General features: G+C 36.3%; 6 protein-coding genes and 1 long non-coding RNA gene across 14 annotated transcripts; 5 read left to right on the plus strand and 2 right to left on the minus strand.

The window, feature by feature from the left end:
* The first annotated feature begins 3,662 nt into the window (after positions 1-3,662).
* Positions 3,663-40,831, plus strand: LOC106057672 (phosphatase and actin regulator 1-like). 6 transcript variants are annotated; one of them, XM_013214988.2, is made up of 15 exons: positions 3,663-3,820; positions 7,198-7,272; positions 24,805-24,969; positions 25,510-25,611; positions 26,384-26,641; positions 28,013-28,222; positions 29,217-29,417; positions 30,660-30,861; positions 31,402-31,541; positions 31,692-31,848; positions 32,584-32,639; positions 32,879-32,940; positions 33,827-33,964; positions 34,530-34,606; positions 35,303-40,831. In XM_013214988.2, the coding sequence occupies exons 1-15, from the start codon at positions 3,712-3,714 to the stop codon at positions 35,316-35,318; spliced, it is 1,968 nt and encodes a 655-aa protein (XP_013070442.1). In that variant the 5' UTR covers positions 3,663-3,711; the 3' UTR covers positions 35,319-40,831. The 6 variants fall into 6 exon arrangements, with proteins under 6 accessions (XP_013070442.1, XP_013070443.1, XP_055886567.1 ...); XM_013214989.2 differs by having other exon boundaries at positions 3,689-3,775; XM_056030592.1 differs by lacking the exons at positions 3,663-3,820; positions 7,198-7,272 and adding exons at positions 13,611-14,023; positions 18,016-18,669.
* A 6,755-nt stretch (positions 40,832-47,586) lies between these two features.
* LOC106057675 (tyrosine-protein kinase SYK-like) lies at positions 47,587-64,088 on the minus strand. 2 transcript variants are annotated; one of them, XM_013214991.2, is made up of 16 exons: positions 63,950-64,088; positions 61,805-62,069; positions 59,952-60,183; positions 58,904-59,064; positions 58,149-58,287; positions 57,430-57,523; positions 56,838-56,869; positions 56,306-56,477; positions 55,403-55,528; positions 54,910-55,019; positions 53,959-54,025; positions 52,157-52,238; positions 51,328-51,517; positions 50,394-50,534; positions 49,366-49,478; positions 47,587-48,472 (listed from the first exon to the last, which is right to left on the minus strand). In XM_013214991.2, exons 2-16 carry the CDS (start codon positions 62,017-62,019, stop codon positions 48,391-48,393), a joined length of 1,956 nt encoding a protein of 651 aa, XP_013070445.1. In that variant the 5' UTR covers positions 62,020-62,069; positions 63,950-64,088; the 3' UTR covers positions 47,587-48,390. The 2 variants fall into 2 exon arrangements, with proteins under 2 accessions (XP_013070445.1, XP_013070444.1); XM_013214990.2 differs by having other exon boundaries at positions 61,805-62,072.
* An 8,456-nt stretch (positions 64,089-72,544) lies between these two features.
* Positions 72,545-119,667, plus strand: LOC106057676 (uncharacterized). 2 transcript variants are annotated; one of them, XM_056030792.1, is made up of 11 exons: positions 72,545-72,697; positions 74,463-74,600; positions 79,008-79,181; positions 82,789-82,974; positions 85,862-86,059; positions 86,686-86,919; positions 88,130-88,177; positions 114,423-114,650; positions 116,349-116,453; positions 118,822-118,922; positions 119,268-119,667. In XM_056030792.1, exons 1-11 carry the CDS (start codon positions 72,625-72,627, stop codon positions 119,346-119,348), a joined length of 1,566 nt encoding a protein of 521 aa, XP_055886767.1. In that variant the 5' UTR covers positions 72,545-72,624; the 3' UTR covers positions 119,349-119,667. The 2 variants fall into 2 exon arrangements, with proteins under 2 accessions (XP_055886767.1, XP_055886768.1); XM_056030793.1 differs by lacking the exons at positions 72,545-72,697; positions 74,463-74,600; positions 79,008-79,181; ... (2 more) ...; positions 86,686-86,919; positions 88,130-88,177 and adding exons at positions 93,447-93,577; positions 98,365-98,502; positions 103,464-103,640; positions 103,903-104,085; positions 111,027-111,224.
* Positions 119,668-123,835: 4,168 nt separating this feature from the next.
* LOC106074306 (piggyBac transposable element-derived protein 4-like) lies at positions 123,836-124,534 on the plus strand. Its single transcript, XM_013235053.2, has one exon. The coding sequence runs from the start codon at positions 123,836-123,838 to the stop codon at positions 124,532-124,534; it is 699 nt and encodes a 232-aa protein (XP_013090507.2).
* An 11,678-nt stretch (positions 124,535-136,212) lies between these two features.
* LOC106057648 (uncharacterized) lies at positions 136,213-151,286 on the plus strand. Its single transcript, XM_056028701.1, has 6 exons — positions 136,213-136,976; positions 139,201-139,338; positions 148,147-148,323; positions 149,305-149,487; positions 150,431-150,634; positions 151,261-151,286. Exons 1-6 carry the CDS (start codon positions 136,898-136,900, stop codon positions 151,284-151,286), a joined length of 807 nt encoding a protein of 268 aa, XP_055884676.1. The 5' UTR covers positions 136,213-136,897.
* A 10,285-nt stretch (positions 151,287-161,571) lies between these two features.
* Positions 161,572-175,119, minus strand: LOC106057690 (uncharacterized). The gene is made up of 4 exons (XR_008778203.1): positions 175,085-175,119; positions 172,731-172,894; positions 165,849-165,950; positions 161,572-163,625 (listed from the first exon to the last, which is right to left on the minus strand). It is a non-coding gene; the product is annotated as an uncharacterized LOC106057690 (long non-coding RNA).
* A 17,898-nt stretch (positions 175,120-193,017) lies between these two features.
* Positions 193,018-221,605, plus strand: LOC106061179 (allene oxide synthase-lipoxygenase protein-like). The gene is made up of 15 exons (XM_056030206.1): positions 193,018-193,595; positions 196,542-196,589; positions 199,127-199,255; positions 202,264-202,361; positions 202,527-202,659; positions 204,496-204,591; positions 205,407-205,503; positions 208,159-208,276; positions 209,140-209,232; positions 211,263-211,323; positions 214,574-214,679; positions 217,188-217,285; positions 218,468-218,641; positions 219,791-219,957; positions 220,834-221,605. The coding sequence occupies exons 1-15, from the start codon at positions 193,101-193,103 to the stop codon at positions 220,946-220,948; spliced, it is 2,028 nt and encodes a 675-aa protein (XP_055886181.1). The 5' UTR covers positions 193,018-193,100; the 3' UTR covers positions 220,949-221,605.
* The last annotated feature ends 58,436 nt before the right edge of the window (positions 221,606-280,041 follow it).

The raw sequence follows: 280,041 nt of genomic DNA on the forward strand, positions 1-280,041 counted from the left end.
TAATAAGTGAAAATTAAGATTTTGTATGAGAAAATAAATTCGTCTTTGCATTTTATTCATTCTTTACTAAGTACAAAATTGCGATCAAATTAACTTTACTTTACGAACCTTGCAACATATGGCATATTTATATGCCAGTGTCTATAAAAGTAAATAAGGTATTGGAACTTCCGGCTAAGGGGAAAATTCGTCTGATTATGACATTTTATTACGTGAAAGCTGACAATGCCTTTTTTTTTTAATCGCGCTTAGGACTGGTATTTTTCCGTTTGCACAAATGACAATTTTGTATATTTTCAAAAGATTTTAATAAGTGCAGGACATTTCTAGGAATTGTTCGTATATATTTTGCAATTAATCATTACACATAGAAGAATTAGCGCAAGGCCTATGAAAGCGCGGGGCCCACTGCGACTGCATAGGTTGCAGTGGCCTAAGACCGGCACTGCATATATATATATATATATATATATATATATATATATATATATATATATATATATATATATATATATATATATATATATATATATATATATATATATATATACATAGGAGATTACTTGTTCTCTTTCCATTACTTCTTGGTCATAATGGTTAAGTCCGGCGCTGCTATTTAGTGTTTGTAAAATGTTTGTTTGTAAAATGTTTTACATGTTTCGGATGTTCCTTCAGAGTTGAAGATAGTTTACTTCCTAGTCCAAACCTTCTGCAGGACAAAAGCGGGCAGGGTTTGATAAATTTAAACGACAGTCCAGCGCGCAGCCAGTCATCCGTAGTGTGAATACTACTCTTGTTTTCTCTTGGAATATTCGCAGAAATAAGAGAGTGATCTTTCCTTTACTTCTTCTCGTCCAAACTGTTGAGGGACGAAGAGAGTTATATATATATATATATATATATATATATATATATATATATATATATATATATATATACTAGTCGACCGGCGGCATAGCATACGCCGCTATTTTGCAGGGCCGGTCTTAGGCCACTGCAACCTATGTGACCGAAGGATCCGCAATTTCATGGAACCCGCGCTAATTCAAGGTGTATAAATTATTAAATTAAACCATTTTATAACTTAAAACAGATTTCCCGCGCATTCCTGTCGATTTACCAGGAGCTCCTGGAAATCTCCCGAAATCGCAAAATATACGAAAAAGTCCTTAAAATATACGGAAATACATAGAAAAAAAAAGTCATTTTGGGGTGTCATTCAATATGGAAAACGTCAATCCTACGCGCTATTAATAAAAACAGCATTATGCATTAGCCGTAAGTGTGTAATCAGGTGAAAGAAGCTTTTCGCGCCTCAAACTAATGAAGAATTACTTGTTGTCAACAATTCTCAAAGATAGATAGAAACATTTGGTAATTCTTGCTATTGAGCGGGATCTATGTGGGAAACAGAATTATTATGATATACTGTATGACTTTGCTACACGCAAGGCTCGTAAAGTAATTCTGTACGTTGTAAAGAATGAATAAAATGCATAGACGAATTTATTTTCTAATACAAACTCTTAAATTTGACTTATTGTCCGCTTCCCTACCCAAACTTGGCCCCGCGAAATCCGTTTCGAATAGGGCCCCACAATGCTTAAGTCCGGCCCTGCTATTTAGTGTTTGTAAAATGTTTTACATGTTTCGGATGTTCCTTCAGAGTTGACGATAGTTTATTTCCTAGTCCAAACCTCCCGAATGGGATGGGAGCGAGCAAGGTTTGATAGTCCAGCGCGCAGCCATCCGTAGCGAGCTGTGAAAACGTGTTCTCCTCCCCCCCTCTAGTTTTTTTTTCGTGGGGTGACTATCCGCAGAAATAAGAGAGTGATCTTCCCTTTACTTCTTGTCTGACCTGATTAGGGAAGAAGAGAATTATATATATAGATATGGATACATAGGATCAAACATAACAAGAGATGGAAGATAAAACCCAATTTAAGCTTGGTTGGCATTCGCTACCATGAACAAACTGTGGAAAATCTGGAAGAGTAACATCCGCTTCGCTTTCCAGTAAAATTAAAGCTGTATTCTTCGTTAGTGGTCTTCTAGATGGTTGTGAAAGGACACTGAATGCTAGTGTTGAAAGAATACAAGCTTTTGATGGTAAATCTACAGAAAAATGCTGTTTATGAGTTTGTATTTGTACAAGTCTGTCAAAAAGGAGGAATCCCTCAATTCTGTGAAGAGATGAAATCTGAGCTGGTTTGTAAGACATGACTCACTATCAAAAGTTACCACTCAGGTTACAGTGTCTGTCTGTGGGGTGGGGGGGAGGGGAGCATGAAGAAAGATTCGTCTATAAAAAAACTGGCTGGACAACGCAAAAGAATGGACCGGCGTCTCTCTTGATATCGTGCTAAGAACAGCTGCCATGCTGACCGAGAAAAGTGGAGGGATTTTGTTACGCAAGCTGTCACAGCGCCCCAACGACGAAAGTTAAAGGACATGATGAGAATGATACACTAGATCTAGGGACACAATGTCTCAGTTTCTTACTGAAGCTTTTCGCAATAGTGTGACCTCGGTGACTCGAGTCCGTGTTGGCGTCACGGAGGTCACGGCGGAAGCCACTCCGAGAATGTGTCCTCACGTGCACTAGCCTGCCCCGTGTCCTCATTTTGTTATAGGTCACGAGGTCACCGTGCTGAGAGAGAGAGAGAGAGAGAGAGGCTTCCAATTTCAAATTTGAAGATGCATGAAGTTACCAACTTTCGCTTAGTATTGACACTTTTAAAAACAGCTCTTATACTTTAAATGCATTACATTTTAGAAAATCAAAAGGTTTTGATTATACATACAATTATAAATTTAATACAGAGCTTATTTAGCTATTAATAACTAATGAATGTTAGATTTTTTACCCCGTTCCAATCCCCCACCCCCCCCGAGAAAAAAATCCTGGTTAAACAAATTAATAAATCTACTAGACTTTATAATATTCCAATGATCGACCCACAGGAATTAGCCTTAGATTTAGACTAAAATGGGGTTGCGCAAAATGTTCATGAACATTAATTTATTAAGCTCTTGAATGAATAGGGCCTACATGCAAAAATTCCCGAACACGCATAGGCCTAGATCTATATAGTCTGTTCAAGATAAAGATTTTCTACATCTCTAGTCAAATTTAAATTACTTTATTTTTACACTTTGAAAAATGAAAACGGTCATACTAGAGTTTTCCCAGTGTGGCAAACGAGCTATTAATTATTTTCCCAACGATATACATCAACTGTCAAATTTCGAAGAAAATAGTTAGAGCCGTTTTCGAGAATCGCATTCACTTTCTCTTTGCTCACCAGGAAGATTCCACTCCGAAAGTAGATGTATTGTAAAAATTCAATAGACAAGTCCATTCATATATTTAGAGACTATCAAATAGTATCATGGATTTTTAAACAGCCTTAAAAAATTCTAGTATTTTAATTATTGTAACTTTAAAAATATATTTAAAAAATCACAATTTATCTAATTATTTTGCGGACGTTTTCATATCACTGTTGTATAAACTATACATGTTTGCATCTAAAACTGACCCACATATATGTTATAATCTAAATCTAACAAGACGATTCTTACAGTCTACATTATTTATTTCAGCAAACGGAATATTAGAATATGGAACTGATCTGGACCTGTTTGCAAAAATAAAATTGTGGAATTAAATTTTTGTGATCTCAAACCGGAAGTCAACATTGAGAAAAGATGGCTGAAATGGGCAACAAAACAGATACAGAATGTGATATACCTCCGTTTGAAAGACACAGGAGTAGTAGTGACCCTAAACCTTCTATAGATTCTTTATCACTTACAGGTGGTACACATTTAAACAATGATATTATCAAAATCAACTTAAAAATTAGGTCTAGAAATCTTGAGTAATTTTCTTTACGCCTACACACAAGTGAAGTTTTAGATTGATAATTTAAAATTGATTCATGAAGAAGGGACAGGGGTAGAACTTACTTACTTAGGCTAAAATAAAAATTAAAATCATATGATTTTATGATAATCATATAATTTTATAATAAATAATGATTGATATAGATCTAGATCTAATCATAACACTAACCAGTAAATTTAAACACTAAAACAGTAGTCAGTACACTACCCAGCAGGGGCCAGCAATAAATAATAATACCATCATTCACACTTTAACTTAAAAAAAACATGATTGATAAGAATGATTCACTCGAAGTTTCCCTCAGCTCAGCCAATTATATTTTTACCAACTAATTTATATATTCTTATTTTAAATGAAGCTTGCCTTATCAATATCTTTAGGCATCATTAGGCTAATTCTTAGATCTAGAATGATTAGCCTAAATTAGGTCTATTTTAATCTATTTATAGAATTTCTATAACATTTTATAATGATTATATAATCTTATTTTAGGCTTGGTTATAAATTAGCCCTTTGTAACGTTTGTTGTTTTACAATACTGACATGGCCACGCCTAAGCCTAAAGTGAAAGACTGTGACTATATATATAGATACATCTTGAATGCTAGATCTAAGTATATCTATGGCTATGCTAATCTAGAGACTATTGAGTAGCATTATGATTAAACCATGTAAAATCTCTTATAAACTGTTGTAATCTAATTAGCCCTTTGTAACATTTGTTGTTTTCCCATGTTACAATATTGACATGGCCACGCCTAAGCCTAAAGTTAAAGACTGTGAATATATATAGATATATCTTGAATGCTAGATCTAAGTATATCTATGCTAATCTAGAGACTATTGAGTAGCATTATGATTAAACCATGTAAAATCTCTTATAAACTGTTGTAATCTAATTCTAAATAGACTTAATTTTAATCTTGTGTAGACATCGTTACTAATTAAGAGTTGTCTACTCAGTTACCTTAGAATTAGAAGCTCTCAGATCAAAGTAGTTTTTAAGCTTACAAATCTAAGTATTACATGTCATAAACCAATTTGTGCTGGTGTTAAGTAGTAGCACTCAGCTACTGTTAATTTAAAGGGGATTTTAAAAACATTTAGCTTTGATACAGATTTAAATTACTTTATTGCTTTGTATCACAGTCAATGAATCTTTAATACTTGAGTAAAAGGTGCCTTTCTATCACGATCATTGAAGATCTTTGATGATGATATATATGTCACAATGAAAAAGCTCTTGAAATATTAATGATCTTGAATGATCTTTTGCCTCTTAGATAAAGATCCTGTAACCGTGATGCCGAGGATTAGAAGATGTCTGCTGTCTAGAAGAATCACTGTGACTTGCTAAGGACTATGTTATATCTAGATCTAAATGTAATCTAGAAAATGAATAGGCGAAAATCCTTCTCAATTCAAATACAGAAACTTTTAATTTAAAACTTGAAACAGCAATATACAAAAATTATATGAATAAACTGTGACTTACATAAAAATATTCAAATGATTTCTACTGGATTTTAAACGATCTACACAGTATTAGAATCGGCTCGAGACTTAATAACAATGAACGTCTTGCTTGGATGAATATCTACCTACAACTGAAGAATTCTAGCTCCCGCGCGTCTCTCTGTTCACGTGACTGTACTTGACCTTTAAATTAACATAAATAGATTAACCAATCAAGTTATTTCTACAACCAATCAGATAATTTGTTATCAAACATTACATCCATATCACAGCGTCATTGGGAAAACCAGACTTGACATATAACCTTGAACTGAGTTAATTATTTAAATAATTATTAAATAAAATAATATGTTGACAAATGATACATGACACCTTGCATTATTTCTTCACAAACATTAGACAATGTCTAAACATACCTGTAACTTCACTGCTTTTTTCAATAGGAGATATTTAGAACTAAATGTATATTATAATATATAGTTTAGGTTAAAGCTGCTTTCTTCAATACATCATTAGTGCAGATGAAATTTAGTCATGCTTACATTTCTGCATCATGTAATGTTTTATTCATATGTTGCCAGATATTGATAGACTGTTTTTGCTCTTATTTATATGTCTATAAAGTTCTTTAGTTTTTTTTTTATATTTAAAATAAAAATACATTTTTGCAATAATTAATATATATTTAAAAATATGTGTCAAACTGTTATAAAATAGAGTGATTATTGTGTAAACAGAAAGGAAAGATGGAAAAGCATTAATAGTGCATATTTATTTAAAAAAAACAACAAAGAACATGTTTACAAATTTTACAAGCTAGATACTATTTAAGTTAAAATAAAAATTCTTATCAGCATACGTTAAAAACCCCCCATAAAGAACAGTACAGTGAATGGTATAAGGTAAAGATTTAAAAAAAATAAAAATATTTCTTAAAGTAAATAATACTTCAACTTCATAATCCTAATTTGACAATTTTGACAATTAATTTAATAAAAAAAATATTGTGCATTTATTAAAAAGTAAGAAAATATTTATAATAAAAAAAAACAAGGAAAAAAAAATTAAAGAACTAAACCGCAAAGTAACGTACAAAAGAATCTGATGTTTTTATCAGAGCTGCAATTCTTGAAGTGGCCTGTCTTTCATGTTAGAAACAGCACCTCTAATAGCAATTATTAACTAATTATTTACACCTTTGCAACTTGATTCTAAAAACACTTCTATTAGACAAACAATAATTATAATGTTATATATATATATATATATATATATATATATATATATATATATATATATATATATATATATATATATATATATATATATATATATGATATATTGATAATGTAATCAAGTTAAAAAATATTTCTTTCTTCTAAAGAGGAAATTAAATTTATTAATCAACTCTTACTGCATAGTGATAGAGCAGTGTCTAACTAGTGGTAACAATTGCTGTTCTTGTAAACAATACAGTACACAACTTATGTGTTAGAATTTATACTTCATTTTTTAAAATTACATTAAGTTTTTTCTTTTTTACGATGTAATTTTTTTTTTTAAAGACTCCATCCATTTGGGAAATTGAATAGAAAACAACAACTGGAAATAGCTAAGGGGTTAAGAATATTACTGTACATTTAGTGCCAATCTCTTTCACTTGTAAGCTAACAACTTGTACGCATGAATATGTACCACCTGACTTGTGATAAATCATACTATTTAACCAATATAATTTAGAATAGATGCACTTGATGCTAGTAGCCTACTGGATAGCATCTTTTGATGTAGTTCTTCTTCTGTCTCTGTAGATGGACCAGGGGGAGATAATTCATATCTGACTTCAGGATCTGCAACCACACCAAGATCTGTCAAATTCAAAGATGGTGAGTGAAATGTAGACTTCATGTACACCCCAAAAATCTTCATTTGTATATGTGTGTTTTAATTTTTAAATGTTGGAGATTTTGTATTGTTGGCCATTCCAGAAATAGCATGCTTTTTGTTGTTGTAGCTGCTGTACTGAATAGGAATATGGAAGTAGTGATAAACTATACACTTTAAAACCTCATAAAAAATTTTCTTTTGCACTTTAAAAAAAAATCAAATTCGTAAACAAAGATCAGATTAGTGTGAAATAACATTGAGATTGAAAATCTCTAATTCATTTTAGAAGTGCCATAATTAACTCTTTCTCTCTACAATTATTTCCATGTTCTGACAGAATTATCCATTTTGCTCATTTGTATTTCACTACCCTGTTAGCATTAAACTTTACTTTTTTGTTTGTTATCAGAAAATGTTATATTTGTTAAAGAATTAAAGGGGAATGTACACCCTTTTTAGTCTTCTTTCTTCTTCTTCTTTCTCTTAGATGAAACAAATAAATATTATTTTATTTTGAATGATAACGTGTAATACGAAAAACGTACAAGTCTCTTTAGAACTAGTCTATTTTTTATGATCGTTATCCATATTTTACAAAACTTAATGTATAACATGTATAAACATTGAAGTAATTGTCTTGAGCTCTCCCATGTCCCAACTATGCAGAAAATCATTATAAAAAAAGAGCTGTTTTTTAGCCAGCATTCTTCAAAAACATTTTTTTTGGTTAAAAACTTATTGAAATTGGAAAAAAATTCCATGGTTTTCAAAGGGAAACTATTCAAGATTAAATTATAAGCAATTAAAACATTTGAGAGGAAAGAAAACTAAGCAATTGACTTTGGAAAGAAAGAGAAAAATTCTTATTAGATAAAGACAAATTATAATTCAGAGGTACGTGCTGACCAACTTCAATTCTGCTTGAGTACCATCGACTCATTAAATATATCTAATAGTTCTTTTTCAAAAGCTTTATATTTGTCTAGTAAAATGTTCATAATTATGTTTTTTTCTTGCCACCAAAAAAACCTCCTAATTATGAATGTATTGCTTTGTTTCTAAGTGGGACATTGGGAATGTAAACTACAATTCATAGTGATGTAATCCTGTTTTTATTGTTCTTTCAATTTCACTCTCTAACTTAACTGTCATTCCTATTCTTAAGAAGTAGAAACATATATTTAGGGCCAGGCGATATTTTCTTTTAATTGTTTATCAATGATCTCTTTATCTTAATCTCTCTAATGGGCAAGAGCGTAATGCGCCAAGCTTTAGGAAGCTATTAGATCTTATTTAAATTTGGGAATATCCTGTCGAATAAAATTAAAATGGTTTTTATAGCTCTGAAAGTCAAAATTTACATGTTTCTTTTCATTTTAATTTAAAGAAATGGCTGAAAATGATAGTAGGCTTCATTTCAAAGAAAGAGCAGATAATCTAGGTTTTAAGTTTCCTCTCTACCTAGATTTGACTGTTTGCTAGTGAAACTTAAGAATTTAAAAGGGAATAAATGCCTAGAAAAAAAAGTGCAGTAAACTGATTGGATTTAAATAAAAACAAACAAGAAAAAGGAAAAAAAAAACAACTACAAACAGAGAATTAGGTATGGTAATCATTGCAGATGGGGATGTTTGTGTGTTGGTTTTTTTTTTGTCAAGTTGACATACTGAGTAAGTGAACTTAAGCCTAATTTGTGTTCATTGTTTGTCATTTTTTTGTTTGGTTTGTAGCTGATGAAGGCCCAAACGTCCTTTGTTTTACTTGGTCTGGCAGGGTTACATATATTTGCATATTTATCATATTTTCTGACATACTGAGTAGTAGCATTCTCACCATCTCTCTTGTTCTTGCCATCTATCTCTTTGTATGTAACTAATAGACTTTTCACTGATGTCTAAATAAGGTTTGATATGGAATGTATTCAGTGCATAGGAATCACTCAATGTGAAGATGTATGACACAGTATCTAGTTTTGAAATATTTGATCTTTGAGGTTAAACTACATGAAGTTGATTATTATTATTATTATTCAAGTTAATAGAAAAAGAATGCAGTGAGTTTCTTTATAATGTAGTCAATCTATTGTAAACACTTTAATATTTAATGTTTTAAACTTTAAAAACTAAAAAGCATTTTACAATTATTTTTTTTTTTACAAAGCACCACACATTGTCTACAAACCATTATAACTTCTACCAAGTTTCCTCCCTTTGCTTATACTTTTTCCTTTTTTTTCTATTTATATAATATACATATATTCTTTTATATTATATTATATACTTTCCTAGAATAAACAGTTGGTATCAGTCTAGCCCCTGCACCAATCTGTCATTGTCTTCTTATGTCCTTTGTACCACAACAGACACATCCCTTTCTTTGATGTCCTTCACCCTGTTTTCTGTTCGTTTGCTTCTTTTCCTTCAAATCTTAATGCATATTCATGTACTTTTATACCTTTTTTCTCCCTCTCTTTCTTTGGATTTCGGTGAAAAAGTTACCTCCCTTTTCTTTTAAATTTGTCATTGTTACATTTGTGGTTTGCTCCTTCATTTAATCAAAGTTTGAAATATTTAACAAACATTAGCCAAAATGAACTTTGGGTTAAGAGTTTAATATGTCACACGTGATTATGTCTCGTCCACCGATTGTAAAAGGTTCTAATCTTTGTGTGTGTGTGTGTGAGTGTGTCTACTATTGAAATGCTACCGTGCTACACAATTTTGTTTTATTGCTTCCTCCTCCAAGTGAGGCGTTGTTACTAGAAAGAGAGAGAGACTTGTTTTATCATAGTGAGACATGGTGTACAGAACATTGGTAGTCTAATTGTAACCAGAGAGAGAGACTTGTTTTATCATAGTGAGACATGGTGTACAGAACATTAGTAGTCTAATTGTAACCAGAGAGAGAGAGACTTGTTTTATCATAGTGAGACATGGTGTACAGAACATTGGTAGTCTAATTGAAACCAGAGAGAGAGAGACTTGTTTTATCAAAGTGAGACATGGTGTACAGAACATTGGTAGTCTAATTGTAACCAGAGAGAGAGAGACTTGTTTTATCATAGTGAGACATGGTGTACAGAACATTGGTAGTCTAATTGTAACCAGAGAGAGAGAGACTTGTTTTATCATAGTGAGACATGGTGTACAGAACATTGGTAGTCTAATTGTAACCAGAGAGAGAGAGACTTGTTTTATCATAGTGAGACATGGTGTACAGAAAATTGGTAGTCTAATTGTAACCAGAGAGAGAGAGACTTGTTTTATCATAGTGAGACATGGTGAACAGAGCAATGGTAGTCTAATTGTAACCAGAGAGAGAGAGACTTGTTTTATCATAGTGAGACATTGTGAACAGAACAATGGTAGTCTAATTGTAACCAGAGTGAGAGAGACTTGTTTTTTCGTAATGAAACATAACTAACATTGGTAGTGTATCAAATTGTCGAAACTACAGAATAGCAGAGCCTACGTATTTTAATGGTGATATTCAGTGAATGTTTTCGCGCACAATAAATGCCTCACTGCGAGCCTCGAGTTTGACACCTCCAGTCTGTAGAATGCAATTGGTATCTAAAAGATAAGGTATATCCACTAGTTCGTTCTCAGTTCATAATCATATGCACATGTGAGAAGCAACTAAAATGTAACCACACGTCAGACTTAAGTATACACTTTGAATCCCACCAGATCATTGTAGACACACGACAACACTTATCTTATTTAGGCTCGTTTGGAACCGAAGATTGTTGAGACTTACCTCCGCGTACCATTCAGAGAGCTGATTCCATAGCCCACTGCTTACCATGATCACAAAGGAGTTCCTGTTAACGATACGTGTGCATGGATAGAGGAGAATAAAAAAGGCAACCATCTTTTACTTTAAAAAAAAAAGATCAATCAGTTGACCACCTGATTGCGACTGATTTCCTAAGACTTTGAATTTCTAACTTTCCGTAATGGTTCTAATTGTGTTTCTTTAAAAACCAATGATCAAAGAAACTGTTATCACTGACGGGAGAAGAGGCAAAGGTGTCTACACCAGAAAGCTTCTGTCAAGAGGAAGTTAGTTGCCCTTCGCTGGCTGCCCACCTAGGAGAAGAAAAACTCTGAATCCAAAACTGCTACTGTCCCAAACACGGGAAAGGCTTCGGGAATCAACATTGAGGAAAAGTTAGGAGCCGGGATTCTTATCCAGCTTGCAGCGCACAGTTCTCCACTCTGATCCCAAACCCTGTTTTTCTTTTGGACACAGCTGCGTTGAGAGAGGGACTGCTGTGTGGGAGACATCATTCCGACCCTAACTAGGGCTCTCAGTCTTTCCTTTTATTACTCTCGTTGGTTAGTTGAACCATAGTCGTTCTACAACTGAAGGAGGTGAACAACTAAGCAATTCTACATCTGTTTGGGGCGAATACATGCAGGTCTATTTGTGTTAGTTAGCGTTTACTCATTGGTAACCCACCAAAATGTTTGATCCAGATATATCATATTTATGTAGCGTAAATTCAGCTTCATTATGTCATGACAGCTATGTCATGTTTGTTCTTCTCGATTTTTTCACAGCAGAACTGAACACATTTTTGGGGTTTTGTGTCTTAGGTTTCTGATTGATAGTCTTGAGACTACAACTGTGTACTAATCCTGTTGTTGCGATGGCATGGCTTGAAATATTTTTTTGAAATGTTGCCATTTTGTATTTGGGTTAGAAGTGAAGATATAGATGATGCCTGTAGTGAACCATATTTAGGATCTGTCGATGTTTCTAATTTCCCACTCTGTCTCTAATACGTGGATTTTACTCCACTAAAACTGTTGTTATAATGACCAGAGTCCCACCTTCATATTGATCTTGTTCCAGATTCCAAGTTTGTTTGCGTGTGCATTGTGCCGTGCATGAAGTAAGTGAGCACTGGGAAACTATCCATCTAGCAAACGAAATAGGAAGCTCGTATTGCCTTACACACGGTGGGCCACTTAAGTCATTCTTTCTAGTGGGATCGACCAAGTGACGTACAGTGAGTCACAGACCCATTGTGTAAGTGGGGTATCTCTGCTCTGAGAGGAAGACAATGCACTGAAGAGGTATGCTTAGAACTTCAGGGATACATACGACCTTGTACATTACCTGAATGGAGTTACAAGCTTTAGTTCCTGAATTGTATGGTCAAGGCAGATGTTAGCCTGGTAACTAGTCGCTGCAAGGCGGTGGTTCGTGTCGTCGTCAGAGCTTATGTTTCAGCATATTTTCTTCACCTTCTTATCACAATAACTATTGTATTCTAGTTCTGATAGCTTATATATTGTTTGGAACTTCTTCACCATGTTCTGTAGGGTTTGAAACCTCTTCTCTGTGTTTTGTAGGGTTTGAAACCTCTTTGCTGTGTTCTGTAGGGTTTGAAACCTCTTCTCTGTGTTTTGAAGGGTTTGAAACCTCTTTGCTGTGTTCTGTAGGGTTTGGAACCTCTTTGCTTTGTTCTGTAGGGTTTGAAATCTCTTTGCTGTCTTCCATAGGGTTTGGAACCTCTTTGCTGTGTTCTGTAGGGTTTGGAACCTCTTTGCTGTGTTCTGTAGGGTTTGAAACCTCTTTGCTGTGTTCTGTAGGGTTTGAAACATCTTCTCTGTGTTTTGAAGGGCTTGAAACCTCTTTGCTGTGTTCTGTAGGGTTTGGAACCTCTTTGCTGTGTTCTGTAGGGTTTGAAACCTCTTTGCTGTTTTCTGTAGGGTTTGAAACCTCTTTGCTGTCTTCTGTAGGGTGTTGACAATGTTAAGTGAAATGTTTGTTGAGAATAACAGTAGCAGATTTAATAAGCTTTATAGACAAAGAACAAAATAATGTTTTGTAATTCTTAGTCTTAATTATCATTATATTTAAACTGTGTTTTTGATTCATCTCCTGTATAGATGTATACATAACAAAACTTAGCACAGACAAAAACAGATTTTAGCTTGTGTCTAACCCTCTTGTATACTAAGGGACTCGTGTGCTTTATAAAAGGGTATTTAAAACTTTGTATCTACTAAGCTAGATGATAGTGCATGAGATAGAAGGCAGGACTGTTGTGGGGAAGTGTTAGACTGTACATTGTGTAACCAGACAGCTATTCAACGTTGGGGCCTGCACACGTCAAAAGAGTTTTGTAAAAACTGATTCGACTATTATCAAACAGCTTGTCTGCCCTCTGTATTGAGGTCACGGGGTGAGGCTGCCCTACTTCGATGTTGTGCATGTACCTTTACGACTTGTGGTAGGGACGTGGGGTGGGGGGATGAGAGTCGCGCAAACGCAAAAAAAAAAAAAGGGGGGGTGTTGGGATCGGTGAGTCCTGACCCCTTGCCGAGAGGTCAAGGCCAGACCAACTGTTAATCCTCAAGGTATGCGCACCTAACAGTCTCAATGTATGTAGTAGTGGGGCCAGGCCCACAGTAGCCTGGCAGGAATGTGTGTATGTGTGCTGCAGTCGAAGTAGTAGACACACACACACACACAACACTCGACATCACACATTATTATTAGTTCCTCCACGTCTTGAGGATGTAGGAACACGGCGGTGTGTTATTTATCGTGTGAGTGTGTTTCGGATCGCTAGTTTTTTATCAGGCATATGGAGCTAGAGATGACTGACTTTATTTTGGATGTAGGCCACGATAGGCCAAATGTTGTTTATCTTCTTGGATCTAATTCCTGAGACATGCGGATATTACATACACTGTTTCTGTAATCACTGTGCCGCTATAAAAGTTATTAAAAGTGTGTAAATAGAACTACAGCTACTTCTGACTTTACTAAGAATGTGATATAGATTTAAATTTAGATCTATCATATAGATTAAGATATCTATCTATATTCTAGATCTTGTCTATAGTTAGTATAGACTGTTTATAGCCTCAAGCCTGTATAGTGAGAGGAGCATGCCTTTAAATGTTTGATTGGCTATACTAAATTGTCTTCAGATGTCTAAGATAGAAAACGTCTTTCTAAAAGGTTGCCTGTTATTCTAGAGAATGCAGAGTACTTTAGCCTATTAGATCTACCCAAAGGTTGAATGGGCTGGGTTGTTTATCAAGTAGATACTTACCATTGACTATCTTCGATGTTTAGTTATTGTGTGAAACCGATTTCATTTGGGATAACAGAGCTTTAAACTAGATCTAGTAATGTTTTCAATCATTTGAATTTAGATTTGAGTTGTGTTACTTCAGCAATATTTGGTCTTAGTACAATTTTAAATATTATATTTTCTTTTCAAAGTAGAGACTTTTAGTTACTATCGTTTAAAATTTAATAATAAATTTTAAATGAACAAAAGAAATAAATGTATATATAATGAGAAATTTGAATATAAATTATTGAGTGGTAGTCTGAGACACTGATACAGAGAATGATTGAATGATTAGATCTATGTACTTTATAGACAGTTAACTCTACACTAGTTTTCATTATCTATATATATGCTTACATAGATGGATAAGTATTGTGTTCTATGAGTTGAAGTGAACAAGTCATGAGATCATAGAGTGATAAATATTTGTTGTCTTATGAAGTGAACAAGTCTTGATATCATAGAGTGATAAATATTTGTTGTCTTATGAAGTGAACAAGTCTTGACATCATAGAGTGCTAAATATTTGTTGTCTTAGAGTTTGAAGTGAACAAGTCTTGACATCATAGAGTGCTAAATATTTGTTGTCTTAGAGTTTGAAGTGAACAAGTCTTGACATCATAGAGTGATAAATATTTGTTGTCTTAGTGTTTGAAGTGAACAAGTCTTGACATCATAGAGTGATAAATATTTGTTGTCTTAGAGTTTGAAGTGAACAAGTCTTGACATCATAGAGTGCTAAATATTTGCTTTTAGAGTTTGAAGTGAACAAGACTTGACATCATAGAGTGATAAATATTTGTTGTCTTAGAGTTTGAAGTGAACAAGTCTTGACATAGAGTTCATAGAGTGCTAAATATTTGTTGTCTTAGAGTTTGAAGTGAACAAGTCTTGATATCATAGAGTGATAAATATTTGTTGTCTTAGTGTTTGAAGTGAACAAGACTTGACATCATAGAGTGATAAATATTTGTTGTCTTAGAGTTTGAAGTGAACAAGTCTTGATATAATAGAGTGATAAACATTTGTTGTCTTAGAGTTTGAAGTGAACAAGTCTTGATATAATAGATTGATAAATATTTGTTGTGATAGAGTTTGAAGTGAACAAGTCTTGATATAATAGATTGATAAATATTTGTTGTGATAGAGTTTGAAGTGAACAAGTCTTGATATAATAGATTGATAAATATTTGTTGTCTTAGAGTTTAAAGTGAACAAGTCTTGAGTCTTGACTCTATAGATTGATAAATATTTGATGTCTTAGACTTTGAAGTGAACAAGTCTTGACTCTATAGATTGATAAATATTTGTTGTCTTTGAGATTGAAAAGAATAATTCTTATATTTTTTTATTCTCTTCAATTATCAGTTTGGACAACACAAAGTTCTTTCTCTGTTTAATTTGATATAATAGTTCAATTGAATATTGAGAACTTTCTTGTGGCTGTTCTTCATATGCCTTAACTTTGATCATGACTTTCATAAAGATTGATTTGCTTTGAAGTTGTTCTACTATTTTGGTACCATATATTTATATATGTGTTTATATATCTGTTTTATTCTTACCTGGACTTACTGCACTTTTTTCCCATGATGCTTGTGATAATTTGTTCTTAACTACCCACAACATTTCTCAAACATATCGCACAAAATACTGATAACTATTTGACTCAGTGAATCTTATGATCTATTTAAAAAGATAATGATAGGGCTATGATAGAGGCATGATAAACCAATTATTATAATCAGTGACAGTGTAAGGATACTCCCCATTATATACATCTTTGTCCTTCACAGATAAATGTGTGTAGTCAAAGCTGTGTTGTAGTCTGGTTCAGTTCTTTAGACATTTGCTTGTCAAATTGTACTGGAAAGTGAATTACACAGATTCACATATTACTTGTTCATTCCTGTTTTTGGATTGCATCTGATTCTAATAAATTTTTTTTTGATGAGATTGAATGTGATTAAATTTTAATAAGTGGTGTGTGTTTCTCACAGGAGAGTTTGTAATATTATATATATATACACTTGTTTTAACACTATATGATTTTATTTAAATGAATGATGCTATTAGTATATAAAATATATATAGATTTTGAATAGTTCGCATTTTGTTATTCAGGAAGAGAGAACAAAAGTATAGTTAGAAAAACTATTCCTCACAATGCTTGTATTCTTAAATCCTTCCCATTGTTCTGTATTTGCATTATTTGAAATACTGACTACTGCATCTCCTTCACAACAACCCTCATATAAGTTCTCCCTTACCTTCACCACTGATTCTATACATGCTGTATTAGAAACATTAACTTAACCACTGGTTCTATACATGCTGTACTAGAAACATTAACTTAACCACTGGCTCTATACATGCAGTATTAGAAACACTAGCTTCACCACTGATTCTAAACATGCAGTACTAGAAACATTAACTTAACCACTGGTTCTATACATGCTGTACTAGAAACATTAACTTAACCACTGATTCTATACATGCTGTACTAGAAACATTAACTTAACCACTGGTTCTATACATGCTGTACTAGAAACACCTACAACTGATTCTATATTTGCAGTATTAGTAACACCAACTTTACAACTGATTCTATATTTGTGGTATTAGTAACACCAACTTTACAACTGATTCTATATTTGTGGTATTAGTAACACCAACTTTACAACTGATTCTATATTTGTGGTATTAGTAACACCAACTTTACAACTGATTCTATATTTGTGGTATTAGTAACACCAACTTTACAACTGATTCTATACATGCAGTACTAGTAACACCAACTTTACAACTGATTCTATACATGAAGTACTAAAAACACCAACTTTACAACTGATTCTATACATGAAGTATTAGAAACACCAACTTTACAACTGATTCTATATATGAAGTACTAGTAACACCAACTTTACAACTGATTCTATACATGAAGTACTAGTAACACCAACTTTACAACTGATTCTATACATGAAGTACTAGTAACACCAACTTTACAACTGATTCTATACATGAAGTACTAGTAACACCAACTTTACAACTGATTCTATACATGAAGTACTAGTAACACCAACTTTACAACTGATTCTATACATGAAGTACTAAAAACACCAACTTTACAACTGATTCTATACATGCAGTAATAGTACTAGTAACACTTGCTTCACCAATGATCCATTGCAAGCAAGTCATTCTACTCAGTATTTTTCACACCCCACACAGTGTGCATGACAGGCAGTCCTTCCAGAGCTCTATAGATAATTAATCACTGAATTGTATGACAGGTCAGATGACAGTTGACCTAGCAATGCTAATGACTGTGCTAATGTCCAGGAATAGAGAGTGCCTGTCAGCTTTCCATAATGACACATACTTTTTTACAAACCATTTTATGATTACCCTGTGTCTGTGTTGGGGCTTGTGTTCTAATTCTTTTTCTTTGTGTTCTAGAAGTTGATCATTGGGATTATCTTCTTTCTTAGTTTTAAGGATTTTTGGTCTGTCAGTATTTTATTTACTTTTAGGATATCTAAAAACCTTGACTAATACTTTGACCTCTGGCCTTTCTCCCCCCCCCCCCCTTTTCCCTTTGAAATGTAATCAAACATATTTCCAACTGTTTCTCTAGAGTAACTAGAATATTGTAGAGTTGTCAAAAAGACTTGCATTAAGTAGCTCATGGAGACATTTCGTGATTATAAACATAAGTGGAAATATTTACAAGTTTAACTGTTTAATCAGCTTGCTGAAACTACTCTATAGTATGTGAATATGTAAATCTTACAATCAAGACTTTTGTTGCTGATGGTTGTGAATGTATGCTTGAAGTTTCTGCAGGATGGAAATAAATATTATGTTTTGATGTGACTTTCCACACTCTGTGATTCTGGTAGTGGATTAAATATCATGGATATGGCAGCGGAAGTACGGGTACCAAGCCATTCTCTGGATGGCAATCAGATCACTGTGGACATACACAGCGTACCTGAGATGAATGGCATTGCAGCTCATGGGCCGAGCCCTAGCATTGAGACTATGGCAGCATCAGGTGGTGTTCACTTGCTGACAAACAGCAATGGTGTGGAGTTCACATCTTGTAGTGCGGTTGACAGGCTAGGTTCGAACGGAGATGGTGAAATGAAATTGGCAGCTAACAGTTCACCAGTTTTCAGTGGGGATAATAATCCAAAGTTGACAAACTCGTTTTCTGAAACTGGCATTAAGTCACCGACAAGTAGCAGATGGCACTGGACTAGGTTCCTGTGGAAACATAAGGAGACTGGTAAGTGATGGCTAACTCTATGAAACCTCTGACCATATAAGCTTTATATTTATCATATTTCTGAAATCTAGACTCTTAAATATTTGGTTACAAGAAGTATTTTAAGTGCATGCCAGGGTATAATAGTAAGACTGTGTTTGATATTTTATTGCCAATCTCTTTTGTGGTCATTTTCACTGCACCATTTGGTAGAAAGTTATTATGCTACCTTTAGGCACTTAGCAAGGACAACTCAGCTTGAATTATATCTCATTCTTAGTGTACTTTGATTCCGAGCCCCCTCATGTCAAATTGCTTAGACACACATTTGACATATTATATATATAGATCTATCTCTTTAAGTCACAACTTTGATAGGCTGTAAAAAGAAAAGCTTCTGAATTGTCCAGGTGCTGCCAAACTGGGATGGTCTAACTTTAGAGAGGGGGAGAAAAGGAAGGCATATTTAAGATTAATGTTGTCCACATATTGACCTGAACTTGAGTGTGGGTGTAGTGAAGCCTCACTGTGTCACAGCTGTAATGGAACAAAAGGGAATCATTTATTTTTAGTGTTGGTGATTTTACATGCAATATACGTCCATTGTCTTATCTTATCGACACAGTGATTTGTCCTACAGTAGACTTTTTCAAAAACAAAAACAAAAAAAAAAAAACAATTAGAGAAAAACTATACCTAACAATCTCATCCTTTTCTTGGAGCTGAAAATATCGTTTTTTTTTAAAGAAATGAAGCATGTTTGGGTTGGAGATAATATGTACTGTTTTTGTAAAGAGAATCTGGCTACAACTGAAAAATGGTTTTAGAAAAATTCTGTTAAGAGTCAAAGATAATTTATCTTGAGCACCAGCCTGTTGTCTTTTTTCCAATCTGTTGTTCTGTCGGACATTGACTAATAGTTTCACACCCATCTCTTTAGATACATGCATGTACATAGTCAGGAATGAAATCCTTTGGGAATCTATCATTGATTTTTACATGGGACATGTATTTGTCTGTATCAAAAAGGGTTGTTTTTTTTATGGTTGGAAAAGTTTAATTAAAATACTGTTCTTTGTTTGAGTGGGATTGGTGTGTGTTATTAAAATGTGACAATGCACTAATTAGTGATACAGAGGAGCAGTACTGTGTGGGATAGACATTCTATTTACTAACAATGAGTGAGTGTTTTCTATGAAATAATCTTATATTTCCTATGCAGTTTCAGTTATTATTTTTTTTAACATCTTGTCTTTTAAGTATTTTAAGGCAAAGTATATTGTGAGATTTTCCACTGTAGATTTACCGGACGCACATGGTTAAGCGCTCAACTTCCAAACCTGGGGTCCTGGGTTCGAATCTCAGTGAAGACTGGGATTTTGTATTTCAGGATTTTTAGGGTGCCCCTGAGTCCACCCAACTCTAATGGGTACCTGACTTTAATTGGGGAAAGTAAAGGCGGTTGGTTGTTGTACTGGCCACATGACACCCTGCTCGTTAACCGTTGGCTATAGAAACAGATGACCTTAACATCATCTGCCCTTTTGATCGCAAAGTCTGAAAGGGAAACTTAAAAAATAAAATAGAACATGTTCAATTCATTTTGTCTTTCACTTTTTTTCTCAGATGTATGTAAGGTCTCCTTTTGCTGACTGCATTTGTCTTTGGTTGTCACAAAGAATTTGTTCATCATTTGTCATAATATATTTTTACAAAGCTTATATCAACTCATTCTGTCTGGTAAAAAGTCTACATTATTTCTCCCACATTGTTATGGAGTGTGTGTGTATATAGTGATAGCAGAGAGGAGGTTGGCAATTGGTTGTTGGCTATGTAGGGTGAATGATGCAGCATTGTCATCAGCAGTCATATGTAGGAGAGACAACTCCAGAATGGCAAAGTGAAAAGACCTGTTTTTTTTTTTTAGAAGTTATTAAGTTATTTCAAGTTTTACAAGTTAAAATATAATAGCCTACACTGGTTTAGTTGTCTACCAGCAGTTTGGTGTTACAAGCAATGACCTTTCCACAACACACATCCATTCTCAGATCAAGTTGAAACTTTGCACAATTATTTATTCATTGGCATAGACAATACATGAATTAATAAAACAAATTTACCAATTAGTCAATTAATTACTGGTAATTAATTATTTTGTTGGATACAAACAAGGGAAATTAATCCTTCAATATTTACAGATATTGTTAAATATGTAGGGTTTTGTCCTCATAAATAATTTGAACATGTTATTTCTCTCACACCCATTCTCAGTTCAAGTTGAGACTTTAAACAGTTATTTATTGTACAATTAAAACATGAATCAGTTAATAACTGAACCATTTAGTCAATTAATTATTGGTAATTAATACATTTTGTTTGATACAGAGTAAGGGAGTAAGGGTAATAACTTCTACATTATACAGAGATTCTCTTTTGTTTTTTAAAATAGGATTTTTTATATTCTGTTTGTTTCTATTGCTCTCCCCTTCTCTCTCACTCAGGACATGATTTTGAGTTGTGTGTGTGTGTATAGCGATGGCTAAGTAGTAAAATGCTGGCTTCCAAACTGGGGGTCCCTGGTTCAAATCCTGGTGAGACTGGGATTTTTTATTTCGGAATCTTTGGGCACCTTAGAGTCCACCCAGCTCTAATGGGTACCTGACATTTATTTTTAGTTGGGGAAAAGTAAAGCTAGTTGATCAATATGCTGGCCACATGACACCCTCGTAAACCATAGGCCACAGAAACAGATGACCTTTACATCATCTGTACTATATATATATATAGTAAAAGTAATATATATATATATATATATCTTGGTTGGGAGGGGGGGAAGTTTACAGACTGCTTCATTGTTATCTTACTGTTTTGTTTGATTGTTGAGTTATTGGAAATGGTGTGTTTGTAGTTTCAAGATCTATTGGTATTAATTGGTAACATCAATTTTTTCAACTCTATAAACCTTTGGATTTCATTTTATAATATTTTAATGTGTTTTGAGTTAATAAGGTTAGTTGATGTCTGTCATTGATTGTGAACAAAATGTGTGGGATTTATAATTTATTTTGTTAATTGACACTAATCTAAGTTTGTAAACTTTGTTGTTTTTTTTTGCTTAAAAATATATGAAATTCCTATCATTTTGAATTGCTTTTATCTTGAGCATTGAAATTTCTTGCTATTAAATGGTATAACGTGCTTAGTGCGCTATGATCCAATCTCTGTTGTTGACAAGTGGGTGGATGGGGTATCTGGGAGAAGTTTTTAGTGCTAAAGGCACTCATTATGTGCCTTTTCTTCTATTTTCTTGAAGTAATTTCTAGATCTAGTTCTTTTGTTTTAAATATAAATTGCTATCATGAGAATTTTTTTGATCAGACTGTGAAGTCAAAAGAGACTTTTAAAGTGATTTGGTTTCTCTAACATTTGTAATGTTCAATTTTTAACTCAGTTTCTGTTTTTAGCATAATTTAAAAATTTCTATATTTCCAAGTAAAACTCTTTATTTGTTTTGTTTTCATTAGCTTTTTGTGCACTTCACATTTAACTTATGAAACTATTTTTTTTTAATGTTCACTTTCTTTTTCAAAGTACACATTTTCATTGAATTAGTTGAAGTTACAATCAGAAAAGTTTCTTTTTTTTTATATTCTAAATATACTTTGACTGACTGAGAAAAAAACTCTCCAAAAAAACTGGACTCTAGGTTATTAGCAGGTTTTATCTATGTCTTTATTTCTTAGTTGTTTTGTATTTCATTGTTTATAATCTAGTAATTTTGAAACTCTTTTTCTATTGTTTCTTTCTTTGTAATTGAAAAAAAAGGTTGTTTGGGTCTATTTCTTTTTCTTTTCTTTTTTATTATGAGTAACTAGTTATTGATAGTCATCACTTCTTTGCTTCTGTCACATTATTTTTCTAATTATTTTTTTCAAGATTTTATTGATATTTTCCATGTTCATATTGTTTTAGAGGCTAATAATGTAAAAGAAAAAAAAAGTAAAGCTCCCTCTTTCAGACTACATGGTCTATAGGTTGCGTGGTGTACAATTTTGTTTTTACTTATTTTGTAATTTGTGCAGGGTATACTATACATGTGTGCGTATAGATGCAAATACAAAGTACATAAAAAAATCAAAACACACACACAAAAAAAAAACAACTTTTGATGAATTTTACTTCTTGGGGAAGAAAAATAATTTTGAAACACCCTGACTGAAAGGAGCTTCAAAATCTCTCTGTTCTAGCCTTAACTCAGCGAGTAACTTTGCTAGCGCTTGTCAGTGCGGTGTTAGTGTCAGCGAGTAATTTGGTTTATAATATTTATTTCACTATCTTTTTTATGTTAAACTTTTAATTTCTCTCTTTTTTTTAATTTACCAGATGTCGGACTGATTGTTCTTTGTTTTGATAGTAAATTCGATGCAGTATCAACATGTTTAAAAAAAAAAAGACAACATTATGTTAATGGTTCCTCTTTTTTAGTTTAATTCCTGGGACCCGAAAAATGTAAATAATAAAATTTCTTAGTGCATCTGTTTATCTTTTATGAAATTTGAAGTGATTAAATGTGTTGTGTATTGTGATTTTTTAATATTAATGGATTAAATGTTTAATTAAAAGGTTAAATCTTTCAGTATATCAATTTTTTAATGAATTTTAAAAATATTTTCTTTTTCCATACTCAGTTTAAAATAAATAAAAGAAGTTTTTGTTTGAATAATATATTTAATTTAATATTTTTTTGTAGCCCATTCATTTCCCTTTAAAATCAAATATGTTAGATTATTTAATAAAATAAAAAAGTTATAGTTGTTTTAGTAACTCTACCCCCCTTGAAAATTTGTGTTCATTCTGGAAAACTCCATTTTTCCTATCAAACTAATTTGCACTGAAAGAGTTAATGAAGTGGAGCTGGCCACTTCTTCCAGATCTGATGTAACTGTGGTTTGATGGGTGCACATTGACTTAAAGGATTTCGTATGTTTAGGAAAGGCATCTTCCATTATAGACTTCTTCAAGTGATGGTAGCTGTCTTTGAATGATTTATAAATAAAAAAGTTCCCAATTACAGACCATCTGTTTCTGTGGGTCACAGTTAATGAGGGTGTCATGTGGCCAGCACAACGACCAACCACTTTTACTTTTCCCCAACAAATGTCAGTTACCAATTAGAGCTTGGTGGACTCAGAGGCTCCGAAAGATCCTGAAATTAAAAATCCCTGTCTTCACCAGGTTTTGATTCTGGCACCCCACGAAGCCAAGAACTTTACCACTCATCTACCGCCCCTTCCCAATAATGTACAGGCTTTCATTTTATAATTACCTCTTTATATTCAGTCACTAAATTTCTTTCTTTCCTGTATCAACTAGGCAGTTCTGTATGAAATGTATAATCAGAGGCTTGAATACCTAACACTTACTTATTTTGTACTTTCTTGTATACTGCATTTTGTTTCTGTGAGTTGAATGTAGACCTTATTTATTTAATCATTTCAGAACCATGGACATTTATATAATTAAAAATGTGAACACTCTGTAGATGGTTCTTTGAGAAAAACTACTACAATACACAATAACTTTGATCTAGTTGTATTATTTTCAATATGTACATATTATCAATGTATGCTGTAACATTTTAGTTGTATTTTTTAAAGAATACCTCTTGTCACATGTTAATACTTACTGGTTGTTCTGCATGTATGATACAGATTTAAAATATTTTTTTATTAACTTCATTTTTAATGTTGATTGTATGAATAAATTGTTTGTATAAAGCAGTTAATATTCTTGCTGTTCTTATTTTAGAATGGTTTGTTAGTTCCAGGCAATGTTGAACCATATTAAAAAGCCTTCTTGTCTGGCTGGTGACTTAGTACTTGTATGTCAATGAAATGAGAACCTTTGTACATATTTTGGTGTGCTAATATTTCTGTGAGCAAACACCTCTAAGAAACTAGTCTTTCTGGTTAAAGGCAATACGTTTCACAATTTTATAAAATAGGGATGTGTCACAATAACTTTCAATAATCTTGCATGTCTTGTTTTTATTTTAAACTTATAACTTCAATGCTTAAGTAAATGTTAAATATTGTAAATATTTTGTGAATTTTTCTCCTTTTTTAAATTTGACATTTAAAAATTATTTTTTTTCAGAACACAAAAAGAATGGCGACAGTAAGTCACTCACAGTTTCGGCATCCCATGCTACCCCAGCTGTTGTTGAAAGAAAAAGCAAGCTTTCAGCTCTCGGCAAAATCTTTCGTCCATGGAAATGGAAGCGGAAGAAGAAAAGCGAGAAAATTGAAAAAGCTGCAGTGGGTAAGCTAAAAATAAACATCCCCACGCTTAATGAAACAATCACAGGGCTGGTTAAAGAATAAAAATTCAACTGCGAAACAAAAGATCTCCTATTAAGACCGTCTTAGCTGAGTTAACCAATAATAAAGTCCATTTTTTAGTCCTCTCAAAATCATTTCACCTTTGAACGTAATTGTGCTAGAAAGATTTTGCTTTGGAACATAGGCATCTTTCTAAATTTTTTTAAAAAGTGATTTCTTCAAACTTACAAAAATTTCTCTTCTATCGCTTGAATGAAATAAATGGCGATAGTTTAAATACTTAACATAGATGTACACATTTTTAGTTTTGAAAAGTTCTACAAATATTTTAATTTAAAAAGGTTTCTTGTATTATTTATTTTAATGTCTGTTGGGCCTTACTGTATTTAACTAATGTTGAAATCATTTTACTGAAATATAAATATTCTATTTTTTTAAATAAATATAAATATTCTATTTTTTTAAATTTATTTAAAGGACTTAAGAATAGTAAAAAAGAATTTTTCCCCTTCTCTTTTAGAAATTGAGAGGAAAATCTCTATGCGAGTTTCTCGTGAAGAGCTGATTAGGAAAGGTGTATTACAAGAAGTTGATACAAGTCAGGTGCCAACACCTAGGCTGGGTATGTAGTACATAAGACTTATTATTGTTTTTGTTTTTTATAATTGTAATGCAGTTGATACTTTCGTTTAACAAGTTTATAACAAATGGATCAACAAAATGCATATACCAAGCAATCATTTGTTTTTATTTAAATCCAGAGAAAACTAGTGAAAACAATTTTTTTACTTTAAAGTTTATTCCTTTCCTCAAGTAATGCACATTTTATATTAGGACTGTTAGTTACATTTCCTAACCTAATACAAGCTGTATGGTAGCTCTGTCAGTTACATTCCCCAACTAATGCAATCTGTATGTTAGGGCTATCATTTATATTTCCCAACTTATTCCAGCTCTGTATGTTACTGTCAGTTACATTCCCCAACAAATGAAAGTTGTAGGTAGCTCTGTTAGTTATGCATCATAATGCAAGCTTTCTGTTAGTTGATTATGAACAAATAACTTTAACTCTTTCTCTCCGTAATTATGTTCCATGCAATTATTCATTTTGTTCATTTGTGTTTCACTACTCTGTTATGGTTTAACTTCAGTAATTTTTTTTTTATGTAATCAAGAAATGTTATCTTAGGTATATAATTATAGAAGAACTCATGCTCTTTTTATATAGCACAAATTAAGGTTTATAAAACCAAAAATTAATTTAATTTAATTGGGTCAAATCAGTGTTGGTATTGTCAGGAGAGAAAGAGTTCAACCTATGTTTGATTTGTTGTTGACTAAATGTGTTCTTGTCTCCTGAGTACAAATGTTAATGAGATCCTACATCTCTGCAGAACCTGTCAAAGAGGTTGAAGATAAACCTAAAGTCCAGCAAGTTCCTGATGACCCCATGACCCAACGGCCAGAAACTCCTGTCCCTGTCATTGTTGCTAGTTCTGCTCCCACAATATCTGTTGTTACCAACTCCAGTGTTTCCTCTGCCAACTCCTCTCAATGGTCAGTAGTAGCTTCAGCTCCAACAAGCCCAGTGATTGTTGTCCCTTCAAGTAACACATCAGCTGAAGTAAACACAGCAACACTTAACACAACAGGTAAACATAGGCTTAACACATCATCTTGCAATGTAGTTGTGTAATCATTGAGCCTTCTGATATTTGCCACAGCATCGTTTTCCTCTGTTAGTGGCTAATTAGTTGTATTCTCTATTTAACCTTTTGGGAATTCTTATTTTAGGTTTTAATTTCTGCCCTAAAAGTCAAAGAGATGAACTACATTTCATTTGCTGTAGAACCAAAGATCTTAGTTTTTTTACAGTTAAGGGAGTTGGGCCAGATTTAACAATCTTTGTGCTGGCTTTGAGTCTTGCTGCCTGACTTTAAACCTTTAGCAGGTTTAGATTTCTATTGAAGACTTAACTTAGGTGGTAGCATGATTATCTCTTTTAGTTTAAGTCTTGAGCTTAAATAGTGGATTTGGCACACACATTTTTGCTTGGCTATTAATGGTTTTATGGATCTAACTTTAAGTTGTTTAACAAACAGAACCTGTAATGAACAGGAGAGTTGTTCAACAATTTACACAGAAACTTGTGAAATTCAATATGTCTTGACAAAAATTAACCATTTTTCATCTCTTTCTACAAAGATTATATCACTTCACTTTGTATGTCCTTCTGTCTGTCTGACACAAATTTTGAACATGTTTTTCTCCCATTTCCACTTCTCAGATCAAGTTGAAACATTGTACAATTATTATCTGTACCTGACAAGATATGAATCAATAAAAAATAACCAATTAGTTAATTAATTATTGGGGATTAATTATTTTGTTATCAATATAAGGGGAATAAATGCTACTTGATGAGAGATATGAATGTGTATATGGATTTAATCCCCTTATTACATTTAACATGTTTTTTTCTCCCACTTCCTATTCTCTGATCAAATTGAAATTCTGCTTATTTATTCATATTCGATGACAATTAACCAATTAAATTAGTATTAATTAATACTAATTAATAAATTTTGTTTAATATAGCAGAAAGGGAGCCAAACCCTGCCATTTTCAGATAAATTGCAGTCATTAGGGGTTCTTTCCCTTAATTTTTTTTCTATTTCTTGTTAATGATCATTTGAGCTGAAGGCATTATCAAGTGAGTGCCATTTCATTCTTATTGCCCCAGTTTCCTTTAACACTTTCTACATTGATCCTTTCCTTGTTTCCATCTAGCCTTTTCAGAGTCAATGCCTCCACCCTCATTTTGAGTACATCTCCGTCTTCTGTGCTGATACTGGAAGAAACTATTTTTATTACCAACATTAGTTTTGGAAATATTTATGCCTATTGTATTGCTAGATTTCCAACATTCTGAACCACGAAGCAGGGCACTAGACCTTAGAATTGAAATGTTAATTAGTGATTTTTAAAAGGCTAGAATGACAAACACATTTGTGTATTCTCAGGAGTAGTGTCATCATCTGCATTCACCAGGCCCATCATTGTGGGTCCCAGATGTCCCAGCCCTTCAGTTCAGATTCCTCAGGAGCCAATGATCCACCCCCCACCGCCCAAGTACACAGAGGCCCTGGCTCACATGGCACCAGAGCTTGTGGCAGGAGGCAGAATCCCCATGCTTCCAATGGGAGATGGCTACAAGCAGGTGGCTATAGTGGGTGAGTCAGAATGACTTACTGAACAGTTTGAGAACTGCTGACATAAATGACACCCCAAATACAGGACATGACTGTGAACTAAACAAATCTACTGAGCTAGTTTTCAGTAGGTTGTTATAATGAGAGGAAATACAAGGTCTATATTTACAACAAATCATTATTCTCATGGCAATGTTAGCAATCACAAAGAAGATTGACTCAACCTATAGGCTTCATGTAGCACAGATAGTGCTATGTACATAGAAATGATTACGCCAAACAAACTGGACAGTATCAATTTCCTCTCCTGCAAATAATGATCTAATATCTTCCAACTAAGAATGAACATACGCTTTTAAAATACCACCTTAACAGAACACATCCCACGCACCAACATCTCTTAAGACACTGGACCCACCCTTATGAAACTGTGAACTATACCCTCTTTGAATGCATCATTCTAATTCACCATAGTCAGACCCTATAACTATAACCCAACATAATCAACACTTTGGCAGTTCTTCACAGCTGAGGAAAACATTGTGCAGTATTTCATTGTCACATACTGCAAAAGAGCTTACTGCTCAGCTGCACAAAGCTGTCGAGAAGAAGAAGAAAAAATATATTAAATACCTTACAAACATGAATTTCATATATGACATGTGCATCACATTCATTTGATTCTATGACATTATGTTGCATAAGCTGGAGAACAATTAGAAAGACTCCCTACATATAAACAGTTGATACCCTTAGAAAAGCTACCATTGAAGACAGGCTTATATGACAAATAGAGAACTTGAAAATGACATACAAAATTCCAGATGTGACAAAATAAATCTGTGTAGCCATGTAAACTACTGCTTCCTTCATTAATCTTCAGATGAAAACAAATTTCTTATTATTATTGTGATGCATGTATTATTGAAATATTTTAGCTACTTCTCTAGTGCTTTGATTGGTATTTTTTCCCCATTTGGTTTAGTTATTAAAACTTGTCCCTCTTTGTCTTAAGCTCCACAAGAGAATCCATCAGATCAAGAAGATGATGTGAGTGATGACCCAGACGATGTTGACCCCAATGAGCTCAATAAATATTTAACAGACCCAGATTTGATTAGTGCCCAGTCACCATACGAGGCAGTCTTGGCCAGTGAACCTGACCTTTCCAAGAAGCCGCAGAAGTCTGCCCTGAAGAGACCCAATGTACCAACAGGTATCAGTAGAAACACGAATAGCCTATTAACATTATGGTACTGTGTTAACACATTAAAGTAATGGCATATATTAAAACAATGTACTGAGGATAGCTTTTGTCAGTGAGTAGCAGTATTTGGTTATGCACAATGCTGCTGTGAATCAAAGGACTAGTAATTGACTAGCATAAACAAATTATCAGTCAAGCAGTGTAATAAGTGTTTTTATTATTGAATTTAACCTTTTGAACCCGCAAGCCAGATTTATCTGTCTGCGCATAAAAAATCCACTCCCTGCCAGCCCGACATATGTCTCGCGCACCTTACCTTAAACCTTATGTCTGTAAATAAGAATGCAAAGAAATAACACGGCTCGTAAGACTATTCGACTTATGGTTAATGACAATAATCTTGCACCCGTGAGTTTTGTATTTTTAAATGGTAAATTGATTTACAAAATCAAAAAACACTTTATTGATTCAGGTACTCGTAGTCTAATCCAAATAAAAAAACTTTGCATGAAGCAGGGAACTAGATCCTCAATGATTCTAAGAAATGAACTAGATCTAGAAAATGATTACAATGATACTAATGATAGTGAAATGGAGATTGACTTGACATCATCTAGATCTAGACGAAATCGGTACAGTTGCAGTAAATGAAGACACTAGATCTACATCTATACCAGCACCGGGTTCATCAAAGAAATGAGGGGTCTACATGCTGAGAAGACTGGCATACCAAGAAAGAATATCGGAGATAAAGATACTACTAAATTTCTCTCGAAATAAAATAGTTCAATTAAAAGTTTTAATACCATTAGTTTGTTTCTGAGCATGCTTGTGTAAAGCGTAATTTTTCCCCAGGAGCCTAGGGGAATAGGAAACTAAGGGCAGGGAACTTTCAGGGTCCAAAGGGTTAAGTACCCATACATAATGCAAAAACAGTTAGAAGTTGACAAAAGAAAAAATGATTTAATATTACAATATAACTTCACTCTGTGAGATTATTTTATCTGTAATTAAGTTTTCATTTCAAGACCATGTGATACTGAGGTCATCTGTTTCTATGACCATTATTTATTAAACGCTTGGAGTTTGGTTCGATCCAGTCTTTCAATCTTGAATTAAAATCCTTACATCTCCACCAGATCTTAACTTCTGCCTAACTCTAAACTGACACAATTCATCATTCAATACTACTGTTATAAAATGATTCTCCAAATTTAGATTTTAACAGTAATTTCATATTATTTTTATCAGGGGCTACTGCAGCAAGCTGGACTACAAGACCCCTAGATACCAGCAGAGCTGTTTTAGTGCCTAGCCCTGGACTTAATACATCTAATCAGCAACAAGATCTACCTAGACACCCTGAGGGCCCACAGGTTCGTTTCACTGGCCAGCCGACTCCAGTGGGCACTGTCAGACCCATACCAAGGCCCAGAGTAACAATACAGGCCGTGTAAGTTCTCCTGTTTGAATAAATAACTTTGTGCCACTTCCAGAATGCAGTCTAATGATAGTTTTGTTTTGTTTGATCAGCTACTGGCAAACATATTAAGTTTAAAAACGTGACAATCTTTGGGAGAAATTAAAACTAGTATTCAAAACTCGAGTTTAAGTTGGAATAAAATTCTGTGTGGAATAGGTTTATGTCTCTACTGGTTTTGAAAAACCTAAATTATAAAGACTTTTGAAAGATGCTTGGACTTAGACTAACAAGATGCTTGATTTAGACTAACATTTATTTTAAATGTTATTATTTTTTGACAAGATCATTTTAAATTTCATTTGGTAAATTTCTAAAAATCTGTCATAAAAATGTTCCATATGGTTTATGAAATATCTTCACATTATAGATATTGTATTTGAATGAAAGATGTTTCTTTAACCCCCGTTAAATATTTTTCAGATACTTTTCCAAAGCTTGAGAAGTAATTTTCCTTCTCCAAAGGGAATAGCACATTCTGGTGTAATGATATGCTTTTTTTCCCCCTTATAGGGCAGACAATGAAAGTGATAAAGACAAGGGCACTATACCAAGTGTTGAAATTTCTGACCCCCCAGAGTATAACAACCATATCCCAGGAGATTCAGATTCAGATGATGAGGAGATACAGTTTAAAGATGACTATGACCCTAGTAAGTAACACTTGGGGCTGCCACATCATGGTATTTACACTGTTTACCTGTGTGTTAAGTAATTAACATTCCCTAATGTACAAGTCTTAAGGAAATTAAAATTTTTTAGAGTGCATATTTAATAACAGATTTTTTTTTTGCTTCTAAAAGATTCATTAGCAGCTAAAGTTGCCAGAAATGACAGTTTGGCAAGATTCTTAGAAAGTCGACCATCCAAAAATGAATTGGAAGCTAAAAATATCATTCCTACCCAGTCCGAGCTAGAGAAGAAAGAGTTGAGAGAAGCTATAGGATCCAAACTTACCAGGTGCTCCATAGTCTGGACAGAAATATAATAATACATTATTGGGATAGTTCCAAATATCTTTACATCTTTTCTTTCCTTGATAAAAATAACATTCCTTCAAATTCTTAGGGGTGCGGCAGCTGAGTGGGTAAGCGCTTGGCTTCTGAAACTGGTCATGGGTTCGAATCTCGGTGAGAAACTGTGATTTTGAATTACAGGATTTTTAGGTCTCCTGAATCCACCCAGTTTTATTGGGTACCTGATTAAGTTGGGGAAAGTAAAGGCAGTTGGTCGTTGTGCTTGCCACATGATACCCTGCTCTTTAATTGTTGATCAAAGAAACAGATGACCTAGACCATAACATCATCTGCCCTATAGATTGCAAGGTCTGAAATGGGAACTTTACTTTTTTCTTTACATAGAGTGAAAAGGTTTTCATACATTTATTTTTATTCATAGAGCCTATTGCTTCTGTCTGGTTAGGTCAAACAGAATTCTTGTAACTTCTTCTATATCTTTTAAATCATTGAAGAATTCAGTGATGAATAACTTTAGATTATCAAGACACAACAATGGTATAAATTATTATGTAATAGTTTTAATTATTGTTTGTATTAGCATGCAATAAAACACTGTGACCTTTACATTATGATGAAATAATTGAGTGATCACTAACCATAAGAAATAAAAACAAATAATTTTTAGTTTTTAAAACTAAATGTGTATGTTAATAATTAAAAAAACTCTTTTTCTTAGGCGATTGAGTCTACGTCCAACTCAAGAAGAACTAGAGAATAGAAACATTCTTCACCGTAAGTTGATGTTTTGTCGGAATGTTTTTGTTTCTGGAAAATCAACTTAAAAATATTGGTTCCTCCAAGCCAATAGACAGTTTAAACTCACTAGCTACAAAATGTTAATCTATTATAAATGTTATTTTTAAAAATAATTATGTTTACCACTTTGCTGTGTCTTCATGTAGCAAACACCCAGAGCCTAATTATACCTTTTTAATAAGATTTAGTGTCAGTGTCTTTTATTTCTTTTATAGAACAAAGCCTCGATGAAGCTAGAGAAGAAAAGGAAAGGAAAAAACGCTATTTAATTCGGAAGGTAATACTAAATAACTTTGCTCACCTAGTATCATATTACTTTTCCACAAATTAAAATAATCACATTTTAAAATTTCCGTGACAGTCTGCATGATTTCAACTGGTTATTGGTTAAAAAGCTGCCCGCAAGATAAGACTAAGACTGCTTAATTGATCCATATGGAAATTTGTTGTCATTACAAGGACTCTTTTTCTCATATAAAGACAGAAACATACACATAAATAGAAAGTAAATAGTTCATTCAGTGATTACACACAGGCATCTTGGTCCTTTTCATGTTTCCTGATCAACTGCTGGAGTTGATATAGTCTGGCTGAGTAAGGTACGAACAAGTTTTTGTACCGCTCTGTTCTAGTCTTGATTGACAGTAGTCGCCCATTTTGCGATGACTTGACGTAGTTATGATGGAGCGGGTGGCTGTTGCCTTCCAAGATTTTTCTGATTTTTCTCAGACATTTCTGTTCATAAAGTTCATTAAAATATGGTAATATGTGTGAGATTTTTGATGCCCTCTTTATAATGCTTTCTCGGCGGCGCAACAGTTTAAATGAAGCGTTGCCTTGCCAACAAGTTATTCTGTATGTTAGCAGATTTTGCATAGTTGTGCTGTAAAAATGATCTAAGATCTTATTGTTTAGTTTAAAGCTATTGAGTTTGTGTAGGAAGAATAGTTGCTGGGCTATTTTCTTTGCTGGGACTGCATCGTCACATGAAATACTGCACTCCTCATTAATATTCTGATTCTAAGAAGACTTATTAATATTATGTTATTGTGTTAACAAGTGTGAAACACTTGGATTTAATGTTTTTTTTATTTTTTATTGTTTGCTCATTTAGAATTTTATCTTGAATACTAAAGATCTTCAAACTTTTATTTCCCTTACAGCTCAGTTTCCGACCCAGTATAGAAGAGCTTAGAGAGAGAAAAATTATTGACTTCAGTGATTATGTGGAGGTAACTGAAGCCCATGAGTATGACAGACGAGCGGAGAAACCTTGGACTAAACTGACACCAAGGGACAAGGTAGACCTTTAGCAAGATATAATGTTGACAGGATCAGATAAGCTAGAAAGTTATGAGCAGTTTTTTTTTTACCATCAGAAGGAAAAAGTTACTGATGTTTTTTTTATATTTTATTTTTAGTGAAAAGCAGATGTAGTTAACTTTTTTTTTTCTTCTAAAGATTGTTACAAATCAAATGCCAGTTTAAGGGTGTATAAGAACAGCTATGGACATTGAGTTTTTTTTTTTTTTTTTTTTTGATTGTTATAAAGATATTAAAATATAAATTTTTAGAATATAAAATCAAGAATCTTGCTGTATTTTTTTTTCTACTTCTGGTAACTTTAGTAGGCTAGTGGTTATTGAACTATGCCATTAGTGTCTTAAAAAAGCATAATTTTAGTACTTTTTTTTCTTTTTTAAATGTAATGACTAATATTTTTTTATTTTCTTTATTGGTGTGAGATGCTGTATTCTAAACAATGCTATTAAAATTAAAAAACTAGCTAAACTAAACAAAAGTTATTTGCTAGTTGTACATAAAGTACATTCTATTTCATTTCTTCCCTTGATTTCCCTTGCCCAGGCTGCTATCCGTAAAGAGTTAAATGAATACAAGAGTAAGGAAATGGATGTCCATGAAGAAAGTCGACATTTTACAAGGTAAATAAATAAAATGTAAATCTAACATTCATAGGTTCTTACATTTCATTCATTCTAAATTTGTTTTTTTATGTGACAGTAAATTAAAAAAAAATTATTGAATCATAAGCTTATTTCATTCAAGAGTTCTTTATGACATAAAAGAAGATTTGTTCAAATATAAAAATTAAAAAATGCTATTTTAAAAAAGTTTTTTTTTTCTTCATTTCTCTTTTTAATAATTATAAGGTATTATTGGGGGTAGGGGGAGGTGTTGAGTGGTAGTGTACTTGGCTTCTGAACCTAAGTGGTTTTTGTTTTGAATCTTGGTGAAAATTGTGATTTTGAATTTTCAAGATTTTTAGGATACCTCTTGAGTCCACCCAACCTGACAATTAGTTTGGGAAAGTTAAGGCTTTTGTGCTGTCTATATTACACCCTTGTTAATCACCGTTCATTGAAACATGACTCTTATGTCAACTGCCTTATAGATCGCAAGGTCTGTTAAAGGAAATTTACTTTTTACTATGATGATTAAGGATGAGTGCATTAATTTATTTTGTGACTACATAGACCCAGATTTGCATATTTTGCCATATCTGATGCAGACAAAGTCGTCTGCCAAGGGTTTATTTAAATTGGCTCTGTTTAAGATATGTTAACCAATGTATCAAGGTTTATTCAAAGTGTGTTCTAAATAATTTCATTGTATTTCAGATTTCACAAGCCTTGACCCCAGCATCAACCTTAAGTCTTCACTGTACAGTTCACTATGGCCTCACCTTCTTCACAGAAAACATGTTCTCAATTCCCCTTTTTTGTTTGTATATAGATAACTATCGACCTAGCTTAAACCATTGTTTTGAAGTCATCGCTGCTCACCCAGTGTGCTCACACCCAGTAGTGCTGCCCCCACCCCCATGGATGGACCAATTTACACACAGGCAGCTCAGTCTGGGGTAGGGAAAAATGTCTGGACCCTGACGTCAGTATACTTTAAAATAATAAGCTAACTGAACATGACTTTATAATAATAATAAATAATTTTTTGTGTGTAAAGTTGATGAACAAAAAAGTTGTAAAAATTTCTCATCTGTTCGCTGAAGTCAATGGATTTTTTGTCTCTAAAAGGCTTTTTGTTGGAGCTGTTATCTTGATGTCATTCTACAGCTGATTTGGTTATTGACTTGATATTTGTTTATATTAAATTTAGGCAAGGAAACATTGTAGACTTTGTTTTTATAGCATTCATTGTACATTAAACCTCTGACTATGTAAGCACATTAAAATCACAGTTTAGCAATGTAAATGAAAATGTTTGGTAGAGAAACAGTATAAAAAATCTGGAATTTTTAAGTTTTATTTGGGGGTAAATTCTTTTGACATTTGAATAAATTATAAATACTACTTTAGCCCATCATTAGGATGGTTGTTTAGCTTTGTTGAACAAAGGTTAAATTAAGAATTTTATCTTAAGTTAATATTGATCTTTGTACAAATCTAAAAAAAAAACAATTTCCATGGTGTTTCCATGGATTTCTCTAATTTAATAGAAAACATCTTGAAGTTAATAATTATGAATCATAACTCTCTATCAGGCATTTTACATCTGGAGAGACTTTTTTTTCCCTTTGTAAGTTTCATAGTACAAAATAGCTTTGAAAAATTTAGGTATTAATGTATGCCGTGTTATAAATTATTTAGATTTGACCAATGAATTGCTTGCTTAATAAGAAAATAATTTGGAATTGTTAATTTTTTCTTAGCTAGATTTTTATTATAAAGGTGCTTTCTACTATTTGTACTTTGAATAAAACTGTATAATACTTGCATTACATGCTAATCTTGTGATGTAGTTGCTTCGAATAAGACCAGATGAGAGACAACCTAGCCGACCTTTGTTGACATAATAATAAATAATCCATCAGCCTTTTGACCTTTTGTTCTTTGTATGTTCATTTTCTTTTGATGCCATCTTCTTTTCATGTGGGGCAAAATGTGGGTTTCAATAATTTAGCCTGGATGTTTGGATCTTAGGTATCTATAGGAGCCACTCTTTGTATCTTAAAATTTCCAATTACCTGCAGGATTTGGTGAGAGGACTCTTGAGCTGACCTTCCCCTGTAGTTATTGGCTTAAGACACCAATAATTTCAACATTAACGAATATTGTTAAACTGTGTTTATCCACCACATTTGTCTGGCATTGTTATGGACAATAAAGGATTAGGTTTGAATTTCGAGTGGTTGGAAATTCTTATGTCAGAATTCTAAGGATTCCCACATGAACAGAAGACAGCATGAGTATTCCTTGCTTTCACTTTGTATTTATTAGAAATGCATGTTGCTGTGGGACTTGAGGTTTTGTGTTCACTTCTGTTTTCACTTCACTCATCATAGTTTGCTGCTTCTATTGACATTTAGTCCAACTGGTTTCATTTTTTTTTTTTTTTACATTTGGTTTTATGCTGAACTTTATATTTAGCTTCATCTATCTCTTTTTCTCTAGTCATTAAACTCTGGGGATTTTTTTTTTTTCTGTACTTTTTTTTGTTCAGTTAAAAAAAAAACCTGCAATTATATTAATACAGTTTTTTTTTTTGAAAAGCGTTTAGTTGGAAAACAAAAAAGTATATTAAGTTTTCTTATAACTTTATTCACTACATTATGATGCATTCTTTTTTTTTTTTTTGAGAGGGTGGGGGCACTCCCACTTTCCAGTTCACCATCACCTAATGAGAATCACACTAAAAAGTGTGGCTTAATTATTTTTTTTTGTAACTCTAAGAATAATTTCCAGCCATCTTGGATCATTAGGTCACAAGTGACTGAAAAGTGTTACTTTCTTAAATGGAATGTACTTTACAGTTTTGATCATTGAATGAAAACTAATTTCTAAGCTTGACCTGCTTGAGATATTCAGTAATTTGTTAATATAATTTATTCAAAGATTTAAGGAGAGAAGACAGCCTTTAGGTAGGCAAGAGAGTTACACTAAGAAACTTATAGGCCAACAGTTATTATGAAATTATTATTCAGACTTCTTAACATATGCAGATGTGATGGATTTACTAATAATTTTGTATATCTTGTTTTATAAATTGTATAAAACTTAGGTTTATTTTCTGTAAGCAATAGTTTCATGACAGTAAAGGAAATATATACTGAATCTATTTAGAGCAGTTCTGAAATAGATGTTAACTAATAAAAAAGAGTTAATGTCTTAATACTTTGTAATTAATTTTTGATGAAATATCGCCAGCAGTTCTGTTCTTTGTACCTATATCACCTTGTTTTTCTCATTGGTCTGATCCAGTCATGTTATAGAATATTACATACATTCAAGTCATCTGATTCCATGGCTTATGTTCTATCAAGATGATTATCATTTTTGTGTGTGTGCTTAGCTTTTATAGGTCAGCTTACTTCAGCTGGGCTTTTGAACCAGCTTAACGGACCTCGTTCACCAATCGTGAACAAACAACATTCAGCCACATGGTTCTCTATCTCTTCTATACAAATTACATAATACACACAGGCTGTCACGTGACAGTTTTTCTCATTGTTTTATCAATATTATCATGTGGCTAAATGTTGTTTGTTAACAATTGGTGAATGACGTCCATTAAGTAAAAACTTGCCAATCGCTGATGCTTTCTGGGATACCTGGGGAAAAATGTTGCTATTGCAGAAATGATTTTTGTTCCTCTTTTTCGCCTTACAGAACACACATTTTGTTAACATGAACAAAGATATATATATATATATATATATTGTTTAAAACATTGTTTAGATTTTAGCTTTAGATGGATCTATTCATCCAAATCTTTAAATAGTTCATTCCATTTTTAAGACAGGATACAACTTCACTTTATGGATAATAGTGCTGAGCAATGTAGGATGTGATCTAGAATAATTTATATATATATATATCTGGACTTAATAATTGTAGATAGCCCAAGTTGACATGTGTTGACTGATCATGTTATTGACTGATGATCTTAGTGTTAGAATGAACAAAACCTCTTCAGTGTTGAGCCTGCTCTTTGTGTCCAGTACATCTATAGGAGCATTCTCTAACGTTGCTTTCTTTTGTGTTACCAAATAATCTTCAAAGTGAGTTTCTGTCTACTGTGTATGTGTATGTATGCAATGACTATTGGTCTACCTTTTGTCCAAATAGCTGTAAGATGTGTCACTATTTCTAAACACCTACACACAGAACCTCAAAACATAGATCAGTGTACAACTTTTCCATGTTTGGAAGCCAATTATCTTTTTTAAAAAGCCTAATACTTTTTGTAAAGGGGTTATTTAAACATTTATTTTTTACAAAGCTTATATCAACTCTCTCTGTCTGTTCGGTAAAAAATTAGTACATGTTATTTATTTGACACCCAATCTTGGATAAAGCTGAAAATTTGCACAATTATTTCTCTTACCTGACAACACAAGAATCAATTTAAAGAAAAATGAACCAATTAGTTAATTAACTATTGGTAATAAAATATTTTGTTTTGTATTTCGAACAAGGGAAGGAAACTGTACTTGATTGAAGTGGTGGTATAAGCTGAATTAGTCCCCTTTTATAGGTCACCACTTTAAAGTAAGTTTGAAACAAATAATAGATAACTATACAATCTTCTATTTTCATACACACTTTTCTAGCAGAGTGGTTAGAATGTTGGCTTGAACATAAATTCCAATTTAGGTCATGTCCCTTTTTTTTTAAATGCTTTAAAGAACGAATTCAGTAAAATGCACCCAGATATCTCTCTCCCCCCCTCCCCCATTTTCCCAACTGCTCCAGACTAGTGATAGGATCAGAGTGTAGCGAGAAAGCTAAAAGCATGAAATAGTGCTAAACAAAAACAATTGGTAAAAATATTTTTAATTGCACAGATTTATTTTTGTTGGTCTAGATCTATTAGAGTTAATGACATGACTGGTCCAAACTAATTGATACAACTACACTTCATATAAGCTTCTTTTTTAATTTTTAATGTTCTCCTTGTTTACTACTGAACTTCAGAAACAAATGGAATAAAACTCAGTTTGAGTGGGAACTATATTTTAAGTCTACGTATTACACTGCCCAGTATTGAAGAGCTGCTAGTTAAGCACTTGGAATATTTCTGCTCCTTAACAAGGAGCCCACTTGTAGAATGTATTGCCAAGGCTTGAGGACCACTGATCTTTGTCTCTAGAAACAAAATAGATTTGTATATTTAACAATTTTTTTTTTCTTCTTGGTTTTTGTGTAAACACAATCGTTTGGCTCTAGAGATTGACAATATTTTCTTTTTTTTTTGAAGGCATTTTTTTCCCGCAATCTGTAAACTATACTTGGCATTTATCTCAAGATATATCACTGCGTTGCATCAGTGTATGTGTCACTGCATCCATCTGTTTGTGTGTCAGTGTGTGTATATCTAAAGGAACTTCTCTCTTTCTCTTGTAATGATATGGATATTAACTGTACAGATATGTCATTGAACTTTTTTTTTTTTTTTTTACACTATAAACTTACAGCCAATCAGAGACCTATACAACAAGTCATTGGTACTGATAGCATACATTCATTGCAGAGATAATGAACTTTTGACTAAATGGAAATTAAAGAATAAAACATGATTTTTTTAATATATTCTAGATATATTTTAAATGCAGTATTTTATAAAATTTTCTGTAGTAACAAACTGATCTTAGTAAATGGTTGTAAACCAGCTTTATTTCACAGGATATATAATCCCTGATCATTGAGGTAATATATTGCTCAGGCCTGAAGATATTGTTTACTATAATGCTTTAGTCACTAGAAAAACTAGAAAGATTGATACTTGAAAGATAGATTCCAAGGAAAATTTCAAGGGAAGTTAATACACTATTGTTGCCAGAGTTCTAAAACATATTGAATAGATCCTATCAGCTTTGATTGGCTTGTACTGTTCTGATGCAATCGTCACTAATTGTTACATGTAAAATCTGTTTATATATATGTGGAAATATTTTATCAGCTCATGTGTCCATATAGTGTGGTGTGACAATCTTGTGTCACAGTATTGTGATGTGACAGTCACTGTACTGTGTGGTGTGACAAACATTGGTCAGAAGTATTGAAGCATTATGGTTGCCATATTGTGTGGTGTGACAATCTTGTATCACAGTACTGTGATGTGACAGTCATATCCCAGGACTGTGTGAATATTGTTTTGTTCAAGCCAATAATAAACATTTTAAACAATCATTTTTTTTAAATTTCTACTTTATTCATTCATGGCCTGAGTAAGCAGAGGTGTCAGATAATCATTATGTTTTGCAGAAAATGTATATTGGTTATCATGCTAAGTTCTAGATTTAAACATAGATTTATAAAAACACAAGATTCTCAAATTCTTATAAAAAAAAAATTAATGTTAATCGCTATTATGTATTCCCTAAATGACTTACCAGGGTACTGGACTTAATTGGGAACAACATGGCTTAAATTGTCTCGATGTGCCGAAAACCCATAATACCAAATACTTTCTACCAGTGGAGCATAAAGCTGTAACAGTGCTTCACCAGCAGATTCCGTTCTGGGCATTTCCTCTCATTAGGGTCCATCCAGTCATCTTTGTTTCTTGGTCTGCTGAGCTCCTCCATGCTTGCTTTGGTCTCCCTGTTTTTCTCTAAATAGTGCCCAATGGATGGCAAAGCCAAGATACTTTAAGTAACTAAGAACTATATGCATTTGAGCGGAAAATTAAAGGCAACATTGTATTGGTAGTGACTAATATTAATACATTAAAATATTTGACTGTGCTATAAATTAAGGACAAGTAGAATCACTGAAGCAGAAAATTTGGGACTAGTGAAATTTTCCATTGTGGAGTGTCACCAGAGAATGCTGACCATGTCCTTCAAAGCCGATTCAAGAGGCCAGAACAAGACACTGGCCACAACACAACTATTTGGAGAGTTGCCTGAACGAAACCTTCAAACATAAAAATGAGAATTCATAAAGAAAAAAAATTTTTTGATGTCTAGTTCTTAATTTATGAGGCCGGTGGCTAATTGGATAGGAAAGACAAGTAAGACAGAACTGCTGTTGCTTTTCCTCCACTAATTTGTAGGCATATAATAATAATAATAATAATAATGGCAATATCTTTGATTCCTAAGATTGCTACATGACTACACAAACCCAGTTGCCACCTGTATATTTTTGCATGACGCGTAAGGATGTAATCATCTTCTTTTTTGAAGTAACATCTGTATTATATAAGATAAGATATTTTCCTGCATCTCGTGCAGACAAAGCCATTGTCTGCTTGCAATCTTCTTTATGTTTTCTTTTTGTCTAGTGCACCCGTCTTCAACAAAGGCTTTTCTTTAAGTCTCAAATGTGTGTCCCACGGCTTTTCTGAGAGCATATAAAGACTTGTAAAAAATAAGAGCATTAATTGCAATTTTAATCTGACACTTCATTGCCATTAGCTTTATAAGTAAAGAAACACGCACACACACACAAAATCTTTGCATTTGGAGATGAGCCAATCATTAACCAGTATCTATTTATTTATTATAACAATAAATAAATTAATTAAATTAAGTATGTTACTTACAGTACAATTAACCACAAAAACATAAAAAATAAACAAACATGTGGGTTTCTTTTTGTGTGTGTGTTTTTTTTAATACTTTTAACATACAAATCATAAAATAAATTATAAAAAATTTGCTGCATTCATTAAAAAAATACTGTTAATATTAGTTGTGCTCAAAAATAAATGTGAAAAATCAGTTGGAAAATAAATATTAAAACTTAGTTGTTGTTGAATCATGTGGTCTACAGTACTTCATTATTTCTTAAAAAAAAAAAAGATATAGTTTAAAAGAGCATGAATATGATCCCAAAATGTAGTTAAAGAATGAATTTGACCTAAAGGTGTAGTTTGAAAGATAATGAATTTGGCCCCAGAATGTAGTTAAAGAAAAAGAATGAATTTGACCCCAAGATGTAGTTAAAGAGAATGCAATGAAAAAGTGACAAAGAGATTTTGTTTTAAATTTTTGGTAACTAAATTAATTCTCTATCAAGTTGACTGAATGACTTGTGTCCAATCAACTCCTATCAAGCTGACTGAATGACTTGAGTCCAATCAACTCCTATCAAGTTGACTGAATGACTTGAGTCCAATCAACTCCTATCAAGTTGACTGAATGACTTGAGTCCAATCAACTCCTATCAAGTTGACTGAATGACTTGAGTCCAATCAACTCCTATGAAGTTGACTGAATGACTTGAGTCCAATCAACTCCTATCCTTTAGTTGTTCTTTTCCTTCTCAAAATGGCACCAGAGACCATTATAAAAATGGCCACTGATCTATATATTCATTAAAAAAATTAATATGTTGCTTTTTTTTAAAACATTTCAAAGTTCTTTTTACCCATCTGAACAATGCACTAATATCTTTAGCAAACATTTACTGCATTAGGTCAGAAATCTAACAACACTAAACATTGAAGTTTTTACCTGGTAAAACAGATGAAAATAAAAGAACAACTAGGTATACATCAGGAATACTAAACCCAAAGGTTATTCCATGAGTGCACTTGAAATACTGTATTGCTTCAATATTCAAGTCCTTAACATTGAATCTAAAATTTTAGGGAAAAATTTCTTTTCTAAAAACTATGCCAGGGGAAAATGAAGGGCACAAAAAATTATTTAAAAATTGGGACACTTTCAAAACTGTAGTTTTAACAAGCTTAAACTCCAGAGAGCCATTTATTCATTTTGTAAGGAAAACACTTTAATTAAAATGTATGAATTTATTATTACCCTCTTGTAGCCTATGTTAAGTCATTAATTAAAACTGTACTAAAATAGAACATTGAAACATACAACAAAGATAGGCTTTGTTTGCAATAAAGTAAAAAAACAAACAACAAATTTATGTGAAAGCAAATATTTGTAAAGAAAATGAAACAAAACAATGATAAAATGTCAGTGCTTGTTTAGTTTGAACCCTGCTCGCCTCCATCTCCCACTGTCTTGCAGGAGGTTTGGGCTTTTGATAAAATAATCTACAATTCTGAAGGAACATCTAAAACACAGAAAACATTTTTAACATTTCTCAACGCATATCTATCTATTTCTCTCTCTCTCTCTTTATATATATATATATATTATATTTAAATAGCTTAAATGTTACATAATCACAATAATATAATAACAAATGTATAATGATTACATAAAAAATGTGAATTATCTTGAAATTACAGTGTTACAACTGGACAATTACAGATATGGATGGCTGGGTGACCTGGGAGTTTGACACTGAATTCAACATTACAATACAAAGTGGCCCAACTTGTTTACTTTGGGAAAAGAGGTGCAGGGGTTGATGGGATATGAAAATAGTTTTACTAAGAGAAGAGTTCTTTTCCAAACCAGCTACATCCCTTGACACAATGCACAGCTGCAGCAGAAAGAACTGTGTACACCAGCTACATTATTAAAATATGATAAGATATATTCTTGTTACATATGCTGGATGTGCCTAAAGCCTTTATTTAAATGTGTGTAACTAGGCATTCTTTCAAAGTGGAATAATAAAACAAAGTAAGCAAAGATGGCCTAAATAGTGTCATCAAAATATTGGGAGTGCTTGCATGTGAAGCTCATTTAAAAAAAATGAAATAAATAAATAAAAAAAAAAAACAGTTCTAGATTCTAGGCTTGGTTTTTCATCATTCATTATCTAACATTTAACTGGAAGACAAGCCTTATTATTATTATTATTATCTAACCTTTAATCCCCTCATTCATTAACCAACATTTAATAACAACTGAACTCTAGGATCTTAGAATCCTGCACATTTCAGACTAAAAAATGTTTGAAAGTCATGCTTAAACTATGGCATTGGTGTGAGAGTGGTATGTGGCATTGATGTGAGGGTGGTATGTGACATTGATGTGAGGGTGGTATGTGACATTGGTGTGAGGGTGGTATGTGGCATTAGAGTGAGGGTGGTATGTGGCATTGGTGTGAGGATGGTATGTGGCATTAGAGTGAGGGTGATGTGACATTGGTGTGAAAGTTGTATGTGGCATTGGTATGTGACATCAGAGGGAGGGTGGTATGTGGCATTGGTGTGAGGGTGGTATGTGGCATTGGTGTGAGGGTGGTATGTGGCATTGGTGTGAGGGTGGTATGTGGCATTGGTGTGTGACATCAGAGGGAGGGTGGTATGTGGCATTGGTATGTGACATCAGAGGGAGGGTGGTATGTGGCATTGGTGTGTGACATCAGAGGGAGGGTGGTATGTGACATTGGTGTGAGGATTGTTTGACAGTAGATTGGAATGTTAAAACATATATAATAAATATGAATGATAATCAAATCAAAATTTTAAAAAATATTTTTACGATTAAAAGAAAACAAAACTTTAATAAAAAAAAAGATTAAGAAGCTAAATCTAGATATTAAAATATGTATTTGCCAACTACTAGTGGAAGACTTCACATTAAAACTTACTATTAAAAAAAACGTTATTGCCCTTAGATGCTCTAGTATTCTCTTACTTTCTGAAAGTAACAAATGTAACAAATCTTTACAATACACAAGTTAAAAAATTCCTGACAATATACAAGTTTAACAAGTTTACAAAAATAAAAAAAAGTGATCACATAAATGAAAATACAACAAATAGTTCACTGGAATACCATTAAGTATCAAATACAAAATAAAAGTTTTCTTTAACATAGAAAATGTGACAACAGTGTATATTTTTCCTAGCAGTTTTAAAAACAAACAAACAAACAAACTCAGATGTCCTACTAACACACGCTCAGATTTTGACATTTTTCCTTCAGACATAAAAAAAATGTGATGTACATAGGTTTTGAATATCATTCAGTGCCAACAGTAACAGAGACCTTGGCAACAACAACTATGATACTGTCATTGAGAGCATGGATGACATTTGTGAAGTCAGTGTAGTCGTTGCAAACAAACAAAAAAAAAAAACATTTTTAAAAATTCATGTAATGTCTTGAGTATGTTTGTGTTCATTTATCATGTTTATAATATAACCAACATTTTGTGATCACAGAAAAAAAAACATAGAAAAATAGTGGAATCTTATTTACAGTAAGCTAAGAAGATACACAACATACAAAGAGACAACGGGGAAGACTTTGATTTGCATGATTTGAGAGAAAATAAAAGATCACAGAATGGAAATATAAATACATCTGTTTTGACTCTGTTCAATAATTATTTTTGTTTTGCAAAGATAATAAATTGAAATCAACATTGAGAATGTTTTCTTTCAATCATTTCATCCTCATTTCTTTCAGGATACAGCACCCCCGTGGCTTTGTGTTAGGTGAGATAATATAGAGAATAGTTGAGATAAATACTGACAATAAATAAACTGTATAAGGAAACATTGATATAAGGATTTATGACAAGGAAAAGTCACAATTGATCTAAAGCAAGCTGGAAGTATATTTGGGTAAAGTTTTACAACTGACACAGTTATTGCTCTTTGATATCTCTTCAACAAGTAATTAAAAAAAGGAATGTTGTGAAATAAAAAACTATGGAACTGTTTGCCACTAGAGAAAGAGAAGAAGAAACAGGAAATAAATAGATAGCTGGTGGTGTGGGTTGTACAATAGATTGCTAAACAAAAAATGTTTAAGAAGTAACAAAAATACTTGCTAGCATTGTTCTCTGTCACCCAAAATAAACAATAGAAATGTATATAATATTTCATACATTATTTCTGTTACCAAAGGATCAGAGAGAACCTTTTTTTGTTGTTCTTATTATGTGGTCATGTGAGATTTAAAAAAAAACATTGTTTCTCAGTCATTACAATTCCATTACTGGTACACATCACTCTAATAGCACTAGTATACAGCTAACAAGACTATTCAACTTCTGATTCATTAAGACTAATGAATTGAATAATGACTAATCATTCAGTTTTCATCCAAACTTCTCACACAGAATCATTATGTGGCCATAACTAAAATGGTAACCAAATAACCAACAATTATTTAGTACAAAATAGTCAAATAGGAAGTGCAGTGGTTGAGTGGTAATGCGCTTGGTTTCTGAACCGGAGGTGACGATTTCAAATACTGGTGAAGACTTAGATTTTTAATTTTGGACTCTTTAGGTCACCCTGAGTCCACTCAGCTCTAATTGGTACCTGAAATTAATTAGGGAAAAGTAAAGGGGGTCAGTCGTTATGTTGGCCACATGACAAAATTGTTAACCGAGAGCCATAGAAAAAGATGTCTTTACTTCCGTAATGTAAGTCAGGTAACAGTTTGTGTTGGGTGGACTCATGGGCCGCCTAAAAGTTCAAAATTTGTCTTCGCAAGGATTCAAACTTAAGATCCTTTGGGTTGAAAGCCAAGTGCTTTACCACTCAGACACCTGGCCCTGATAATTCAACACTGTACAAGATGCTATTCAACTTCTACATTTCCAATTCAATTGCTGGATTTTCAGAACTGGGTTTACTTATTCTGTTTCAAAGCTGATTAAGTATTACAGATAATTTCTTCAACAAGATAAAACAATCTCACTAAAAGTTTTAACAATTCACTCAAAGAAAGAACATTTCTTGTTATCCCCCCTCAAACTGTGTAGATAGTATAACCTAGCTACAAGTTGTCTAAAACAGTGATCCAATAACTGAAATCCTAATGCAACGTTTTCTGCAAATAGATTAATGAAAGGAGCATCTTACATCATTCAAACACAGCTACCATCTCTTGAAGAAGCCTTTAAATCTTGAAATCCTTTAAGACAATTTGCACTCATCAAACCACAGGAAGTAAAATTCATGTCTGTGTGTTTTGATTTTTTTAAAATGTAGTTATATTTTGTATTTGCATGTATACTACCCACAGCTGCGATTCATTTGTAAAAGCTTGTATAACCCGCGGGTTATGTATGTGAAAATATGGTAGTTATGTTACAGTAGGTGGACAAACTGAATATCCATTTGTTGGGACCAAATACACAGGTCTATGATGTCAAACAAGAAACTTTTTCATTTGCAGTCTAACAATATCCACTTAACTCTCAAACATGCAGAAAAAATCAATACATTAATCCATTCCCTTTTACACTTTAAATAACTAAAAAATAATTTTTGCAGAAAGTAACATTTTATCAAATCTTTTTTTACAAATTCTATATACATTATAAACAACTTTTGGGGAGAAGTTCTATATGTTAGTATATCTTGATGTAAGCATATACCTAGTATATGAGAAAATTTAAATGGAAATAAAAACATTCCTAACGATAATTGCAGTTTTCATGTGATAGAACTCTACAAATGTGATTGTAAGTTAAAAATATAAAACAACAAAAAATATAACACAAAACAAAAAAAAAAAAAAACTTAAACACTAATAAATAATTGTTTCTCTCATAAATTTCACTCTTTCCAAACCAAATATGGAAGTGCATGAAAAATAGTTGAAAATGTGTAGGTTGAAACATAATAAAATAAATAAAAACGAAATGTATACAAATCAAAAAAGTTTTTTTTTAAAAAGTTAATAAACTTTCTATAAATAATGGCTGATAATAAATATGATAAAATAAAATATGCTATAAAACAAAATCTATCATACCAATACTTTTCAACTTTGTTATTAGATTTAAACAAAGACTATTCCAGTTGAGCACAATTTCATCATCAGTGATTGAGGGGCAGAATTCTAGGTATCAACACAAAGAAATGGACATTCCTGTGAGATGATCTGAGAAATGTCATGTCCTTAGATTTGGAGCCTGAGAAATTCCCGATACAGTTCTTCCAATGATATCTTCAATAATTGAAAATGGGGGCGATCTTCTTTACTGCAAAGAAAAAAAAAGAAAGCTTTTTCATCAAAAAATGATACAGTATTTTTTAAAATATGGTCAAATACCTGTTTTTGTGCTTATTCTTAGAATGCTTAATTACACAGGAGTGTGACAAATTATTATGCTTAACAAAATAGCTTTGAGGTTTATTACAAAACTTTGTTGCATATTGAACCATTTCTATAGTGTCAAACATTTATTTTATGAAAAAAAGAACAGACTCAATAAACTACAGTAAAACCTTTTGACTATCTTCATAGAATATTAACTTCTTTTATTTCCTAATAATAAAAAATGATATTTTCTCCAGTTATCTTTGCTTAAAAAGATTGCTTGAAAAGCAGTATACTTCTAGTAAATTCATTAGAACAATATATAAGCTGGAGATGATGTTTGCACTGCCCAGACAATTAAATCAAGGCACTTTAAACATTCAAGTCAAATGATCTTAATGCTAATGAGTATAAACAGCCCTGTCTAGCTAAATGATTTAAAATGTGTTACTGATTGTCAAAATATGATTAAGGGGAAAAAATAAGTTATAATTCCCTTTTTTTTTTTGGCATTCAACATTTTTCTTCAATGAAAATAATTATTAGTCTAATGATCTTTAAAAATTAAATTATGTTGCCAACGGTGTGGTACCAACGCGCCACTTATAGCTCTCTCATTCTCTTCACCATGAAATGACTCTTAGCGTTTTTTTTCACCTTTAGCAACGCCACATTGTTCATTCCAAAAAACAAATGGCACAGAAATGCATAACACTGAGGATCTAATTTGTATTTACGTACTGGTGGTCTATTCAATTTCACATAATGATTGGCAGGTCTGGCTTTACTTGAATATGACCTGTACTTCCAGAAAAGAAATGAGCATCAACTAACCTGAACTCCCAACATTGCAACATAATTTCATAGATTCTGTCATCACAGTTTCTTGGTTTGTTCAATCTGTTACCAGACTCAATAAAATGTAGAATTTGTTGTGGCTTCTTCCTCTGCAAGGCATAAACAAAAAATCAAAACTGAGTTCAACTTTGGAAAATGCCAGTGTCACCTCATATTTATGACTTATTTAGAAAACTGTAGAGCAACTGTCATCATTTGTTAATTGGGCAAACATCAGTCAAGAGTTGAAGGTCAAGATTGAGTAAGTCAGTAACTGTCACACTTGAGAACTGGTTAGTTCTGTTATGTACCTAGTCTAAGATAGTCAGAGACCAAAGTTTGATAAATTATCTTCATGCCTGTACTATTTATAGCAAGCTAAGTGTACGTGGAGATTTCATCTATTGTGTATATTATTTTCACATTGGATTTATTATAAGTGTGTTGTGTCAGTGGATTAATTATCTTAATAAATTATATTCTATAAATAAATTATGTCATCCTGACACAAGTGTAAAAAGCATGGCTTCCAAACTGAGGGGTCCTGGGTTCAAATCCTGTCGAAGACTTGTTTTTTTTTTATTTCAGGATCTTAAGGGCACATCAGAGGCCACCCAGTTCTAATGGGTAGCTGACATTAGTAGAAGAAAAAGAAAGGTAAAGGCGGTTGGTCATTGTACTGGCCACACGACATCCTCATTAACCCTGGGTCACAGAAACAGATGACCTTGACATCATCTGCCCCATAGATCGCAAGGTCTGAAAGGAGAACTTTTCTTTTTTTTACAGTAGGCCAATAAAATAAACACAATTATTTCTTTCTTTGACAAACCTAAACAATGCTAATGAAACATTCCCTAATCAAAACTAAGGAAAAGTTTAAAAATAATTCCTAACTAAATAAATAACAGTGAATTTATTTCCAATGTTACATATCTCTGTACTCAATCTAACATAGTCTGCAAGCTAACATCTTTAACACGTGGCTATGTTTGGTTTAACATGTTGCTATGTTTGTTACTCACATCATATGGTCTTGATCCATTGGACATGATTTCCCACATGGTCACCCCAAAGCTCCAAACATCAGACTTAGAATCAAACTTGTGAAAGTAGAGGCACTCTGGTGCATACCACATCAGTGGCCATCTGCCAGGACCATGGGCCTGTGAACAAACAATTTAGAGCATGCATATCATAAACAAACAATAGTCACTATATGGTTGAGCTGAAATATAAAATATAACAAGCATTGTCTCATTCTATAAAGAAAAAAAAAAGTTGAACCAGTTGTCTAATGCAACAGTTACTAAGATTACTGTCACAGGTTGAAATCCTGTTGAGACTTAAGATTTTTTTTACCTACTATTTGATAAAGCCACCTTGAAATGTTAGTAAATAAGTGTAAGAAAGTGAGATTAAATGACCAATTGCTATGGAGCCATTGGACCCTGTTTAAATGGTGGGTTTAATAACACCAGAAAGGGTTCAGTGTAATTTGTAAGTAGGATAATAAGTGCATGAAATAGAAAAATTGAGACTTCTCTGCATGTTCCAATATTTTCTAGGCAGAAAGGAGAAATAAAATGAAAAAAAAAAAGACCTTGCAATGTGTGTGAGTAATGAGTTAGCTTTCCTATTGTTCTAATCGCTGTATGCAATGGGCCCTTTTAGCTGGTCCTTTGACTACAGCCAGATCTACTTCATCTGTGGTGTGTTGGGATGCCTTTGGAACATACTGAGACGGTATTAGTGCATGATCAATATTATATTAAATTTTTTTTTTTACATCCCCTAATAAAAGTTCTTGCTTAACAAAATTTCATTCATCAAACAATATTTTGCCATTTCAACTCCACAGTATATACTTAAATATGTCTCAAAAGAAAATTGTACATATATACTAAACATTGAATTAAAGCAGTGTCATTTGGAGGTATATAAAAAAAAAGTACTCACAAGATAGTAAGCTGAGCTGTTGTCCACCATTCTCGACATGCCAAAGTCGCTGATTTTAGCAAAGTGGTCAGTGACAAGAAGGACATTTCTAGCTGCTAGATCTCTGTGGACTACATCCTTGGACTCTAAATACCTCATACCATCACAGATCTGGACCATGAGCTCCAACTGGTGCCAGACACGTATATCCCTATATCACACAATTTTATTGATTATAGGGCAATAGATGATTAAACTAAAGTACTTTCAATACATTTATTAGTGAGTTGCATACACATAAATAAATCCTATGAACAAGGGAACAAACCCCCTTACCCCAGATACAAACAAGATAACTGTCAACACAACAAGAGAAGTGTTTTTATAGTCCAGAGATCCTGGGTTTAAATCTCGGCGAAGACTGGGATTCTGAACTTCAGGACGGCTCTGAGTCCACACAGCTCTAATGGGTACCTGACATTAGTTGGGGAAAATTTAAGGCGGTTGATCATTGTGCTGGCCACATGATACCTTCATTAACCCTGTGCCATAGAAACAGATGACCTTTACATCATCTGCCCTATACATCCCGAGATCTGAAAGGTAAACCAAAAAAGAGGCAGAGAGACTAAAAAAGAGGCTAAGAAAGTAAAAGAGTATCCTAGAAGGGTGATAAAGAGAATTAGAAGTTAGTAGCCAAATAATTATAGAGTTTGTGTTTTAAAAAATTGAGGAAATAATGTTGTCTAACATTTCCCTCCCCTCTATAACTGTGGTTTCTAGTTTCATCTGATTTGATGTGTACATCAGTTGTCATATCAGCATAGCATTAGCTGGAGAGGACACTTACAAGTTTTTCTCTAAATATTTCTTCAATGGCCCCAGTTCAGCCAACTCCATGACAAGCATCAGACTTTCCCCTTTGCACACACCTGAAAAAGAGTAACATCATAACGCCATTGAATTTATGACAGTCCAAAAACATGCCAACCACAGCTAATAATGAGCTAAGACTAAGACTAAGACTGCTTTATTGATTCTTATGGAAATTTGTTGTGATTACAAGGACTCTTTTCTCATATACAGACAACACAACAGAAACATTCACATAAATAGAACAGACACAACATAAAGAGTTCATTAGCGACTACACACAGACATCTTGGTCCTTTTCAAGTTTCCTGATCAATGGCTAGGGTTAGGGTTAGGGCTGATTAAGTCTGACCGAGTAAGGTACGAATGAGTTTTTGTACCGATCTGTTCTTGTCTTGATTGACAGTAGTCACCCACTTTGCGACGACTTGACGTATTATGATGAAGCAGGTGGCTGTTGATTTCAAAGATTTTTCCGATTTTTCTTAGACATTTCAGTTCAAAAAGTTCCTTTAAATATGGTAATGTTGTTTGTGTGAGTTTTGATGCAGCGCAACAGTTTAGATGAAGTGTTGCCTTGCCATGAAGTTATTCATTCCATATGTTAGTACATAGCTGGGTAGCCACCAGAAATACTGCTCTCTATCTTTAATCTTAAGACTTATGTTAACAATATAATGAATCTGTAATGCAATGTAGAAAGCTGCCAACAGTTTCTAAAGATTTCTGAAGCAATCTTGTACGCATCACATCACATCAACCAATGCCAGTTACAAATATCTCTGGCACATTTCCCAATTAATGGGTAGTCCCAAGATTTTTTTTTTTTTTTTTGTTTTATGGTTGGCAGCTAGACTGGGATGTCAGTGATGTCTCTTGATATTTTGGGGTTTTGGCACACCAGCACAATTAAGGCCATGTCAGTGATCATTTTATTTGAAAGAGATAGATTGTCCTTATTTCAGTTTTATTAGACCAAAAGACGCCTTGGCTGGCTTGGCCACGTTCATAGAATGCCAGTAGGTCGACTTCCACAGGACATCCTGTATGGCGATCTGGGAAGAGGTGGCACTGGATAGATCCACATGGAGAGAGAGCATAAAGAAAGGGTCACGGATTGCAGATGTCATACACAACAGAAGCAGAAAGAAGGGTGAAAATGCAACGGCGCCTGGTGATTATATATGCCCAACTTGCGATCGCAGCTGTTTATCAAGGATTGGCCTCAATTAGTCACACAAGAAGTTGCAAAGGGGAAAAAATCGTCTCTCGAGACGTAAAATGCCACAGAGAGACCAAAAGATCACATTTTTCTAGTAAAACTTCCCTGATGCATTAGATGTAGATTCTATTCTTCAGATTTAAATATTACTTTTAATTTAAGATGGACAGAGTCCATCAAAATAAAAACATGAAATTCTTCTGTGGCTGCTGGTATATTGTTTAGTCTTCAATGGATTACAGATTCATTTTTATTATTCATTAAAGATAAGTACTAAATAAGGCTTGTTTACGAGTTTGAAGATTAAATAAATAAATTATGGCTTTTATATAGCGCTACTTTCATGCTTATAGCATGATTAATGGGGAAGGAATGCAGTATTTCCCGTGGCTATGCAGCTCCAGCTGTGACCTACATATTTTGCCACAACCAGGGCAAGCATAACCATTGTGCACTGGTGGTTGATAAAGATTTTCTTTTTGCCATCTGCAGATTTTCCTTTGGTCAAATGTGTAAAAAAACAACTTAACAAAACATTATCAAATAATTGACGTTACCTATCATCCTAACAATGTGTTGGTGGTTCAATTGCTTCATCAGACTTGCTTCACTCAGTATTTCTTTCTGCAAATATAAATGCATCTTAAAATAATATGAACATAAAATTGCACAGAATGGAAACAACAGGAGTAACCCATTGAAATGAAAAAAAAAAAAACACTCCAAAGGAGGGTGAAGCTAAAGCATGTATATTAAATTCACCCAATAACACCAATAACTTTATACTACTCAAAGGGTTTGACAAGCATCCAAAATTGATAGAAATAACTGACTTAACTGCATTAGCTTTGAAACAAATGAAAGACTATTGCAAATGACTGAATGTTATATAGAAAAAGAAAATACAACTTTAAGATTATTTAAAATTTGCCCAGAGAAATGAAATGGAGAAATGGAAGTCTAACCTTATTAACAACAACAACAAAACTGCTTTAACCTTCAACCAATACTACAATATACTATTGATGTCAGGGATCACTCAGCTAAAAAAAGGTTAAAGAGACTAAAAGAGACTCCTTTAAAAAAGAGCAGTGAGACTTATCAAACCAATGCTAAATAAATAAATTTAGAAACACCCCAGGACAGTAGCAGTAATTAGAAATGTAAAGTAGTATCAAGACATAAAACAATAAACCCTAAATACAGATATAAAACCTGTTACCCCCACCTCCCCTTTCCTATAAAACAAGAACTCAAATGTGCCATACAGGTTGCCTGAATCAGTATGGAACCAATGGCAGTCCAGTATAAATCTGGAACATAAATAACATCTATAATTTATAAGATAAAAAGATTTATATATAAGGACTGATCATTTCAAAGATATTAATTATTACATCTTGAAGCCGGGCCGGAGGGGGAGGGAAGATAATGAATAACTAGACTAGCGTATAAATGTAGACTAAGAAAATATGAATAGACTACAAGCTATAAAAGCTATGACTAACCTCCCCTGCTGGGTCATTGTTTTTTAAAGTTTTCACGGCCACTGGAACTGGGTTTGATCTACTGGTAAGATAACACATTCCTCTTCTGACCTCACCAAACTGACCAGAGCCTACAGAAATGTGCAAATATTTAAACCAATTAAGAGTTGAGATCTTCAGAGTGTTATAAACATTAATAATTTAGTAACCTTTCTGCATTGCCTAGAGGTCTAGTGGGTTTATTTATAAATCAATGCTTTAAACTTTATTGGATGTATACAAGTCTATAATAGGTAAATATTAATTGCTAAATAGATGTATAATATACATTCAAATATTTTTTTTTTTTTTTTTTTAAATGATCAAATACGTAAAAAATAAGTAAATCTGTATTGTATAAAAATAAGTAATAACCAAAAAAGCTAAATTATGAATCTTAATTTAAATAATTTTATACATCATTTTGTTTTTTTAAGGATTATGAAATTCTAAAAGGAATAAAAAAATAATTGACCTAATTTTCCTTCTAAACGCACTTGGTCCGGCCGAAGGTCATTAGAAAGAACATCATCTCTAATGTCAATGTAAACACTCTCCAAGTGTTCAGCTTGCTCCTGAGAAATGACAGGAGCTGGTAAATCTGTTGATAATCACATTAGAAAACTAGAAATATACATGACTGTATTAAAAAAAAAAAAACAGGTTAAAAGAATCAAACTCAGATTCACACATTTTATATATAGACTTATATTAGATAGATTGAGCCTTTGATATACATATATAAGATTTTTAAAAAACTGTAAGTTATACTTGAAGTTTTAAGGTTAATTATACCAGTCCTGAGGCACAGTGGGTTCAAAACCTGGTGAACACTGGGATTTTTATTTTGGGATGTTTGGGGTACCTCTGAGTCCAGCCAACACTAATGTGGAAAAGTAAAGGGGGTTGCAAATCTATAGGGCAGATGATGTAAAGGTCATCTGTTTCTGTGGCCCATGGTTAATGAGGGTGCCATGGGGCAGCACAATGATCAACCGCCATTACTATTTTTAGATTCTACACGATTATTCTTCATAGGGTAAAAAATCTCGCTTATTTGAATCATGGCTATAGACATTTTAAGCTGGCTCATGGCCTGGTGGAGTTAGACCAACATCAACATATTTAATCAATCTTGTTTGAAACACTTTAGATCAATTTCTAGAAACTTTTCACTAAACCCACATTGAAATTAACTAATTCCAATAAACTTGGTTAATTTTAGAGCTATCAAGTAACAACTAGGTCTCTATCTACACCTTTATATACCTTTTATATTTACAAGCCTACAGTCCATCAAACATAGTTCTAGTATCAGAAATACTATCAGCGTGAAGCCATCATGCAAAACTTGGCTGAAATGATTAAAAAGTATTACCTGGTAAGGCATCAAGCTCATCTTCTTCCTCATCATGATGATTGTTTAACCATCCGAGAGCATTTGGTGGAATTGGAGGTGCTGGCCTTGGTCTTGGAGGCAGCGGAAGTCTACTTGAAGATGTTTCTCTGGAAGTACTACTTCCTCTGCGCACAGGATTGGCAGGATTTGCCTAAAATAAATTAACAAAAGCTTAATTACAAGTATGCACAAAAATGTCACAGTCTGTAATAATTTTTTCAAAAACTCTGTTCCATGTTTTTAAGAGAAACAAAACAAAATTACTAACAAGCATATACAATCTAAAATATAATGAAGTTCATGTATAAAAAAAATGATTGTCAAATAAAAGTAACTCCCAAAAAATCGAAATAAACAAAAGTGAAAAATATTATTAGGGATTAGTAATAAACCTTTTAAGGCATTAATTAGCTCCAAGAAATTTATACATCATGTCTAAAATGAAACAACATAAACAGAATAAAAGTCCCTAACCCTAACAACTCTATAATTTTACAATCAGCACACTCACCTTACATAAATTTTTGCTTAAATTTATATATCCTGTGAAGGAAAAAAAAAAGAGATAAGAATTGAATTACTTAGTGATATGTATGTACATTTAATGGAAAAACTATACGCTCAGTTTAACAAAATCATATAACTATCATCAATCTATTACAAATTAAAAAAAACATCAACATAAAAGCATATAATTTGCCTTGATTTGTTATTTTAGGGTTAAGTGGTATTTGAGTTTGTCTTTCAAAGAAACTATAACATCAGCAAGTTTGGAGGTGCTAAGGAATAAAACATGACCTATGACCCCAACATCTTGCCTTACTGTCCCTTTATAGTCTCTTAAAGACTTTTTTTTGATGATTACACTATTCTGGACCCTTATTGTCAATTCTGAAATATTTTTGTTCATTCTGACCTGTGCATTTGTTTGCATAATGTCTTCAAAGACTTCACGACCTTTCAAAGAACAGCATCTACCCTTAAGTTGACCTGGCTAAAATTGTTTACTTAGCCACAATGTGCTGTCTAGTGCGACATGACAGATTTCCTGTACAACAAATGATGGAGAGTAGGTTGAAATAGGAGGAAAATTGTTCACTTACTTTCCCAGGTTTGATGTTTGGTTTCTGGTGCAGGGCAGGGTACAGTCAATTTACAAGGAAGGCCATCTCTTTTGTTATGGTAATGATCTACTAACTAAAGGTAAAAGGATATGAAAAAAAAAAATGATATGCAATATATGGACCCAAACTTCATTTTATAATAATAACCAAAGAGATTAGATGAAAGGTAAATAAAAACAAGTAAAATATAAAAAAATACTTTTTTAACAAGAAAGATATAAAACTGTGAGTAGGTTTCCTTACTGGCCTTTCAAAAGCAATTTTTAAAAAAGTAGTTCGGTTCAAGCCAACATGCTAGCCACTGAGATAAGCAATAGAAGGCTTTATAATTATCTCTACTATCAGTTTCAAATGTTTAGGGGATGACCTAACTAGTTAATTAATTAGGAATTATTTAGAAAATAATTGGTCATTTTTTAAATTAACTCAGGGGTTGTTAGGGACAATGGAATAATTGTGCAAAGTTTCAACTTCATTCAAGAATGGGAAGTAGGAGAAATTCTAAAAACAATGAACGACAAAATAGTGCCAATCAAAACCTACAAATGTGTACAAAAGTTAGATTAAAATTATGATTATAATATATCAAAATATATTTTCACAATACATTTTGGTTTCATTAACATAATGCTTACAAACTAAGCGACTTATATCTATTATGTATAGCAATATAGCCATCAGTCTAGCCACAGACTTACAATTATAAGAGCTTTAAATCTCTGACCATTTTCTATAGAGTATGTTTCTCCGTCATGGACTAGTATGAAGTAATGTCTCATTGCATTATCAGAGCTCATTGTCAAAGCAAATGTCTGACCATCAGCTCGAGAACGAATTCTGTGGAGCAAAAGAAAAGAAAGAAAATATTTATTGCTAAAGGTGTAGAAAACTGTACAGAGAGCTACCTTTTAGAAAAGAATAGCAGGATCAAGCTAAATGAATATCAGAGCTTGTAAGATACCTTACTAAAGTAACAATAAACTACACCGTCCCTTTAGATATGTAAATTTTAATTTAATTTGCAATTTGGATTGATTGTTTTACAAGTGTTTTCTAAATTTATAATGTAAATATTATGTAAGCACTGTGATTTGATTAGATTATTGCAGATTCCAGATTGTGCATTGAATCCAATGAAAATGGACTTAAAAAAAAAATATTATCTATGACATAATCTTTTCCTTTTTTGCTTTCAGTAAAAGAAGGGAGTAAGTTTCATTGCCAAAGTAGTAATCTCCTTGAAAGATTTGATATGTGATCTATGTGGAGACTATGAATTCAGTAAAAGACCTAGTATTGTGGCCTTAATAGAACACTAGGTTATTAAGCCAACCATCCTCATGGAGAATAGGATTATAGCTACAGCCCAAAGATACTCAATACTTATGAGTTGGTGGTTGTTTATTGTTCAATGATTTAAAATGTCGATGAAGAGGATATTTCAACAACTTACATAAACTTTCCATCCTGATGACCATCTGTTTCAAGTCTTCTGATGCATTCTTCCCTGCTTATCTCCCCATGGAACCAGGGCATCTTTTCATGCATGTTCTTGACCACATGCATTAGCATTGCTTCTCTCTTGGCCCCGAGAGCTTGCGATAAGCTGGCATTCTGTTGGAGGAAACAACATTTATACTATTTAATTTTCTCAATATGCCATTCTCAGCAGAAAGAGAATCCTATCTTAGACTAGATGAGTTCCAGGCTAGAGAAGCTACTAACTCTTCACCAAGGTTATTATGCAAAGGATTTTTAATTAATATTGTCTCAAAATGGAGTTTAATGAAAGTGATGCTCCCAAAACTAATGAAACAATTATATCTCAAAACAAATGCATCTAAGCAAACTTAAACCCCACATGGCTAATTTCGGAGCTATAAATTTTAAACCATTTATCAAAGCAAGCATGAGTAAACCAAAAATAAAAAAAATAAAAATTCAGCATAGAAAAAGAGAAGTCCAGTATGACTTAGGGATACCTTGCAAATGTCTCTTAGTTGATTCTTAACAAAGAGTTTAGATGGTTTCATCCAGTTTGTTTTAACATCAGGTGCAGTCTTCCAAAAAGAGAAAAAGCCAAGACTATGGCCACTTATCTTACAAGGTTTAACATTTGATTTCAAGCATTATCTGATTGGAGGCGCAGTGGCTGAGCAGTAAAGTACTTGGCTTCCTAACTGGGGTCCAGGGTTAAAATCTGGGTGATGACTGGGATTTTTAATTTCAGGATCTTCGGGCGACTCTGAGTCCACCCAGCTCTAATTGGTACCCGACATTAGATGGGGAAAAGTAAAGGTGGTTGGTCATTGTGCTGGCCACATAACACCCTTGTTAACTGTAGGCCACAGAAACAGATGACCTTTACATTATCTGCCCTATAGACCACAAGGTCTGAAAGGGGAACTTTACTTTTTTTTAATATTCTGATTATTAACAGTATAAACCTATATGATGGTAAAATTGTTGAAATCCAAGTAATACAATAGCAGAGTACCCACCAGATTTTTGGCAGTAGCTTTCATGTGGTTGTGGAGGTCTTGGTAACTGACACCTCGGAAGGCAATAGCATCTTGATCAGGTGATCTCTGGCAGGGAATTTTAGGGACAGTGACAAAGCCAGTTTTGTGAGTCTGGTAATGTTCTATAAGCTCTATAGGGTCTCTAAAAGTTAGACCTTCAGCTATCATAAACTGGCCATCAATTTTCTTTTCAATGGCATAGTGAACTGCTCTGAATGAAATAAAAAAAAAAGTTTTTTTTAAATAGTAATATGAAGAGCTTTTTAATAACATATAGTAAATATCAACAATTGAAGGAATATTATAAATAAATGTCATAAATACATTTTTATAAACAACTTCATAAATACATTTGATTCCTTTAATAAAATAAGAGAATCATCATGATTATAGAAGTAAGTTAATTTGATCTCAATAACATATTTGTTACTAGCTTTTCTAACCAACACTTTTTACAACACCTTTTTACCGCTAAAAATTAACCATGATTGGTATAGTCTACAATATTGAAACTGACCCTTTTTGCACCCCTAACCACTTATCCTATAAAGAGACACATTTTTAAAGGAAAGATTTCTCACTGATATTTTTGCTTTTTATCTATCTGATGCAATTATGCAGATAAATTTTGTCACAAAAAACTTATATATAACCTGTAGTTTGCTCCGAGAACTAGTAGCCTAACTAACTCAGTATAAATAATATAGTGAATCAATATAGAAATAACATCAACCTAGATTTTCTGAAGTAGAAGTAAAAGTAGTTCCCCTTTTAGACCTTGGGATCTATGGGGCAGATGATGTCAATGTCATCTGTTTCTGTGGCCCAGTGTTAACAAGGGTGTTGTGGCCAGCACAATGACAAACCGCATTTACTTTTTCCTGACTAATGTCAGGTACCCAATAGAGCTGGGTGGACACCTTAAAGATCCCGAAAAAAACAACCCAGTCTTCACTAGGATTTGAGCCCAGAACCCCTTGACTCATGCCAAGCATGTTACCACTCAGCCACTGTACCTCCAGCCTAATAGATAAGAGATTAATTTCACAAGGTTAATAAGGTTGTCATGTAGCCAGCACACTAATTTAGTCACATGTTACTTTATAAATTAACGAATGTGTCTTACAACTAATATAATGTTTCACCACATTCATTCTTCTCTATTAAATGCCTGGTGCCCCTAGCGACTGAGTGGACTCAGGGAAAATTTCAAATAATTGCATCAAATCAAGATTTAAACACGAGGCTCCCATTAAAGAGTCTCAAAAAAATAAATATGCATAGCAACTTCTGTATTATTAATGACAGCGAGGTGTTATATTTATCAAACTAAGATATAGAAGCAAGTCAGAGAGCTGGCTGGATTATAGTTATGACCATCACAAGCTACAAAGAAGCTATACCCAAAATACACCAGCTCCATGGAACTATTAAGTCTTTAAGCGAAACTTTACTTAGTTTCTACGAAATATAATCATTAGTATGGTTTAATTATTTTTATTCACCCAATGTGAAGAACATGGGAAAATATTGCAAAGCAAGTTTTGGACTGGAACCCACTGGGGAAGGGAAAAGCTGGGAGGAAACCAAAGCAAACAGGGAGGAGATCAGTGGAGTAAGAAGCAAAGATCTGGCAAATTGAATATATGGATTCAATTGAGGGGTATTGCCCATACCAGAGTCTGATGGCAAAGTACTATTTGCAGACATATGTTCAACTAAGAGTCAAAAAGATTAAGTCAAGCAAGTCATTCTGTAAATTACAGTAAATTTAATTAAAACACTATGGATGTAACATTTCAAATGCTAGATCGTAAAAAAATACTGCTTACTTTTTATCAAAAGCCATTGTCAGGGAGAAGTTGCCCATGGGGGTAATACTTTCTCGAAGTAAAAACAAGCCATCCTTCATGCCATTGACTTCCAAGATGGCCTCAGCTTCCTGACGTGTTATCCTTCCATAAAAGTATGGCTCGTTGTAGACCCTTGGAATAACTGGCTCTTCTTGTTCATTGGTTTTTGAAGATCTAAAAATTTTTTTCAGCATTTTTTGCTGTTTCAGCTTATTTGGCCATTTACAAAAAAATTAGTCCAAAGCTGCTAAAAATTAATTAAAAAAAAAAATTGTTATAAAATACAGTAAGGCTATTTTATTTTTATATATGTTTATGGATTATAAAAAATATTCATAATATATATTTTAAACCATCTTAAGTTGTTACTATGTATCATTAATTAATTAACTAGAATATATAATTTTAGTAATGTGCTACTGCCTTTAGTTTTTTCTGGCCTTAGAATGTCTCAATAAATTTTGATATATATCTATCTTTAAAAGAAGAAAAAAAATCATTTATTATATTAGATATTTTCTCAAAGGTACATGCCATTGTATTGTATGGCTGGTATGTGCTCTGGACTGCCGTTCGGTGGTCTAGAAAGTCCTGTGTTTGAACACTGCCGTGCTACCATGCTCCATCATTCTGCAGGAGGTTTGGGTTAGAATCGAGACAGTTCAAAGTGCTTACTAAACCATAAAACCAGGTAGATATTCTAACTAGATGAGATATATGTACCATAAGGCAAGGTAGATATTCTAACGAGATGAGATGTATGTACTAACTTATCTAACAGATTAAGAAATTGTCTATTGGTACAACTTAGGTTTTAAGGTGACAAAGTTTAAGAGGTATCTGTAGAATAGTTGGTTTGAAATTCATGGATCAATGTATAAAAAAAACTAAATATAGTACATAATATAGGCTATATTCTTCTATTTGAATCTGGTATAGAATGACTAGACTCTTCATTATCTGCTCCAAATTCTAGATAGAAATCAATTATCAAGATCTAGTGTCAAATATTTTATATTATAATGATAAATCATGTTATTTATAGAGAGTAATTTTTGTCTATAGATCAAACAAGTTAAAGCCCTGCCACCGCAATTTTTACATTTAAATTTTCATAGCTTCTTAACTTAATTGCTAGACCTAGGAGAAAACTAAAAATCTATAAACTCGTCATCCATTTGTCAATGAAAATAGATATGTTGTAATGGTTTACTATGCATAGTTACAATAAAATTTGATGACTGAGAGGGTTAGGTACATGTGTACTGTGTTGATGACTTTTAATGTGGCTTTGTGTTGCACTATTCTTTGATTGCTTGTTTGTTAGTTTTTACAAAGTTTATATCAACTCACTCTGTCTGTCTGGTAAAACATTTTTAAACATTATTTCTCCCACACCCAATTGTGGATGAAGCTGAAAGTTTGCATAATTATTTCTTTTACCTGACAACACAAGAATCAATAAAAAATGATTAACTAATCAGTAATTAATTATTTTGTTTGGTATCCTAAACAAGGGAAAGAAATTGTACTTGACTGAAATGGAGGAATAAGCTGAATCAGTCCCCTTTATATGTCGTTGCATGAGGCATAGTGAACCAAAACATCATACATAAAATATGATAAAATAGAAATATTAGAAACAATAGATAACTATATATACAACAATCAACAATGATACAATCTTCCAAGTTCCATGTCTAGAGTCTAGCAGAGTGGTTACGGTATTGGCTTGATCTTGATAGTTAGACCTACTAGTACTACTAGTCTAGATCTAGAGTCTGTAGGTCATATGGATTGTAGTATTTAAGACAATTTAAGTATAGTCTGTATAGGCCTAGGTCTAGACTGACTCTAGTAGAGTCTAGAGTAACTGAAGTTATATATTTTTACAAGAGTTTAAGACTACTATAGACAGAGTCTAAGTCTAGTCTAGAAGAATAGTCTTATAGTTATAGAATATTCAATATATACTCTTATAAATATAATAAATTATATATTAATATAATATAGTATTAATAATTAATTATTAATACTAGTCTCCTCTCGACCTCTGACTGAGATCTAAATATAATTATAATATAATATTAATAATAATATAAATAAATTAAAATATAGATCTACCTAGCCTAGTCTTTCAGTCTCAATTAAAATGAATCTTAGTCTTAACTTAGATCTAGATCTAAAAGAAGAAGAAACTTGCTTCTAGTTATTAAAATTAACCCCGAAACTAGATTACATTTACTTCTAGACCTAGTAGGAAGTAAATTTATTAGTAATGTTTATTTTCGTCATATATTATCGACATCCGAGTTTTGTAATTTTTATGGCATATAAAAAACCACTGAAAAAAAATTAGACAACAAAACAAATATAAAGGGAAAAAAAAGCCTATTTCTAGTTATTATATTACGACTCCGAGATACGTAAAAACATATGCTAAATGCAGATTACATATGATATAAGGAATAGTACCTAAGTAGTACTTTTCCAACATTAGGGTGTGGAGGAGCGCTTAAATTGTAGCTCCCCAAGCGGGGTCGGGACTCAGCCCCGTCACCAAGAATATTTTCTTGCCTTCTGAGCTTCTGAAATGCATAGGCTATATATCTTCTGAAATGCAATATCTTGCTAAACTTGAAAAAAAAAAAGTTGCTGGTCAAATATCAAATCTGCTATTCACTGCACTCTTTTAATGGAACCCATCGCATGGTGGGGAAAATGATCAATTTGTGATAAGTTTAATTTAGGTAGGGTTGAACCCCACACATCTCCCCCGGCTACGCCAATGGAATTTGATGTCTTGAATTTTCGTAGTTACTTTTTTAATGGATTCCAGTGAAAGCAAATAAACGTGTGTTTTTTTTGTTCGGAGAGGGGGGAATGTTGAACCTTAGAACTCCCTCCATTAAAAAACTAAAGCAAAGTACAGTCACTAAATTCAATGAGCGTAGCCAAGGGAAGGGTTTTAGGGTACCCTCCCGAATTCCTCCCTCCCTTTAGGCAGGAGCGGGGCGTTGAGCCCCTCACGGGCTCCATGTTACAAATAGGTAATTTGCTTTTCCAATGGCTCTAACTTTACTGGAGGATATAATGTTAGGGGAGAGGATTGATCATCCCTTGACCATCTAAATTCTAAACCTATCCCATTTTTCTGGAGTGTGTGTGTGTGTGTGTCTCGATCTATGATGACGAGGGACGAGGTTATATCTATAGCTATGCAATGTGAATGATAATTGGCATTGCCGTCAGCGGTCTTAGGTAGGAGAGACGACTCCATATTGCCAGAGTAAAAAGACGTGTTTTTGTAGTGGGTTAGATTTGGTACAAAATACCATTTTACATTATTACTAAAGTCTTCTAGGGCCTACATTAATTTAATCTGATCTCAAGTTCTATTTGTTTATATTGCAATACACGTTCTATTTAGTTTTGCTCACCAAAGAAGTTATTCAAGTTTTTGTTTTCAAGTTTTATAAGTTAATAATGTGCCTGCAGGGGTTTAGTTGTCTACCAGCAGTTTGGCAGGGCCGGTCTTAGGCCACTGCAACCTATGCGGCCGCAGTGGGACCCGCACTTTCATAGGCCCCGCGCGAATTCTAGGTGTAAATTATAAAATTAAACTATTTTAACATTTCTGAAAAATAATTCAAATCTCCTTAAAAACAGACTAAATTATTTCGGGGTGTCATTCAATATGAATAACGCCAATATTACTCGCGATTTAAAAAAAAAAAAGGCATTGCCAGCTTTCGTTTAATAAAAATGTAATAATAAGGCTAATTTTAACCAAAACAAGAAGTTCAAATTCTTAATTTTCTTTAATAGTGGCATACAAATATAGATCTAAATCTATCTCGACCTCTTAAAACAAACATAAACGATATTTTGTTAGTCGATAGTAAATCAGAAAGACAGATCTGAATGTTTATCTGCTTTTTGTTGGAAAACTACTATCTACTGTAGATGGCTCATAAAGTTTATTTGACAGTGATTTTGTACTTAGTAAAGTATGAATAAAATGCAAAGTTGAATTTATTTTCTAATACAAAATCTTAATTTTCACTTATTGTTCTTCTCACAACCCAGAATGGGCGCCGCGCAATGCGTTTCGCATAGGGTCTCGCAACCGGCAGTTTTGTGTTACAAGTCAACGACTGTTCACAATACCCTTTAACTAGACTCCCCGCTCCGAAGATGCAGCGAAAGGGACGTGTTTTTTTCTATGGAGCAACTACACGGATGGATGCATGTAAGTTCCCCTTTCAGACCCTGCGATCTATAGGGCAGATGATGTTAAAGTCATCTGTTTTGTGGCCAGCGGTTAACGAGCAGGGTGTCATATGGCAAGCACAAAGACAATTCGTGTTTACTTTCCCCAACTTAGGGGCGTCCTAAAAATCCTGAAATTCAAAATCCTCTTCTTCAAGATTCGATCCCGAGACCTCATATTTAAACTCAGAATCGCGACATTCCCTGCCACCCTTCACTTATAATCATCTTCCTTTCTTATAAAAGTTGGAGAAATTCTAGTCATTTGTGTAAATGATTTAGTTGAAATGACTGCTCTTAATAATAGGGTCTTTGAGCTACTCGTTGTTTCCTTAAACATATCCCTGTTCAGCGTGTTGATAGGATTGAAAGGTTAAGCAGGTCTAGATCTACATCAAACAAAGATTTTTAGGAGTCATTAGTTAGTATATACCCCCGATCAGGGCCTGCCTTAGGTAGTAGGATGCCCTATGCGAAGTGAATTTGAGGTCCCAAATGAAATAGAAAAATGAACGTCATAAAAATAAAATTACACAATTTCCATTGTTTGGTTGAAAAAATTAATTCACAGTGCCAGGTATGCTTAAATTTTGACGTTCTGAGTATCAAAAGTTGATGCTATTGAATGTGACATCGGCTGACCAGTAACAACATTTAATAAAACACTTCTTTACACCCTCTGCTTTACGTTTTCTTTTTGACGCATCAGACTCGAAATAACGTTTTTACATTTTCACCAATAGGAACGAAACAAGGTTCTTCAAACATAGCTAACAAGAAGATCTAAACATTCGCATATAAACCTTGAGTCACAGTAGAATACAGTAGACATAAAGCCATTCATTTAAAATTTATTCCGTTTCAAATTTCTTTCTCGAATCCTGGTGAAGACTGGGATTTTTAATTTCGGGATCTTCGGGCGTCTCTGAGTCCACCCAGCTCTTATGGAAATCTGACATTAGTTGAGGAAAAGTAAAGGCGGTTGGTCGTTGTGCTGGCCACATGACACCTTGATTAACCGTGTGCCATAGAAACAGATGACCTTTACATCATCTGCCCTATAGACCACAAGGTCTGAAAAGGGAATTTTACTTTACTATGGTTTGTGTGTAAAGGGAAGCAATATCCTATTTGACGACTATGGTGAATTTTTCAATTATAATTTTATTCATAAATTTCAATCATATTTAACAAACGATCTCACAATAATTTTTTTAAATTACTTGCATTTGTTCATACAGTGAATGGGCTGGATGATTAGGTTATGGGATTAGGTAAGTTGCAAGGTTATGGGATTAGGTAAGTTGCAAGGTTATGGGATTAGGTAAGTTGCAAGGTTATGGGATTAGGTAAGTTGCAAGGTTATGGGATTAGGTAAGTTGCAAGGTTATGGGATTAGGTAAGTTGCAAGGTTATGGGATTAGGTAAGTTGCAAGGTTATGGGATTAGGTAAGTTGCAAGGTTATAGGATTAGGTAAGTTGCAAGGTTATGGAATTAGGTAAGTTGCATGGTTTGGTCAGGTAGTGCAAAGGGATTACGAATAGAACAGGTGCCACGTTTATCACCATATTTCTTATTAAACTGCACAATTTGCAATGTTTACAACGGACTCATCGATAGCTTCCAGGTGGACTGGTATTTCTGTTATCTTATGCCTGCTTTTTTAGCCTTCTGGTATTAGTTTGACTGGTTCTAGGTATATAAAAGTTGAACCTGTTTTGTAATAAATCAAAAATAATTTAATTCACTTTTGAAATTACTTCCTGATTCCGAGATTTTTTCTATCGTTGCCTGAGCAACAGAAAAATGCCGTTTAAGTTCTTAATCTTATTTTAATAATCTTAGTATGAAATATTCGGTGTGTTACAGTGAGGCCTGAGTGATTCCTCCAAGGTACCTATAGTAAAAATTTATCATTAGAATGGATATACTGCATAATATTTTTATTATTCTAGAGCTAACTCAAGCAAGGATCCTATTTTGTCATCGTTAATACTTTCTATGGATCTCTATATATTTCTCTTCATAAAAAAAATATAATAAAAATAATATCTTCAAAGTTTTTTGAAGTTATAGGGGCACCACCGGCAAAAGTTTGAGAAACACTGTAATAGCAATTAATTGTTATTTATGGGGCACTTCATTACTTTATTTTGGAATATGTTTTTTTTTATCTTTAGGGCCTTCTTGTTATGACAGAGACATTTAACATACACTACGGTCTCAACTGTAATATTAGAAACATTTATGCCAAATTTGATCAAGATTGGTCAAAAGGTTTTGATTTACACACGGGACATACATAGTCTACATATTCCTTACATTGTGCTTTATAAATTAGATTATGCAGGAAAAAAAACAACGTGAAATCCATTTAAGGTCACTTCTATCCGATTGAAACAATCGTCCAATGCATCGAGTGTGTAGATTGATTTTAAACACTTCGTTACATTGTTATTGTTGTTATTCAAACGAATAGTTTTACAACTAGAGCGAGCTGTAGGCAAATGTAGGGTTATATTTGAGTCTGGGCATGGAATTTTCGGACGCCATCTTGACATTTTCTGACCATTATTAGACCATCTCGCAGAATCCCGTAGTTCTTTTCAAATTTACTGATAATATTTAATTCAGTTTTTCAATTTCCATAGAAATATCAAATACGAATATCTCGGATTATATAACACGTTAATTTGCCTTAAATAAATGTGAAAGCTTCTAACCCAAACTTGTCGTAGTCAGTCAAGTTGGTTGCAATTCTATGTCTTCATAGGTTGTTTTTTTTCTGTGAATTCTCACATGGTTGTGTGGCTTGGTGATTACATCATGTATCTCTCAATCCATTCTCTGTCAAGGGTCTCGGATACGAATCCCATGCGAGCAGGATAGTCTATCATGAATATTTAAGATAAGATAATTTTTATTGATCAAATCTAATGGAAATTCAGTTTGACTACAATTGACAAGCTCAGCAAAACTACTGTACAAAAACAATGTTGATTAAAAATTCACAATAAAAAAAAAAGTAAGTTTAGATTAGGTAATCAAAAAAGTTGCTTTAGTGGTATCTCTTAGATCTAGGTGGTGTATTTAATGGTGTCGAATTGGGTGAACTAAAATACAATAAAACATACAGTTAATAAAGATAAAGTCCCACTCCACCAGTGAAGTTAAAATTACAGAGAGTAAGTATAAGATAGATAAAAATTGGAAAATGCACATACACATAGCAATAATATATTGTTGAGAATGGGCTACATCAGGGGTGGGCAACCTTTTTCCATCGAGGGCCGCATTAAAAAAATTTACTTACTTTACGTATTTGTCCTATTTCCATTTGAGAAATAACAAGAGTTGGCAATTTCTTAAACTAATTTAAATTAAAGAATAATTTTTACAATTTTATCATTGTCCTTTTGTATCACATTTCACTACAAATGTAAAATTTTACTTTATGTGAAATATTTAACTGTTTACACTCGTTCATAGTGTTCAGAAACTGTGGAACTAGCTTAATAGTTGTTATCCTGGTGACTGCTGTCACATTACAGTTAGTCAGCATCGATCTGTTCTTACACACTTTCATTTTCAAGAACAAAACAATTGTTCTCAGATGTATGTGGACCCAAGTAATGTAAAGATTTAGAAGCAAAGTTGTCAAAGTGTGGAAATGCAACTTCTGGTACCCAAGAAACTCCCACGGAAAAAATGTGACTGTCCTCTGGAGCTGAATCCGCTTCTTCGTTAAATAGTGAACTGAGAGATTGAAAACTGGTTCCAAGTTCTTGATGCCTTTCAACTTCCTCAATGAAAAAATCAAAACAAGTTTTCTACTTTTCCAACCATTTCACTAGAAATGGTTTCACATTTCAGCAAAGCAAAATGATAAAAACTGTCTTCCCTTACTTGCCTGGAGAAATGAAAAGATTTAACATGCACATATATATGATGTGCAAACACCCATTTGCACTATTTGTAATGAAAAACATGATCTGTCTTTTACTCTTCTTTAGAAGTATTATTATAATAACATTGTCAAAGAAATGTTCTTCATGGAGCATAACACTGTCTTCCATGAGCTTCCATATCCTCTCAATACCTTGCACATGCCGAGGCAGTGGATACTGCTGTGGTACTGAACATCGGAATGTTTTGTTACCAAATTTCTAATTACTTCTCGGAACTGCCTATGGTTAAGACCTCTAGCTATGTTAAGTTTGATCACTGAAGTTAGTAAGCCAATAATGTGAATCATATTCAATGCAGCTTTGTGAAAAATTTCCCGTTTATAGTTAATGGTTGGGCTATTGTTCAATAATGTATATTAAAAAAAATCCTCTGTTTTTTAAATTTAAAAGCACGGGCCCCATTAGTTGTTACGCTCGCCCTCTTGTTCCAAGCCAACTCAACACTTTCAACACAGTTCTTCAAAGCATTGAATAAATACTGGTTTGAGTTTGTGTCTTGAACTGAATGTTTCAAAATATTGCCAATAAGAGTAATCTTCGTTTATTTAAAGCCTTTTAGAATGACATATAGAGACAATCCTTCTTTAGCCTTTCATCATAAGTGATAAGAATCAGAAGTTTCAGTTATTTCTGTAGATATTTACAATTACTTATTTTAATTTTTTTGTATTATTTATATATATAAACCGTGGGAACACCTGATTTCTGTAGGTGTCCGCGGGCCGCATAAAACATCTCGGCGGGCCGCATGTGGCCCGCGGGTCGTAATTTGCGCACCCCTGGGCTACATGAATAGATATGTTAGGTGCAAGTGCATATAAGGATTAGGTTAATCGGGGATTATGTATGGATAGGAATTAGATTAGGTACACATGCATATTGGTTATCTTGTAATCACAACAAATTTCCGTAAGGATCAATAAAGCAGTCTTAGTCTTAGTTTTAGTTACGCATAGGTTAATTATGTACTAATAGGTTAGTGTTAGCGGACATTTTTTTGTGGCATTTTACGTCTCGAGAGACGATCTTTTCCCTTTGCAACTTCTTGTGTGACTAAAGAGGCCAATCCTTCATACACACCTGCGATCTCAGGTTGGGCATATGCGATCACCAGGCGCCGTCACCCTTCTTTCTGCTTCTGTAGTGTATGGCATGTGCAATCCGATGACCCTTCCTTTATGCTCTTTCCATGTAGATCTATCCAGGGCTACTTTTTTTCCCAGCTGCTAGTGTCCATTTTGAAGAACTTCATGTCGTGTTTGCATACATCCGTGTAACGTAAAAGTGGGCGACCAGAGGCTCTCATGCCTTCTATTAGATTGCCATACAGAATGTCTTGTGGAAGTTGACCTACTGGCATTCTACGAATGTGGCCAAGCCAGCCAAGGCGTCTGCTGCTGATAACAGAGCGGATGTCCTGGCACCCTGCTCTTCGTAGCACTTCCTCATTGGTTATCCTATCTTGCCACCTTATTTTAAAGATCCGCCTTAGGCATCGGAGGTGGACGACATTCAGTTTTTTTTCCTGCCATGAGTAAGTTGACCAATTTTCACTTCCATATAGCAAGGTAGATGTGGTGCAGGTGTGTGTGTGTGTGTGTGTGGGGGGGTTTAGATGTGGTGCAGGTGTGTGTGGTAGATGTGGTGCAGGTGTGTGTGTGAGGCAGATTTGGTGCAGGTGTGTATGTATGGGGTAGATGTGGTGCAGGTGTGTGTGGGTAGATGTGGTACAGGTGTTTGTGTGTGTGTTGTAGATGTGTTGCAGGTGTGTATTTGGGGAGTAGGTGTGTTGCTGGTGTGTGTGTGGTAGATGTGGTGCAGGTGTGTGTCTGTGTGGGTAGATGTGGTGCAGGTGTTTGGGGGTAGATGTGGTGCAGGTGTGTATGGTGGTAGATGTGGTGCAGGTGTGTGTCTGTGTGGGTAGATGTGGTGCAGGTGTGTTTGGATAGGTTAGTCCTACATGAGGATTATTTAGGTGCACAGGGTGGATTTTGCATGGTTAGGTACCGATAGGTATGGTGTATAAGGGATATCTTATTGTATAATAATACTAGGTGCCTATCATGGGAAATTAGATTATTCTAACTCTTGCATCTCTTTAACTTTAACATTAATTCTTCCTCCATTCGAAACTTAAATAGTTATTTTATCTGGTGAAATAAAATAATAATTATTTTTCTTTCTTTTAATGCCTTTCAATTAAAATTGACCTGCGTATGAATTCTATATCCAGCTTCAAACTAGTACTAATATTATTGATAGTCGTTAGAAAGACTATAAGTAGGGGCAAAGTCTTGCTAGCAAGAGAGCTCCGCATAAAAAGTAAAAGGAAGGTTATTCTGTTTTTACATTTACTTAGTCAAGTCAGATTTAGTCACATATCCATGACCCATTTAGTTTCTCGATGCGATCAATATCAAATGTAATGTACACTAAATTCAACCTATAATCTCAGAAGCTTAAATTTAAACCGATCAGCGCATTAAATAGTATTCTTATCGTTCGAAGGCACAGGTGAAGAAATATATATAAAAGAAATATATAGATCTAGGCTTACTATGTTTGGAAATACGTTACTTTCATTCACTAAATCTACATCGTGGATACTAATTCTGCTCCCTATAACATCGGGTAAGATTCTTTCGAGTCTCTTCAATTTTAGGCTTTCGCTTGTGTATAGGATTTATTATTTGTAATACAAAAAATGATTACACTTGTCCAGACTTTATTCTCCTCTCTCTCTGTCTACCCACTTACATACGTGCATACCAATCTACTAACTAGGAGCGGACCTGGCTTTGTGAGCATTCGGGCAAATGCCGGTGGGCGGTACTCACCGAAAGGGCCGCATGAATACCAGTAATTTTTAAAGATTTTTTTTTAAAGATTTAAAAAAAATCTCTTTAAAAGTAAAGCAGCACTCTGTGCGTCGTAATAAAAAAAAAACACCTTTTACATTTTATAAAGTCTAATACTAATCTAAAGCATTGTCCTTAATACAGTATATTCGAATATAGTGGTTATAGTAGACGCCAATTCCTTATACAAACGATAAACAAGAAACTTAAGGCCTTTATTTCTTATAGAGATACAGACTTCACATTAGTGTGAATATATTCAGATGAACTTATAAAGGAACGAAGGAAAACGTTCCTAGTGCTATAGATGACATGTCCAGTAACATACGAATTCTTATTGGTTCGTAGCCTTATCGCATGATCTCGAGTTATCCCCGTTACGAAGTATTTCATAAATCAATATTATTATCTTGAACAGTGTAGAAATGTGTTGATTGGAATTAAAAGAAATCGAAAAAGAATGAGTAGAGAATAAGTAAGATAAAAATCATATATTGCTGGGATTTGATGCAAAAAAAATGTAGTAAAATTATTCATGTTTTCTCACAACCACTAGAAATTAACCAACTTTATGATGATAGCATTTATGAATGAACAGGCTCAACGCCATATAAGAACACTTATGCCAAGACGACAAAGATATTTTCAAAATACAAAGAGGCTTTGCTAAAAAATGAAACAATATTGACACCTTTTTTTTTAAAAATTATTGTAAGGATATTAAAATACATTCAAACAAGTGGACTTAATCTTCTGTTGTGTGAGTAGCCAGCTCCAAGATTCAGAAAGCCAAACTATTTTTCAATGTATATACCTTGTGACTTGTGAGTAAAGTGAGGTTCTTTTTTCAGACCTTGCGAGCTAAAGGGCAGATAATGTTAAGGTCATGTTTCTTTGGCCAACGGTTAATGAGCAGATCTTCATGTGGCCAGCACAACGATCAGCCGCCTTAGAGTGGGGTGGACTCAGGAGAGCCCTAAAAATCAAAAAATATTTTTTTTTTCACCGACATTTTAACCAAGGACCACAGGTTCGGAAGCCAAGCGGTTAGGCTTAACTCAGCCACCGCGCCCCATAACCTTGTGAGATGGCAGTTTAAATAATGGAGGATGCAGAATTGTATTTGTAAATTGAAGTCCATACGTCTGGGAAATAAGCGAGGAGTGAAACTGAATTATAAACATATAGGTCGTTGATAGAAGATCTTCAGATGCCTTGAATATAAATATCAAGTACATATATATGTTAATGTATATAAAAAAAGTTCCCATTTCAGACCATGCGGTCTATAGGGCAAATGATGTAAAGGTCACCTGTTTCTGTGGCCCAGGTTTAACGAAGGTGTTATGGGCCCAGCACAACGGCCTATATTATCTATCTATCTATCTATCTATCTATCTATCTATCTATCTATCTATCTATCTATCTATCTATCTATCTATCTATCTATCTTGTCTGTCTGTCTGCCTGTCTTCCTGCCAGCGATCTCTCTCAACACCTCCACTCTACAATACTAGTTTCTTACTCTCATTGAACAGATGCCTGTGACAAAGGTTGGTTTGGAGAAAGATGTCAATATAAATGCCACTGCCAGTCAGACTGTGACAAGGAAGGACAGTGTGTAGGAAATGACACAAGATGTGATTCCTCGTGGTTTGGAACTAAATGCCAGCATTGTAAATGTTATTTTCTTATGATAGTTATTCAACCCTTGACGTTAGTTTTTGAATTTAATAGCTGTATTTTTTAAAATTTGATGTGATTTATGCATGCGGTCATTTATACTTTATAGAATTTCATAGTTATCGAAATAGAAATAAGAAAAACATTAAGATTACATTTAAATAAAATATAATAACCTCCATTATACAACTTAAAATGAAATGAAATAAAAAAAAAATACGTCACCGAACCGGGTTTCAAACTCGTGATTTTGACACCGCCAGCGTCTTAAACGAACAATCCTATCAATTAGGCCAGCGTAAAAGTACCTTCATTATACATATCTGATTTAGAACACTTTTTAACATCATCTTTTAGGTATAGAATCAAGACAAACTCTATATTAGATTTACGTAAAAATATAACAAAGACTTAGATAATGCATCGATTAATTTAAAGCAACTTTAACTTTAATAAACAACTCAGTTATAGGTACACTACGGCTGACTACGCCATATTTTATTTACTCCAATTTATAGCCCATTTTTTTAAAACTTGAAAAATGACAACAGTCAAACTAGAGTTTTCCCCGCGTGGCCAACGCGCTAGTAATTCTTTTTTTTTAGCGATAAACATCAACTGTTAAATTTCTAGAAAAATCGTTAGTTCCGTTTTTCTAGATCAGCGCCCAGGTTCGGCCCTCCATGAAGTTGTGACTTAAATAGAGGTATTGTAAAGAATTAAAAATTTATTAGCGTGATCCCCTCAAGCGTTGTAAGCTCTCCAAAATTTTCTTGCATTATGCGCAAATCAAAGTCAAATTAAGCCGAAACAAAAGTGTGACGAATAATCGAAGCCTAAATAAGCCTACTTATGTATTTGGAGAGATCGTTGTAAATAGGCCTACTTCAGTATTCGGATTGATCGTTGTAAATAGGTCTATTTCTGTATTTAGAGAGATCGTTGTAAATAAGCCTACTTAGGTATTCGTAGAGATCATTGTAAATAGGCCTTCTTTTGTATTTGTAGAGACCGTTGTAAATAGGCATACATCTGTATACGGATTTATCGTTGTAAACAGGCCTACTTCTGTATTTAGAGAGATAGTTGTAAATAGGCCTACTTGTGTATTTGGAGAGATCGATGTAAATAGGCCTACTTCTGTATTTAGAGAGATCGTTGTAAATAAGCCTACTTCTGTATTTAGAGAGATCGATGTAAATAGGCCTACTTCTGTATTTGGAGAGATCGATGTAAATAGGCCTACTTCTGTATTTAGAGAGATAGTTGTAAATAGGCCTACTTCTGTATTTGGAGAGATCGTTGTAAATAGGCCTACTTCTGTATTTAGAGAGATCGTTGTAAATAAGCCTACTTGTGTATTCGGAGAGATCATTGTAAATAGGCCTGCTTTTGTATTTGTAGAGACCGTTGTAAATAGGCATACATCTGTATACGGATTGATCGTTGTAAATAGACCTACTTCTGTATTTAGAGAGATAGTTGTAAATAGGCCTACTTGTGTATTTGGAGAGCGATGTAAATAGGCCTACTTCTGTATTTGGAGAGATCGTTGTTAATAGGCCTCCTTCTGTATTTGGAGAGATCGTTGTAAATAGGCCTACTTCTGTATTTGGAGAGATCGTTGTAAATAGGCCTACTTCTGTATTTGGAGAGATAGTTGTAAATAGGCCTACTTCTGTATTTGGAGAGATCGTTGTTAATAGGCCTACTTCTGTATTTGGAGAGATAGTTGTAAATAGGCCTACTTCTGTATTTGGAGAGATAGTTGTAAATAGGCCTACTTCTGTATTTGGAGAGATCGTTGTTAATAGGCCTACTTCTGTATTTGAGGAGATCGTTGTAAATAGGCCTACTTCTGTATTTGGAGAGATCGTTGTTAATAGGCCTACTTGTGTATTTGGAGAGATGGTTGTTAATAGGCCTACTTCTGTATTTGAAGAGATCGTTGTTAACAGGCCTACTTCTGTATTTGGAAAGATAGTTGTAAATAGGCCTACTTCTGTATTTGGAGAGATCGTTGTAAATAGGCCTACTTCTGTATTTGGAGAGATCGTTGTTAATAGGCCTACTTCTGTATTTGAGGAGATCGTTGTAAATAGGCCTACTTCTGTATTTGGAGAGATCGTTGTTAATAGGCCTACTTGTGTATTTGGAGAGATGGTTGTTAAAAGGCCTACTTCTGTATTTGAAGAGATCGTTGTTAACAGGCCTACTTCTGTATTTGGAAAGATAGTTGTAAATAGGCCTACTTCTGTATTTGGAGAGATCGTTGTAAATAGGCCTTCTTCTGTATTTGGAGAGATCGTTGTAAATAGGCCTACTTGTGTATTTGGAGAGATCGTTGTTAATAGGCCTACTTCTGTATGCGGAGAGATCGATCTAAATAGGCCTACTTCTGTATTTGGAAAGATCGTTGTAAATAGGCCTACTTGTGTATTTGGAGAGATCGTTGTAAATAGGCCTACTTGTGTATTTGGAGAGATCGTTGTAAATAAGCTTCTTCTGTATTTGGAGAGATCGTTGTAAATAGGCATACTTCTGTATTTGGAGAGATCGTTGTAAATAGGCTTCTTCTGTATTTGGAGAGATCGTTGTAAATAGGCCTACTTCTGTATTTGGAGAGATCGTTGTTAATAGGCCTACTTCTGTATTTGGAGAGATCGTTGTAAATAGGCCTACTTCTGTATTTGGAGAGATAGTTGTAAATAGGCCTACTTCTGTATTTGGAGAGATCGTTGTAAATAGGCCTACTTGTGTATTTGGAGAGATCGTTGTTAATAGGCCTACTTCTGTATTTGGAAAGATAGTTGTAAATAGGCCTACTTCTGTATTTGGAGAGATCGTTGTAAATAGGCCTACTTCTGTATTTGGAGAGATCGTTGTAAATAGGCCTACTTCTGTATTTGGAGAGATCGTTGTAAATAGGCCTACTTCTGTATTTGGAGAGATCGTTGTTAATAGGCCTACTCTGTCTTAATAAGCAAGACGTTTTGTAGCCGGCCTGTTTTTGTCACACAGAAGACGACAACGCAGTCATATGACGATATAGAAAAAAAATGGGCTTTTTTAACGTGAGTTAGACGTTTAAATCGCGTCTGTGTTGATATATTGCAATGTCTTATCCAAGTGAGCTTTTGAATAAATCTTAAAGTTAATGCAGAACTTATATCCTATATCTCTTGCAAGAAATAGATCACCATTGAGCTCCTCTTGTCAGCATGTTATGCCCTGATTTGAGATAAAGCCCAGTAGGATTAGGCTAGGTGCATGGCTAAGTTGGGCATGTGCATTGTCGATAATATTTATTTTTTTATTGTTTTAAATGATAAAATAAATAAACGCCCAGCGAACAAAGTCTTCTCATTGTAACAAACAATTTTTACATTAAGTATTCTTAGGCTAAAATCGGCAATTACTCTGTAAGTCTTTCAGCCGTAAAGTAGTTTTGGCTGCCTGGTTGTGCGGCCTGCGCGGTGGACTTTTGTTCGATAGTCTCGGTGGTCCCGGGTTTACACCCTGCCCGCTGCCCCCCCCCCCGTCTTTCTGTCGGAGGTTTGGGCTAGGAATTAAATTATCTTCAGCTTTGAAGGAACCTCCGAAACGTAAACGATTTTGATTATTTTTACAATTGTTCAAAGTTCTAAAAAAAAAGTATGGAATAGTAAAAAAAAACAAGTTATGACAAATTGAAATCAAAGCAAAAAATTTTACAACCTGCAAAATTTAGCATTTTTGCCCTATTTGATTATCCAGTTTTAAAAGCTGGATTTACTACTGAGACTCATTCTGTCTTAAATTCTCATAGATTTCCATTAGATCCGCACAGATAGGAAAATAGATCAAAGTGTGAAATATTTTATTGGGGAGGGGGCGGATTGAATCTCAATATTTTTCATTGCTACTCTGGTAACCTATAGTTTGCTTTAGTTTCTTATTGCATGAGGAGGATTTCAACCACGAAATGTAAACATGTTGTTTATATAATTAAAATAACCTCAACAACATTTTATGCGTGACACCTATTAAATGAATTTCTCACTTCTTTTGTGCAATATATTGGGTATGGTCACTTTCAGCTAATTTAGTTAGCCTCGGAGGTAACAACAGTAGTACACTGAATAATTTTTTAAAGTGAGCAATAATAGTTTCATCTCTCCCTTTAGTTTAGAATTAAAATGGTAGCACACTGTTCAGGCCCTGCGACGCTGCTGACCTATTACAGATTCGAATACTTCCAGTCCTTTGCTTTGGGGGGGGGGATAACTTTCCGATCATAGTCAATGCCCAGGCTCAACATCCCTCTTAAAATTAAGAGGCCAGCAATAAAAGTAGTTAATTAATAAGGTATTGATACATTTCTTAACAATACAAAAAAACTTTTTTTTTTAAAAAAAAAGATGACCTGTCCACTACTAGAGGAGCTACAATAACTGCTTCTCCAAAGCAGACTACCCAATGGTTGACCGACAGAGATAGCAAAACCTGCAACAATGACCCCAAATTACAATCTCTTACAATAGTCTGGGACAAGGACTATATCTTCACGTGGATGAGAATGGTGTATAAAATAGGTAGATATGAGAGTGATGTCATTTTGATTTGCTGATAAGGACAGTCTAAAACGTATGGACCTTGTTGGACAGTAACGGACAGGCTATATACTGGAGTACCTAAGACAATCGTGAAACTCTGCAGCGTACAAAAAAAAAGGGGGAAGGGGATGAAAGCGTTGAATGTTTTGTCGGTTGGTAGAGAGGCCAGCTTCATCAGATAGTCTAGTGGCATGATGCATAAAAGACTGCATCTGGATACGTCTTCTGCATTTCCAACCATCCACTAGTTTTCTAGCTGGGAGGTATTCATCCAGCCTTTTATACCGCTCATAGCAGGTCAGTACTGACCTTTCCCTCCTAAGGGTTAGTGGAGCTATATTAGCCATTATTTCAGCCGCATTCACTGGACTTGTCCTAAAGGTTCCACAGACAAATCTTAGTGCCAAAGTTTCCCTGAGGCCTTTCTTACAACATCCTGGATGTGCTCACACATTTTTAGTTTGCGATCTAAAGTTACACCAAGGTACTTGGGTAGCTTTTCCATGCTGAGAGCCACTCCGTTGAGGGAGAGCTGGAAAGGTTGCCCGAGAATGCCAGTCCCGAGCGTGAACAGAGAATAGACCGTCTTGGAGGTGTTTATTTCTAGCCTCCATTTTTGTGTGTATGAGCAGAGCGTATGGAGGTCCTAACAGTAACGGACAGGCTATATACTGGAGTACCTAAGACAATCGTGAAACTCTGCAGCGTTCTAAAAAAAAAATACCCAGTTGGTTGTTTGTTCATTTATAAGTAACAATTGTAACCAGTTATTAGTGACTGACATTCTGTCCGTGTGGTTGACGAAAGACTTCAAACAATAAAATGAAAGGGAATCTCAGTTGGGACATTTCATGAAATATATAAGATCATCAAGATCTCCTTCAGGAAAAGCGGTTTCAACATATAATCTACTTCTAAATGAAAGATCTGATTGCACAGCGATGTTTTTGTTTGAAGGAAAATAGTTTTTTTTTTTTATTTTTGACTAATTTAATACAAAAACATTTTTAATTTGAAAGAAATTATATATTTTTTTCTTCTGACTGAGATGATAGAAAAACATAAAAAAATACTTTAAAAAAAAACCCCAAAGCTTATATAAAATTTAGTTGTATCAATAGACCTCATTCGCCTAATTAAAACGAAATGTTACTTGATAATCTCTATATATAATTCTCTTCTTCCCTCAACAGTTTAAACGAGAAAAAGAAGTAAAGGAAAGATCACTCTCTTATTTCTGCAGATAGTCCACGAGAAAACAAGAGGGGGGGGGGGGGAGAACACGTAGTCACAAAATAGCAGGGCAGGGCCGGTGTAACCAAGAAATAGCACTCTTTTTTTATTTCTACCTCACGTTAAAAAAAGGGGCGGGGGAAGTAATCTACTCTGTAGTAACTATCCAGGCGACAGAGCACGCTCAAGAGTTTGGATCACTCTTTTATTTATGAAACTCGGACGGAGGGAGTTATCCTAGGTAATTTAATTTAAATAGCAGGGTCGGACTCGGCACCTTCTACATAGAGGTCACGGAGGTCACGCCTGACTTAACCATTATAGAGACCTATGCGAAACGGATTTGGCGTAGCCAAGTTTGGGAAGGGATACGGATAATAAAGAAAATTGAGAGTTTTTATTAGAAAATAAATTCGTCGTTGCATTTTATTCATTCTTTACTACCTACAGAATTACTTCACGAGCCTTGCGTGTAGCGAAGTCATAAAGTACTTAAAAAAAAAATATATTTCCTACATTGATCACGCTCAATAGCAAGAATTAACAAACCTTTCAATCTATCTACGAGAATTGTTGATCTCAAATAATTCTTCATTAGTTTAAGGCGCGATAAAGCTTCTTTCACTTGATTCCACAATTGCGGGTATTGCATAATGCCGTTTTATTTATCGCGCTTAGGATTGGCGTTTTCCATATTGAATGACACCCCATAATGACAATTTTCGTCTAATATTTCAGGAGATTTGTATGAGTTTTCAAAAGATTTTAATAATTTTCGGATATTTCCAGGGCCTTGTCGTTTATTTTGCAATTTCAGGAGATTTCTATGACCGCCTGTTAAATTGACAGGGGGCCGCGGAAATCTGTTATAAGTTATCAAATGGTTTAATTTAATAATTTATACACCTAAAATTAGCGCGGGTCCTATAAAAGTGCGGGGCCCACTGCGTTCGCATAGTTTGCAGTGGCCATAAGGTCGGCCCTGCAAAATAGCGGCGTATGCTACGCCGCCGGTCGACTAGTATTGATAAAACAACGAAAAAAAAAAACTGTCACGTGATATCCATTGTTGATCGTAATTTGTATAGAAGAGATAGAGAAGCACGTGGTTCAATTTTTTTTTTTTTACGATTGGTGAATGAGGTCCATTCGTTTGTATCAGTCATGTCATTTAATTTGTAATACATCCAGGCAAACAATAATACATCTGAGTAATTAGAAATACTTTTAGTATTTGTTATGTTTAGTGCAGTTTTCATGCTTTTTAGTTTACTCAATGCGCTATGATAATATCATTTGTCTGCTGGACCAGTTGGAAAAAAATGTTGAAGGGGATTGGGGAGAGACGTTTTTGTGTGAATGCTACCATGATCGCTTTTTAAAGCATTAAAAATTCTACGACTTGAATTAGAACGCAGGGCTCAAGCTTTCTCAAGGGGACTAATTCAACATATACTACCACATCTGTAGAGTACAAATTCTTTTCCTTGTTTCATACCTCACAGAATAATTAACTACCAATAGTTAATTAACTAATTGGTAATTTTTTTTTTTTAGATTGGTTCTTGATTTGTCTTGTTAAAGAAATAATTGTGCGAAATTTATACTTGTTCAACAAGATTGTGTGTGGGAGAAATAACGTGTACAATCCTTTTACCTAACAGACAGAGAGACAGAGTTGATCTAAACTTTGTAACAATGTTTGAACTCGAAATAGTTTTTTTTTTCCACATTCCATTTTCAAAATCTAAGGGACTGGTCTCAAAGGCTTTCTACATAATAATATATTATTATAGCTATCAAGATAATCTCTTCTAGGGGCGGCACTAGTAGGGTGCTCACATGACGTGAGAGACATTTCTGTCGTTGGTTGTTCTACGCTAAGTAATATAAACTACACTACCATGAAAAACATGATTTTAGACGACTGTTATGACTCGCTCCCCATAAATGTCGGCCATGCTATCTGGTTCAACCTTTGAAAGTAATGTCGATACCAATTTGGTAAATTGAAACGCCTACACAAATAAACGCCCATAAGCGTATTAAAAATTTTGCAGGGGAGTGCCACGTTAAGGGGTGCATAAAATAGAGGGGGTACATTGAACCAGCTTATTGACCTACTACTGTCGACAGTACCATTGCAGTATACTGAAAAGAACTTTTTAATTGTAATTTTGAGGATTCGGTCGGGGATGCAGTCTGCTAGTTATATCATATACCACTAAACACTGTATACTTTTATGAAACATGTTTGGTTACTTATTTCTGGGAAGAGAGTTATATACGTCGGTGACCATGGATATGGTTACAAATAATATTTTCCTTAAGATATGCATTGTTTTTGTTACAGTATTATCCAAGTCGGTAGAGATTCTATTCAACCAACTGAACCCAATCAAGGTATTGAACTGCAGCACTGTTATTCTGCAAGATAAAGAGCCTACCCTGGAGATACACTGTAACTTAAACTTCCTAGTCAGGCAGATAACAATTACGTCACTGTTAGTCGATCTGTGTGACGTTTACATTAGCGGGGGTAAGTTGCAATACTGATTAATTGGTTGGCCCCGGGGGAAAAGGGATCTATTATTCTTAAAGGATCCATTCATCAAAAAACATTATTACATACAACTTTATGTCTCATTCTTAGGTAATCCTTAAGATTATCTTTAACTAAAATCATGCCATAGTTGTATAAAAAGAAAATGAGTAAATGTGAAGATAATTTTTTTCTTCTTTTTATATTTAATATGCTGCCTAGGGCCCTGGGTAGCCGCACTGTCTGCACAATCTTCTATACAACCTTCTTGCATAAGAATAGTCACTCATATCGTTTAGCTGGCTTTCATTTGGTGACTTCTAGGTTATTAAACAATGAATCTCTCTTCTTGCCTTTGATATCCAATAGTTCGTAAAATATAAGCAGGAATGTTAAATTTAACACACAATCATGTGATCGAAGTTGTTAAGCAAGGCCGGACTTAGCCCACTGCAGCCTATGCGGTTGCAGTAGGCCCCGCACTTTCATAGGCCCGCGCTAATTCTAAGTTTAAATTATTTAAAATGAAATCTTCTTCTTATCTTATATAATACAGACGTTACTTCAAAAAAGAAGATGATTACGTCCTACGCGTCATGCATTTAGTCATGCATATTAACCAATGACTTAAATTCTGCCAAGTCACTGGTTTTCCTGGCTAGCTCAGGCAACCCATTCCATGCTCTAATAGCACTAGGGAAGAAGGAGTATTTGTACAAATTTGTCCTAGCATATTGAACGAGGAATGTGCCTTTATCTTTGTGTCTTTCAAAGTATTTTATTAAATTTTGTTTTTGTATTTGAAGATTATGGTTCAGTGTTTTATGTACGATTGCTACTTTACTTTTGAGCCTTCTGTCCTGAAGGCTTTCTAAATTTAGTGATTTTACTAAAGGTGTTACTCTAGTCAAATGTGAATATTCGTTTGTTATGAATCTCACTGCTCTATTTTGTGTCTGTTCCAGTTTCTTAATGTTTTCTTGAGTTGAGGGGTCCCAAACGGAGGATGCATATTCTATTATTGGCCTAACCAAGGTTAATCATTATAACTTATATATAACAACAGGGTTTCCACGGCTTCCTGATTTTCCAGGGCCTTCTGTAAATCTCCTGCAAATGCAAAATATACGAATAAGGCCTGGAAATCTCCTGAAATTATTAAAATCTTCTGAAAACTCAAAATAAAAATCTCCTGAAAATTAGACAAAATTGTCATTTTGGGGTACCAATCTTACGTGTGATTAAAAAAAAACGGCATTGTCAGCTTTTATTTAATAAAAATCTATTACAAAGACTAATGTATTTTATAATACAAAATCTTAATTTTGGCATTATGCTTATCCCTACCTAGACTGGGCGTCGCGCAATCCTTTTCGCATAAGGCTCCGCAATTGTTAGGACCGGCCATGTTGCTAAGGTAAACTAACAAGAATTCCAAGGCTGGTCATCAAACATGTCTCTGACACTTGCAATTTCAACAGTAAAATGATACTTATATGAAATATTTATAATATATATTTCTTTTTGAAAGTCCCGATTTACACCTGACATCTCACAAATTTATCTCCCTTTTGAATTACATTTTCTTTTAGACATAAATAATCTATTAATAATTTCGACAGTCACAGTCATGTAAAGGAAGCTGTTGAGCATGACGCATATGGCGCACTCCAATCCACCAAAGTGACATACGAGAGACTGTAAAAATTCTAGAGGGGAAAAAAAGCTATTTAAGGCTTCGCGAGGCGTAGTGAAAGTGTGGCGAAAGTTGGCTTACAAAATTAGGGATTTGAATCCCTCTGAAGTCTAAAACTTTTAGGACCACCCAGCTCTAGTGTGTACATGACATTAGTTTGGGATAGTAAAATTGGTTTGGTTGTTATACTGGCTACACGACAGCCTCGTTAACTCTAATCACTAGCCATAATAAAAGATAAGCTTTTGCCCTGGCTTGGACTGTGTGTGTTGTCTGATACTACTCCACTTATTTTAATGGGGAGTCCGTACACATCAAGGGACACAACAATTAACTATGAAATATTTAATAAAACTCATGAAAAGTTAAGCTGATGTTAATTTACAAATGGGGATGATCGTCTTGTCTATCCTTTACTTTACACATCCTTTACTTATCAGTCTCTATCTATATCTTTCGTCAAGCCCTAGCCATATTCTTCTCCTATTATGTACCCCCCGTATTCTGCAACGCAGGGGCGGACTGGCTATATGGGATTTCGGACAAATGCCCGGTGGGCCGGTACCCAAATGGGCCGGTAGTGCAACCGAAAGGACCGCATGGGTTAAATTGTTAAAGGTTTTATAATATTTTATATTATATTTATAATAGTCTCTTATAAAAGTGACCCCCTGTTTAAAGAAGTCTTTTATAGACTCTACAATGTAATACTACTTTAACATACTTTCCGAAATAATGTAATAGCCTACAATAGTAGACAGTGCTACTAGTAGGCTTTATCCTTTTATGGCCTACACACTTAGCGATTAAAAAAGCAACATAATGCCTATATTTCGTTGTAGGATATGGTGTTCAATGTATGCAGGTGTATAGTTATTGATACATTATCTAACTTAACCTAATGATTTTGAGGACAGGTAGACCTAGAAGTGGATGTCCCAATCATATGAAATACAATGTATGGGCCGGAATGTGTAGAATTGCCCATGACGATTTGTCCTTGTTGCAACATCATTCGTCTGACTACGTCACTACTTTTACCGTCGCTAAAACAACGCTAAAAACAATGCACAATATATTTATTTACAAAACTAACATAATCTTTAAACTAGACTAGGTCACTACACTTAACACCACCTATCTCAAAAATCGTCTGAATGGAAAAGTTTACTTTATTTACTGTTTTAGGTGTCAACTTTGCATTGAAGCAAAGAGTTATGCAATCAAGCAACTATTCAGACTTGTATTATGCAGACAAGGCGGTGGATGGTGACTTGACTACATTTTCTCATACAAAACATGAAGAAAGACCATTTTGGTCAGTGACATTGTCCACTCCACGCCTAGTTCATCGCATTGTTCTACAAAACCGTATGATGGATATGCGTAAGTAGTTTTTCATCATTCATTTTGTCATTAATTTGTTCATTTTTTAAGGGATAAGGAAATCTAGAAACAGCCTAGAGATGGCCTATGCCTTTCTACAAATCAGTTTTACTGGTGTATCTAAAATATTTTGGTTATCATTTGACTTTTTAGACACCGCTGAAATAGTTAATTGTTTGGTAATTTTTGTTCAAGAAGATATTTTAAAGTCAAGAGTTACCATTGTGATGTCGATAGTACTGTACTCAAGGGTGCATATATTAATTCACTATGACTGTTTGTCTGCGCTAAATTTTGAAGCCATTTTTTCTCGGATCAAGTTGAAACTTTACACTTTTATTTACCTAACACAACGTGAATCAATAACAAAAAATTACACAATATGTCAATTAATTAATGGTAATTATTTTTTAATTTAGATCTATATTGATTAAGGGAAATAATCTTATTGTATAATAAAACAATTTGGCTATAAATGTACAGCTGTTTCCTTTATATAAGCTTTGTTTTTGTTTACGTATTATTTTAAAAATGTATTTGTTTTTGTTTTATTTTTTAAAGCATTTGAAAATATTTGTTTCTAATATAGTCACAAGTTACATTTTTTTTTTGGAAACCCTTAACAGATGGTGTCAGTGTTGGGGAACGCCTTCAAAATTTTGAATTGCAGGCTCTAGACGAGAACAGATATATTCGGTTCTATCATAAAGATAACAGCACAGCACCTATGAGCAATTATACTGTTGTTATGGCTATGAAATCTATTCTTGAAATCAAAGTGTACGCTACATTTAGATACGCATACGGTGATCGTTATATGGTACCAGTCCTAACTTTATCTGAAGTGGAAGTATACGGAGGTAATTCAGAACAGTAGATTATATCCATGTGCTATGTTATTTGCATCTAAGCCATCGCTAACTCCGTACCTTCATGATGCATGATGCATGCTCTAATGGGACTAGGGAAGAAAGGATCATTGTATTAATTTGTCCTAGCATTATGGTATATGAAATAGTACAATAAATCTTAGAGTATTTAAATGTATTTTATTATGTGCTCTTTTTTGTATTAGTAAGTTATGGTTTAATGCTTAATTTATTATTGCTACTTTGGCTCCTCTTCCTCCATCCTGGATACGACGATTCCGCCAGCTTGCTTGTATCTTGTAATAAGCGATTATCTACCCCTAACTCATAGTAGTAAAATAAACATGAATTTAAATTAAGGCGCAGGCTACATAACTCAACAAAAGTAAAATAGCATTTGTAAAAAAATAAAATGATTACGTCCCTTTCTTCGGTTAAAACAACAACAACAAAAAAAAACACAAAACATTCAGTTATAAGATAACACTTATCTAGACTCTATTTACTAAATACATCAATTATACAATAACATTGATCTATATGCTAAATATCTTAACAGTTGCTAATGTTTAGGTAAATATATAGATTTGTACAAACATTGTATATTTTCAAGAAATGAAAATGCTAATACAATGTGCTTCTTTTTTCGCGATTGCAGAATTAATGGCTTTCTTTAAAATGTTCACTGAAACTGTAGATATCTATAGCTTGAAAAAAATAATGTTTCTAGCCAGTCTAAGTTCATCTTTAGCCAAAGAATGAATTAATTTAAAACCATAAGGAGCTATTGGGTACCCATCTCAGACTTTGCGATGAATAGAGACAAAAAATGTAGAGCTTATCTGTTCCTGTGGCCTTCGGTTAACAAGGGTGTCATGTGGCCAGCACAACGACCAATCGCTTTTACTTCCCCTACGTACGTCAAGCACCAATTAGAGTTTGGTGGACTCTGGCCGCCACTCTAGCGGCAAAAAAAGAAGCTCTAATCAAATCATACTCTTTACTGGGGTTCGAATTAGAGACCACACGGCAAAGAATCCAAGCACTTTATCACTCAACCACCAAGCCTTAAATGAGCTATTAGGAACATATACATTTCCTTTTGTCGAAATGAGATTCTTATAAGCAGTCACGTTTAGAATTAGTAAAGATTTTAACCATGCGCTTTTTAAAAAAATATCTTGTAATATTTATTCCCCAGAATGTTGGCCTGGTTCCTTGGAATTCTACTGTAACTTAGTTCACAAAGGTGAGGTATACAGTTTTATGCTGTCATACAAGTAAAGTGGCATTAATTATAACTACCGAAACGCTGCAAATGACAAATCACAAAATTGTTTAATTTTGAGACAGAGCTCTTTTATAATGATACTATCAGGGGTGTCAAAAATAACTAGCCTATCAAGACTTCTTGGTTTGATAGTTTACATTAAAAGTATTGAAGCAACTCTTGGATATTCTGGAATAGTTCATAATTATTATATCATATTTATGATAATTTGTATAGGGAATTATCCATGTATCATTTTACTTCTTGTGAGAATCTTTTTCCTTTGCAACTTCTTGTGTGACTTGATACACAGCTGCGATCACAACTTTGGCATCTGTAATCACCAGGGGCCGTTGCACTTTCACCCTTCTTTCTACTTCTGTTGTGTATGGCGTCTGCCATCTGCCAATTTAAATAGAGAATATTAAAAGATAACTATTAACTATGTATTATAAAATATTATCTCATTAACTATGATACTATTACTGTGGTACAAACCCTACTTTCTGTTTAAAACATTAAGTAAATAAAAATGTAGTTTATTACTATTTTCAGAGCCTAATTGCTAGGTACTCACCGAAGCTTCTATGTATATTGTATTTATGTTGTCCAATTATTGTGTTATGAGATGTACAGTAAAGTCTTTGTTTGTCTAATATACACCTAACGGTACTTGTTGTGCCAGCTCCATTTAATAAGTTTAGACTTGGTGGAAGCGCGTCTAGATCACCGTTGACCTTTGGGTGGCAAATGGTGGGATTACAAAACACTACTGATCAGAAAGATTATATCGTCTTTCCGTCTGTATTATGCCTAATTAGTTTGTTAACAAGGATTAAAGCTGACCATACAAAAACCTTCTCTTCCGCGTTCACTTTTGAGACCGACTCTTTTACCATTCTAGTCGACGTCAATAATAGTAACATTCCCCAAAGGTCAAACTTAACGTTTATCGCCGATGGTAGGAAAATTTGTCAAGTCTAATCTTTGACCTTTCTGAGACTTGAACCCTAACCCTTACCTTAAACCACCTGAAAGCTTTGCATGTTCTTATAACTATTATATGTGTCCGTTCTCATTTTAAAACTATTACTACTTCTCAAATTCATTCATTTTTTTAAGTCTCAAGAAATGTTTTCTGATGATCGCACTTTGGGAGGAAAGGGAATGGTTTTTGTCACTTCATGAATGCCGGCTGTCGATGCTAGGGCTATGTTTTGTTACCTAGTAGACATTTCGTTTATTTCTGAAGTGAGGATCGGCCACAGTTTTTAGTTTGCCCCCCCCCCTCTTTTTTCTGTAATGTTTGGTGAGCTGATTTTCCAATATACCTCCTTCTTCGTATCTAAAAATAGAAATGTTTCCTCAAAGCCGTTGTGTCATTGCTCAACACCTGTCTCATAGTATCCGGTTATGGTAAATACAATTTTTTTTTATTGGAAGTATAATAATGATTAGTTCGGATAGTCATTTTGAGATGTACATGGTCTTTACACTTCGGTAACGACGTAATCCGTAATGGGTTGACAAAAGTTACATATTTGGGTTTTGTGGATTAAAAGGAACGTTGCTTTATTGAAAATAGTGTTGATATGAATTGATTCCTTCTATTTTCTTCAATTTTCTGTATGTTAAAGTCCTTGAATAGTTTTTAGTAAGCTTATGCTTATTCTGTTTATGTTTGTTTATTTTTTTCTCTTTACTATTTTATTTTATTGTATATGTATTTTCGTATCTGTTAGATTTAAAAAAGAAACGCTACATTATTTTTCGTTTCGTGTCGTGATATACGTTTTCATAAAATCGAACAAGCGACTGATAAGAAATCATTTGAAAATTTAAAATTTGTAACATTCTTGGTAAGTATTGCAAGTATACATTTTAAACGTATTTTCTTCGATTTTAATTAATTTAACACATTATTAACAAATTTTAAAATAAAGAGACTAGCTTACCCTTAAACACAAATCTCTTAGTGTAAATAGACAGTTATTCTCAAGGCCCTACATCTACCCCCACAAAATCAAATCTTTGTTACAATCAGTCTCTTTAAAAAATTCCACAGTTAAAACAAATCAACTCGAATGTTCTACCCACACAGATGAGCTAAGGTAAGCTTCCTCTGTAAACGTTTAGAGATTCGTCGCAAAAGGGTGTGTGTGTGGGGGGGGGGTAGTGTGAAAACGATTAAATGAGGAACTAAGGCATGATGTGTACACAGAATGATTAGTAACTAACATTTCATTGTGGGTTAGTGAGCGTCCTTGTCTACCCTATGACCAACTTGAGTAGAATGCAATAGAGGCGCATGCCAGTAGAGATATAGAAAAATATAAAGAGGTTTGGGAGAGTTTTGGAAAAAATGTAAATAGACGAAATTATTCAAATGTTAAGGACGATATATTCAAACATTATTGTTGTCAACTGAATAGTCAAAATTACCTTGTGCTTAGTGGGAAGAAATTCGATATTAAATTGCCAAAACATACACAAAAAACCTAAGCATTATTCGGTTTCTAAAATACTTCACTTATATTACACACACACACACACACACACAAACAAACCTTGCTGTTTATGGCTTTGTCTCCGTACGTGAAAATAAACTAATAGACTAATTAAACATTTCCATCAGATTACATAAAAAAAAAATGTTCCCCTTTCAGACCTTGTGGTTTATAGGGCAGATGATGTAAAGGTCATCTGTTTCTGTGGCCTACGGTTAACGAGGGTCTCATGTGGCCAGCGCAACGACCGACCGCCTTTACTTTTCCCCATTACTCATTAGAGCTGGCCCAAAGATCGCAAAATTAAAAATCCCAGTCTTCATCAAGATTCGATCCTATCCCCAACACTTTTCCTAATATTCATAAACGATCTAAATCAAAACCTACCAAGAAAAGTTAAAAGCAGCATGTATGAAGATGACCTTGCCTTAATTAGAATATGTAGGAACATCGAAATTTCGATTACAAGATGCTCTCGATAAACTCAATAATTGGTCCAAAGACAGGGGCATGTCCATCAACACAAAAAAGACAACATATACCATATTCTCACTGTCAACAAAACAACAAACAATAAAATTAACATTAGATAAGCAAGCTTTAGAAAAAAATGACAGCCCTACATATCTTGGAGACACATATGACCCGAGACTAACCTGAAAAAAACAAATAGATAAAACACAGACTAAAGGCATCCAGAGACTATCCCTCTTGAAAAAATTAGCTGGCACAGATTGGGGACATCCTGAAAAAGACCTATACCAGTTACGTAAGACCTGTACTAGAATATGGTGCCACAGCATGGGGCTCAGCAGCCCAAACCAACCTAAGAAAAATAGACAAGGTTCAAAATATTGGTCTAAGGATAATGACAGGAGCAATCAAAACAACACCCATAAGAGCTATGGAAAAAAACGCTGCTTTGATCTCTCTGGATGAAAGAAGAGAAATAAAAATCCTTTCCCAATTCACTAAATTGGAAACCTTCGAGAGGCACCCACTCAGAACAAAAATCTACAAAACTGGCAGCAAAAACCGTCTCAAAAGGACCAATTTCATACAGGAATCTCCAAACCTAAAAAAGAAACGCCAACTTGAAAAAATTACTCTGGAATCTTCGATACACTATAATGAATCTCCACCCTGGGACGAAAGCCCTCTAAGGGACCATATTGAAAACAGAAAAAGAAAATCTGACTTCAGTCCAACAGAGCTCAAGGGAATAGTGAACTGTTTTCTACAAACCAATTATCCTAGCAATCAGAGGATCAGAGTTTACACGGATGGCTCATCCCATAAAGTCACCACAAATGGAGAAGCTGGAATACTCATCGAACGGCAAGAAGGAGGAAAACTAGAAAAATCCATTGCAACTGGAGATCTATCTGACAGTCACAGAGCAGAAAGGGAAGCACTAGCACTAGTTGCTACCATGCTAGCAAATCATCCAAGTTCCCCATACAGTCAGATTGTCTTTCCAACCGATGCGAAAACTACCCTCCAAAGCTTGCAAAACTCTGATTCCTCTTATATTAAAAACATCAGAACAGCACTTAAAAAGCTCAACAACAACAGCAAAAAAAAAATGTTATTCAATAGATACCAGCTCATATACAACTAGAAGGAAATGAGAAGGCTGACACACTCGCCAACAGTGGGAGAACTAACTCACGAATAAACTCTGCACTCTATCCAGAAGAATTGAAGAAATTAATTGTAAATAAAATAAATGAGAAATGGACGAGCTCTCATCCAAATCACAAGAAAGATGAAGCTTACTATAAGCTATCCCGACAAGACCAACGTCTAATCTTTCGACTCAGGACCGGACACAACAGAATGCATGTACCGGAAGCTCAAAATTGGAACCAGTGAAATCTACCCATGTGGAGTATCACCAGAAAATGCCGACCACGTCCTCCAAAGCTGCTCTCTTTACCAAGAGGCCCGTATAAGACATTGGCCCCAAAACACCCCAATAGAAAGAAAACTATATGGAGAGCTCCCTGATTTAGAAACCACTGCGCAGTTCATCTCATGTATTGGTCTAGTCATCTGAACGCTCCAACATAACAATGAGAACGAAGAAGAAGAAAAATCAAGATTCGAACCAGAGACCCCCGATACGGAATCAAAGCGCTTTACCGTTCAGCCACCGCGCCTCAGGTTACTTTGTTTTTAAACTTCATTTACTTAGATTGAATATCTTATGCTAAAGAGTTCCGCCATAAGTAAGTCCAATTTTATCTATAAAATGCAATAGCTTTTAGCTAAAAATAATGTGCAGCATAGAAGACAGGCTTTCAAACAAAACCAATTCTTTTTTCCTGTTTAACATCGCATAAAGAGTTGCCATTGCGATATTACATTAGATAGTGTAACGTTGTAGAGTCAGCAAGGAAACGTTCTATATTTTAACCCTTTAAGCGCTGAGCTGTTTTACAATGAAATAGAATTACAATTCTGTTGTTTAGAGGCTAAACTGCCTCACGCGTTTTAAGGGTTCATCCATGAGAAACAGACTTGGAAAAGTAGATGTTAAGGAAATATCTTATGAACTAAAATTGATGTTATCGAAATATATAGCTATTTCAAATTTGACGAAAGACATTTTAATGTTAAAATTTGGTGGCTCATGAAATGAAAAGGTTGGGAACCACTGGTTTCACTGAGCTTGCCATATATCTGTGAGATCTGTCTTTTTAAGTTTTGTCTTCCTCTTATCAACTATAAGCTATGTCAGTGCGCAGTGTGTAAAGTAGGCTCTTGAACTTTCAGTTGGATAAGCATTGGAACAAAATAATTATTGAGATGTCCTGCATCAAAGTTTTTATATTTGCTGTATTTTGGGAACTTTTCCTGCATTCATTGGGTAAGATTTAGTCACGTGTTTAATAAAAAACAATATAGCTTTTATATAACGCTACTTTCATGCTTTTAGCATGCTCAGAGCGCTAAGGTCCAATCTCATTTGTGGACCAGTGGGGAGGGGAGAGTGTATCTGGGAGAAGGCTTTTTCGTGCTGCCTTAAGGCGCTCAGTATACACAACTCAGCTTGAGTCGGGTGTCGAACCTCAAGCACCCTTCAAGTCAAGCCAAGTTCATGCGTACTTAACCTCTCGACCACGCATCATATACTGTATAAGAGAAATTGTCTTCGATCCCGAAGACTAATGAGTGCAGTATTTCACATGATTACGAAAGCACTGTTTCGAAGATTTGTTTTTTGCCAAATGTAGTGCATACAAAACCGTCTCATTGAGTTTAATTAAGTTTTCTTTTCAGCGTCTGCGCCTGTCTTTGAGATTATTGATATGTGTAATTAAAAAATATATAGCTTTTATAAAGCGCTACTTTCAGGCTTATATCATGCTCAGAGCGCTATGGTCCAATCTCATATGTGAACCAGTGGGGGGAGAGGGTATCTAGAAGGCTTTTCGTGCTGCCATTGGGTAAGATTTAGTTACGTGTTTAATAAAAAACAATATAGCTTTTAAATAGCGTTACTTTCATGCTTATTGCATGCTCAGAGCGCTATGGCCCACTCTCATTTGTGGACCAGTGGGGGGGGGCAGAGAAGGTATCTGGGAGACAAGTAAAAATTTAAGAAAATCTAAAAAAAAAAACAATGCATATAATAAGTGTAATTGTATCAATTATTTTCATTCCATCATGTAATTAATATAATAAATTAATAAATGTAGATTCCTTGGCCCACCAGGGAGGACAAATTCCACCCACCGAACAGGTTGTAAGTTTTCATCATAATTCAAAAAACAGAAATGGAAAAGTGGTTTGAGTGCTGGGACAAGTCCCAAAAAGCCAGAGGAGTCTGGAAGCGCATGAGGCGCCCTGACCGCACTTCCCCGTGGTGGAGGCTGTCCAGGCCTGAGCAAGCTATTTTAGCACAGTGCAGGACAGGCCACTGTCCTGTTGGCTCATATTTTTCATGGCTATGGCCAAATTTCGATTCACGGTGCCCCCGATGCGGGGAAGAAGAGGATACCGTGCCTCATATTCTGTTTGACTGCCCCAGACTTGCTGATCTCCGTCTCGACAGGTCTGGGAAACCAAAACTTCTCAACCTGTATGGCGACATTTATGCACTACGCAAGACAGCAGGGTTTCTGTCCAGGGCTTTTGCAAGAGAGGATTTGAGCCTCTCAAACCCTCTCTCAAATGGAGTTAGATGATGATGTTGATGAATAAATGTATTTAATTTTTTTGTTTAGCGGATTTTTCATGCTTTTATCATGATCCAGTCACGTGTATACCAGTTAGGAGAGAAGGGAGGGAGGGAGGAATTATCTGGGAAAAGGTTTTCGTGCTTGCTTTTCATGAACAATTTTTAAAAATTCCAGAGTCTACATTGGAAGTCAAGAGCTCAAGCCTACATAATGGAAAGCTGAAGCGCTTGTCACTGAACTAGACATCCTTAAGAATGGTTATAAAGCTATCAATTGTTAGATTTAAATTTCTAGCCGACTACCCGATTCTCTATAGGCCATAAAAGGATTATCTATTTTATGTTTTTATCGAAAATAATTAATTGTGCAAAGCTGAAACTTGATTGGAGAATTGGAAGTGGAAGAAATGACGTGGACAAAGTCCAGCCAGAGTGAGATGATATACAAGTTTCCCTTCCAGACCTTGTGGTCAGTTGGGCAGACGATGTAAAGGTCATCTATTTCTGTGGCTTACGATCAATGAGCGTGTCCTGTGGCCAGCACAACGACCAACCGCATTTACCTTTCCCCAAATAATGTCAGATGATATAAGCTTTGCAAAAATAAATATGAACATATATATATATATATATATATATATATATATATATATATATATATATATATATATATATATATATATATATATATATAAACAAAAAAAACAACGATTATATCCCGAGAAAAATATGCTAGGACGGATAAGTGAAGCGAAAGGTTCTGTGTGCATTTTCAATCAAATTAGCCTTTTTTTTGTTTTTACAATACCTCTATTCAAGTCAGAAATTCATGGAACCAGGAGCCAGGAAACTGGGTGGAGAGCTGGTCTTAAAAATGGCTCTAACGATTTTCCAAGAAATTTAACATTTGATGTAAATCGCTGAGAAATGAATAATTAGCAGGTTGGCCACACGGGGAAAACTCTAGTTCGACCGTTATAATTTTTCTAGGAATAATTTTTAATAAATTTAAATTTGGCTAGAGATTTACGTCTAGGTCCAACATCGGTTTTGAAAGACCTCTCCCGTTATTGAAAGGACTATCGCTTTCGGGAATTTCCGAATGTAAGGCTTTATCGATTCAATAACTTAATACAGTGATGCCCAAAATACGGCCCGCGGGCCACATCCGGTCCGCGACATGGTTCCATCCGGCAAAACGTCGGCAAAAAGTGTAGAAAAAACATTGTCCAAATAATAAATTTAAAAAATATATTTCCCTACGTAGAGTAAATCGATTGGTATCGATAGTAAGCCAACATATTTGATTTATAAAGAAAGAGTCGCTCTGTTTAAAGAACATAACATTAAAGAGTTTTAGGAAATCAAACAAATAACGCAACATTCTTGGTTTGAGACGCGATAGTTAGATTACACCTAGAGTGGAGGATCCTTGCTAGATAAAGTTCAAGTGATGCAGACTATTGATTTCTACTCCATGTTTCTTGCATAAACTTTTCGAAATCTCCGAAAACAAGTGTTATGGATGATCACAATAATTGACTTACTGACTTAATCCTGTGCACTCCCAGGGGAGCATAGGTCCGCAACCACAACACTCTCCACCGAATTCGGTTCTGCTCCCAATAATTACAAGGACGTATTAGTGAGACAAACGTTTTCAGTGATGAATCGTGCGAAACCGTCTCTTAGACAAACATCTAGAATTCTATGATTTAGGATAAACTTCTCATGAATGTAAATACTAGATTCACGGGTTTCTAATAAAAATTGGTTTATTGTATAATTCCCTTTTTTTCTTTTTCACTTTTTCTTCATATGGCCCGCGACTCGAGTGTCGGATATTAAAATGGCACGCCGTCCGAGTAAGGTTGAGCATCACTGACTTAATAAGTTAATGTTCTGGAAATGTTTTCTAAGTCTAGATCTAAATGCTTATCATTGGAATATTTGAAAGTGTACTAGAGCTATATTTTCGCTGGACTAGGATTCTTTCTCGTGGGAGGGGAGGGGGTAGTGGGGTAAAAGAATGTTCTAATGTTTTTTAATCTAACTATCTAACAATCAGTCTATAAGTTGCATTAAGGAGGTATTATCTTTAAAAAAATATTTTTTAATGTCTTTTCTTATTCTATTTAGTGATCAGTTTGAAAATGTATTAATTTTGTTCACTATATTATCTGTTCTAATTTGGTTGACATGCTTCGAATGTACATTCAGTATTGAAGATTATTACATTTAAGTCCAAACCTTCCAATGCCTGGCAGGGGATGGCGACGGGCAAACTCCAAACCCGGGACCATCCTAACCGATGGAGTAGGCAGATAGTAATACTAGAATACTTCAAACCTGGGGCCATCCTAACCAAGGGAGTAGGGAAATAGTAATACTAGAATACTTCAAACCCGGGACCTTCCTAACCGAGGGAGTAGGGAAATATTAATACTACAATACTTCAAACCCGGGACCATCCTAACAAAGGGAGTAGGGAAATATTAATACTAGAATACTTCAAACCCGGGACCATCCTAACCGAGGGAGTAGGGAAATATTAATACTAGAATACTTCAAACCCGGGACCATCCTAACAAAGGGAGTAGGGAAATATTAATACTAGAATACTTCAAACCCGGGACCATCCTTACCGAGGGAGTAGGGAAATAGTAATACTAGAATACTTCAAACGCGGGACCATCCTAACAAAGGGAGTAGGGAAATATTATTACTAGAATACTTCAAACCCGGGACCATCCTAACAAAGGGAGTAGGGAAATAGTAATACTAGAATACTTCAAACCCGGGACCATCCTAACCGAGGGAGTAGGGAAATAGTAATACTAGAATACTTCAAACCCGGGACCATCCTAACAAAGGGAGTAGGGAAATATTAATACTAGAATACTTCAAACCCGGGACCATCCTAACAGATGGAGTAGGCAGATAGTAATACTAGAATACTTCAAACCCGGGACCATCCTAACAAAGGGAGTAGGGAAATAGTAATACTAGAATACATGGGCCAAAATAAGTGTGTGTGTGTGAGAGAGAGAGAGAGGTGTTAGAAAGCGGGCTATTCCAATTCAACTTAACAGACACTAAAAGTCACGGGCTAAATGTATGTTAGAGAAGCGTCGAAATGCCGGCCGTTGCATTGAACTCAAGAAAAAGAAAGGGTTTATGGCCAGACTAGTATGTGGGATAGCGTTACGACGCGCATGATACAATTAATAAGGGATCCTGACAGTTTCTTATGAAATAAAAAAAAATGATTGGAAAGGGGGGGGTGGTTACCTGCAAATAAAAAACAACAATACATTGGGAGCAAAGCAAAGTGTGTCGCCGATGTATAATGCTACTAAAATTTATAAATTTTGAAAGAACATGCAATACAAACAAAAGAGTCCATGTCCGTTTGACAATCCACGGCTGTTCTGAACGCAGGATCTTGATTCATAGTCTTTTTTCATTCACAGATGCATGTGACAAAGGCTGGTTTGGAGAAAGATGTCAATTTAAATGCCACTGTCAGTCTGACTGTGACATGGAAGGACAGTGTGTAGGAGATAAGCCAAGATGTGATTACCGGTGGTTTGGAACGACTTGTCAATATCGTAGGTCATTTTGTTTTGGTGTTTTATCACTGTTTTATTCTTTTAAATCGTATTTTCAATTCGTATATTTTGACCTTCATATATATGAAAAGTTCTGTAGCTCTCATGAACTGTGTGTAACAAATACATTCTTCTCTGGCAAGGAACGCCATAAAGTCTCTTGGCAGCACCCACGCTCAAAAAGATGGCACCAGCTTGACCTCTGCATCACCCGAAGGATGGATCTGAAAAGTGTCATCCACACCCGTTCATACCATAGTGCGGACTGCAACTCAGACCATTCACTAGTGCTAAGCAAAATCAAACTACTTCTTAAGAAGGCTTACACTTCCACTCAACCCAGAACTAGGCGAATTGACGTCAACCATGTAGGTGACCCAGAGAAGTGTGCACTCTTTGGCGAGCTCCTGAACAGTTCAATCCCCTCGTTAAGTGATGAAGAAGACATCTCGATCAGATGGGAGAAATTAAGAGACGTAATCTACAGTTCGGCAATCACCGCCTTTGGGCCTCAAAAACACAAAAATGTAGACTGGTTTGAGGCGAATCTAGCACATATGGAACCTTGCATCGAGAAAAAACGATCTGCACACCTCGCTCACAAGACAAAGCCTAATCCAAAATCTCTGGAGGCCTTCAAAAGTGCTAATAAAGAGGCAAAACAAATGGCTAGAAAATGTGCTAACAACTTCTGGAGGGATACCTGCAACAGAATCCAAGACAGTCTCCACTCAGGAAATAGCAAAGCTCTATTTGATGTCATTAAAGCGGCCCTGGGTCCAGCAGTGTCTCAGCCTGCCCCCCTTCTATCCAAATCAGGAGAAAAAATTACAGATCAAACCAAGCAGCTAGAACGATGGACAGAACACTACCTCGAAGTCTATGCCACACAGAATACAGTAGACGATGTCGCCCTGGCTTCTCTACCAGATCTTCCAGTACTGGAATGCCTAGATGAGCTTCCGAGCCTTAGTGACCTCAAAAAAGCAATTAACTGCTTAAAAAATAGAAAATCTCCTGGGAGTGATGGTATCCCAGTGGAAGTAGTGAAAGTCAACGAATCACTCCTGCTCCCTGAACTCTATATTCTCCTCTGCCGCTGTTGGGAAACAGGTCATGTCCCACAGGACATGCGTGACGCAACTATAGTCACAATATACAAGAACAAAGGGGATCGGAGTGATTGCAACAACTATAGGGGTATCTCTCTCCTCAGTATAGTGGGCAAGATCTTTGCTAGAGTGGCACTATCCAGGCTGCAAGTGATAGCTTCTAGAGTCTACCCAGAGTCTCAGTGTGGATTCAGGAGTGGTAGGTCCACTATAGACATGATATCTTCTCTACGACTACTGCAGGAGAAATTTAGAGAGAGAGACAGACCCCTTTACATTGTTTTTGTCGATCTGACTAAAGCTTTTGACATGGTCAGCAGAAGTGGCCTTTTCAAACTCCTGAGGAAAATAGGTTGCCCTCCCAAACTACTGAAGTTAATTGAATGTTTTCACGAGGAAACTAAATGTACTGTCAAATTCAATGGAGCCCAATCAGCACCTTTTGAGGTTTGCAGTGGTGTCAAGCAGGGATGTGTGCTCGCACCTACTCTGTTTGGCATATTCTTCTCCTGTCTACTGCATTATGCGTACAGCGACATAAACGAAGGTGTGTTTCTCCATACAAGATCCTCTGGAAAACTATTTAATGTATCAAGGCTGCGGGCAAAAACCAAGGTTAGGAAGCTACTCGTCAGGGAACTCCTGTATGCTGATGATGCAGCTATTGTGGCTGATTCTGATATTCAGCTACAGTCCATGGTTGACAAACTATCTGCTGCTTGCCAGAAGTTCGGCTTAAACATCAGTCAAAGCAAGACTAAGATACTTGTCCAAAACACAAACACTGCACCTCAAGTAAGCATTAATGGCCAACCACTAGAAATTGTTGATCACTTTTGTTACCTTGGCTCCATCATATCCAACAACACTCTACTGGATAAAGACATAAACAACAGGATAGCCAAGGCAATGGCCACCATGTCACGGTTGCAGAAAAGAGTCTGGGACAACATATTGCTGACTAGCAGTACTAAAGCCCTAGTCTACCGGACCTGTGTGTTGAGCACCTTGCTGTACGGAAGTGAAACATGGTCAACCTACTCATGGCAGGAAAAAAAGCTGAATGTCTTCCACCTCCGATGCCTAAGGCGGATCTTTAAAATAAGGTGGCAAGATAAGATAACAAATGAGGAAGTGCTACATAGAGCAGGATGCCAGGACATCCGCTCTGTTATCAGCAGCAGACGCCTTGGCTGGCTTGGCCACGTTCGTAGAATGCCAGTAGGTCGACTTCCACAGGACATCCTGTATGGCGATCTAATTGAAGGCAGGAGAGCCGCTGGTCGCCCACTTTTACGTTATACGGATGTATGCAAACGCGACATGAAGCTCTTCAAAATCGACACTGGCAACTGGGAAGAGGTGGCACTGGACAGATCCACATGGAGAGAGAGCATAAAGGAAGGGTCACAGATTGCAGATGTCATACACAACAGAAGCAGAAAGAAGGGTGAAAATGCAATGGCGCCTGGTGATTTTATATGCCCAACCTGTGATCGCAGCTGTGTATCAAGGATTGGCCTCTTTAGTCACACAAGAAGTTGCAAAGGGAAAAGATCGTCTCACGAGACGTAAAATGCCACAGATATATGAAAAGTAATGTCTATTTTTAAAGTATATATATATATATATATATATTGTTATAAACCTGGTGGTGGCACAGATGGGGGTAGTGGTGTGTGTGTAGTCAGCCGACGCAAATCGCCCCAGGCCAGCGCTAGACGAGCGGTCAACCGTGACGAGCTACGACGGTCGGCCGAGTCGAGTCTCAACAGGACGGTTCGGGAAGGATCGCCGTCGTGAACAGAGCTCAGGAGCGTCACGAGAGTTGTAGTCATCTGACAAACTAGAAACGTCGAGCGGCGTTCTGTCCGGTTCGAGAAGGCCAGTAGGGACCCTATATAAGAGCGGAGGTGTCGCAGTCAAGACGGTTCACGAGAGAAGGTCCACGACAGAAGGTTCACGACAGGGGCTCAGAACACGGTCGACTATAGCACAGTTCAACGGTGTGGTTCTGTAGCATTACGACGGTTCGGTGCGGAGTACTGTCAAGTACAGTTGAGACGACTGGCGTCTTGATCTTGGTCTGTGATCGAGTCCGACACAACGAACTCAGTGTGTGAAGTCAGTCCTTATCTGTTGAACCCAGTGCAAGCCCGGAACGAGACGGAGAGGCCAGTGCAAGAGTTGATACGGCGGAACGGTGTTATCGAAGAGATATTTGTACAGTCTTGTGTTACGTGCTGCCAATTGTACAGTATTGGCTGTTATTTATTCAACCATTAAAGTCTTACGTTACTTTGGAGCCCTGAGTTGTCAAGTTCTTTAAGTTGGTGGTGTATGGTGCAGTTTGCAGAGAGCCTGGATAGTGAGATTCGTAACAATATATATATATATATATATATATATATATATAGTTTTTTCTCATCTATATACATATACATTGAAATGTTCAATCAAATCGTGTAATGAAGTCAAGCAATGATTTCGCTTCGTGAATTGGCGAGGAGGTGACAGATGGGGATTTCACTTAGAGGTGTAGTTCTAAATAAACATTTATTCAGTCACGACGCTTATAATGGGTTCCTTAAGATGCAGTGGCGTCACTAAGTATGTGTGGAGGTGCGGTCCACATCGGGCCCACAAGGGGTGACACCCAAGTGGAAAAAAATCCCTTTTTGCAAAAGCGGACAACTTATTAAACGTTAAATGACAGCAGCTAGATGCCAGAAATGCGTATGCACGTTTAACTCTTTATCTCCGTAATTATTTTCCACGTTCTGACAGAATTGTTCATTTTTTTCACATTTGTTCATTCTACCTTGTTATGATTGAACTTCATTAACATTTTCGTTAATCAGAAAACGTTAGTTTTGATATTGATTTATAGGAGAATGTATGCTTTTTTTTTCTTTTCTTTTTTATATTACACAAATTAAAGTTTATAAAACCAAATACTTATTTACTAATTTACTTTAATGGAGTCAAATGATACTATCGCTAATTAAAAGAGAAAGAGTTAATATATTTTATCTTTTTTTTTTCGCGAGAGACGCTAAAAACAAGATAAATAAAAAAATTTGAAGAAGACATTTCGATGTGCTATCGCCAACGTGATTCTAAAATCTACTACCCTCTTACGATAAAACGGACACATTTATCTCGAGCAAAATACCATTGATCTGTTGACATGTTTTGCCACATCTAGCGTAGATTACATTGTGTGGAAATCGTTACTGTTATTTGTTTAGTGTTTTTGAATATTGTGTACGCTTACAGTTAAGATTATTAATAATAATTTTATTTATAAAGCGCTGTAGGCTCTATGCGCTGTGATAAACATTACAAACATAAACAAGAGATAAAATGACGAACTAATCTTTCAAAAAAAAAAATTAAACAAGTAGGTCTTTATGTTCTTCTTGAAATTAGCGTAGCATGTTGTCTGTCTGAGATCAATGGGAAGTGTGTTTCAAGCCTTTGGTCCGTGAACTGAAAAAGCCCGCATACCGTAGCTTTTAAGGAAGAAACGTAGCACTAGTAGAAGAGTTCATTGAGCGCAGGGCTCTCTGAGGATCATAGGGAATGATCATTTCGCCAAGGTACAAGGGCATTTCTTTATTATAGATACACTGATCACAAATTGATGACACTGATGACAGATTATTAAAGAACTTTTCAATTAATTATTGCCTAACAACTTCCCATCTTTACATTGCGTCGATCCCATAGGCAACAAGTACGTACGTTGGATCTAAATAAAAATTTAATATTAAAATGATTGCACTCCTGATGAAGCACATAGATAATTAATGAAGTAGAACATAAAATGTCTTTTTTTTCATAAAGAGGACCTGGCGACTGTAAATGGAACTACAATCACTTCCAATGCAAGAGAAAACACTCACTGGCTGACTGACAGAGATGCCCAAACCTGCAACAATGATCCAGGCTTAGAATCTGTTCTCATTGTTTGGAATACGGAGTATTGGTTCACATGGATGAGAATTGTAATGAAATCGTTAGGTAAGAGCTAGACCCTTGTTGATAAATGTTTTTTCAATATCTGTAAAGAGTACTCTAATCATTACTTGAAATATTTTCTTTTACAAAGCTTATATCAACTCTGTCTTTCTTTCTCCCACACCCATTCTCGAATAAAGCTGAAACTAGTTTATAGTGAACACTTGTCACTAATAAGTTAACAAATTAGTCAATTAATTTTTATATTTTGCTTGTTTTATATCTTTATTCTTAAGATAGATATAATGTATTTCTTTCTTTGCAGCACAATTCAAGTCAGTAGACGTTCAATTTAACCAGAACACTTCAAGTCAGATGTTAAACTGTACCAAGTTTACTTTGAACACGTCAAGTCCAACATTAGAGATTCACTGCAGCTTAGACTTTCTTGTACGGCAGATAACAATAAAGTCAGCGGCAGATTTGTGCGACATTTACATTAGTGGAGGTGGGTGCTAATAGAGGCCTAGTTTTCTAACAAGAAATGCTCGATTCGACATAAAAACAATGACCTCATCATTTGACCGCGTTTCATCAACATACCTTCGTTCGTGCAAATTAGTGTAAATTTATATTTAGAGTGCTAATTTCTTATGGTACTATAGTTACGCTGGGCTGTGCACGTATCAGTATGGGAGACGAACGTATGCCAAAGGCTGTCTTTTCTTAGTGAGCTATTAGGTGGTCGACGTAACAGAGGCGCCCCACGGAAACGCTTCAAAGACCAGCTTAGGCGCCTACTTGCCTTAGCTGACATTGAAGAGAACACCTGGTTGCTTGCGGCCTTAGAACGAGACAGCTGGAGGTCATTCACAAAGGCCGCAGGATACACATTTGAGACCAAAAGAAAATCCGCTGACGAGGACAGATGCGGACGGCGAAAAGAAAATCTAAATCGACCACCGGCGAACAACTGTTATGCTTGCCCTAGATGTGGCAAAATATTAGGTCGTAGCTGGGGCTGCATAGCCACGGGAAAAACTGCATTCCGCTATAATCTTCGGACTCGAAGACAAGCCTTATTATTAGAATTATATTTAAAGAAATTATTAACAAATTGTAAAATATAAATTATATATATAAATAAATATATATATATATATATATATATATATATATATATTGTTACGTATTTCTGATTTTCTGGCTAAATGTACTAGGCACACAAATAAAAGAAACACTGCAAAGAACTTGACGACTCAACTTTCAGCTTTATATAACTTTATTGAATTATAACTATAACAATTCGTCACTGTAACATGGGGCTCAAGTCCACTCTCTTCTACTGTCTCGCACAGTAGAGAACAGTATCGACGACTGTACTGACTCTTTTCACATGAACATCTCTGGTTTATAAAGAGTCCCTAATCGCTTGTCTATTGTTGCAAAAACACTGCTAGTACCCTCTGGAACAACATGGGAGGAAACATCACATCCTGTTGTTGTTTATACATGTCGATCCCAGAGGATGCCTGCTGCAGTGTCATCTCGCCGAGGTCACACGTAGTGACCTCTAACTGTCACTGTTCATTTGTCACAATGCCCCCCCCCCCCTTTCGTAAATCTGTTCGTCCTCTGGAACAACACGTGAGGCACGTCCCATCCTGACTTTGTTTACATGCATAGATTCCAGATAACACTCGGTGCTGTGTCATCTCGCCGGGGTCAAACATAGTGACCTCTACCTGTCACTGTTCATTCGTAACACTGCCCCCTTCTTAGATCTGTTCGTCCCGAACAGATTCTATTTCACCACGGTACTGATGGAGTCGGTCAACGTGGACAACCTTCAGCTTGGACCGTGGACTTTTCTGTATCCGGTAGACCACGTCGTTTATTCTTTTTACGACACGGTATGGACCTTCCCAGTCTCTTTGGAGTTTCGGGGATCTGCCTTTTCGTCTCTGTGGGTTATAGAGCCACACTAGATCATTCTCATGGAACCCCGACGTATTGGCCCGTTTGTCATACCTCGTTTTCATCAGGTCACTGTTGGTCTTGATGTTTCTGCGGGCCAATACATGAGCATTCTCCAATCGTCTTCGGAGATTGGTGACATATTCAGTTGAAGACACTGGCGTATCTCTCGGAATCCCAAATAACAGGTCACATGGTAGACGAAGCTCACGACCAAATAACATCTTCGCTGGGGTATATCCTGTGGTGCTATGAACGGATCCTCTGTATGACATGAGGAACATGGGGATATGGGTGTCCCAGTCGTCTTGTCGGTCATCAGTAACCTTAGACAGATGTTGTTCTAGGGTTCTGTTGAATCGCTCCACCATTCCATCAGATTGCGGGTGGAGAGCTGTCGTGTGAGTCTTTTCGATGCCAAGTGTCTTGCACATCTCCTGGAAAACTTTGGACTCGAAGTTCCTGCCCTGGTCAGAGTGCAACTCATTAGGTACACCAAAGCGACTGATCCAGTTATCCACGAGTGTTTCGGCCACTGTGATAGCTTCTTGATTTGGTATGGCATAAGCTTCTGGCCATTTGCTGAAATAGTCCATGACTACCAAGATGTATTTGTTTCCTTTCTTGGTTTCAGGAAATGGGCCTGCTACATCTATTGCGATCCTCTCGAATGGAACACCAACATTATACTGTTGCAAAAGACCCCTAGTTTTGCGTCGAGGGCCTTTTGCTGCCGCACATATGTCGCACCTTCGACACCATTCCTCTACATCCTCTCTATATCTGAACCAGTAGAACCGCTGACGAACCTTTTCCAGAGTCTTATTGACACCAAGATGAGATCCGCTAGCGCCATTATGCATCTCTTTCAGTACTTCAGCAACTCTCACCTTCGGTAACATCAGCTGAAGGCGATTGGATGTTCCATCAGCAGATTCCCAAACTCTTTTGATGACACCATTGACCAACGTCAGCGAGTCCCACTGAGCCCAGTACGCCTTGGTGGCTACCCCTTTCTCAGAGATGTCTTTCCAATCTGGCCGTTGTCCATCTTCTTTCCATAGAAGAATGGGAGCCAGATCTTCATCTTGCATTTGGTCCTCTCGAATCCTTTTATCACACCAGGGTCCGGAAACATCTACTCCGAGCCGAAGACAATTGACAGCTACCTCCTTTTCTTCAGCCTTCTTGCAGTGCTTACATTCTGCTTTGCAGGGTCGTCGAGACAGTGCATCAGCATTCTGGTGAATTTGCCCTTTTCGGTGCTTAGTTTCAAATTCATAGGTTTGAAGACGTTCGATCCACCTTGCCACCTGACCTTCAGGGCTCTTAAACGAAAGCAACCATTGCAGAGCTGCGTGATCTGACCTTAAGATAAATTTCTGCCCGTATAGGTACTTGTGGAAATGTTTTATTGCATCCACAGCAGCCAGCAATTCACGTCTCGTCACACAGTAGTTCCTTTCAGCTCTCGATAGGCTTCGACTGAAGTATGCGATGACTCGTTCAGTTTCATCCACCTTTTGGGACAAGACTGCGCCTATTCCAGTGTTGCTTGCATCTGTGTCGAGTATGAATGTCTTCCCTGGAATGGGGTAGGCCAATACTGGTGATGAGGATAGTGTGTTTTTCAGCCTCTCGAAAGCTTCTTGACATTCAGATGTCCAAATAAATGGCCTCTTTTGCTCTGTCAGTTGATGAAGGATCTTACAGATGTTTGAGAAATTTGGCACGAAACGTCGGTAGTATGTACAGAGTCCCAAGAAACTTCTAAGCTCATGGATATTACTTGGCGTAGGCCATCGTTTCACTGCCTCAACTTTGTCAGGGTCAGTGCTGACTCCGTCATTTGACACAATGTGACCAAGGTACTTAACGTTTTTCCTGAATAAGGAACACTTCTTTGGGCTGAGTCTCATTCCCGCACTTCTTATCCGTTGAAATACTTCCTTCAGATTTGCAAGGTGCTCTTCAAACGTTTTGCCAATGACAATAATGTCATCAAGGTAAACAAGGCATGTAGTCCAATGAAGTCCTCGTAAAACCCTCTCCATCAATCGTTCAAAGGTGGCTGGTGCGTTGCAGAGACCGAATGGCATCACAGTAAATTGCCAGAGGCCATTGCCAGCAGAGAAGGCGGTTTTCTCTCTATCATTGGGATGCATTTCAACTTGCCAATACCCACTCTTTAGGTCGAGAGTAGAAAATACCTGGGACCCTGCAAGCGTGTCCAAAGTATCGTCGATTCTAGGAAGTGGATAACTATCTTTATGTGTGACTTCATTCAGAGCTCTGTAATCTACACAAAATCGCATAGATCCATCCTTCTTCTTTACTAAGACAATAAGCGAACACCAAGGACTATTTGAGGGCTCAATGATTCCTTGCTGCGTCATGCCCTCTATCATGTCCATAGCTTCTTGTTGCTTTGCTAGCGGCAAGCGACGTGGTGGCTGTCGAATCGGTCTGGTGTTTCCAGTGTCTATTCGATGTTGTACCATGTTTGTCCGTCCGCAGTCTGTTTCATCAGATGGCAGAATATCTTCAAACTCAATGATCAACTGTTCCGCTTTGCTGTACTGCTCATCTGATAAATTCACTTTCATTTCTGTCAGGAGCTTGGTAATTTGTGGATTGAAAGGTTTGGTGGAATTAACGATCGTGATATCATTATTACAGTTTCTGATCAGGTCAAGAATATTACATATTGCGATGGGGCTGTCTTGTTCTTGATCGCCGATTTTTGCCCCATAAAACCGGCGAAAGTTAGTTTCCCTGGTAGACATGAGCACCTGACCTTGCATCTGTCTCCGGTCTGTATTGATACTCTGTTTGTCGGGGAAATCTTCTCGTGCAGTTCCTTTGTAGATGGCCAGGTTCTCCACAATTCCAACAACGTACACTGGTTCTATTCTGTCCTTCTTGCTTCTTATTTGGTCTGCGTTCTTCTAGCACTTCAGTTACCCTTCTGAGAAGTTGTGTAAGATCTTCTTCTTGGACTTCCAGCATACGCCCATGATGGATATTCTTAGAGGCGTCTTTGGCGGCTTCATAGGAGAGGGCGTAGACCAGAGCTTCGCTGGATTTGCGCTTACCGCTGATTCTTATTGCCTTCTTCAGTTCTGGATCTCGAATAGCATCAATGAATGCATCAGTGACAATGACGTCCAGAAAGTCTTGTGCTGCTGTTGGATATGCCAAATGAGCAAGACGTTCTATGTCCGCCTCTAGCTCTTGCAAGGTTTCACCGGAGCGTTGTTGTCGGGTTTTCAACTGAACTCTATAAACTTCTTGTAAATGTTCGTCTCCGTAACGGAGCTCCATAGCCTTAACAATGGCAGCGTAATCTTGTTGATTTGTTATTGACTGAAGCAGTTCTGCTGCCTTCCCTCTTAAAGCTAACACCAGAGCAGTCGCTTTCTCTTCTTCAGTGTTCCAGTTATTAACCTTGGCCGCTGCCTCAAACTGTCTTTTGTAAACAGTCCATGAGATGGATCCATCAAACACAGGCGGCTTTATCTTCCCAGAGATTTCGGGCACTAATGTTTTTGTTCTAGTACCCCGTTCCTTACTCAGTTGTTCTTGGACATGAGTCCTTATCTCTTCCATTTCTTTTTCCACAGTGTTGACTCTCTGGTCAATCTTCTCGTTCATAGAGCTCATCTGTTCATTTACTTTTTCATTCATGGCGTTTATTTTCTTGAAGCTCTCCTTCATTAAGTCCATCTGGCCCTGCATGTTACACAGGATCTCTGTCATATCTGGGTTTAATTCAAATATGTATTCATCTGGATCTTGATCTTCCTCAATAAGGGCCTGTCTTAGGCGTTCTGTTAGTGTTTCTTTGTTACCATTGAGCTGCAGACCTCTCTCACGAAGTTCTTGCCTTAATTCTTTGACCAACAGCTGGTTAAGTAGTTTCCTCGAAGACATTTCAGCCAGAAAAGATCCCACTTCTGACACCAATTGTTACGTATTTCTGATTTTCTGGCTAAATGTACTAGGCACACAAATAAAAGAAACACTGCAAAGAACTTGACGACTCAACTTTCAGCTTTATATAACTTTATTGAATTATAACTATAACAATTCGTCACTGTAACATGGGGCTCAAGTCCACTCTCTTCTACTGTCTCGCACAGTAGAGAACAGTATCGACGACTGTACTGACTCTTTTCACATGAACATCTCTGGTTTATAAAGAGTCCCTAATCGCTTGTCTATTGTTGCAAAAACACTGCTAGTACCCTCTGGAACAACATGGGAGGAAACATCACATCCTGTTGTTGTTTATACATGTCGATCCCAGAGGATGCCTGCTGCAGTGTCATCTCGCCGAGGTCACACGTAGTGACCTCTAACTGTCACTGTTCATTTGTCACAATGCCCCCCCCCCCTTCGTAAATCTGTTCGTCCTCTGGAACAACACGTGAGGCACGTCCCATCCTGACTTTGTTTACATGCATAGATTCCAGATAACACTCGGTGCTGTGTCATCTCGCCGGGGTCAAACATAGTGACCTCTACCTGTCACTGTTCATTCGTAACAATATATATATATATATATATATATATATATATATATATATATGTTTATGTTCAAATGTTCGTATGTCATAGGTTTGGTTCATCAAGTGTTATTATTAACCTTTTATTGTGACATTGATCTGATGAGAATAGCAACTCTGTTGTTCCTAATTCTGCTTTAATGCAGCAGCTAGATTGGGTGTATAGGTGTCGTAGGATTTTGATTAGTTTTTTCTGGGATGCCATATTCTCTGACAATGTTCTATAGTGAATCTCGATGGATACTATCAGAAAGCCCTTATTGAAGTCTACGAAACTGATTATTAGTCGCTGTTGATATTCGAGGCTTTGTTCTGTGAGATTTTCAGATCTTCTCAGCACATGATCTGCCTCTTAGGAAGGCTGCTTATTCTTCTCTGAGTCTCTAGTCCACAGCCTCGTGAAGTTGTCTCAACAGAACAATGCTGAAAATTTTGCCTGAAACCCAGAGGAAGGTAACGCCTCTTTAGTTGTTGCAATCTGATAGTTTTTTTAGGAAGCTTTACAATCACTCTTTTTTGCAAGTCCTCAAGGACTTAAGGAGTTGTCACAAGATTCAGAAGAACTGTCGTTCTGTCAATAAGGCACTGTCCCCATGTTTTAGCATTACAGCTGATACCATGACGAGACGTAGTGCTTTAGTGTTCTTTAGGACTACAATAGCCATGGTAACTGCCGCAGGGAAAATAGTTAACACATGGTAACTTATTGTACTTTGGTGAATTTGTGAAAATGAATAGCGATCATGAGTTAGGTATGACAGTTCGAGTAATTGTGATAGCATTTGTTTAGATTTAACTGTAAATCAAGATTTTCAGTGTGTAGATAACTGTGTACATCTTAAGCGAGATTTAAGCATGAAAGATGCTCTATATGAATACTATTAAATAGTCCTTGTATCTTCAGGTGTTGACTTTGCACTGAAACAAATGGCTAACCAATCGTCTAACTATGAAGGCACGGAGATTGCATCCTTAGCAGTTGATGGTAACTTTAATACATGGTCACACACAGAAAACGAAGATAAACCTTCTTTGAACGTGACATTGCCCAACCCACGCTTAGTCACTCGCATTGTTCTCTATAACCGAATGTACGATGGCAGTAAGTTTTTTTTTCTAAAATTCTTTAAAAAAATCATATCTCCCTCTCATCTATCTATCTATCTATCTATCTATCTATCTATCTATCTATCTATCTATCTATCTATCTATCTATCTATCTATCTATCTGTCTATCTATCTATCTATCTATCTATCTATCTATCTATCTATCTATCTATCTATCCATCTATCTATCTATCTAACTATCTATCTATCTATCTATCTATCTATCTATCTATCTATCTTTTCTATCGATCGATCGATTCATAAAGCGCTAGTTGTGTGTGTTTCGTGTGTAAATGTTGTTCCTATTTTCAACTATAGTGTTATTGTGACAGTCGTTACGCTAAGGTGGTCATTTGTAGTCAAACGGAATTTTCATTTGATTGGACTAATAAAAAGTATCTTATCTTATCTTATCTCACTTATCTTAGTCGAGTGAGTCACAACTTCCACATCTACGGTTCAGTACGACGGCTCAGTACAAGTCGGAGACGAGACGGAGAGACCAGTGCAAGAGTTGATACGGCGGTACGGCTATTAACGGAGACATATTAACGGAGAAATATTTGTACAGTCTTGTGTTACGAGTTGCCAATTGTACAGTATTGGCTGTCATTTATTGACATTAAACTATTACATTTATTTGGAATCTTGAGTTGTCAAGTTATTTAAAGTTGGTGGTGTCGTGTGGTGCAGTTTGCAGAGAGCCTAGCTAGTGAGATTCGCTACAATATATATATTATTGTTACGCGATTCTCTTCTTCTTGCTAAAAGTACTTGCAGACACGCTAATAAAATCAGTGCAAAGAACTTGACAACTTCAATTTCCACTTCCGATAATTTCATTTACTAATAAATGTCTAGTGATTCGTCACTGTAACTGTGCACACATAGTGTAGAAGAATGTCCTAAGTTCCGCACTTCACGGTTATTTCTCTGCACTTCAATGTATCAACTGAATACCGCTCTCCTCTACTATACTGACTCTTATATTAACTCTACCTACTCTAGTCCACTCCAGTAAGCTTTACTCTAGTTAACTTGCATCGAGCCGTACACATCTTTTTTCTACTGTCTCGCACTGAAGCGACTGGAGTGACATCTTCCTTTCACATGCCTTCTCTAGTTTATATAACGTCCTAACAAGCTTTTTAATTGAAAAATACTAAAGATAAACTCAAACCCTTCTTTAGTTGTAATTTAGTGACTAGCTTTGTGTTGTTTTTTTGCTATTGGAATGGGGTTTAAACTCAAACCTCTTGGACACATTATGGAATTTATAGACTGTAGTTTTATTTTAGGTTTTATTAACCCCCCACCCCCCCCCATCCCCACCCCTACAATCAGAGCTACGATCATACAATTTGGTGACTAGTTTGATTTAGATTTTCGTCAAAGGAGAAATTAATTTCAAAACCATTAGGAGGTGGATTTTTTTTAGTTCAAAACACATTTGGCTACTCAAATGGAATTTGATGAGTTTAATCTGCTTAAGTTTTTTTTTGTTTTTTTTTTATTGATTATGGGGTTCGCTTTCCTTTATTTATTGAAGAGGTTTTTTAACCTCAAAACCTACTGGAAACTTAAAATCCTATTATTATAGTTCAGAGTATAGCGGATTTGATTATTTGAACTGCGAATTTTTAAAAGAATAATAGCAGAATATTACATTTAGACACCTCAGACAGTACATATTAGTATGTGTTGAGGGTTTTTTGTTAAATTTTTATTATTTCTTTAGTTTAACATTGTTTTTGTATAGCGTATATTTTATGCTATAGCAACCATCTTATACCACACAGCGACACACACAGTGACACACACAAAATAATAACATGATATAATAGCGTGAAGCTGATGAATCTAAAGTAGAGAAGATAGGGAAAAAAGGACACTAAATTCACTGCTATCAGAAGTGCTACCCTTGTCATGTTTACTAAATGCTTAAAGTGTTATTGTTGTTAACTCGTTCTTACAGATCACACTTGAGACCTGTCCTATTAAGTACCACACATAACCAAATGTTGCTAAGCAAGAGAGCTTTGAGAACTCTCATTATCATGCAAGGCAACTAGGACACCGAATGGAAAATATTACTACCTAGTCGACCGGCGGCTTAGCATACGCCGCTATTTTGCAGGGCCGGCCTGAAATCTATGCGACCGCAAGGGGCCCCACACTTTCATAGGACCCGCACTTTTCATAGGGCCCGTTCTAATTCAAGGTGTAGAAATTACTAAATTTAACCATTTTATAACTTAAAAGAGATTTTCATAGGACTCGTACTTTCATAGGACCCGCACTTTCATAGGGACCCGCGCTTTCATTGGACCCGCGCTTTCATAAGACCCGCACTTTCATAGGACCCGCGCTAATTCAAGGTGCATAAATTATTTAATTAAACCATTTTATAACTTAAAACAGATTTCCCGCGCCCTCCTGGCGATTTACCAGGAACTCCTGGAAAATTCCCGAATCGCAAAATATACGAAAAAGTTCTTAAAATATACGGAAATATATTGTCATTTTGGGTGTCATTCAATATGGAAAACGCCAATCTTAGCCTACTCGAGACATTATGCATCAGCTGTAAATGTGTAATCTGGTGAAAGAAGCTTCTCGCGCCTCAAACTAATGAAGAATTACTTGGGGTCAACAATTCTCAAAGATAGATTGAAACATTTCGTAATTTTTGCTATTGAGCGTGATCTATGTAGGAAACAGAATTTTTATGATAGACTGTATGACTTTGCTACACGCAAGGCTCGTAAAGTATTTCTGTGTAGTAAAGAATGAGTAAAATGCATAGACGAATTTATTTTCTAATACAAACTTCATAGCAGACACAGATATTGTTTATCAATATTTTCTATTGACTACATTACTAGGCACGATGAATACAACTCACATGCATTACGATAGACAATAATATATAGATATAGCTTATTTTATCTTAAAATAAATAAGTTTCTAAAAAAGTAATTCTTATGTCTTGTACCTTTTGTTTGGCTCGCTTTTCTTCAAAGGCTGAAGCTAATGCTTTTTTTTTTTTTTACTGTATGTAGCTTTCTTTCGGTAGACTAATTATTTAGAAATATTGCTATGATGTCAGTCTAGGCTTAAACAATGTTATTAATTTGGATAAACGTCTTCCTAACAATCGATGCTAATCTAATAGCATTTTTTTTCTTTTCAGATAACTACCCGATAGGTCACCGCCTTCAAAACTTTGAATTGAAGGCACTAGACGAGAACGGTGATCCCCAATTCCGTTATAAAGATAATAACAGTGAACCTTTGCACAACTATACTGTTGTTATTGCTGGAAGGACAGTCATTAAAATCATCGTGTACGCTACATATAAAAAACCTGTAATTACAGAGAGACCAATCTTAACGTTAGTTGAGCTGCAAATATTTGGTGGTAAGTAGCCTCTAGACAATTAGAGACAATTACGAGCAAATTTTGTTTAAGAAAACAAGGTTGCAAAAAGAGTGTGTGTTTTAACACAAACTCAGAGGCGGTTTCCTGAAAGAGATCCACCCTGTTTGTTAAAGCATTAAAAGTAAAGAGGCAGGTTTCAAAATTTTCTGCACAAATATCAGAAGCTATGAAATACAAACAATCTACAACTATTCAAAATAGATGAATAATAATTAAACTGGTGGTTGACATGTGGGTTGTTTAATAGTCGATTCCTCATTCCTGACATTTGAAAGATGTTATGTCAACCGTCTAAAAGGTTCATGGTCTCTGTAATACAAGAAACACTAGTAATAAATAACTAGAAACACTGCTTAGTAAATCTTGTTTAATTTTAAGATGTGTACATTATTAGTAGTTAGTACAACGGAAAACACACAATTTACTCATATATATATATATATATATATATATATATATATATATATATATATATATATATATATATATATGCAAGAAGGCTAGTTGGCGTGTGTTCCAGAGTGTGTCGGATACAATTAGCGTGTGTTCCAGAATGTGTATCGGATACAATTAGCGTGTAATTCAGTGTGTATCGGATACAATTAGGGTGCAGTCCAGTGTGTATCGGTTACACTCTTGGGAGAAATTGATATAAACTTTGAGTACATCAATCGTACATGTAGCCTCATTGAGAAAGCTATCTTGACGGCCTCTTAAAAAGCCATTCCGCGGACCAAAGGCGAACGCAGGTAAGGTTAATTCCGGTGGACTACCATAGCATGGAGCCATAGTGCAACGAAGCTTACGAATGGTTTTAATTTTTTTTTCTTTAGTTATAATGTTTTCTTGGGTGTAATGCATAAATTATAAGAAAAATTTCCTTATGGATAATAAATTATTATTATTATTATTTTATTAGGCAAACACGGTGTGAACAGCTATGCCTTATAGTTCGACAGTTATCTTATCTCATATAGTACTTTACAAAAAGAAGATAATTACGTCCTACGCGTTTCATGTGTCAATCTAGTCATGCATTTTAATCAATGACTTAAACTCTACTAAGTCGTTGGTTTTCCTGGCTGATTCAGGCAACCCATTTCATTCTCTAATGGCACATGGGAAGAAGGAGCACTTGTTCGAATTTGTTCTAGCATATGGGATAAGAAATGTGCCTCTATCTTTGTGTCTTTTCTTTAGTATTTCATTAGGTTTTGTTTTTCTATTTGTAAATTATGATTTAGTGTTTTCTGTTTTATAGGTCCCTAGTCACTAAACTTGTTATTCTTCTGTCCTGAAGTGTCTCTTAGTTTAGTAATTTTACTAATGGTGTTACTCTAATCAAATTTGAATATTTGTATGTTATAAATGTCACTGCTGTATTTTGTATTTGTTCTAGTTTCTTTATGTTTTCTTGAGTTGAGGGATACCTAACAGAGGATGCATATTCTAATATTGACCTAACTAAAGTTGAATAGCATTTTAATTTTATATTTTCGTTTGATTTGTAAAAAATTATTTTGAATAAACCAGGCTGGATTTTTCATTAATTTCATCAATATCAAGATTCCATGATAACTTTTCATTTATAATTACACCTAGATGTTTTGAATTTTTGACTGATTTACCATGAATTAAGTAAGTAGTTTTTATTTGCTTTTCATAACTTTATGACAGAATGTCTACCTGGTACCTGGGGACTCTACTGCAACCAGTCGTGTCCTTCCTATTGTCCAGTCACTTGTACACAAGAAGAGGGCTCTTGTCACCTAATCCATGAAGGTGAGATATATAGACTGGTTAGAACAGTATAAAAGAAATGAATAAAAAAATATTGACGGGAAGTCGCTTGCATACAAAATTCCATCCGTCTAAATTGTGTACGATTTTCCCATTTTGATTTCCCTATCCTTACAAAGTTACAAAGCCTCAGATATCAAAATTGACTCTTCCTTCCAAGTTTGCGAGTTGCTAACAGGCAGAAGCAATGTCATTTTATTTTAAGAAATTATTTTGGTATTAGTGAAATTTAGTTTGAACTGTAAAACCTAATTCTACCAAGATCAAACATTCACTTTAATTGCTTAGAGTTTAGAGTGGTAGCGAGAGGGGGAGGTAAGTCACACGTATAATGAAAGAGAAGATGAAAACAAAGGGAAGCTATGAATTGGTGACGTGAACATTGGGTGATTCAGTGACGTTTTCCTCAATACACCTTAGTGTCTTGGTGGAAGAGAGTCAGATCGAGCCAACATCCACATGAGACTTCATGACAGCATCATGCTACCCTTCGCTTTTTTGTGTCTGTTTAAGCCATATAGATATCCTCTAAGCCATATAGATGTCCTCTAAGCCATATAGATGTCCTCTAAGCCATATAGATGTCCTTTAAGCCATATAGATGTCCTCTAAGCCACACATATGTCCTCTAAGCCCTATAGATGTCCTCTAAGCCCTATAGATGTCCTCTAAGCCCTATAGATGTCCTCTAAGTCATATAGATGTCCTCTAAACCATATAGATGTCCTCTAAGCCATATAGATGTCCTCCCTCTCATTTTCTAGATTATCTCAGGTGTTCTAGGAAGCATAGCTAATAATAGATTGCTTAATGTATGAAAGGCAAGAACCCATTTCTTTTTCACCTCAGCTCTTAAAATGATCACAACATGACCACCACTACCACAATCAACATCACAAACAGCACAGTCACAACAACCAACACCACATCATATTCACAAGCACCACAATTATCTCCATAGAACCACATTCACAAGTTAAAATCAAAACAAAATCACTAACAATAACTACAATTACCACTACCATCACTATAACCGAATTTACCACTACCGAATTTCTCACCACCACAATAATAACCATGCCCACAATCATTACCACCATCAACAAAATAAATAAAAAAAATCATCACCTACATGACACATTCACCACCGTCAACACAATCGAAACCACTTCCACCACTACAACCAGCTATACCACTATCAACAACAAGACTAGCATCACCACAATCGTCACCACCACCACCAACAACAAAGAGAAAAACAACGCGTAACCTTTGCCACTGACTCGAACTTTGCCCTTCCTCACGTTTTTGCTCCTTCGCCACTTGATCACAATTTAGCAAAAGCGAGGACAGAATTTTAATAAACCAACGGAAAAATTTCTTTGAATGTTGTTTCTTCCAAGTGTTGCATGAATAGAACATACGTTCTTCATGCTAAGGACTTAGGGTATGTACCTTTTTCAAACTGATTTTAGCTCTTTGTATATATATATATATATATATATATATATATATATATATATATATATATATATATATATGTATGTATGATGAATGGGATATAAAGTACGTTAGGACGTCTAAATTCGCAGATATGAACTAATATATGTAAAAATGCTTTTGAATGACAAATTTAAAGCTTAATTTGTTTTATTAAATAATGAAATAAATGGACTGTATTTTGTATTTTCATGTGTCAATTAAAAAATTATCTTTGCAATGTATAGTTCTTAAAATTAGATCTAGATCCTTTCAATATTGTCTCATGTAAACATGGCTATATGACCTAGATCCATGAAATAGTAATACTTTCATAGAGTTGGGCAAATTGTTTTTTTTTAAGGCTATTATATATACGTTACGGTTCCAGTTAGTACCCAAGAATCATTTATGCCAAGTTTTATCAAGATTGGTCAAACGGGTTTGATTTCTATTAGGGACATACACTCATACATACATACATACTTACATACGTATTACTTTATGCTTTATATATATATATATATAATGTAGATGATTAGTTCGAATCCCCTAAAGAAGTCTATACTTTTTCCTTCATTATTTCTATCAATACAAAGAAAAAAAAAGAAATTTGGGAAAATAATAATTAATGAATTTATTGTAATATTCAAAGTTGTTACAAAGGATAAAAAAGTTTATTTTTGGCGTTAGGTAACATCCGAACGTTCCCTTTAGTAAGTTAGTGGCTCCGAGTTTTCTGCAAGGTAAATACACTGCATCAGCCGACATTACTATAACTTAGTTTAAAGAATTAATATTCATTCTCTGGTACTGCCAACTTCAAGATTCGTTAATGGCAAAAAAAAATATTGTCGTTTCCCCTTAACAGAAGAATGCTGTGATGATGTTGCTAGTCTGGAGCAGTATCTCTCTCTCACAGGAAGCAAGAATCTTCTTAGGATTGTTCAGGGTCACAAAGATGTCTGTCAGGTCAGTTGTCTACCAGACGTTAGGCTCATACCACTATATAGTGTAGTGTATCTTTTGATTTTGTAGACCACTATAAACAATCGATAACAAGGGAGTTGAAAATAGGGTTCAGGTTCTTGTGCATTAAATAATGAAAGGGAGTTAATACAAATTAAACCTTTTTAGAATATATTCTGTTTGTGAAGTTTCTACTTAAAATCCCATAAAAACCTATAAAAACCCATAAAAACCTATAAGATATATAGGGTTCATTTCATGACTCTCGAGCAATATGTTAAGTCTACTTTTGTGAGTCTTCTATTGAAAGTAAGTATATTGTGAGTTATCTTAACTTATATTTTACAGACGTTACTTCAAAAGAAATTTCGGATCAAGTTAAAACTTTGCACAATTATTCATTGGCAAAAACAATACATGAATCAATAAAAGAAAATAACCAATTTGTCAATTAATTACAGGTTAGTTAATATTTTTAGATATGGCTAAATATTTCGCATTTTCGCCACTAATTGAACACGTTATTTCTTCCACATGTGCTTTGATCAGCGGATGTGTACTTCGAACGTAAGCATTATGTCCGACATTGTTGCCTATGAAAAACAAGATTCTATAACATGTTTGAATATATTAGCATATGTTATTGAAGCCAAAGCAGGACGTTAAGGCAACGTGGTCGACTTAGCACTGAATGTTTTAGCTCCATTATGATTATTTAAGTTTTTGTTTATTCTGCCTTTAAAAATATGATACATATCAATTTTTTTTGCGTATGTGTTTGTGTTAAAACATAATTTTAGACGGGATGATAAGAGTTTTGGAATTTAATTTCTGTTATCTTTGAAATAGCTAAATAGTCTTTAAGTTGTAACAGTTTCCAATATTCCATGTGGCTATACATTTATGCAAGTATATGTGATAATATTTGTCGCAACTTTTTTTCATTAGTAAAAAAAATTTTGCTTGTGTATGAGTGTATTTTAAAATTATTTTTAGCTTAATTATTAGCTTAAAAGTCAGAAATGATTATTTCTATTTTAATATTGCAGCCCTTGCCAGGTTGCACCCCCGCCCCCAGTCCTCTGTGTTTTATCCATATTTCTACATTCCTGAAGTCTCCTTACGAAAATAAGAGGATGAATGATAAGTCAGGTCAATCAGACTGCTTCGGTAATGCAGTTACTTTTTTCTTTTCTGAAAGCAAAAAAATTTTTATATTTTTTTTAAATTAACCACTGGAGCAGTTTTTTATTTTCTCTTAAAAATACACCATTTTTTACAATTATTCACTATAAATAGTAAAACAAATACCGGGAAATATTTAGTAAGGGAGATGACTTTTCAGCATATGTTGAACACATTTATGCAAACGGTTTCGTTCGTTGTTTTTTTAAAATATGTGTTTAAATAATTTGTATTACTAAATACTGTCTTCCCTGGGCCTTGAATGAGAGATTGGGACTTTTCAAAACAATAAAATAAAATAGATAATCATTCAATAACATCAGTTAGGCCAGGCTCACATGGAACTATATTTTTATAACTATCAGTTCATTTAATAGATATGGATGTTTACACTTCACAAATACGGCACCTATAAATATTCCTATCTTGTGGATCTTACTTCAAGTGGCCAGCGCAATGATAAATCGCCATTATTTTTTCCAATAATATGTCAGGTATCCATAGTTGAGTAAGGTGCATCCTAAAAATCCCGAAATTAAAAAAAATGTTTACCTAGATTTGCACCCGAGACCCCTAGGTTGAGAAGGCAAGTGCCTACCTACTAAGCCACCACAAGCTGCTAGATCAAATATAATAATGGCAATGTCTTCGATTACGAAGATTAAGGATGAGTGCAGTCTTTCACATGACTACGCGAACCCAATTACGACCTACATATTTTCCCGCATCTCATGCAGACAAAGCTATTGTCCGCTGGCGGTCTATTGAATTAGGTCCTATTGTGGTAACAAGTAGTGACAGATGTTAATCATTTTCTATAATAAACTAATTCGTCTGTTTTGTGGTAATTCAAATATAATATGATTATCAAAATACAAATTACAAATAAAAATTCTGCTTATGAACTTTAAATGCCGACTTTGGCCGCTCGCTACTCGCCATTTCGTAAACCTGCAGGCTAATACTGATTTGTCGCCCTTTTCGCCTATTGGCAGGTCAATGTGAAGTGATTATGTACATTTTCCTGTCTCAATCAATACATATATTTATAAACTGTGTGTAAAATTGTTTTAGAAATATGCAGAATTATTTCTTGTTGAAAAAAAGCGTCTCCTGTTAGTATGTATTTACTTGAATAACATACATTGTATTGAAAGACAACGGCTTTCTTTTAGAGGAGAAAAAGTAATTGCTGCACCAAGACTTGGCAAGTTGTTTCGGTATTTACAGTAATATAGACATTGAAGTGGTCAGGAAAGAGAAAGAAACACAGAGAAAGAAACAGAGGACAAAGAGAGTTAAAGAAAGAGACATAGAAAAAGGGAGGAGAGAAAGAGAAATAATGAAAGAGAAAGACAGAAAAAGACAGCAAAAGAGAGAAAAATAGTGAAATAAATAGGGCGAACAAGAGAGGCAGAGAGAGAGAGAGATATATAAATTGAGATAGTAAGAGAGAAAAGAGAGATAGAGAGAGAAGAGAAGAGACAAAGAGAGAAAAATTTAAATAGTAAGAGAGAGATAGAGAAGAGAGAAATGAGAGACAGAAACAGAGAGAAAAATTGAAATAGTAAGAGCGAGATAAGAGAGACAGAGACAGAAAAATTGAAATAGTAAAAGAGAGGAAAGAGAAGAGAGAGAAATAGAAAAGCGAGAGAAGAGAGACAAAGAGAGAGAAAATTGATATAGGAAGAAAGAGAGAGAGAGAGAAAAGCGAGAGAGAAGAGACAAAATGAGAAAAAATGAAAAAATTGAGATAGGAAGTGAGAAAGAGAATGAGAAGAGAGAAAGAGAAAAGCGAGAGAAGAGAGAGACAAAGAGAGACAAAATTGAGCTTGTAAGAGAAGAGAGAGGTCACTAAAGGTTGTTTTCGTTGACTCTGAATGCAGAGCGTGCTCTTTGATACGCATGATTACGTCTCAGATATTTTTGTATCTATTATACATAATAAACAACTGTAAGCTTATTTGTCTCCATCAAAAGCTTTCAACAAAAAGATTTTAATTGTTTAGGTTTATTTACATTCATTTTACAAATAGTAGTTACTTGCTTAGTATATTCTAATTGTATTATATATATTTATATTTTTAAACTTAAGAATTGTTGCCAACTCGAAGCTACAAACTTCCATCCAAAGTGCACTAGGTGTATTCCATTCACAAGAGAGCGGAATCGCAGTACCATTGACATATATATTATATCTAGACTGGACATGGAGATCTTGTAACACAACAAAAAATGTGACAGTTTTTTTAAAAGTTGAAACAAGGCGTTGTTTTGTAAAGTAGTTAGAAAAATTATAGTTTTTTTCCAACCCTAACCTATGTAATATATAATTTAATTTTTAGATCTAGATCTAGAACATCAAAAGTAAGAGAACTCTCGACTCATAGTTATTATTTTGCAATTTTTAGATACATAATCTAGAAAGATCTCGGTAATCAATCTATTTAAATGTACATCCGATGATTAAAATCAACAGACATGAATTATTTCGATCTAGGAAACTAACAGGAAATGGCCTTATTTCATATATTTGCATTAATATTTAGTTCTGTGATTAATAGCTCATTCTAAAGAAAATCCGAGAAAGGATTTTGCATTATTTTTAAACTTTGAAAAATAAAGATCATTACTTTTCTAAGACTTCTGACCATGTGATGAGAAGCCTTTGTGGACCAGAGACAGTGTGTGTAAGGCAGTCAAGTACAGGACAGGACAGCGATGACACCGGGACTGTTAACTCTTTCAGCCTGTTTTGCCAGTATACTGGCTTTTGCGGGGGGGGGGGGGCTAAAATTAGTCCGTTTCTTGTAGTTAGAGTTTTTAAAGTTATTTCTAAAAACAAAAATAGTAAAAAGAAACGAAACCTTCCTTTTTTAAGCATCTTTATGCAATAACCTGGATTGTTTTGTTTTTTGTTTTAATAATATTTTAATTAGTTTGTTGCTTAGCAAACATAAACAAACATGGATGCTATGCCTGGATGCAGTGGTGTTAGTGGTAGGCCTAAAAGATTAACGGTAGCACAAGCTACTCAATTGTTTTTAGCTTTAGAAAGTTCTAGTGATAGTGATAGTGAAGATGATTCAACATATTTGCCAGAAAATCATGGTGTATATGATAACATTTTGAAGAAGAAAAGAGCTAGATATGATGATACTGTGGTTGACTCAGATTCTGACAGTGATAGTGGCAGTGAAACTAACAATTATGGGACTGGTATTATTGCTACAATTGCAGAACCAGATGATTTTAGACCTAGAGCTAGTGGTAATAATGATGTGTGGTAATGGGAGAGGGTTGCTGACAATTGTCCTGTCAGTACTGCCAATACATTTAGAATGTCCCAGCCTTCTAAAAGTGGAGTCAATTCTGAGTTAGATTTGACAAGAGATTCTACACCATTTGATGTTTTTACCAGGCTAGTAGATGGTTGTATCATGACATTTTTAGTTGATAGCATAAATGATTATGCTAAAATTGTGATTCAAAAACACAATCAATTGGACAGACACAAATGTTGCAGAAATGTACAAGTTTCTCGCAGTTTTTATTTCGATAGGTCTACAAAACAAAAAGTCTGTCAGGGACTTTTGGTCTAATATATATATTATCAGCCATGGTTTAATACCATGTTTACAAGAGCTAGATTTGAGTTCTTGTTCTTTAGCATGATGCATGTAGGTGAAGCGGTCTCGGTCGTTAAGGATAAAGTTGAACCCTTCGTAAAGATGATGTGTTCAAATTTTCAAAAGGCATTTTATCCTTTTGAGGAGGTTGCTATTGATGAGATGGTGATAGGATTTAAAGGCAGGTTTGGACCATTACAGTACAACCCTAGTAAGCCTGAAAAGCACCACATACAAAATTATGGCCTGTGTGATAGCAATACAGGTTATGTAATAAATTTTATCACTTATTATGGAAGTGACCCTTCTTACTCAGACTCATCAAACAGTATTACCAGCCATGCAGTCAAAATATTTGATACTCTTCTACAACCACTTCAAAGTGGGCATCATATTTGTGCTGATAGATATTATACATCAACAGATCTCTTGGAATATCTAACTCAGAAAAGATTTTATTATACTGGGACAGTCAACTTGGCTAGGAAAAATTTCCCTACCGAGCTCAAGAAGCAAAAGCTGCGTCACAGAGAAACTCAATTTTACAAGTCTGTGGGCAATATAGGTGCTCTTTGTGTGGCATGGCAGGATAAGAAAGCTAAGAAGCCTTGCATTATGGTGTCCACAAAATCAACCAATCGCATCATTAATGTGCAACAGAAGCGCAGTGTTGTCGAGAAGCCAGAAATGGTTCACGACTACAATATGATGATGAATGGTTGCGACAGGGCAGACCAAATGCTCTCTTATTATTCTGTGCATTCTAGAAAAAGCATGAATATTAGAAATTGCACAGATTAATGCCCTCATCATTTATAATGCCACACAAGGTTACATGTGACCAGCCTTCAAAAAAGCTTTCTTTAACAAAATTTAAAGAAACTGTAATTCATGGTTTAGTTGATGCTGCCACTGCACTGGGTGATGTTCCCAGACAGGTGAAAGTGAAGACTGTTAAAGCTGATAGCAAAATAGCACCTGGGCCTCATCTTGTTCATTATGAAGAGAATGATCGCCCTTTGTGTCTATTGCAAGAGTCAATCACAACGGAAGCGCACTAGATTCTTTTGCTCGGGTTGCCCGTCGCAACCTCGGCTCTGTGTGAAACATTGTTTTCGTCTATACCATGAGGATCTGGCAAAACAATAGCATTCGAGTAGTGGCAGTAGCATCAATGTAATGTAAATAAATGTATATGTGTGTGTGTGTGTGTGTGTGTGTGTGTGTGTGTGTAAAATGTAAATATTATTCCTATTTCACTGGATATTGTTTTTTTGCCAAAAATAATTTCCAATTGGATTTACACCTCTACGCGTCTATCTGTTTTATAATCTTCACTGCATGTTGAAGTGTTGTATATCTAATTATTCAGAAATGAATCTTCTTTCTAATTAATAAAACGTATTTAGTCAAAATGGTCAATACAAAAAAAAAATAAAGTGTATATATTTATGTTATTGCAAAGAAAAAAAATCTGCGAAAAAAAATTGACTATGATATAAGACATGAAATTACAAATTATTTACATGTAAGAGAATAACGAAAGGGTAAAAAGGAATTCTTATGCATATCTATGTAGTTTGATATATAATTTATGGTGACTGTAATAATAAAGAAATAAAAAAAAGTTATTTTATAATAGATATGGAAAAAAAGTAGTTTAATTAAAATTTATGCGATTTAGAAAAAAAAAAATTAATTAAAATAAATAAGCAAGAAATTAGGAAAAAAAACTTAATTTATGTTTATCAAAATGAATTTACTTTACAATGAGTACAAAATATACTCTTTTCAAGCAATATTATACATATATTATGTATAACAAACCTAGACAAAAAATATTTTTTTACTCTTTTATTTTTTTCCATCCTATTCAACCTGTAAAATCATCCATACAAATTAAATAAACTACAAAAAGATTAAAAGAGTTGTGTTGGTGAAGATCTTTGCTTTAATTTGATATATAACTTTATTTATCTGTAATGTACCGTTTATGAGATAAAAAATATTTCCATAACCCTATTGTAAACAAAAACTGGTAGCCATTTTGGCCCGCATCCATTGCTATTTTAGCAACAGGCTGAAAGAGTTAATAGACCATGAGGTCGGTCCAGGTGGAGTCCTCAAGTGAAACGAGTCCAGAAGAGACACTAGAGTTTAGCATGGCAGTACGGGTGATGTTCAGTGTAACATTTGTAGTCAGTTTATCTTGTTGCCCATTGTGTCGTATTGGCTGCTTGTATTGACTTATTAAAGTACCAGATTATCTGGAACTCTTATTGTTAAGTTCTTGTTGAATTTGATTTGTTATGTTGAGGAGTGTTTACAGAAGGCTTGATTAGGAGAGAGAGAAACGTAACGTAACATTATATTATAAATTACTGACGTTCCTTTTTAAAATAGAAGATAATTACTTCTTTCCATGGGTCAATCTAGTCGTGCCTGTACTATACCAACCTGTACTATACCAACCAGTATTTTACCAACCTGTACTATACCAACCTGTAGTATACCAACCTGTACTATACCAACCTGTACTATACCAACCTGTACCTTACCAACCTGTACTATACCAACCTGTACTATACCAACCTGTACAATACCAACCTATACTATACCAACCTGTACTATACCAACCTGTACTATCAAAATGAGGACACGATCAACAGTAATTGTTAATATAATAATCAGTAGAAACAAAGTCACGCATAAGATTACACATATACATTTTGTGTTTATTATGTTTTTTTTACCTTTACCTATCCCTTAGTCTGTTGGACCGTTGGGGCACCAGGCAAGATTTGTCGACCGTCTTTCTCCATTCCTCCCTTTTTTTTTGCCTTGTTTAGAACCTCTCTCAATGGCAGGCCTGTCCATTCTTTAATGTTGTCCTCCCATCGCTTTTTCTGTCTGCCTCTTCTTCTTTTTCCTGGCACTGTTCCCTGAAGGAAGGTCTTTGCGAGCCCCGTAGATCTTGTAATGTGGCCAAAGGTTTTAAGCTTTCGTCTTTTCACAATAGTTAGCAGGTCATCATGGAGTCCGTTCGCAACAGTAACCCTGTCTCTGATTTCTTGGTTTGTGATGCGGTCTTTGAATGTGATGCCTAGAATCCTTCTGTAGCATCTCAATTCCATTGCTAGGATCCTCCTCTCAAGCTCTGCATTCAACGTCCACGACTCGCAAGCATATAAAAATGTGGCCATGACCAGAGAGCGCATCAGTCTGATTTTGGTGCCGAGGGCTAAGCCCTTATCTTTCCATATTATTTTAAGTTTTGAAAGGGCTGCTGTGGACTGTGCTATTCGGGCCAATAGTTCGGGTTTTGTTCCCTCATCTGAGACAATAGCTCCGAGGTATTATGTTAGTCAATGTTATAGCACAATGTACACGTAAAATTAGCTGTTACTAATGACATCATAAGATTCCACAAAACGATTGGGCAAAACGAAACAAGGTAAAAGCGGAAGTGTGATGTATTCTAGACCAGCGGTTCTGAACTTTTTTTTTTTTGCTCCTTTGACCCCTTTCATAAAATGTCCACTATGCGGCGAACTTTAATTTGCCTCAATCGTTAGATTAATATTGTTCATAAGTCAAAATATTTTTTTAAAATAAATTTACTAAATCGTTGTCATAATTTTTGTTATAAACTTGATATGCATGATGTAGTTTCATTGCTAGAAACAGAGCATAGCAGAGTTAAGCAATTATATTTTGTGTCAATAAATGTCGGATTATAATACAAAAGAAATCCATGTGAAATAGCAGAACATTCCCCTTTCAGACCTTGTGATATATAGGGCAGATGATATGAAGGTCATCTGTTTCTGTGGTTAACGAGGGTGTCATGTAGCCAGCATGACGACCAACCGCCTTTACTGCTCCCCAACTAATGTCAGGTACCCATTAGAGCTGGGTGGACTCAGAGAATAGAGTTGGAGATGTATTGTAAAAGTATTTGTATAATAAATCTATTGAAACCGCTACGTATATTTGTCCTTGCATAGAAAGCGTCAACAGTTGAAAAGAACACTCATCATAACAAAATCCATATCGCCGTACTAGAAATCTAGGAGCTCAAATCTGTGTAGACATCACAAATATTTTCCCAAGTCATTTAAAACGTTTCCAGGATTGAACCAACCTTGTCAACACGTGAAGCTGTTTCAGCAGGTTGGCAAAAGAAAAAAACCCACCTCACTTGTAAAATCACTATCCTTGACTTACCCCAACTCAACTTTTAATACTATTGATGCTTCAACAAAGAAACTGTTTGAAATCATTCTGATTTAGTTTACATCTACACTTGAAAGACAATTTAAACATTTTAAGAAAATTTTTTTTTTGTGTATAATATCAGGTTTTACACGTATTAATAGTAAAAAAACTCAACCCCAACTTCCGATGGTCTTAAGCAACTCTGCCAACTCGCCATTCAAACTTCAAGAGAGTGGTGGCCCACATGCCGATAACAGCTGTTCTAGAATTAGCTAGATTTAGAGTTTCTTAGAGAAATATATGAGTCGAAATTATGACAGAATTTTTCGATTTCTAGATGTATCAAAGGTTGTAAACGCGTTGAAGAAATGAGTAGAGGAAGACACTTTTCTTTCCCTATAGACTATAGACAATTTTTAAAATCGTGCTTGTTAATGTCATACATATTCTAATTAAAGTTCATACTATCTTTATTCGCCCGAGTTAAACAGTTATTTTTTTTTACACATGAGGAAAGTTGAGCGGATGTTTTGGTTGTGTAAGCTGAAGAGTTTGTGATGAAATCACGAGGTGGTCTGTCTTAATGTTAGCTGATAAAAATACTGGTGTGAAAGTTGAAGAAAAAGAAATGCTAACAAGAAGTAAGACAGAGAATACCGACAAGTGAAGTCTTGTGTTTCTAGATATATCAACGTTCAAGTTACATTAGTGTCAAGTTATAAGTCTAAGTTATATTCAGTTCCTTTTTATAAGTGGCCATCATTTAGGAGCCTGGGGGCTTGAAGAAAAAGAAATGCTAACAAGAAGTAAGACAGAGAATACCGACAAGTGAAGTCTTGTGTTTAATAATAATAATAAGAAGAAGAATCTTTATTATCCGTAAGGAAATTTGTCTTACAATTTGTGCATTACACCAAACAAAAAACATTATAACTATAAGAAACCAAAGTGTACATTCACACCAGACTCACTCATAATTTACATGTGACAAAGTTTATACCAGATTGTTCTTATTTAATGATTTGATTGCCAGGGGAACAAAAGAGTGTTTGTGTCTGTTTGTCTTTGCTATCGGTGTCTTGTATCTCTTTTGTGATGGTAAAATCACAAAATCCTGACACAAAGGGTGATTCTTTATTTCGAGGATCTTGTTAGCTTTTTTAGAGATGTTTGTCTCAAACAACTGCCCAAATGGGGTTTGTATTTTGCCAATGATTTTGCCAGCAGCATTTAGGATTCTATTAAGTTTATTTTTATTTTTAATGCTCAGATTGCCATACCAGGCAGTGATATTGAAACTTAAAATATTGCAGATGTGAGCGTGATAAAACATAGCTAATGCCTTTTCGCTAACATTAAACGAGGACAGTTTTCTTAGTAGTCGTAATCTTTGCTGCCCTTTTTTGCTGATATAATCAGTATTTGCAGTAAAATTTAGTTTATTGTCTAGGATAGTACCAAGGTATTTAAAGGTTTGCACAATTTCAATAGTCTCTCCAGCTACAGAAACAATATCATTTTCCTTCTTGTCCCTACGAAAATCGATTATCATTTCTTTGTTTTTTTTTACATTTTATAATAAAAAATTATCTTTACAGTATTCTTCAATGTGTTCTAATTCTTTGAAATACTCATTTACGTCTGAGCTCTCTGAGAGCAGGGCAAGAAGAGCCGCATCATCAGCGAATTTTGTGAAGGAGCAACAAGAACCATCGGATTGAAAATCATTGGTGTACAAAATGAACCACAATGGCGATGTCACAGCCCCCTGGGGTGCCCCTGTGTTAACTATGCGTTCATTAGATATAACATTGTTTACCCTAACCCTCTGAGCTCTCTGGGTCAAAAATTCATCAGCCCATAGTATTATGTATGGACTAATCTGCAACGCTTTCATCTTTTCAATGAGTAAATGAAGTTGTATAGTGTTAAAAGCTGATGAGAAATCAATAAAGAGCAATCTTACATAAGTGTTCGGTAAGTCCAGATGTTTGTAGACACAGTTTAAAATATTTAGGATGGTATCGTCTACACCTTTACCCTTTTGGTAAGCAAATTGTAAAGGGTCTAACTTATTACAAAGATCATTCAGAAGAAACATTTTAACCAATTTTTCTAAACATTTAGACACAATGGAAGTAAGTGAACAGGTCTATAGTCATTCATTTCCTTCGGTTTGGAAACCTTTGGGACATGTACAATTATAGATGACTTCCACACAGGTGGTATCTCATGGTTTAGTAATGAAGTAGAAAAAATATCTTGGAAAGGTTCAGCTAGTTGTTCAGCACATTCTTTTAAGATTCGCCCTTTTATTCCATCAGGCCCACCAGCTTTCATTGGGTTGACGTTTTTGAAAATGTTACAAACTTGCTCTTTAGTAATCGCCAATTCTAAGCAGTTGTTAACATTGACATCCTCAAGGGCTTTGAGTCTTAGATAATTAAAATCTTTCGTGTCGAAGCGACAATATAAATCATTTAACTCGTTGGCCAATGTTTTTTCGTCTCTTGTAGCAAGATTATTTTTAATTTTGACTTGTGCTCCTGCCATTTTGTTCATGATGCCCCATGCCTGTCTCATGTCACTTGTATTAATTGAGTCTTCCAGTTTGGTGCGGTAGTTTCTCCTCCCTTCCTCAAGAACGACGTTGAGATTTCGTTGAGCAATTTTTCTTGTCTGTCCATCGCCACTCATAAATGCTCTTTTCTTTTTGATTATTTCCCATTTTATTTTTGCAGTGACCCATGGTTTATTGTTGGGGTATATCTTGATGCTCTTAGTGCTGACACACATGTTTTCACAGAATTTGATGTAATTTGTCACTGCGTCGACCCATTCTTCCAGATTTGAAGTGGTCTCTTTGAACAAATTCCAGTCAGTGCAGTCTAGACATCCCTGTAGTTTGAGAATATTGTCTGAGTCCATTCTTGTACGTTTTTTTGAATGATTTTTCCTTCTTTAAGTTTTGTACGGTAAGTAGGCAGCAGTTGTATTGTTTTGTGGTCCGATGATCCTAGTGGTGGCTTTTCACGAGATGTGAATGCTCCTTTGATGTTACAATAACATAAGTCCAGAGTTCTGTTCTCTCTTGTCGGACATGAAATGTGTTGATAGAATGTGGGTAGGTCAACCTTCAAGGTGCATTTATTAAAATCACCCAGTATAACTACTGGTGCGTCCGGTGACCTTGTCTGAAACTCATGCACTACGTCAGCGATGATTGCAGCTGCAACTTCCGTTTTGGCTGTAGGCGGAACATAAACCAGGACTATGTAAATAACACCAAAGTCTCGTGGCAAATAAAAAGGTCTCAATGAAAGCGTCAGTAGTTCTAGATCCGGACAGCACATTCTCTTTTTAACCGTGTAGTTGGTACAGTATTTGAGGTTGATGTACACACAAAGCCCTCCACCTTTCTCCTTCTTAGACTCAGCCGTTCTGTCAGATCTCACGCAAGAGAAACCATCAATAGCAAACAGGTTGTCGTTGTCATCCTCCTCTAACCATGTCTCAGTAAAAGCCAATAGACAACTTTCCCTAACAACGTGCCCGTAGCGTACATGGGCACATATCTCATCCACTTTATTTCTTATTGAGCGGACGTTAGCTAGAATAATCGTAGGAAGTGGTGGGCGAAACCCTTTTCTTCTCAGTCTTTGCCGTAGTCCTCCTTTTTTCCCTCTTTTCCTTGTACTAATAGAGGAAGGGTAGAGACAATTTATATGTGCATAACACGGTGGAAGAGGCTTCCTCTTTGAACGAAGTCCGAGGAGTTGATCTTTACTATAATGAATAGATCTAGTACTAGAACGGCCGCCATCTTGGCTCGCCATTTTTCTTCTTTTATTTCTAACCAAATAACCAAAGTTGAACAAGTCTAGATCTAGTAAAACGTTTAATGTAAATACTCATTGTGGAGCCCAGCTTGAAAACAGAAGTCTTCACTTGCATAACTAATTACAAAAAAACATTCAATATACATCCAGCAAAGAAATAATAATGAATAATGAAAGCACAAATTGCATGTCGCCACAGTGCAGCGCCATTTTGGAAAAATATATCAACTTTCAAGTTACATTAGTGTCAAGTTATAAGTCTAAGTTATATTCAGTTCCTTTTTATAAGTGGCCATCATTTAGGGGCCTGGGGGCTTGACCTCTTTGGGGGCCCTGCATTTTGCCTAAAATTTAATATATAATGTAAAATCAAAAATCAAACACTCATTTAGGAGCCCCCCCCCCCCCTCAAGTGGAGGTCTTGCAGGATTTTCATATTCTGCCCACTCCACATGAGTTACGCCACTGAAAACTCTTTTATATTTATCTTAAGCTATTTATTAAGACTTTAATACGTCTTCATCGGTTGAGCTTTTCTGGTTGTACAAAGTATCAACAAATGAGTAAGTTTGTAGTATTAAGATTTATATTCCGTTTAGTTAATGATTATATTCATTTTTAAGTGAGGCATTCACTGCCATAAGCAAACTGTGGAAAATCTGAAAGAGTAACATTATCTTTCCAGCAAAATTAACACTGTATTTTTCGCTAGTGGTGTCCATAATTTTATATGGTTGTGAAAGTTGGACACTGAATGCCGAGACTGAAAGAAGAATCCAAGCCTTTGAGAGTCAATGCTACGGAAACATGCTGAGTATCAGATACCAGGAAAAAAGACACATTAGTTTGTACTTTTACAAATGAATACTTTGGCTGGTAAAAAGGAAGGAGGCTGTGAAGAGACGAAAGCAGAGCTGGTTTGGTCTTATTGTAAAACCTGACTTACTTTGAAAAGTCATTCTTCAAGGTACAGTAAATGGCGCAAGAAGAAAGGGTCGTCTAAAGAAAAGCTGGCTTGATAATGTAAAAAGGACCGGCCTCTCTTTTGATGTCCTGCTTAGAACAGACCTGGAAAAGTGGAGAGATTTGGCTACGCGAACCGTGACAGCACTCCTAAGACAAAAGTCAAGGAACAGATGAGATAACCGAGTTACGTACCTTGACCCAATAGTTCCAGCCATTCACGATATGTTTTCTGAATCTGATGGCGTCAAACTTTGAAATTGTTTGTTTTTGATCACGCTTCACAGCTTTGCGAATCTACAATTATAATAAGGATAAACTCCACAATCACAACTATGTATATACATGTATATATTTAGATTTGAAAACGTTTAGCTAGAAAATTAAATGTAATGAACGACAGAAGTGCGATTTTACAAAAAATAGAGTTGAAATGTTTTTCATAAAAATCTGGAGCAGATGATATCCGTAAATGAGAAGAAGATTATTTGTTTTATTTATTACAAGAGGGGTTTCAAACAGATATTTGGGTTAGTAAATTTTTTATATAAAATTCGGAACAATTTTGGCGACGATTTGTAAGAAAATTTAAATAATGTTGGTTGATTTAGTTTTCAATACCAAACCCGAAACATTCTTAACAGATAAAAAAAACTTTTGCTAAGTTTCAGCTAGAAAATTCAATTTAAAATAAATCTAAAAAGTGTTTTCCAGTAATCGTTTCCTGTAAATTACTCTCTTATTTTGAAATCCCGAACAATCTATTGTCGATATTTTTTTTAAAAAAGTCATTTGACATAGAATTGTTTTAAGTTGAAAATATGGAACTATTGGATATCGATAATTAAACTATAGTGAATTGTATATAAAGGTAATGTAAGTCAATGGTGCTAAAACAATATTTAAAACAACTTCATAGTTAATGAAATATAAGTAAGTATAGGGATTTTCATTTAGCATTTATATGCTATTTACTTTAAAAAACCAGTGCACCTTATGATTATCATGTGTTTTTACAACGTTTAAGCATGGAATTTAAATAAGTTAGAAGAGTTGGCATTAATTTGTTTTTCATAAAAACATCTGGAACAATATATTATATATACTTAAAACTATTGAGATGTATCGGCAGGAACATTTAAGGTTAAATCAGATTTTCAATACCTTTTAGAGTTTTTTTTTTCTAAAAATGACGGACAGACAAAATGAGTTTTATGGTGTCTGTAATATGAGATGGGGGTACTAAACAAAAAATAAATAAATTCTGATTATTTTTAAAATTTTGAGGGAACTGATTAGTACTATGCAAAGTGCATTCTTAGCCTTCATTAACAAACTATAAATGTTTTCTTTTCTTCTTGACTAGAAAAAACACCTTTAACTAATATTTATATTTGTTTAATGAATATATTTCACTTAGTGATACTGAAAATACACAAAAAAATGTCCTTCTTTGTTAACATATTGTAACATTATCTCCCTTACATTTATGTAATTGTTTAAGAATTGGTGTATTTTTTTGAAAAAAATCGCTTGCATAATTAATTTTATAAACTAAATGGTTTGCTTTTAGAAAACCAAAAGTAGCCGTTGCACCTAAACTTTTCAAGCCGCATCACATGGTGAAATAATATTTTTCATTTTTCGAGATATGAGTGTGACAGACGGACATTTTGCACAAGCCTAATTGCGGCTTTTCCCCTTACGGGGCCGCTAAAAACATTTATTAAAAATCGAAAAGGGGAAACAATCTGAATTCGAACTCATGGCTCAAGCCTTCTCAAGCCAATACGAAAACCACTCAGAGTGGTGGAGAGCTTATGAACAACGAAGATTGTATAATAATCTATTATTTCTATTGTCTCGTCCTAGTTTTCAGGTTTCTGTTCACTAAGACCTAGACGATGACCTTTTAAAAAGTAAATTTTTTTATTTTTTTCTTGCTTTTTTTTTTGTTTTTCACACAAAATATTCAAAATAGCGATGTTCGACTGAAAAAAAAATTTGAGCCTGCGTTGAAAATCCCATATTGAGGCGTCATGAAATGTGAAGTGCAGTTATGCTCAACCTAATTCAACCTGCGGCCATTTTAATTTCAGACACGCCTGCATAAACAAAAAGGTACAAAATATGAAATAAAAATTCACCTGAAACTATTTAAAAATATTGGATCTAGTAACTACATTAATTAATAAGATATGTAAAGTCTATCATTTTTTTAGCGTCTGGAAATGGCTTCATTTCTTTACTTAAAATGTGAGCAACATTGTAGCTACCTTTTTAACCAACTTATTTTCTTGTCTCTTTTTGGTATATATTCCCATCAATCCTCCAATCTCTAGGCGTAGTTTGTTTTTTATATTAACCAAGAATGCTGCCATATTTGTTTCATAATGCCGTTTTTTAAAATATATTTTTTTAACACACTTTCTTTACAAATCAAATATGTTGACTTGTTGTGAAGATCCGTTCACTTATCCTGGTAGATTTTACATCCAGTTCACAATTGTTGAAGGTCTTGTTACCAATCCATCTGAAAAAAAGTGAGGGCCCTAAGAAAGGTAAAAATACATTTTCAACTTTTTGGAGGGGGGGGGGGAGGGTGATATCCGTTGTGTGTCGATAGTAGAATCAATCATGTGAGACGTGAATGTGTTTCCAGTTCTTTTATAGTTGTATTTTTAAAAACCTTTTTTTTTTAAAATAATGTTGTAAACACCTCTTGAGAAAACGGAACACATTTTAAAAGGTCCTACCGAGAAGATGAAACGCTTTCTCATAAGTGCACTACTTTTATATCTGAGCATGGTAATAATGTCATTTTACTTGGTTAATTGTCAAACATGAAAATGTGTGGCGCCTCTTAGTTTGAGAAACGCTGCTATTGTAAAATATTAGTATTAGTTTAGCGCACCAAAAAAAAAAGATTGTAACCGGGACAATACAAGTCCCTCAAGTTTAGAATAGTATTTTAGATAATTAGTAAAAAAAAAAACACAAAAAAACCCAGCGTAGAACCTTCATGGTAATAGCTGTTAGAATGTTAGAGTCGTGGACGGATTACTCGTTGTGAATTATGTACAAAACTAGATATCAATCTTATGCTGGTCATTCGGTGTCAAAGTGTAGAAGTCGAGGTTAAAGAGACAAGTGCAGCACAATACAACCGCACAATTGTACTTCAAGCTAGTAGTATTCTTTTACACCAGCGGCATAGAACACTGTCACGCTTAAGTTTATAGGTCAAGGCTAGTCGCAAGAATTTGACGTCACATGATCACGTGATCATGAGTACAGATCCACGTTATGAGTTTAAGTGACAACAAAAAGGCGGGAAACTAGAGGTGAAGGCTGAGGTAGGGTGAACTAGGTATAATGAATACAGCTGAAGTTTTTGGTTTCAGTTGTGGTCAGTTATGGTCAGGGTCAGTTTGAGTTAGGAGAGTGAGAGCTAGAAATCGCTAGTTAGAAGTAAATAATTGGTTAATTTCATTTGATCATCATTAATCCTGCATCCTGCTGTACGTGTAAATATTTATTGTTTCAAGTTTGAGTTCAAACGAATTAAACTCAAGAAAATTATGTACACCGTGTCATGTATTGCATTAAAGTAGTGTTTGTTTCACACCAAGAGAAGGAGATACAACACAAGTCTCTCTCTTCAAGGTACGCCCCTGACAAACACTAAACATAATCTGAAGTTGGAAGATCGTGTTGATAACTAGAATTGAGTCACGGTTTTAAACCACAATCCGGTAACGACTGTTAAACAAAGTTGTAGGTCTAATGAGCTTGTCATCACCCTAATCAAGTGTTGTATCAAGCTTTGTCTGCCTCTCTTACATACTTAAAAGTCTACTCCAGTATTTCTTAAACTGTGTTCCGCAGAACCCTAGTGTTCCGAGGCCTGAATAGGTATTCCACGAACTACTTGACTAATTAAGTACTAGGCCAAAACAAATTAATTTCTCTAAAAATAAAAAAAGCAAAGTGTTCCGTTAAATACTCAGGATGTGCAAAGTGTTCCGTTAAGGAAATCGTTTGGGAACCACTGGTGTACTCTTACAGTACAGTGTATTACGTATAGTGTACAAGTTGTTATGGATCAGCAGAAATTAGCTAAGATTGTTTTGTAATAAAATATATGCATTTTCAACACGAGATGGTCTCTGTCGAATTGTTTATATTTTCTGTAGTATGGGCTTTCTTTCTGCCTGCCTTGGGTAAGAATAATCACACTATATGTTTTCTATAGTTATAATGTTTTGTTTGATGTATTGCACAAATTATCCTTATGGATAACAAAGATTTTTATTATATTAATGTAAAATTATTAACTAATTCACGTCTAACGCATATGACGCTATGGGTAGAAGGAGCAATACCGGATACTGTGCAGGACCGTGAGGCCTCCCAAGGCCTGAAACTTTAATAGGGGGTCTTCACGTTTCAAAACAAAACATTTTTTAACACAATAAGCATAATAATTGAAACAATAATGGAAATGAGACTAAATTTTTCGTAATTATGAGATGCTTTTAGATGTGTCAATAGTATGAAATGCATTTTATATTAAAATCATGAAGAGGAGACGAACCTCCACAAAAAATCCTGTCTAGGGCTTCCACTTGAGAGTAAGTAATGAAAAACGAAAAAAAAAAGTACAAATGCTGACCGACAAATATTTCCTGCGTATTCTAATCACAAGAAAGTGTACTTTACAGAGTGGGTGGTATAAGTTATACTTTGTGTAGAGAATCAGGTCGTCCCTCAAGAGTTTGAAACTAACTAATTGATACAATTGATACCCTAGTGCAGGGGTAAGAAAATTACGGTAGCGGGCCACAAGCAGCCAACCAGATTCTTTTATACGGCCCGCTGACACATAAAAAATCAGGTATGCCGACAGATTATACCAGGGGTCTCAAACACGTGGCCCATGTGGCCCGCGAATCAATTTTGTGTGGCCCGCGGCCACGTCCGCGAAACCTTCTATTTTCATAAGCAAAACCGTGGCGCTGTGGTTTGTGTATTGGCTTGACCCTCATGAAACCATAAACCATATTCTCTTTGAATGCCCCTTCCTGACCCACCTTAGGCAGACCCTACTACCACTGCAGCCCAACATAACCAACACCCTGTACGGCAGTGCTGAACAACTGAAGAGAAAGCACATTGTTTTTTCCTTGGCACTGACTGCAAAAGAGCTGACAGCTCAGCAGCAATACAGCTGGCTAGAAGAAGGGGACGCCTGAGGAGGTTAGAGCCCTTGAGTTAGAATTAAAGTCGAACAATTTTTTGTCTTTATCAAATACATTGAAATGCTATCAAGGTCACCTTCATTCAGATATCTCATCTTCTCCCCCTTCCTGTCAGTCTCCCCCCCCCTCCCCCATTTAGCCTAGATCTATTTATTTATATGAACGATTCAAACTAATTGATACCCTAGTGCAGGGGTGGGCAAATTACGGTAGCAGGCCACATGCAGCCCGCCAGATTGTTTTATACGGTCGGCTGACACCTAAAAAATCAGTTATGCCGACAGATTATACATATGAAAAATGAAAAATATATTAAAATAAATAGTTGTAAATATCTATAGAAATGTTTGAAGCTTCGGATTCTTATCACTTTTGATGAAGAGGCTAAAGAAAAATTGTCTCAACATATCATTCTAAAAAAAGTTTACAGTAAACGAAGATTATTTTTACTGACACTATTTCAATACACTCAGTCAAAGACACAAGCCTAGTCCAGTATTTATTCAATGCTATGAAGAATTGTGCTGAAAGTTTGGGGTTGGCTTGGAACAAGATGGCAAGTGTAACAACGGATGGAACCCATGAATTGACTGAGGCAAAAACAGTTGTTGTTTAAATAAAGAATAGTATCCTAACCATGTAAGGCGATACAGAAGTAATTTAGAAATACAGAGATAAAGTTTATTAACTCAAGTCAGTGAGAATTCAATGCCACAGGGAAGGATTTGTCTAAACCCTAAACGTTTATGCTTGAAACATACTTTTCACTACAGTCTTTATAATCATTATCGTGATACACATATTCATCTTCTCTTCTACATCAATGGTTCCAAAATTGTGTTTCGCAGAACTATAGTATTCAGCGAGGCCTGAATATGTGTTCCATGAACTACTGGAATAATTAACTATTAGGCCAACAGTCCAATTAATTTGTAAAAAAAAAGTTCTGCTAAATACTCAGAATATGCTAAAGTGTTTGCTAAGTAAAAAGCTTGGGAACCACTGGTCTACACAAATACTTGCTCTGATTACTTAAATTATTACATAAAAAAAATTGTTCGAACTTTAACTGACCTATGGGACTTAACATTGGCCAAAAATACAATTAAAAGACCATGTCTAATTGACAATCCGAAGTATTTATAGTCATGACGCTGGACTTAAATTTACTTTCATTCATTTACAGAGGCGTGTGGAAAAGGTTGGTTTGGAGAGGCATGTCAGTTTAAATGTCATTGCCAGTCAGACTGTGACAAGGAAGGACTGTGTATAGGAAATAATCCAAGATGTGAAAACTTATGGTTTGGAACTAGATGCCAATATCGTATGTCTTTTTTTAATGTATTATCATTGTTATTTTCTTTAAAATAGTACTTTTTAGCTTTTTACTTCTCTTATATTAACTCACTCTTATTCTTTCTTGTATGTTTCGATTTTCACAATTGACCACATAATTTTTTGGACCTCTTGTCAAGTTCTTGTGTTAGATGTTTTGTGTACCTGACATTTGCACACAAAATTCATTCTTAATCTTTATAAACAAACATAAATGTTTTCTTTTAATTTTAGTAGATAGTGTACCAGAAAAAAACACAGGTGACTAATATTTATATTTGTAGTGAAAATTTCTTGTACATTAAAAAAAATGACTAAATAATATTGAAAATACACATACGATTATCATTCTTTGTTACCATATTGTAAACATAATCTACCATACATTTAGGTATTGTTTTAGAATCGGTGTATTCTTATTATTATTGCATAATTAATTTTATAAACAAATAGATTTGCTTTTAGAAAGCAAAGAGTAGCCAAAACGCATGGTGAAAAAAGATTTTTCATTTTTCTTGTAGTTTTTAAGATTTGAGTGTGACTGACATTTTGTATAAACATAACAGCATCTTCGTTACGGGGGCCGCTAATAAAAAAAAATAACCAATTAGTTAATTAGCTATTGGTAATAAATCATTTTGTTTGCTATCCCAAACAAGGGAAAAAACTGAAATTGACTGAAATAGTGGTATAAGTTGAATTAGTTTCCTTTATAAGTCGTCTTCTGAGTCTTATTGAATACAAACATGAAGTACGACGAGACTAGAGAAACAATACATAACTCTACATTCTTCTATATTCATAAGAACTTTACTAGCACAGTGGTTACAATGTTGGCTTAAGGAGGCTTGTGTCATGAGTTTGATTTCAGGTCGCTTTTTTAAAAATCCAAAATAATTCATAGCACCTTGCTTAATATAAGCTTTGTTTTTTTTTTAAGTATTGTAAAAAATATTTTCCTGTTTTTAAAGGAATTCGACCACATCAGACCAATACTAATTACATCCAATAACTTCAGCTCAAGAAACAATTTTAGTATAAATAATAAACCATAGTGACAGTAGCAGCACTGTTCTCCTTCGCTTAAAAAAAATTCTAATAACTATCCGAACTCCCCTTGGCATAGAAAAGAAAACTGTTTATATAAAGTGCATAATGCATTCATATCCTGGGAAGACACTTATAAAGGAATGTAGCTCTTTCCTGTTGACGTAACAACAAATTAAAACATTTGTCTCACCAAACATGCTACGGAAAAATGGTTTTAATGAAAGCTGTAGACGTTAACTTATGTTGAGGTCTGTTGTGCGTGGGAATAGGTAAACTTTGTCTAAACTACGGGCTTTCAAACTGTGGAATATGACTCCAACGGGAGTTGATCTAAGATTGGCCTGGGGTCGCTTAAGACCACCCAAAGCATTGTTGTTATTTTTTTTCCATTCCATTAATCATTTCTTTTTGTATTGCTATACGATAATGTACTATTGAATCAGATTGATTTCAAACATTTTAATAAATATTTTAACAGTTTAAAATATTAATCAAGATTAATGCATAACGGAACGTTACGCTATTTCAGAATCATATAAATATTTTTTTCAATGGTGACGTCTAATTTAAAGCAATTTCGTTCATGATTAGTAATATTCCATTGTTTTATATCCATGTTATTAAAGGTATTTATTACATCATGGAACAATCCATGATACTGTATCTCAAACAAAGAAAATAAACTATAATGACAATTTTTAGCGGCCCCTAAGAGGGGAAAGGACGCTATTAGTTTTGTGTGGAATGTCTGTCCGTCCGTCCATCCGTCCATCCCGTTTAGATCTCGTAAACTTGAAAGAATAGTGAAAATACGACATTATAATATTTTAGACCATTCAAAGTTCTGGTGCAACGGCCACTTTTTTCTTTTCTGAAAGCGAAAAATACAATTTCTTAAATTACTAATGCAAGCAGTTTTTTAAAATAAAAATACACCACTTTTACAACTATTCACTATTAATAGTAACAAACACGGGAGGCTCTTTATTAGGGAAGTATCCATTTACCATATTTTCAACACATTTATGCAAACGGTTGTAGATTTAAAAAAAAAGATTTTTTTTTTACATTTCTATTTATAAGTTATGTAAGTTATGTAAGTTCTGTTATAATAAGTACTATATTTATTTAAAAAAATGTTTACTATTTTTTTAAGAGAACAATCTATTTAGCATGCATAAAAGTTAAGCATAATTTAAAATAAAAATTAATAGGTAGTTTTTCATATTATCGCGTAGTAGTGCAGAGCAGTTGCAATAGAGCACGTTAACAAAGGACAAGTTTCTACAAGTTTTCCTTCTTCCCTAGTGCTATTTGAGCATGGAATGGGTTGCCTGAGCTAGCCAGGAAAACCAGTGACTTGGCAGAATTTAGGTCATTGGTTAATATGCATGAGTAAATGCATGACGCGTAGGACGTAATCATCTTCTTTTTTGAAGTAACGTCTGTATTATATAAGATAAGATAGAAGAAGAAACATTTTTTCTCTTATTTGTTTTTTACAGAAATGTTTTTTTTTTCTTGAGGAATAAGAGGTTGACCCTTTACAAAACAATTAGATCAATTAGATATTCGTTATAAGTCATCAGTTAGGCCAGGCTGACATCCAACTTCACATTCACTTTCACCTATCATTTGGTCTACTGGATCGCTGGGGGCACCACACAAGATCTGATAACCTTTTTTCTCCATTATTCTCTGTCATTTGTCTTTGATAGACTTTCATTCTGATAATATTGAAACCTGCCTTTTTACCTGACTGGATTGACCACTTCGGAGGCCGATTTTTGAGTTTGTGTTTCCTCACAAACTGTCTATATAACCTTGTTTACTGTATGGTTTTACGTAATAGGAGTTGAAAATTGAAAACCCAAGTTCGTCTTTTGTAAAGAAATTCTATGAAACCGAAAAAAATGTAATGCTATTTTGATAACAAAACACGATCGTTGTCGAAAAGATACCCAGTCTTTTCCTGGTAAGATTTGGTATGAAAATGATGTAAATTTTATAAACAAGTTTAATTTAACAAACCACTTGAGAAATTTGGTAAACAGTAAGATGTATCGAAAACACTACAGTGGTGTTAGTACACAAGGTGCTCCCAGTTTGCTGGTATGATTGTTTGCAATGTTTGATAAAGAATGAGTCACCAAAAGTCATCGTACCTCAGTGTATGATTCATAGATGAATATTAGTTAGGAAGACACTGCCCCAATAATTACAAAAACCAATGTAAAACGTTTCTGTAAGGATCAAATGCAACATGCAAAAGAAATTCGACCATAAGTGAAACTTGCGTAGGCATATCTTTAAACTTATTGACAAAGTGGTGACTAATTAAACCTTTCCCTTAAAAAAAAAAGTGATAAATAAAAAAAAAGCATTGTGATTCAAAAGAAAAAAATATTAAACAACAAGAAAATGTCAGGCGAGCAATCCCAAGATGTCGGACTTACTATTTAAGAGGAGAAAAAGAGGTTCCTTCTTACGTGCTGCAGAAAACTAGTTTAGTTAGAGAGTAGGTTAGTTTCGGTAGACACATTTTTTTACCTGTCCCTTTTTTTTACCTGTCCCTTAGTCTGTTGGACAGTTGGGGCACCAGGCAAGATTTGTCGACCGTCTTTCTCCATTCCTCCCTTTTTTTTGCCTTGTTTAGAACCTCTCTCCATGGCAGGCCCGTCCATTCTTTAATGTCTTTAATGACTAATATATTGTGTATTGTTTTAGCGGCGGGAAAAGTAGTGACGTAGTAAGACAGAAGAATGACGTAAGAGAATAGGCGAACAATGGCGATAGCTTAGAAGAAGGTTGATTAGTTTTAGAGATAGAGAAGTAACGACGGAGAAGTAGGTGAGACAGATATCCCAAGTGCACAGCATTTAGAGCAATAGAAAGTCTTGATCAAGTTGATATTGTTCAATGTCATGTTCTTTGTTTTAGTTTAGACTAGCTAATGAATTAGCAAAGAAGTTGATTAGCACAGAAGATATTAGCCAGAACAGTGCATTGATCGTTTTTTTAACGCTGAGCTTCAACTCCTACTGGAAGCAATCATTGATGTAGCAGATAAATTTTGAGCAACCCAACCGAAAAATTCTTGAGTTCAAACTACGAAGTATTGCAGATGTCAGTTTTAAAGTATTAGCGTATATAATGATTTTTCAAAAGGAGACATTCAAACAGAAATACCAAAACTCTGAAGGGATATAAAGGCAACAAAAGTTATTCTTGAAGGAAATAAAAGTTGACACTGCATGATTCATATGCCACTAAGACTTAAAAAATATCTCTAAATTATTTAACAAAGCCTTCAAACGCTTCTTACCATCGGCTTATCGATGGCGTCATGTAAAAAAATGATTTTTAAAATGAAAATTAAGAACATTTTGTGACAAAAGAACAAACGACACTTTCATGAAGGGGAATTTTTTATTAAAAATGAGATCGTTAAAGTCATTAGCCTTGATGAAGTTAAGAATTTTTAAATTTCATAGACACTCATTTTATAGTTGTTGAACAATCAAATAACGTAAGTAATTATAAACTATGTTATTACAGCGCAAGAAAGAAACAAAAAAAAAGGATTTTTTAAAAGGGCGAAAGGGGGCGGGGGACGGGGGGACACCCTGAGCTGACCGCACCGGGTGAGATCCACCCTAGTGACGCCACTGAGTGAAACTTCAAATTGACTAAGAAATTTGGACAAATCTCGAATCAACCTGAAATTTTGCAGTCATATCTTTTACCTGACAAAACAGGTATCTCGAACAAAGGAAAGAAATAATACTTGACATAAAAGGAGTTATTAGCTGAATTAGTCCCCATTATACTTGGTGGATAGAATAGTTTGAAACTAACAATATAACTATAAATCTGCTATTTTTTAAGCCCAATGGTTAGTGTCTTGGCTTGAGGAGTTTAAGGAGGATTTAGCTGTCGAATTAGAACTCAGATTGTTCATCTATTTTTTTGAAATAAATGCATTTAAAAAGCGATCATCCAGATACCACGTTCTTTCTTCCCCCACTCATTACAAACGGGTCCAGACAACAGGATCGTAGCGTATTATCATTGCTAAAAGCATGAAATTGGGCAAAAAAAATGCTTTTATTAATAAAAAAAAATAATACATATACAAATCCAGCCATTAGGCTCAATGAATAAATACACAACAACTTCTAGAATCATTCGTAAAATCCAACGTCAGGGACATTTCATAATGATACTTAATAACACTTTTCTCAATGCAATAGTAGAATTACTTAAAGCATATGTCCTTCCTCTCTGAGGACCCAAAAAGTAACTAACTTTTCAATGCGTGGTCAGACTTATGTGCGATTCTTTTTATCGTGCAAATGGCACGGTTATTCTGTGACTATTAATCACCTCATGTCACAGTGACTCTCAAACAATTCTGTGAGAATGAACTCACTCTATCTGTCTGTCTGGCAGAAAGTTTGTACACGTTGTTTCTATTGACATCAAATCTCGAATCAAGCTGAAATTTTTGACAATTGTTTCCTTTACCTGACAACACAAGAATAAAAAAAAAGTAACCAATTAGTTAATTAGCTATTGGTAATTAATTATTTTGTTTGGTACTTGACTAAAGTGGTGATATAAGTAAAGTAAAGTAAAGTTCCCCTTTCAGACCTTGTGGTCTATAGGGCAGATGATGTAAAGGTCATCTGTTTCTGTGGCCTACGGTTAACGAGGGTGTCATGGGGCCAGCACAACGACCAACCACCTTTCCTTTTTCCCAACTAACGTTAGGTACCCATTAGAGCTGGGTGGACTCAGAGGCGCCCGAAGATCCTGAAGTTAAAAATCCCAGTCTTCACCAGGATTCAAACTCCGGACCCGGTTAGGTAGCCAAGCGCTTTACCACTCAGCCACCGCGCCTCCAAAGTGGTGATATAAGCAAAGACAAACAGACACAAACACTCTTTTGTTCCCTTGGCAATCAAATCATTAAATAAGAACAATCTGGTATAAACTTTGTCACATGTAAATTATGAGTGAGTCTGGTGTGAATGTACACTTTGGTTTCTTATAGTTATAATGTTTTTTGTTTGGTGTAATGCACACATTGTAAGGCAAATTTCCATATGGACAATAAAGATTATTATTATTATTGTTATTATTATTATTATTATGTTAGAAATGAACGAGTAGTCATTCTCTGGCGCTGCCAGGGTCGAGTTTCGCTAAAGAGAAACAAAATTCATCGTAGTCCCTTTAACAGTTTCCACTGAGGAATTTTCTGGTGATGTGGCAGGTCTGCAGCAGTACCGCCCTCTGACAGGCAACGAAGATGTTCCTAGGAATGTTAAGGGCCTTGAAGGTGTCTGTGAGGTCAGTTGTTATTATCCCCTCGGTTGATATAACAATGGGGTATATTGTTATTTTGGACAATTTCCATAGACGCTTAATCTCCAAGCCTAGGTTCCCATATTTTCTTTGTTTTTCTATCTCAGTTTTTCTTAAATTATGAGACAGTGGTACGGCGATATCGATAATGGTAGCGGTTTTTTCTTTTTTATCGATGAACAGCAGATCCGGGCGATTGAAATCTACCGTTTTGTCGGTCAGAATAGGCCTATCCCAGTACAGCAGATGATCAGTAGACTCGAGAACCTCTTGCGGAGAGTATTTATAATAAGGGGGAGTGTCCTTATCGATCAATTTGTACGTCAAAGCCAGGTGTTGGTGTATTAACTTTGCAACTTGGTTATGGCGACCTAGGTAGGCTGATTCTGATAGGGCTGGACATCCTGCCATAATGTGTTCAATCGACTCGCCCACATTTCCACATTTTCGACATTTGTCGACAACATTGAGTTTCAGGATATGCTTCTCGTAATTTTTTGTCCTGCTTACTCTGTCCTGTATTGCTGTGACAAAGCCTTCTGTTTCAGGGTAGAGATGACCTGCTTTGAGCCATGTTAAGGAAGCAGCCTTGTCGATGTTGTCCCCATGTAATGAAGCCGGAAATTTTCCGTGGAGTGTTTTTTCTTCCCATTGGCGAATCTCATGCCTTACGTCGTCCAAACCGATATTGACATCAGAATTGTGTAGGTTCAGAGGGGTTGCATCGGAGTCGTATTTCCGTAGGAAGGAAACTAATTTGTTGCTGGAGGCGAGCAGTTTTGATCGTATTTTTAAAACTTGCATCTTACACAATTTGAAGATGTTCTGCAATCCACGACCCCCATCCTTCCTGGGCAGGTATAACCTTATGGTGGAGGACTTGGGGTGTAGGCATTATTATTATTATTATTATTATTATAACTAATCCCTTTTATAGATTGCCGCTCTAAATTGAAACAAACAATACATATAGTAAAGTGCGAAATTATTAAGTCCGCTGGCAGCAATTTTCACGTTTGGATTTTTATAGCACCGTAACAATCTGACCTATGAAAAAACTGATGGTATCTCTGAATTCCTCGTCCTTTTTTCTATAGATATAGATCAAATTTAATGTATCACTAGGCTTGGTTAAAATTAAATACGAAGTCAAAGAGGTGTAGGGTAGGTATCGCCAAGCGTACTTTTCCTCGAGCGAATTTTTCCCCAGTTAGTAAGCTCGATCGGGTTGATGGAAGGTTCGAACAGATCAAAGTAAATATATCTAAAAACATGTTTTATTATTTAATTTTCACTATAAAGTCATTCTCTTTTTACTCCAGCGCAAGAACACCATCCATTGCACCATTTCCCACCCTCCACAACTTCAAATAGTCTCTTTAAGCTGATGAGCCATCAGACTTAAAAATAACCTTAAGCCCATTACCCATTTCCTTCACTACCGGGTAGTAAAAAAGAATAATTCCACACCTCTTGAGTTTGACCTCACCATGAACTTAGCCTTAACAAGTAAAAGGAAATAGTATGTGTCAGAAGTAACGAAAAAAGGTGCATGCGCAGTAGCAATATAGTAGTAATTTGGTAAACATTCAAATAAAAAAGTTTTAGCAATAAAAAGTGAACTGTTCGAACTTCTTGACGAATCGGGGCTGCTCGAACTTCACATTTTACTCTATATATACAATCTTCTCTAGTCATAAAAACCTCACGATCAGAGTGGTTAGCACGTCGGCCCAAGAAGGCCAGAGCCACGAGTTCGAATCCATGGCGCTCTCGCCCCCCTTTTTTGTACATGCTTTTAAAAACCAATTACTGTCAAATCCGTCCATTTTTCTAACTGGTTCAGACAAGTGACAAGATCATTGCATAGTGTGAAAGCTAAAAGCATGAAATAACGCTAAACAAAAAGAAATGATACAAATATTTTTAATCGTATAGATTTATTGTTGTTGGTTTAGATCTATTACAAATTTAATGACATGGCTGATCCAAACTTAATTGATACAATGACATTTCGTATGAGCTTTGCTTTTGTTTGTATAATATTTTAAAAAATGTTTTTCTTGTTCTTTCATTTTCTGCCCCGAATTTAGAAATCTGCTGTTTATAACAATACACGAGAACTTCAGTCCCTATTCCTTTTACAAATGAAGGGAATACTTAGAGTTTGCACAGGTTAGGGTGTATAAATGCAATGTCTTCTTCCTATATGTGTTGAGTTTGGGGGGCTGCTTTTGTTCTTTTTGGGGGCTGCTTTTGTTCTTTTTGGGGGCTGCTTTTGTTCTTTTTGGGGGCTGGTTTTGTTCTTTTTGGTGGCTGCTTTTGTTCTTGTTTCTGTTTGTTGTAGTTATTAACGTTTTAAAATTTATATTTCAAGAGGATTTGTCCACTATTAGTGGAGCTACTATGACTACCAATGTCAATCAAAACACGCAATGGCTGACAGACAGAAATACCCAAACCTGCAACAATGACACAAACTTACAATCAGTTACGATAGTTTGGAACACGGAGTATTGGTTCACATGGATGAGAATTGTACTAAAATCCTCTGGTAAGTCGACTTGTTATTTTTTTTTTCTTTTAAGAGTATCCAATGTATTAAACATTTTATGTGGATCCTTTGTTCCTATAATCATTTGTCATTTATTATTCTTACAATAAATTGTTTACTCACTATTGTAAAACATATTTGTTAAAACACGTTTGTGTTTTTATTTTTCTGTAATATGTAAGGGAAGCAAACAACAGTGTATGCCCGTTGGCTAAAGCAAGCAGATTAACACTCTTGTCAACTACTAGATAATGAATCACACAAGAAGAAACGAAACAATCTTAAAATGTTATTTGAATGCGAAACCTTAGAGATACTCTCTCTTTTTTTTTCAGATGGAAAAGAAGTAAAATAATAATATTTTTATTATACCAACCTACCAGCCTATCGACACGCCCAGTTACACACCTACTTAGCCAGCTACACCTAAACCTTACGTTACCATTAAACCTACCCAACCATCTAACTTTAGAGTTACACACACACTAGAATTCACTGGACAAAAGTATTTGTGCCTGTAGCGTTCTAATTCAACGAACCAAATACTAGAATTCATGGGCTGTGAGTATGTTAAGAAAGCGCTAAAATGCGGGCCGTTTTATTGGAAGTGATAAAAAGGAAAGGTGGGGGGGGGGGGAGGTTTCCACCCTAAATATACAATATATAGTCTGGGAACAAATCAAAGGGTGTAGCTAATGGGTAATCCTAGTACAATACATTAAGATTAATTGAATCTTAAAATTATTTTAGAGGCTTTATTATAATTGCTCTTGACCTAATAGTCTTTTTGTGACACTGTAAGAATATAGCCTAGATTTGTTCAGTTAAAACAAAATAAGATCTATCAAAATATTAAAAGTCTCTTATTGTTATTATCAGAGATAATATTTATTTGGGTCTCAGTGAGTCTTTTTTTCTTCTTCAATGGACTAAGATATCTATTAATCTTTGATATAATGAAAATGATTTTTTTCTGTACAGCACACTTGAAGTCAATAGATGTTCAATTTAACCAGCACTCTACAAGCCAGATGTTGAACTGTAAAAAGTTTCTTTTGAGCACCTCAAGTCCAACATTAGAGATTCACTGCACTTTAGAGTTCCTTGTAAGACAGATAACTATAACAGCGGCGGCAGATCTGTGCGACATTTACATAAGTGGAGGTTTGTGCTAATCCTAGGCGTAGCTTGCTAGAAGGAGTTTTCAAATCCCCTATTTTCAAGGTTCTCAAACACCCTATTGAGATTAAGTGTTCTCAAATACCCCATTAAAACGATTTAGATCTAACAGACAAGGAGAGGGTAATCAAAAACGTTTTCTCTACTAATTATCTTATTAAATTATCACATAAAGTTTTGTTTGCAGTCCGAGTGTCCCCAACGGGTCCATGTTATTTGAGAAGCGTTCTCTATACTATAAGATCATGATGATTTGACAATTCTTAAACCACAAACTGAAACATGTACGCATTTGTATACATTTCCTCTTCATTAATGTAACACTATTGTTTGGTGAGAATCACGAGATATAGGAGTTTATGATTCCATGTGAAATAGGGGTTTTCACAGTGGCAATCACGGGGTACCACTTTGGTCACATGATTAGAAAGGACCGCATGGGCAAGTCAGTCTACGCCCTGTTCAGAGAAGAGACAGACATTGTTAGGTCTTTGGTTTAGAATGTCTTTATAATCACTTATTATGTATTCATATAGGAATTATTCATGTTTGTGAAATACTGGTTTAATGTGATCATACTCAAGTGATTGATGGCTGACATTGCCTACTTGTAAACTATTATTTTACTTAATAAATGTGAGTCTGCTACATTTGTGTTTAGTGCTGATTTATATGTCTTGTGGTCGAAGTACACAGTAAGCTTAGTAAGAATACACTATAAAGTCATGAAGATTTAAGTATTTAATTAATAATACAAGAACATTACATCAATACCAGAAGAGGTATTTACATCATGCGAATCCACAAGTGTGTGTTACAATGAACTTTTTCAAATTAAGATGACTGCGAATTTGTTGTTTATATTATATTGTTGTTTTTAAAGTAACACTTAAAATAATATAATACTAAAAATTATGTTAATTTTTAGGTGTAAACTTCGCATTGAGACAAATGGTTCGCCAATCGTCTAGCTATGAAGGTTCCTATTCAAATTTTGCACTACATGCAGTTGACGGTGACTTGAAAACGTTTTCACATACAGAACACGAACCCAGACCATATTTGTTCCTGACATTACCAAAGCCACGGCTTGTCAATCGTATTGTTCTTTATAATCGAATGTTTGATGCCTGTAAGTATTTTATAACATTTTCTTCATACACACGTATTTTTGTTTCAATTCTCCGCATCTATCTATCTATCTATCTATCTATCTATCTATCTATCTATCTATCTATCTATCTATCTATCTATCTATCTATCTATCTATCTATCTATCTATCTATCTATCTATCTATCTATCTATCTATCTATCTATCTATCTATCTATCTATCTATCTATCTATCTATCTATCTATCTATCTATCTATCTATCTATCTATCTATCTATCTATCTATCTATCTATCTATCTATCTATCTATCTATCTATCTATCTATCTATCTATCTATCTATCTATCTATCTATCTATCTATCTATCTATCTATCTATCTATCTATCTATCTATCTATCTATCTATCTATCTATCTATCTATCTATCTATCTATCTATCTATCTATCTATCTATCTATCTATCTATCTATCTATCTATCTATCTATCTATCTATCTATCTATCTATCTATCTATCTATCTATCTATTTATCCATCCATGCATCCATCCATGCATCCATCTATCTATCCATCCATACATGCATTTAAATTAATTACCTAAACAAGCGCTATGTACTTTTAATAATAATGTTAACAAACAAAATGTAGGTTTTACCATAAGTGCTGTCTCTTGACTCGCTTGGTACATTTTGAATTGCTATTGCTCTACACACTGTTATAAGTAAACACTTAAAAAAGTAAACACTAGATACAAGATAGTATGGAGAGTTTACATAAGTGCAACATACAAAGTAAGTAAATAGAACTACGTATATATATATATATATATATATATATAATTTAGCGCAAGCCGTTAAAATGACAGATATGGGGAAAACTGGATTAGTCAAATTCCAATACAGACATTTTTAAAGTCTACAGTACAAAAAAAGAATTGTGACGCTGGTGTTTGAATGGCTTATAGAATAGTGGCTCACGTGGTTTATAGAACAGTTGATAGTATGGTTCATAGAGTGGTTTATAGAGTAGTTTATAGAGTGGCTCATAGCGTGGTTGATAGAACAGTTGATAGAGTGGTTCATAGAGTGGTTTATAGAACAGTTGATAGAGTGGTTCATAGAGTGGCTCATAGCGTGGTTGATAGAACAGTTGATAGAGTGGTTCATAGAGTGGTTTATAGAACAGTTGATAGAGTGTTTCATAGAGTGGTTTATAGAACAGTTGATAAAGTGGCTCATAGCGTGGTTGATAGAACAGTTGATAAAGTGGCTCATAGCGTGGTTTATAGAACGGTTGATAGTATGGTTCATAGAGTGGTTCATAGAGTGGTTCATAGAGTGGTTTATAGAACAGTTGATAAAGTGGTTCATAGAGTGGCTCATAGCGTGGTTGATAGAACAGTTGATAGAGTGGTTCATAGAGTGGTTTATAGAACAGTTGATAGAGTGGTTCATAGAGTGGTTGATAGAACAGTTGATAAAGTGGCTCATAGCGTGGTTGATAGAACAGTTTATAGAGTGGCTCATAGAGTGGTTTATAGAACAGTTGATAGAGTGGTTCATAGCGTGGTTGATAGAACAGTTGATAGAGTGGCTCATAGCCTGGTTGATAGAACAGTTGATAGAGTGTCTCATTGAGTGGTTCATAGAGTGGTTTATAGAACAGTTGATAGAGTGGTTCATAGAGTGGTTTATAGAACAGTTGATAGAGTGGTTCATAGCGTGGTTGATAGAACAGTTGATAGAGTGGCTCATAGCGTGGTTGATAGAACAGTTGATAGAGTGTCTCATTGAGTGGTTCATAGAGTGGTTTATAGAACAGTTGATAGAGTGGTTCATAGAGTGGTTTATAGAACAGTTGATAGAGTGGTTCATAGAGTGGTTTATAGAACAGTTGATAGAGTGGCTCATAGAGTGCTTTATAGAACAGTTGATAGAGTGTCTCATAGAGTGGTTTATAGAACAGTTGATAGAGTGGCTCATAGAGTGGTTTATAGAACAATTGATAAAGTGGCTAATAGAGTGGTTCCTAGAGTTTTTTATAAAACAGTTGATAGAGTGGTTCATAGAGTGGCTCATATTGTGGTTTATAGAGTGGCTCATTTGGTTAGGGTTACAATTTAATTGTGTTATTAATACGTTTTGATATTTTCAGAAGTGAAATCCAAGGACCAACTTGACTGCCCAATGTATGAAAGGTGTCCTTGTTAGAAAAATCAGAAGTTTACTTTACGAAATAAAACATTTTAATCCTCAAATACAAATCATGAAAAGATTGAACACACTTCTCTACATAAATACCCTGATATACGCTATATAAAGAGTCATGTTCGGCATATCACTTATTCTCTCATTTGGCGTCGACGAGTACGAATCGGTGAGAGAGCGTTACGATGCCAGAGCGATTAAAAAAACAACAAAAAAAAAAACCCATTGAGCTTATGAAAAACATAGGTCTGGCAGACTTAAATCTTTAAAGTACTTTTACCATTACCGGCCACATCACCAGAAAATTTCTCAGTGAAAAATATTAAAGGGACTACGGTGAAATTTGTTTCTCTTTACTGAAACTCGACCCTGGCAGCGCCAGAGAATGACTACTCGTTCGTTTCTGACATAATAATAATAATAATAATAATAATAATAATAATGCTGATAGAACTCATTGAAGGGAGAATATCTCTCCTCTCCAAAAAAGGGGATCCGAATCAACCATCAAACTATCGCCCTATCACTTGTCTGTTAGTTGTGTATAAACTTTAAACTTCACTATTAAAAATTAAAATATATAAATTTTGCGCTGCCCATAAGCTACTAGCGGAGGAACAACAAGGTTGCATTGAGAAGTCAATTGGCTGTAAAGTACAGCTAACTATAGATGGTTATTATATTGCACCAAGCTAATAGAAGAAAAAAAATTACACATGTGCTACATAGACTACAAAAAAACAAAGCATTCGATTCTGTTCCGCATGATTGGCTGTTGAAAACCCTGGAAATTCATCAACCCAAGAATAAAACAACTACTGAAAGTCTGTATGGATAATTGGAAGATAAGTCTACACCTTAATGGTGATAAACTGGGTTCCGTGCACATAAGAAGGGGTAATACCAGGGTGATCTCCGCTCTGGTTCTGTCTAGCTATTAACCCACTATCTTAAGTACTGCATAGCACTACAAACAGTTTTAGGGTTGACACTAAATGTACAAAATGTGTGTCTTATCTGTTATACATGGATGATTTAAAAGCTATATGCAGAAAACGAGCAAAAGCTACACACCATTAATTAAAACGGTAAAACGCTTTAGTGACGACATCTGCATGTCTTTTGGTTTGGATAAGTGTGGTATCATAAGCAGGGCCGGTCTTAGGCCACTGCAACCTATGCGATCGCAGTGGGCCCCGCGCTTTCATAGGCCCCGCGCTAATTCAAGGTGTAGCCTAATTATTAAATTGCAAAAAAATATACGAAAAACTCATGGAAATCTCCTGAATTTCCATAAAAATCTCCTGAAAACTCTAAAAAATCTCCAGAAAAATAGACAAAATTGTCATGTGTGGGTGTCATTCATTGCGGAAAACACCAATCCTACGCGATAAAAAAAAAAGCATTGTCAGCTTTCATGTAATAAAATGTAATAATCGGGCAAATTTTATCTTAATCGGAAGTTCCAATGCTTTATTTACTTTTATAGTCACTGGCATTTAAATATCATTGGTTACAAGGTTCATAAAATACAGATCGCAATTTTTAACTTAGTAAAGAATGAATAAAATTCAAAGTCGAATTTTTTTATTATACAAAATCTTAATTTTCGCGTATTATCCTTATTCCCACACAAACTAGGCCCCGCGCAATCAGTTTCGCATTGGGCCCCGCAATCGCTAGGACCGGCCCTGATCATAAGCATAAAAAAAGGGATAAGGCAACGAACACCAACATTTCATTTGAAGAAAACGAAGAACTGAACTCTGCCTGCCTTTATAAATATCTTTGATTAAACAAGAATGCAACGATAAAACATAAAAAAAATAATAATGGTAAATACAAGCAGAGAGTAAATAAAATTATCAACACAAAACTGTCTGGCAGTAACCTCATCACTGCAATAAATAGCTGGGCCGTCCCAGTGCTCCTCTAAATCCTCAATATCATGAAATGGACAGATACCGACCTACATGACATTGACAGGCTCACGAGGAAATTATTAACTAAATTTCGATGTTTACACCCCAAGTCCTCCACCATAAGGCTATACCTGCCACGGAAGGATGGAGGCCGTGGATTGAAGAACATCTTCAAATTGTGTAAGATACAAGTTTTAAAAATACGATCAAAACTGCACACCTCCAGCAATGAACTAGTGTCTTTCCTACGGAAATAAGACTCCGATGCGATCCCTCTGAACCTAAACAATGCTGATGTTAATGTCGGTTTGGACGAAGTAGGGCAAGAGATTCTCAAATGGGAAAATTCCCGGCTTTATTACATGGGGACAACATCGACAAGGCTGCTTCCTTAGTATGGCTCAAAGCAGGTCATCTCTACCCTGAAACTGAAGGCTTTGTTACAGCAATACAGGACAGAGTAATTAGGACAAAAAAATTACGAGAAACATATCCTAAAACTCAATATTGTTGACAAATGCCGAAAATGTGGAAATGTGGGTGAGTCAATTGAACACTTAATGGCAGGATGTTCAGCCCTATCGGAAACTGCCTACCTAGGTCACCATAACCAAGTTGCAAAGTTAATACACCAGCATTTGACTTTGATCCACAATTTGATCGGTAAGGTTACTCCTCCTTGTTACAAATACTCACCACAAGAGGTTCTCGAGTCTACAGATCATCTACTGTACTGGGATAGGCCTATTTTGACCGACAAAACGGTAGATTTTAATCGCCCTGATCTGCTGCTCATCGATAAAAAAGAAAAAGCCGCTACCATTATTGACATCGTCGTACCACAGTCTCATAATTTAAGAAAAACATAGCTGAAAAAACAACGAAAATATGGAAACCTTGGCTTAGATATTTAGCGTTTATGGAAGTTATCTAAAACAACAATATACCACATTCTTATATCAACCGAGGGGATAATAACAACTGACCTTCAAGGCCCTTAACATTCCTAGGAACATTCTCGTTACCTGTCTGAGGGAGGTACTTCTGCAGAACTTCCACATCACCAGAAAATTTCTCGGTGGAAACTGTTAAATGGACTACGATGACTTTTGATTCGTTTTAATGAGCCTCGACCCTCACAGCGCCAGAGAATAAATACTCCTTCTTTTCTAAAATAATAATAACAACAACAACAACAATAATAATGATTATAATAATAACAACTGACCTCACAGACACCTTCAAGGCCCTTAACATTCCTAGGAACATCTTCGTTGCCTGTCAGAGGGCGGTACTGCTGCAGACCTGCCACATCACCAGAAAATTCCTCAGTGGAAACTGTTAAAGGGACTACGATGAATTTTGTTTCTCTTTAGCGAAACTCGACCCTGGCAGCGCCAGAGAATGACTACTCGTTCATTTCTAACATAATAATAATAATAATAAGGCTTGTCTTCGAGTCAAAAGATTAGTGAGGAATGCAGTATTTCCCATGGCTGCACAGCCCCAGCTGTGACCTACTTATTTTGCCACATTGAGTGCAACCATAACCATTGTCCACAAATGTTTGCTTTAGATTTTCTTTTCGCCGTCTGCGTTTGTCCTCGGCAGCGAATTTTCTTTTGGTCTCAAATGTGTATCCCGCAGCCTTTGTGACTGACCTCCAGCTGTCTCGTTCTGAAGCCACATGCCACCAGGTGCTCTCTTTTATGTCAGATAAGGCGAGTTGGCGCCTAAGATGATCTTTAAAGCGTTTTCGTGGAACACCTCTGCTACTGTATATATATATATATATATATATATATATATATATATATATATATATATATATATATATATATATATATATATATATATATATATATATATATATATATATATATATATATATATAAATACACATATATACAAAATTACAAATATATATATATACATATATATATATATATATACACATATATATTCTTCAGATAAAGTCAGTGTAGGAGGACGCCTTAAAAACTTTGAACTGCAAGGACTAGACGAGAACAATTCTATTCAGTTCAGCTACAGAGATAGCAACACATCACCTTTGTACAATTACACTGTTGTGATAGCTGGGAAGAGGATGAATAAAATACAAGTGTATGCTTCCTCTGCTGACACGTACTATGGCAGTATACGACAGATACCAGTTCTTACGATACGTGAGCTAGAAATATATGGAGGTGAGTTGCTGCTTGACAGATAGACAAATTGACGACTGATAGACTTATATGGTAGCTTGGTTGTGATCTTGCTACAGATATCACATTGTATCTCAGATATAGTAGTATGTATAATGTCAAGTTACAAACAAATTGCTAGAGTTTTTTCTGCAACAGTATTGAGAGCTACCATGCATTTTAAACTTAGTAGTCTCTGCTTTGCGTTTAGATTTTCAAGATCCGGTTGACATTTTTAAGTAATAAAATACAGATATATAAACAAAGAAGGGAAAGTTATACGGAAAAGTGTAGGTATAAGGAAACCTATAGAAAAACGTAAGCAAATAAATGGCAGATTAGAAAAGATTTTGAATAAAGAAACTAAACGTTATACTAAAGATCCCCACTTTAAAAACTATCAAAATATAACAAAAATCCTTTAAAAAAATTATATAAAGGGGAAAAGCTATCTATCAATAATACAGAAGTTATAAACATGAAAGTAGCGCTATATAAAAGCTATATCTTTTATATTTACTCATTTAGATATTAGATAAAATAATTAATTACCAATAATTAATTGACTATTTTTAAACATTGATGAATACCTTTTTAGGTGCAATAAATAATTGTTTAAACTTGTGTGAGGGAGAAATAGGATTAACGTTGGGGTAAGGGGACTAAACCCAACAAATTTAGCCATATATGTGAATACTGAAGGATTTGTTTTCCTTGTTGATATCAAACTAAATAATGAATTACCAGTAATTAATTGTCTAATTGGTTGCTTTTTAAAAGCTCACGAATGACTTGTCTATGCCAATGAATAATTGTGCGAAGTTTCTTTATCAAATAATGGGTGTGGGAGGATTAACATAAGCACATTTTTTTACCAGACAGACAGAGTGAGTCAATAAAAGCTTTGTATAAATGACTTAGCGCTACTAACGAGCCGGTTTAGAAATTCGATTTTTCATTGCTAAATAGTCCACAAAAATAATTGTGAGAATAGCTAATCAACACTTTTCTATATTCTGTTCACCAAATAGCTGTACAAATAGCTAGCTATTATCTATTAGTTATCTGCCATAAGATGAGGTTCTCCAATGATGTGTTGTTTTAACGTTGTATAACTTTATGATAGAATGTCTACCTGGTACATGGGGACTCTACTGCAACAAGTCGTGTCCTTCCTATTGTCAAGTCACTTGTTCACAGGAAGATGGCTCTTGTGACCCAATCACAGAAGGTGAGATAGAAAGCTCAGATTGGTTTAGAACTAATAAATATGAAAAAAACATTTGACGGGAAATCACTTGCATACAAACTTTTTGCTAAGGAAATTTATTAGCGATAAAAAATTAGAAACACTGTCTTCTTTTTATCTGACGAAGTGTCATTGCTCTATACACCAAGTTGCATCCACGGTTCTCAAACTGTAACATGTTTTCCTCGCGACGTGTTGACAAAGGAGTTCAAAGGCGTTCATTTTGTTTGAAGATTTTTATATTGGTATTAGGGAATTATTATCTTTGACAAAGTTCTTGGAAGAAAGATCAATTTTACATCTACACGATACCACGGTACCATCATACGCTTTTTTCTTATATCTTATTGCGCCGTTTAAATGCCGCCCCGCCTGTTTTCTGGAGTTATCTCAAGTGTTGAAGGATGGACAACTCATGGCTAGGGGCTAATGTATAAAAGGCAAGCACCCATTTCTTTTACTCTTGGCAAAGTAAAAAAAACAATCAAGACACCGCAAATAGCACCACTACAATATCATCACCACCACAGCTATCACAATCCCCATCTTCACAATCACAAACAGAATCATCACCATCATAACCAACATCCCATCTTTATCACAAGCACACCACCGCAGTCGCAAAAAAATTTACAATAACCACCCCAATCACAACCCACACCACAATCAACAACACTATCACCATTCCTACCTCCACGAGAACTGCCCCCTCCACAACAATTACCAACATATAGCACTATCACAACAAATAACCATTACAATAACACAATCACCACCATCAACACAACCGAAACCACTATCACCTCATACACTACAAAACCAACTATCATCCCAATTAACAATAACAACATGAAAAGCAACACCGACAACAACAAAAAAAAACGCAAGAAAATTTTTTGATTTTACACCTTTCTAATTTTTAACACAGGTGAGACAGAATTTCAATAAACTCCCGGATACGTTTTCTCGAAGGTTATCGTTTCTTCCATGAGTTGCACCACTTGAAAATATTTTCTTCGTTCTCAATGACGTAAGTGTTTTCTTTTGGCCCATTCTAGTTCTTTCCGTAATTGTGTGAGCTTCCGCTCGCAGAGCTATTTTAGAATGCATTTTTTTTGCTACTTTTTATAGGTTAGAGCTATTTTTGTATATTCTTTTACTTTTTATAGGCTGATGCCAAATGTTTTTTTTTGTACTTCCGCTTTTTTATATAGGCTAGGGCGGGCTAGTATAAACAGTAATGCCCATGCTATTTTAGAACAGTTGAAGTGTACAGTCAGTACAGTATTTCTGTCTGTGTGACAGTTGATGATCTTTGTGATCTGGCATGTAATTCTTTTAAATATTCCTGTACCTGAGAGGGCCTGTAAGTTTATAAATATATTTTTTTCATTTACTATGTATGTGTAATTATGCTTTCTATCTTAATTTAGTTTTTTGTTTACTACTTGGAATATTTATGAAAATAATTTGGCAGTTTGTTTTCCAACATGTTATATTAAAGATGGCGGCGCTATGAGTGTTCTAGATCTAGTAGAATCTATTTTATTTTTTTGTATTTCTAGTTTTATTATATTTATATGTTACAGGCTATTGTTACTGCTGGAACTGGTTTAACTGCTGCTATAACAACTGCTGTACTTATTATTGCTGCTGCAACAACTGCTGTTTTAACTGCTGCTTCTACTCCTGTAGATCTAGTGCATGTACTACTTAGTAACTGCTGCCTTAGTTCTTAGTGAATAGTTAGGCGTATTTTAGATTTAGTAATTTGAGTGTTTCGGGTTTGTTGTGGTTGTACTAGTTGTAGAATATTGTAGATCTAGACTAGTTATGGTTGGGATGTTAGTACCATACATTATAGATCTAGGTTTAAGGTAGTAAATGGAGTAGTTTAGTTAGTAACAGTGTCATAGTTCGATTAGGGTTGGTGGTTGGATTAGTATTAGTTGTTTGGGTTTTAGTTTACAGATGTTTTATTAGTGATTTATTTTTGTTATGTAAATTAAGTTCCATTTTTAGTATTTATTTTCAACTTAAGTTTCGTTCTTGCAGCTAGTTTAGTTTGTTTGTTTAGTCTAGTTGTATGGTTACTTGAGGCGACTCTAGCCCCTTGGTCACAGACTGAGGTGTCACAGATGGGACCCACCCAGTAGCGTCAGCATCTACCTACTGGCTACTATAAATTCTGTTTAGCAGAGAATGGCCTAGACCTGGCCCAGTGCCAACATGACCACCTGCTAACAATTGTATTCAAACTCGTATTCACTTCAACTACATACTATTTTATTTGTTAGTAGGATTAAAGGCGAAAAGTGTTCTGGCCACCCTAGGATAGTAACAGTAGGGGCAACCATATGTATTTCTTCCATAAGTGATACATTTCAGCTCCACATGACATACGTACGTATGATACATTTTCATTTTAAACAAAGCTTATATGAACTGTCAGTCTGGTAAAAAGTTTGTACACGTTATTTCTCTCATACCAAATCTCGAATGAAGCTGAAATTTTGCAGTTATTTCATTGCCTGACAATATAAGTATCAATATAAAAAAAAGCTAAACAAGCTATTGGTAATTGGTTATATTATTTGATATCGAACAAGGGAAAAATGTTCTTGACATGTAGAGGTGCTGCCGTTCAATACAATTAACTGCAAAGAAGATAATAGTGCATTGTTCACGTATTATTGTAGTCTATGTGATATGTTCTACATTAAAACAGTCTTTGAGACCCTTATGAAAAACAGATCTTTGTCAATATATGCAGGCAACCGCTTGGTCTGTGCCTTGCCTTAAACTTCAGACTTGAAGATACCGGTAATACAATAAATACAGTTGTAACTAAGTTTTAACTAAAATTAATTGACAACTACAAAACACAAACAACATAATTATGCCTTGGTTTTTTTTCCGCCACATCAAATCCAGATCTGTTTCTTAGTTCACATGTTCCTCCTGCCCTTCACAGCCACACCCGCTGTATCATCAACACAACCTCTAGTATTACTTCAGGTCCACGACGACACCTTAGGCCAAAAGTATGTTTGGGGAGTGTTAAAATAAGAAGGGGGGATTCAGCTAATTATTATGTGAGCGTTCGATGCGCAGGATACGATAATAAAAAGTTTAATTATGCAAGTAAAAATCATTATAAGCAATAAAAAAAAGAATACTTTTAAAAAGCAAAGCTTATGTAAGGGGAATTAACCGCTTTTTACTACCATTTATCTGAAAATTATTTGGTTGAGCGACCTTTCTGATATATAAAAGAAAATTAATAAATAATAATAAATAATTAACCAATTGTTTAATTTTTTTGTTATTGATTCAAGTCTTGTCAGGTTCAATGAATAAGTATGCAAAGTTTAAACTTGATTTGAGAAAGGGAAATGGGAGAAAAAATATGGTCGAACTTTTTACCAGACAGACAGAGTTTACACACGCTCACATTTGTAGCCATATCCATGATTTTTGTTTCAATTTTTTTCGAATTAAAACCAATTCGTTTATTTCCACTGTTTAATTAACTATTCGCTTAAATATTTTATATTGGTTTACGTCTTGACTTCGACAGCAAAATAATTTATAAACTTTCAACTTAATCGAGAATGGGTAGAGATAGATATAGCGTGTTAAAAATTTGATTTGTATCAAACAGACAAACTGACAGACAGAGTGAGTTGATATAGCTTTGTAGGAGCACTTGTACAAATTTGTTCTTTTAAATGGAATAAAAAATATGCCTTTTTCTTTGTGTTTCTAAATAAACAACTGCAAAATTTCAGCTTGATCCGAGATTTGGGCCAGACAGACAGACAGAGTGAGTTGATATAAGCTTTGTAAAAAATATTTCTAATCGCACAAATTTGCTATTGTTACAGATCTATTACACATTTAATTACATGACAGATGCAAACTAATTGTTACACATTAATATGAGCTTTTTCAAAAGTATTATTTTTTTTATTTTACATGTTTAGTCTTGTCTTGATTTTACTTATAGCGTTACCTTCAGCTAATGTTAATATTCAATAGTTTTCAAAACTCGCTGCTTTGCGCCTGTTCTAGTTTAAGTTCTCTAGGGATGAGGTTCATTACAATATGATCCCAATGAATGGAAAACAAAATAGTGACGTTTATTATGTTAGAATAGTTTTATGGTTTTCAAATTTTTAAAATAGATTTAGCTTTATAGCAAATGTTTTCAAGACTTTAACGAAAATCAACATTTCCAAAACTGTTACTACTTTTTTAAAATTACTTTTACAATACAAGTTTTTACAATACAAGGTGCGCACGTTTAGCTGCCTGATGCACGGAACGGCTCTGGATGATTTTAAAGCCTTCGTCTGCGTCCATAATCTAGTTTACTAATGAAAGACTTTAAAAATTTGATACAACACAATAATGGTGCATAACGTGTTGGGAAAATTATGAGCCAATTATCTTTTTCTTTTTAAAGGAACGTTTTAAATCTCTAAGAAAACAGTAAAATTAAATTTATAACATTATTATATTTAACAAGTGAATTAAACCTTTAAGGCAAAGTATAACGTGTGAAAATCATTTAGTAATGTAAATGAAATGAAAGCTACCATTAGGCAATTTATATGAAATGAAAGCTACCACTAGGCAATGTAAATGAAATGAAAGCTACCACTAGGCAATGAATATGAAATGAAAGCTACCACTAGGCAATGTAAATGAAATGAAAGCTAACACTAGGCAATGTATACGAAATGAAGTATACAATTTGACAATTTATATGAATTGAAAGCTACAGTCGGCAATGTAAATGAAATAAAAGCTACTACTAGGCAATATACAAGGAATGAAAGCTATCATTGGGCAATATATATCAATTAAAAACATTATGGGTTGAAAAACGTATTTTGATGTTATTTATATTCACGACTACTTTGAAAGACATTATAACAAGTTGATTTTATCTTTAGGTAAAGTAAAACAGGTGAATCACATTTTTGTGTTGAAAGTAACAGACATTATTGGATAACACAGGATTGATAAGTTGTCACTAGAGAAGGTTAAAACAACTATAATATATGCCATAGTGAACAATTATGAGATTAATGTATTATCGAGTATGACAACATAATTTGGCTAATTTTAACGATTTTTATGACAAATAATAAATTATAGTACAAGACATTGAAGACAATAAAAAAATTATATTTAGCACTTGACTAAGCATCAGATGAGACATTTTGAAACAAAAATACATTTCTCTAAAAAACAACAAATCTCTTGGGCTATGACTGCGGAACTTCATGCAGACTCAAACGTTTATTGGGTCGTTCTTCGTTTTATTTGGAATAACGCTAATTAGTACAGGCTTTGCGTCAACTCCCATGGCCAGCCAAAATTTAATGTGCAAACATCTTGAATTTTCATCTTCTATACAAACCTTTATTATAAACATAAGAAAATGATCAAGAGTAATTATCAATATATTGTCAATGTTATAGCACTTCGTACAAATAAAAACATAATGTTACGAATGACGTCTTAGAGTTCACAAAGCTATTGGACATAACGATACGGATACCAGTTAAAAGCGGAAGTGTCAATCATTCCAAACCCTAACCCTAACCCTAAACTTTTAGGTTCTGTGACCCCTTTGATACAATGTCCACTTTGCAACGAACTCTATGTTGCTCCATTCGTAACATTATTATCGTTCATAAGTCTAAATAATTTTGCCTTTGATACATTTATAAAATCGTTGTCATATTGTTGTCAATAAAAACTGATATGTATGATGTAGTTTCATTGCTAGAATTAGAGTATAGCAAAGTTAACCCTTAAAGTGCTGAGCTGTTTTGCTGTTTTACAATGAGTGCATACAAAAAGGAGTTACAATACTTATCTTTTTAGGGTAAACTACCACACGCGCATTAAGGGTTAAGTAATTTTTTTTTGCGTAAATAAATGTCGGCTAATAATAAAAAAAAAATTCATGAAAAACGGCAGAAAATTCTTGGATGTATCCAACTCATTACAATGTTTTGATCAACCTAACAGAGGTGACCCGCGGAAACGCTTCAAAGACCAGCATAGGCGCCAGCTTGCTTTAACTGGCATAGAAGAGAGCACCTAGTTGCAGGAGGCTTCAGAACTAGACAGCTGGAGGTCACTTACAAAGGCCGCGGGATAAAACCTTTGAGAGCAAAAGAAAATCCGCTGCCGAGGACAAACGCAGAAGGTGAAAAGAAAATCTAAATCGACCACCAGTGGACAATGGCTATGCCTGCACTAGATGTGACAAAATATGTAGGTCGCAGCTAGGACTGCGTAGCCATGGGAAGTACTGCATTCCTTATTGATATTCGGACTCGAAGACAAGTCTTATTATTATACTGTTTTGACTGTTTCAAAGCATAATAAGAATGGCTCTAATTAATTCATTCTTGTCCTTCTTGTTGCAGTCTCGATGCAATTAGTGCCAATCACTTTTTCGGTAACGTTGAAATCCCTATTGCCGTACTAGAAATCTAGGAGCACCATCTGTGCAGACATCACAAATATTTTTCCAAGCGGTTTTAAACTTTTCCAGGATTTAAACAACCTTGTCAACACGTGCAGTCGTTTTAAGAAAAAAAAAATGCTTTTAAAATCGCGATCATTTAGTTACCTCTGCTAAAGTTTGAAAAATATTTATACTGCAACAAATGAAATGTTTGAAATGATTTTCATTCAGTTGACATCTACCCTCGAATGACAATACAATTTTTAAAAAAGTAATTTTGAATGAAAACAAAAGTGATATCAGTTTTACCCGTATTAACAGTAAATAAAAACCACCGCTACTTCCAGTCATATTCATCATCATCAAACTCCATTAAAGTGAGGGCTTGTGAGGCTCAAATCCTCTCTTGCAAAAGCCCTGTACAGAAACCCTGCTGTCTTGCGTAGTGCATACACGTCACCATACAGGTCGAGAATTTTTGGTTTCCCAGACCTGTTGAGACAGAGATCAGCAAGTCTGGGGCAGTCAAACAGAATATGAGGCACGGTTTCCTCTTCTTCCCCGCAGCGGGGGCACCGTGAAACGAAATATGACCATAGCCGTGCTATAATAGCTTGCTCAGGACAGCCTCCATCACGGGGAAGTGCGCCCAGGGCGCCTCATGTGTTTGTTAATGCCATACATATTCCAACTAATTTAAGTTGATACTATCTTTAGTCGTCCGAGAGCAAGAGTTTTTTTTTTTAGCCATGAGGAAAGTTGAGCGGATATTTTGGTTGTGTAAGATGAAGAGTTTCTGATGAGAGTGTGAAAGCTAAAGAAAGAAAAGACGAAAAAGACAAGACACGTCTTGGCTGGCAAAAAAGGAGGAACTCTTCAATTCAGTGAAGAGACGAAAGGTGAGCTAGTTTGGTCCTGTTGTAAAACAAGACTTACTGTCATAAGTCATTCTTCAAGGTACTGTAAATGAAACAAGAAGAAAGGGTCATCCAAAGAAAAGCTGGCTGGACAATGTAAAAGAATGGACCATCCTCTCTCTCTCTAAATGTCCTGCTTAGAACAGCTGCTGACCGGGAAAAGTGGAGGGATTTGGTTACGCGAACAGTGACAGCACCCCTACAGCTAAAGTCAAGAGGCAGATGAGATAATCGAGTTACGTACCTTGACCCAATAGTTCCAGCCATTCACAATCTGTTTTCTGAATCTGATGGCGTCAAACTTTGAAAATGTTTGTTTTTGATCACGTTCCACAGCTTTGCGAATCTATAATTAAATTAGGTTGAAGGATAGCTTAAAAAAAGCGAAATTAAAAATAATAAAATAAAACGTATCACATTAGAACTATATACATTTCATTTAAAAAATGTAGAATGTATTTCCTTTTTTTAATATAATATTACCAATAATTAATTGACCGGTTGGTTATTTTTTTTGTAAGTTTCAATTATAAAATTTGATTTGAGAATGGGTGTGGGAGAATAACGTATACAAACCTTTTTTTCCAGACTGACAAACAGACAGACAGACAAGAGTTGATATAAGTTTAAAAAAAAAATGAAAAAAAGGAAAAAATAACGTGTACAACTATCTATAGGAAAAAAAAAACAACCTATTTAGCCATATCGCTTTATAATGAAGGATTAGTTTCCTTTGTTCTTGTCTTACTTAGAGTTCAGCGCTTTGGGCGGCAAAGCTGTCTCCTCAAAGATCTGTCATTGGCAATGTCTGAAGCCTCCTCCCACCTGGTGTCCACTGTTGTGAGGTCCTCCATGAAGGTGTGGCGCCATGTTATACGAGGACGTCCCTGTTTGCGCTTTCCTCGTATTGGCTTCTATGTCATCGCAACTCTTGGTATGCGTAGTTCATTTTGTCGTAGAACATGCTTCGCAAACCTCATTGGACGCTCTGTCACAACCTCACTAAGTGTTCAACTCCCAGTTCGGGAAAGGATTTCCCAGCTAGAGACCCGATTGTTCTTATCATGCAAAATAAATTTATTAATTAACAAAATGTTTACTGTTTCCCAATGATTCATGTTATATCAGGTAGAACAAATACTTATGTAAATTTTCCACTTGATCCTAGATGATTGTGCGAGAGATAACGTGTTCACAATTGTTACAAAACAGACAGAAAGTTGATATAAGCTTTGTACATATATTATTAGTAGCAATCGTCATGACGACCTGCTAACTATTGTAAAAAGACGAAAGCTTAAAACCTTTGGCCACATTACAAGATCTACGGGGCTCGCAAAGACCTTCCTTCAGGGAACAGTGCCAGGAAAAAGAAGAAGAGGCAGACAGAAAAAGCGATGGGAGGACAACATTAAAGAATGGACAGGCCTGCCATTGAGAGAGGTTCTAAACAAGGCAAAAAAAAAAAAAAGGGAGGAATGGAGAAAGACGGTCGACAAATCTTGCCTGGTGCCCCAACGGTCCAACAGACTAATGGATAGGTAAAGGTAAAGGTAAAAGTAAAGGTAAAAGTAAAGGTAAAGGTAAAAGTAAAGGTAAAAGTAAAGGTAAAGGTAAAGGTAAAAGTAAAGGTAAAGGTAAAGGTAAAAGTAAAGGTAAAAGTAAAGGTAAAGGTAAAAGTAAAGGTAAAGGTAAAAGTAAAGGTAAAAGTAAAGGTAAAAGTAAAGGTAAAGGTAAAAGGTATTAGTAGCAATACACTTGAGCTGGACGTTACAGAAAAGATGGAAAGTGAACAAGCGAAAACGAATTTGCAAAAAAAAACAAACAAACAACAAAAACAACGGGAAAACAACAACATAAACCACAACAACATTACAATTACTTTTTATGCAACATGTAGAACGATTGTTCTTTATTACTAATGGATGTTAGCTTAAAAAACATAAAACATTTTTACATAGCCCCCCCCCCTCCCTTTTTTTTTTCTCCTCAAGAAAGAGTCTTAGTTAAGCGAATGTATAGATGTACTAAGACTTAATACTATTCCAATGATAGGACTTAGAAGACGATGCGCAAAATTTACCTGAACATTAATGTATTTAACTCTTAATAATAATAATAATAATAATATCTGCTGTTATGGGATAGGCCTATTCTGACCTACAAAACGGTAGATTTCAATCGCCCGGATCTGCTGTTCATCGATAAAAAAGAAAAAACCGCTACCATTATCGATATCGCCGTACCACTGTCTCATAATTTAAAAAAAATGAGATAGAAAAACAAAGAAAATATGGGAACCTAGGCTTGGAGATTAAGCGTCTATGGAAATTGTCCAAAATAACAATATACCCCATTGTTATATCAACCGAGGGGATAATAGCAACTGACCTCACAGACACCTTCAAGGCCCTTAACATTCCAAGGAACATCTTCGTTGCCTGTCAGAGGGCGGTACTGCTGCAGACCTGCCACATCACCAGAAAATTCCTCAGTGGAAACTGTTAAAGGGACTACGATGAATTTTGTTTCTCTTTAGCGAAACTCGACCCTGGCAGAATGACTACTCGTTCATTTCTAACATAATAATAATAAATCTTTATTATCCGTAAAGAAATTTGTCTTACAATATGTGCATTACACCAAACAAAAAACATTATAACTATAAGAAACCAAAGTGTACATTCACACCAGACTAACTCATAATTTACATGTGACAAAGTTTATATCAGATTGTTCTTATTTAATGATTTGATTGCCAGGGTCTCCATGAAATGCTGAGCAACTCCCGTTCAAGAGACAAGATAAACATTTTCTCGTTCTCTTAATCAATTTTAAATTTATTTATTTTTACTTTGAAAAAAATTATGTAAGGTAAAACTTAAATTTTACCAGTGTGACCGACAAGCAAGTAATTGTTTTATCAACAATTTACAGCAACTGTCAACTTTTTAGGGAAATTCTTTGAGCCGTTTACAATAATCGCGTCAACCACCCAAAAGTTTCCACACATTCAAGTTTTTGCAGTTTCCATGAAGCAACACATAAAATTGTAGTATTAAAAAAAAACTGTTTATCTTTGAATCTGCAGAGCTGAAATATGTGTACTAAAGAGATTAATCTAACACTTGATATCTGGAGAGGTTTCCAAACAAACAGACTCGCGCCCCTATACCACTCTATCCAATTGTCGAGACCTTGCGCCCCAGCTGAATGGACGTCACATATCCCCCCCCCTCCAAGCCGGAGGCGCTTCTCCTGTTTAAGAAACACTGCTGTAAATCCCAGTATCATCCGTCCTGATTCCAGGCTACAGGCCTGTGGCGTTACAAAATCTTGAGGGCAAAGTAGAAATTATGAAGCATAAATTGTAGCTTCCGTAAGTCGAGCAAGATTGAATAGTTGTAACATGTTTTCAAAGAAATGAAACCATTTAGAATCATGATGTCTCGTTGTCTTACGTTCACTATCAAGATTGATGTCTACAGCAAACTATTTCCCAGAGGAAGAAGAGCGCAGGATTCAGTGTTTCACAAAGTTTTATTATTGGCGCCCCTCTAAGTCCCGATCACGGGTCTTGATGTCACCTTTGCCCCACCCCTCTACGCCTCTGTTCAAAGGACAAGAAGGTAAATTAAATTTCTTAACTCTGTTAAAACAAGGAGATAGGCTGACGGCCATGGGCCACGCTACACTTGATGCTCTTAAAGAGTGATTTAAATGTCTAAGAATCTTTTAAACGCTATACGATATTAAAAGCATGTCGACAAGATAATGTAAGGTAATATGTCTCCAAGTAAAGAGTCCAAACACATAATTATCCACGTGAAAGCTGCCCTGTTCTTCTCTTTATATGTGTGTCTTGTGAATTCAAGCCGTGCCTACATTAATCTGACACTGAAGATACTATCTCATATAACCATAGATCATCTCAGCTAAGAAACGTATTTCTAGTCGACTATAATTTATCGCTAAAGGTCGTCAGATTATATTTCTGAGTCTCACTGTTCAGTTCCGGATTGAAGTATGGGAATCTCTTCTTTAGTCCCCCACCTTGATAGGTGATCGGTTAATGACACATTAGAGTACTCGTCCATTTAGTTTCATTTTTTTTTAAAACGTATATCAACTCTTGTCTGTCTGTCTGTCTGTTTGTCGGTCTGGAAAAAAAGGTTTGTATACGTTAATTCTCCCACATCCATTCTCAAATCAAGTTTTAACTTTGCATAATTATTCATTGACAAGACATGAATCAATAAACAACATAATCAATTAGTTAATTAATTTCTGATTATTATTGATTATTGTGTTTGAGTGAAAGTAATCATTCAGTATTTACATACACGACCAAATATGTAGGATCTCGTCCACTTCAACAATTGAACACGTTATTTCACCCGCACCCATTCTTGGATAAAGGTGAAAACTAAAAAAAATATGTATGTACCTTACAAAACATAAATCAATTTAAAAAAAAACAATTCCTCAATTATTAGTGATAATTAATTATTTCTTTTGATATCAAATAAGGAAAATAGATTTTATATTATTGATCTATGAAGTTCCTCCTTTGAAGAAAAGCTTTTTTTTTTTTAAAAGGATTTTTATAATTTGCTTGTTTTGTATTGAATATTTTTTTTCTTCAGTTTGTGGAGGCCCAACATTTGATGTGAAACACGGGGCAGCTGATCAGTCTACAGTAGTTTACATACGACAATACTTTTTGAAGGGGAATAGGAAAATATATTTCTTCAAGATACATTTTCTAATTACGTCCTTCTTAATTCATTACCACATTGATCTTTAGACTAACAAATGGTCCGGGGATTTCTTTCTTTTAACCATACATGTTGTTTCCGCTTCTTGTTTTTCAAAACTGTTTAGTTGTGTCATTTTATACCTCGACATGCTTCTGCGTTATTTTGTTTTTAGTCAGCAATATTCTTTTCAGTATTTTAAGGAGGTTTCGGTTACCTTCTTTACAGCTAACAGATTCACACTGCTTCTTTTTGTCCAGAGCTGGCCTTAGCAATGCGTGGGCCACTTCTTTTTGTCCAGAGCTGGCCTTAGCAATGCGTGGGCTACTTCTTTTTGTCCAGAGCTGGCCTTAGCAATGCGTGGGCTACTTCTTTTTGTCCAGAGTTGGCCTTGGAAATGCGTGGGCTACTTCTTTTTGTCCAGAGCTGGTCTAAGCAATGCAACGGCTACTTCTGTTTGTCCAGAGTTGGCCTTAGCAATGCATCGGCTACTTCTATTTGTCCAGAGCTGGCCTTAGCAATGCATCGGCTACTTCTATTTGTCCAGAGCTGGCCTTGGCAATGCGTCGACTGCTTCTATTTGTCCAGAGCTGGTCTTAGCAATGCATCGGCTACTTCTATTTGTCCAGAGCTGGCCTTGGCAATGCGTTGACTGCTTCTATTTGTCCAGAGCTGGACTTAGCCAATGCGTCGACTGCTTCTATTTGTCCAGAGCTGGCCTTGGCAATGCGTCGACTGCTTCTATTTGTCCAGAGCTGGCCTTGGCAATGCGTCGGCTACTTCTATTTTTCCAAAGCTGGTCTTAGCAATGCGTCGACTGCTTCTATTTGTCCAGAGCTGGACTTGGCAATGCGTCGGCTACTTCTATTGGTCCAGAGCTGGACTTAGCCAATGCGTCGACTGCTTCTATTTGTCCAGAGCTGGCCTTGGCAATGCGTCGACTGCTTCTATTTGTCCAGAGCTGGCCTTAGCAATGCATCGGCTGCTTCTATTTGTCCAGAGCTCGCCTTGGCAATGCGTCGGCTGCTTCTATTTGTCCAGAGCTGGCCTTGGCAATGCGTCGGCTACTTCTTTTTCCTTTTTTTCCCCCAACATTTGTTTTTAGAGTTTCACAAGGACTTAAATTCTTTTTCATCTTAATCAGCTTTTCTCAGCATATGGGACACATCTTGCTGACGTTGGTTTCTTTATCTTTAGGTAAAAAGTCGGTTGTCTTTACAAGGTAATTAAGGTCTTTGAATTAATATTTGTGTTTTATCAAATAAAGCATTTTTCAAAAGTTTCTTATAAATTAGACATTTTAATATGTATCCACCAAAATAATTCTACCCATTTTACGCTTGTATCCTGTGGCATTTTACGTCTCGAGAGACGATCTTTTCCCTTTGAATTAAATTATTATAGTAGTTTTGGCTATACTCGGGATTACCCGATTATAATTAATAAATCTTTTCTCTGCTCTTTTCTATTGGGAGACTGATTCTGAAATTTAAAATAAATAAACCAAAGTTCTTCTCTCAGACCTTGTGATCCATGGAGCAGATAAAGTCACATGATACAGTGTGGCCATCACAACGACCTTAACTTTGAATCTAAAATTCAGTGTCCAGTATAGTTGGGTAAACCCTGAGTAGTCTACAAACCCCAAAAATTCAGTATCCAGTATAGTTGGGTAAACCATGAGTAGTCTACAAACTCCAAAGACTCAATATTCCATTTTTTTTACCGAGATTCAAAATGCAAAGATTGTACCACTCCCCAAAAATTCCGATTTTCTGATCTTTTCATTTTAAATTTTATTTTTTATAATTTAGAGTTTGGAGTTATTTTTTTTATTCCCCATCCTGTTTTGCATTTTCTTCCATTTCATTGGAACCCTTTAAATATGAACCCTTTTTAGAACCTTTTATTAGAATCGATATTTCTTTCACAACTTTATAAAAGCGATACTCTGATGTGCTCCATCTCCTGGGTTTTTATTTGGTTAAGAAACTGAAACGAACTAGACACAAAATTATATAAAAATAGGAATCAGCCAGGAAAACCAAAGACTGAGTCTAAGTAACATTCGCTTGGCCGGCTATATTAACACTTAAATAAGAGTAGGGAACATGGAGTTGAATCTTATAAACAAAAAATGTTTCAGTCATAAAATATGATACCCTTTGATGTGTAGAGGCATATCGCTCCCTTAACCTGCATTACACATACACCTGAGCCAGCTTGTAAACGTTCAGGTGCGTCCATTCCCATTCTCTACCCTTTGATGTGTAGAGGCGTATCGCTTTCCTTCCTGTTGAACACATCCTCCTGAGCCTCCTCCTGAGCCTCCTTCTCTGTTTGAAAGTCATTACTGTAGAATTACTTACTTGCTTGGCGAAATTGCTGACATTATCATCGACATCTTTTTCTTCTGTCCAGCCACTCAGTATAGACTCTGGTGTTGTCCATGTTGAGTTAAGAATGTCACAGGTAGACATTGATGTCAATGAAAGGCTTGTAGGTCTTTAAGAAATGTTTCTACTGCCTCTGCCTATAATTGCAAAAGTTATTAATTAATACATTGGCTAGTAGTAGTAGGTCCTAGTTTAGGTGTGCTTATCACAGACATATATTATACCTAGACTGGACATGGACATCTCTAACACTACTAAAAAATGACGTGAAAAAAAAAAGTAAAAAAAAATTAAAAAAAAAACTGAAACAAGGCGTTGCTTTGTAAAGTAGTTATAGGAAGTAACGTTTTTTTTTTATTCGACCCTAACCTATGTAACATATAATTGTTTAGTTCTAGATCTAGTAATTGAACATCAAAAATAAGAACACTCTCATCTCATAATTATCATTTTGCAATAATTTTTAGATGCATAATCTAGAAAGATTGATTTGAACGTACATAAGTCAATAAAAAATACACAGGCTTGAACTATTTCTATCTAGGATTTCTAAACATTATCTCAATGGGAATTAACAGGAAATATTTTTATTTCATAGATTTGCGAATATATAGTTCTGTGATTAATAGACCATTCTTTTTAAAATAAATTAATTTTCTAGCTCAGAATACATCGATTTTCCTACATTTAAGGCGACTTCCCTTACAGCATGAAAAAGATTTACGTACATAACAATGTATTTATATATATATATAAGTCTGTGCTCTGATCATTATCAGATAAGAATTTGTTTCCGTTTTCCGGTTATATATATATATATATATATATATATATATATATATATATATATATATATAAACCTCGGGAAAACAGAAGTCATGTTCAAGAAGTAACCCAATAAAACATACTCAGCCTCAAAGATCACCGTAAACGGACAGCCCCTTAACGTGGTAGACCATTTCACATATCTAGGTAGTATAGTGTCAAATGACGCCTCACTTTCAAGGGAAGTTGATAACCGTCTGGCCAGGGCTAGTAGCGCTTTTGGACGACTTCAGGCGAGAGTTTGACGGAACAAATCGCTCCGCCTGCCTACAAAATCAATGTCTACCAGGCGGCGGTTCTCTCAACCTTTCTATATGGCTCTGAGACATGGACACTATACAGAAAACATCTAAGACTTCTTGAGCGCTTTCACCAAAGATGCTTGCGCTCCATCATGCACGTACGGAGGCAAGACCGCAATACAAACAGCGATGTCCTTGCGAACGCGGTATGGACAGTATAGAGGGACTTGTTATGGTCCGACAGTTACACTGGGCAAGGCACGTATCCCGTATGGGAGACGAACGTATGCCAAAGGCAGTCTTTTATGGTTAGCTAAAAGGTGAGGTGGTCAACATAACAGAGGCGCCCCACGGAAACGCTTCATAGACCAGCTTAGTCAACTTTCCTTGGCTGTCATAAAAGAAAGCACCTGGTTGCATGCGATCTCAGAACGAGACAGCTAAAGGTCACTCATAAATGCCGCGGGATACACATTTGAAACCAAAAGAAAATCCGCTGCTGATGACAAAAACGCAGACGGCGAAAAGAAAATCTAAATCGACCAACTGAGGACAATGGTTATACTTGCCATGGATGTGGCAAAATATGTAGGTCACAGCTGGGGATGCGCAGCCACGGGAAATACTGCATTCCTCACTAATCTTCGGACTCGAAGACAAGCCTTTTATATATATATATAAGTCTGTATTGGTTACTTTACCTTCACACACACAAAAAGAAACAAATATACAAGTTTTAAATATAATATTGAAGATTATTGAGAACGAAATACTAGACCCCACTCCTTTATTTAAGATAACGGTACGATTTTTGTTTAGGGTTAAAGTCTGCTGCACGCAAGTAGTAAGCTTAAATGGTGCTAAAAAATTAGGCATTTCTTTAAATTGAAAAAAAAAAACAAAAAACTTCAGCATTAGTAATTCATTAAAGTTTTAAAGTAACCATAACAATAATACAATAAAGACGTGACTATAATGTACAAATTCATAAAAACATTCTCCAGAATATCATAAAATATAAAATTATACACTAACACTATTAAAAATTTGAAATGCCGAAAGAAAAACATAAAAATTGCAATTTTTGTTACGCCTAACGAGCAAGAAATAGTTTGCTATGCTTATCAATCGATCAGTACAATTGGATCGAATCTAATTAGTATAAGTATGGATGTGCAATTATAAACAAGGATGTGCTGTTAAAAATGTGGCTGCAATGATTAAATACGATGTTAAGTAAATAACTCGGTTTATATTTACCTATTTCAATCAATTAAAAACGTTACCTATGTTTTCTTTACTTTTACTCGGATGATAACTGAATAAGCCTAGAGGGAGAACTACACGTTTTATATTGTAATACTGGATTAATGGACTGTGACGATTGTTTTTATAAGCGTTATTACGCGGAACATCACCCATGCTTTTGCTGGTGGTTATTTTTAGTCGAAAAACAAAAGTTTCTATGTATTTGTCTCGTTTCTGTTAGATCCGTGCATTGATTGTTTGTGCCGCCTGTCTATTTGTCTGTCTGTTTGTTTGTTTGTCTGTTGTCCTGTCAGAAGTTAAACAAAAAAAAACCTTTACCTTCTATCCCTCAGAATATTGAACCGTTGTGACACCACACAAGACCGGCAACCTTATTTCTTCATTTCTCTCTATCATTAGCCTTGGATAGAATTTCATTCGATTACAGGCCTGTCCATTCTTTGATGTTGTCTTCCCATTACTTTTTCTGTCTGTCTCTTTCCTTTTTTGCTGGTACTGTTCCCTGAAGGAAGGTTTTTGCAAAGCCCTGAGGACCTTGTGATGTGGCTAAAGAGCTCAAGTTTTTGACAGTGGTTAGCAGGTCATAGTGAGGTCAAGTTTCTGAATTCATCCTGTTTCTAATCTTTTTGATGTGGTATTTGTGATACCTAGGATTATTCTGTAGCATCTAAGTTCCATTGATAGTAGAGAAGGATCCTAGCAATGAAAAAAAAAAGTTAAATCACTATTAAAAATGTTAATTTACCATCGCATGATTAATTATACAACTAGATTCAACACCTACTTTTTTTTTTTACAATGCCTCTATTCAACTCGCAACTTCATAGAACATGAAACCTTCTGGATTGTAAAAAAAAAATTAGTGTGCAAACAATGGACACGGATCTCAAAAACGGCTACAACGATTTTCTTAAAAATTCGACAGTTGACAGTATACACATTGGAAAAGAATTAGTAGGTCGATGGCCTCACTTGGAAAATTCTAATTGAACTTAATTTTTTTAACATTTTAATGTTGGTTTTAAACATATTGGGTAGAACTTTAGAATACCAATTGGTTGTTAGTAAATTTCGTTCGTGAAAATATTGCTTAGTTGTTCAAGCTAAAAAATAACACATTAAATTTTTGTATTTTTATTGCCCACTTAGCAATGTCCATGAAGCTACATAAAAGGATCTCTTTGCCAACCAAATAATTAGTTTTCAACGAGAGCTGGAGAGTTACACATCAGATATACTCAGAGGCAACTGGTCCGCCAATAATTTCAGACAGATAGAAGGTTTAGTGAGTTTTAGCTAGAAATTAAATATATATGGCTCCTTTTGGCTCCTTTTGTCTCGAAAGGCAATGGATGCGCCCAAATGAGTCACTGGTTTTGGCTTAATCTTGAGACGGGGCAGAATCTGTTGTGGCTAATCAAGCCAATTCTAGAACGGCAGACTTTGCCACAATTCGTACATGTGTATGCCTCTGATTTAGGGCTAGCAGACAGGGCAGCTTTCTTTTTATCCCTCTTGATTAAAGCCGCTTCAATTCTTTTGTTCTCAGCAAGGGTTGTCCCAGCACGCACAGTCTGTCTCCATGCACTCCGGTCTTTGGCTATGTTTTCCCACATACTTTCGCTGATGCCTGAGGCTCTCATGTCTCGCTTGCAGACATCTCTATATGTTAGTCTTGGGCGGCCCTTGGGTCTGACTCCTTCCACAAGCTCAGCATATAAGATATCTTTCGGGATTCTGCCATCTGGCATGCGGGTGACATGTCCGAGCCAGCGTAATCTTCTTTGTGTCAGGAGAGCATACATGCTGTTCATATTGGCCAATCTTAAAACTTCCTGATTGGAGACATGGTCCCTCCAAGAGATGCCCATTATGCGTCTCAGGCAGCGCAAGTGGAAACTATTCAATCTGTGCTCTTGGTACATGTATGATGACCAGCTCTCACTGCCATAGAGGAGAGTGCTCACAACACAAGCGTTGTAGACTAGGATTTTGGTCGCTGTGGTCAATTTACCATTTTCCCAGACGCGCTTGGAGAGTTTTGCCAATGCTGTGGTAGCTTTTCCTATCCTTTTTGTCAGCTCGATGTCTAAGTCTAGGTTACTGACAATTGTTGAACCCAAGTAGGTAAATTCCTGCACCACTGAAAGGGTGTGGTTCCCAATTTGTATTATAGGTATTTCTGCGACGTCTTGTGCCAGGATTTCGGTCTTGGAGAGACTTATAGTAAGGCTAAACTCTTGACAAGCAGCTGCTAAGGCGTTCACTAGCTTCTGTAGACCTCCTTGTGAGTGAGATACGAGTGCCGCGTCATCGGCAAACAGCAGCTCCCTTATCAAGATACGACGCCTTTTCGTTTTGGCTTTAAGACGTGCCAGGTTAAAGAGCCTTCCATCGGATCTGCTATGGATGTATATTCCGTCTTCCAGGGATTTAAAAGCACTGGATAGTACGACTGAGAAGAAGATGCCAAATAGTGTAGGGGCCAGTACACATCCTTGTTTGACACCGCTCTTAATGGAGAATGGCCTGGAGGAAGAACTTTCAAACTGAACGGTGCCCTGCATATTTTCGTGAAAAGCTGACACTAGTTTTCTTAACTTATTTGGGCAGCCGATTCTCTCTAGTACAGCAAACAGACCGCTTCTGCTAACAAGGTCAAAGGCCTTGGTCAAATCAATAAATGCTATGAAGAGGGGCTGCTTTTGTTCTCTGCTCTTCTCCTGTAGCTGCCGAAGAGAGAAAATCATATCTGTTGTAGATCTACCTGCCCTAAAGCCACACTGCGACTCTGGATAAACACGATCTGCCAGGATCTGTAATCGCTTTAGTAATACTCTAGCAAAAGCCTTTCCGACTATGCTAAGCAGTGAGATGCCTCTGTAATTGTTACAATCAGAGCGGTCGCCTTTATTTTTATAAATTGTAACAATGTTGGAGTCTTTCAATTCCTGGGGGACCATTCCTTGTTCCCAGCACAAGCTTAGCAGTTCATGGAGTGGTTTGATTAGGGCATGTTTTCCAGCCTGAATTACTTCAGCAGGAATGCCATCTCCTCCGGGTGTTTTCCCATGTGCAAGCATGTCAATGGCAATGCTCAGCTCCTTTACTGAGGGCGTTTCGTCTAATTCCGTCAAAACTGGAAATGATGGGAAGTTGGAAACAGCATTTGGTGAGATGGCGTTTTCAATCTGGTAGAGTTCTGCATAGTGTTCAACCCATCGTTCCATTTGCAGCGCACGATCGCTGATGATTGAGCCATCTTTTGACTTGAGCGGAGCACACTTGCTGGTGTGAGGTCCAAAGGCTTTTCTCATGCCCTCATATAGTCCTCTTATGTTACCACAGTCGGCACAAGATTGAATATCTTCGCATAGCTCCTGCCAGTATTGGTTAGCACATTGTCTCGCTACTCTTTGGGCATTGTTACGTGCAGCTCTGAGCCTTTTTAAGTTGCTTGGGGTGGGATCCTTCTTGTAGATTAGCATGGCTGCTCTCTTGTTCGTAGTGGCAGTTTCCATTTCTGGTAGACTAGCTGCAAACCAGTCTTCGCTTTTCTTGGTTTTGTTTCCAAAGACCAGTGATGATGTTTGGTAGATTGTATCACGCATAAACGTCCAGCTTTTTTCTACCTCAGTCACAGAGAAGTTTTTAAAAGCTTCCTCTAATTTGTTCTCAAATTCGGTGCAAAGATCAGGATTTTTTGTGCTAGTAGTATTCAGGCGTGATTTTCTTTTTCCCTGTGATGTGTGGATCTTAGTTGGCAGCAGTCTTGTCCGGCAGGACACTAAAGTATGATCAGTATCACAATCCGCGCTTTGGTAGCTACGTGTCAGCAGTATATTTCCAATGTCCTTTTTCGTGTCAGTATCATATCCAGCTGGTGCCAGTGCCCAGACCTAGGGTGCCTCCATGAGACACAGTGCTGTGGTTTTGTTCTGAAGTATGTGTTGGTAATGCAGAGCTTATGGTATGTGCAGAATTCAAGCAGTCTTTGTCCGTTCTCATTCATCTTTCCGATTCCAAAAAGCCCAAGACAGTCTGGCCAGGTAGTGTGATCTGATCCTACTCTGGCATTGAAGTCACCTAGAAGGATCATATGTTCTTTTTGATGAATGTTTGCAATGGCTTCTTTGAGGTCTTCATAGAACTTGTGTTTGTCCTCCTGAAGCGAGCTTAGTGTGGGGGCATAGGCACTAATTAGAGTGACTTTTCCAGATGCTGTCATCATACTTATGCTTAGTAGCCGTTCCGAGCCACCAACTGGAGGGACTATCATGGGAAGAAGACTGTTCTTGACAGCAAAGCCCACACCATGTATTCGAGTATCATCCTGTGCTTTCCCTTTCCAAAAGAAAGTGTAGTCAGTCTCGCGGAGCATGCCGTTTTCGGCCAGTCGGGTTTCTTGCAGGGCTGCAATGTCGATATGTAGCCTTTTTAGCTCGTTGTTTATAACTGCCGTCTTCCTTGCATCGTCGATCTGCCTTAGATCATCAGTGAGACCAGGACACATTGTCCTGACATTCCAAGTGGCCAGTCGCATGACAGGGATTTTCTTTTTCAGTTTAATTTTTCTTCTTTTGTTGCTTGGTGCAAGTTTCCAGCCTACTTGTCGTTTTAAACTAAGCTCTAAGCACCCATTAGAGCAGGCAGGCTGTGGCGGATCAGCACCTAACTGACTGGGGGCTGCCCAGGTTGAGGCGGGCGGTAGCTGATCAGTGAGGCGCGAAGACCTCTCCCACCGTCAGAGACAACCCGTGGCGTCCATACATTACGCCAATCAAGTTGGACTTATAACCCGTAACTGTTGTCTCCCGTGTTGTTTTAGCCGCTTTGCAGCAGCACCAGAGTTTCCTCTCCGGGGCGCATTCCTGGGCCTTGGATAAAGGGGTCATGGGTGGCCCATGCGTCATGATCCCTCTCTCGACCTTGCTGATGTATTCCAAAGGAACGCATCGCATTACATTTGGCACAAATTCAGTTGCAGAAGCTGCCGGAGGGAATTTCGCAGCTGATACTCCCAACGCCTAAGGGGCTTCACTCCTGATTTCTCCTCGAGGTTGTCTCCTGAAGCCTCAGTACCGCAAGGCAGCGGGGGTTTGAAGTCAGAGTACCCCTCTCCTAGATGAACTGCCTTACTAGGCTGACGAGCTCCATCTGCCCGAAGCTCCCGGTTTTGTGGCGCCAGGTATCCGCCTTCACCCCTTCACCTGTTAGTAAGAGCAGTTTCGCCTGGCTTAATATCTAAGCCACACGAGCAGGCCAGGTGCTGGACTTAGTTGTCAGAGGCTATTTGAGACGCATGCCATTAGGAGTATTTTATAGACAATGGGAGCTTAACCCCATTGACACCCCTGGCCATGACAACCTTTGAAACCAGAAATTAAATAAATTTACCAACAACTACAATCCTACCTCCCTCCATACAGAATGTTTCTTTGAAACTTGATCTCCTGCGATCAGTTACACCCAAACAATGGACGAGGACTTGCTTCTCTGAATAATGCATGATTTTGACCATGTAGACTAAAGACCAAGCCAAAAGTGTCCTCGATCAATAAAAGCACTTTAAACAGGGATCTGGCAAAGAGTACATCTCTCATTCGAGATCTCTGGAAGAACTGATTTGTTTCAAGGGCATTCTAACGGCTGTTGAACGCTGTGCAGTGTTTCACAGACAAGTGAGACGGACCACTGTCTCATAAATTTCGGCAAGACAAATAGTAAAGATATCTACAAACAATGTGTAATCTTATTCATATACAAGTATAAATATAACACCCGTTCTACGCTACGCTTGAAATATTGGTATATGTGTACATAACCTGTCATTGGCGGAGCCGGAGGTGGGATGTTCGGGGTTCAAACCCCTTTACGAAATGATAATGAAATAATAATAATGGAAATTTGTGATTGTTATTTTTTTATTATATTTTTCTTGTATTGGAATAATGTTAGATCATCACAAAATACACAGATAAATGTAGAAAGGGGAATTTTACGAAGGACTAATTTTTGTCTGGGGGTAGGGGGAGGGACGCACTTTATGGAGCGGGTCTTTAAAAAGTTTCGTAAAAAAGCTGTGTCGGAGAAATTACGTTGCACAGTTTAAAAGAAAAAAGAATGGGGGTTCAAAGGGAGCGAAAGAGAGAGAAAGAAAAAGAAAAAAAAAGAGAGAGAGAAAAGCAGGTTGCAAAAAAAAAAAGTATAACTAATTAAAAAAAGGGGAAGGGTCACGGTAGAAATATAATATTGATTGAATAGAGAAGCCGAAGAAAAGTCATAGAGTGTACGAAGGAATAATTTTTTTTTATTGTCGGGGAGTGGGGGGGGGGTAGAGGATAAGTTAAAAAGATACTAGGATAAACGGGCCCAAAATATGAGTGCGCGAATGTGTCTGGGTCACATTATGATGCGGGTCTTTCAAAATCCAGTCAAAAGTAGGAGAAAGGACGATTAACAAGTTAAATTAAACAAAATGGAGGTTCGAGAGAGCGAACAAAAGAGGAAGAGAGAGAGAAAGAGAGAGCGGGCAGTGAAATTTCACTGTAACATAGACACTAATTCACGGGCTAAAAATATGTATGTTAGGTTAATCGTTAAAATGATCGTTGAAATGTAACATGTTTATTACAATAAAAACAAAGGAGAAGAAGGGTGAGCTCCTAGTTATCAATGTAAAGCCTGGGAACTAATGGACGGGTGTGGCCGGTGTGTAATGCTAGTGTAAATATATAAAATATATTTATATATAATGTTATCTGTGTGTGATAAACCTTTCCAGAAAACAAAATCCTGGCTACGCCCCTGTTGCCCAGAATTAAATTAAACTCATCGGTTTAGGGAAGCGTGGTCGAGAGGCTAAGTGCGCTTGAACTTAGCTTGGCTTGGCAACCTATGAAGAGGTTCGACTCGGGCAGAGTTGTGTTTACTGAATGCCTAAAGGCAGCACGAAATAACCTTCTCCTAGATACCTCCTTCCCCCTCACTGGTCCACAACTGAGATTGGACCAAAGCGCTCTGAGCGTGCTGTAAGCATACAAGTAACGCTATATAAAAGCCAACACATTTTTTTCTCGGATAGTGTAAGTTTCTTTTTTATTCGTCGTTTTCATCCTAAATAGATTCGGCTTCATCACTCAATTATAAATAATGAACAGACAATTTTTAGCTCATCAGTGGTAGCCTTCTCGTCTGCCTGCAAAATAACTCATTCACCGCCTGCAATTGTCTCAAATGAAAGGCCCATCCCCCCCCCCAAAAATATCATTGGTCCTGGTAGATCCAATTCTCTTAAATTCCAAAACCTTTTAACGAGACCTGATATTCGTGCTACGCCATGGTTGAAACATTTGGTATATGTACATAATACATTAGCGGATCCAGAACTTTTGAGTGGGGGCGATCTTTTTTCATATCCTATTCCCCCCCCCCCCATGTAAACTATAATCTTATATAAACACACATACATCATATCTCTCTCTCTCTCTCTCTCCCTCTTTCTCTCTCTCTCTCTCTCTCCCTCTTTCTCTCTCTCTCTCTCTCTCTCCCTCTTTCTCTCTCTCTCTCTCTCTCTCTCTCTCTCTCTCTCTCTATATATATATATATATATATATATATTGTTACGTATTTCTGAATCATGTGGCTAAATGTACTAGTAGGCACACAAATAAAAACACTGTAAAGAACTTGACGACTCAACTATCAGCTTCATATAACTTTATTACTATTAACTCTAACAATTTGTTACTGTAACATGTAGCGTAGAAGACTGTACAATATCTGTCAGTTTACAGTTAGCTATACTTCGTTGCAATTCATCTCTTCTCAACTTGCATCGAGCTGTATTCCACAGAACAGACCAACGACACACTTCCCAGTGTCGCTCCAGGTCTCCCAAAGCTGAACCAAATCGTACTTAAGTCTACCGAATCAGAGCCGCACACGTCTTAGATCGACTGTATCGACTGTAACGGCTCAAGTCCACTGTAGTTCGCTGGATAGACTTTAACGACAGTAGACAACTCCAGTTAACTCTACCCTAGTTAACTTGCATCGAGTCGTACACATTTCTCTTCCACAATAGCCGCACACGTCTTACATCTTCTGTATCGACTGTAACGACTCACTCACGACTGACTTTCACATTAACTCTCTGGCTTATATAGAGTCCCTAATCGCTCCTCCAAAGTTGCACCAACACTGCTAGTATCCTCTGGAATAACACGTGAGGAAACGTCACATCCTGTCTTTGTTTATACATGTAGATTCCAGAAAACATCGGCTGCAGTGTCATCTTGTCGGGGTCACAAGTTGTGACCTCTATCTGTCACTGGACATTGCTAGTTCCTTCTAGAATAACACGTAATGACACGTCACATCCTGTCTTTGTTGATACATGTACATTCCAGAGAACACCCGCTGCTGTGTTATCTCGCCGGGGTCATACGTTGACATCTACCTATCATTGTTCATTTGTAATAATATATAAGGGGTGCACCGGATAGTACTTTTTGATATCCGGCTTAATGTGGTCAGCTGCCTATCTGTGAAATCAATGTTATGGACTAAATAAACAAAAGGAGATGGGGGTTGCTCATCTCTACCTCTAGAGATATACCCGCACATCTAGACAGATTATTAGCGTGACGTAGTTAAGGAATATTACATGTTTACTAGACCACTCAAAGGTCATGACAAGCTTTTAAAATGTGCCAGACATCGCTGCTACGTATGTAATGTGAATTTATAATGTAAAGTGTTATTGCTATTTAGATTAACACGCCTTGTCTTTGTACAAAAAGATATTTGGTGAATAGTCATAGTTTATAGTTTTTTAAAAAAAATTCTTTTATTTGAAACAAAAATGTTAATGTATTTCAGAACTGACATTATTGAATCATGTCCACTTAATGAATATTGGTATATTTTTATTGACGTGGAGATTTAGTTTAAACTTCTTGTTCCACATCGTTTACCAGCATCGACTACCTTTATAGTGTTTGCCTTTCGCCTGTGTTGTTTCGATATGTAAGTGTTACCTCCGTTTGGCGTAGCTGGTAAAGACTTAGCGCGGAGGCGCATAACAATATTAATAAAAATACAGGTGTAGCTTTTACTATCCGGTAGTGATATCTGACCGGAGCCGGATAGTGCCGGATAGTGAAAAAGTGCCGAATATTCGGCAGAAGCAGGAGCCGGAGAGACTATCCGGTGCACCCCTAATATATATATATATATATATATATATATATATATATATATATATATATATATATATATATATATATATATATATATATATATATATATATGTATATATATATACATACATACATAAAATGTAACGATTCTCAATATCCAGGCTCTCTGCTAACTGCTCCACACCACCAACTTAAAGAACTTGACAACTCAGGGCTTCAAAGTAACGTAACACTTTAATGTCCAATAAATCTCAGCCAATTCTGTACAATTGGCAGCACGTAACACAGGCTGTACAAATATCTCTTCGTGTACAGCTGTACCGCCGTATCAACTCTTGCACTGGCCTTTCCACCTCGTTCCGGGCTTGACAGTACATGACTGTACTTGAAACTACTCCGCACTGAACCGTCGTAATGCACCGTAAAGAACCACACCGCTGAACCTCACTGAACCAAGTCGTCTGTAGTGACCAGACTGTAGTGAACCGTTTGATAGTTACACATCATCTCTTTATATAGGGTTCCCGCTGGTCTTCCAGAAACCGACGATATCCATGAATGGCCTGAGTAGTACTCACTTTAGATGTTTCTAAAAACTTCGCCAGTCATCGCAAAAAGGCGGGGGGGGGGAGATTTTACCTTAATTAAAAAGGGAAACGACCTGAATTCAAACTCGTGGCTCGCGGTTCCTCTGGCCGAGGTGCTAACCACTCTGCTAGCGAGAAATTTAAGACTAAAGAAGATTGTATAATTAAACATTATAAGTTTCAAACTAGGCAAACAATACTACCACTTCAGTCTATTACAATTCTTTCCCTTGTTCTAGATGCCAAACAAAGTAATTCATTACCAATAGGTTAATTAACTAAATGGCAATTTTTTAAAACTTGATTCTTGTGTTGTCAGGTAAAAGAATTTTGCAATATTTCAGCTTGAGCCGAGATTAGGTGTCGGAGAAATAACGTGTACAAACTTTTTACCAGACAGGCAGAAAGACAGAAAGATTTGATATGAGCTTTGTAAAAAAAAAGCTTATTATTAATATATTTGCTTTCCGGTATCATATATCCCCGATAATGTAGTTAAACTTGCTGACTTTGACAAATCCAAGGTTTTTGATTCGGTGAAATGTATGTCATATAGGGTTATTAAAGCATGTTATTGTCTAGAGTTTAAATAACTGCTGTTTATTCTAAAGCTAGTTCATCCAGTAGACGTTTCGCTTCAGTAACTGGGTCACCGAGGGTAGGTATAAGGAATGTTCGTAGCTGTATCCCTGCATTTCCCTAGAAAATTTTCAGCACATACGTAGGTATGTTTATCTTGCTATTTGGCAGTATTCATTTGAGCAAAACAGGAAGAGATTGGCTATTTACTTACAGACATTGTGGCTATTTACTTACAGACATTGTGACTATTTACTTACAGACATTGTGACTATTTACTTACAGACATTGTGGTTATTTACTTAGAGACATTGTGACTATTTACTTACAGACATTGTGACTATTTACTTACAGACATTGTGACTATTTACTTACAGACATTGTGACTATTTACTTACAGACATTGTGACTATTTACTTACAGACATTGTGGTTATTTACTTACAGACATTGTGACTATTTACTTACAGACATTGTGACTATTTACTTACAGACATTGTGACTATTTACTTACAGACATTGTGACTATTTACTTACAGACATTGTGACTATTTACTTACAGACATTGTGGTTATTTACTTACAGACATTGTGGTTATTTACTTACAGACATTGTGGCTATTTACTTACAGACATTGTGACTATTTACTTACAGACATTGTGACTATTTACTTACAGACATTGTGACTATTTACTTACAGACATTGTGGCTATTTACTTACAGACATTGTGGCTATTTACTTACAGACATTGTTGCAATTTACTTACAGACATTGTGGCTATTTACTTACAGACATTGTGGCTATTTACTTACAGACATTGTGGCTATTTACTTACAGACATTGTGGTTATTTATTTACAGACATTGTGGCTATTTACTTACAGACATTGTGACTATTTACTTACAGACATTGTGACTATTTACTTACAGACATTGTGGCTATTTACTTACAGACATTGTGGCTATTTACTTACAGACATTGTGGCAATTTACTTACAGACATTGTGGCAATTTACTTACAGACATTGTGGCTATTTACTTACTGACATTGTGACTATTTACTTACAGACATTGTGACTATTTACTTACAGACATTGTGGCTATTTACTTACAGACATTGTGACTATTTACTTACAGACATTGTGGCTATTTACTTACAGACATTGTGACTATTTACTTACAGACATTGTGGCTATTTACTTACAGACATTGTGGCTATTTACTTACAGACATTGTAGCTTTTTTCTTACAGACATTGTGGCTATTTACTTACAGACATTTTGGCTATTTACTTACAGACATTGTGGCTATTTACTTACAGACATTGTGGCTATTTACTTACAGTCATTGTGACTATTTACTTACAGACATTGTGACTATTTACTTACAGACATTGTGACTATTTACTTACAGACATTGTGGCTATTTACTTACAGACATTGTGGCTATTTACTTACAGACATTGTGGCAATTTACTTACAGACATTGTGGCAATTTACTTACAGACATTGTGGCTATTTACTTACTGACATTGTGACTATTTACTTACAGACATTGTGACTATTTACTTACAGACATTGTGGCTATTTACTTACAGACATTGTGACTATTTACTTACAGACATTGTGGCTATTTACTTACAGACATTGTGACTATTTACTTACAGACATTGTGGCTATTTACTTACAGACATTGTGGCTATTTACTTACAGACATTGTAGCTTTTTTCTTACAGACATTGTGGCTATTTACTTACAGACATTTTGGCTATTTACTTACAGACATTGTGGCTATTTACTTACAGACATTGTGGCTATTTACTTACAGTCATTGTGACTATTTACTTACAGACATTGTGACTATTTACTTACAGACATTGTGACTATTTACTTACAGACATTGTGACTATTTACTTACAGACATTGTGGCTATTTACTTACAGACATTGTGGCTATTTACTTACAGACTTTGTGGCTATTTACTTACAGACATTGTGGCTATTTACTTACAGACATTGTGACTATTTACTTACAGACATTGTGGCTATTTACTTATAGACATTGTGACTATTTACTTACAGACATTGTGGCTATTTACTTACAGACATTGTGGCTATTTACTTACAGACATTGTGGCTATTTACTTACAGACATTGTGACTATTTACTTACAGACATTGTGGCTATTTACTTACAGACATTGTGACTATTTACTTACAGACATTGTGGCTATTTACTTATAGACATTGTGACTATTTACTTACAGACATTGTGGCTATTTACTTACAGACATTGTGGCTATTTACTTACAGACATTGTGACTATTTACTTACAGACATTGTGGCTATTTACTTTTAGACATTGTGGCTATTTACTTACAGACATTGTGGCTATTTACTTATAGACATTGTGACTATTTACTTACTGACATTGTGACTATTTACTTACAGACATTGTGGCTATTTACTTACAGACATTGTGGCTATTTACTTACAGACATTGTGGCTATTTACTTACAGACATTGTGGCTATTTACTTACAGACATTGTGACTATTTACTTACAGACATTGTGGCTATTTACTTACAGACATTGTGACTATTTACTTACAGACATTGTGGCTATTTACTTATAGACATTGTGACTATTTACTTACAGACATTGTGGCTATTTACTTACAGACATTGTGGCTATTTACTTACAGACATTGTGGCTATTTACTTTTAGACATTGTGACTATTTACTTACAGACATTGTGGCTATTTACTTACAGACATTGTGGCTATTTACTTATAGACATTGTGACTATTTACTTACAGACATTGTGGCTATTTACTTACAGACATTGTGGCTATTTACTTATAGACATTGTGGCTATTTACTTACAGACATTGTGGCTATTTACTTACAGACATTGTGGCTATTTACTTACAGACATTGTGGCTATTTACTTACAGACATTGTGGCTACAGAAACTGAACACGTGTTACATGCGTTTAGACAAAAAATTCCACGAAAGTTCTGAAGATCCGGAATAGAAAAGATGAAAATAAATTTTACTAAAGATTATTCGGGGGCGTGGTGGCCAAGTGGTAAGCGCTTGGCTTCTGAACCGGTTGTCACAAGTTTAAATCCTGGTGAAGACTGGAATTTTAAATCTCGGGATCTTTAGGGCACCTCTCAGTTCACCCAGCCCTAATGGGTACCTGACAGTAGTTGGAAAAAAGGAAAGGCACGTGGTCGTTGTGCTGGCCACATGACACCCTAGTTAACCGTTAGCGACAGAAAGAGTTGACCTTTACATCATCTGCCCTATAGACCGCATGGTCTTAAAGGGGAATAACCTTTTTTTTTAAATTATGTTGTAGGTTTATGTGTTTGCGTAGATTGGGTTTTTCTTAACTATCATTGCCAATTTTTTTTTTGTACTCTCGTAAAAAGATTTTAAATACAAATTCGCTGCAAAATCACGTCAAAAAATGGCTGAAAACTGCCGCAAACCATTCTTAGCTTCTTATATTAACAAAGAAAGTGAGAGTTAGTTTGGAAATTATTTTCTGTTATCTGAAAAAAAAAAGTTTACTTATGTTAAATAAATCAGGGTTGTCCAATGAATTGTACTTGCGCTTTTTTAAAAATACTAAGATGAATAGTGCTTCTAGACACTTTAGACATCATGAAATTGTATTCTGAACAAAATCTCTTTGACACCGGGACGGATCAGTTAGAGAAGTTTACAACGCTTCCCCAGAATGAAGCTGGCTAAGGAATATGGCGTAAACGAGAGCATTTTCTTATCAATGGGGCATCACTCATAGAAATGTGAGAAACTTTCTATTTACACATTACTTTAATAATAATTTTATTTATAAAGCGCTGTTAACAAACAAAATGTAGGCTCAAGGCGCTGTAACAACATTACAAACAAAAACACTTTAGCTAGAATGACAGTTAATCTAAAAAAGTTTTAAACAAGTAGGTCTTAATGTTCTTCTTAAAAGTGGTGTAGCATGTTGTCTGTCTGAGATCAATGGGGAGTGAGTTCCAAAACCTTTGGTCCGTGAGCTGAAAAAGCACGCAGACCGTAGCTTTTGAGGTAGAAACGTGGCACTACTAAAAGCGTTGAGTCCATTGAGCGCAGGGCTCTCTGGGGGACATAATGAGTAATCAGTTCGCTAAGGTACAAGGGCCTCTCATTGTTATATATACACCGATGACAAAGTGTGGCGACCTTGTAATCGATTCTCGTTTTCAAGGGAAGCCAATGGAGCATGCGCAAGAGCGTAGTAGCAGAATCTTGTCTAGTTTTTTTAAGGACTATTCGAGCGGCGTTGTTCTGTATACGTTGCAGCTTGGCTATTTTGTCATCAGGTATACCTGCTAGCACGGCGTGACTTTTAGCGCTGTTTCAATATAACTAAAGCATTTGTTTCGCGTATTTAGTTAAATTTTTACATTTGGTGACCCAACCATATAGCTCCAACAAATAAAGAAGCGCCAAAATGTGTACATAAGATGATGTAAACTTATGTACAAGTCCGATCTCAGGTGGACTTAATTCTACATGGCCAAATCTATGGCTCTAGGGCAGCTCTTGATTAGCCTAATAAGATAGTCCCAAGCACTAAGATTAGTTTGTAGAATCTTTAGCACAAGACGTGTAAACGCGGCTGACGTAATGGCTAATATCCACTAAACCTTATGACGGAACGGTCAATACAAACTTGCTTTGAGTGGTACAAAAGGCTGGATGAATACCTCACAGCTAAAAACAAGTGGATGGTTGGAGATGCAGTAGACGTATCCAGGAGCAGTTTTTTATGCATCACACTCCTCTTTGAATGCCCCTCCCTAATCCACCTTAGGCAGATCCTACTTCCACTACAGCCCAACATAACCAACACCCTGTAAGGCAGTGCTGAACAACTGAAGAAAACAGCACACTTTTTTCCTTGGCACAGTCTGCAAAAGAGCTCACAGCTCAGCAGCAATAAAGCTGGCTAGAAGAAGAAGAAGAATGCATCATACCACTAGACTTTGTCACATGTTTAGTTGCATGACTAGGTCTTAAACGTGCAGTGTTTTGATTGAGCTCTGGCCATGAAGTTAACTAATGTATGTTGGGCGACACAATTATATCTACGATACATCGAGAAAGTTAATTGTCAAAAGACAACTTATTAATGACACAGATACATATTGATGTAAAGATAGTTATACTTGAGAGCTGCCTGGTCGTGCGGTTTGCGCGCTGGACTTTCGTTCAGATGTATTGACGGTCCCGGGTTCAAACCCTGCCCGCTCCCATTTCCGTCGTCCTGCGGGAGGGTTGGATTAGGAAGTAAAATATCTTCAACTCTGGAGGAACATTTTTTACAAGTACAACTGGACTAACCAAAATATATACAGCTAATAAGAAACTAGAACAGATACAAAAATAGAGCAGTGAGATTCATAACAAACGAATATTCACATTTGACTAGAGTAACACCTTTTGTATTATCACTAAATTTAGAAAGCCTTTAGGATAGAAGACTCAAAAGTAAAGTAGCAATGTTACATAAAACACTGAACCATAATCTTCAAATACAAAAACAAAATTTAATAAAATAAAATAGGCAGCCAAGAAAACCAGTGACTTAGCAGAATTAAGGTCATTGGTTGATAAGCATGATTAAATGCATGACGCGTAGGACGTAATCATCTTCTTTTTTGAAGTAACGTCTGTATTATATAAGATAAGACTAGATAATACGAATAGAATACTTGCATCCATTTGAAATAATACTTTGACCAGAGACTAGTCACATAAGGACATAATTACTAAGTCCATTAAATATAACAGAGCACATAGGTCCTCTCTCCAGAGAGACTTCAGGGGGACTAACTCTAAGCGTTCATTTATCAAACTATGTTGAACAGCGTGTTCACGTGCCCAAGTATTTTCTTATGTTTAATTCATCACAAATATAAGGCTGTGGCAGACTTGCTGATAAAACATCCTCTTCACCAACAGACAAAACGTTCAACATTTTCTCCGCCTCCCCCCCCCCTTTGGTGATGCCCGACGGCCACAGACATTTACTTGACACAAGTGGACCCTAATATCACTAAGCCAGGGGTTCTCAGCCTGTGGGTCGCTACCCCCTTGGGGGTCGATTGACGATTTGCCAGGGGTCGCGGAAGACCATCGAAAAAATGGATTGTTATTGTCTATTCTTCTGTTGCTTTATGTATGTGCGGGGGAGGGGGTGGGTCGTGGCAGAGTGGGGGGTTGTAAAAAGGGGTCGTAGTATTGCAGTTTCGATGGCGATCTGTGAAGCCCTTAAAAGTCATTGACTCTTAACTTGGCGAGGACATGTGAGAACTACATATTTTCTAGGCCACTGACACAAAATCTGTAATACAGGCTTTGCTAAACCCTGGAAGATGCCCCCCCTCCCCAATATTGATGGCTTCATACAATGTAATGGCACTCCGGCAATAATGCAGTGGGTAAATATGTTTTACTTCCAACATCATTGCTGACTCCTTGGTCCACCAGGGAGGGCTATCACCGCATACCGAACAGGTTTTGAGTTTCCATCACGCTCTGGCTACATATAAAAAATAAATAAATGGAAAAGTGGTTTGAGTTCTGGGACAAGTCCTCAAAAAAATGGAGCACACAAAGTGACCTGACCGCTTTCCCGTGTTGGAGGTTGCCTATCCCTGAACAAGCTATGTGCACGACAAGCCATTTTACCGTTGACTCCTATTTTGCACGGCTATGGTCTAAATTCGATTCACGGCGCCCCCGCTGCGGGTAAGAAGAGGAAAGCATCTCTCATATTTTGTGACTGCCCCAGACCTGATGATCTTCGTTTCGCAAACAGTAGCGTAGCAAGGAACTAGCCATCATTTTGGGAGCCCCTGCATTTTGCGTAATATTTAATGCAAAAAAGCCCCACTCATTTAGAGTGGGGGCCCTGGGGGATTTTCTAATTCTCACCCTCCTCCCCAAACCTGGCAATGCCACTGCTGTGAAAACAAAAATTCTCGACATGTATGTACTACGCAGAGCAGCATGGTTTCTGTCCTTGGCTTTTGCAAGGGAGGATTTGACAAGCCCCTTCTCGGATACCATCTAACAATAATGATAAGCAATTTAAAAAAAAAACTAAATATCCTGTTGAAGATTACTTCCTTGGTACATTACTTTTTGAATGGCAAAAAAACAGAACAAAAAAAAAAACACATTTTCCTCGAAATTTTTTAAATTTAAACCACATGATCACTCGAGGAGCTGTGTATTCATTACAGGACAATAACTACAAAGCATTTACGGTATTTAATCACATGATCCCTAAAACAAAGCTACTGTAGCGGATGCCTGTAGTGTAAAAATAAGGCATAAAATAGTTTTGAGTAATACAATTCCACTATATAAATAATACGAATTTAACAGAGCGCTTACTAAGATTTTCTAAAAAAAATTTTTTTTTTTTTTTTAAATAATTTTAACCAATAGAACTGCTTACCTGTTGTAAGAGGAACCTATATAAAGAGTAAGCATTTAGTCAAACTCATAAGTTATATATAATTCGAAACCATAGGTAGAAACTAATAAAGGCAAAAGAAAAAGAAAAAAAACAACTTTAAGATGTTCTCCATCTTTGACTTTCCTACAAGTGACTTTACCGTAGATGTCATCACCGGGAAGAAGCATCGAGGCGACGTCTCTGCCAGCGTTGGGATGGTTTTGTTTGACGAGGCTGGAAACGCGAGCTCGAAAATCAAAGTTGGGCAGATATTTCAGAAGCATACGAAATTTCACATCCCCAGCAATGACACGGCAGAGCTGAACAAGGAAGGAGACATCTCTCGAATTGAATTCTGGGTGGACGGTGCCCGTGACAACGGAAGTAAACACTGGCACGTGAATAAATTGGAGGTCAGAAACAACGCCAGGCAGAAGACGTTTGTTTTTCCAGTGCAGCAATGGGTCGTCCGCAACCGCAGCTACAAGGTCAAGCATTTACATACGTCCCTGCCACAGCTGGAACATGAGGAATTTAAAGATGACAGGGAAGAGGAACTGAAAGAGAAAAAAAGAATTTATGAATTGGATCAGAAATTTCCAGGTGCACCAGTTCAGGTAGGAATAAATGTTATTCTAGTGAGACGTGCTCAGTCTCTTTTTCTCTTTCTTTCTTGCTTTCTTCTTTTTTTTGTCCTACCTTTATTTATCTCTTTCCTTTTTTCTTTTTGTTATGTATTTTTCTCATTTTGTTTCGTTCTCTCTTCTTCTAATTCTGTCTTTTTCATTATTTATTCCTTATTCTCTTTATCACTTCCAACTTTTCTTGCACTTTCTCTTGCTAACCCTTTCTTCTTTCTCTTACCCATCCCTTCTCTATATCTCTCTGTCTAAGTATCTCATCCTAAGTCACTCTATTCTAAGTCACTCTATCCTAAGTCACTCTATCCTAAGTCACTCTATCCTAAGTCACTCTATCCTAAGTCACTCTATCTTTTTTTCTTCTTTTTTCCTTTTATTTTCTATTTCTTATTTCTCATTTACAAGTTTTATATCAACTGTCTGTCTGTGTGTCCGTCTGGCCAAAAGTTTGTACAAGTTTTATATTAACTGTCTGTCTGTGTGTCTGTCTGGCGAAAAATTTGTTCACGTTATTTTCCCCGCTCTCAATCTCGGATCAAGCTGACAACACAAGAATAAACACTAAAAAAATTGTATTGTTTGATAGCGAGAAAGAGATATAAATTGTACTTGACTGATGTTGTGGTATTAGTTGAATTAATCCCTTTTATACTTTGTAGAGAGAAATAGGTCGCCCTTTTTAAAATTTGAAACTAACAATACATACTGTTAGACACCTTATTTATAGTTTAGTCATTTAGCGACGCACCATAGAAGACGTATATTGAACGGGACTAGTGACGTTTGGGATATTTGGGGTTAGAGACCGGAAAATCAGTTAGCGATAGAATTCTCTAGGGTAACGACATGTTTAGTTGACATGTGGCTTTTTCTTGGAATAAATATATGTTAAATTGTTCATCAGTGTTGATCACATCTCTTTACTCGTTAAATCGATCGTCTTGTTTATTCTGTATTGTTGATCAACTACATTGAATACACCCGAACAATAAAACTCAAACGCTTGCAGAGTAATTAATTGAAATTCAAGTCATCTAGAGTTGACCTCAAGACAGACTGAACAAGCACACCACAATACCTTTAAAGCCTTCATTGCTGGCACAGCGGTTAGTGTGGGTGGCTTGAGGAGGGTTGATGCCTTGAGTTCGAATTCAGGCCACTCCACGATCACGGTGACATTCCCCGAGATGCCCCTTTCTTCCCTCCCCCCCTCCGCCATTTTCCCTACTGGTCCAGACCAGAGATAAGCTCATCGCGTAGTGAGAAAGCTAAAAACATGGAATTGCACGAAACAAACCACAATTGATCAAAATATTTGTAATTGTACAGATGTATTTATTGTTATTCAAGATCTATTCGGGCCCATTTGGGCAGTTGTTTGAGACAAACATCTATAAAAAAGCTAACAAGATCCTCGAAATAAAGAATTACCCTTTGTGTCAGGATTTTGTGATTTGTTCCCCTGGCAATCAAATCATTAAATAAGAACAATCTGGTATAAACTTTGTCACATGTAAATTATGAGTGAGTCTGGTGTGAATGTACACTTTGGTTTCTTATAGTTATAATGTTTTTTGTTTGGTGTAATGCACAAATTGTAAGACAAATTTCCTTACGGATAATAAAGATTATTATTATGTTAGAAATGAACGAGTAGTCATTCTCTGGCGCTGCCAGGGTCGAGTTTCGCTAAAGAGAAACAAAATTCATCGTAGTCCCTTTAACAGTTTCCACTGAGGAATTTTCTGGTGATGTGGCAGGTCTGCAGCAGTACCGCCCTCTGACAGGCAACGAAGATGTTCCTAGGAATGTTAAGGGCCTTGAAGGTGTCTGTGAGGTCAGTTGTTATTATACCCTCGGTTGATATAACAATGGGGTATATTGTTATTTTGGACAATTTCCATAGACGCTTAATCTCCAAGCCTAGGTTCCCATATTTTCTTTGTTTTTCTATCTCAGTTTTTCTTAAATTATGAGACAGTGGTACGGCGATATCGATAATGCTAGCGGTTTTTTTTATTATTATTATTATTATTATTATTATTACAAATTATATTCTATGACTGATCTAAACTAATTGATAAAAATAGGCTTAATGTATGCTTTTTTTTTTAAAGTATTTTAAAAATAATTTTCTTATTTTCATCTTTCAATGCAAATATACTATTGATTGATTTTTTTAAGGTATAAACTTTGTCACATGTAAATTATGAGTGAGTCTGGTGTGAATGTACACTTTGGTTTCTTATAGTTATAATGTTTTTTGTTTGGTGTAATGCACAAATTGTAAGACAAATTTCCTTACGGATAATAAAGATTATTATTATTATGTTAGAAATGAACGAGTAGTCATTCTCTGGCGCTGCCAGGGTCGAGTTTCGCTAAAGAGAAACAAAATTCATCGTAGTCCCTTTAACAGTTTCCACTGAGGAATTTTCTGGTGATGTGGCAGGTCTGCAGCAGTACCGCCCTCTGACAGGCAACGAAGATGTTCCTAGGAATGTTAAGGGCCTTGAAGGTGTCTGTGAGGTCAGTTGTTATTATCCCCTCGGTTGATATAACAATGGGGTATATTGTTATTTTGGACAATTTCCATAGACGCTTAATCTCCAAGCCTAGGTTCCCATATTTTCTTTGTTTTTCTATCTCAGTTTTTCGTAAATTATGAGACAGTGGTACGGCGATATCGATAATGGTAGCGGTTTTTTCTTTTTTATCGATGAACAGCAGATCCGGGCGATTGAAATCTACCGTTATTATTATTATTATTATTATTATTATTACAAATTATATTCCATGACTGATCTAAACTAATTGATAAAAATAGGCTTAATGTATGCTTTTTTTTTTAAAAGTATTTTAAAAATAATTTTCTTATTTTCATCTTTTAATGGAAATATACTATTGATTGATTTTTTTAAGGTTAAAATACTTCCGAAGCCTGAAGGATTCACCTATAGGTATAAACAAGTAAGTACCCATTTTATTTTGTTGGTATAATTCCCACTTTCAACTCTTAATTTTAGTATGCTTCTTCTTACATATCAAAGAACAGATCACTGTTGTTGACTTTTATTCCCAAAATCCCCAACTTTAAAACATGAAAATTAAAAAAAGAAAAAAAAAAAGGGACAGCTAACCAGAGGCGTGCGCCCGGGGCAAGAAAGTTTACTGGCGCCCCACCCCTCCTCCTTCATTTTCAATAAACACCCCATCGCTATCATTCTTTTCTCAACAATACACATCAACTATAAAAATTTTTAGGAATATCGTTAGAGCCGTTTTCGATACCCGTGTTTACCAAGGCAGGATTTCGAAGTTTCCACATTGAATAGAGGTATTGTAAAAAGCATTCCTTTTTGCTAGACTATTGGAGATGTCAACCAAGGCTAACGAGCTTACTGGTTTAGGCGCCAGTTGCTCGCCTTTGCCCCTTCTCCTGTCTGTGGTAACGGTTCCGCCAGGCTCAGTAACTGAGCCACACGTGAAGGCCAGGAGTAGGACTGGTTGTCAGAGGCTATTTGAGACGCATGCCATTGGAAGCACTTTATAGGTAATGATGGGCTTAAGACCATTACCACTTCCGGCGTTAACAACCTTGCGGAACCAATGGTCAACTCGCGACTGGCACAAGAAAAACTGGTCGCCCCCCACCTCCGTTACATAGATGTAATAAAACGTGACCTCAAATCAGTGAACATCAATACTGACAATTGGGAAGACATAGCTCTAGACCGCAACAGATGGAGAGAGACAGTGACCAAGAAAGCTATGGACAGTGAAAGTACATGGGTCTCAGCTCAGGAAGAAAATCCGAAATCCGAAAAACGGCCAGCTCCTCTACCACAGAAGCAAAAGCCACCTTAACCTGTGGGCGGGAGTGTCTCTCCAAAATAGGGCTCCACAGCCACACGAGGAAGTGTGCTCTGAGATGAACCATAGTCGTTCTACGACTGAAGGAGGCCAAAGATTGGAGATGTCTATAGCTTTTTGGTGTACTTAGTGCACAGAATGAAGAAAGTGTCACACTAAACTTTAAACTACAATATATACAATATATTTTAAACAAAATATCCCATTGCTAAGCTTTTTAGTGCATATAAAAAACAAGGTTACAAAGACAGTTCTTGTGGAGACACAAACTCAAATTCGGCCCCCGAAGTGGTCCACCCTGGCAGGTTTCAATATTTTCAGAAAGAATATCATAATGAGATTCTATCAAAGACAAATGACAGAGAAGAATGGAGAAAGAAGGTTAACAGACCAAGGGATAGGTGAAAGTGAAGATGAAGCTAGTTGTAGACCTTGTCTAATTGATGTCACCTAATGATTATCTAATTGATCTAATTGTTTTGTATTATTAATTAATGGTGATTAATTTTAGATTTGATTATAACTACTATTTACCATTTTATTTTTAATATTTAAAAAAAAATGTTTTATCTTATACAAATACAGAATTTATGTTATGTTCAGGGCATCACCCCAGCGCGTCAATTATTATTACAATAATTAATAAGTTTCTTTGTTTCTAGTACAAATGGTTTAGTTATTTTCTGAACTAATGTTATAAAACTATTTGCTGTGCTAGTACTAAAGGATTTAAGGTTTTAATTTGTTGTTGTTTTTTTTACAGTGTTCAGCAGCAGTGTCGTAGCTAGGATAGGGAAAGGGGGAGAATATGAAAACACCCCACTTGAGGGAGGCTCCCAAAATGAGTGTTCGGAATTGTTTTTTTACATTAATCATTAAAAATTACTAAAAAAAAATACAGAAGCCCCCAAAGAGGCCAGGCCCCCGAGCCCCCTAATGATGGCGAATCCATTTCTATGCCACTGGTCAGCAGGTTAGCGAGGGGTCCAATTGCCATTGTGATTCTGTTTAGACTTTACTAATTTGTAGTGCAGTCTTTTATCACGCTTTATAAATACATTTTATGACTTACTTTCAGTAATAAATAAGTAGACTTAGCATACAACTTATTAACTGATCCCGCTGATTAGATTGTTTAAAATAAAAGAAAAATCGAGATATAACAATCGAAAAAAAAAATTCCTCCTTATATATAACTCAATCGCCTATTTTTAGTACCATTGGAGATGTACTGTTGTTTCTTGAAATGCAAACATTTTGTTTATACAATCAAAACAATATTGACATTGAGGTTTATTACTTTGCAACCTCACCTATAATTTAGTGAACAGTAAAAAAACAAAGAAATTGATATTGTTGGCTTGTTTGAAACTTGAGAAGTCAAAAACTATCATCATACAACAGAGGCGTAGTTAGCAATACGTGCGCCTGGGGAAAGTACTTTATTGGCGCCCTCTTCCTGTTTTAGACAAACACTTAAAAAAAAAAAGGCTAGAAACAGACCAACGTAAACATGGACAAATAAACTTAGGACTTACAAAAACATCTACACATAAACCTAGGTCTAAAAATAGATCTGGAACTTTGACTCATTGATTATCCTTAACATTTTTTTTTAATTTTAAAATTAAAAGGAGGAGATATTACAGCGTAGACAAATTATGGAGAATCAAATCGGTAAGATACCTCGTGAAGCTTTCAATTGGAAAAAGATTGAGGACATCTTTAGCATTTATGATCCAGCTGTTTTCCCTAAACCTAAAGTAAGAATGTATACACTTCATGAATGTAATGGATGTCAAATAGTATTCAGATGAGCAAGAACACATTTCTCTTTCTCTTTTTATCTGTCTATCTGTATGTTTACTCTTTACTAACTAGCCACCTCGCTTACTATCCTCTTCTTGTCTATTTTCCATTCTCTCACTGTCTCTGTGTCTCTCTCTCTGTCTCTCTGTCTGTCTGACTCTCTCTCTATGTCTGTTTGTCTCTCTCTGTCTCTATCTCTCTGTCTATCTGTCTGTCTTCGTTTCTATGTTTCTTTCTCTGTCTCTCTCTCTCTGTCTCTGTCTCTCTGTCTCCTTCTCTCCTTCTGTCTCCTTCTGTCTCTGTCTCTCTGTCTCTGTCTCCTTCTGTCTCTGTCTCCTTCTGTCTCTGTCTCCTTCTGTCTCTCTCTCTCTCTGTCTCCTTCTGTCTCTCTCTCTGTCTCCTTCTGTCTCTGTCTCCTTCTTTCTCTGTCTCCTTCTGTCTCTGTCTCCTTCTGTCTCTCTCTCTCTCTGTCTCCTTCTGTCTCTCTCTCTCTGTCTCCTTATGACTCTATGTCTCTTTCTGTCTCTGTCTCTTACTGTCTCTTTCTCTCTGCCTCTGTCTCCTTCTGTCTCTCTCTCTGTCTCTGTCTCCTTCTGTCTCTGTCTCCTTCTGTCTCTCTCTCTGTCTCTGTCTCCTTCTGTCTCTCTATCTCTGTCTCTTTCTGTCTCCTTCTGTCTCTATCTCTGTCTCTGTCTCCTTCTGTCTCTCTCTCTCTGTCTCTTTCTGTCTCTCTCTCTGTCTCTGTCTCCTTCTGTCTCTCTCTCTCTGTCTCTTTCTGTCTCTGTCTCTCTATCTCTGTCTCTTTCTGTCTCTCTCTCTCTCTCTCTCTCTCTCTCTGTCTCCTTCTGTCTCTCTCTCTCTCTCTGTCTCCTTATGACTCTATGTCTCTTTCTGTCTGTCTCTTTCTGTCTCTTTCTCTCTAACTCTGTCTCCTTCTCTCTCTCTCTCTCTCTCTCTATGTCTCTTTCTGTCTCCTTCTGTCTCTCTCTCTCTGTCTCTGTCTCCTTCTGTCTCTGTCTCCTTCTGTCTCTCTCTCTCTGTCTCTGTCTCCTTCTGTCTCTCTCTCTGTCTCTTTCTGTCTCCTTCTGTCTCTATCTCTGTCTCCTTCTGTCTCTCTCTCTCTCTGTCTCTTTCTGTCTCTCTCGCTCTATCTCTGTCTCCTTCTGTCTCTCTCTCTGTCTCTTTCTGTCTCTCTCTCTCTGTCTCTGTCTCCTTCTGTCTCTCTCTCTCTCTCTGTCTCTTTCTGTCTCCTTCTGTCTCTCTCTCTGTCTCTGTCTCCTTCTGTCTCTCTCTCTCCCAGTCGCTTTCTGTCTCCTTCTGTCTCTCTCTCTGTCTCTGTCTCCTTCTGTCAATCTCTCTCTCTGTCTCTTTCTGTCTCTCTTTCTGTCTCTGTCTCCTTCTGTCTCTCTCTCTCTGTCTCCTTCTGTCTCTCTCTCTGTCTCTGTCTCCTTCTGTCTCTCTCTCTGTCTCTTTCTGTCTCCTTCTGTCTCTCTCTCTGTCTCCTTCTGTCTCTCTCTCTCTGTCTCTTTCTGTCTCTGTCTCTCTGCCTCTGTCGCCTTCTGTCTTTGTCTCTCTGTCTCTCTGTCTCTCTGTCTCTGTCTCTCTGTCTCTCTGTCTCTGTCTCTCTGTCTCTGTCTCTCTGTCTCTGTCTCTCTGTCTCTGTTTCCTTCTGTCTTTGTCTCTGTCTTTCTCTCTCTGTCTCTGTCTCCTTCTGTCTCTGTCTCCTTCTGTCTCTGTCTCTCTGTCTCTATCTCTCTCTCTTTCTGTCTCTCTTTCTGTCTCTGTCTCCTTCTGTCTCTCTCTCTCTGTCTCCTTCTGTCTCTCTCTCTCTGTCTCTCTCTCTCTGTCTCCTTCTGTCTCTCTCTCTCTGTCTCTTTCTGTCTCCTTCTGTCTCTCTCTCTGTCTCCTTCTGTCTCTCTCTCTCTGTCTCTTTCTGTCTCTGTCTCTCTGCCTCTGTCGCCTTCTGTCTCTGTCTCTCTGTCTCTGTCTCTCTGTCTCTGTCTCTGTCTCTCTGTCTCTCTGTCTCTGTCTCTCTGTCTCTGTCTCTCTGTCTCTGTCTCTCTGTCTCTGTCTTTCTCTCTCTGTCTCTGTCTCCTTCTGTCTCTGTCTCCTTCTGTCTCTGTCTCTCTGTCTCTATCTCTCTCTCTCTCTTATTCTCTCTTTACTACTGCTACAGTTTGACCAGTTTTAATCAATCTTGATCAAATTGGGCATGAATGGTTATTAGATCATGTCGGTGACCATGGTGTATGTTAAATGCCTCTCTCACAAGAAAACTATATTTGTATCTATTGAAGAATAAAACTTTCTAACAAATAGGGTTAACCCATCTTCACGGTATTTTATAATAGCTTTGAATAAGTCATGGGAGGGAGCGGTGGCGGAGAAGTTAAACGTTTGGCTTACTAACCTGGGGTCCTTGGGATCGAATCTCCGTGAGAGCTGAATTTTTAATTTCAGGATTTCTAGGCAACAACAGCTCCTTAACCGTTGGTCAAGGAAACAGATGACCTTGTCATTATCTGATTGGTCAAAGAAACAGATGACCTTGACATTATCTGATTGGTCAAAGAAACAGATGACATTGACATTATCTGATTGGTCAAAGAAACAGATGACCTTGACATTATCTGATTGGTCAAAGAAACAGATGACCTTGACATTATCTGATTGGTCAAAGAAACAGATGACCTTAACATTATCTGATTGGTCAAAGAAACAGATGACCTTGACATTATCTGATTGGTCAAAGAAACAGATGACCTTGACATTATCTGATTGGTCAAAGAAACAGATGACCTTAACATTATCTGCCCTATAGATCGCAAGTTCTTAAAGAGGAATTTTGTCTTTTGTAATATTTCGGCTAAACAGAACATCCCATTTTCATAGTCTAATTTCATTTCACCATGTTTTACATAGATCTAAATAAATAAATACGTATATACAATCTCAAATATAGGGAAGTCATTTATGGTCTGAAGACGTATATTTTGGCAGACAAAGGATAGCCACCATTAACAACACTGTCATTGAATTAGTCAAGGATTTGCCCCAAAAGTAAGCATTTCTCTTTTTCTATGTTTTAGTATGTATATATGTAACATTAGAAAATATCAGTTGCATGTATTGCTAGATATTGGAAATGCAAATGAAACATACGCCTCCATACATACATAAACATATACATGTGTAGCCTATAAGAATTATTTTGTGCTGTTCTAGCTTCCCTGTGTCAGATAAACTTGTGGGACCGTTTTTGGAAGGACTAACATTGAAGGAAGCCATTGATAAGAAGAGACTATTTATGTGTGATTTGAAGGTTTTGGAAGGAATTCCAGTCAAAGAGAATTTTGTGGTAAGTAGAGGTGTAGTGAGTGGGGGAGAGGATGAAGGGGCTCTATGCCCCGGATGCAACCCTCAGGGAGGGGGGCTGCACACGCAGAGTGGGGGGGGGCAAAAAATATTCATTTTACATCCATGAAGAGGAAGATTTTGTATTATTATATCCTTTATGCAGGTTAATATTAGTTTCAATACATTTTTACTATAGATTCTTGGTTGAAGATATTGAAAAGTGTTGGTGAGGTTAGGCAGCATTGTATTAATCCATCTGTGGTTTTAAACCAGCCTCCAATGTTTTTTGTTGAAGTACACCGGCACTATGGCTTGCTAGTAGAGGATTAGTCTTAATACGTTTATATTTATATTGTCTCGCCCAGAGCGCCCCATGTCTTACTCTGTTAAAAGTTTTCATGTAATTAATAAAGAGATAAAAAAGATTATCTTGGTGTTGAGGGTATTTCTCGCAGAGTATCCAAAGGTTTAGGATTTCTTTTGCTGTGCTATCTAAAGCCCGTTTATTCTTGTGATTAAATTTAGTTTGCTATTGGTTTTAGCAGGTTTGATGTTGGTTTTAACAGGACTTTGCTGGGATGGTTTATGAGGCTTTCAGTGTTGACAATACTTCCAAGCGAAGAATAGGATATTCATCGTTATTGGATACTGCAAAGTATAAGCAGCACTTGCTAAACTTAAGACAATATGTAAAGACAAAGGCTTAGCCCTTGACACTAAAAACAGACTTATTCGCTCCCTTGTCATGGTCACATTCTTATATACTTAAGAGTTTGGATATTGACTTCAGAACTAGAGAGGAGGATTCTAACAATGGAATTAAGATTCTACAGAAAGATCCTAGGTATCACACTTCAAAGACCGCATCACAAAGAAGAGATTACAGACAGGATTATTACAGCGATTCGACCCTCGATGACCTGCTAACTAATGTTAAAAAACCATACTAAAACTAAAAGGCCATATCACAAGGTCCTCAGGGACTTTCCTTCAGGGAAGGGTACCAGGCAAAGAAAGCGATAGGAAGACAACACATAAGAATAGATGGGCCTGCCATCAAAGAGATTCTATCCAAGGCAAAACACAAAAAAGGAATGGAGAAAGACGGTCGACAAATCTTGTGCGGTGCCCCAACAGTCCATCAGACAGCCTGAAGGTGGGAGTGGGGGCGTAGTGACAAATTGGTAGACTGGTGGTGGGTGGGATACCAGTTCAAATCTCAATGAAAAACATGATTTTTAAACTTGGAGATTCTTAGGAAGATTCTTAAGTCGACCATAGATCGAAAGGACTTCTTGGATGGAAATTTAAATATTTTGGTAATTCAAGTTGGTTGGAAATTTTTTAAAAATTTGAGCCAAAAAAGTGTTGAGCGAAAGGCGTTAATTTTATCTCTCTTTTTTTTTAAACGACAAATTCTGAATGTTTGGTACGTAACTGCTGGAAAAATGTTTATAAATATTATTTTAACATAAAGAAGGAATTAGATTTTTTTTTTAAATGTTTAAACTGATACTTTAACACAAAAGGTAAAAATAATCTTTGTGGCAAAAAAATGGGAAAAAGTTATTACAAATAAAAATGAGATTCGGACAGCTAAACAAAAGAAAATGTTAGCAAAAGACTGTTATTATAAGGAACTATTATCTTAAGATCTTTTAGCCTTTTATAGTAGTGGTACTTTAAGGCAGATTATTAATTTATTGAGAAAAACTTTACAAATACCTGTATAAAATTTGAAGTTCGTTTTAGGTCTTTTGTAGTACACTACTAATTAGTTTAAGGGCAATGAGAATCTTGAAAAATCTTTAGTCTCAGCTTCTAATTTGTTTTTCAGCTATGTGCTCCTATCGCTCTCTTCTTTCTGGACAAGAGTAGGGAACTGAAGCCTGTGGCTATACAACTGTTCCAGAGACCATCGTCTAATAACCCAGTAAGGAATTATTGACTCGGAATAGAATTCTAAATTTAAACGATTTGATAATTAAGTATAAATTATCTCAAGTAGCTTAGCTTTTGTAATTAATTTACTCTTTCTCTCCAACTCACGATACCAACGTTGATTTGATCCCATTAAATTAAAACAATTTTTGTTTTTCTAAACTTTGTGTTCTATTAAAAAGGGTTTGCATTCTTCTATAATTATATACCTAATAAAACATTTCTTAATGACATACAAGAAAGTTATTGAAGTTCAATCATAACAGGGTAGTGAAACAAATGAGCAAAGTGAATAATTCCATCGGAATACGGTTAAATAATTACGCAGAGAAAGAGTTAAGTAATGCATTAGACTAGCCAACAAGGTACTATTATATTTCTATAGATCTACTTTTTACAAACCTTTTATCAACTTAATCTTTCAGTCTGTATGTTCGTCTGTCTGTCCAGTAAGCATCTGCCTCCAAATCTCGGCACATGTATATCTGGGCCGTCCACTACTCCTCTTTCCTTCCTAGTTCCAGGTGATGACCTATGGTGCTAGATGCAGGCTTGCGAAGAGTGTGGCTTATCCTTTATTATCTCGCTGTTGGATATCCTTTTCAATGGTCTTCTTCGCCACAGTTCATCATTAGTGATTGTGTCTGGCCTGAAGCAGGTGTTGATGAATACCTGGCTTTGTTTTCTTAGCGTCTCTGCTTCACCTATTTTTTTGTATAGTAAGGAGAAAATCTTCCATTGCTTGTAATTCCGTTTGTAGATGTCATAACGTTCGTAATTATTTCTTAAATCCTATTCTGTTCAAAGATTTTTACACCAGCTTGTCCAACACTGACATGGACCTTGGTCAAGATGTGGTACAACAATGCTGACGCAGCATATCACCAGGGCCTGACTCATCTTGGTCTGTAATCCTTATTACATTTTGTACACTATTTTTAGTTTTGCACTTTCTCTTATTGGACGCACGGTGACTGAACGGCAAAGCGCTTGGATTCCGAACCGGCGTTCCCGGGCTATAATCCTGGTGTAGATTAGGATTTTTTTAATCTCTGGATCTTGTAGGCGACTCTGATTCTACCCAGCTTTAATGGGTACCTAACATAAGTTAGGAAAAATAAAGGCGGTTGGTCGTTGTGCTGGCCACATGACACCCTCGATAACAGCAGGCCAAAGAAACAGATGACCTTTACATAATATGCCCTATAGATCGCAAGGTCTGAAAGGGGAACTTTACTTTACTTTTACTTTTAGCTTTAAGATTCATCGAGTCAAAAAGCTAAAATAAAAGCCTCGGTGGGTAGACAGATATCGAAAACGGTTCTAACGATTTTCCTAGAAACTTGACAATTTATGTATATCCTTAGTAAAATAAATTACAACCTAATTAGCCACACTTTGGTTTGACCTTTATATATTTTAAAGTATAATAATCTTATATTTACATTTGGTTTTTGAGTTCTACACAGCTTATAGCTTGAATGCAGATACGTCAGCGGGTATTGTCGCTAGTGTTCATTAAAGAGTTCAATAATTAAATAGACATAAGGAACAGTTTACACACCGTCTTTTAAGACTGGATTTATAAGTTTAGAATAGCCAAACTAGATTCTTCTATACCAAATATCTAGATCCAGTAATCTAGTCTTGACTACTGTCTTTTAATATTTTCATATTAAGAGTAGGGTAATCTCCCTTTTAAAAGATAATCAGCTTCTTAAAAAAGGAACAGTAAGTCTTTTTAAAAATGTATATTTACAAAGCTTCTATCAACTCACTATTTCATTCTATCTGGTAAAAAGTTTGAAAAAGTTATTTCTCCCATACCCTTTCTCGGACCAAGTTGAAACTTTGTTCAATTATTCATTGGCAAAAACAATACACGAATGAATAAAAAATCTACTAATTAGTTAATTATGTTAATTAATTATTTTGTTGATTCTAACAAAGGGTCTTCGGTATTCTCAGATATGGATATGTTTGCAGGTTTGTCCCTTTAGATTATAGGAAACATTGCTTCCATACCCATTCTAGAATCAAGTGAAAAGTTTTAACAATTATTTATTGCCCCTAACAAACACGAATACATTATAAATTAACCAATTTATTATTCTTTTTATATCGAAAAAGGGAAAAACATTCTTCATTATTGAGAAAAAAAGTGTGTGTGGTCTTATTCCCCTCGGCAAGCTACAATTATTTCTTTTTATAATTTGTGTGTTTCTAAACATTCTAAGTTTGATTAGATGTCGCTATAAAAGTCATTAGTACTGAATTATAATGTAACAATGGTAGGACATTTTAATTTATATGGCAACATAAATAGGACATAATATGGCCTCAGAGGTAGCCCAGTACAAAGCAACAGAAGTTGAACATTACAGGGCAACGAAAATATGATAATATAAGGCAACAGAAGTACGAAATTATAGCACAACAGAAGTTGGACATTATAAGGCAGCAGAAGTTGGACATTATAGCCCAACAGAAGTTGGACATTATAGGGCAGCAGAAGTTGGACATTATAGGGCAACAGAAGTTGGACATAATAGGGCTACAGAAGTTGGACATAATAGGGCAACAGAAGTTGGACATTAAAGGGCAACAGAAGTTGGACATTATAGGGCAACAGAAGTTCCAAATTATAGTGCAACAGAAGTTGGACATTATAGGGCAACAGACGTTCCAAACTATAGCGCAAAAGAAGTTGGACATTATAGTGCAACAGAAGTTGAACATTATAGTGCAACAGAAGTTGGACATTATAGCGCAACAGAAGTTGGACATTATAGTGCAACAGAAGTTGGACATTATAGTGCAACAGAAGTTGGACATTATAGTGCAACAGAAGTTGGACATTATAGTGCAACAGAAGTTGGACATTATAGCGCAACAGAAGTTGGACATTATAGTGCAACAGAAGTTGGACATTATAAGACAACAGAAGTTGGACATTATAGGGCAACAGAAGTTGGACATTATAGGGCAACAGAAGTTGAACATTATAGGGCAGCAGAAGTTGGACATTATAGGGCAACAGAAGTTGGACATTATAGTGCAACAGAAGTTGGACATTATAGTGCAACAGAAGTTGGACATTATAGCGCAACAGAAGTTGGACATTATAGTCCAACAGAAGTTTGACATTATAAGACAACAGAAGTTGGACATTATAGGGCAACAGAAGTTCCAAACTATAGCGCAACAGAAGTTGGACATTATAGGGCAACAGAATTACGACATTAAAGGGCAACCAAGGAGGGCAATTATAAGGCAAAAGAGGTAGGACATTATAGGCAAACAAAAGTAGGAATTTTGAACAACAGATGTAGGACATTTTAGGACAACAAAAAAGGACATTAATTGAAATAAACGTTGAGCATTAGTATTGAAGTAAAATTCTGGGGATGCTGGGGACATTATTGAGTTTCTAAATTCTAAACTCGAGAGTCTCTATCATTGAATAGGAGAGAATATTGTAAAAACTTTAATGACTTTTTTTTTGTTTGGTATATAAGAGTATAAATTTAAAGAATTTTTCTATAATGTTCTATTACAGGATTCACTCATCTCCTGATGGAATCTTTTGACTTGGCGACACAGAGGAATCTTTCAAGTTCCCATCCAGTGTATAAACTTCTGGAGCCTCATTTCTTGTTCTTAATGGCCATTAACAGGTGAATACAAAGTTGCCTAGCCTATTTTTAGCATCGGTAAACTAAGAAACAAGGGGTTTAACCCGTGGTATAACTAGAATATAAATTTGATAGTAAGTGTTATTTAATGTCCCTTTTGTCTAACATTAGCACAGGTAAGCTTGAGCTAATATGTTAATGGTAATTATCTCTATAACATAATAACCATTGCAGCAAAGATATGTGAAATTAAAAAAAAAAGACTCTTTGAATAAATTTCATTTTTTTATTGTCTATATTTTGCTCTTTAAAATAATTATTAAATAATAGGCTCCAGCAGAAATGTAAATTGCCACTATTCATTTTTTAGAATCTGTTTTTAGCTTGTCCTGCGTAATAGTTTTTCTGATTGGCTCCCCTAAGGCATAGGACCTTACTCCATTGTCGCAAGTTTAAGTAGTTGTTTCTGGTAGAGTCATTCTTGCGGATATCTTAACCACTATTTCTCTGTGAATTAACTCTATCGTTTTTGTCACAGGTATCTTTTTATGGTATATTTTGCACTTTTAAATGGCAGTTAGTTGACCACTACTGTTGGTTAGATGCACAATTGCGTCGAAATGTTAACAAACTATACGCTTTCTTCTCTCATTTAAAGTTGTACTATTATGGTGTGATTATGTCATTAGCGTTACTATGTTATAATTAATTGTTTTACACACACAGACGCGCACACACACACACAGACAGACAGACAGACAGACAGCCAAACAGACAGACAGCCAGACAGACATACAGGCAGACAGCCAGCCAAACAGACAGACAGACAGGCAGGCAGACAGGCAGACAGACAGACAGACAGACATATATATATATATATATATATATATATTTCATTTCTCCAGTTTGGCCCTTACTGAGCTCATAAATAAAGGTGGCTGGGTCGATGAAGGAATGAACTATGGTCGTACAGGGATGCTCCAGCTTATTGCTAATGTGTAAGTATGGAATTAAAGTACAAAATTAATTTCTTACAATTTTGATCCGACTTTTTACTGTATCTTTCGAAGTAGTCTCTTTAGAAATAATTAGTAACCAATTAAAATAATATTACTACAAAATTTGTCCTGATGTCATGCTAGTGCACTGTTGTGGATACCAAATCTGTATACGAAAAGAAAGAGAGAGAAAGAGAGAGAGAGAGAGAGAGAAAGAGAGAGATTGGGTTTTAGGCAGATAGAGAAACGTTGGGAGGGAGAGTATAAAAGAGATTGAGAATGAGAAATCTGGGAAGATATTAATAGAAAGAAATTTTGAGAGAAATGAGAAATTTCGGTAGAAAAATTTGGGAAGAGATTGATAAAAAAATTTAAAAAATAGAAATAAGAAATTTTGGAAGAAAAAAATGTGTGAAAATGATAGTAAGAAATTGTGAGAAAAACGAGAAATTTGGTAAGAAAAATTGATATTAAGAAATTTTGAGAAAAATGTGAAATTTGGTAAGAAAAATTTAGGAAGAAAAATTTGGGAAGAAACTGATAGAAAAAAAAAACACAAATTCAGTGAGAAATTGAAAAGGAGAAAGAGAAATGGGGAAGAGATTATTAGAAAGAAATTTTGAGAGAGAATGAGTTACAGTGTGAGAGTCTAAGAGAGAGATTGAAAGATAAGTAAGAGAAATGGAGTTAGAAAGAGAGTGAGAGAGAGGTTGGGAGTGAGACAGAGAGACATGAAGAGACGAATATTGATTAAGAGCCAGAGATGTCTAGAGATTAAGAAAGATTGATGACTAGAGATTAATAGAGAGAGATGAATAAAGATTAAAGAGAAAGATAACCATAGATTAAAAGACAGAGAGATGAATAAAGATTAAGACAAAGAGTGATGACTAGGAATTACGAGAAATGTGATTAGAGATTAAGAGAAATTGATGTCTAGAGATTAAGAGAGAGATGACTAGAGATTAAGAAAGATTGATGACTAGAGATTAAGAGAGAGATGACTAGAGATTAAGAGAGATTGATGACTAGAGATTAAGAGAAATTGATGACTAGAGATAAATTAAGAGAGAGATGAATAGAGATTAAAGAGAAAGATAACCAGTGATTAAAAGACAGAGAGATGAATAAAGATTAAGACAAAGAGTAATGACTAGGAATTACGAGAAATGTGATTAGAGATTAAGAGAGAGATGACTAGAGATTAAAAGAGATTGATGACTACAGATTAAGAGAAATTGATGACTAGAGATAAATTAAGAGAGAGATATGATAAGAGATTAAAAGAGTGATATGACTAGAGATTAAGAGTGTAAGAGATTGCTAGAGATTAAGAAAGAGAGTGGCTAGAGATTAAGAGAGAGATGACTAGAGATTAAAGACAGAGAGAGAGAGATGACCAGAGATTAAAAGACAGAGTGATGAATAGAGATTACGAGAAAGAGAGATGACTAAGAATTACGAGAATTATGATTAGAGATTAAGAGATTGAAGACTAGAGATTAAGAGAGAGATGACTAGAGATTAAGAGAAATGAATAACTAGAGATAGATTAAGAGAGAGAGAGATGATAAGAGATAAGAAAGTGATATGACTAGAAATTAAGAAAGAGAGATGACTAGAGATAAAGGGAGATTTTAAAATTTAATATTGCGTGAGAGAGATTGAGAGAGAGAGAAAGAGAGAGTTCGATAGAGAGAGATTGAGAGAGAGAAATTTAGAAATAGATTCAAAGTGTGAGAGTGAGAAGAAAGAGGTTGAGGTATATACAGAGATATACTGGTTTTATAGAGAGAGGAGAAAAGAGTCACAGATAAAACGTGATAGTATTTTTTATAAATAGAAAGAGATGGGAGAGAAGAAGAAGAAAAGAGAGAGAGAGGGGCACAAGATATAGAGAAAGAAATAAGAGAAAGTAAACAGCATTTTGTATAGGAGTATTGTAGAGATATGTTTAGATACAAATACATAACGCCATTTTAATGATTGTTGTATTATAACCACACACTATCGAAACCTTTTTAACGTAGATTTGAGAACTGGAGACTGGACGTAGATGGAAATTTTCATGAAGACATGAGGAGAAGAGGGGTAAGTATTTGACTTAATCCTTGACTTAATCCTTGACTTAATCCTTGACTTAATCCTTGACTTAATCCTTGACTTAATCTTTGACTTAATCCTTGACTTAATCCTTGACTTAATCCTTGACTTAATCCTTGACTTAATCCTGTGCACTCCCAGGGGAGCATAGGGCCGTAACTAACTCTACTTCCCAGATAAGTCAAGTGGTCCGTATCAAGGATGTTTTCTGCCTGTAACAGGGTTGGGTTCTATTGTCTGTTGTTGATCCTCATAACGTCTGTTTTCTTTGTGTTGATTAGAAGTCCATTTTTTTTCGCTATTTCTGAGAGTGAGTTTGGTCTGAGCATTTTGTTGTGTATGGGAGAGGAGGCAGAAGTCATCGGCGAACTCCAGGTCCTCCAAACGTTGTATTGATGCCCATTGTATGCCGCTTCTATTATCTAAGACTCTCAAGTATTCGACAGATGATTTTATTAAGTAGGCCTACATTAAACTTTTAAAGTAATATGCAATAGTTAATTGCAATTTCATAAGATGTTCATCTCAAATATATTTGATTGGAGAATTTGTTTTTACAATTATCCTATTGCTTTTATTCTTTATTAGTATACATTCTGAATCTCCTCTACCAGTGGTTCCCAAACTTTTCCTTAACGGAACACTTCGCACATTCTGAGTATTTAACAAAACACTTTGCTTATTTTTAGAGAGATTAATTTGAGTGGTATTTTTCCATTGTCTCCCAGGATGCCCCAGTCCATATTCTGTCGAAAGTTTTTTTTGAAGTCAATGAAGACATGGATCTGATGGTGTTGGAGATACTGTTGGAGATACTGTACACAGAGTATCCTAAGGCTTAGGATTGTATCTCCTGAGCTGCGACTTGTTCTTCTGATACAGTAATGTCAGCTATAGATTGTAGCCGGTTTAGTCTAATTTTGCTGGAATGGCTTATGAAGCTGTGGGTGTAGTAATTTTGACAGAGTTGTAAATTGCCTTTCTTTGGAAGAGTGATGATAAGTGGTTGTGTCATACTGCCAGATCGTGTTGAAAGTCTTTAAAAGTGCGCTTATCATGGTTTCCCTCCATCCTTTAGATGCTCATCAGGAATGTTGTCCACTCCGGATTATTTTCTCTTTTCAGAGTTTTTAACTGCTGATGCTTCTTCCAAGCGAAGAATAGGATATTACTCGATGTTGGATACTGCAGGGACTTTAAGTAACTAGGGATTTCCTGAGATTTCAAAGTTGTATAATTCTGAACAGGACTTATTACATATTTTTATCACATTTTTCCTCTATTGTTTTTGTCTTGTACTGTGGTAGTTCTTCCATGTTTTGAGGTTGTGAAGTTCTCAACCAGTTGGTTTGCGTTTTTACTGTTGAACCCCTTCTCAATTTCCCGTCTTTTTTCTCTATCCAATTCTTCGATTCTTTCATTTCCTTGTTAATCCTTTGTTGACACTTTTGTATTCGTGGATATATTTTGGGTCGGACAACTTTTTCCATTTAAGCTCCCGTCGCTTGTCAGATATTTAAAGTATACCCTCTATTACCTAGTTTTTTTTGGGGAGAGCAAAGCTTTCATAAAATTTTAAGGTATCTGTGATTGCTGTGTTAAGCTTGTTGAGTTGTGTGTCAATAAATCCTGGTCATTGGAGTCCAAGATATTGAGGGCTGCAAAGCTTCCTCCTACTTGTGTCTCGAATATGGCAGCTACCTGGGGGTCTTTTAGCTTGTCCAGGTCAAAGTTTATCCTGATAGGTCCTTGTTTTGTTACATTTTAGGTGTAGTTTGAAAGTCATCATAACAAAGTCAGTGTCGCTTCCAATGTCAGCTCCAGGAAAACTTCTTGTTTTGGCCGTATGGATGCTTGCCTTAAAACGCTGCTGCACCATGATATAGTCGATCTGGTTGTGGTGTTCTCCTTTAGGACTGTGCCATGTGGTTATTCGAGGCATTCTAATGTGTTAGCCAGACCTCTTTCGTTAGTTGTCAGGTTGCTGTATCTTCCACATATGGCATAGTGAGTGCTTAAATCTACTTTATACTATTCTGATGATTGGGCCTTTAAATCTAGACTTACAAGACTGTACTAAACATTTTCCAGAAAATGTATTTATTATACACTCTTGGGGCCTACATGCGGGGATACTCGAAGGCGTATGGCTTCTAAGATAAATATATTCTAGTTGACTCGCCTAATTGAAATACATTTTTATACTTAGAAAAATTATAACAGTCAAGCTAGAGTTTTCAGAATATACCCAAGGAGCAAGTAATTCATTTACCAACCATAAACATCATCTATCGATTTTTTTGTAGGAAAATCGTTAGAACCGTTTTCGAGAGTACGACTCCCAACCCTTTGCCCAGAAAAGGTTCCACTTGACTTGTATCAAGTTATTTTGTTGAAGGAGGTTGATGATAACCCGTGTGTCTGTGTCTGGAGATTTTCACGATAAACAAAGCAATCTCCAGGGTCTGGAGATTTTCACGATAAACTAAGCAATGTCCAGGGTCTGGAGATTTTCACGATAGACTAAGCAATGTCCAAGGTCTGGAGATTATCACGATAAACTAAGCAATGTCCAAGGTCTGGAGATTATCACGATAAACTAAGCAATGTCCAAGGTCTGGAGATTATCACGATAAACTAAGCAATGTCCAAGGTCTGGAGATTATCACGATAAACTAAGCAATGTCCAAGGTCTGGAGATTATCACGATAAACTAAGCAATGTCCAGGGCGCTAAACTGAACTAACTAAAAAAAAACACAAAAAAGAATTGAGCTAAAAAATATTTCAAGGAACTTCTTATCGACTCTCTTTTATTACCGCTAGTTAGTAGTCCATTTGTATTAACTCTTTCTCTCCGCAATTCTTTTACACGTTCCGATGGAATTCTTCATTTTCTCATTAGTATGTTTTGTTACCCTATTATGATTAATCTTGAATAACTTTCTCGTCTGTGTTTTATTTGTTATAGAATTAAAAGGAAATGCATGCTCTTTTTATAGAGCACAAAGTCAAGTCTATATAATCAAACATTTATTTAATTTCATGAGGTTAAATCGATGGAATTGTCAATTAGGAGAGAAAGAGTTATCAATGTTTGATAGAGTTTCCGTCTAATACTTTTTTTTATCTTAAACTAATTGTGTGCTACCAAAGGAAAGGCAAACCTTCATTACACTGAATAATTTATCAACTTCTTCATCCACTTTACCTGTGTGTGTGTGTGTGTGTCTCCACAGCTTGATGACCCCAATGTACTACCATCCTACCACTTCAGAGATGATGCTCTCTTGCTGTACAACGCCATCGATGACTATGTTCTAGAATATCTGAGCATTTATTACAGTAAGTTCCATCATGTCAAACTGTAGGAGTGATTTTCATTAATGGCGTACAAACTAAAAGTAGCAAAAATTGTTTGGTGTAACCTGTGTACTAAATGAAGGAAGTGTTCTGGTCATAGACATAAATAAATATAGACTGGCCGATAATAGAGTTTTATGAAATGAAAATTTGTGACTTGCATTTCTGTGTACTTTATTTATGTCTAGGAGTTTTGTTTAATCTCTAAGACTGAAGATCGTGCAATTTTTCAATTTTTCAGAATTCGGAAATCCGAATACAATAGATATACATGTTTTCAAGTTACATGAAGTTATTTCCTTTTTCCAGTCTATATTTATTTATGTCTATGGTTCTAGTCTATGGTTTCAGCCAGTCACTGTCAAGTCCTTAGAATACAGGAAGATGCCAATTACATATACTAAAAGTGTAATTGCATCAGCCGTAAATGTAACTGTGTAAGTGTAATGGACCTCATTCACCAATCATAAACAACATTTAGCCACGTGATTCTCTAACTCTTCTATACAAATTACGTAATCCATAAAGGCTGTCCCGTGATACATTTTTTCTTCATTGTTTTATCAATATTACCACATGGCTAAATGTTGTTTGAAGGTCCATTGTAACAATAAGTTTGGATAAGTCTCGTAATTAAATTTCGTAATAGATTTAGACTAGCATTAACAAATCTGTGCGATTAGAAATATTTTTACCAATTGTTTTTGTTTAGCGAAATTTCTGGCTTTTAGCGTCCCCAATGGGCTGTGATCCTATCACCTGTCTGGACTGGTTAGGAAAGGGGGAGGGGGGAAAGGAGGAGGTATCTGTGCTATATCTTTTACAGCGATAGCTTTTAAAATGCATCATATACATATATCTAATATATAAAGCGCAAGGTAAGGCACTATAACCTCTGTGCACCGAGACAGCGAAGTACTTACGAAAATATAAGGTTTTACAGTTATCTATTGTTTTTCAAATTTATGAGCGGCGACCTATTTCTCTACACAAAGTATAAAGAAGACATATTCAGCCTATACAACCACATCTGTCAAGTACAATTTCTTGCCTTTATTCAACATCAAAAAAATAGTAATTACCAATAGTTAATAGTTAACCTGTTATTTTGTAGATTGATTCTTTCTTATTAAGTACAAGAAATAATTGTGCAAAATTTCAACTTGATCTGAGAGTTAGTTTTGTAAAAAAAAAAAAGAATATCAAATTACTAGTTTACGTTTCAAAGAAAGGGGAGAACAGTAAAGAATAATAATTGGGATATTCCTATGCCAATTTTATTACCTCCCTTTTTTTGGTCTACCACAAACCAATACCTTGTTGATGTCCAAGAGCTGAGCCGAAGGCTCTTCGAGCTCTAAGTTTGAAAAAAAAACCTGTTTGGACGCCAAACAGTAAAAAAAAAAAAAACCTGTGAGAACACAGTTCTGTTTGATAGAGACCCGAGTCAATGCCTATATAAAACATTGCTGTTTCCAATGCCTTTGGCCCCCGACGCATGCTTGGCTGCACATGGCCGAAGGCCGAGGGTACCGGGAGCCTCCGCCATTTTCCTTCATTGTACCAAGCTAGCTGTGCGGGACCCGCCATCAATGTAACGGTCCCTTTGAGGAACAGCGCATGGATGTGGGACGTGTTTGTGGGGACTTTGTTACAACTCCGCCCGTGCAATGGGTGGACTCTCGTCTACCCGTGGGCATCCCCACGGGAGTCTTGCTTTGCTACCCATTTAGCCTAACCACTTCCTCTATTGGACGTTTCCACGCGGGCGCCACGATGAGGCAGAGTAGCGTGCCCGCGCAAACCAATACCAAAAATATAAATCGTAGTCAATGGATGAACATGGACGTCATAATCTCTCGAACACATTCCAATCGAGAGTGAGCTACATTGGCGTCTTTCTGAGTATTTTATTAGCTTATCTTATATAAAACAGAAGTTAGTTAAAAAAAGAAGATGATTACGTCCTACGCCTCATGCATCTAGTCATGCATGTTAACCAATCGCTTAAATTATGGGGATTTACCATCATTTGATATTTCTCTTACGAAATCCTTTGTCTGAGATCCGCTCCCTTTGATTAATCTTCAAAAAGATTTTCTATCCATTAAACTGAACAGTACGACTATAGAGGTAGGATTGATCTAGTAATAACGATGCCATACTAGTGATATTCAGTCTGGGTAAAATTGTATTCTATAAATAGTGTTTAATATTTATATTGTATTATGGGAAGCGTGATCAAGAGGCCAAGTACGCTTGAACTTAGCTTGGCTACCTAGGAAGGAGGTTCGACACCCGACTCGGGTAGAGCGCCTAAAGGCAGCACGGAAAACCTTTTACTAAAGACCCCTCCACCCCACTGGTCCACAAATGAGATTGGACCATAGCGCTCTGAGCATTCTCTGAGCATGCTATAAGAATGAAAGTAGTGCTATTATAAAAGCTATGATTTCATTTAATTTATGTGTGTATGTTTGTGTTGAAAAGCCTCCCCAGATGCACTGCAAACTGATCATGAGCTTCAGAACTGGGCCCAAGAGTTAGTAAAGGAAAGAAATTATTCTGAAGGCGGAATGGGGATCAAGGTGAGTATAAGTTGTGTTCAGTGGCGTAGCTAGGGAGGGTGGGGGAGGAGGGGGGAAATAGGAAAATCCCCCCCCGGTCCCCGCTTGAAGGGGGCCCCCAAAACTATTGTTACACAAAATGCAAGGGCCAACAAAGATGTCAAGCCCCCGACCCCCAAACGATGGAAAATTCCTAGCTACGCTTCTTGTTGTGTTGTCGATGTTTAAAGAAAAAACAACGCTAAAACAAGCGTTACCCACCTGCTAGGTCCGTTAATTTTTTCCGGGCTAAAAATTGTTTATAGTGTTTATTGTTTTTTTTTCTTACTGATAACAATAAAAGTTATTAATTCCCACAAGTAAACGCTCATCAATACATTCTTTTTCTCACGGGAATTCAAATATTTGTAGCATTGAATAGGAACGGCCTGTTCATTCGCGTATCACAGCTCTTCTTCCTGGCCCTAACTCTCCGCCTTAACAAATAGTCCTTATCTTCTTATCTTATATAATACAGACGTTGCTTCAAAAAAGAAGATGATTACGTCCTACGCGTCATGCATTTAGTCATCCATATTAACCAATGACTTAAATTCTGCCAAGTCACTGATTTTCCTGTCTAGCTCAGGCAACCCATTCCATGCTCTAATAGCACTAGGGAAGAAGGAGCACTTGTACAAATTTGTCCTAGCATATGGGACGAGAAATGTGTAATGTGGTAAATCGTTAATGTAAATTAAAAGAAGTAGTGGACCTAAGACTGTTCCTTAAGGTACGCCTGCGTTTACTGTTATTGGTGTTGATTTAGAGCCATTTATTATTACAGTTTGTTATCTCCCTATCAGAAAATCTTTAATCCCATGATGCAATGGACCTTCAATATCAAAATTTAATTTTTTAAGCAAACTATGGTGGTGAACTTTTTCAAAAGCTTTTGAAAAATCATCAATTAGACCTATTAGTTGTGTTTCACATGATCTATATTTCCTAAAGCCATGTTGGTATGTAAGTAGGGACATTATATTTGTATAAGTGGTTTATGATGTTGCTACATATTATGTTATCTAGAATTTTACATGTGATGCTGGTAAATGGTACTGGTCTGTAGTTTCCAGGGTCAAATTTTTCTCCTGTTGACATTATCTGAATATTCTTCTGCTAGTCTCTCTTATAACTTTATAATGCTTTATCTTGCTACTGCAGGGTGTGCCAGGTAATGGAAAGATCAGCAGTTTAGATCAGCTTCAGCAGATACTGACCTGTATCATCTTCACGTGCAGTGTTAAGCACGCCTCTGCCAACTTCGGACAGTATGATGAGTACGGATTTCCGGCTAACTATCCATTGACACTTCAAGGGACTCCACCAACTGATCCTGTAGGTCTTGACAACAGTTATTGTCATTTACTATTTTATTGTTATTATGGATACATTTGATTTAGGCAGTCTTATAACGGGACTTCGCAATGTCTTACAGGATTGCTTTGGAATGCGTGGCTGACCATACTGCTAAGTGGAGGGTGGGGGCTTAAGTATTTTTTTTGCTTGAAATTATAAGACCAATTAAATTGTGATTGTTGAGCGCCTAAAGGTAGTACAAAATTACTTAGACTTCGATCCTCTCGCGTCATTCGGCGCATTGGGTGGCAAGCTGTCTCCATAAAGATCTGCCACGGACAGTGTCTAAAGCTTCTTCCCACCTGGTGTCCACTGCATGGAAGTGTTGGCACCAGGTGATACGAGGACGTGCCTGTTTGCACTTTCCTTGCATTAGAAAGGTAGCATAGAAACAAGAAAAATATAATGAATGTTAGATGTGAAAAAGAGAAACATTTTCTATCCCGCCTTATTTCCCCTTTTCATTACGGGAGAAAAAATCCTGGTCAGGCGAATGCATAAATCTACTACACTTTATTCTATTTTAATGATATGCTTCTAGATCTAGGCGTACTAGGCGTGTGATTCCCAAAGTGGTCTATATAGACCCCAGGGGTCTACGAAGACTTCCAAGGGATCTATGAAAATGAAAAAAGTGAAAAATAAACTGGGGGTATATGACGGGGGTCGGGGTCTACGATAATAGATTTCATTTAAGTAGGTTGTGACTTTAGTTTTTACACCCCATTAATGTAAGTTCTTCATACACAAATATATGATATGTACCTTAGTTAATCCATTTAAATATTTATCCTGCTGTCCCAACAAAAAATTGTTTTATTTAATTTCATTGCTAGAATATATATCCCCCCACTTCCAAAAAAAAACAACTACTCTCATTTGGAAGCCCCCTTCAAGGGGGGGGGGATTTTCAAATTCTCCCTCCTCCTCCTCCGTCCCTAGCTACGCCTCTGCATCCCAGTAATTTCTGTTCTTATATAATGTAAACAATCGTAAGCAGTACACTGACACTGACTTTGCCCTTTGTAGATTTCTTAGAAATGTCTTCATTACAATAGCCTCATCAAATAGTAATATATACTTAGGGTTGTAAAGTATACGTCAGTAAAAAGAGGATTTACTCAACAGAATGCAATTTTGACTGAGGCTGACATTTTGGCCAGTTTACCGGATATTGTGACCATTCTCAAGCTAATGACGGTCACAAAGCTTCTAAGCGACAGAGGAACCAACAGTCTTGGCGACTTTGAAACTGAGTACATTGTAGATCCAAATGGGAAAAAAGCTGTGGAAAGGTAGGCTATGCATATATTAAAGCAGTCCTTATTTTAATGAGAGGCTGTATTCCTGTTCTCTGTTAACTCTTTCTCTCCTAATGGACGATGCCATCGTTGATTTGACCTCATTAAATTACATTTATGTTTCATTCTATAAACTTGACTTTGTGTTATATCTAAAGCGCATGCATTCCCCCTTAATTCTATACCAAATAAAACATTATCTGATGACCAACGACAAAGCTATTGAAACTTAATCATAACAAGGTAGTGAAATAGTACTGAGCAAAATGAAGAATTCCGCTGAAACGTAGAAAAATAATTACGGAGAGAAAGAGTTAAGAGAGACGGATAGGCTAACTGGTATGGGAAATATATTTCATTCCGTTCTAGAGTAGATGAATTGCAAGTGGGTAGGATGAAAGAAAGGCTTGGTTAACCTGTCCCATCCGCATCGCCTTTCCTCACGAGGAACATACACTGTGCTAGTGCTCTCTACCAATTACGTAGGAATACGTAAGCACACCACGCGGGATCGGCCTCCGACCTCGCTAGAATTAGAGCGCCCAGACGTGACTAAGCCGTGTTTAACGTGTGTGATTAAAGACCATCTAGTTGATGGGAGGCCTCTGGGTAGTATCCACTTAAGGGCCCAAGCTCGACTCGTAATGGGCACTCACTCAGGCATCCTTGTTGTCACTATTTATATACAAGAATATCAATATTTCTCTCTATATATCTATAGGCCTAACTATAAATCTATGTATCTATATATCTATCAATTTATTTATTTATCTATCTTCATATTTATGGTAGTCCTAAAAATCTCCCTTTGTTCGATAATAAATGTATTACTTATATATGTGTTCAATTTTGAAAATATCTCCAATTCAGCTTTCGTATGAAGCTTGCTGGCATAGGGGAAATTATCAAGGAAAGAAATGCAAACCGGACATTTGAGCACACGTATCTTCTGCCAGAGTCCATTCCCAACAGCATAAGTATCTAAGGAATGATGCTCAGAATAGCCTTTACGTTGATCTATTATTTAATTCACTTTAAGCTTTAGTTGTGGTCTTATAGGTCTAAATTACGGTTGATTGTGTTATGTTGTCATTATTAACTGTATAAATAAGCTATAGGCATTGAACTATTATATCTTGAATCCAGTTTACTTGTATTGACATCCTTAATTATATCTTCATCAGGCAGCAAATATAATATAGAAGACTTATAAGAAAAAAAATACGTTACAATTTCTAATGAGTATTTATATACTTCTTTATAGCATGTATTACTTGTGTTTACAAAATAATAGAGGCATAGTGTAAAGCCAGAGAGAGAGAAACTAAAAAATACCTGTTGACATAGTAACATTAATGAGGACAGATATAAAGGAAGGAATATAGCTATTTCAAGAGTAGCAAAATAGAAATACCTTACCCTATCGCTTAATGACTTAGTATATTGAACCGTTGGGGCACAACACAAGATCTGTTAACCATATTTCTCCATTTCTCTCTGTCCTTTTCCTTGGATAGAATTTATCCCAATAAGAATAAGGAGAAAAAGAGAAAAGCCAAAAAAAAAAAAGCCATAGTGAATAGCCACAGTGAATAACCATAGTGAATAGCTACAGTGAATAGCCACAGTGAATAACCATAGTGAATAGCTACAGTGAATAGCCACAGTGAATAACCATAGTGAATAGCTACAGTGAATAGCCACAGTGAATAACCATAGTGAAGAGCTACAGTGAATAGCCACAGTGAATAACCATAGTGAATAGCTACAGTGAATAGCCACAGTGAATAACCATAGTGAATAGCTACAGTGAATAGCCACAGTGAATAACCATAGTGAATAACCACAGGGAATAGCCACAGTGAATAGCCATAGTGAATAGCCACAGTGAATAGCCATAGTGCATAGCCATTGTGAATAGCCACAGTAAATAACCATAGTGAATAGCCACAGTGAATAATCATAGTGAATAGCCATAGAGAATAGCCAAAGTGAATAACCATAGTGAATAGCAACAGTAAATAGCCATAGTGAATAGCCAAAGTGAATAACCATAATGAATAGCAACAGTAAATAGCCATCGCGAATAGCCATAGTAGAGGAGCAGCATATGGTAAAATTTTAATAATTTAAATCTTGAACCATTTTGTTTGTTCTATGCGACCTATTGTATTGTAAGAGGCTTGTAGCTCTAATGTTCTTGGCCTTCTGAAACTGACCCCAGGCCGAGCTCAAGCCCGTCTTGATTTCCAAAATGTCCATTGTACAATGGGTTACTTTTTTTTGGGTTAGGGGAGGGTTGGGGGTTCAAAACGAACTCGTTTGATCTTTGGAAAACTAGCAACGCAGAAGTAATCCTAAAACTTCCAATCATTGGCTTTGTAATCAAATCAATGAAACAAAAGACTTTTGAATTTAGCATATATTTTAATCAATGTGCTGGTCATATGGTATCCTCGTAAACTGCTGATAAAAGTTTCAAAAATATTTTGAAAATGTGTTTTAACAATATAAATACTATCTATCTATCTATCTATCTATCTATCTATCTATCTATCTATCTATCTATCTATCTATCTATCTATCTATCTGTCTGTCTGTCTGTCTGTCTGTCTGTCTGTCTGTCTATCTATCTGTCTGTCTGTCTGTCTGTCTGTCTGTCTGTCTGTCTGTCTGTCTGTCTGTCTGTCTGTCTGTCTATCTATCTATCTATCTATCTATCTTTCTTTCTTTCTTTCTATCTGTTTATGTATTTATTTTTATGTATATAATAAGGATTATGCTTTAATCGCTACTTATGTTTTTCATGTTTTTTACTTCATAAAAGACTGATGATGATGCAGACTTTTGTTCTCTCCATGTACTTGTGATTTTTTTTTAAATATGATAATAAAACAAAAATAAAAATAATAAAGACTAAAAATTGTTGCTTATATCAAGTTACTCTGTCTGTCTTTCTGTGATAAAATGTTTCCATGAAAAGAGTAAATGACATTTTAATGGGTAACAACGCATGAAAACATTGTCCGCGAAAGAGGGGAAATTTTACAAATTAATGTTAATAATAGTAAAAAAAACTATCTACATAAAAAAAAATCTCTCTATAAGCAGATTTTGGTGCTTATCAACATACCAAATTCAGATATTGGGGTCGTTTCAAAAACGCATTCCTCACAATGGGGTCATAATATTTGAACCTTCGACCCCTCCACTGCCTTTTTGTTTTAGAACAAGCAAAATAAAAAAATCTTTAAAAAAAATCAAAAGGAAAGCTTATTTTAAGGGGAAGACCACCGTTATTAAAACTATATATATCAATGATGTACAAGTTATTTTCCTTATTCAATATCAATCAAAATAATCACCAATAATTAATTGACTGAATGAGTAATCGTGATTTTGTTTAGTGATTCATGTTTTGTTATGCACAACAAATGCGTGAAATGTTTGTACACGTTATTTTTCCCACACAAAACCTTGGATCAAGCTGAATTTTTGCCCAATTATTTCTCGTATCAGACGAAACAAGAATGAATTTCCGTAAATTAATGACCATATAGTTATTTATTGTTATTGGTAATTAATTATTTTGTTAGGTATTACTAATATTACTTTTTTTCATAAAGTACACCATTTTTACAACTACCTATTCACTATTAATAAACCCGGGAGGCTTTTAGTAAGGGAAACTACCATGCACCATATTTTTAACACATTTATGCAAACAGTTTAAATTTTTTGTATTGCTATGTAAAATACTTTCCCTCATAATAACTACTAAATTTACAAAAATTATTATTTACTTTTTTAAAGAGAATTTTTTTTATTTAGTATGTATATAAATGGAATATAACTGAGGCTACCGAAGGATTGTTATTTTTTTACGGAAATGTTATTTCCATTTCATGAGGCTTTGAACACATGATAACCATTTACAATTAGATTCTTTTCTGTCGTTTGATATTCTATCTGAAAATATTGAAGACTGAATTTTAAACCTGCCTGGGTGGACCACTTCGGGGTCCGATTTGAGTATGTGTTTCCACAAAAACTGTCTTTGTAACCTTGTTTCATTTGAGAACAATGGTAGCCAGACTCCAATCCCCTTGAATCCAGGTCCAATATAGTAATTCGTGCCGCTTTCGGAGGTCATTCGTACCCAGATAGTTTTTAACATATCTGCAGAATAACCATCGTGCCTTGCTACTTTGTGAAGCCTTGTCTTTTTAATAGCGAAAGCCACCTCCATCATTGTAAATGGCTTGGAGAGAGTGTCTGCTCCAGCCTCACTGTCGACTGAGCTGTGTTTTTCTTTGGCTTATTTGATGCGATCGAGACCTCCGCCAAGCACTATTTCTGGCATAGAATGTCAACAAAATGCATATTCTGATGTATCTACAGTGCATTTTCCTGCTATTAAAAAGTCTTATTTCAAAAATGTATGTACTATTTTTACTGACTAAGACCCTGCCGCGCCGTTCGGCGCATTTGCCGTCATGAGTAATTTCCATGCCTGTCGTCCATCCGCAAGGTCAAGGTTCGCGCAAACATCCAACCACTTTTTAAGTGATTCTTCTGACAACGTTTCTCTTACCAGCGCGGTAAGTCGGTTGTATGCCCGCCTTGTTTCCTCTTGTTTTTTTTTTTCTAGCGTGCCTTCTTCTGGCCGCCTTTCGTTGCCTGATAAGACGCTCCAACTTTTTTTTTTACTTAAAGGACCGTTTGACAATCGTTCGCGGTATGGCTCTGCTAGCCGCCGACAAAAGAGCTTTCACAAAGAGTCCATATGTGTCATCAATGCTCTTAAAATATTGTTTTTTCAAGAGTGCATTCGATGCCCTCCTAAAGATTTGTTAGTCTGCCTTTACTTACGTTTAGGGCAGACAACTCTTTCCGAGATCAATAGTGACCATTAGCGGCAGATGATCCGACTCCAAGTCCCCAGAACATCGAGCCGACTTTTTTCAACTTGAAAGGAATAAATATTAAATTCCAGTTATCTGTAATCATAGTCATGTTGGTCTATTCTGGTAGTCTAGATAGGAAGTCAGCAATTACATTTAATTTGCCCTTTAGATATTCTACATTAAAATTACATTTAATTTGACGCTGCTCTTTAAAAATGGCAGTGGTCTATGGTCACATTGAATTGTGAATTTGGCGCCATATAAATATCTGGACAAGCGTTGCACCCCCCTCCCCCAAGCAATGGTCAGCCTTTCTCTCTCTATCACTAATACCGTTGTTCTTTGGGCAAGATTAATGCACTTTAGATACCTTAAAATATGCTTTTGTTTTAAATACCTGATAAAGTGGAACACTACTGGGGGAGCTCACAGCGCTCCACTAGAACCCTTGCTGGCAAGGGACGGGATGTCTACAGTCTTTCCGCTACCTACCTCCAGGAAGAGTTTATTTTAGGGTACAATAACTATCTTCCGAAAGAATGAAGGGTCGTAATGTAATTAAGATTAACTACGCACAAACAAATATGTGTGTGTGTGTATATATATATATACATATGGCCGGGGAAAATCCCCCCCCCCCCAAACAAATTCTGGCTACAAGGTCTCGGTGTATTGATTACGGAAATATTAATGCTCGAATTGTGAATTGTGTTAATTTATCAAATAATTTATAGGACAACCGAAGTGCCGGTAGCCTTTAAAACTATTAATCCCCTGTTTGTACTTTTCAATGTTGCTGCTGTGGCATTTACGTCTCGAGAGAGACGATCTTTTCCCTTAGCAACGAATATAAAAACGCGACAAAACATTAGCAATATATTTATATCCAGTAAAGGATTTCTCCGTGAGTCATTGGTCGTGTGCACTTTTTGTTGCGGACCAATTGTCGGTGAACCTGATGCCTGAAAACGATTTGTCTGGTGAATCTTGAACGATTTTTAGGGCGAACGAATTGTCAAAGAACGAATGTATGTGAACGATTTGTCGTAATTAATTAAATTTCGGGCATCCACTCAGCTCTAATGGGTACCTGGCAATGGTTGGGGAAAAGTAAAAGCAGATGGTCGTTGTGCTGGACACATGACACACTCGTGAACATTTGAGCTTTACATCATCTGCCCTATAGATCGGGAAACTATTTATTAGTTTATTGTTCTTTTCCTTAAACTTTTTTAGTACCCTCATTATTTCCCATCTAGCTGTTAGAGGGTTGGTGTTGACATTTAGATCTAGATTTAATCTCTATATATATATATAATATCAGGTGACCGAGCCTCGCTCGGATGAATAATTTGTGAAAGAAAGATATATACTCGAAGTCATTTTGGGAGTATTGTTGTAATCACGAAAATGAACGATCGGGTAAGAACTATCTATCCGAAGAGTTGCTTTTTCGTTCTGTCAGTTCTCAATGTAATTGTACATGGCGATTAGAATAAAAAGTCCCCCCAACAGTAGGCCTATAGAAAACCACAGCTCACGTCTTAACCTTTTACATTGCTTCTTTCGCGTAAAACTATTGGGCTATTGTTGTAATTACGAAAATGAACGATCAGATAAAGACTACTAATCTAAAGAGTTGTTCTGTTAGTTCTAAATGTAATTGTACATGGCGATTAAATATAAAGTCTCTTAAGTCCTCCTAGAGTCTAGACCAACCACAGCTCACATCCGTCTTATAGTTTTACAATCCATCTTTTGCGTAAAACTATTGTAAGCCTACTATTATTGGCTTGGAAGAAAGTCTTTGCAGTGTTACTTCTCAGATGGTTACGTTCAGACATTTAATTATGGAATTAGTATACATTCATTATGGCTTTAGTACGAAACATCAAGTGACGCAAATCTCTACGTTATAGGGTAAAACAGGCACTTTGTGAGAAAGTAAAATGGCGCATTTTTTCTTAATAGATTTAAATCATTGCATTAGTTTTCTAAAGAAACGTTTCCGTGGGGCACCTCTGCCACGCCGAAAAATATGTTCGTCCCCCATACGGGATACGTGCCCTGCCCAGCCTGACTGTCGGACTATAAGAAGTTCGCAAGTAAGGCGCAGAGAAGCTGTGTTATGACCACTTCCTTTGTTTTGGTACAGGACATTAGACACCGAAGCATGAACACATGGTAATAATTCACCAGCAAAATAATAATAATAATAAGGCTTGTCTTCGAGTCCGAAAATTAATGAGGATTGCAGCTGTGACCTACATATTTTGCCACATACAGGGCAAGCATAATATATATACATACACACAAGAATTGCTCGTTTAAGAGTATAGGATATGTGACAATATCCTATACTCTTAAGCGAGCGATTCTTGTGTGTATGTATGTATATATATATGTATATATATATATATATATATATATATATATATATATACACATTTTATTTCGAAAACGGCTCTAACGATTTTCTTTAAAATTTCAAGGTACGTGTTTATTGATGAGAAAAAAAATCTCAGCTCATTGGCCACATCAGGAAAACTTGAAGTCGACCGTTATATTGGTTTGAAAATGTCTCATTATCGAAAAATTAATTTAGGCTAGAATGTTTTATAAATGAAAATTTTTCTATATGACGTCAATGGGAAAAAAAACTTGACACCGCTTACGTCACTAGGCTCACAGCAGAAAAGAAAAAAACTTGACACCTCCTACGTCACTGGATTACAGCCGTTCACTTAAGCATTTCTTTGGAAAGAATAGACACAACATTTTGCGCACCGTAGTTGAAGGTTTAGAACAGTGTTTGCGTTCATTTTTAATTGAACATCAATTGATCAAGCACGTGGTTCTCTGAAGACGCTCAAGTATTGTTACAAATTAAACATTACATCCCTACTAAATAAGGTAAGTTAGAAGAAGAATTTGATTTATGCGCATAACTTTCATTAGCTAGAATGTAGGCCGAAAAGAATAGATATGGTCCTTATGGACTTTGAGTCTGGAGTCTACGTCTAGATCTAGATCTTGATTCAAGACTTACAACTAGATTCTAAGGGGATGCAACTACTATGTTGCTCGCCGTTATTCTTCCCCATTAGCAGGAGGTTTACGACGTAAGTTAATAAGATTTCTAGATCTAGAAGATTGTATCTCTTCCTTAAGCAGCAACATGATACCGTTTCTTTTATTTGTTGGAAATGGTTATAAAACAGCTCATCTAGCTATTGGCCACAAAACAGCTTATCTAGCTATTGGCAACTAAACAACTAATCTAGCTATTGGCCACACAAAACAGCTCATCTAGCTATTGGCCACAAAACAGCTCATCTAGCTATTGGCCACAAAACAGCTTATCTAGCTATTGGCCACAAAACAGCTTATCTAGCTATTGGCCACTAAACAACTAATCTAGCTATTGGCTACAAAACAGCTTATCTAGCTATTGGCCACTAAACAACTAATCTAGCTATTGGCCACAAAACAGCTTATCTAGCTATTGGCCACTAAACAACTAATCTAGCTATTGGCCACAAAACAGCTTATCTAGCTATTGGCAACTAAACAACTAATCTAGCTATTGGCCACACAAAACAGCTCATCTAGCTATTGGCCACTAAACAACTAATCTAGCTATTGGCCACACAAAACAGCTCATCTAGTTATTGGCCACAAAACAGCTTATCTAGCTATTGGCCACTAAACAACTAATCTAGCTATTGGCCACACAAAACAGCTCATCTAGCTATTGGCCACAAAACAGCTTATCTAGCTATTGGCCACAAAACAGCTTATCTAGCTATTGGCCACTAAACAACTAATCTAGTTATTGGCCACAAAACAGCTTATCTAGCTATTGGCCACTAAACAACTAATCTAGCTATTGGCCACAAAACAGCTTATCTAGCTATTGGCAACTAAACAACTAATCTAGCTATTGGCCACACAAAACAGCTCATCTAGCTATTGGCCACAAAACAGCTCATCTAGCTATTGGCCACAAAACAGCTTATCTAGCTATTGGCCACAAAACAGCTTATCTAGCTATTGGCCACTAAACAACTAATCTAGTTATTGGCCACAAAACAGCTTATCTAGCTATTGGCCACTAAACAACTAATCTAGCTATTGGCCACAAAACAGCTTATCTAGCTATTGGCAACTAAACAACTAATCTAGCTATTGGCCACACAAAACAGCTCATCTAGCTATTGGCCACAAAACAGCTCATCTAGCTATTGGCCACAAAACAGCTTATCTAGCTATTGGCCACAAAACAGCTTATCTAGCTATTGGCCACTAAACAACTAATCTAGCTATTGGCTACAAAACAGCTTATCTAGCTATTGGCCACTAAACAACTAATCTAGCTATTGGCCACAAAACAGCTTATCTAGCTATTGGCCACTAAACAACTAATCTAGCTATTGGCCACACAAAACAGCTCATCTAGCTATTGGCCACTAAACAATTAATCTAGCTATTGGCCACACAAAACAGCTCATCTAGCTATTGGCCACAAAACAACTAATCTAGCTATTGGCCACACAAAACAGCTTATCAAGCTATTGGCCACACAAAACAGCTCATCTAACTATTGGCCACTAAACAACTAATCTAGCTATTGGCCAGACAAAACAGCTCATTTAGCTATTGGCCACAAAACAACTAATCTAGCTATTAGCCACTAAACAGTTAAATCAAATGAGTCAATAAAATCCATCTATGTGATAGAAACGTGTCACATGCAATTGATGAGTGGAATTGGTGTGAACGTCCATTTCATTTGCTATAGCTCTAATGTTTTGTTTGATGGAATGCACACATTTATACATTTAATACAAATTATCCTATACTCTTAGGCGAGCGATTCTTGTATGTATGTATATATATATTTATATATATATAAATTTTATTTCGAAAACGGCTCTAACAATTTTCTTTAAAATTTCAAAGTATGTGCATATTAGTGAGAAAAAAATTCTCAACTCATTGGTCACATCGGGAAAACTCGAGGTCGACCGTTATATTGGTTTGAAAATGCCTCATTATCGAAAAATTAATTTTGGCTAGAATGTTTTTTGAATGAAAATTTTCCATGACGTGAACGGGGAAAATGTTGCTTACGTCACTAGGCTTACCGCAGTACACTAAAATATTTCTTTGCAGACAAGAAAGAGTTTTAAAGAACCATTAGACCTAATTAAACATTTACGCACCATCTTGCAGTAGATGGTTTATTTTGGAACTATGAAAGAGAAGTAATGAAATTAAATGTGCCGATGTATGATTAGTTATTGTGTTTTAAGTGCTTAATAAATTGTTTACACTTTAATTGCCTAAAACGGTTTAGATACCTTTTACTTTGTTGTTTATTTTGCTGGTGACCTCCAGCTGTCTCGTTCTGAGGCTGCATGCAACCAGGTGCTCTCTTCTATGTCAGCTAAGGCAAGTTGGCGCCTAAGCTGGTCTTTTAATATTTCGGTGTTACGTCGACCACTTTTTTAGCTCACCAAAAAAGAGTGCCTTTGGCATGCGTTCGTCTGAGATTCGTCTTCCATACAGGATACCACTCTGTCCAGCGTATTTGACGGACTTAAATAATTCCACTATACAAAGGCCGTGGATACACATTTGAGACCAAACGAAAATCTGCTGCCGAGGACAGAGGCAGACGCGAAAAGAAAATCTTAATCGACCACCGGTTGACAATGGTTATGCTTGCCCTGGATGTGGCAAAATATGTAGGTCATAGCTGGGGCTGCGTAGTTACGGGAAATACTGCAATCCTCATTAATCTTCGGACGCGAAGACAAGCCTTATTATTATTATTATTTTGCTGGTGAATTATTACCATGTGGGGTTGGGGCGTGGAGACGGAAGGACCAGGTGAGATCTGAATGGAGGGATGTGCAAAAGCAGGCCATAGCACCACTGGGATGGATGGATATCAAAAGCCGGTATGAACTTCTTATAGTCCGACAGGCAGGCTGGGCAATGCACGTATTACGTATCGTTATGGGTAACGAGCATATTGTTCGGCGTGGCAGAGGTGCCCTACGGAAACGTTTCTTTAGAAAACTAATGCAATGATTTAAGTCTATTAAGAAAAAATGCGCCATTTAACTTTGTCACAAAATGCATGTTTTACCTTATAACGTAGAGATTTGTGTCACTTGATGTTTCGTACTAATTCCATAATTAAATATCTAAACGTAACCACCTGATAGGTTACATTGCAAAGACTTTCTTCCAAGTCAATAATAGTAGGCCTACAATAGTTTTACGCAAAAGATGGATTGTAAAACTATAAGACGGGCGTGAGCTGTGGTTTGTCTAGACTGTAGGAGGACTGAAGAGACTTTAAATTTAATCGCCATGTACAATTACATTTAGAACTAACAGAACACTAAAGCAGCTCTTCAGATTAATAGTCTTTATCTGATCGTTCATTTTCGTAAACAGAAAAATATTCCCAAAATGACTTCGGGTATATAGCCTTCCAAAATTATTTAACCGAGCGAGGCGAGATTAATGCTGGAAATAAGCTTGATTATGGGAACGCCGAACCCTATTTCCTGCTATTCTGTTGCTACTTCCTGTTTCCTGTTGATATATCTATTTCCTAAAGTTTAACGTATTTTTTTTTTTTGGTTTATTGAAGATTTCTGATTGTTTTGATAAAAGCTAGATCTAGAATATAGATAAATGTCTAAAAATAAGATCGTATTTGCTAACTGAAAATTAAAGATGTATTAAAAAATATATCTATATCTAGTCAATCTAGACTTTTAGATCTAGAATCTATTATAGATCTAAATGTAAATTATAAATATTACTGTCCTATCTATATAGATCTGGATTTTAATACCTAAATCTATACAAAAGTATTATTGTATAGATTATAATACATTTAGATCTAGATCTACTCCTTAATTTAAATCTAGAACTAATGTATGTGAACGATTTGTCGTAATTAATTAAATTAATAAAATTTCGTTTAGATCTAGAACTTGTAGATCTAGATTTAGATTTCCAGATGTATTATACAATAGTATAAACGATAATTCTATATCCAGATGGAGAGTAAAGAAGATAAATCTTCAGAAGAGGAAACATACATCACTGCACCAACAGGACTGTATTCCGGAATTGACGAAACACCTTCGACCTCAGCTTCAGGCAACGAGGACGTTCATTTATCCGATGAGGACCCCAGTGTTATTGTTGATGGCAGTGCGCTTAAAGACTTTGAGCGGGACAAGAGTACGTCAGAAAATGTCAATAAAGATTCAGATGAAAACCACTCTACTGGTGATGGTGAAACAGAAAATGAAAGTGAAGAATGTAATAATCTGGTCAACACAAGTACCATTCTATTGACTTTATGCATACATGGACTGGACAATGGCATGACAACAAACTCCATAGCTGATTTTTTAGGGTTCTACTTCACTGATTACTTGCCATGCACAAAAAAAATAATTGTGGACCGGGTAGAAAAGATTGTAAATGAAAATTCACAAAAATTCGTTACGCGATACTCAAAGATATTTGCCTCCCCTGTCCACAGTGCAAGTCAGGCAGGCACAAGCCAAACCGCTGGTAAGTAGTAAGGTACTTAATTAAATATTATTTTAGGCCTTATTGTATATATCTTATTTTCTTTGGTAAAAGTCCCCAAAAGGTTACATGATAACAAAGGGAACGCCAAGGCAGTTTTTTAAAGAACAAACATTGTTTGTATCTGAATTGTACTTGTATTTTAGTTTTAATTAAGCAATATAGACTTTATTACTACATTTTAAGACAAGTTAAATTATTAATTATGTGACGTCGTTTTACCGACTAAGTAGAATATTTTTACGCTAACAGTCTAATCGATTCAAAAGGTTCTTTTAACTCATTGAGTGCGGAGCATCTATCCCATAGAGTCATAGACGGTCTGTCTACACCTAAACGCACGGAACGTCTATCCCAAAGACGTTCTTACCCTACCTTTGTTTCGTTGCATTTTTAAATTAAAATTTTTAACTAATAACAGTGGAACTATTTTTACTTTATAAAAGAGTTCTTCATCCTTTGTTTACATAGAAATGAGAAGCTTTTGGCTTTATTTAGACATTTATTTATTACTTTTTTTACAATGTAAAAAAAACGTCGCCATGACTACGCTAGTCCAAGACACACCCACAATGTTGACTACTGAAGAAACTTTTCTTTTTTTTAGTATTGTTTATCTGTAAAAATCTACAACATCATGGCTATGCTTGTCCAAGACACACCCACAATGAGTGACAATGTTTACTACTGAAGAAGCTTTATTATTGTTTTATTTATACTTCTACGAATTGTAATAATGAAGATCTTGATTAAGATTTAGCATAGGATGAAGCAGACTTGGATATTATAAGCATTTAGATTTAGATCTAGTATTGCCTTATATGATTAAGCCTTAGCCTTTAGCCTAAGACTATGGCTAGGTCCTGAATGTAGATCAAGGTTGACTAGATCTATGTTTTTATCTTTACACCTTTGTAGATTCCTTTAGAACTAAGCTAAGACAGTACAAACAAATGTCTCTCGACTAACATACCATAGCAAAATTGACTTCTTTTTGCGTGAAGAGAACAGGTCGTCTACAGGACGCCTTTCTAAAGATGAGGATGATCTGAGCAAAATAAGCCCATAACAAGCTCGCATGAACTACTGCAGCTTTGCTCATGATGGCGCGACCAATGGAAGAGGCTTAAACAATTCAAATCATTTTACACGGGTGTAGTTAAAAAGTTGTCTTTTAAAATGTTTACCTCTTCTTTGTGTGAGGCGTCTGCTAAAATATTGATTAAAAACTTTTTGAAGAAGATATTACAAAACGTCTGTACTGACGTGATTCATTTTGAGTCAGAAATGTTCGTATTTTATCGTTTCTGGAAAGTGCGAGAATAAGTGTCAGTGAGTAATCAGGGGCCAAGGACTGTATATATATTTTAAAATTTAATAAAATTTATTAAATGTTTCCTCATCAGCGTACCAAGGCAAGGGCAAAGGCAAGGGGAAAAAAACATTAACGAAAGGTATGGTAATGTTTTTATTACTTATTGAATTACAGATGTTCCTTAAAAAAAAAGATTTTGATTTAAGTTATTAAATATTTATTACAGACATTTACATAGAATTATGATTGTGTATTGTGTATCCATGTGTCAGTTAAATTAAGTCATTCCAACTTACGGATCCAGAGTGCGGGGTGCAATTTTTGTCAAAACTCTTACACTATATAGAAACACACTCACACACATATACAACGGAATCTTGAAGGCGTATATATTCTACCAAATAACATGGTGGAAAATTTTAGCTTATCTCTTCGCTAATGAAAGATAAACTGCTTTCCCAAACAACTTTGTTGTTATCAAAATATTTTCAACAATACCATGTAACTGTTGCATCTACTGAAAGAAGCTTCCCGCGCCTCAAACGAATAAATAAATTACTTACTACCAACAATTTACGAAGATAGAATGAACAATTTTGGCGATTCTTGCTATTTGAGCGTGATTTTGTGGGAAACAATAATCTATAAAATACTGTATGACTTCACAACACACAAAGCTCGCAAAGCAAAGTCAATTAGATCGTTATTTTTTTAATTAATTAAGACGTAGTTATTTTCTAATACAAAATCTTAGTTTTCACTTCTTATCCTACCCAGAATGAGCCCGCGCAATTAGTTTTGCTTTGGGCCAAGCAATAGTTAGGGCCAGCTCTGCCCCCCCTCCCAAACACATACATTCAGAGAGGCACAAAGATAAAGAGCATGTATGCAAGTGTTCTGTCCTCTATAGGGCCATTAGAGCATGTAATGTTTGTTGTTGGCGGTTGTCGACTTATAGTACTGGGTAGCTGGTAGACACTTAAATGCATCTTAACTAATAAAACTTGAAATAACTTGAAAAACTAATTATCACTATCAACCTATCACTAACCTCTTCCCAACGTTACCAACGTCACACACACTCCTGAATCAACCAGAAAAACAAACAACATAATATCTTTTTAAAAATAGTTTTATATGTTATGCAATTTTAAAAGTCATTTATGTAAATTAGAATCAGTAATATGGCCTAAGACTGTTGTTTTTATGTAGTTGCAGCTCAAAATGATCCTCCTGAAGGAACCTCTATGGGCCACAGCCAACAACAACAGAGTACTGATTTGGAGAATCAAATAAGCAGTGGTGAGTTTGATTTTTAGCACATCGGCACAACTTAGGCCATGTCGTGCCTTTAATCCTTCAAGGATGACTCTTCCTTTATATCAAGAGCTAAATTCCATACAGTTAAGTCATTAAAATTAAAGTCTTTTTACAGTTAAAATAGTAAAGGTAGAAAAAATTGTATAATTTAGTAAAAATGTTCTGTCTCCCCTATCTAAGACCGCTGAAAGCTATTTCATTTTTCTTGCAGTCGAAACCTATCACTAACCTCTTCCCAACGTTACCAACGTCACACACATTAAAATTAGTCTTTTAACAGTTAAAATAGTAAAAGTAGAAAAAATTTTATAATATAGTAAAAATCTTATGTAAATGTTATTTGCTCACGATTTCACAAATCAAATCTTTGTAGACAACCTCACCAACCGGATAAAGTCCAGTATCTTCTCAGAGTCGACATTGTCGAATAGTGTTTTTAAGTTGTGCGCTTTAAAAATTTCCCCCCTAACATCCTGGTATCTGGGGCAGTCAATGAGGATATGATCCACAATACTCACATGGAAGTAACTAAGTGAATATGCTCGAATTTCTTGTGGAATTTCATCTCTCTTGTTTGGCCAGCCTATTTGATTCTTTAACAGCCTTAACACAGCATCATCTGCAGTGGCCTGCTGAAAAATGTTCATATATTCATCTGACATTGGTAAACTATTGTCGATCAGATGAACTTGTGCATCCCAGTCATCACTTGAGGGATATTTGATTGGTAGCGATGCTCTTGACAGTTTGTCTTTAATAAACATTTCTTTGCCTGGCTTGTATTCCAGCAGTATTTCATATTTCTTAGTTGAAGAAGCATCCGCTGAAGCCTAGGTGGTGTAGATGCCAAAGGCTTTTTGATAATCGCTTCTAAAGGTTTGTGATCTGTTTCAACCTTGATTGGACGTCCATACACATAGTAATGGAAATGTTCAACTCCGAAGACAATGGCAAGCATTTCTTTTTCTATTTGTGCATATCGTTTTTCACAGTCTGTAAGAGATCTTGATGCGTAAGCCACTGGCCTCTCATTCTGCATAAATGCTGCTTCAAGTCCCTCATGTGAAGCATCCACAGACAACTTGACTGGCTGTGAAACATCATAAAAGGCTAAAACTGGGGCGGTTGTGATCAAACTCTTTAAATAATCAACAGCCTTCTGATGTTGTTCCAACCATATCCACTCGTTGTCTTGTTTAAGTAACTCTCTTAATGGGGCAGTTATTTCTGACAAGTTCTGTAAGAATTTACCAAGACAATTAATCATACCCAAAAATCTTTATAGTTTCTTGCGATCTGTAGGGTATGGCATGGATTCAATCTTTGAATCATCAGGCTTTATAATATTATCTGTAATGATATGTCCTACAAACTTGACTTGTCGTACTCTTAGGCTACATTTAGATGGCTTCAGATTTATCCCTTTCCTTCTTGCTATGTGAAGAACTTGCCTAAGTCTATAGTCATGCTCTTCTGTTGTTCTACCTGCTATCAGTATTTCGTCCATGTATGTCTCAACCCCTTGTATAACGTCAAAAACTTGGTGGAAACGTTTTGCAAATACTTCTGCAGAAGAGTTTAGCCCAAATGGTAGACGAAGGAACTTGTAGCGACTGAAAGGTGTGTTAAAAGTTGTTAGAGCTGTACAGCTCTTGACTAATTTAATTTGCCAAAAGGCAGAGTTGTCATCTAATACCGTGAACACTTGACTGCCACTTAATCGACTAGCTATTTCTTCTATAGTAGGTAATTGATAGTGTTCTCTTTGAATGGCTTTGTTGAGGTCTCTAGGGTCTAGACATATCTTTAATCCACCTCCTTTCTTTTCAACAATAACAAGTGAGTTGACTCATGCAGTGGGATGATCTACTTTTTCAATGACACCCTCATCTTCCATTCTTCTCAATTCATTTTTTAATTCCTCATGTAGTGCAGCTGGGACTTTCCTTGCTGCGTGTACAACAGGTTTAATGTTGGAATTGACTTTTATAGTATATTCCTCTTCCATGCAGCCTAAGCCAGTAAATACATCTGCGTAGCCTGAGAGTGTATCGTCCTATATAAAGTCATCTCCTCTGATTAAATTCATTTGTTGGCAGCCTGGTAGACCCATAATTGGCTTTGAATGTGTCTACACAATTTGAAATTCTATTATGGCTGTCTTACTTTTAACAGTACATTTAATGTGTGCTTAGCCAACAACCTTCAATCTTTCTCCGGATGATGATTGGAGAAGTTTCTTTCTTTTTAATTGCTTTAAGATTCTGTATGGGAGAATATTGACTTGTGCTCCACTATCCAACGTGAATGTAACTTGTTTGTTTTCAACAGTAATGAGTGAATTCCATTTGTTGCTTAGACTATGAGAGCCAATACTGCCGATGAAAAATGTTTCCTCAACGGAGTCATCTCGACCTTCTGACTTCACTATACTTACAGGCTTTGATCTGCACACTGACGAGAAATGACCTGTTTTTATGACATTTGTGACAGGTTTCCCCATAAGCTGGGCACTGACGTGTCTGTGTTCCTTGCCACAATAGCTACAACTCACATTTCCTTTTGTTCTTTTAAACCTATTGGTAGCTGAATTCACAACTTGTACCCCACTTTCTTCATTCATGAGCTTAAGCTGCCATTCAGTTGCCTCAGCTGCCCGACATATATTTTCTGCCTTGTTAAGGTCTAGATGTGGTTCTCTCAAAAGTCTTGCCAGGGTGTTCTCATTCCTTATGCCACCAACTATCCTATCCTTTATTAGGGAATCTTTAAGCCAATCAAACTTACATGTCTTTGCCTTGAGTTTGATGCCAGTGACAAAGCTGTCAAATGACTCTCCTTCATGTTGAGAACGCTGGAAAAAAACATGTCTTTCAATGGTAACGTTTTTTCTTGGTAGACAGTACTTCTCGAACTTATTAAGAATGCAGTGAAGTGTATGGAAGGACTTGCTAATCTCACATTCATTACATTCATTGTCCGTCCATTGGAAAGTGTTATAGACTTGCACTGCTTCTTGGCCGATCACATGCAATAATGTCATTGACTTCTTTGCTTTATGTATCCAGTCCGTAAATCCGTATCTATTCTACTGCTCTACAAGAAGCGTCTTCTTTTTAGCGTCACTTAGAGCGTTCTTGTTTTTTAACCCACTTTACGTCATCGTCGCTAAGTAAAACTTTACCCTATTCCCGAAACAAATAACTAATTCCTAATCATGTCATAACAACACTCAAGGTCCACTGGTCATTTCATACACAGGCACACACACTGCACTACCAGCCACTCAAAACACATACAGTTACTATCACAGTTACCATGTTGGATTGAGTCAACTTACAAATTCAATATAAGGAAAGGCCTTAACTATAGCTTATTGCTGACTGCCTTCTGTCTAAAATTACACTAAGCTACATATTCTATGACCTCCTTCAGTCGCGAAGTGACTATAGATCATGTCATGGGTAGCTGGTAGACACTTAAACATCTAGATTTAATGTATCTTAACTAATAAAACTAACTAATTTTTGAACAAAACTAAATAGAACTTTTATTACTGTAGGAACACAATTAACTTGAGACGAAATAAAAATCAATGTAGTAGACTTTCTAGTATTGATAAAAAATGGTATTCTGAGAAAAATCTAACTCACAACTATAACATGTCTTGTCAGTCTCAGGTTCTGGAGTTGTCTCCCCTATCTAAAATCGCTGAAAGCAATGTCATTTTTCTTGCATCAGTCGAAACCTATCATATGTTTTATATGTTATGCAATTTTAAATGACATTTATGTAAATTAGAATCAGTAAAATAACCTAAGACTGTTGTTTTTATGTACTTTACCTTTTTAGATGAAGCGTCTACCTCGATTGTAGTACTGTGGTGTTTATGTATAATTACTACTTTTAAACTTTAGGTTCACTTGGCAGTAGGACTCAGGAGCACAGAGGCCTGAAAAGAAAAGCAGAGGAAGGTTCTGATCAAGCTGAGCGTAAGACTAGTTTTACAAAGCTTATATTAACACAGTCTGTCTGTCTTTCTGGTTACAATTTTGCACAATTATTTCTTTTCTTGACAACATAAGAATCAATAACAAAAATAAAATAAACTGTTGTCAATTAATTATTTTTTACACCTAGAACAAGGGAAAATTGACTGAAGTATTGGTATGAGCTGAATTATTCCCCTTTATATATGATTATCTGAGTTATTTAACGGAGGCGCGTTGGTTGAACCGAGATCTGGGATCGAATCCTGGTGAAGACTGGAATTTTAAATTTTGGTAACTTTGGCTCTAATGGATACATCGTAACCTGACATTAGTTGGGGAAAAGTAAAGGTGGTTGGTTGTTGTGCTGGCCATATGACACCCTCGTTAACTGTTGGCTACAGAAACAGATGACCTTTACACCATCTGCACTATAAATCGTAAGGTCTGAAAGAAGAATTTTACTTTATATATTTTAATGCTTTTGAATATTGTAAGATATTTTATCCTTTTTTTTTCAGACAAAAGAACCAAGAAAGATGGTGAAACAGAAAATTAAAGCAACATCTCACAATTGTATATGATGACATGTTATGTTGCCCTCGACATGTTCACTTACACTACTGCTTCATCTTCATCTACCCAGGTTTAGAGACTGTTTAATCATTCATTTTCAGATAACCGCAACACCACAAAGGTGCAGCCAGAAACAATGTTTGCAAAATTTACTTTGTTTCTATCATCGTTATTTCTTGTGTATACATATTTAGTAATTATTTCATTATTGATAAATAAACTTAGATTGGAACATTTCAGTTTTTTTTTTAATCTGAATTATTTAGGTATTTTTTTTTTAAATAGTCTAAGTTGTTTTTTTTTTAAATTGTGTGCCATATTGTTTAGAACAGTGCCTCATAGTGTGAAGTGTTTTTAAAATGGTAGATTGTATCTATTTAAGTAAAATATTTTAGAATGTGCAAACACACTCAGTTAAAATAATTACTTTTTATTTTTTAAAGGAATTTGTTTAGTACACAAGCTCTTTTAATATTTATAATGTCGTTGAAACATGCACTCACACCTTTAGTGTAATACTGATATGTTCCAGTACATCCATCTAGTAGAACTGGTCAAGTAGAGAAGAAATGAGGGATGTTGTCAAAATAGTACGTGAGCGTTCAATGCACAGGATGCAAGAATAAAAAAAGTTTCGGCCGAAAAGCAAAAACTTTTCAAATATTTAGATAAGGAATTGAAAAGCTGAAGAATACTCAGAGCTTTTAGATCTATATCAAACTATTTTGTGTTGCCGTCATGGCGGAGGGGGGGGGGAAATAACTGATGCCTGTCATCAAATTCACAGCAAAAGATTTTTTTTTGGGGGGGGGGGGGGGCGGGGGGTGTAAGGAGGGCTGTTCTTAGTCTACGTACAAGATACTAAATTTTTTTTTTTAACGGAAGAGGGAGAAAAGTGATATCTAATATACAGATATATGATTTCACAGACCAGAAAGGAGTGTTTGGTGAGAGTGTTTCAATTAAACATAACTAACGTAATCGTCTTTTTTGAAGTAACGTCTGTATTATATAAGAACATATACCAGAAGTCACGAGCCAAACAGGGGATTATTAAAATGCAAGATGTGTCATCAAAATTGAAAGAAAAAAAAAGGAGGGGTTGGGGGAGGTATCCAGTAAAATAAACGTTATATATATGAACCACTAACCAAAAAATTGGTTAATTTTTGGATAGATTTGTTTTTGCAAAATTTGTACCAAGGCTCTTGTTACGCATTAAAAACTGCATGATTTTGAAAAGCAGCCTTAGCAATCCGTTATAGAACAAATTATTGTCGGCATTGTCTCGCTTTTAAAGGATACAAAAATTGTTTATTTGATACACACACAAAGGGGTGCTGGTATCAATTTATAAAGGCAATTTCAAAATGAAATGAAATAGAAAAAAGTCCTTAAAATTGTATTAGCCCACTAATACCTTCACAAAATATAAATGGACTTTACAACAGATATGTTATTTCTTTAGCTTTATGTTAAGGACTTCGCAATAGAAAAAAAAAGCAAAGTTAAAATTAAAATTTGAAATAAAACATTTAAGAGGGCATGAGGGATACGAAAACGGTGTGAATATGTAAAGGGAAAAAAAAGAGGAATGATCTACCAAAATGAATTTAAATCAACTTTAAAAAAAAAAAAGGGGGGGGGGCATTTTTAAAATTCAAACGTCGTGGCCAATAAAAATCAGTGTGTTAGGGTGAGCTAAGAGAGAGAAGAAAAAGAGAGAAGAGAGAGAAAGAAAGATAGAAGGAGATATACATAAGAAATTAAGAGAAATAGAAAGAAAATAGAAAAAGAAAGAGTAATAGAGAAAGAGAGAGAGGAGAAAAGGAGAGAAGAGAGAAAAAGAGAGATAGAAGGAGATAGAGAGACAAGATTAAGAAAGAGATAAGAGAGAAATAGAAAGAAGATAAGTAAAAGGAGATAGAGAAACTAGAAAAAGAAAGACAGAGAGAATAGAGAAAAAGTAAGAGAATAGAGAAAGAAAGATAAAGAAAGATTAGATAAAGAGAGAAAGAAAAAGAGAATAGATAAAGATAGAAAGAAAGAGAAAAGAGAAAGAAAGATAAAGAAAGATTAGAGAAAGAGAGAATAGATAAAGAGAGAAAGAAAAAGAGAATAGATAAATAGAGAAAGAAAAAGAGAATAGATAAAGAGAGAAAGAAAAAGAGAATAGAGAAAGAGAGAAAGAAAAAGAAAATAGATAAAAAAAAAGATAATAGATAAAGAGAGAAAGAGAATAGATAAAGAGAGAATAGAGAAAAAGAAAAAGAATAGATAAAGAGAGATAAAGAAAGATTAGAGAAAGAGAGAAAGAAAAAGAGAATAGATAAAGAGATAAAGAAAGAGAATAGATAAAGAAAGATAAAGAGAGAAAGAAAAGAGAATAGATAAAGAGAGAAAGAAAAAGAGAATAGATAAATAGAGAAAGAAAGATTAGAGAAAGAGAGAAAGAAAAAGAGAATAGATAAAGAGAGAAAGAAAAAGAGAATAGATAAAGAGAGAAAGAAAAAGAGAATAGATAAAGAGAGAAAGAAAAAGAGAATAGAGAAAGAGAGAAAGAAAAAGAGAATAGATAAAGAGAAAAAAGAGAATAGATAAAGAGAGAAAGATAATAGATAAAGAGAGAAAGAGCAAGAGAATAGATAAAGATGACAGAGAAGTGAGACCAGAGAGAAAGAAGCTATCTGATGCATAGTATTGTTATTATTTTTGTGTGTGTTGTGCGAGAGTAGGGAAAGATAGAAAGTAGGAGAGAGAAAGAAAAAGAAAGAAAAAGCAGAGCGAAAGATAGAGAGGATGGAATCGGATGAAGAGTTGGATTAAGAGGATGGAATCAGATGGATATAGAGGATTGAATCAGAGAGAAGAGTCAAAAGGAGAGAGAGACTATAGTTAGAGAAACAGAGAGAGAAGATATAGAATATAGTAAGAGAAACAGAGAGAGAAGATATAGAAGATAGTAAAAGAAACAGAGAGAGAAGATATAGAAGATAGTAAGAGAAACAGAGAGAGAAGATATAGAAGATAGTAAGAGAAACAGAGAGAGAAGATATAGAAGATAGTAAGAGAAACAGAGAGAGAAGATATAGAAGATAGTAAGAGAAACAGAGAGAGAAGATATAGAAGATAATAAGAGAAACAGAGAGAGAAGATATAGAAGATAGTAAGAGAAACAGAGAGAGAAGATATAGAAGATAGTAAGAGAAACAGAGAGAGAAGATATAGAAGATAGTAAGAGAAACAGAGAGAGAAGATATAGAAGATAGTAAAAGAAACAGAGAGAGAAGATATAGAAGATAGTAAGAGAAACAGAGAGAGAAGATATAGAAGATAGTAAGAGAAACAGAGAGAGAAGATATAGAAGATAGTAAGAGAAACAGAGAGAGAAGATATAGAATATAGTAAGAGAAACAGAGAGAGAAGATATAGAAGATAGTAAGAGAAACAGAGAGAGAAGATATAGATATAGAAGATAGTAAGAGAAACAGAGAGAGAAGATATAGAAGATAGTAAAAGAAACAGAGAGAGAAGATATAGTTAGGGAGAAAAGACTGAGAGAGAAATGAAAGAAAAGTGGAAGAGAAAGAGAAAAGAGAAAGAGAGGAAAATGAGGAAAGAGAAAAAAAAAAAAGACGCTAAGAGAGAGAAATAGTGAGAACAGCTTATTGTTTGAAATGAGCCAACGGCGTTTAGATGTTTCGCATGTTTTCTTCTAAATGTGTGTTTTTGTCCTGTTGCCACGAGTGCATCAATGTCACGCTCTGTTCTTTGCTTATATGCTGGTATGAGTGTCTGTAAGCTTCGTGTGTTGATTGGTTTTCGTATGAATCATATAGTTTTCAGTCAGAACCTTCCACCATAGAATCTTTGCTCGGAAAGATTGAAAACTTGATGCGCGAACGTACAAGAAGCAGTCCGACAGAGAAACCTCTTTCCAATTTAGTACTTCTTCCATTTAAACTCAACTCAACGAGAGATTTTTATTACGACTTCCGTTCCGATCTATTTCTTTTGTTAAAGTTGTCTGTCTTGTACAAATTGTGTCCACGTGATTTCTCCCACTTCCTATTCTTAGACCAAGTTGAAACTTTGCATACTTATTTATTGCCCCTAACAACACAGGAAACAATAAAAATAGTTTACTAATTATTTCTATCGATTTAAGTCTTAATTTTTTTATTGGGAATTTTAACGATATGAACTAAACAATGACAGAGACACCAAATTTAGCTTCACAATTTTCAACTAAACAAGAAAAACATAACATACTTTTTTTTTTAAAGACATGACCTTTAAACAACTTTTAGATCAATCATTTGTTTCTTTAAAATGAATCTTCCAAACACCCAAATGTACCACAGGAAGACTATAATTTAAATCTACTACAAACTATTTACGTCAACAAATTTTTACACTAAATATAAGCTTTCTTTTAAAAAAGTAGATTTTATATTTTGTATATTCTTTAGAACTTCTGAAAATATATGCCAAGTATATAAAAAAAATTAAATTCGATTCCATCTAGAGATAATTTAGAACCAATGTTGTGTTTTATCTAGAGATAATTTAGAACCAATGTTGTGTTTTATCTAGAGATAATTTAGAACCAATGTTGTGTTTTATCTAGATATAATTTAGAACCAATGTTGTGTTTTATCTAGAGATAATTTAGAACCAATGTTGTGTTTTATCTAGAGATAATTTAGAACCAATGTTGTGTTTTATCTAGAGATAATTTAGAACCAATGTTGTGTTTTATCTAGATATAATTTAGAACCAATGTTGTGTTTTATCTAGAGATAATTTAGAACCAATGTTGTGTTTTATCTAGAGATAATTTAGAACCAATGTTGTGTTTTATCGCGAGATAATTTAGAACCAATGTTGTGTTTTATCTAGAGATAATTTAGAACCAATGTTGTGTTTTATCTAGAGATAATTTAGAACCAATGTTGTGTTTTTTTAACTAATGTTTATTTTTGACCGCGTCTCTGTCCATTATATCAAAAGGACTACACTATTAAGAAATATAAATTTTGAATAAATTATAATCATAATCAATATCATTTTTCAATAGTGCAAAATTTATTTCCCTTTTTCGATATCAAACGGAATAATTTATTACCAATAATTAATTGACTAATTGGTACATTTTAAAACTGATTCACGCTTTGTTTGGTACAATAGAAAGTTTTTTAAAGGTAGGCTACATCTAGACCCTAGAATGGGTGTTGGAGAAATAACGTAAACAATTGTCTAGGGAAACATGACATATTTAGCCATTTCTCTTAATACTGAAGGATTAATTGCCCTTGTTGTTATGCTAAAAGGAGTTACGTAAATTTTATTTACTAATTAGTTGTTGTTTATTTTTAATTGATTCGTGTATTTTGTGAAGAAAATAACTAATGCTGTTCAGTTTTCGAGAATGGGATGGGAAAAAAGGTGTTCAAAATTTGTATCAGACAGACAGACAGGGTGAGTTGATTTAAGCTTTGCAATAAAAACAACTTCTTGGACTTCTTTTTTATTATTTAAGCATGAAAGACTTACATTCCTGTATTTATGTATTTGCATAACAGAATGACATGTTGTGGCAGGAATGTCGTGACATGACAAGAAACTTTTTTTTTTAGTAGAGTTCGTATCGGATAGTATTTTAGAAAACAACAACTTATTTCTTCTTGTGAGAACAGCAGTGTTTGCATTTTCTTTACCAGTGTCGTTTTAGGTTAATAAGCGATTTATCATGAATCAGGCCTTTTATCAATTGTGGTCTTTTACACTTGGGCTCAAGTGGCTTCCGCTTTGTGAAAATTATTTTGAAAAGAAGTACTTTTTCTTGAAAGACAATGAATCACTGATTTTGGCTGTTTTTTTTTCTTACAGGGCCTGCCAGGCTCCCTTAGGTGATTGGAAGCCATAGGCTAAGTGAATTTGTTGGACCCAAGTAAAATAGATTTTAAAAACCCCATAAAGTTATGTTATTGTTATGAATTTGCCATGCGCACCGCCATTCAGGATAGTGCAGAAAGAGGGTGCGCACTATCTGTGACTAAGCAAGTCGGATGTTGACATTAGGAGACTAACGATTTCCGCCCAAGTAGAGAGCCAATATGGAGATGTTGTACTCAAGGCAGATGCCCTTTGTGTTTGTCATGTCTCAGTGTAAATAAATATCGATGTACCTTGTTTAGTTGCCTCACTTAAGTTATTACATTATTTATAAAACATCTACTTGTACAGTCTCAAACTAAATCAACAAATAATCGAAATATATATATATATAGTGAGATAACAAAATTCATTTTGGAAGCTGGAAATGTTATTTGATCTGGCTCCATTTCTGACTTTTGAGCCAATTCTCTGGGTGAAAGTGTGTGGTTTTAAATGTCAAACTGTTTTTCAACTGCATCTACTGGATGACGATATACTTTTGAGCCAATAAATTGCACCAGATGTCTGAATTGCCATCAAGACCAAAACCTACAAAACAGGTGTCCTTTATATTACCCCTGTAATGTAAATACTGAAAACAGGTGTCCTTTATATTACCTCTGTGATGTAAATACTGCAAAATAGGTGTCCTTTATATTACCCCTTTGATGTAAATACTGCAAAATAGGTGTCCTTTATATTACCCATTTGATGTAAATACTGCAAAATATGTGTCCTTTATATTACCCCTTTGATGTAAATACTGCAAAATAGGTGTCCTTTATATTACCCCTGTGATGTAAATACTGCAAAATAGGTGTCCGTTATATTACCCCTTTGATGTAAATACTGCAAAATAGGTGTCCTTTATATTACCCCTGTGATGTAAATACTGCAAAATAGGTGTCCTTTATATTACCCCTGTGATGTAAATACTGCAAAACAGGTGTCCTTTATATTACCCCTGTGATGTAAATACTGCAAAATAGGTGTCCTTTATATTACCCCTGTGATGTAAATACTGCAAAACAGGTGTCCTTTATATTACCCCTGTGATGTAAATACTGCAAAATAGGTGTCCTTTATATTACTCCTGTGATGTAAATAATGCAAAATAGGTGTCCTTTATATTACCCCTGTGATGTAAATACTGCAAAATATGTGTCCTTTATATTACCCCTGTGATGTAAATACTGCAAAATAGGTGTCCTTTATATTACCCCTGTGATGTAAATACTGCAAAACAGGTGTCCTTTATATTACCCCTGTGATGTAAATACTGCAAAATAGGTGTCCTTTATATTACCCCTGTGATGTAAATACTGCAAAACAGGTGTCCTTTATATTATCCCTGTGATGTAAATACTGCAAAATAGGTGTCCTTTATATTACCCCTGTGATGTAAATACTGCAAAACAGGTGTCCTTCATATTACCCCTGTGATGTAAATACTGCAAAACAGGTGTCCTTTATATTACCCCTGTGATGTAAATACTGCAAAACAGGTGTCCTTTATATTATCCCTGTGATGTAAATACTGCAAAATAGGTGTCCTTTATATTATCCCTGTGATGTAAATACTGCAAAATATGTGTCCTTTATATTACCCCTGTGATGTAAATACTGCAAAATAGGTGTCCTTTATATTACCCCTGTGATGTAAATACTGCAAAATAGGTGTCCTTTATATTACCCCTGTGATGTAAATACTGCAAAACAGGTGTCCTTTATATTATCCCTGTGATGTAAATACTGCAAAATATGTGTCCTTTATATTACTCCTGTGATGTAAATACTGCAAAATAGGTGTCCTTTATATTACCTCTTTGATGTAAATACTGCAAAATAGGTGTCCTTTATATTACCCCTGTGATGTAAATACTGCAAAACAGGTGTCCTTTATATTATCCCTGTGATGTAAATACCGCAAAATAGGTGTCCTTTATATTATCCCTGTGATGTAAATACTGCAAAACAGGTGTCCTTTATATTATCCCTGTGATGTAAATACTACAAAATAGGTGTCCTTTATATTACCCCTGTGATGTAAATACTGCAAAATAGGTGTCCTTTATATTATCCCTGTGATGTAAATACTGCAAAACAGGTGTCCTTTATATTATCCCTGTGATGTAAATACTACAAAATAGGTGTCCTTTATATTATCCCTGTGATGTAAATACTGCAAAACAGGTGTCCTTTATATTATCTCTGTGATGTAAATACTGCAAAATAGGTGTCCTTTATATTACCCCTGTGATGTAAATACTGCAAAACAGGTGTCCTTTATATTATCCCTGTGATGTAAAAACTGCAAAATATGTGTCCTTTATATTATCCCTGTGATGTAAATACTGCAAAATAGGTGTCCTTTATATTACCAATGAATGAAACAAAAGGTTAATATGAAGGGACAAGAAAGTGAAACGTTTGAGCGATCCAAGAACTTAACAAATAGGGAATTACTTATTTTCAAATGTAATTATAGCAGCCTGGTCATATGATATGTGCTTTGAATTAGTGATCACAATGGTTTCGATTTTAAACCCTCCAGGCTGCCATCGACACATTGAATTTCGTCATTAAAAAAAGAAAAAGCAACCCTATGTTCAAGTACTGATGTATGCAAGTTCTAAATTAATATGCATTAGTCTAATAAGTCACAAGAGACACAGGTACAGAAGAATTTGTTTTTACACGGAATCATTGAAAAAATATTAAACAGATTATAGTGTTTTTTTTTTCTTTTATTCATGGCCAGAAAAACTATAAATAGTTATCTTTTTTGAGTATCCGATGTTCAAAATAAAGAAATTCTGTTTTTATAAATTTATTAGATAAAACTATACTTTTTTAAAAGTTATATGATAATTCTTGTCCGCGGTATAATCAAATTTTCTAAGCGAAATAGGAATTAACTAGTTGTTACAAAAGAGATTCGAAACGAAAATCATCTGCCGTGGGTTCATATAATGTTAAAATTAGAGCTCGATTCTTTTCTTGTTGGCAATGAAGTTTACTTTAGCGTCCATGGCATGTCCAATAGGAAAGATACACAACAAACATTTTAAAAGTATCTGGAAAACGTAATATTTATCTTAGAAATACTTTTAATGGACGTATCAATCTTGATGTAATATTATTCCTAGTAGTACACTTATTTTGACTAAAACTACATAAATGAAGAAAAAGACAATGTTTTTAATTAACAACAAAGTTTCCTTGTGCTAAAAATACTCGATGTCATCGTCCTTGGACTTGTTGAGCTGGAAACTAACTACTTCCGGTCCTGTCTCTGTATGTGGAAGAGGGCGGAATATTCGAACATGAATGTAGAGGTCCACTTCAATTTGAATCTGAGAATGAAATGAAATGTAAACTGTTCAATAGGTGTCTTTTTCCGTGATTATTTGCAGTGGGTGCAAGTTGAACCTATGGCTTTTTGTCGTAGCTTTAACTTTCTTGTTACGAAGAATATTGTTATAAACCTTGTGATGACACGGATGGGGGCAGTGGTATGTGTGCCTGTAGAATATTTGTGTTTATACAAATAACAAACCAGTGTTTAAGAGGGAAGGCATTTATTGCGTAAACACAAGCGGTGTTGCACAGGCGCGCTTGTGTGGCAATGCACATCTATCTATATATATATTTCTCTTCTTCCCTAATCAGGTCAAACAAGAAGTAAAGGAAAGATCACTCTCTTATTTCTGCGGATAGTCACCCCACGAAAACTAACAAGAGAGGGGGGGGGGAGAACACGTTTTCACAGCTCGCTACGGATGGCTGCGCGCTGGACTGTCAAACCTTGCCCGCTCCCATCCCATGCGGGAGGTTTGGAATAGGAAGTAAACTATCGTCAACTCTGAAGGAACATCCGAAACATGTAAAACATTTTACAAACAAACATTTTACAAACACTAAATAGCAGGGCCGGACTTAAGCATTGTGGGGCCCTATTTGAAACAGATTTCGCGGGGCCAAGTTTGGGTAGGAAAGCGGACAATAAGTGAAATTTAAGAGTTTGTATTAGAAAATAAATTCGTCTATACATTTTATTCATTCTTTACTACGTACAGAATTACTTTACAAGCCATACATGTAGCGAAGTCATACAGTATATCGTAAAAATTCTATTTCCTACATAGATCACGCTCGACAGCAAGAAATACCAAACGTTTCAATCTATCTTTGAGAATTGTTGACCTCAAATAATTTTTCATTAGTTTGAGGCGCGAGAAGCTTCTTTTACCAGATTACACCATTACGGCTAATGCATAATGCCGTTTTTATATATCGCGCGTAGGATTGGCGTTTTCCATATTGAACGGCACCCCAAAATGAAAATTGTGTCTATATATTTCCGAATATTTTAAGGATTTTTTCGCATATTTTGTAATTTCGGGGGATTTCCAGGAGCTCCTGGTAAATCGACAGGAGGGCGCGGGAAATCTTTTTAAGTTATAATACGGTTTAATTAAATAATTTATACACCTTGAATTAGAGCGGGTCCTATGAAAGTGCGGTCGCATAGGTTGCAGTAGCCTAAGGCCGGCCGTGCAAAATAGCGGCGTATGCTACGCCGCCGGTCGACTAGTATAATATAAAGTTCTATGAGTTGGTAGTTTCGTGTGGTGCAGTTGAAAAGAGTCTGAATAGTGATATTACAATATTAAGTAAAAGAACTGGTGCGCCCTACCCCGCACCATCCCCCTGCTATATTAAGTGCACTATACATGCTTGTTTCATGAAAAAACAACAACAACAAACTATTTACTGTATACGTTGTTATCCGTACGGCCCGTGTCTTCCAACAGTAGATTAAACAAAATTGTCAAAACTGTCGAAAACTTTACAGATAAATTGCTTCCGTCGCGATGGACAAGCTGGTGATGAACGCTTATCATGCACGGTGCTGAGAGTCTTGATGGACAAGCTGGTGATGAACGCTTATCATGCACGGTGCTGAGAGTCTTGATGGACAAGCTGGTGATGAACGCTTATCATGCACGGTGCTGAGAGTCTTGATGGACAAGCTGGTGATGAACGCTTATCATGCACGGTGCTGAGAGTCTTGATGGACAAGCTGGTGATGAACGCTTATCATGCACGGTGCTGAGAGTCTTGATGGACAAGCTGGTGATGAACGCTTATCATGCACGGTGCTGAGAGTCTTGATGGACAAGCTGGTGATGAACGCTTATCATGCACAGTGCTGAGATTCTTGATGGACAACCTGGTGATGAACGCTTATCATGCACAGTGCTGAGAGTCTTGATGGACAACCTGGTGATGAACGCTTATCATGCACGGTGCTGAGAGTCTTGATGGACAAGCTGGTGATGAACGCTTTTTATGCACGGTGCTGAGAGTCTTGATGGACAAGCTGGTGATGAACGCTTATCATGCACGGTGCTGAGAGTCTTGATGGACAACCTGGTGATGAACGCTTATCATGCACGGTGCTGAGAGTCTTGATGGACAAGCTGGTGATGAACGCTTATCATGCACGGTGCTGAGAGTCTTGATGGACAAGCTGGTGATGAACGCTTATCATGCACGGTGCTGAGAGTCTTGATGGACAACCTGGTGATGAACGCTTATCATGCACGGTACTGAGAGTCTTAATGGACAATCTGGTGATGAACGCTTATCATGCACGGTGCTGAGAGTCTTGATGGACAAGCTGGTGATGAACGCTTATCATGCACGGTGCTGAGAGTCTTGATGGACAAGCTGGTGATGAACGCTTATCATGCACAGTGCTGAGAGTCTTGATGGACAACCTGGTGATGAACGCTTATCATGCACAGTGCTGAGAGTCTTGATGGACAACCTGGTGATGAACGCTTATCATGCACGGTGCTGAGAGTCTTGATGGACAAGCTGGTGATGAACGCTTATCATGCACAGTGCTGAGAGTCTTGATGGACAAGCTGGTGATGAACGCTTATCATGCACAGTGCTGAGAGTCTTGATGGACAACCTGGTGATGAACGCTTATCATGCACAGTGCTGAGAGTCTTGATGGACAACCTGGTGATGAACGCTTATCATGCACGGTGCTGAGAGTCTTGATGGACAAGCTGGTGATGAACGCTTATCATGCACAGTGCTGAGAGTCTTGATGTACAAGCTGGTGATGAACGCTTATCATGCACGGTGCTGAGAGTCTTGATGTACAAGCTGGTGATGAACGCTTATCATGCACGGTGCTGAGAGTCTTGATGAACAAGCTGGTGATGAACGCTTATCATGCACGGTGCTGAGAGTCTTGATGGACAAGCTGGTGATGAACGCTTATCATGCACAGTGCTGAGAGTCTTGATGTACAAGCTGGTGATGAACGCTTATCATGCACAGTGCTGAGAGTCTTGATGTACAAGCTGGTGATGAACGCTTATCATGCACAGTGCTGAGAGTCTTGATGTACAAGCTGGTGATGAACGCTTATCATGCACGGTGCTGAGAGTCTTGATGGACAAGCTGGTAATGAACGCTTATCATGCACGGTGCTGAGAGTCTTGATGGACAAGCTGGTGATGAACGCTTATCATGCACGGTGCTGAGAGTCTTGATGGACAAGCTGGTGATGAACGCTTATCATGCACGGTGCTGAGAGTCTTGATGGACAAGCTGGTGATGAACGCTTATCATGCACGGTGCTGAGAGTCTTGATGGACAAGCTGGTGATGAACGCTTATCATGCACGGTGCTGAGAGTCTTGATGGACAAGCTGGTGATGAACGCTTTTCATGCACGGTGCTGAGAGTCTTGATGGACAAGCTGGTGATGAACGCTTTTTATGCACGGTGCAGAGTCTTGATGGACAAGCTGGTGATGAACGCTTTTTATGCACGGTGCTGAGAGTCTTGATGGACAAGCTGGTGATGAACGCTTATCATGCACGGTTGATTTGATTTTGATTTGAGGCACATCGGCACAATTTAGGCCATGTCGTGCCTGCAGTCCCTCAAGGACCACTCTCTCTCTAAACAACAAGGGCCAGATTCTATACAGTCATATAATTAAAATCAGGGTCTATTCACAGTTAAAATAGTAAAGGTAGTAAAAATTTAAATATTTGGTAAAAATCTAATGTAAATAGTGCATGTTCACAAATTCAGAAATCAGATCTTCGTAGATAGCCCCACTTCCCGAATAAAGCCCAGTACCTTCCCAGGGTCGACATTATTAAATAGTGTTTTTAGATTAGTGGGTCTAAAATATTTCGCCCTGACATCCTGGTATCTGGGGCAATCAACGAGGATATGTTCCACGGTGAGGCGAGAGTCACAGTACTCGCAAAGTGGGGGCTCCTCTCTCTTCAGTACAAAAGAGTGCGTGATGTAGGTGTGGCCAATCCTAAGTCTGGACATGGTTGTGCTACCACGCCTTGTCAGATCCTTAGATGTGGGCCGCCACCTGACATCCGCCACAATCTGCCTGAGTTTACTGTGAGTCTCAGCCTCCCATCGGTTCTGCCACTCTCGATAGGTGGCAGAGGCAATACTTTGTCTCAGGTCCGAGTAGGGAATTTGGGTTCCTGACACCGCATGATTTAGGGCTCTCTTTGCTTCTCTGTCTGCGGCTTCGTTTCCCTCAATGCCAACATGGGAGGGGACCCAGATGAAGGTGACATCCCTACGGTCGGCTGTTATTTGGTCCAACAGCTTCAGGCTCTTATGTACCAATGGGATGTCAGTCTTCATCCGCCCCAAAGCTTGCAATGCAGATTTGGAGTCGGAGCAGATTATAAATTTACTCCTTTCTGATGCTTTTACGGCCATAAGTGCAAGCAACATTGCGTGCAATTCGGCCGTAAAGATGGAGCAGCCATCGGGGAGTCTACGGGAGATTGTTTTGTTCCGAAAGGAGCAGGCACACGCGACCTTTCCCTCCATTTTGGATCCGTCTGTGTAGATGGTGCCACAATCTCCGTAGCTCTCCTGCAGTTCCCTAAAGTGGACTTGTAGTATGTGTGACAGGTGGGGAAATGTGACGTGTGTTTGGCTCGTTTAATGTCTAGGGGATGATTATTTTTAAAGCTATCACACCCCCCACTTATCAGCATATGAATCGGGAGCAGGCACGCAACGAGACAAAGCAATGAAAGATAGGTACAAAAGTTAAAATAAAGGATATTTATTTACATAAATATACATATAATAATAAAAAGGGGGAGGGTTTGCATCTATTTCTAGTATATTCTATGTTTAATCATCACTCTTGCACATAATAAGAGAGTATGTCACTTTGTCCTCTGACTTAGCTGGTTTTTCCTGTTGATGTCGCAGCTGGCTGTGTCCTGGCTTGAGGTTCTGCAGCTGGAGGCGGCGCTCTAGCGGATAGAGGGACGCCGGCGATATAGCTCTTGTGGAGTCTCAGTCCCAAGTTCTAGTATCTGTAGTGGGCACAGTATGGCGGGTGGCCGGATACCGTGGGCACAAGGTTACTGCGGGCAGAGCTGATCTGCCGTGGGCAGCGTAGTTGACAGGATATGTCCAGTGAGTTGCAGAGGGTTGGCGTAGCTATGACGTCTCACACAGATCTGGTCTATAGGGACGTCGCACCTAATAGCTTGACAGGTGGGCTGTCGGATAGGCGGGCAATGCCGATAGCGCCAAGTAGTAGAGTTGAGGAGATCTCAGTAGGCAAATGCAGCGCTGAATAGCACTAAGCACAACTGCCGGTAAATAGATCGTTGATCCAATAACTAGGCAATAGGTGATAGGCAAATAGGCAGGTAAGTAATCCGATAAATAAATAGGCAGGTCAGTGAGCGAGTGCAGTGCTGAATAGCACTAAGCACAAAGATAGTAGGTGATCCTTGATATCAAACAAATAGGCAGGTAAATAGGCAGTAGGTGATTCTCGATGGCAAATACAGTGCTGAATAGCACTAAGCATCTAAATAGGCAGACACCTGAGGGAGGCTGCGGATAAACAAAGACAAGTTAGGACATGTCTCTCATGCATCTTATCGATGCCCTCGACTGAGGTGCATTCGTCAGATTGGTAAAATTGCTTTAGAGCATAAAGGGGAGATGATGACAAATGGGATTTGGAAAATAGATGGCAGATAGTGGCAATATAGAAATGTACATAAAAGGGGAAATAATAATATAAGAATGTACATAGAAGGGGAAATAATAGTCTTAAATAAACAACACTGGTGGATAGAGAAAGAAAAGGGGGGGGGGTGAGTTGGGCGGTGGTCAGTGACCGAGACGCTTTGTTTGCATATGACCGTGGGTCGAGAACAATGGAGCGTGCTTGAATGTCCCTTCAAGCGTCGCAACTCTCATTAGAGTAAAATGAGTAAAGGGGAGATAATTCGTTACAGGGGAGATAACTCGTATCTCTCTTCTAGACGCAGTATCAGTGCGCTAGTAAGATTATCAAGGCGGCCAACCGAGATAAAGGAAATAAAATAAGATGTACAAATATATACATGGTTGCATCAACTATCAATTGAGCAACGTAGCATTAACAGGGTAATGCAGTATACAAATAAATACATAGAACATGTTTATGTTTTCTACTTACGCCAGTGAGAAATACACAATGCCCTAATTAAATATAAATGAACTAAGCAAAATACACATGATAAACTCCAATGGAAATATACACAGAGTAATTAAGATGGAACTTGTGATTAAGTTCGGCTTACCACCAGGTATTCCTCTAGGAGTTAGAATAAATGATATAGTCCAGACTCGATAGCTCAGCTCGTATGAGAATGAAAGAGAGCCTGGCCCGATCTACTTTACTTTATATAAGCCTGGAAAATGCGGGACACAGGAAACGTCCTAGGCTAAGAATTAGCTTACACGTGGGTGAAGTCCGACAAGAGTCACACCTTGGAGTACCACGCGGTGTATTGACCCGTGTAATCTCTTAGATCAAAGAGAGACGTGGGGGGAAGAGTGACCTGCATTCCACCCAAGGGGGGGATGTCAACTGCGGCGGACATCCGCGGATAAGACTAAAGAGAACGTGTCTATCTTTGCCCCGATCAAGGGCAGATAAATGAAAGGACTGGCCTAATTTTCTCCAAGGTGGTGGACTAAGTCTAGCCTGGTAGAGAGGAAAGGTGGGGCGGGTGAAGAAATTGGAGGTAGGATGGGGAAATAATTAAAATAAAATAAATAAATAATGAAAAATAATAATTAATGCTGTGATAAATTTGAGTGACTCTGACAGCGAGTTTTTGACTTGTCACATACGCCGCCGCCAAGATGGATCTATCGCAGAAAGATCCATAAAGTGCGAGCAGACTGATGTCACTCTAACTTTAAGATCAGTTGTTATCACAGCATTAGAAAAAAAAATCTGGAAAAATAAATGTGTAGCCATGCCAGGAGGAGGGTCTGTCCAAGTCTGTCCGTGGTCTACTTCCCGTCCCTGAGTACGGAGTCACCTGGGTGAAACCTTTGGGGTTGCTTGGGAGAGTAGATTGGGCGATTGGATGAGTAGTAATTCCTTCCTGGGGCGGATTGGGGAGGGTGATTGGGGCTCAGGCGGGGTGCCCAAGGCACGTGTGCACGTTGGGGCTTACCTCCAAAGCCGCTGTGAGGCGCTTCTTTACGAGAGTAAGTAGTCAGCTTACCTCGGTATCGTCTGACACGATCAATGTCAGGGAAGAGTGGCCTGATAAAGAATGTGGAGTTCTGCCGGAGAACGTCCCCACGAGTGCAATAATGTGGCTTACATCGTGGCTTCCTGACATGGTCAATGCCAGGGGAAGGTCGATATTGAATGGTGGCTGAGGAGCCATGGTGAGAAGTGCTTTCACGAGCGCGAGGGTTCGGCTTATCTCGTGACTTCCTGACACTATCAATGCCAGGGGGAGGTTGATTTGGAATGGTGGCTGAGGAGCCATAGGGAGAAGTGTTTTCACGGGCGCGAGGGTTCGGCTTACCTCGTGACTTCCTGACACTATCAATGCCAGGGAGAGGTTGATTCGGAGTAGTGGCTGATGAGCCATGGAGAGGAGTGAGTCCACGAGAGCAAGGGTTAATCTTACCTCGGGACATTCTGACACTGTCAATGTCAGAGGAATGTTGCTTAATTTTGGCTGAGTAGCCTGGGTCAAGTAGACCCTCACGAGTGCGCGGGCACACTTTAACTCGTGACTTTCTAGCAGTGTCAATGCCAGGGCAAAGTGGTTTGAGCTTCGCTGATGAGTCGAGACTAGGCGTGTTAGCGTGGCGACCAGGGCTTCCAACATGCTGGTTGCGGCCACCTCTCTGCTTTGTCGATCTACCGACGGGCAGAGAGAAGTAGGGTTTGTTGACTACTCCAAGAGGGACATATTTGGAGCCTAGAATGAAATCATACACTGGCGTGTCCATGACGGCGGCGTCAATGGTGCCACGTACGTACCTGCACTCCACGTGTACCCTCGCGACAGGTAGAACCTGCGGGGGAGTGCCACGGTCTATGGACTGGATTGTCACTGTTCCACCAGTGAGATCCGATGGGTCAATCAGCTTCTTATTGATAACCGCGCCGAACGAACAGCCTGAGTCGTATAGGCCCAAAACTTCGACACCGTTGGCCAGAATGTTCTCTACTCCCGGAGGAGAAGAGATGGGGTGAGGTGGCACTGGTGGGAGTTCCGGTTGGCCGAGATCAATGGCAGTGGGTTGAGGGACCACGGCCAGCGTGGAGACGACGTATGTGTCCTCCTCTGGTTGGTTAAATGGATCAATCACAGAGGGTTGAGGGACTGGCGCCACCATTGATAGGGTCCGTGGGGCCTGCTGCTGCCGATGTGGGGTGGGTCTACTGTCACGCGCGCCATGACGTGTGTCACGCTGAGAGTAGTTAGCCTGGTTATAGCGAGACTGGTGGTTGGGGCGGTTATGGTGGTCGTGAGGGGCTGATTGCCGGCCTGGTGCCTGGTTGTGCTGGGGAGTTTTAGGAGCAAGGTTGGACTGAGCAGGAGAAGTTGGTTGGTCTGTTTGCTGGTCTGTCGCGGTTGCTTTGCCTTTTAAGTCCTTACGGGCGTTCAAGTACCGGTCAGCGGCGGAAGCTATGTCAGCGGGCGCGGTCGCTTGTTGCTCCCTGACATAAACTCTGACTTCTGGGGACATGCATTCCAACAGCTGCTCAGAGAGTATGAGGCATGCTAGGCCATCAAAAGTCTCTGGCAATTGGCTGAGGGCGTGCCACCTGACAAGGTACTTGTCCAGCCTCTCGCAGAGGTTGCCGTAGGTCTCTCTGCGTTCGAGGCGGGAACCTCTGAACTTTTTGTGGTAGGCCTCGGCGGTCAACTCGAACTGGACGAGTAGCGCCTGTTTGAGGGCTGGGTAGTCCTCCCGCTGGCCGGAGGGAAGTTTGGAGTAAACCTCGTAGGCTTTGCCTCGGAGGCATTGGGATAGCCGGAAGCACCATTTCTCCTCTGGCAGACCGTAAAAGCGTGCTACTTCCTCAAAACGGACAAGATAAACTTCGATGTTCTCTGTCTTGTCGTCGAAGTGCTCCATTGGCATGTGGGGTAGACCGTTCAAGGAACTTTGAAAGGATGCTGGGCTAGCCGGGCGTGACTCGGAAGAAGCCTGGCGGGCGGCCTCGTTCTCTTTGTCCGCGGCTATCTTTTCTCTCGCTGTAATTTGTTGCTCTCTCTCTCGCTCTGTGACTTCCTTTTCTTTAGCTATGGCTATTTCAGCTTCCTTTCTTTCCCTTTCTTTAGCAATAGCTATATCATTATCCTTATCCTTCATCGCTAGTTCATGCTCCCTTGCTAATCTTCTTTCTTCCTTTTCGTCTTCCTTTCTTTTTTCTTCTTCTCTTTCAAACGCCTCAAATCGTGCTCTCACAAATTCTTTCCGTTCTGCCTCATCGTCAAATAAGGTGGCCGCAAACTCCTTCAATTCAGCCATTTTCTGCTTCATGTCAGAGTCCGCTTTCGAGCGTGTGCCGCTGGCCATAATGATGAGGGGTGGGTAATGAGGGGGATAAAGCAGAAGTAGAGTAAGAGGTGGAGACGAGGAAGGAGCTGCTGAAAGCAATTACTTGGAAGTTATAGGGAAGAGTGCAAAAGGAATGTGGTGTCCGCCTATGTTAATCACAAAGTTCCTGCAAGAAAATATTACACATGAAATGCAATAAATATAAAATATAAAATATGACAGAAGTGACACTCTTGAAAATGCGAAGTGATGATACTTATAAATATTCTTAGAAAAAAATTTGATAGGAAATTTAGTTATTGCTGCCTGTTCGTGCCTGCTGTACTAATGGGTTAAATCCCGGACGAGCCCCCAAAATGTGACAGGTGGGGAAATGTGACGTGTGTTTGGCTCGTTTAATGTCTAGGGGATGATTATTTTTAAAGCTATCACACCCCCCACTTATCAGCATATGAATCGGGAGCAGGCACGCAACGAGACAAAGCAATGAAAGATAGGTACAAAAGTTAAAATAAAGGATATTTATTTACATAAATATACATATAATAATAAAAAGGGGGAGGGTTTGCATCTATTTCTAGTATATTCTATGTTTAATCATCACTCTTGCACATAATAAGAGAGTATGTCACTTTGTCCTCTGACTTAGCTGGTTTTTCCTGTTGATGTCGCAGCTGGCTGTGTCCTGGCTTGAGGTTCTGCAGCTGGAGGCGGCGCTCTAGCGGATAGAGGGACGCCGGCGATATAGCTCTTGTGGAGTCTCAGTCCCAAGTTCTAGTATCTGTAGTGGGCACAGTATGGCGGGTGGCCGGATACCGTGGGCACAAGGTTACTGCGGGCAGAGCTGATCTGCCGTGGGCAGCGTAGTTGACAGGATATGTCCAGTGAGTTGCAGAGGGTTGGCGTAGCTATGACGTCTCACACAGATCTGGTCTATAGGGACGTCGCACCTAATAGCTTGACAGGTGGGCTGTCGGATAGGCGGGCAATGCCGATAGCGCCAAGTAGTAGAGTTGAGGAGATCTCAGTAGGCAAATGCAGCGCTGAATAGCACTAAGCACAACTGCCGGTAAATAGATCGTTGATCCAATAACTAGGCAATAGGTGATAGGCAAATAGGCAGGTAAGTAATCCGATAAATAAATAGGCAGGTCAGTGAGCGAGTGCAGTGCTGAATAGCACTAAGCACAAAGATAGTAGGTGATCCTTGATATCAAACAAATAGGCAGGTAAATAGGCAGTAGGTGATTCTCGATGGCAAATACAGTGCTGAATAGCACTAAGCATCTAAATAGGCAGACACCTGAGGGAGGCTGCGGATAAACAAAGACAAGTTAGGACATGTCTCTCATGCATCTTATCGATGCCCTCGACTGAGGTGCATTCGTCAGATTGGTAAAATTGCTTTAGAGCATAAAGGGGAGATGATGACAAATGGGATTTGGAAAATAGATGGCAGATAGTGGCAATATAGAAATGTACATAAAAGGGGAAATAATAATATAAGAATGTACATAGAAGGGGAAATAATAGTCTTAAATAAACAACACTGGTGGATAGAGAAAGAAAAGGGGGGGGGGGTGAGTTGGGCGGTGGTCAGTGACCGAGACGCTTTGTTTGCATATGACCGTGGGTCGAGAACAATGGAGCGTGCTTGAATGTCCCTTCAAGCGTCGCAACTCTCATTAGAGTAAAATGAGTAAAGGGGAGATAATTCGTTACAGGGGAGATAACTCGTATCTCTCTTCTAGACGCAGTATCAGTGCGCTAGTAAGATTATCAAGGCGGCCAACCGAGATAAAGGAAATAAAATAAGATGTACAAATATATACATGGTTGCATCAACTATCAATTGAGCAACGTAGCATTAACAGGGTAATGCAGTATACAAATAAATACATAGAACATGTTTATGTTTTCTACTTACGCCAGTGAGAAATACACAATGCCCTAATTAAATATAAATGAACTAAGCAAAATACACATGATAAACTCCAATGGAAATATACACAGAGTAATTAAGATGGAACTTGTGATTAAGTTCGGCTTACCACCAGGTATTCCTCTAGGAGTTAGAATAAATGATATAGTCCAGACTCGATAGCTCAGCTCGTATGAGAATGAAAGAGAGCCTGGCCCGATCTACTTTACTTTATATAAGCCTGGAAAATGCGGGACACAGGAAACGTCCTAGGCTAAGAATTAGCTTACACGTGGGTGAAGTCCGACAAGAGTCACACCTTGGAGTACCACGCGGTGTATTGACCCGTGTAATCTCTTAGATCAAAGAGAGACGTGGGGGGAAGAGTGACCTGCATTCCACCCAAGGGGGGGATGTCAACTGCGGCGGACATCCGCGGATAAGACTAAAGAGAACGTGTCTATCTTTGCCCCGATCAAGGGCAGATAAATGAAAGGACTGGCCTAATTTTCTCCAAGGTGGTGGACTAAGTCTAGCCTGGTAGAGAGGAAAGGTGGGGCGGGTGAAGAAATTGGAGGTAGGATGGGGAAATAATTAAAATAAAATAAATAAATAATGAAAAATAATAATTAATGCTGTGATAAATTTGAGTGACTCTGACAGCGAGTTTTTGACTTGTCACAGTATGCTTGGGTCTGTATTTTCTTTTTTGAAATTAAGGAGGGATAAATTTAATTTGGGTTTATTCATTAGCCAAGGAGGATTCTGAGGGGTTTCTATTTTAGAGATTTGGTCAATGGGTGGGGTTAAATTTTGGATGGGTTCTCTCATTCGAAGGCCCAACGGCTGTATGACGTTAGGCCTTCGATTGTATAATTCTACCTCTGTGGGGTTAAATATGGAGTCAAAAGCAGGGTTCGTGGGGTTGGATTTTAGCTTGACTAAATACTGCATTGCAAGCTTTTTCATTCTTATATCCATGGGGAGTTCTCCAGCCTCCACATGGAGACTTGGGATAGGTGATGTACGAAACGCGCCGAGACAGAGACGCAGGGCAGCATTTATTTTGTATTGGTTCCAGTATTTTTAGGTACGACTTCCTTGCTGCTCCATATATTATGGATCCGTAGTCTAGCTTGGATCGAATTAGACTCCGATAGAGCAGCAGCAAGGTATCTCTGTCAGCTCCCCAGTCCGTATGGCTAAGTACTCTTAGTATGTTTAATGACTTTTGGCATTTCTTCTTAAGTTCCTTAATGTGGGGGAGAAAATTAAATTTGGAATCTAAGGTGAGGCCTAAAAATTTTGTAGTTTTCACGACAGGGATCTTCTTTTTGTGTATAAATAGTTTAGGGTCTGGGTGGAGTCCCCTTAGATTACAAAAATGCATACTAACTGTTTTGGAATCTGAGAATTTGAAACCATTATAGTTTGCCCAACCCTGAATTTTGTTTAAACATAACTGTAATTTCCTTTCTAAGGTGTTCATGTTTTTCCCATAAGTAAGAATGACAAAGTCATCAACATACAAAGAGCACTCTATGCCAGGGGACAGCGCATTTATGATGCTATTTATTTTAATGTTAAACAGGGTGACTGACAGAATGCTGCCCTGGGGTACACCCATTTCCTGGTCATGAGTGTCAGAAGCGGAGTTGCCCACTCGGACCTGAAATTTTCGATCTTTCAGGAATTCCTCCACAAAACGGGGGAGGTGTCCCTTAAGCCCCATAAGCGCCAGGTCACGTAGAATGCCATGTTTCCAGGTTGTGTCATAGGCCTTTTCTATATCGAAGAATACAGCTACTAGATGTTCTCTTCTGAGTAATGCATTTCTAATATAAGCTTCCAGCCTTACCAGGTGGTCAGTTGTTGTCCGCCCCTGCCGGAATCCGCACTGGTAGTTTGAGATCACTTTATTCCTTTCCAGGTATTAGACCAGCCTACTGTTAATCATTCTTTCCATGGTTTTGCAGATGCAGCTTGTTAGTGCTATTGGTCGATAGTTAGCTGGGTCAGAGCCGTCTCTTCCCGGTTTAGGTATCGGTATAACTGTGGCTTTCCTCCAGCTGTTTGGGAAAGCGCCTGTTTGCCACACACAGTTATAGACCCCTAGTAGGACTGCCAATGAGGGTTCGGGAAGGTGCTTGAGGAACTGGTAATGGATTTCGTCTTCTCCAGGCGCTGTGTCATGTGACTTGTCCAGCGATTCCCTCAGTTCCTCAAGCGAGAACGGTTTGTTGTAGTCTTCATTGTTCTCTGACCTGAAATCAATGGGGTGTCTTTCCTCCCTGGTTTTGACTTTTTTGGAACTCTGGGGTGTAGTGTGCAGTGGATGATTTTTCTGCTATTGAGGATGCAAGGCAGTCAGCTATTTCTCTTGGGGACGTGACAGTTCGTCCTTGGTTTTTCAAATGCCCTATTGCATTTGATTCTTTCCCTTTGATTCGCCTTACTGCCTTCCAAACCGCTCTAGCAGAAGTTTTGGCATCCAGACTGCCGACAAAACTTCTCCAGGAATTCCTTTTGGCTGACCGTATGGTTTGTCTAGCCTTTGCTCTAGCTATCCTGAATAGCTTTAGGTTTCCTGGGAAGGATTCTTTATAAATGCAGCCAGTCGTTTTTTCCTATCACCAATAGCACTTTTGCAAGCTGTATCAAACCATGGTTTGCTAGGCCGTTTTGGATTTGCAGAGGTTAGGGGTACAACTTTCCTGGCTATACTTAGTAGCTTGCTAGCAAAGGTATCAGCTGGGTTCTGTTCATGGAGGATATTTTCTGTGATATCCTCAGAGCATCTTTTTTGGAATTGTTCCCAATCGGCCTTATTCAGTTTCCACCGCTGAGGTCGTCCCAATGAAGGGAGATTGTTAGTAATGATGATTGGGAAGTGATCACTTCCCCGTAGATCATTGCTAACTGACCATTTAAAATCGTCCAGAAGTCCGGGGACGCATACGGTGAGGTCAATGCATGTGAATGATCCAGTTCCTGGGTGCAAGTAGGTCGGTGATGCATCATTAAGTATGCATAAATCATGTTGGAGGAAGATATCCTCCAGCATACGACCTCTTGTGTCGGTATTGTTGGATCCCCACATGGTGTTATGGGCATTGAAATCCCCAAGGATTAAATAAGGCCGGGGGAGTTGTTTCAATAGGTCCTCCATGTCTGTTCGGTTTAATGGAGCGCCTGGTGGTAGATACAGGCTGCAGCAAGTGATAACCTTGTGAAGGGTTATCCTAGCTGCTACGGCCTGTAGTGTGGTCTGTAGTTCTACCCTCTCATGGGGGATGCTATCCTTCACAAGGATACAGACTCCACCTGATGCTCTCTCTGCATCCTCAACATTCTTGGTGTAAGCACGGTAGCTTCGGAAGCTGATGCAATCTTTCAGAAATGTTTCCTGTAAGCAGACAGCTACAGGAGTCTCAGAGTCCATCAGTAGCTGCATTTCCTTGAGGCCTCTACAATTCCACTGTACAATTCTGGAATCCATGGCTTATTCTAGATGACCTACTTGGAGCTATTTGGCCTTGGGAGGCCCCCGGAGGGGTTTCCCTTTATTCCAGTGACCTTGGTATTTTTATTCTTGGGTTTGGATGGAGAGGAGGACAACCCTCTTTTGGGGGAAGTCTTTCTCTCTGGAGAGGGGAGATCCCTCTGGTTAGAGCGGAGGTTATTTCCTCCTCTCTCACCTCGGGCATCCTCTCCGCTTTGATTTCTCCCCTTAGGGAGTTGGTCAACCTCTAACTCGGTAGAGGTTGGGGTGTCTGGTTGGGTTCTCTGAGGAGAACCTGTGTCAGACATGATGTCTCCGGGTTCTCCCGGAGTATTGGTTTTGACATGCTGCTCAGTCTCCATGCTCTCATCAGCGAGCACAGAGAACCTGTTCTTTAGCATGACAACAGGGCTTTCTTGTTTCTTCAGAGGTGTGTTCTTTGGCGGTGTTTTCTTCTGAGTTGGGGGAGGAGGAGGGGGTGGTGGGGTCAATGTGTCCGTCTGTGTGGCTATGGATCTTCCTTTCTTAGCAACAGCCTGGGCGTAGGTCTTTGTCAAGCCGAATTGGCCCTTGGGTAGGGCCAGTACAGCCGATTTCGCCTGGCTAAAGGTACATCCATTTCTTGCCTTGTACTCCTGCACGGCAACCTCCTGTTTCCACACAGGGCAGTCCTTGGAGTAGGCTGAGTGGCCAGCTTGACAGTTTAGGTCCTCATGACCCTCTCCAGCACATCTGGCACACACAGTGTTCCTCTTGCAGACTGCCGCGCCGTGTCCATAACCCTGGCACTTGAAGCACCTCATGGGGTTAGGTATGTAGGGCCTCACTGGAACTCGTAGGTATCCTGCCTTCACATACTCTGGCGGTGTCCTAGTTCCGAATGTGAGGATAATAGTGGCGGTTTTGACCTCCTCACCCTCCCTGCGCCTGGTAATGCGCCGGGCATGGGTGACTCCTTCAATGCCCTCCACTATTTCCTTCTCGGAACATTCCAGTAGGTCCCTAGAGCTGATTACACCTCTGCTGATGTTCAGACTCTTGTGTGGCATGACTTCCACTTGGAGATCACAGAGTCTTCTGCATCTTAAAAGCCCATCAGAGTGTGTCTTGCTGTCTACTTCTACAAGTAGTTCCATTGTTTTGTGTAGCTTAGACACACTCTTGGGCTCTCCCACTACTGACTTGAGTCCCTTATAGATAATAAAAGGGCTCAACTTGGTCAGGCTTTTTCCCTCCTCTGTGCATCTAACCACCAGAAATGATGGCCAGGTGGCACAGCTTTTTGGGACCTCCTCTTTTTTATCGTCAATTCGTCGTTTCTTGCCCAGACATAGGTCTGGGGCAAGTAGTTTTGTGTGTGTTTTTTTGTCCATATATATTTTGGTTAATTCGGCACCTGTGCTCCCCACCCGCCATCGAGTCCAACAGGGGGACGGGCCATTCGGATGTCCAGAATGAGCCCGCCAGGGCTACACAGGTGCTATACTCAGTCAGCTGCTACATCGGACATGTGTCCGATACAGCAGCTCCCTGATTGACCCTCCAGCCACCGCCCTCCAGCATAGGTCGACGACCTATGCTGGTAGCTCGGCATGACCAGCCGGTTGACCCAGAGCGGGCCATCTGGGTCTCAGGTCTAGGGGAACTTGGAGCCAAAGTATTGTGTTGTTGTGGTTTATCCTCAGATAGCCACCACTCAAACACCAGGATCTCTTTATCCCCCCTTACCCGTCGCAGTCCACGGCAAACGGACTGGTCTAGGACGTAGTGAGAATTTAAAGTTAAGGAGACAGTGTGATGATCAATGAAGGCAGACTTAGGAAAAGAGGAGGCAGACACAATGATAGAAAAGAAGTAGGGCACTTTTGAGCTCCAAAAGTGCTAAGGAAAGAGGAGCGCAGTTTAACGTCATGTCTCGGGACGGATCATGCACGGTGCTGAGAGTATTGATGGACAAGCTGGTGATGAACGCTTATCATGCACGGTGCTGAGAGTCTTGATGGACAAGCTGGTGATGAACGCTTATCATGCACGGTGCTGAGAGTCTTGATGGACAAGCTGGTGATGAACGCTTATCATGCACGGTGCTGAGAGTCTTGATGGACAAGCTGGTGATGAACGCTTATCATGCACGGTGCTGAGAGTCTTGATGGACAAGCTGGTGATGAACGCTTATCATGCACGGTGCTGAGAGTCTTGATGGACAATCTGGTGATGAACGCTTTTCATGCACGGTGCTGAGAGTCTTGATGGACAAGCTGGTGATGAACGCTTTTTATGCACGGTGCTGAGAGTCTTGATGGACAAGCTGGTGATGAACACTTTTTATGCACGGTGCTGAGAGTCTTGATGGACAAGCTGGTGATGAACGCTTATCATGCACGGTGCTGAGAGTCTTGATGGACAAGCTGGTGATGAACGCTTATCATGCACGGTGCTGAGAGTTATGATTGACAACCTGGTGATGAACGCTTATCATGCACGGTGCTGAGAGTCTTGATGGACAAGCTGGTGATGAACGCTTATCATGCACGGTGCTGAGAGTCTTGATGGACAAGCTGGTGATGAACGCTTATCATGCACGGTGCTGAGAGTCTTGATGGACAAGCTGGTGATGAACGCTTATCATGCACAGTGCTGAGAGTCTTGATGGACAAGCTGGTGATGAACGCGTATCATGCACTGTGATGACAATCTTTTATCAATTATTGCTGACCACAACCTGGTTATAATTTATTGTACTGGGCTGAAAGACGATTCAATTGTACACGTAGTGGCCGGGAAGGTTATCTTATCTTATCTTATATTATACAGACGTTACTTCAAAAAAGAAGATGATTACGTCTACGCGTCATGCATTTAGTCATGCATATTAACCAATGACTTTAATTCTGCCAAGTCACTAATTTTCCTGGCTAGCTCAGGCAACCCATTCAATGCTCTAATAGCGCTAGGGAAGGTTAGCCGGAAAGAAATCACAGTGCCTCTACAAGTTAGTAGATCATACCGAGATCATGTCATGAATAGAAAAATCTTTTATCGCAGAGATTTCGCCCCTTCTCACTCTAAGAGAAATGGTGACCTAACCTCAACGCATTATGAGTGTTGATTTGGAGGAGGTTGAGTGAGGTATTATTATTTCTGTTGAATAAGAGTCTGCTTACTTGAATTGATATTAATTGTAGTCGCAAGTTCTAAATATAAATAATCCACCAACAACAGAACGAATTGAAATAGAATAAATTAATCCGGCCTTTTAGAAATACAATTTATCGTAATAATAAGGCCACAGTGCATGTCGTCAGCCGAAGAAAGCACGCCCTTTACTAAGCGTTACTACAAGAGGTCTGTCTGTCTGTAACCTATTTTCATTCTAAGTTTTCAATGTAAAGTTGCGTCACTAAGAAAATACCCAATTAAACCCAACTTCTACGCGTCTTACTACTGAGTCATTATAAGAGATTCGCGAGACATATGCTAAGACAAGACCAACCATACATTAAAAACAAGCATAACATCCATGTCGAAAAGAGGAAATGGTGAATGTCTCCGTCTAACATTGTGTCGCACGTTTTTAGAAGGCCTAAAATACATAGGCACTAGCTGGAAAGAAGCTCTGGATAGGCTCCATTGCTTGTCACCAGGGCCGGACTTAGGCCAATGAAACCTATGCGGCCGCAGTAGGCCAAGCACTTTCATAGGCACCACGGTAATTCTAGGTATAAAATGATTAAAATAAACCATTAGAACCTAGAACAGGTTTCCGTGGCCTCCTGATTTTCCAGGAGTAATGGAAATTTCCCAAACTATAAAATATACGAAAAAGTTCTGGAAATCTCCTGAAATTATTAAATTCTCATGAAATTCGTAACAATGTCTTTAAATAGACAAACTTTCATTTTTGGGTGTCATTCAATATGGTAAACGCGGATCCTACGGGCGATAAAAATAAACGGCACTGTCAGATTTCATTTAATAACAAGGTTACAAAGACAGTTTGTGTGGAAACACAAACTTCAAATCATCCCCCGAAGTGGTTCACCCAGCCAAGTAAAAAGGAAGGTTCAATATTTTCAGAAAGAACTTCAGAATCAAATTCGATCAAAGATAAATGAAAGAGAAGAATGGAGAAAGACGGTTGACAGATCTTGTGTGGTGTTCCATCGGTCCAGCAGACCAAAGAAAAGGTGAATGTGAATTTAAATGTGAACCTGGTCTAACTGATATCTTATAATGAATATCTAATTGAACGAATAAAAAAAAAGAAAACAAAAACATTTTTTAAAACAAAAATAAACAAACAACCAGATTCTCCGAAGATATTTCACGCGATAATATGAAAAGCTACTTATTAATAGTTGTTTTAAATTATACCAGACTTATATGCATACTAGATATATTTTTTCTCTTAAAAATAAGTAAACATTATTTTTCGGTAAATGTAGTAATCAGTATGACAGAACTTACATAAAGTAGCAATACAAATGTAAAAATGGACAAAAAATCTAAAACCATTTGTGTAAATGTGTTAAAAATATGGCGAATAGTAATCTCCCCTATTAAAGAGCCTTCACATAGTATGTTACTATTAATATTGGTTATTAGAGAAAGTGGTGTATTTTTATGAAAAAAAAAAACAAAAAACAAAACAACAACTGCTTGCATAAGTGATTTAATAAATTATATTTTCGCTTTTAGAAAAGAAAAAAGTAGCCGTTGCATCAGAACTTTGAATGTACTAAAATATTATGATTTCGGATTTTCACTATCTTTTCTAATTTACGAGATCTAAACGGAACGGACGGACAGGCGGACAGACATTCACACAAAACTAATAGCGTCTTTCCCCTTTCGCGGGCCACTATAAATGTAATGCAAAGTCAAATAAATTTTCTAATACAAAATTTCAATTTTCATTTATTACTTTTAGTCCTACCCAGACTGGACCCCGCGCAATCCATTACGCATAGGGCCCAGCTATTGTTATGACCGGCCCTGCTTGTGACTTTATCATTGTGGAGTTTGCCACCGTGTTTGTCAAACCGCGCGGGAGAATCTGCCTTAAGTAAGTAGTAAGTGAACACTTTGAGATATAGATACTAGTGAGAAACAGAGAAAATGATTGTTATAACAGAACGTAACCTAACCTTGATAAAGTAATTCACTCCAGCCACAACTTGGGTCTTGAAACTGACAGCCTCGTAGATGGTAAATGTTGTTCCTACTCTTGATTCCAACTCGTCACGCACCTGAATGATTAAAATTCAAACCAATATTTCAATGAAATAAATTCGATCAATATATACTACATAAAAATATTCATCAAGGTAGGCCCTATGCACTGTCGACCGAGCAAAAGCCAGGTGCGTTACATTTCGTCAATTTGAGCTTTTTGTTGAATGAATCCTGCTAATTACCTTAATAGCCTGAATAACAAATTTGCTTGATGTAGGAAATTGCCTGGTTATAAGATGACTAGATTTAAGAAATTACCCAGTTAACGAAATCGCTAAATACTGTGAATAAACTGGCTAATAAAAACGCTTCATGTAGCAAAGTACCTGGTTAATCTAGCGCTAGATTAAATTACTTGGTGTCACCGGAGTGATAATTTAAGACACCTTAAATGTTACTGGGATGGTTTCAGATATAGGCGTGTTGACATTGGGTTCATATTATTGAATACTACTTTGGATTTTAGTGCGCGTGTTCTGAATCTTATAAATAACGACTGACATAAAAATTCACAGACTAACATCGTATCAGCAGACAAGACATTTATTAAGATGAAATTATATATACCTAGGGGGGGCCCCCAAATGGGTATCCGAAATTTATTTGTAAATACATAAATTAATATATTTGATTGACTAATAGTGTCAACGGGTGTCTTTTTTTTAAACATTTATGGATTAAATTTATCACAAAGACTAAACCTAGATTTAGGTCTATCAGTACGTTGACTTTGTTGACATTTTAAAAATATTTTTTCCCACAGTGATCAAAGTTTTTTTTTAAAGTTAGTTTTACATTTTAAACTTTGTTGCCACGAATAAAACTGCATGATATACAGCGAATTCCAGGAATCTTGTTACCTTTACTAATAATAGAGTTAAATGGCGAGTATTTTATGGCTACACTAATTAACCTTGAAGAAAAATTTACAGAATCGAGTATAACAGATCCAAAAGTTATTCTTAATAATGCTAGAATAGTCCATTATTCGGGTTTGGCGTCTATAACTTCAGAAGTAAACTTCACACTCGAGTTATTACCCCTCTATTCATCTTTCCTCATGGATATGAAGAGAGTTGGAAAATATGATGTTTACGTCATTTGTGATAATATTCAAGTATTTTTAGATTAAAACCTGAGAGTGTCTTAATATTTGTGAAGAGTCTTGTGTCGTAACACGGATTTCGCGGGGTCAAGTTTGGGTTGGGAAAAGAATAATAAGTGAAATTTAAGAGTTTGTATTAGAAAATAAATTCGTCTATACATTTTATTTATTCTTTACTATTCTTTAATAAAAAAGCGTTGATTTCTTCTGTATGTTTTCCATCGTTTGTCTGGGTGATGAATGTTTTTTTATTACAACTGCTTTCTGCAATGTTTGTCGTATTTCACTTTGCTTTTCATCTGTCGTTCGTAGAGTAATGTCTCTGCATTTTCAGCTACCGATGGTTTCAATAGTTTGGGATCAGTTGGAATGATTCCCTGAGTCTTCTTCTCGTCATCAGTTGTGATGGTGAATACGGCAGTCCGGTTATCGGAGTATTTCTATACTCGAGCATAACGAGATATGGATCTTTCCCACTTTTGTATGCTTTGAATACTTTTGCTTTCGCACAAAACATAAACAACCAACAATGATGTAATATCATATCATATTAGAACAGAATCTTCTTCATGCAGTGGAAAATTTTTTGCCTATCTGGAATTCTGGTCAAACTCCTGCGCCCAATTAATATAGTTCAGAAGAAACTACAAAAGCCTGGACTGCACATAATGGAAGCTGCTGAAGAAATTAGTATCCTTTCATGCTTTCTGCAAAATGATGAGAAACTGAAAAAAAACCAATCCATCGAAAAAGCAAAAGAAGGTAGTGAATACTATGGATTCCCTGTAATCAAAACAACCAAAAGAAAGAAAAGACTTAATGGGAAGTTGATTTCAATGTAGGACTGTCAATAGAATTGCAATTCAAACGTGTTGCGACATAAGTGTTGGACAGATTTCATATGTTAGATGAAGACACGCTTATGACAAACTGTGCTACTTTTCCTGTTTGTATGATGAAGTAAATGGCAAATCGCTTTTTCAATGATGTCATTGATGCACGAGCACTTTTCATCAAATAACCAGTAATACAATCACCAATAGACATATTGAGGAAACAGGCTTCATATGGTAATTACGTGTGCTCAAACCTGGCAAACTCTACCGAATACTGCTAACTCAGGCCACTTACTTTACGTCATGTGAGAGATCATTCTCAAAGCTCAAACTCATCAAAAACTATCTCAGGAGCACAATGACGCAAGAAAGGCTTATCTTGGCTTTAATGTCTGTGAAGTCACTTGTGCATTATTTAACTAATAAACAAAGGTATTATTCATTAAAAGAGTCTTAATGATTAATTTTTGTTAAGTTTACTGATATACTGAACCAGTTTGATTTTGGGCTTATATATTTTTGCGTACATTATCTCATGTCATATGTCGAATGTCAAAATGCAAGGGGCCCCCAAAGAGGTCAATCCCCCCGGGCCCCCAAATCCCTAGTTACGCCCCTGTTCATAATGATACTTCCTTAACACTTTACACCATGCAATACAATTCTCCAAAAAATAAGTCCTTCCTCTCTGAGGACACAAAAGTAACTAAATTTAAGGACTCTCTCTGACTGCTATCAAGTGCCTGTCTCCAACTAACTGCTTGTATCTAACTAATCCAAGGTTCAATGTGTTCACCATGTTAAATTATGAGTTGCGAATCAAACTCACAACATCAAAACAGGATATTTAGTAAATATTTACACTATGGCACCAACTATGAGGCGGTGACACCTGGTTAATCTGAGTGCTAGATATAGTAATTTACCTAGTTAATCTGAGCTTTGGATATAGTGAATTACCTGGTTAATCTAAGCTATAGGTATAGTAAATTACCTGTTTAATCTGAACTATATAGATATAGTAAATTACCTGGTTAATGAGATTTCGAACCTCCTCGTCAGCATCTTTAAGTTCACTCAGGCCACCTGGTACAGACATAATTATGTTGCTTGTATTAAAGTAAATAACTCAATGGTAAAGTTGTTGTGTGCCTACAGTTCGTTTCTCGCTACAGTTATATAGACACGCAACCTGAGACGGATCCGTGTACAGCAGCCAAGCTTTACTCAAGTAGATACTTCATACTAGGACAAAACAAAAACACTAAGAACATGCTGTCTTTTGAGTGTTGACTTCCCTGTCGCTAAGCAAAGCGGACATTTCTATTGGATGTAACTTTTATATAGTAAATGTAAACTCTTCAGACACGAGACCCTTCATAGTGTATTTTAAAATGATACAAGAATTTGTTCCGGTTTTTTCCTCAGACATGATTTTAAATTGGCTTCGAAAAAGCTTGCAAACCTTTTTTTTTAAAATGGTTCTTGCTATACATTTTTGTGTAGTCTGTTCGTCCTTCCGTTTGTCACAATTAGATCATGAAAACTTGATTTTTTTCTAAAAAAAATTGATTTGATATTTTGCAGCTTGCTAATTTCTACTTTTTGCCTATTGATAGCAAACCGCTTTGTTTAAATATAAAGTAACTGGTGAGCCTCGTTCAATGGAATGATTTGTTTCCTGAGGCTTATGAGAATCCAGTTAAAGTTATGAAAGAACAAAATTAATTCTACGATACTAAAAACACTTTAAAACCTATATAACAGTCGATATATATTTAACCCTAACTCGCGTTCAAATCCCTGTGAAGACTGGCAATTTAAATTTCTGTAATTATAGGACGTCCCTGTATCCACCTTAGTCTAGCCATCTCTAATGGGTAACAGACATTAGATGCGGAAACGTAAAGGCGGTTGATAGCCACGTGACACCTTCGTAACCGTTGACCACATGAACAGATGACCTTTACGTAGATCGCGATAGGTTACTTTACTTTACTGTACCTACTAATAAATGAAAATAACAACCTATAATGCACACTTGCTGTATTTAGGCCAGCGACAAGCATTTTTTTTTCACAGGTCCTACATTTGGTATCTGTATCTGTATCACTTGTAACTATTGTTACGAATCTCACCATCCAGGCTCTCTGCAAACTGCACCATACACCACCAACTTAAAGAACTTGACAACTCAGGGCTCCAAAGTTACGTAACACTTTAATACTTGAATAAATAACAGCCAATACTGTACAATTGGCAACACGTACACTGTGCAAATATCTCTCCGATAACACCGTACCGCCTTATCAACTCTTGCACTGGCCTCTCCGTCTCGTTCCGGGCTTGCACTGGGTTCAACAGTTCGGGACTGACTTCACACACTTGGGCTCGTTGTGTCGGACTCGATCACAGACCAAGATGAAGACGCCGTTCGTCTCAACTGTACTTGACAGTACTCCGCACTGAACCGTCGTAATGCTCCGTACAGAACCACACCGTTGAGCTGTGCTGTAGTCGACCGTGTTCTGAACTCCTGTCGTGAACCCGCTTTCTGAACCGACTTGACTGCGACAACGTCGCTCTTTATATAGGGTCCCTGGCCTTCTAGAACCGGACAGAACGCCGCTCGACGTTTCTAGGCGGTCAGATGACTACAACTCTCGTGACGCTACTGAGCTCTGTTCACGACGTCGATCCTTCCCGAACCGTCCTGTTGACACACGACTCGGCTGACCGTCGTAACTCGTCACGGTTGACCGCTCGTCTAGCGCTGGCCTGGGGCGATTTGCGTCGGCTGACTACACTCACACCACTACCCCCATCTGTGCCACCTCCAGGTTTATAACACTATGTTTTAAATGTACATTTTCTATGACGCTTGATAGTTTGTAATCCATAGTTTCTGATATCCACTTCCTTGACTTTCTGTTGACCCAAATACTCGGAAATTTTTTTAGAAAACCTTAGACTTCATTTACAGATAAGAATGAAGAAAAGCATTGAAATAATTTTTTGAAAACAACATCTTCCTTTAACAAATTTATATAGCGATTATTTTGCTTTTGTTAAAAAACTAATGAATGTTAGAGTAAAGAAAAAAGATTTTTCCCCTCCACTTCACCCCCACCGCTCCGAGACAAAAAAATCATTTATAAGCAAATGTATAAATCTACTAGACTTTATCATATTCCTAGGAGTGGCCTTTAGATCTACATGTAGCTAACAGTGCACGCAATGTTCCTGACCATTAATTTACTGAACTCCTCAGTGAATAGTTCTCTAGCCAAATTTAAATTAACTCTTTCTCTCCTAATTGATGATACCAACGTTGATTTGACCTCTTGAAAATAAATAATGTTTAATTTTATAAACTTTATTTTTTGTTTTATATAAAAAGAGCATGCATTTCCCTTTGATTCTATACCAAATACAACATTTTCTTTAACAAACAACAAAGCTATTGAAGCTTAATCATAACAGGGGAGTGAAATAGTAATGAGCAAATTGAAGAATTCCGTTAAAACGTGGAAAATAATTACGAAGACAAAGAGTTAATATATTTTTTATTGTTTTAAAAATTGTAACGGTAAAAAATTGGATTTTTTTCAGTGCGGCCAACGAGCTAGTAATTCTTTTTCCAACAACATACTGTCAAATTTCTAGGAAAACCTTGCCCAGAAGGTTACACTAAAGTTGAATAGAGGTATTACTAAAATTATGTTGAGGTAATTTAATACCCGAGCTGTAAATAAAATCTTAGTAGGTGTCAAACATTCCACTACAGCTTCCTGCATTCCACTAAAGGTAAAAACTCTAAAGCCTTGTAAGGAATATTCATCCTTGCGGGTTGACTTATGAGTTTGACATAGACTACTGTAACAAACAAGGTTACAAAGACAGTTTGTGTTTGTTTTGAAACACAAACTCAAAATCGGCCCCCGAAGTGGTCCACCTAGGCAGGTAAAAAGGCCGGAATCAATATATTCAGAAAGAACATCAAAATTAAATTCTATCAAAGACAAAAGAAAAATATGAATGGAGAAAGAAGGTTGACAGATCTTGTGTGGTGCCCCAGCGGTCCAGCAGACAAAAAGATAGGTGAAAGTGAATGTGAAATTAAATGCGAACCTAACTGATGTCTTATAATGAATATCTAATTGATCTTGTAAAACGTCAATCTCTTATTCAAATCCTAAAAAAACAACAACATTAGTTAGGTGTCCTTTCACAGTTGCAGAGCATTGCAGTTCAAGAGATAATATGAAATCATACTTATTAATTGTTGTTTTAAATTATGTCCAACTTATATGCATACTAAATACCTTTTTTTTCTCTTAAAAAAAGTAAACATTATTTTTAGTTAATCTTAGTAAACAGTATGACAGAACTTACATAAAGTAGCAATACAAATGTAAAAAAAAAATTATTTTTTTTAAACAAATAGGCTTAAACCTTTTCCATAAATACTTAATATAAGTATGGTACGGGCTGGGCATCCCAACTAAAGATTGCTGCATATATGTTACTATTAATAGTGAATAGTTGTAAAAGTGGTGTATTTTTTATGAAAAAACTGCTTGCATAAGTGATTTAAAAAATTAGATTTTTCACTTTTAGAAAAGAAAAAAGTAGCCGTTGCATCAGAACTTTGAATGGACTAAAATATTGTGATGTCGGATTTTCACTATCTTTTCTAGTTTACGAGATCTAAATGGGACAGACGAACAGACATTTCACACAAAACTAATAGCGTCTTTTACACTTTCGGGGGCCGCTAAAAACAATAAGTCAATTAATTATTAGTAATTAATTATTTTGTTTGATATTGAATAAGGGAAATAGCTTGTACATTGTATATAGTTTAAGGGTGGTGTTCTTCCCTTTCCAATAAGCTTTTTGTTTAATCAAAATGATTTCTGTTATTTTGCTTGTTGTAAGCTCCTTCAGAAGTCCAGACCTCCTCCAGCACGTTAGATGTTTGCGGCTAGTGGGTGTCAACCGGTGAGGACCACATTCCCCACCCCCTTAAGCACGCCACTGGTTGCTGATAATATTTACTTCAAAGCTTCTGTATTGAAACTTGCCTTTTTTTTACTTGCATTGCTTACTAAACAGATAATCGATGTTTGAAATACAAACTCGCTATATAGTCTTGTTTTCATTCACTTCTTGCTAAAACAACACTTATATTATGTTATCTTATCTATTACAGACGTTACTTCAAAAAACACACACACACACACAAAAAAGAAGATAATTACGTTTCCTGGATCAATTTAGTCACGCATGTTTGGAAAAAGGGGGGGGGGGGCTTGTTAACGGAATCACGGAATGACTTAAACTTTGCCAAATCGTTGTTTTTTCTGGCTGATTCAGGCAACCCATTCCATTCTCTAATGACACTAGGGAAGAAGGAGCATTTGTACGAATTTATTCTAGCATATGGAACAAGAAATGTGCCTCTTATCTTTCCTCCGCTAGGAGTATTTCATTAGGTTTTCTTTCCCTTATTGTAAATTGTAGTTTAGTGTTTTAAAACAATGATGTGAACGTAGACATGCGCCATCATTTATCGCAGTCCTGATGTCTAGATCTGCCTTTGGCGCAGTTATTTGATACTATTTAAAACTCAAGAGAGACAACTACGGTGATTAGTGAGAACAATAGTGATAGTTCCTGTTTCATTGGACTAGTACGTATGGGTTAAAAAACCGCCTAGGTACTTGTATCATAGCCTGGTTACTTTGACTAAGTGGGGAAAAAACGCTTACAGATGTAAAAAAAAATTATTCTAGATCCTGAAATATTTTTAGCTAAATTTTATTTTCTAGCGAAAACGTTTGGGTTTCAGGAAAATAAATTAACAGTAAAAATAAACAAATGTAAACAGAGACCTAGTGAGAAAAACGTGCGCCCGGGTCAAGGTACATTATTGGCGCCCCCCCCCCCCCCATTTCCCATTAACATCACATAGAAATATAGGCTTCATGTGGCATCCTCCTGGGGAGGCGTCAGGGGCATCGTGCCCCCCTTGACCCTATCCCACTACGCCTCTTAATGTACAAAAATCAGATAACTCAAAAAGAATCTTCATACATCACTTCAGTGTTTTTCCAAACTTTTGGTAATACATACTCCTATAGTTTTCGTTACGCTATGTACCCCTTGGGGCCGCAGTGGCTGAGTAGTTAAGCCCTTGGCTTCCGAACCTTGGGTCCTGGGGCGATGCCCCCCCCCCCCCTTTAGTAAAGAAATTACACAATTTGTATACGAATTTATTAGTTATGTTACTAATATATACTAATTATTTATATTTCAACCTATTTTTTAGATTATTTCACCCCCCCCCCCTCTAGTATATTGGCCTATTTGGTGGGATGGGGAGGTGGCGATGACATCAAACCCCACAACCATAAACTTTCGAGTGCGGGGTGGTCCAATTTATTTGTAGAAATCACAGCTTGTTAACGGAATCAATTAAATATCTAAAATATCTATATAATTAAAACTTGTTATTGATATTTTAACCGATAATATAATATTTCGTTTCCCTGTTAGACGATTGGGGGGGGGTGCGAATAAATCGACTGCCCTTCCACATTAGCCCTTGAGAGCGAGGGCGCTCCTACTTTTAATTAGAAATCATAGTTTGTGAACAAAATTAGTTGAATTACCATATAATTTTTATATTATGTCGCTACACTTCTGGTTTCTTAGCCGATTCGGTGAGGTGGGGGGGGGGGAGCTTCCCTCACCACTCTAGCCCTCTGATTGGGGGGGGGGCAGTCCTATTTTTATGGAGAAATCATAGTTTTTGAACAAAATTAGTTGAATATCTATATAATATAAGCTACATATTGATGTTTTAACACATTTGTATATTATATCGCACACACACTCTGATCTCAAAAATTTTACCATTAGTAAATATAAGGAAAAAGGGTTGTACCAGGTGGGAGGGGCGATACATGCTATCGCCCTCCGCCCATCGGACAAACCAATGCTTTTCTTTTCTTTTTTATTTATTATAGTTATGAAACTACTAAATTAAAAAAACAATTGTCACTAATATAATTTACATATGCTATAAATTTAATTCTTTTATCGAGTCGCCCCACTTCTATTCTTTAATGCGAAAATACAATCATTAGCCGAAATTATATAAAGGAGCGGGGATTAATCGTTTTCACTCTATCGCCCCCCAGACGAAAAGATGACGTTTTAAAACAGAAAAGTTCAATAAGGCGACAGAAATTATGTCATTGTATACGAATTTATCTTAGTTATTTTAAGAAAGACTTTGATTTTGAAAATTTAGAATTCATATGAAATTTTTCATTAGAAAACACTAAGAAAAATAAGACTATCATTTTCAAGTCTGAAGTTTCCGATGGCCAGTACTATATCTGAGATGAACAGTGCAGTGGTTTTCAAATCAGGTATTCTCCATTGAGTTTAACTCTTCATATCTCCTACCTGGTCCGCATTTCCTCTAATGAGGTACCTATATAAAATAGGTGAATTATCGTGTCAACAATAATTGTTTGGCTTGTCCAAATTGTCACGTGTTTATTATGCTTATCTGACTTGAAGATCTTGATGCTATAAACTTGTGACATATGTGGGTTCGGAGGTGCCTTGATTAAGTTCAAACACTTTAATAATCAATGAAGTAACAAAGTGCTGATATGTTTTCTCGAGTTTTAATTATTTAAAACTTAACTTGAAACAATAAATGTATGTACAAAGATATATAAAACAGATACAGGATTCAGTGAAAATAATCAATGAGTAAATATTTACTTTAAAACTTAGCGACTTCTAAGTCTAACTTTCTATCGCTCTCTCTTGTCTCAAGCTAACACTCCTCCTTTTATATCTTTCTTTAGGATCAAGAACAGTGACAATTCAATACCCATCCTTGACTCCTTGACCCGTTTACATTTAATTTTCCTTTTGATTGTTAATTATGTTTCCCTGCTGTAGCCTTGAACTAAGCTTTAATCGGCGTCTTTCTGGCATTAAAGCGTGAGTGCGCTGACCTGATTTGAGATAGGTACAATGTCCTCATTTTGTAAACAATGAGGTGTCACTAGGAAATGTTTTTGTAATTTAAGCTATGTTAATTTTGTTTCCCCGCTGTAGTCTTGAACTAAGCTTTAATCGGCGTCTTTCTGGCATTTAAGCATGGGTACTCTGACCTGATTTGAGATAGGTACAATGTCCTCATTTTGTGAACAATGAGGTGTCACTAGGAACTGTTTTTGTAATTTAACCTATGTTAATTTTGTTTCCCCGCTGTAGTCTTGAACTAAGCTTTAATCGGCGTCTTTCTGGCATTAAAGCGTGAGTGCGCTGACCTGATTTGAGATAGGTACAATGTCCTCATTTTGTGAATGTTACGACTGGATCATTTTTTTGTTTTGTGATAAATTTTTCTTTGTTAAATCCTATGTCTTTGATTTCAATTGTTTCTGTGTTTTCCTGTTGTTCTTCATCTTGCTCTTTTTCCTTAGTTGATAACTCGAACAACTTTGCCAAATCTCCTTCCTCTACATCTTTACTACAGGATCGAGTAGTGGCCATTCCACAACAATTTTTCCAAACTGCTATCTCATTTTCCGTGCACTTCTTTATGTTTGGTATATTACCAATAATCAAATCAATTTGATCATGGTCTATAACACATGCCTCTACGATCCCGGTATAATACGGTGTTTTAATGTTCACTCGGGCTACGGGTAATCGAACTGTTTTACCATCAAACATAATACATGCTTTGTTTTTTCCAGTATATTCATGATCTTCAACCAATTTTCGGTTTATTCCAACAATAGTGCTGCCCGTGTCCCTTATCGTTCTTGCAGCCTTATTTCCTAC

Source organism: Biomphalaria glabrata, chromosome 5 (genome assembly GCF_947242115.1).
Source record: "Biomphalaria glabrata chromosome 5, xgBioGlab47.1, whole genome shotgun sequence".
Classification (NCBI taxonomy): domain Eukaryota; kingdom Metazoa; phylum Mollusca; class Gastropoda; family Planorbidae; genus Biomphalaria; species Biomphalaria glabrata.

Coding starts and splice junctions, on each gene's coding strand:
- LOC106057675 (XM_013214991.2), bottom strand. CDS start 62,019: ATGCTGAAAAAAATTTTTAGATCTTCAAAAACCAATGAACAAGAAGAG. Junction 54,026..54,909: donor ACAATGACCCAGCAGGGGAG/GTTAGTCATAGC, acceptor TTATATTTGCAG/AAAGAAATACTGAGTGAAGC. Junction 48,473..49,365: donor TTGCAATGTTGGGAGTTCAG/GTTAGTTGATGC, acceptor TTTTCTTTGCAG/TAAAGAAGATCGCCCCCATT.
- LOC106057648 (XM_056028701.1), top strand. CDS start 136,898: ATGCATTTTCAACACGAGATGGTCTCTGTCGAATTGTTTATATTTTCT. Junction 136,977..139,200: donor TTTCTTTCTGCCTGCCTTGG/GTAAGAATAATC, acceptor ATTCATTTACAG/AGGCGTGTGGAAAAGGTTGG. Junction 139,339..148,146: donor TGGAACTAGATGCCAATATC/GTATGTCTTTTT, acceptor TTATATTTCAAG/AGGATTTGTCCACTATTAGT.
- LOC106061179 (XM_056030206.1), top strand. CDS start 193,101: ATGTTCTCCATCTTTGACTTTCCTACAAGTGACTTTACCGTAGATGTC. Junction 205,504..208,158: donor CCAGGGCCTGACTCATCTTG/GTCTGTAATCCT, acceptor GTTCTATTACAG/GATTCACTCATCTCCTGATG. Junction 208,277..209,139: donor TTCTTAATGGCCATTAACAG/GTGAATACAAAG, acceptor TCATTTCTCCAG/TTTGGCCCTTACTGAGCTCA.
- LOC106057676 (XM_056030792.1), top strand. CDS start 72,625: ATGTTTGGAAATACGTTACTTTCATTCACTAAATCTACATCGTGGATA. Junction 72,698..74,462: donor TCTGCTCCCTATAACATCGG/GTAAGATTCTTT, acceptor CTCATTGAACAG/ATGCCTGTGACAAAGGTTGG. Junction 74,601..79,007: donor TGGAACTAAATGCCAGCATT/GTAAATGTTATT, acceptor TTAAAAAAAAAG/ATGACCTGTCCACTACTAGA.
- LOC106074306 (XM_013235053.2), top strand. CDS start 123,836: ATGATGTGTTCAAATTTTCAAAAGGCATTTTATCCTTTTGAGGAGGTT.
- LOC106057672 (XM_056030592.1), top strand. CDS start 18,294: ATGGATATGGCAGCGGAAGTACGGGTACCAAGCCATTCTCTGGATGGC. Junction 18,670..24,804: donor GTGGAAACATAAGGAGACTG/GTAAGTGATGGC, acceptor ATTTTTTTTCAG/AACACAAAAAGAATGGCGAC. Junction 32,640..32,878: donor GAATAGAAACATTCTTCACC/GTAAGTTGATGT, acceptor TTTCTTTTATAG/AACAAAGCCTCGATGAAGCT.